This window comes from Mauremys mutica, chromosome 9, assembly GCF_020497125.1.
Source record: "Mauremys mutica isolate MM-2020 ecotype Southern chromosome 9, ASM2049712v1, whole genome shotgun sequence".
Classification (NCBI taxonomy): Eukaryota; Metazoa; Chordata; order Testudines; family Geoemydidae; genus Mauremys; species Mauremys mutica.
Window position 1 is genome coordinate 23,747,665 of NC_059080.1, and position 287,529 is coordinate 24,035,193.

At 48.1% G+C, this 287,529-nt stretch overlaps 2 protein-coding genes, 1 long non-coding RNA gene and 1 pseudogene across 9 annotated transcripts; 3 read left to right on the forward strand and 1 right to left on the reverse strand.

The window, feature by feature from the left end:
* Positions 1-965: 965 nt before the first annotated feature.
* Positions 966-1,097, forward strand: LOC123378115 (annotated as a pseudogene).
* Positions 1,098-19,501: 18,404 nt separating this feature from the next.
* Positions 19,502-142,401, forward strand: STARD8 (StAR related lipid transfer domain containing 8). Of its 6 annotated transcripts, XM_045029706.1 has the most exons (15): positions 19,502-19,544; positions 28,565-28,598; positions 109,915-109,986; positions 115,190-115,271; positions 121,947-122,010; positions 126,001-127,370; positions 129,962-130,135; positions 130,893-131,052; positions 132,055-132,253; positions 133,139-133,349; positions 134,122-134,236; positions 136,379-136,603; positions 137,152-137,369; positions 138,453-138,629; positions 140,173-142,401. In XM_045029706.1, exons 5-15 carry the CDS (start codon positions 121,954-121,956, stop codon positions 140,288-140,290), a joined length of 3,024 nt encoding a protein of 1,007 aa, XP_044885641.1. In that variant the 5' UTR covers positions 19,502-19,544; positions 28,565-28,598; positions 109,915-109,986; positions 115,190-115,271; positions 121,947-121,953; the 3' UTR covers positions 140,291-142,401. The 6 variants fall into 6 exon arrangements, with proteins under 6 accessions (XP_044885641.1, XP_044885639.1, XP_044885643.1 ...); XM_045029704.1 differs by lacking the exons at positions 19,502-19,544; positions 28,565-28,598 and adding an exon at positions 38,991-39,110; XM_045029708.1 differs by lacking the exons at positions 19,502-19,544; positions 28,565-28,598 and adding an exon at positions 55,289-55,458.
* A 107-nt stretch (positions 142,402-142,508) lies between these two features.
* Positions 142,509-179,458, reverse strand: LOC123377528 (relaxin receptor 1-like). Its single transcript, XM_045030564.1, has 19 exons — positions 179,436-179,458; positions 178,749-178,885; positions 173,540-173,686; positions 172,691-172,780; positions 171,855-171,960; positions 170,724-170,795; positions 169,436-169,507; positions 168,943-169,014; positions 167,531-167,602; positions 165,343-165,417; positions 164,604-164,675; positions 158,371-158,442; positions 156,255-156,326; positions 153,469-153,540; positions 153,271-153,342; positions 149,263-149,492; positions 148,648-149,058; positions 146,707-146,922; positions 142,509-145,236 (listed from the first exon to the last, which is right to left on the reverse strand). Exons 1-19 carry the CDS (start codon positions 179,456-179,458, stop codon positions 145,037-145,039), a joined length of 2,283 nt encoding a protein of 760 aa, XP_044886499.1. The 3' UTR covers positions 142,509-145,036.
* Positions 179,459-206,688: 27,230 nt separating this feature from the next.
* LOC123377821 lies at positions 206,689-238,656 on the forward strand. Of its 2 annotated transcripts, none has more exons than XR_006582345.1 (4): positions 206,689-206,752; positions 209,963-210,015; positions 210,352-210,443; positions 238,512-238,656. It is a non-coding gene; the product is annotated as an uncharacterized LOC123377821 (long non-coding RNA). The 2 variants fall into 2 exon arrangements; XR_006582344.1 differs by lacking the exon at positions 238,512-238,656 and adding an exon at positions 210,734-211,077 and having other exon boundaries at positions 210,352-210,424.
* The last annotated feature ends 48,873 nt before the right edge of the window (positions 238,657-287,529 follow it).

Sequence of the window (287,529 nt, forward strand, 5' to 3'; positions counted from 1 at the left end):
GGTGTTTGGGACGGTCATTCTAGAGGTGCAGATTGCAGGACAGAGTTAAGCTGTGCCCTAGGATTGGGTCTGTCATTGGGCTGTAAATAGCGCAGGACTTTCTCTATATGTTTGCCATGTGAGACATGCGGCTATTGCTAATAATAAAAGATTCTAATAATTCTTTGCCCTTCTATGGCGCTGCTCTGCTAAGGATTTCCTAGCACCTGATAAACATTAACTAAGCCTCTCAACACACTCCTGTGCAAGTTGTATTATCCCTGTTTTTAAGGCAAGCAGGTGAAAAAAAATTACCTGTCTATGCCCTATTGTCCTGTTTTGCTGCTTTCTGCTGCATAAACTGTGTGTTTTATATTTGTTTTTCAATTTTTTTTTAAGTGCTGGCTTATTAATTTTTAGCATGTTCAGTTTTGTCTTCCTGATTTTGCTGAAGGTCTCGTTTGGATGCGGACAGGGAGTTGCCACAGGTCTCTACTGATAGGTGTGGGCATTGAATCTTTAACAAAGAGAGCTTTTCTTCCAACTGTTTGTCAGGTGTTCCAGTTAAAGAGGTTTCAAGAAAACAAACTCACACCAAAGTGTGTTAAGCAGTCTCAACAGAAGTAAAATCCACCTGCCTTCTCTATCCATTAGGATTCATATCCTTGTTATCTGGCATTACAAACCTACCTAGTTTTCCAGTCATCCATAGAGTCCTTCAGAAAAAGACTGGTCAACAAAAACTGAATTTTATAACGCTTAAAAAACACAACAGTCTAAACCAAAACCCAAGCTACTTTGAGATCTGTCATCCGTCATGAAAGAGTGTAAATGTCAAGTCACTTTCAAGTGTGGACAAACAGGCACATGCAGCGGTCAAGTGGCTTGATCAAGGTCACATAGTGAATCAGTGGTAGAGCTGAGAGTAGAACTCAAGAGTCCTGAAATCAGGTGTCCTCCTTTAATTACTTGGTAATGCTGCCTGCCTATTACCTGGCAGGGGAAATACCATGATCACGAAGGTGGTTTTCCCAGGGTCAGGCTCATCCATTGTAGTGTGGGTTTGCTGATCCCTGTGATTTCCCCAAATGCATGAAACTCGACAAGTGGAATTGGACTGAGAAGAAGGAGGTACAGTTGCCCAGCATAAACTCTTTTATGATTGTTTCAGTTTGGTTTTTTGGTCACTGCCTGGCCTGTCTTTCTGTCCAGACTTGAGTCTTCAACAAGTCATTTGGAGAAGACTAAAAGAGCTGTGAGAGGCACATAAGAAGCTGTAACTCAATTGAGCTGAGAATACAAAGTTGCTCTGACATGAAAAGAAACCAGGACAGATTGCTGAGTTAACAGTTATTAAGCACCCACAAAAGCCTTTATGTATTTATTTTTAGTTAGAAACTTTAAAGAAATGAAATTCTCTTCTGTCCCATAGGAAAGCCTGTTATCACAAGGTGTGTGACTGTCAGGGTTATGGAATGAGCTGATTGGATTCTGAACATTCTTATGGGCTATAAATACCAAAAAAGCATTCATTTTCAGCAGGGCATTGCCCAGGTATTAGAGATGGGGCTGGGAGTCAGGAGACCTCCACTCGAGTCTCAACTCTGCCATTGACTTAGTATTAAATTACCATATTTCCAAGATCAAAAGCGGGGAAATTCTTGTGGCAAAAATTTTTGGGGTCAGAAAATAGTAATTCAAAATACAAAGTACACTTTTTTCTATAACGTGTGTGGGTGTCATTGCTGCCAGCTTCTGGCTCGACAGTGACACATGCATATTTCTCAGAGTGGAGGATTTTTTCCCTAGTAACTTAGTATTTTCAGTGAGCTTATCATAAAATGCTGAACAAGTTGGCATTAACATTCATGCTGAGCAAAAGAACAGCTGTGGGAGTGTCGTTGCTCACTTGACACTGTCCATCACCCTTCATGCTTATTTCACTAGACTGTTTGTCCTTGCTAAACGCAGAGCTAATTCTACATGATATAGCAATGTGTCTGGAACAAGCATTTGGTACATCTCTCCCCCGATATAACGCCGTCCTCGGGAGCCAAAAAATCTTACTGCGTTATAGGTGAAACCGCGTTATATTGAACTTGCTTTGATCTGCTGGAGTGCGCAGCCCCGCCCCCCTCAGAGCACTGTTTTACAGCGTTATATCCGAATTCGTGTTATATCAGGTCGCGTTATATCAGGGTAGAGGTGTAGTTACTTTAAACAAAAAGTTTTGATTGATGAAATGAAAATCTGTGACTTTCAGCTATCCTGAAAGACATTCCTGGGTCACCAGGACATCATTTGAAAATCCAGGCTTCTCCTAGAAGTGGGACATATGATCACTTTACTTATGTGCAATTTTGGCCACCGCTAAACCTTCAAAATTTCTCTTGATTTTTGTATCTCTCTGTAAATCAGGCCTTGGATGTCTTAAATTGGACACTCAAAAATAGGGCATTGTAATTAGTGGATGTTTGTGAAGACTGATATTTTTTATTTCCCTTCCTCAGTTTCCCCATCTTTAAACTGAATAAAACATTCCCCTGCCACGTAGGGGTGAGGACTGTGAAGCTTCAGTTCACTGATGTTTGCAGAGCACTATGAGATCCTAGCTGAAAGGGGCACGTTGCAATAGAAAAACAAGTTGTTAATACTGGTGGCTATTTTGTATGGATCCTTTGGTATGTATGGCATGTACTGTTGGGGTTGTTTAAGCCATGTGAGCTAGGGACTTACCAAAATAAAGGAAGAATAAATAGAGACCTGTAAAAAAGATATGGTTCTTGCCCCTCTGTCAGAGAGCAATATGCCACTGAATACACACTGATGTGCCCACCCCTGCTCGCTGACGGTATCTTGTCTTCCATCTCCATCCCTTTCTCCTGCCTTGCAGCCCTGTGCTGATCTGGTTGAAAGCAGAGATTGCGTGCAAGCGAGAGTGATCCCTGAGCCCCTGCTACACCTGCTGCAGTCTTGTAAGAACTGAGTCACTGTAACTTAAAGGCGGCTTGTGTAAAGGTTAGCGCAGGAAGGTTTGGGGACATTGTCTCCATGCTGGGGGAGGCTGGGGTCTGATTACCCATACATTAGATGAATATTTTTGCTGCCGTGCTCCACTGATAGGGAGCTGCATTTGTGGCATGATGGGCAAGCGAAAGGTCTATCCGAGGTTCTCGTTGGCTCAGATGCCATTCTTGTGGGTTGTCTGCTGGTTGGACGTGCACCAAGTGCTGGCTGGACATGCTGTGTTGGACAAAGTATTAATTAAAATAAAAAAGTAATCGCCCCTCCTCCCCGCCCTGTGTGTATAAAGTAATTATTGCAGTCAGTTGAAATATTGGGGTTATTTGGGGGGAGGGGGAAGTCTGGGGCATCAGCAAATGAGATTCTGGGGGTGGTGACTGTATGGGGGGTTGGAGGGGGGACAAAGCAATTGTTCTGTGCCTGATGCTAGCTCAGACGCTGAGAGGAGGTTGCAAAAGTTACTGCTGACTCTTCCAGTAAGTGCCCTCAGATCTACAGCTTCCCTAATGACTGTCCAGATCACTGGTCAGCCGGGAGCTTAGTTTAATTTCTCACCTGGCCAGAGCTGTTACACTTTCCACCCCTTCATATGACTGTCTTGTGGCTGCATGGAAGATGTTAGCATATATGATATAAATAAAGACTGGACCTTCCTTTGACCATTGGGGGTGGCTGCTGGCCCAAAGCCAGGCCATTGATGTGTAATGTATTCAGTCTGTTTTCTACAGCTCCCGGGTGGTTCAGTGAAGCTATTTTCACCCCTCACATCACTCTCCCTGTATGTTGTCCAGTGGAAGCAGAAATTGGTGAGCCACTTCTCTGCAGAAGGCCTGCAGTGAGAGCCATGTGGCGTCTATGCCACCCCTCAGAAAATCCAGGACAGTGGAATTAATACAGCACAATACATATGAAAATCGTGACCTTAGCGGAAGTGTTCTGTATTTACTTGCCTTGTTTTTTTCTGCAAGGGTTGGGGAAGAAAAGATGTTTCAAACTAAGGGGACTGTATTTTCAGAATCAAAAATCTGGATTTTTTTTGGTTACTTTGTTTTTTTTAGAATTGCAAAATACTCCTAAAAAGAGAGCAAAATAAACTTTTAATTGCTGGACATGTTGATTACTCATTTAAATGCATAACAACTCTATTGATACCACGTTGTCTTTCTACATGCCGCACAGTGAAAACTGTGGTCATTTAAGCCTGAATCTGTAGTCCTTACTGATGTAAAACTCCTGTTGTTGAACTCTGTGGGTTTCCTGACTATTGGCTACGGGATTGTGTCTTACAGAACTCAGTGAAATAGAGCAAGAATGAACCTATATAGTTGCATGAGTATTATTTATTTCATAGCCTCAAAAATAGTGTCTTTACTCTAAACTTGACAGATTTCTTTATAACTCCAATAGTCAGTTTCTTGATGGGTTTTAGCCAGCTGACCAGCACCCCAGACCTCAATGAGGGCTAGTCACTTGGCAAGTTTTGGCTTGAGAAAGTTCAGGCTTTTTTTTCCTTTTAGTTATTTGTGCTAATTAAAGAAAATCTGTGTTTTTCATGAGAAAAGACTCTTATTTTTTTCTGTTTAAAAAAGTTTGTTTTGGGGTTGGGTATTTTTTTTTCACAGCTTTGAATGCTTCAGACAGGGGGAATAGACTTTGCTCAACCTTTCCAAACGAGTTCTCTTTTTGGTTGAGCTCTAGAGTGGAAAATTTCAGTGTAAAGGGAGAATGTTTTCAGCATTTGAAACTGGAGATATCATGGGAATTGCCAATGCTATAAACAAATAGTGAGTGAGAGCATAGTGCTGTGCTCTTCATTTAGTTCCATCTGTGTGAGCCTTTAAAAAATGGGGTTACTTGGTTGTAATTGCGGGCAAAGTCCCCTGGACTTTTCCTATTCAGCTCTTCTGATTGTGAAGGATTCTCAATATTAAATCCTCTGTCCCAGAGGCTAGCATCTAAAGTGAACTAGCCTGAGACAGAAAAGTAATTCTCTTTACCACAGGAGCTGACATGTGGAGGTTAAGTAATTGTCCATATATTTGTAACTTTCCCAGCAAGAGATGCTTTTCTTTGTAGAATTTGGTTTCCACTTGCAGAAATAGTGGTGCCCTGAGGCACACACGTGTCTCCAACAACCCCCTTGTGCCGAACAGCACATGAGAAAGTGTGCTGCAGAGAGCCGCCTGGCTTCGTAAACAGCACCTGACTCAAGCAAGTCAGAATCTGTATGGGAGAAACAGAAAGTTTTGGGTTATTGACAGCAATTACATAATGCTCTTGGCTCCTGATGCTGCAGAGCAACCTGATGGCAGTGATACTTTGTTTTCTTATTTGAAATATAAAACAAACCCTGGCTGACCAGTGCTCAGGAGGGATTGGATTTAGTACCAAATGTGTGGAGAGGCGATGCTGGGGAGCTGTTCTAATGCATGCTAATCTCTCTGCTATTCCAGAGCGCCTCTGCTAGTGCACCTCAGTCTGATCTTCAGCACCCACTGCTCTTCCAGTCATGGGCTCTGCCCCCTTAGCCTGCAAGCACACCTTGCGGCTTGCCTTAGTCCTGACATCCAGCACCCTCTGCTCTTCCAGAACGTCAGCTTACATGGTGGTAGTTATTGAAACAAGTCCCTTTTTGAACATTGTATTTCTTTTCACCCTGCTGCCATTTCCAGCAGTCCAGCACAAAGGGCTGTTTTGTAGAACAGTGGCAGAATAAAGAACTGGATTATTTGCTGGATGAATTAAATTTGACCTATTGTCAGAGCCAGAGTATTTTCCCTTGTTTTGGTCATAATACGAGTTCATTTGGCATGTTAATAGACTGCCCATCATCCTTCAAAGCAGGAATGGAAACTACCCTATTGGAAATAACTCCCTTTGTCACTTAATAGCCTTTCTCATTGTCCTCCTGTGTCAAATTCAGCTGTTTTGGCTTAGGCCCTCGTATAAGCAATTGTTGTTGTATTGAGCATGCCAGGCTTTTTCTTTATCGATTATCATCGTATGGTGTCTGTTTCAGTGTCTCCTCTTTTTCTCAAGGAATTACCTGGTAGTGATGACCTAGTGTAGCCAGTCACTTCCTGAGGTATGGGCTACCAACCCTCCTGAAAGGAAAGTACTAGAAGTGTCATTTAGGCTGAGGGACAAATGGTGGTGATAACAGCTCCTGCTAGCTCTGCAGCAGAAGCCTAGAGCCCCTTTCTAGAGTATGAGGTACAAATCCCAAGAAATTACATGTTTATTAGCGAGAAGTTGTTGTTATAAGCGAAAGCTGCCAGTTAAGCTCAGTAGCCATTTGTAAAGTATTGGTGTCAATGGTTTACTTGCATTGCTGTAATGCAGTGGTTTTCAACCCTTTTTCATTTGCGGGCCCCTAGGACATTTTGAATGGAGGCATGGACCCCTTTGTAAATTCAACTTGTGGTCTGCGGACCCCTTCCATAGATGTCTAAGGCTGAAAACTGACCGAACAGAGTTCAGCTATAAATGTGGCAGGTGCTTGGCACATTATTTGATGCAGTGTGAGAAAAGGTGCTACACTGTGGGCTTCTGTGGTAACGACAACACTTCTGGTTTTGACCTGTAGGTGGGGATATTCACATAGTTTTGATTGATCAGAAAACCGGAATGCCCTTTCTGGGGTCTGAAACTTAATTTTTGTAGTCACCTTTTGCAGACCCATAGACAGACATAGTCTGCGGCTCCCCAGGGATTTGCAGACCCCAGGCTGAAAACCACTGCTGCAATGCAATACTGGAGGCTGCCAGGAAATGGTGGTAGTGTGTCTGTGAGGTTTATGTTAAGGAAGGACTCTATAGGAGAGAAGCTTTTAAAAGCAAAGTGGAAGAACCTGGGAACTATAAAGCATGTTGGATACAGGTTTGGTAAACATTGCATCTCCTTGTGAAATCTAAAATTCACCTTCTTAAACCTCTATGTTGTATGAAAATAGCCTGATACAAAGCTAGGGCATGACGGGACTTTCCAAAGCGAGAGGGGTTTGTGCTGATTTACTGATGAAAAGGAAAATGGAAGGAGGAGTTGGGTGAAAGTCAGCCATGGAGTGTGTGGGGGGGGGGGTCTGCTCTTTCTGTGTTCCTGTGGTGAGAAGAAACCTCACCTCTCTGGCTGTTTGACCCCTCACCCTTAGAAGATGGCTAGGCATCTCCTCCAAAGGTCTGAACAAGCAAAGCTGGGCTGGGAGGAAACCTGGCATGTTTTGACTCCATCCTGTCGGCAGTTTCACACATCTCTGCCAGGAACAATTGGGTGTGTTAGACTCACTGGCTAAATCTGCTTGGCATTGAAAAAAAAATGGGGAAAATGAGAATAAAAAGTAACCAGAGTGACCATGATACCAGGAGAAAATTGGGGGGAGATTGAAAAATTCTGTGCCCAAATTCAAGACAATTTTCTCCACTGTTTCTTTCCTTCAGCAAGGCAGGAAAGACCTGAGTGGATCTGGCTTGAGTGAGTGCTTAATGGAGACACCACACTGAGTTGTGACCCCTTGAAGGCACAGCGCACCCAGTTGTGTTCCTGCTGGAGGGCTTGTTAGTATGCAGTGCGGCTCCGCACTTCTCACTGAGGCGCTAATGATGCGTGGGTATGAAACCTCACCCATGTTGTGGATCTGCAGGGGAGGGAGGAATTCAGATAAATGCTTAAAGATGCCAAGGATGCGTTCTGTGGTTCAGTTCCTCTCTCGCACTGGCTCTCAAAGGAGCTGAGGTTTCTATGTTGCTGTACTTAACTCTTTGGCCAGCCACCATCCTTTCTGCAGAAATGCTCCCAAATTATATTGCACCCCACAGAATGCCCTGGCTATCCAAGCCTATGGGAATGGAGAATATACTTTGTTCCACTCTCCATCCAAGGCTCTTGGACGATCTGCTACTGGGTGAGGGAAGTTGATTCTGAGACGCCAATTAGAAAATCTTTTGTTGGTGGCTGTGACTCGGTGCTCTGAATGGCGCAGCACAGCACATGCGCCCATCATGCTCCTGTGTAGGCAGTGGCAGTGAGGAAGTAGGCTGTTGGCTGGCTCATCAGATTGTGGTGGACCAGATGATCCAAGAACATTTGTGGCAAGCAAAGTCTGAGCATGCTGAGTCACCCGTAATCCACCGTGGGGGGTGGTTGTGCCCAAGATGGCTGGAAGCAGATGCTGAAACAGGAAGAATTTAAGTTTTGTCATGTCCCAGTGGGTTTTACATGGATCATCCACCCCCACGCCGCTTGTTCCCGTCAAGGAGGAAAGGAGCCTACATAGGTTTGGACAGCACTGTGGATCTCCAGTCCGGAAGGTCATGGAAACTGACAACCCCTGATCTGCTCATTATTCTGTGACTTGCTATTGCTGAGAGCAGCATTTCTGGGATGTTGAAATCCCTCCTGGAGATGCTAGTTTCAGGGAATGCCATTCACGCTGTCACCTCATGCCCCTGACTCGCTGGTAGATCCTGGGGGGCATGGATAGGGCGGCAGGGAGAGAAGGTGGAAACTCCGAGTTGGCAGGGACTCTGGCTCTCTTTGCTATTCAGCCCCCTCAGCTCTGCAGGGCCGCCCAGAGGATTCAGGGAGTCTGGGGTCTTCGGCGGAGGGGGGCCCCCGCTTCGGCGGTAATTCGGAGGCGGGGGGTCCTTCCACTCCGGGACCCGCCGCCGAAGTGCCCTGAAGACCCGCGGCGGGAGCCCCCCACCGCTGAATTACCACCGAAGACCCGGCACTTCGGCGGCGGATCCCGCTTCAGCGGTAATTCGGCGGCGGCGGGGGGGTCCTTCCGCCCAGGGCCGGTGCAACCATTTAGGCGACCTAGGCGTCGCCTAGGGCACTGGGATTTGGGGGGCGCCATTTTCTTCAGCAGCGACTGCGGCGGCCGGATCTTTGGCCACCCTGGTCGCTGCCAGCACTTAGGCAGAGGGAGCTGGGGCAGAGGAGCACGGGGAGGGCCACCTGCAGCAAGTAAGGTGGGGGGAGCGGCACACAGGGGAACTCCCCGCCCCAGCTCACCCCTGCCACGCCTCCTCCTCGAGCACGCTGTGGCAGCTTCACTTCTCCCGCCTCCCAGGCTTGCGGTGCCTAAGCTGATTGGCGCTGCAAGCCTGGGAGGCAGGAGAAGTGAAGCAGCCACGGCGTGCTCAGAGAGGAGGTGGGGCAGGGGTGAGCTGCTTCACTTTTCCCACCTCCCAGGCTTGCGGCGCCAATTGGCTTAGGCGCCGCAAGTCTGGGAGGTGGGAGAAGTGAAGCAGCCACGGTGTGCTCGGGGTGCTTGTGCTCGTGCGCGGAGCAGGGGTGAGTTGGGGCGGGGGGAGGTGCCTCAGGGCGGAGAGCTGCCGCAAGGGGGGTGCCTCAGGGCAGAGGGGGGGAGCTGCCGCAGAGCGGGGGGGCGCAAGGTGGAAGTTTCGCCTAGGGCGCAAAACATCCTTGCACCAGCCCTGCTTCCACCCCGGGGCGGAAGGACACCCCCCCCCGCTGCCGCCGCCGAAGACCTGGAGCGGAAGAAGTTCCGGGGGCCCGGGCCCTGCGAGAGTATTCCGGGGCCCCTGGAGCGAGTGAAGGACCCCACTCCAGGGGCCCCGAAAAACTCTCATGGGGGCTCCTGCAGGGCCTGAGGCCTGGGGCAAATTGCCCCACTTGCCCCCGCCCCCCCCGGGTGGCCCTGCAGCTCTGAGAGGCTTTTTGTCGTCATACAGCTGACCTTGTGCAAAATTAGTTTGGTGGCTCAGTCTCCGTCCCAGTGCACAGGTGCCCCCTTGGGGAGGGGAAGAGGGAGTAGACCATCGAAGCTGAACTGCCCTTTTGCCCCAAAGTTGTTTCCTACAGGGCAAGGGTGTAGGGGAAACTGGCATTGTTGCTGCCTATGCCAGACCTGATTAAACAGAGGTCATTGGCCTTCAGGGCTGGCAATCCAGCACCTTCCAGTCCACACTTAAATACACACTGAGATTGTCAACCACAGCTAAAAACCAACCGCACCCCATTTCATTTGCTGCTGCCTGTCCTAGCAGCACGTGTTAAGGTCATCTCTTTGACCCACTCTTTCCAGTTTATCAGGCATGTTCAAAGAACACCTCCTGCTGTTTCCCAGAGAGGATCTGGCACAGAGGGAAGACACAGCGATCCAGTGCAGAAGGAGTTAAATGCTGTCACTGAAGAGGCATTTTCTCTAGAAACGGGCGGCATTTCTTGTGGGCAGCAGGTTTCATGCTCTTTCTTTCCCCCCACTGCCTTGTGCCCTCTGTTGCTCTGCTTCCAGTGCTGCAGCACCAGCGTATCAATTCAGCCCTATTAAAATAAAAGGGTTACTGTTCCCTCTATGCTAATGGGCTGAGTGCCTGCTCCACAAGTAGCCACTCTCTGCCTGACCTCTGGGAAATGTCTGTGTGCAGCAGAAAGTGGAAAATCACTGCATGTTAATCACTTGCTGGAGCTGCTACGGAGGAACACTGAGCCCAATGTTCACACTCCTTCAGCCTCTCCATGTTCACCAACAGCACTGGGGCCGGTCCTCAGGAGAAGCCTCAGCAGTAGCAGCTGTCAGCCTTGACAGCCATGGACTGCGGCTGGAAGGCTTCCAGCCTGCGATTTGTTATTAATACCCTGCCTGAACACTATGGAGCAATGGCAGTGATAATAATAGCCCATCAATAGGACAGGAATAGCTCACTGGCGGCAGGCCTGCTTGGAGGCTACATCAGATCTTACGGCTGGTGAGCAGTTGCAAGAATATGCTGTACCTGTCAACAAAAAATAGTACTCAACAGCCTGAGCAGGGCAGAAAGGGATGATATGTTTACTTGCAGTATATGATACAGCCACTAGGTGTCTCTTTGTGCTGCATAGAGTTCTAGACAGGGTGCGGTCCCTGGTAAATGTGGGGACAATGCTGGAAGTAGAGCTGTGTGGGAACATGTGATTTTGAGTCCACAGTTTGTAGTTTTCTTTAAGGCTTCCCATGTAAGATGGACTCTGATTCCATCTGAGCCTTAAGGTGCTACTGGAATACAAATAATAGTATTCTTCACCACCTCCAGTAGATACCATGGTAACAGGGAGTGCAATAGAAATACCATTGATAGTTAGATGGGTGAGGTAAGGAGGTTTTCATGTGCTGGCATCATTTATTGGGAAGTACCCACCAGTGGAGGTGGTACTTACAGACTTCAGCCAATCATCTGCTTTTGTTGCCATGCTTTCGACAGACCTAGCGTTTGGGCCCCACAGTATCTGAGCGTGTCATTATCATTTGCTGAGAATCCCCCAATTTGAAAGATTGGGGGATTCCCCCAACTGGACAGGATTTGACTGTCTCAAATTCAGCCTGGGACTTGCAGGGGTCTCCTGCTGTCTGAATGCTTTGGGGGCGATGTAAGTTTTCCAGATACAAAGTTGCCTCGATATACAAGTGGATAATTGCCTCTGACTTCTGTCTTCCTGCTGCTGTGCACTGAGAATGAGAGGGCTTTGGGATGGGAGCAGGAAAATGACTTAAACCCATCTATGAAACTAACTAAAAGGTTGGATCTCGCCTCTTCTTTTGAAGTGTATTCTGGGGGAGGGACCTGTACCCTTCCTCTTAAAGCTCCCCCTTCCATGAAGGAGTGTTTTGCCCTCCATGGGCAGAGAGGCAGTGTCACTTGATCACTGTTAATTTGCATCTGCAGTTTTGCTTTCCAGCTGACATTTCACATATGTTAACTAGAAAGCCACCATTAATAAACATCTTAGTGGCACTTTGTCATCCAAGTGTAGTGCAGCCATTACCTCCAATTAAAAGAGGGACAAGGCCAAGAGAGAAACAGGGTAGGAGCCAGCACAGAATTGTCCCTGCTCTCAGGGAAGTGTTGTCCCCATGGAAAGCTACTCAGCCCTGGCAATCTGAGGGAAAAAAAACGATGGTGAATATGCTGCTTGTGGCAGCGACCATACTGCAGAGTGTGTGTTCCGCAAGCGCACGTGTGCACACTCCTTTGCCCATCTCTCCCCCAGCTCTTCTAATGCACCTGACCTGCAGCAGACCCTGCTAGTCCAGCCCTGGGCTCCCCACCCCGCTCTGCCCATGAACTTCTCTGCTGCTCTAGAACAGTGCTCTGCGGTGAATGGGTGACTAGGAGCAATTTTGAGGGGTTAGTCTGACAACAAAGCAGTCTGGCTAGAATAATGATGATTGTTCAAATGAGCCGGGACCGGCAAGAGATTCACCTGTGAATTTTAAAAGCCTCATGCCAGGGCCCTGAACGGGCTGAGAGTGATTTGGAAATAGGCAGGCTTCCTGCCCCCTCCCCCACCAAAGAAAAATACTTGAGAGTCCCAGTATAAAAACTCCAGCCCTTGAGGCAGAGCTAGATGGATCATGAAGGCCTAGAACTTTTCAGGGTATGTCTGCACAGTCTGTGGCAATGAGCCCCCAAGCCTGGTTGTGGCTTGGGCTCTGACCCTAGGTGGGGGAGTGGGCTTCAGAGCCTGAGCGGCAAATTAAAAGTACTGTCTCCGCAGCTATTTTTAGTGTGGAGTGCCAGCCCCAGTCTGTCAACCTGGCGGGAAGCCTTGCTGCCCTGGGATGCTGCTGGCTCTGTAGACGTACCCAGAGATTCCCACTGTTGGCCTGTGAACTTAGCTCCCATTAGTGACCCGTGCAGGTGCATGGTGCCTGTGCAGAATAGCCTGGGGCTGCTGTGTTGGGCAAAGAGAAAACAAAGCATCTTCTCATCTGTGGAGATGTGGAATAAAAGAAAGGGACAGAATGTGCCAGGCTAGCACTTAGGGTTTATCATCATCACTCCTAGTCCTGGCTGGACGGGGAACACTGAGCCATGGAGCAAACAGTGGAGATGGAGCCAATACCAAGGCCGGGCCCAGTTCCAGAACGTGAGCTGATTTGCCCTAGGAATAGCAAAGGGGAGATGGTGGGGAGAAGTGGCACTGACGTGCTCTGCGTGTTTGCTACGGGAGGAACATTTAGTGCTGCTGGCCTGCAGGCCAGAATCAGCTGTCTTTCCAGATGAGACCCTCTCCCACTGTGATCCTGATCCTACGACTCTTCCCACAGCTGTGCAGCTAGCCCTGGTAAGGATGGCCCACTGGGGTGCAGCCTAGGATCCTGGGAAGGGCATGGGAAATGGGCCATTGTACTCTGGCAGGGAGCTCCCTCTGTCCAACTGGCACTGGGCTACCCCAGCTCCACATCTGGCCCAGCTCTCATGAAGGGTCCTGTTCTGGGTCATGTTCCATCACTTCTTCCCTGCCCCGGCCTCTTGGATTGTTTTGCTCAGTACTTGTAAAAACGAGAGCGTGTTGGCAGGGCCTGGACCCTATCTGAGTGCACGCAGGGCTATGCAAGCTTCTGGGTGGGAGGGAGATGGCCTGAAATGCTATCTTACTTCACAGGCTGTGGTTTTAAGGGCATATGTCTGATCCTCCCTCTCTTTTATCTTTCTCATCTCCCCCTTCTCAGTTGCGGGGGTGGCCTCTCACTGCTCAGCAGTTGTAGGTATCACCTGGGCGGGGCGCTACTCCCGTTCAAAGATCATCGGGGACGTAGCCACAGGTGCTCATGGCAATGGGATTCAGGCCTTGGAAATGGATTTGCCCAGCAGTCTAGTCCACCACAGTGCCTTGTCCTACAAAGGATCTGAGTTCCCCTTCTGGGGTTGGTGCCAGCTCCTCTCCCCTCCAGGTTGATGGCGATGGGAGAGTAGTGGGGGCAGCATGCTGAGACACTGATGGACTGGGACCTCACATTGCATTTGAGCGACCATGTGACTGATACTCAGGGACTGCCGGGCTCCAGGTCCCCTCAGCTGATTGACACCATGTGGAGCCATTGAGGGGCTGTAATAAGAGGTCTTGGAAGAGTCTCCCCTCTCCACCCCCAATAAAAAATAAACGCAAATGCCTACTTTATTCATAAGAGTAAGGGATGAGGAAGCCTGGAAAATAGACTGCAGGGAGCAAGATGGTGCTACACTCCCCCTACTCCTGTGGGACTTAACAGGGCTTTTCCGCCTCTCACATGTGGTGTTGTGACTGGTGCGCAGATGCAGAGATGAGCTCCCATGCACCTCAGCGTGTCCCTGTGTTTCAGTCTCTGTGGCCCAGTCAGACTGTGGTCTCTGCCGCTTCTGCCGACAAGGGCCAATTAGTGCAGAGCGGGAGGGTGGGTTTTGTTAGTTTCTTTGCTACTTTTCTTGGCGCTGCTCTCGTTCTTGTTCCCCAGCATGAGCGATGATTTCAGGGTTGTCATGGTGCCCAGGGCAGCAGCAGTCTCAGTGCCACTCACCCAGACAAAGCGAAGGGAGTCAGCGAGGAGAAAGCAGCTGGCTGAAGCGCTTTACAGCCAATTTCCCATCAAATCCCTATCAGCTCCAGAGCTAGGACAGGGGTAGTCATCTGAATTGCGTAAGTAATATAAGGTAGTGTCCACCCCTTTGCTATCTGGTCCCCTAGTGATCAACAGCACTCTTGGGCATTTGGCAGGGGTTTCAGATGCTGCATGCAGCTTCCACTGGGGTTTTGAAATGTAGAAGGAATCTTGTTCACACAGAGAGCTGGGTAAACTGCTTCCAGCAAACAGCCTGGGTCCCGATCCCACTGTGAGTTCCATGTGGGCACAGGGGTCTGTGCATGTGGTGCTCATTGCGGAACTGGGGCCTCTGTTGGCAAATTCGTCCCCATTTCTGCTTGGGAATCATATGTCAATAAACTTTTTATTTTTTAACGATTGGTCTGTTGTTTGTTGAAATATGTCTCGGCCAATGGGTGGCTCCCAACCTATTCACCAAAACCATTGCTTCACGGGTTTGCTGTTGAGAGTTTCTGCTGAGATTGGGCATGTACGTCACAAGATGGTGTTTCTTCTCCCATGTTCATAAGAAGGCTTGTAGTGCAAATGCCTATTTGCACAGTTAGGTGAAAGCCGTCTAGAGTTTTCATTGGAATCCAGCCTCGCTGCTTGTAGTGAGGGCCAGGACCTGGTCGCAGCAACTTCTGAGCAGTCAAAACCTAGTTTGCTCCTTAGGTAGGCTGGAGTCCACAGTGGGACTGATTTGGTTCGGAATCATGTGCTCCATCACCTTGTAAGTGGTGCTCAAGAGGGATATTGGCCTATAACTAGAAGGGTGCTCTGCAGGTTTTCCAGGCTTTAGGAGTGCAATGACCTTGGCCTTTCTCCACACATGGGGGATTTCACCAGTCTCCAGAATGTTGGTGAAAAGCTGCATCATCCATTTCCATGCCTGTGGACCCAGGTTATATGGGAATTCAGGACAGATACCATCTTTTCCCACTGCTTTTCCCAGTTCTGCCTCAACCCCCTTATTTGTGAATGGTGCAGACCATTGCGATACTGGAGCGCATGGCACTGGTACTGCTTTTATTGATTTGGCAGCAGCATATGACACAGTCTGGAAGGACAGTCTGCTACTGAAACTGGCTAAAGTGATCCCCTGTGTGCGGCTTCTCAGGCTGCTGAACACCATTGTTAGTGGCCGAAGGATGCGTGTATATCTCAGCAAGCCATGCACTTTGAATAATGGGCTACTACCAAAGGCTCTGTATTTGCTCCAACACCCTCCAATGTATACACGAGAGATATGCCTGAAATGATAGTGCAGAAGTTTGCATATGCTGATGAGTTGGCACTTGCAACTCAGGCCTCTATAGCTTTAAAAAACTTGCAATAACCCTTACATCTGACCTGAAGATCCTAGAGAGGTACTTTCAAAAGTGGCAGCTGAGAGTCCAAATCCAAGCAAATTTGTAGTCTGTACTTCTCACCTTGACAACAGAATCACACAAAACACTTTAACTGTCCAAGTTTTGTGGTGGAAGCCAAGTTTTGTTGGCGTTATGACCCAAAGCCAACATATCTCAGTGTTATTCTTGAGCGCACACAGACCTTTCGTGACCACCTTAAGAAAGTAGCCTCTAAAGCGAAGACTTGCATCGACATTATTCAAAAGTTAGCAGGAAGAAGCTGGGGGTCAACTGGCCTGGTGCTATGACCCTGGTTCACTCAGCTGCAGAGTACTGTGGACAAGAAGCTGTGGCTAGGCAGCTGAATCAGATTGTGCGAATCATCGCAGGAACTTTAAAATAAACACCTCTGCTGTGGCTTTCTATGTTCTCAAACACCGAACCTCCACCTGAGATATAGCCACAGCATGAGAACCTAAAGGTGCTGAAAGCTGCCCAGACCTTTCCATCTGTCAGGTTATGGATGACAAACCTCAACAGTGCTTGAAATCGCAAAAACCACTATGGACCACACGAGACCACTTCATGTCTCTGGATCTGATAAAGGAAGTGCAAAGCATCTGGGCCTCATCTACCATTCCAAACAATCGTATTATCGCTGACCCAACAAGCTACCCCTCCCAGTTTTGACCTGCCATGCAGACTTTGGACCACACTGAACTGCATCTGAACAACCCGTGGAAGATGTGGCTACTTGATGCACATGGAGAAAGTCAAAGACTCCCCTTTGTGTGACTGTGGTGAGCAGGGCCGGCTCTAGGTTTTTTGCCGCCCCAAGCAAAAATTTTTTTGGCTTCCCGCCCCCAGACATGAGCCCCCCCCGCCCACCAGTACCCCCCACTCACACCCCCTGTTGCCCCAGCACTGGCCTCCTCCCCAAATGTGGGATCCGCTACCAGCACACTGCAGCCGAGCCCTGGCCCAGCTGCGACTCTGTCCCCATGCGGGTGGAGCTGCTGGGCAGCACGGAGCGGGAGTACTTCCAGGTGGCGGCACGGCTACGGGGTGGCGCAAAGAACACGGCCCCCTCCCTGGGCTTCGCAGCACTGCTGGTGGCCAAGGTGGATCAGTTCGTGCTCACCGCCCTCACCCTCGACATGCTGGCGGCCAAAGACCTGGAGAGCCCCCTGGACCTGCTGCTCTTCAGCCTCACGGTGCCCTGGCCCAGCCCTGGCAGGAGGGAAGGCGAGGATCTCTGGCTGTGGGGCTACCTGCTCAGCACCGACGAACCCAGTCGGCCGCTCACCTCCTCACACACTCCAGGAGCCCCTCGCCGCCATCGCAGCCCGGGCTCGGCTCCAGGGGACCCCGTTTCCCTCCCTCCCCGGCTCCTCACACACACTGGGGTAGGGCCGCCCAGAGGATTCAGGGCAAAGCAATTTTGGGAGCCCCTTCCATAAAAAAAAGTTGCAATACTATAGTAACATGTATTTGGAAATGTAAAAAATAACTAGTGAAAATTAATTTGTAATAATTTGAAAATACACCAAATACATTATTTAAAAACATTAAATGCTTTACTGGTCTGTATACATTTGCAATTACAAAATGGGCTGTTGCTGGGTGATGGTGATGGTTGGTGCCAATGGGCTGTCACTGCCTGGAGGTGGTGCTGCTGTTGCCCAGGGCTGGGTGGGGAGCTGGGCTCTGGGGGGTGCCCGGCTCACTGGGGCTGGGCTCAGGACTGTGAGGAGATGGGGTCGGAGGTTGTCTGGCTCAGAGGGGCTCGCCTCAGAGCTGGGGGTCTGGGGTGGGGGGATGGGGTCGGAGGGTGCCCACCTCAGAGCAGCTGGGCTCAGAGCTGGGGGTCAGGGCAGTGGGGGATGGGGTCGGGGGTGTCCGGATGAGAGGGGCTGGGCTCAGAGCTAGGGGTCAGGGCTGTGGGGGGAATGGGGTCAGGGAGGTTTCCGGATCAGAAGGGCTGGGCTCGGAGCTGGGGGTCAGGGCTTTGGGGGGAATGGGGTCAGGGAGGTTTCCGGATCAGAAGGGCTGGGCTCGGAGCTGGGGGTCAGGGCTGTGGGGGGAATGGGGTGAGGGGGGTGTCCGGATCAGAGGGGCTGGGCTTGGAGCTGGGGGTCAAGGCTGGGCCTGGGGGGTAATGGGGTCGGGGGGTGCCTGACAAACACCTCCCTGAGACCCCCCCCAATCCAACCCCCCTTCCCTGGCCCCTGACCGCCCCCCCCCCACAGAACCTGTGCCGCCTCCCTGCCCCCGGGACTCCCTGCCCCTTAGCCACCCCCCCCCCCGCCCCGGCTGCTTACTCCCGGCTCACTGCGCGGCAGCCGCAAGGCTCCGGACGGGGCTGAGCTCTTCCCCGCTCAGAGCCGTGTGGGGAGGGGGCGGGGCCGCAAGCTCCAGGCTAAGCTCAGCTGCCTCCGCTCGGCCCGGAGCTTGTAGCCCCGCCCCATGACCACGCAGCTCTGAGCCGGGCTGTTTAGGACCCGGGGAACAAGCGGAGGAGGAGCGGCCCGTCTTCTGCAGCCAGGCGGGGCCGCGCTACCGGTAAGGGGCCATCCCTCTCCCCCAAGCGGAGCCGGTAGCGCGGCCCCGCCTGGCTGCAGGGGACGGGCCGCTCCTCGGCTCGCAGCGGCAGGATGAGCCTTTTGCCGCCCCCTATATTTTGCCGCCCCAGGCAGCAGCTTGTTTTGCTGGTGCCTAGAGCCGCCCCTGGTGGTGAGAACATCCATGCCATCAAACACGTCATAACGCGCTGCCCCACATATGGATTCAAAGGTGAATTGGACGATATCCACAGTGTCACAGGTGAGGCCTTGAAATGGCTTATGGACCTAAAACTGCGTCTATTGACTGTTTCTCTGCAATTGCCATACATGTGAGAGAGACAAATACGTGCAAGAGTGTTTATGGCAGTCTTTCAGTGAACTTCCTTGTGAACAAATGGCTGCTCACACAAACATCTGCAGAAAGTGAATAAGGAGCTGTGAATACTGTCCAAGCAAGTTCTTGGATTGCATTTGTTTTTTCCTACAATATTCACCCAGCTCTGGTAACAATCACAAGCTTGCTTTGCTGCTGCCAAATGTACTGCTGAGCAACTGAATTCCTCCTTGTGCTATGGAGCCTTCACTGCAATTGGCAACCCTGAGTTTAGAGACGGTGTGGGGTGATGGTAAAGGAGATCAATGATGAAAAGGTTAACCTAGGGTGCTGTTTACCCCTTTCTGGGGGAAATATTGAAAGCCTGTGTGGGGGGCTGATGAGCTAAGAAAGGAGGGTGGGGGTTGGATTGAAAATCTAAAGCTTGTGGGGTTTGGATTTCCAATGCCCCGTGTGTGTCTTTGACACCGAAGGTCTCATTTCTTATGCTTTGTAGTTCCTTCTTTCTCTGCCCTTGCTCTCTCTGGCTGCCTGGGGACGGGAATGTGGAATGCTGAATGGTGCATTAAAGAGACAGGAAGGAAAGCCCATGTCTTTTTAAAACTCATAATGTCCAGGGAATTTCAATCGGCATCCAAGCCTATTTCTAGCCAACAGAATAACGGTGCAGGGTTTGAATCTTCCGGCCCGCCTCCCTGGGCACTGCTTCCTCCTTCTGTCCCTCCCTCTCTCCCTGTACAGCAGCTTCTCTCCTGGCTGAATCTCTCTGCCCAGCAGCTCTGTGCTGCGAGGAGCCACTTATGGATCTGACGGGAAGGGTTCTCCCCAGGGCTGGGGGCACTCCATGTTATAGCTGAGTGTGCAAGGGGGCTGGCCCACAGACTTCCCCTGCCCTGCCCATCATGCCATTATTGGATTTTTTCTGGGCTTGCTTCAAAAAAGCAAAGGTAAGAAACTGTCCATTTAAATCTTGTCCAGGCTTTCAGACTCCCTGTCAGCTGCCAGGAAACAGCTCTGAAGGGATGGTTGGGGGGGTGTCTTGCAATGCCCGAGTTTGGGTATTGGTGTGCTCCAGGGCATCTGTACGCATGTGTCCACACATACATTATATGATTAAATGCAGATACAGTACACACAGATTCATATGTGTGTGTTGTAGGGAGAGACATGCACAATAGCCAAATTTTCAAAAGTTCTTAGCACTCAACAGCTTCCACAGAGAAGAATGAGAGGTGCTGGGTGCTGACTGTGTGTGGATAGATGCAGATATTCTACACACAGCCATATGCACTTTATGGATTGCATGCATGTGTGGGTACTCTATGCAGGCATGCACACACTGAATGGATAGATCCAGGTATTCAGGCATTTGTACAGACACACTCACATTCAGTAATTGATTTGCATGACAAGTCATATATAGAGATCTCTGTCATAGACAGGTCCGATCTGCCTACGACTTGGCTTTATCCCCCCATGTCCGTTCCTGATTTGGTATCAGATGCTCTGAAGCGTGATCCCATTTCTGCGGTCTTCTTTCTCCCCGGATTAGGCAAACTTTTCCCTCCGTTTTCTTTAATGGAAAAACCTTGGCTAATTTCTGATAGTTGGAGGAGATCTCTTCCTTGCCCATCCTCTGATTTTGGATATTACTATAGAAAATTATTCAGTCTCTCTCTCTCTCCTGTGTCACATTGGTTGCAGTCACTCACATTCCCTCTACCCCCCGGGAGATCCCAGACAAACACACTCTTTATGGGTAGAGTCAGAGCCACACGTGTACACTCTAACGGTGCAAACATCTGTGAATCATTTATGGATGCAAACCCTAAGTTGCCCCCTTGGAACAGGTGAAGACACACTAAATGTTTGTGCGCTCAGCTCCCTCTTCAGAGAACCTGTGACTCTGAATTCCCCTATGTCTTGTTTATACTGTGCAATATTCTGTAGTTTCATTTTCTTCCTCTAAGTCCTGTCTGAGCAGCACCTCAAGTTTTCAGTGAACAGCTGGGTGGATGGCACAGAAGGAAGTTTAGGGGCATGGCCCCATACCATGTGTGCCACAACAGTTAGGGACAGAATCTCATTTGCAACACAAAGGTATAAATCTGGTATTACTCAGTGACTACATTTAGAATTACGCTGGAGTAGCTGATGCCACAATCTGGCCCTTAATTTTTAATTTCCTGTGGCAACATTTCTTATGGTGGGTGGCAGTTTTGGTTTGGGTTTAGCTCTTCATCTGTCTCTTTAGCCCAGCTTTGTCTCTCCAAAGGTGGCCGTTGTGGTGTTAGATACGCTGTGTTGCTGCAATAGGATGACAGGTCTGTGTGAGAGGTGATGGGGATACTGTTAGTGCAGGTTACAGAGGTTTCCAATTGCTTGTGGGATACACTAAAATTCTTTCCAGCCAGTACCTTTATAGCAGCTAGTGCTTATGTCAAGATAAAATGCACACACTACACATACTATCTCCGAGGTAGTTAGCAGAGTTGAAGGTAACAATGATCTTTGTAGAATTTATTAATGATACTTTACAATTTCTTAGTCCTCTAAAGGGCTCTACAGACACACATTAATCCTGTAGAGCTTGGTAGTTGTATCCCATTTTACAGATGGAGAAACTGAGACTCACTGAAGCAAAGTGATTTATCCTATGACCACACAGTGGGCTTGTGCCAGAGCTGGTTGTTCTTGGGCTCTTGGCTTGCACTCAGTGCAATAGAAACATGTTTCTCCTAGATGTCAAACCAGAAATAATATAAACAGCCTTACTGGAAGTCTTCCCATGCCAGCAACCTATGGGAATGTTCTGCTGTCTTCCTTGGAGGAATAAGATGCCATATCACTTCATCCTTTTATTGCAGAGTTCAGCTGCAATAGCACATCAAAGGCCCAATCCTGTACAATGTTGACTACTTGTACTGTTTGGTCACCAGAGTCCCAGGTATTGTTTTTGCTTTGATTGGAGGAATCCTGACCTCACATCACACTTTCATGGTGGCTGAACCCTTCTGGTGTGCTTGTTTGTGCAAATATTCACACAAGTATTTGCATCACGGACTCTTTCTGCAGACATTTGTGCAAACCACACTTCACTTGCCTGAGTGTTAGCAGCAGTCAAGTTAGAGGGGCCATGATTACCATCAAGTGAATTCGCTTTATCTGAAGAGTGTTCTCAGAGTCTCTCTTTCTGCCTTCTCACAGCTCTAGGGAGTGGTTGATATTTTAAATATAAACCAACCCAAGCTCTTGGGGACCACCCGATGTGGTCTAACCACTAATTTATATGGGTCTGTTTCATTACTGTGGTGATCTCTTGCTGGCCTCGGAAACTTCATTACCTGTCAGGAACCTGAGTGTAGGCACATGGCCTGGCTTCACGGGAGGCAGAGCAGGACTCTGGGGAACTTGTGACCTAGGAATTTCTTTAGATAAAACCATTAGGTCAGAGGTGGCTAACCTGAGCCTGAGAAGGAGACAGAATTTACCAATGTACATTGCCAAAGAGCCACACTAATACGTCAGCAACCCCCCTTCAGCGCCTCCCCACCTCCACTCCCAGCGCCTCCCACCCACCAGCAGCCCTGCTGATCAGTGCCTTCTCCTCCCTCCCTGCACCTTCCAATCAGCTGTTTCGTGGCATGCAGGAGGCTCTGGGGGGGAGGGGGAGGACCGAGGGCACAGCAGGCTCAGGGGAGGGGGCAGAAGGGGTGGAGTGGAGGCAGGGTCTGTGGCAGGGCCAGGGTTTGAGCAGTGAGCATCCCCCGGCACATCGGAGAGTTGGCACCGGTAGCTCCAACCCCGGAGTCGGTGCCTACATAAGAAGCTGCATATTAACTTCTGAAGAGCCACATGTGGCTCCGGAGCCACAGGTTGCCCACCCCTGCCCTAATAGGTGTAAGTAGAACCCCTTCCACGGCCTCTGCAGGGTGTATATTGGGAGGTGGAACAGAATTTCCCAATTAGGGAATTTGTCCAGGACCCTGGGGCCAACACACCACTTCTGAGCTCCGGCCTTCAGTTTGTTGTCATGATGATAAATGAGCTCCTCTGACTGAGGGTGATGCTTTTGGATGCTTCCTTGCTAGTTCAGCCCTTGAGGTTTGCTTTGAACCTGGAGTGGCACAAAGCCTGTCAACAAAGAGGCTAAGATTTGTGAAGGGATCACTGTTAGACAGTGCAAGTGCCTACTCCCAAGCTCAGGGCCTGTACATCCCCTTTGGACATGTTTTTCTGTCCTCGGGTGCGATCTAAACTTCCTTTCACCCCTTGCAGGGGATGATCTGGGAAGGGGGGGGCAGTTTTTCTCTTTTCTTTCCCCCACCTCCATCTTTGCCCTTCTTGGGTTCACAGCCGCCCAAACCCTCTTCTCTCCCCTGCCCCCATCCCACAACAATAAGTCGGACTTGATTTGCTACAAGTTTCAATCTAAAAATACTGAGCAACCTCCTTAAAATTTAGTAGCCTGGCGGTTCTCAGGAGATGGTAGCAGGGTAAGTGCTGCTCCTGGGCTGTGCCATTGCTGCGGGCTCCTTACAGGGCAGGAGAAGGGGAGGCCAGTTCTGGGAACAGCTGTGCTTTCAGAAAGCAGAAGGGACAGAGGACACCACCTCTTTCTCAATATTTCCAACGAGAAACGCTGAGGGTCTGGAACAGGCAGTAGGGCTAAGGCTCTCTTGGTTTCATCTCGTTCTCCCTGGTCCCAGGAGTCATTTATGCTGTATTTTTCCTAACAAGTAACCAAGCAACAGAAGAATCCCTAGAAATTCACTAACATGGAAAAAATGCACTGGGTTCCAAGGATAGAATTGTAACCCCTTTGTGTTGAGAGATGGAGCAGGAGCTGGTTGGAAGATTGCGGGAGAAAGGGGCAGAAGAAGCCAGGGAACATTTGGAAGAGGGATCCTCCCAAGGTTGGAATAGCTTCATGCTTATTAGATCCTAAGGGACTGCTCTTCCCTTTTCATTGCTGTACACTGTTCAGCCAACTACCATGCCATGCCCAGAGCTGGCTGCATTTCAATGAGGGGCTAAGTGATTAGTGTGTGTGTGTTTGGCTGGCTGAAGCTTGTAAAGCTTGTGGGATCCTTTGAGATGAAAGAAGCTGCAGATGCCCTGGTGTTTAACTAACCATCCAAACCTTTTCAGCTTTGACTATCATTAATTCCTCTGGACTGCTACAGCAATGGTGCTGCTTCCGCGTGGGCTTTCCCTGGCTGCGCAGGATAGGACAGAGGTAAACAGGCTAGTGACAGCAAATCTTGTCCAATTTCTCACCAGGGAGGGAAAGATTCAGAAATCCCCAATAAATCCAAGGACCCCTGTAACCCAGCTGTGCATGCCCACGCACACACGGGCACAGCCCTTTTCTGGAAACCCAGCGATAACCCCACACTCACGGCCTCCACGTCACCGTGCTCCTTGAATTTGCTGAGCCCAGCTCTTGCTGCGAGCAGCACAGCAGAAGCGAAGGGGTTAAGCACCTCTTCCTGTGTGCTATCCCCAAGCCCCAGTGCCCCAGACAGGAAGAAGGGTCCCTGCTGGTTTGTGGGAAAGTCAGACTCACCAGAATGTAACATTCCTAACATTATCCCCAAGGCCCTGCAAGCACATCTGGTGTGATTTGGCCTGGGCCTCCTACTGTGATGAACTGTGTGTGTGTTTGGGGGGTGGGGGGGGCACCTTGTGAGAATATGTGGGGATCCTAAAGGGACTGGGCATGGGTGGGCTTTGGTGCCTCCTGGCTCAAGCCTTCCAACCCAGTGGAAGGAATGGTCATTGGGATTTCTCTCTCTCATACCTAGGGCAGTGTCATGGGTTCCCCCACCCCCTATGTGCAGTACCATGGGCAGTGCCAGGGGTTCCCCTCCCATCCCTCTGTATCTGCAGCACCCCCCATTGGTTCCCTCCCACACACCTTGCTCTGTGCCTGGGCTATCTCAGGCAGAGCCATGCCATTTTGGGTCATCTCTTTTGTTCTGATGAGATTTAGTTACATTTATTTATGCCTGCAGAAAGCCTCCAGCAATGAAAGGGAAGCACTTCCTGGGCTCTTTGTGCCAGTGCCAGGGGCATCCGCCCAGCAGCTCTGGGGGATGTGAGAAAGCAGCATGCTGCACTCACTTCACTGCAGGCCCCTTCATCATCAAAGAGGCTGCTGCATTTCTAACAAAGCTGAGAGAACGGAATGCAGGCAAAGCCTCTCCAAGAACTGAGCCCAGCAAAGGAGCCTGGGCTGTGTTTTCCTTTCTTTTCTATTATTTTTTTTATCCCTGGCTTTTTGTGCTTGGAGACTCCATTCTGCCCGCCACTTCCAGAGCCTGCTAATGCGATTACAATGTGGACATCCCCTGCCCACCAACTGCTGCTTGCACAGTTGCCTGGGCATCACGAGACATGCCCTGTGAGAGGCCTAACTTTTCCTCTGTGGCTGTAGGGGCCAGTCTACACTGGGGACATTTTATAACCACTGTGAAAGCCAGTTGGAGCCCTAGTGTAGACTTGGTTGAAGGTGGCCTGACCATTTTTTACTGAAATGGTTTCAAAACCACCTACAAGATCTGGTGAAAGTCAGGTGTGTGTATGCCAGGAGATGTGGGGGGAAGAGACCCAGAATCCCCAGGGGAGATGTTGTACACTGTGCTAAGTGCACCACAGACACTCATGAAGACAAGGCCCCTTCCCCAAAGAGCTGGCATCCCAAATAAATCAGAACATGGGAAGAGAGTGGTATGCTAAGGACTTTCTCCCCCTCCCGGCTCGTCTTCCCCATCCACTGGCCTCTGCAGCAAATCCTCATCCTGTGCTGGTGCCCTTGGCCTGGAAACAATCAGGACATCAGCTTCAGCTTTGGTTTTGGAGTGTGTGTGAACTTTTGAAGTGCTCGTAAAAGCTGCCAAGTGAGGGTCTCGGAGGCTGATGTTCTGTGTACAGCCCAGGACAGGAAGAGTATGAGCAGTGGCTGGGCAAGCACCTCTAGCCATGACGACACTCAGCCCGACTCTGAGGGCTGGAAGTGTCCACAATGATCTGGGCTGAGGCCCAACAAACTCTTTTCAGTCAGTCCCTCAAACCGCCATCAGATAGCAATAAATATTACAACATTTAGTTCTTCACTGTGGGATTCATGGGCTGGCGGAGAGTGAGAGTGGGGACTTGGTTAGTTCTGTTTGAGGGCCCCAGGTTTGACTCCAGTGGAGTTGGTTCAGAGGTGAGTGTTTGGAGTCAGGGAATAATTGAGTCCCAAGGCTCTAGCTGTGTTGAAATTTCCTTATGATGAAAACTGGAAGGGAAAAGGGCTCCTTAAATAGTTCAGTCCAAGCGTGCAAGGCTTGGTGGCTCAGTAGCCAAATATCCAGGATGGTTCTTCATTCCATTCCAGGTGTTTCTTACTCATTTAGCACAGAGGGGTTTGGCATGGACATTGCACCCTTTCCCCATGTGGGGTGACCCTGGTTCTGCTCCCAGGGAAGAGATGTAATGCAGTGGCTCCCAGGCACTGCTTTCCGTCCAGCACTAGTATTTCAGGCTTTGGGACTGCTACTCTAGCAGGCTAGCATTCTTTTCGAGTTTGTCTCATGGGACTAACTGGTGCATCATGCAGTGTGGTGACATTCTGACCCAAAGCCAGGATGGTGTATTTTAACAGGACATGATTTTTCATGGGCTGTAAAAGTTGCCTAGGGATTCCTGAATGTCCTGCAAGTCCTGCTCTGTGGGACACAGGATCTCCTGAGAAATGTTGTGGCGTGTGGCATCTTATACTCTTGGCTTCCACTTTCCATATCTGCATCACCACTGCTTGCCTTCTACCCATCTATGTGCTCTTGCCTACAGTGCAGCATGAGCTTCTTGCAAGAGAGAGCTGGGATTTGGAGCAGCCCAACTTCTGTTGTGGGTTAGAGCAGGTACAATTGAGTGGGATGCGATGGGCACTGACTGGAGTAGCTGAGGTCTTAGTGTGGTAAACTGAGAGCTTTGAGCAGAAAGTTTAGTAACCACTAGGGTGATGCACTCTGGAGCGGGTGGGTGGGACTGTGTGGGCATGTGTTTCCTATGGCCCTTTAGTGGCTGGGCTAAGCCAGGTTCTTATAAGTTTATGATGCTCTTACCCTTCACTGGTGGGAAGCCAGAAGAGAGTGTAGGAGCTACTCCAGCTGCCATGTGGCTGCTACCTGGGAAAGACTGGAGGCCTGTGTTGACAGAGGGGAGAGATATGTATTGTATTCGAAGTGCTGCGTCCATGTGGTTCAGCTGGTGACTGGTATCTCAGCCTGTGGCCATGGTGTGTGTCTCTTTACTAACAGATCCCTGCCTATCAGCACATCACAGAGCCAATCTGCGAGCGTGCCCAGGAGGTGACTAAAATGCTGTGGAATGAGGGACCAGGGTGGGGGAGTCACCTGAGGATCCGGCTCTGGGTTTGGAGTACAGAGAATGGGCTTTTCGACACAGCCTGTGTGCGTGCAATGTCCACTTGGGTCTGGGGCACCAAAAGCCCTGGCAGGAGGAGCCAGGCAGTGTCTCTGGTTGAATAGTCATATTTTCAGGGAGCAGGTGGTGGTTGCAAAGGCAGCATGCAGGAGAGAAGCTGGCTGCAGCAGCTCTGGGGAGGATGGGAGATTTGCAGAACCCTGCAAGCTGCAGCAAGAGCACAGCTGCGTACAGTATGGCTCACAAGCGGCACCCAGAGGCCAGAGAGACTCAGAGCAGATGGGGCTTGTGTCTTAGTTCAGAGCAATATACCACATCCTTCCTCTCTTTTTTCACTCCCTGGCTCCAAATCTAATGGTCTCTGTTTGCGTTTCCATCTTAGGGCTAGCCTATGTCAGAAAGGCTTTGCCAGTAGCTGTAGCCCCCTAGTGGAGACTCTGCTTGTACTGGCCAAAGGAGTTCTTTTGCTGGTACAGTTAAGCTGGCATAGCTATGTCAGGGGGTTGCCTGACACTTCGAACTGGCACAGCCATGCTGGAAAAACTTGGTAGCATACGCCTGGCCGTAGAATCGTGGTGGGGTTGGAAAGAACCTCTAATGCAAGGGTCCACTTCCCAAATCGTCTCCCCCCTGCTGCTCCCCTCTGTTTTGCAAGTCTTTTCACTTGCTTTCTCTGTGTGGCTCATTCATCTCTAAGTCCAGCTCCAGGCCCTCTGCTGCTGCTTTTCCACAGGAGGGGATTACTGGGGAGGGGGATCCCATGAGGTGATGGAAACGCTCTTGGTGGAAGTTTTGCAGGCAAATCTCATCGTAATTTTCAGACCTGAAATTGAACGTAAGGTTCTAAAGTCCCAAATCAGGTGTGTTCCATTCTCTATAGTTCTCCCAATGTATCGTGCCCTGTTTATTTTTGACTAATGCACTAGAATCAGTGGAATTACCCATCATTGTGAAATATCTGTCCTGTCCCTCATATTGTTCTCATTGGCTTGAGAAGGAAAATGATGCTTCCATCCCCAGTGTTTCCCCCTTTAAATGGTGAATGTGTTGAGCATCTCCCGTGCGCTTGACTCCACCACGCCTGGAGGGGAGGTAGTCATTGGCCCTGGGGCCCCATATCTCCTCCTGCCCTTCTGAAATTCAATTCCTTTTCTGTTTGCCTGCTGAAATGATTCTGCTCTATATGAAATGTTGCCTTCTGTTGTTTTCCTTCATGTGCTGGCATCTTCTGTCTGCGTTCAGATCTTGTGGGCGTTTGTTACCCGCTGTAGCAAAAGCCAGTTAATGAAACCTTGCTTCTATTACAGCACCTCCTTGGGGATCCTTTCCTTAGCTTACTTCCCCCCAACACCACTTCATTCCATCATGTAGCCTCAGTTGATAATCTGATCCAGGATCCAAGCTGCCATTGTCTGGGAGAGCTTTAGTTGGGTTTGCATGATGAAGACACAGAAATTTTAGGCGTCATGACCAGGAATATAAGAGATTGTAAAATGATTTATTTTCTTTTTGTTTTGTTTTGTTTTTACAGTGTTTCACATTACTGGAGGATAAAAGGGACACAGGTAAGTGGAGATGGCATGTTCTGTTTTTATCAGCAAGAATATATTCATTGTTGCCTCTAGATCTGTGTTTTGGTGATGGGGCTACCAAGATATACGCAGAGGCGTATAATCATGGGTGTCCTTCCCTTTCCAATGCAGTGACTTGTGGTATTAGGCTAGTGTTATTGCTGGGTTTTTAGTCTCCCTGCAAGTCTCTGGTTTCCCTTTCAAGCTCTTTCCTCCGCTCCCTTGGTCTGTTTCTCCATTCACCTCTGTGCCTTAGGATAGTGGACCAGATTTGAAGGTTTTGTTATAAAGGTGACGGACATCTCAAGCACAAAGCACTATGCAGGTGCTAGAGAACCTGTGTGCATCAGCATCCCTTCTTGTTATCCCAAACTGTGCCCGTCCCCTCCCACCCGCCTAGGCCCTGCACCCCATGCCCTCCCTAAGATAAAAGATTGGTTTGCCTATAAATTTGCTTTAATTGTCAGCAAAATGGGTGTAATCCCTTCCATTTCGTGCAAGGGGAAATCCTGATTTTAGAAGCAAGAATGGAGAAGTGGCCCCTCTCTTATTTGTAGTGCTGTATCTGCAGAAACACACAGAACTATTTTAAAGTGTTAACTCTGCCTTGGTCAGCAAATGTGTGCTCCTCTTTCTTTCCCTTCTCCCTGTTCTACTCTGGTTCTGTTTTTATTGGAGATATGCTGGGTGAACATACTCCCTCAGCTTACAGTGTGCAGCATCAGTGACAACTTCCTCACTTTGGCACTGGAGTGAGTGCGTTTGGCAAACTGTGTGGGGTGGTGACCAGGGGTCAGGAGCTGCGAACCTGAAGCCAGGACCCCTAAATTCTGTTTGTGGCTCTGCCACTGACTCACTGTGTGACCTAGGACAAGTCACTTTGCTTTGAGCTTAAACTTCCCCATCTGAATAATAGGTTTGGCAAGGATGGACTTGCTATGATGTGTTTTGAGGCCCTTGGATGGACGGCACTAGAGAAGGGCCAAATATTCAGTGTTAGTGTATTGTATTGTCATTCACGGGTCCTGATGTGAGAGAGATACTGACAGACCAGAGGGTATTCTGAAATGGGTAACAAGTGATGATTAAGGACTTGGAGTTAGCAACCTACTGTATAAGGGAAGTTTAAAAGGACAAAGGGCGTGTTCATTTGGGGATTTTCCTGTTTGGGCTGGGTGAAGCGGGGGTGATTGAAGCAGTGTCACTGGGAACCTTTGGAGTGACCAGTTTAAAACCTTGGCTTAGTGGAACCCGGAGTTCTCATAATGAGGCCTAGATTGGGCTATCCGAGAGGAAGCGGGCGAGTCACAGATCCTAGGCTGTCTCTGCTTTGGGGGACTTAGAAAGGCATCTTAAAAGGCATCAGCTCCTCACTGCTGCTCCTGGTGCCTTTGCCGAAGCAGTGGCCAGGAAGCAGCTGTTCGCGGTCTGAGTTTACAATCAGTGTTTGCTTCCATTTGCACCAGTGGGCATCATGGCTATCTCTGGTACGAATAATGCATTGTTTCCCAGGTAATGGGAGACGCGTGCCTCTCTCATAGTTAGGGCTTTAAATGACATTGAGTTTGTTTACAGGAGCACTGCCTTGCCCAAGTGCTGCGCAGATACTAGTGAATGTTTGTTCAGTGACTGATAGACTAGGCTTAGTGAGGGGCCCCAGTGCATTGCCACTGTCCACCCCCCATTCTGCTGTCTGCACCTTAACCCGCCATGGGGCTTGGACTGTGCATGAGCAGAAGCAGCCTGCAGAGCTGCAAGGCGGCTAGAGCATGCCAGCCGAGACCCTTGAGGAGTTATGGCTTGATCCTGCCAGATACTGAGCACCCTCACCTCCTTTGACTTAAATGGGAGTTGGTAATGCCCAGCACCTCGTGGGAAGTCCTCAGCACCTTAAAGGCTGAGGGCCTCACCTTGGTAAACTAATACTGCTGCCCAAAAATATTGAGAGCCATCATTCATGGCCCAATTCTGCGTTCCTTGCACACCCAAAATTCCTTCTGGAGTCACTGGGCTCTTTGAGTGTGCCAGGAGTTAGCCACTCAGGCTAAAGGTATGTAACACTCTGTGCTGATGGATAGCAGGTGCGAGGAAATGCACTGTGATCACACGCTGCACTGATTTTAAAGTCCACTGATGCCGAGGAACAGCCCAGCTGTCAGTAGCTCTGTGGCTGAGATGTACATTGATTTATTTTGTTATCATACCTGCTTCTTTTACCTTGCCCGGTTTGTGATTTAAAAAAATCTCTCTTTTGTGACATGAGGCTGTTTGGCTGCATTTGCCCTGGGGATAGTTGGACCTGTAATTCTCCACTGGTGCAGCTGGGAGCAAGGTTGAGTGCAGACAAAGCGTGGGAGTTTTACCATCAAGTTCTCCAAACCGGCTAGGGTGAAAACACCTGCCCCTTACCTGCAGCTTCCACCTTTGCTCCCACCTATGGAACTGTGCTGAGGGAAAATGACAGTTCAGGGATTTTTCTGGGAATAGATGTAGCTGTTGGCTCTGGCTGCACGGTGTGTTGTAAGCCCCCCTGCCGCATGGGAATTCCGAGAACAAGGCTGGCACACGCCCCCGCCTTGCCTTGTGGTTTCCTCAGACAAGGTCAGTTTTAGCAGCCTGGAAATAGTTACAGGGGCCCTGAAGCATCCTGAAGCCACATTCTCTCCTCTTTTCTTGACACCGAAAAGGTCAAGAGAAATCCCTTTAAATAATTATCCCTGGGCAGCAACAGAAAAGGGGAGGCGGAGGAAGGACTGGAGTCTGTTCCAGAGTGAAACAGGAAACACATTACTGTTGCTAGCTCATGGCATGTGTGTGGGGATCTCCAAGGTAGTTTTCATAACTGGAGGGCAATGACCTTGCTCGTTTTTCAGCCACTAAAAGATTAGATTTAGCTCTGAGCCCTAACCGGTGGAAAGCTTCTGGTAACAAGGGGTGCTTTGTGAATGGGACTGGAGCGTAATCCTGGGTGGTCTCTCTTCACCCTTTCACTGGAGAGATTAACAACATGAATCTTGAGAGCTTGTTAACGAAGGTTAAAGAGCCATGTGTGCAAGTGAAAGGGCCAGCGAGATATTTTGCCCCAGCAAACAAATCACATCCACAATTAAGACTTTTGGGGGAGGGGAAGGATGATACTGGTATTTCTCGGTTAAAGACGTCTATAGAATTAGGGCTTCCTGGCAAATATGTAGTTAAACTAGAAAAGCACTATCTTTAATTTCACAGTCCTCCAGCTCTGCAGCTTTCCTGCCATCTCTATGTGTGCCAGGCCTGGTCAGTTCCAGGCTGCAGCCTGGAACTGGCCACTAGAGGGACACTAATGAGGAGCTGCGCAAAGTCTTTGGATCAGAACACAGGATTAATAAAATCTCTTTCTTAGCTAAGCGGCTCTTTATTTTTGTATTAGAGAATTTGCATGTGTGGTGTTTGCAATTATATGGACTGATCAAAGACATGGTTGGCTATTTCTGTGTCATTCACTCCACATTTTGTCTGCAGACTGGTATCAGATACCAAGGGGCAAGGTTAATGAAAGAAACCTTGAAATCTGGCCTGTTAAAATGTAGGCTTGTGGCTTTATGCCCTATATATTTACCAGAACGATACAGGTACCACCGCTGATATTTCCAGGGAGAAGAGTCGGAGTGGAGAAGCCCAGGCCTGAACCCCATGGGTTTAAGACGACCCTGTCAATAGTAGTTCAGTCAATGTGGCAGCCACAGTTACAAGAGAAGTTCCCTCCTCTGAAGAGTTTATAATCTAATTAGAGATCCTGCCTGAACATTGGGAGAGATGGGATCTATATCCAAACTTTGCAGCTCAGGCCCATCTGTAAATCTTAGTAGGCGCTTATGGTAGGTAGGGCAGCAGTTCAGAGCAAGAGGTTATGAAGGCTTTGTGGGTGAGCACAGTGTCAGAGACCTCATGAAAGAAGTAGGATTTCAAGAGGTGAGAGGCTGTTTGCTGGAGGGGGGAGGTTGTTCCGTGTTTTATGCCTTGTAGCAGAGTAGGAAAGTGCCTGTCCTAGTCCTTCCATCCTCTGCAAAGCATGGTCACAATACACTCTTCTCCATAATCCTGTCCATTGTCCCCTGGGAAACTACCTGGATTGACTTTCTGGGCCATTTCCTGTTCCACAACAAAAACAGTCCTCAAATTCCTTTTAAAATCCTACCTATTAGCGTGCAGGATCTGAGATCAGCTGGTCATGCTGCAGCGACCCCTCTAACTGACCTCCTGTTCTGTGGAATTCCCATTGTTGTTGTTTCACAGAATAGCTGGATATGACGTGAATAAAGCCCTCTGTCAGTAATGAAAATCTGTATTTTTTCTCATCTCTTTGAGGAGGGGAGGGGTTCAAGTGTCTGTGGCTCATTCAATCTGGGCCACTCTGCTAAAACTGTCCCTGCCCCTGATGGCAATCAATGCTTATTGTGATGGTGGTTTTTGTCCATTCAGAACTGGACTGAAATGTCCACTAAATTTCACATAGGCCACCTAACAGCCGTTGCTACTAACCTGCCTGTATAGGATCCAGAAAGATGAAACATTCCCGATATCAGTGCTAATCCCCTGAGCTCCCCCTCCCCCAGACAACTGGCATAATTTTATCCTGAGACCGAAATAGCTAGAACCATTCACTAAATTCCAGGATATTAGCTAAACAGAGGGGAAACCTTAGTTGTTCTGCTATGGACCCTCCCATCCCCAGACGCTATTAAATAAGCCTTTGCCCCATCCCATCGGCTCCCGACTTTCCCAGTGGAGAGTTCTCCTTCTCTCCCTTCCCTTTTGCTGTGTTCCCATCTTACACAGCAGCTTTGCCCTGTTTCTTGCACACAAAACATGAGTACTCCCTGGCACCAAGCCTATCCTTCAGGCAGATTCTGTTTGAGGACTGAGGCTTCATTTTCATAGGTCTTCTACCCCTTCACTTCCTTAATGACATTAACCAAACTTTCCATCTATTGTTCGGGGCAAAACAAGAAGGAAAGAACTACACACAGCCCACACTCTAAATACAAATACATCTATATAATGTTTGTCCAAGAAACGAGGCTTGAGAGCATTCACTACAGGGCGGGTAATTCCTACCTGCCCTCTGCAAATAGCAATAAATAGCAGCCCCAATGTAGCTTGCTGAGCGGCTGATGACAAGGTGAGGTCTAACAATCATGTCTTTTAAACAAAAAAAAGATACCAAGCAACAGTGATTCTCCAAAGTGGGCTATCTCAGCAGAGCTCTCTGAGATAACACACCTGGGGAATAGATCAGTATGCAATGTTTGGAGTTCCAAAATAACCAAATGAAAATGTTAGCTATCTATCATCACAGCTGGGTTACGCTCACTTTATATTTATACACGAGCTTTCTGGAGTCTTCGTCTGTAAGTTCTAGCCTTCTGGCTCAGGTATATGGACCTTCTATTTTTGTCCCTGACCAAGTCTGCGTTCACTCCCCAGGCTGTGGCATTGTGCATTTGTTTAATTGTGTTACTGGGTTGAGTTGTCTGAAGAGAATGGTTGGGATTTGGTCTGAGTCACTGGTTGAACAGGAAGCTCCGAATAGATTGTGATTGGGCACTGCTTTCAAGTAACTGGGAAAAGAGAGCAGTTTCTCTCTCTCTCTCTCTCTCCACATTTGTATTTTTAGTGCTCCACTGCTATTGATCTACACACAGACTGGATGCAACTGGGTGATGGTTGAAGTGGGCCATCATAGGTTGTGATTGGGTATTAGTCTAGCTGGTGAAAAGAATGGAATTTGTGTATCGAGACATGCTGAAAGGGCCACAGTAAAAGATCATGCTGGCAGCAAGGTTTGCATGTGGCTGTAATGGGATGTTAAGCGATTCCACACAAAAAAGGGTTAAATCTCATTCTGGCTTTCTGAGTGCCTTTGACCACAAAGCCAAGGCAACAACTGATCGGAAAGGTTGCAAAAGGCGAAGTCAACTGGAAAGAGCCAACAAACTCATTACACATGGAGATGGGAAACATTTGAAATGATGACCAGTTTCCATTTGGACTTTTGAACAATTTTTTTTTAAAAAGGTGCTTGTTACATAGTGGAAAATACAGTCATCAGTCCGGGTTCCAATTGCAGAGGTAGGAAAAAATGAGCTGAATGTGATTATTAGTGGTTTTGACGCTGCTGTTTGACTTGACATGTGATGAACGGGAATCTCAATTCTCCTTCCTCTTCTCTCTCTCTCTCTCTGTGTGGTCAGCCTTGTGCTCAGCTGATGAGTCATTCTGAAGCTCTGGTACCTTTTGTTAAAAAAGAAACTCCCAGACCCCTCTGTTGTGTCTCAGGCAGATTTGAAACAAGACCCTCCTGGTAAGACTGTTTGCTCCGTCAGTGTCTTGGGCACTGTCTAGCTGAAGATCTTTGAGTCTTTTTGGCTGTGTGACTAGGGGGGAAGGCACTGCTTTTTAAGTGGCCCCTTTCCCGTCCCACTACAATGCCTTGCATGGAACTCCATCAGCGGAGGCTGTGATCAAACAGCTGGAAACGGGAGTGATTAGTTCAAATGCCTTAAGGAGGTAAATCCTGACTTTCTAAATAAGAATATATGCATTAAAAATTGCCGTGCCAAGGTAGGGTGACCAGATGTTCTGTGTTTATAGGGACAGTCCTGATATTCGGGGCTTTGTCTTATATAAGCTCCTATTACTTCCCCCTCCCCCCATCCCGATTTTTCACACTTGCTATCTGGTCACCCTATGCCAAGGCAATCTGAGAGCAAACAGGTGGCCTTTGCTCTCTTTCCTTAGATTCATTCTGGATCTTGAGACAGTCACCCCTCAATGTTAGGATCTTTGGAAATCCCTCTTTCTGCCCCAAAAGAAGCCTCTGCAATTGTTTCTGAACTTCTAAGCACTTTCTGTTTGGTTCAGTTTATCCATGACCATTTAATTCCCCCCTCACATCCCCCCTTCGTGCATGGTGGTTTGGTGCTGGAGACTGTGCAGTTGAGCCATTCGGTCCAGTTCATGATTTATAAACTCTGATTGTTTATGCCTTTCTTCCAGGGATGTTTTTATCCATGCGGGCTTTATGTGTTGCTCAACTAAAATACAATTTCAAAGCTGTTCCTGGAAACACGCATTTCCACGCTGCAGTTTCCATAACTCTGAATGGTCACCCAGAGGCAGATATCATTGTACTGCCACTTCTCAGCAGGAGCTGCCACCTCCTGGTCATGAGTGGGACTCAGGGAACGTAGCTCCCATATAAAGTCATGGGGCATGGGGGATTTTCCAAGGCAGTTATAAGGGAGGGGTTAAAGAAAAACATCTCCTGTTTGTCCCCGGCACCTTTTAGGCCCTTAGGAGAAAGCCACAGCACCTGCAAACATCTCTGAATAAAACAATCCTCATATCCATCCACCCTTTCCAGACTAGTCCAAAGGGCAGCTTTCTGCATTCACATGGCCCTGATGCCACAGTGACTAACTCCCATGAAACAAACCAAAACTAAATCATAAAAAATGTTTCTTAAAGCAATTTGGCCACAAACTGCAACTTTCCCCATAGATGGTCACTTGAAAACTAACTCTCAGAAGCAAGAAGCATTTCTAGCTTGTTATGAAATGCCAAACTGTTTCTTGTGCAGTCTTTTCTTTCCTATTCTCTTCCTACCATAAACCTTCTCTGCAGTAGAGTTACTGGATTGTGGAGCTGAACTGCAGTTCCAATTCCCTGATTTGGTTCCCATGTCCTTCTGGGGTTTTAACTTCAGACTTGGAAGTTCTTCTGTCTCCTGCAGCTGACAATGTGCTGATCCCACTTTCAACACCTGATCCTATCAAACACCCTGGGATATTCTTTGAGGGACAGAATTGGAAGAATCCTCACCAGGGAATAGGATTATTCCTTGCATTGACCAGAATGCAAATTGTTTACAAGAAGTGAGTGTGGGGAATAATTAGCAGCAACAAGGTCCCAATTGTCTGATACCAAAGGAATTGCTTCTTTATGTTCAACACATGGGGGAAAATTTTTTCCAAGGCAGCAAGGGAGTCATTCAAAGAAGCAGAAAAGAAATTGCAGGCTAGAAAGTACACTAGTATGTACATCCTCTGGACAGCTTGTGGGAGACCAAAAGGACCATAAGGCAAAAGTGAGTGCATTTCTTTACTTGCATGAAATGAGAAGTAAAGGAATCCACTGAAAGGCAAAGAAATTGAGCTGTGCCTATGTTTTTCTATGGTAAGAGCCTCTGCAAATAATCTGCATAAAAATGCAAAAGAAATATAATGCCTCCTCTTCGGACACTGTTACTGGATCCATTCCTACTTTTGCCTGGGGAGACCTCTACTATATTCGCCTGCAGGTATGCAAGAGGCCGGTGGGTGCTTTGTAATACTGTAGCGCATGTGTCTAGAGCAGTGCTTTTCAACCTGTGATCTGCAGACCCCTGGGGGTCCACAGACTGTCAAAGATTTCTAAAGGGGTGCACACCTCCATTTGACATTTTTTAGGGATCCACAAATGAAAAAAGGTTGAAAACCACTGATCTAGAGTTATTCAGAACATTCCAATAAGATGAAAGAAAAGCAGACATTGTTAAAGTCTGGTCCAACCAGGTCTACTCCACCTGCTTGTCCTCAAAGGTATTCTTCAGTCCAGTCTTAAATGTCCTAAGTGCTGGGGCTCCCACTCCTTCCATTGGGAGATTGTTCAGTGGCCTAAGAGGGCTAAGAGTTTCCTGATCTTCAGAGTGATATATTAGTGTATGTCTTCACTGGAAAAATAGGTGGGAATTTAATTTGGGTTAGCTAACTCAGATTAAAATAGCAGTGAAAATACATCAACTCGTCTTTTAATTTGGTTTAGCAGCTCGAGTTCAAACTGATAGTGGAGACAGGTTGAGCTTAAGTTGCTAACCTGAGTTAAAAGCCAAGTTGCTGTGTCTTAATGGTTGTATTAATCTGTTACCTAACTGAGGCAAGGTAACCCAAGTTTAAAACACACTTTTTTCCCTTTCAGTGGAGATGTACGACCCAGAGAAGCTAAGATGCTGTTGAATACACTTTGAGATAGATGGGATAATAAGCAAAATAACGTGTTACGTCACACAGTTCTGGTGGCCCCATGATGTCTGCTCTAGGCTGTTGTTTGGGAAATTTGTATTTGACTCCTGATCTTGCTTAGCACACTGACCTGGCAGGAGCTGAGATGATGCAGAAGCAGTGTACTTGCCCATGGGCTCTGACCCCATTTCATTGTTCCGTGAGCCCCTCACCCATGTAAGTACCTATGTTGAAAGGATGTGAAAGTTTTTCTTGGCTGCAGCAGGCACATGACTGCAATGTGGGAGCATGAGGCATTGGGGAAGCACAGCAGAGAACAATGAGGGCTGTGACTAGGCAGTGGAAGGCTCCTCCCTGTCATTGGTAAGATCCTGTAATGAAGAAGCAGCACCATCAACAATGAGCCTAGCCTACAGGAAAAAAGCAACTGGTTGCCTCATAGAAGCGATGAAGGAGTTGGAGAGGGACCAAGTGATGGGAAGGAAAATTAAAAGGACATGGGCCTTGGAGTGCAGCTGTGTGTGTGTGTGTGATAGAGGCTGGGCAGAATTTTTTTTATAATTTTGACTCATAACATCAGCATTTGTAAGCATTTTTTTTCCAATTTAAAGGTTCTCCAGTGTGGGAAATGATGGGAGGCCAAGACCGTAATTATTTAATGACAGTCCAGGTTGAGATTCCAAAAGTGAAAGTTTTAGAACTGTTAAAACACCAGTTGTTGACATCACATGTCAAAATCTGCAAAGTGCCCTTGAAATCCCACTCGAATAAGTTTTCAAGCAGCCTGTTTCTTTTGAGTGTGATTGATGGAAATACGTTTGCGTGGCTGTGGCTGGTGCAATGACATTTACCCCTATTTACTGATAAAATGTACGGTCGAGGGGCGGGCTGGGAGCCCGGGCTCAGTCCCCAGACCCCTGGGCGCTGCGGCGCCCGGTGGGTACCGGCTGTTGCTCCCCAGCGCGATGCCCTGGGCTTGGTTTCCGTGGAGCCGGCACAGCCACGTGAGCCCCCGCCCGGCCCAGCGGGGCGCTGGGGGCAGTGCAGGGGCTGGAGGAGACACCCCCCCCCCAAGGGGCTGTTGCTTAGAGCCGGGGGATGCTGGAGCCCCTGGGCTGCGGGAAGGGCGAGGCGCCGCGAGGATGGGCTGGGGCTGGGGGGGATCCTGCACCCGGCCGTGCCCAGGCGCCGGGCGGGTCCTGGGGGTGAGACCCGGCCGCGGGGCGGGCGCTGGAGGCGGCGGAGCCGGGGCAGAGCGTGGGCAGGAGCAGGAGCAGGGGACGGGCCGGCTCGCCCTGCCCGCGCCGCACTCGGCCCGCGGCGCCGATGGCGAGTCCGAGCCGGCGGCGGGCTGAGCCCTGGAGCAAACGGTCCTTCAAGCTCCGCTTCCAGAGAGCCGCGGCCGCGGCGCCCTGCACGTGGAGGCGCTGGGGCCGGAAAGGGGGAGGCCGAGAGCCGGGGCCAGGTGAGCAGAGGCTCTGCCTTCCCCTGTCTGTCTGTCTGTCTGTCCTTCCCCGTACCCCAGGATCTGCCTTCCCTGAGCTGTCTGTCTGTCTGTCCTCCCCTCTGCTCTGCCCCAGGATCTGCCTTCCCCGGGCTGTCTGTCTGTTCTCCCCCCTTCCCCTGGCTCTGCCTTCCCCTGTCTGTCTGTCCTCCCCCTGCCCCAGGATCTGCCTTCCCCGCGCTGTCTGTCTGTCCGTCCTCCCCCTGCCCCAGGATCTGTCTTCCCCTGTCTGTCTGTCTGTCCGTCCGTCCTCCCCCTGCCCCAGGATCTGTCTTCCCCTGTCTGTCTGTCTGTCCTCCCCCTGCCCCAGGATCTGCCTTCCCTGGACTGTCTGTCTGTCTGTCCTCCCCCTGCCCCAGGATCTGCCTTCCCTGGACTGTCTGTCTGTCTGTCCTCCCCCTGCCCCAGGATCTGCCTTCCCTGGACTGTCTGTCTGTCTGTCCTCCCCCTGCCCCAGGATCTGCCTTCCCTGGACTGTCTGTCTGTCTGTCCTCCCCCTGCCCCAGGATCTGCCTTCCCCTGTCTGTCTGTCTGTCCGTCCTCCCCCTGCCCCAGGATCTGTCTTCCACTGTCTGTCTGTCTGTCCTCCCCCTGCCCCAGGATCTGCCTTCCCTGGACTGTCTGTCTGTCCTCCCCCTGCCCCAGGATCTGCCTTCCCTGGACTGTCTGTCTGTCTGTCCTCCCCCCTTCCCCAGGATCTGCCTTCCCCTGTCTCTCTGTCCTTTCCCCTGCCCTAGGATCTGCCCTCACTGCCTTCCCATGTCTGTCTGTCTGTCCTTCTCCTTGCCCCAGGATCTGTCTTCCCCAGTCTGTTTGTCCTTCCTCCACCCCAGGATCTGCTTGACCCTCCGTCACTGCCTTCCCCTGTCTGTCTGTCCTTCCCCCTGCCCCCGTGCCTGTCCCTATATGTCTCAATCAATATCTGTCCTTCCTTCTGTCCTAAGAGGATCTTTGTCTGTCGCTTTCCCTGTATCTGTCTGCCCTTTCAGCGTCTGTTCATCCCTCTGTCTCTCCCTCAGCATCTGCCCTTCCTTCGTCTGTCCCAGGATCTCCGTCTGTCCCCCTTTCTCTCTTTCTGCCTTATCCGTGTCTGCCCTTTTCTCTGTCCCTGGGTTATTTGAGCTGTTCCCTTCTCTCAGTGCCACGTGTCTGATCTGGGCACTCTGCACAGTTCCATATGTTTTAGATTCTGAAGAGAGTGAGAGGCAGCAGGGGGAGGAAAATCAAAAGAAAAGTCCCAGACTTTCCAGGGATTGTGGGGTGGGGGGCTGCATGTGGACACTGACCTGTGGTTTGGTTTTAAATCCCTCTTGGGGGCTGATGTTGCTAAAGCAATCCCTGTCCTACAAACAGCCTGTGACCTGGGAGCTGTTCTATGTTGGGAAGTGACAGATTTTACCTTGTGCTGGGGTGGAGGGATTTCAAACCACTGTTCATTTTTAAATACATTTAGATCCATTAGGAGCCTCCAGCAACTAACCGTCAGGCTGACAAATCCATTGCAATGTAGTATGAGTCTAAGCTATAAAGTATCATGGAGTGATGGCAGCTGCTCCGGAATGAAGGCTGAATGGTGTGTTTATAATAAGTTGGGCTTCTGGCACCCTGGGCCGCCATTCTAAAATCCCCTCCTTCCCCCTGCAAAAGAAATCATACGACATTCATATGTTACATCTGGGCTGAATGTAGGGGCTTTCTCGCAAACCTGAAGTGACTCAGGTGAATGGTTTCTGAATTATGGCTCCATAAAAATCAAGGTGTCGGTTCTAAAGTCTTCTGACATCTCTGTTACTACTGTGTATCAAAACAGAGGAAAAAAGAGAGACAGACTTCAGCAGAAATCACAAGTCCAGGACCAACATTTAATTGATTAATGGCAAATTATCAAACTTACTAACATTCCCGTTAGGCATGTCGCTAGGGAACTTTGGCTCCAGTGGGCTCACAAATGGGTGGTTGGAATCAGCACTCGTTAGAATAGCCTGGATATTGTGGGCAAATTTAGGGGTGGAGTTAGAGTGGGAGGCATTGTGCATATGTTACACAGCATCCTCCCAATGGGGACCTGATGATCTGGGGAGAAGGCTTGGGGGCGACTCAGATGTGCAGGTCACTGGAGGGTGGTATATGGGGGAAGAGGGCATGCAAACATGGCAGGTGGATGTGTAGCTCAGAGGAGGCTCAGAGGTCTAGGGCTTAGGAGCCGTTTTAATGGCGCTGGGTTGAAAAAACAGGCTGATGTATAAAAGAGAGAGGGCAGCTTATGGCAGGGTGTCTCTTGAGACTTTGGTCTGAAAGAGCTCAAATTTGGTGACTTTCTGGGCACACTGCAAAAGACAGGGTCTCTGGGGAAGGCTGAGGTGGTGTTTCCAGGATGGTAAAGGGGGTGGGTGGTTGGCAGTCTGAGTTCCTGTGGAAATGATTTTAATACTGCTGAGGTTTAATTTAATTGTATTTATTATGTGATTAATTATATCAGGGCACCTGGGTGTCTTTATTATTTGAAACCCAAATAAAATAAAAATACTAGCCCTGCTTAGCTTGTTAGGTTTTTGGGGCGGGGCCAGAGTTTTTGTTATGTGTTATCCTCCCCTCTCTACACAACATAACACACATGGATCATCAGGGGGAAATTCCTGCAAAACAGTTTGATTTTGTGAAATCAGTGTTTTCTAACAGAAAACTGTTCAGCTGGAAAATTTTTGACCTGCTCTAGTTATAACTATGCACTGGACCCCTACCAAGTTTACTGTCTTGGTACCCTTCATATAAGCAGCGTACTTCGGGTCTAGCTTTTCACCCAGTGAAAAACGTTCTTGTAGAATACTTGATTCCTGTCCCACCACCGTATATCCTGTTAGTGTATTTGTAGTTGACTACGTCTCCCCTTAGTCTCTCTTGTCTAGACTGGATGCATTGTGAGATGCATCATTTAGCTACCGGGATTTTCACTTCTGACAGGGAGTATAATCCATGAATTTAGTTCACAAATTTTTACATGTAAATTTTTTTTAATCTTAAAAAAATATTTTTTTTAAAGCAAAACTTTTCACGAACAATTGTCACCATTATCAATATTTTCAGTATTTTGTGAAATGTTCTTTGACTTCTTTTATCTAGCTTTTGTCAACCTTTTAAAATAATTTTTAACTTTGTGTTAGAACCCCATTTTTTAGTCAAACCAACCAACCCACAGTTTAGGAAAACAAATTTTGATAATGATTTTGAAAATTATTTGAATAAAAGTGTTGATAAAAATATATAGATGAAAAACATAAGGGAAATTTTTGCAAAAACCAGACAGGAATATTGATCCATATTGACTCCTGTGCAATGGGAAAACTTTGAATTTTTTCTCAACATCATTTTTTCCCTGTTTCTCAACCACTCTAGTGCTTAGTGAAGAGTCTGTCTAGAACCTGCCCCACTGCCCTGAGGGAGAGTGAGTGACTTGTGCTGCTATCAAATGATCCCTCAGGAATAGCATAGACATGTTCTGGAGGAGATTGGCTACAACTCTCCTTACCTGGAAGGAAATGTTAGGTTGCCGGGGGAAAGGAGAAACAAAGGAAGGACAAGAGGATCCTAAAGAAACTGGCCATTGAAATAACCAACTCTGTAAACCCTGTGTGTATGATGTTCCTGGACCCTGAAAGGATGTTTCCATTAATCCCTTGTGTGTCACTGTCCTAACCCTCCCCTTGTCTAGGCCCAGAGGTGTGTCAAACACCCAGAATGAAGGACACAGCTATGGTCAGCAGAGGATTCAGCATGACATGTTGTGGGCTAGGTTTCTTTAACAGGCCTTGAAGTTTCCTGCAACTCTCAGACTTGGCATTTCGGATCTCAATCATTTTTTAGTGCTAAGCCTTCATCTCAATATCTCAATGTGCTGGATGATGACACACTGGAGCTAGGGCCAGCCTTGCTGGTGAAGAGAGAGAGCTCAGAGGGGCAGGAGTGTACTCTGGACTGACCTGGCACTGGTACTGCAGGGCTCAGTATGTCCATCTTATTGAGGATATGGTATTCAGAAGCCATCGCTGCTCCCAAGCCAGACAGACCCCGTTCAAGGATTTTTGTGGGATTAGCCAACATCTTGTTTGCTTTGTGGCTGGGCCTTTTCATTTATCTTGGTAAACATGGACTCTGCTTCCTGACCATAGCCCAGGTTTGAAAAGCACTGCCTTAGACTTGCAAACCACCCCTCACTATCTTGGGAACAATACACCAGTCTCCGCTTCCCTTCCTCCCAACGTTCCCCCTTTTTACCATGCCCCAGGTGGGCTTCTTTTGTGGTCACCTGATTGCAAAGCACAATAACCACTTCCCACACCAGGCTATTTTGACTGGTCAGCTGCAGTCCGGTTGATACTGCAGGGCCCAGAGAGGTCCGAGATGCTTGCTGCTTCATCATCCCCTTGCCTCTGGTGGTCCCTTTGGGCTACTATTGGCGTGAAATTTCAGGGCCAGCTCACACTGAATTCAGCAGCAACCTCCTTCCCCCTTGATTTGAACGGGAGCGGGATCAAGCACTCAGACTTTTGAAGCAGATGAGTTTGGGTGACTGAGCTGGTTGCTTCCTCTCTCTTTGCTCAGTAACTTGTCCCCCTTGCAGTGGCTGGAGATGTTTTACTCTGGTTTTGCAGTGGCTGCATAATCCAGATTCCTTGGCTGAATTCCTGCTGTTTCGCTGAGATCTGTGGCCGATGTTTCAATCACCCTGTGCACTGGGAAAGACACAGGACCCTTGTTACATGAAATCAAATCCTATGAATGTTGCTGTTATATGTCTGTCTCTCCCCCCCACTCCTTTGGAAACTGAGGAATTTATTCTTGACTAATTCTTGATAGAAGCAAATGGATGGGATTAAGATGCAAGTGCTGGGATTTCCAACATATTAAGACATGGCAGTGAGAATCATGAAATGAAATACCCATCACCTGATGCCATCAAAATACCCTTGGCTTGGTAAGAGGGTAACCAAGGCCTCCCTGGTGTATTTCTGCAGTTGTCAATACTGCTGAAGAATGAAACTGGTGCCTATTGAATTGAGGTAGAATGGACCAAATTGATGCCTGGCCCCTGGAATCTACTGGGATAGATTTGGCCCAACACTTTTGAAGAAACAGCAGTAAATATTCCTTTCTTCTCCTGTTATTTGCTTTAGGGTCTGTGTTTGTGGCTTTGCTGTCTGGACAGCTTGTGAGGATCCTAGTAGCAATAAATCCATGCCCAGCATGTGAGAGCCTTGCGGTCACAAAGTCTAATTCTTGCCCTTCTTTCCTTTACTTTTCGGGGAAGGAAATGTTGCATCATTATTCTACAAAGCCAATGTGTATTGCAAAACGAAATCACTCTTGTGTGCTCTGAAAGCCACCTGTATCTGAAGGGTGTAAACCTCAAGGAGAAAGAACAATCATAAGGGGTGCCCAAGGGGTATGGTTACATTAGAAATGCTACAGCTGCAACTGCGCTACTGTAGCTCTGTAGTGTAGACACATACGACAGCAGTGGAAGGGGTTCTTCCATTGTTGTAATAAATCCACCCCTCCAAGAGGCAGTATCTAGGGGTGTCTACACTGGTGCTTAGGTTGGCTTCATTACCTCGCACAGGGTATAAAAGTTTTCACTGCCCTGAGCAATGGAGTTAAGCTGCCCTAACTTTGTAGTGTAGGAGAAGGAAATGTAGGCCTTTCCTAACATTGAGATTTCTTAGGCCTGGTCTGTGCTACAGAGATACGTCGACCTAACTGTAAGCGTCTACGCTAAAACATAGCTTCCACCCATGTAACTCGCCCACTAAACCAACCTAATACCTCCATCTCCACAAGAGGCGTAGGGTTTAAGTCACTGAAGTTAGGGCGACGTGTGTTAGTGTAGACAGTGCGTTGCTTATGTTGACTGTTGCTGCTTTTCAGAAACCGTCCCACAATGCCCCACACTGGCAGTTAAATCGGTGCAAGCGCTCCTGATGAGGACACGCACCGCTGACACAGGAAGTGTAGTGTGGATATGTAAAAGCGGTTCAATTACTGTGATGGCTGTAGGTTTACATAACTTAGGTTGGCTTAATTTTGAAGTGTAGACTTGCCCTAAATTGTGGAGTGGTTTCTCAAGGGAAACAAGGAAGCTCCAACATGTGAGCCATATAAAAGCTAGAGAGGAAGCATGGTCTGGTGTAATAGGGCAAGTTTCTCAACCTGTGGGTCACAACCAAAACTGGGTAGCTAGAATGTGTCAAAGTATCATGTGGGAGGCCTGGCAGGAGAGGCTGGGAAGGAGGTCAGGTCCTGCCCCCAGAGTGTGCGAGAACTTGGGGGGTGGGTTCAGAGCCTGCCCTGGACTCTGCTCACAGCAGTGGCTTCTGTGACTCCGGTCCCACAGGGCTGGTTGGGCTTAGCATCCTGCACCAGGTATTGGGACCAGGTGCATGGGGTCACATCACCACTCAGGTTTTCCCAGCTGCCCCTTTGTCATGATGCTGTGGGCTGGCCGGGCCAAATTTGAGTCAGTGGCGTGGAGTGGGGACAGGAGCTGCCATTATGATACATACAGTGTAACCGCCCCCCCACACACACATTGTCTACCAGTACAGACCTGAGAGTCTGATGAGAGAGAGGAGCAGGGGGCTTACTTACGTAGGGGAAGAACTTCCATGTGTATTCATGTGCCTGCTAGATAGGGACAAGATTAGGACTGTGGCCAGCAGTTCATTTCACATTAAAAGATAAGGCTCCCATTACCAAGCCCCTTGATCCAAATATCCCCTCTGTAGTGGACTGTACTTTTATGAGCCCCAGTAACTTTGTGTATGATACCAAACCAGGCTCATTACACTCTTCGCTTATGAACAGTACCCCCGTTACCTGACTGTCTGGCTGCTTACATTTATCTGTGTGTCCCTTGCAATGCAGACATCCCTCTTGCTGTAACAAATTTCCCAGCCGTACTGCCATTGGCAGGTGCGGAGTGACGCATGTACAGAATGGTCACCTATATTCCAGGTCCAGGGGTACTTGCAGCTGTGTTTGGGTGTCTTTGGCTTTATTGGAGACATGCAAAAGTCCAAAGAATCACCACAATACAAATTGACGTAGGGGATTTTTGTAAATAAAAGCCAGCTTCAGAAACGCTTATGACTGGGACCATGGTCTGCAGTGGGGAGGGAGAAGGGTGAGATGTATGTTTGTGGCTAAAAATTAAGCAAGTTCCTAACAACTGCTCAGCAGTCAGATGCCTGAGGGGAAGGAAACAAATAGGGCACTTATTTGGGGGGTGAGGCGGGGGTGCAGCCTTAACAAGCATTTGAGCCTAGATGCAGCTGTGCTTCCCTACTGCTTGTGTTGACAACAGGGATTGTCTCAAAAATCTCTTTGTTGTGTGCTGGTAGCAAAAAGTGAATGATAAACAATAACAGTTGCATTACTTACCTAGTAAGCTAAGGCCAAACATACATAGGTACATGGAGCAGCTTAGCCCAGAACACCCACTTCTGGTTTTCTCACCCCCCCTGGCCAAGTTGTATATATACACCTGACCGAACATTTTGTAGCGTGTTTTGGTTTTGTCCCCATAATTGCAGGAGGAAACGAGCCAGATAATGACAGTCCCGGGACTGGTGGGTGGTTTGTTTGTCACAGAACACATTGGTTTTGGTTTTGTTTATAGAGGTGGGTGGCCAGATGGAGTGAAGATCTGTTTCCCAGGAATCTTCTGTTGTTTGTTTTTGTTGATTTGTTTGTTTTGACTTTTGTGTTTGGCAACTGTTTTATTTAGTGTGGACTAATGTGTGCCTTGGCCAGAAGAGGGCACCTTTTCGTGATCCGCTTCTAAGTGTGTTGTCAACTGGAAGGGAGACTGCACAGTGAGGTTAAAGGTGTAGGAGATTACAAGCTTGAATACAGCTTGTCCTTAATTATATGGAAGCTGAAGGCCAATCATCAGTAGAAACTGTACGGAAACCCAGCAGCAGACTTTCTGCAATGTTCAGATGATTTTGACCATGGTTAGAACACAGCAGTAGGAGTCAGAACACCCTAGTTCTACTCCTGTCTCTGCTGCTACTGACTTACTGTGTGGCTTTGGGTAAATCACTTGCCCCCTCTCTGTCCCTCAGTTTCCCCATCTGTAAAGTGGAGATAACAATACTGATCTACCTCCCAGAGAAGCTGGGGGCCTCAAGTAATAATGTTTGTAAAGTGCTGTGAGATCCTTAGTTGGAAAGCATTTGTTTCTAAAACGTTTTCTTTATTTCTCCAGGCATCTGATTCTCTCCCTATTCCTGCATGTAAGAGTTCTAAACACCTAGCCAGGACCGAGGACATACCCTGCTAATGTTAATCATCCAGGATCGTGACTTGCACATAAGAGAGATCACCCCACACTGCAAGAGGGATCAGGAGGATGGGGCCTTCCTGCTCATTATACTTTACGTAGCTGACAGGCTGCTGCTGAGTGGTCGTGTAAATGCCTTTGGCCTCCCTCAGTGGAATAGCTCTTTGGCAGTGGCTGCAGATCCATTTCTGACCTGAGCAGGCTATTGTTGCACAATGATAAGGTCCCTGGGGGGATCTTGGCTTTCCTATGAGAACATCAGCTGTTCTATAACCTTTCATTAGGAATCTGGAGATTTCTCAGAGCCTAGTGCCCGCCCCCACCTGACCATCCCATTTTATTAGTAACAGAGACGGGCTCAAGCCACAGGATTAATTCCTAGATTCAGATTTGGAAGCCCCCCTCTCACCTCAGGGCTCAGGGGTGTTTGAGTCTGGGGCTTTAGTCTGGCCAGCTGTATAATTCCGATCCCGATCTGGGTTTGGATTGTGAGCCAGCCCAAAGTTTAGGGGTGCTTGGACCCAGGGTTCTGATCCAAGCCTGCCTTTAATAATTACTGGTGCTTTGCATTTCACTAGTGCCAGGCTCCAAAGGATCTCAAAATGCTTTTAAAATATTACCTAAGGCTCCCAGCCCCCTGGGAAATAGGTCAATGTGTCTGTTCCCATTTTACAGATGGGAAGCTGAGGCACAGAAATCTGAGGTGACTTACCCAAGGCCACACAAATAGTCAGTGGCAGATTTGGGGATCGATCATTAGTGTCTGATTCCCAGCCCCCTGCTCTTACCACTACATCAGAACTATGACAGTTGAGGGGAAGGCAACCCTCTTTAAACCCCACCATCCTCCCAGATGGACCGGGTGCAGGGTATTGGAGGTTAGCTGCTGTTGGTTGGTGATGAGGCAGAAGGCAAAATAGAATCCAGCCTGCTGTGCTGCAGTATGGACAGCAGGAGCTAATTCCCCTAAAACGATTTTACCCTCAGGCCTTTGCCATGCGGTGTGCTGTGTACACACTGATCTTTGTGAATGGACTGTCTGGCTGTACCTGTACAGCTGCCTGCATTCAGTCTGTGGTGTGTCTCTCAGCCCCACAAGCCTTTAGGAGAATCAGAGACTTCAGTGACTGGCAGGCTCTGTTAGATCCCATCTAGTCCATCTTCTCTGAGGCCGGAGCAGGATTACTCCTTAGACCTTGTCTAAACGACAGGTGACTTTGGTATAACTTGCATCGCTCGGGGGTGTGAGTAATCCTCTCCCCTGAGTGACGGAGGTTAAACCGACCTATGTGCTGGTGTGGACAGTGCCATGTTGGCGGGAGAGCTTCTCCTGCTAACATAGCTACCGCCTCTTGCGGAGGCAGGAGTTATTCAGCCGATAGGAGAGTTCTCTCCCGTCGGCTTAGCGCCTCTCCACCGCAAGAGCTGCAGCGGTGCGGCTGCGCCACTGTGGGTGCTGTAGTGGAGATGTAGCCTTAGAGTCCATTTGCTAGAGCTTTGTCCTGTCTAGCTTTGACTATCCCAAGCAATGAGGTTCCCACCCCTCCCCCCGGGAGACGATTCCACAGTCTTATGGTCCCTCCGCGACATTTTGCCTGGTATTCAGCCTGAAATGTGCTTTGTTCAGTGTCACCTATTGCTTCTAGTGAGGGCCCGTGGGCCACAATTGCTCTCCCTCCTTGCTACTTACACCCTTCAAATTCACATCGATCTTTATTGCACTGAGCCCCACCCCTTTGCTGCCGCTGACCCAAGTCTGCTCTTTCTTTTCTTTTTCTCTCGTCCCTACCACTCCCCTGCTTCTCTTCCTCCCTGCCAGTCTGTCCACCATGTCTGTGCCCAGCACAGCACTTCTCTCTTCTGGGGGGCTGAAGGAATTCCAGCCATGTGTATTGTTGAGCCCCCGTATGTGCACATGCACACTGGCCTCCTTGTCTGAGCAGCAGTGCTGGCCAAGGCAGGGCCCTGGGGCTTGCCGCCACTCCTCAGTAATGTGTTATGAACTATTAATATCTCCCTATGCGTGAGGCTTCTCAATGCTGCCCATTCATCAGCCAGGCTGGGGGGAGAGTGTGGCGCACGCTTTTCCCCCCCTCTTTCCCCTCCCAGCATCTTGCCTCAGTAGCATCCCGGAGGCCGGCCTTTCAGTGCAAACAGGAGTGGGTGTGTGTTGAACTGCCTGGTTTGGCGCCTCCTTCCTTACTTCCTTTTTATAGTTCGGTGTCTCAGAGATATTTCCTGCCCCTTTGGTCCCTTTTTGATTGAGAACATGAGTGGAAAATGTTTGAAATCCTCCTCCGTGCTGAGCATTTTTCCATTGGCGTCAGGAGCCGTTGGGCTCCTTGTGCTATTTGGATAGGAGAGTCCCAGCTTCCCCCGCTGTCCCAGAGGGAGGGGTGTGTGATGGTTGTTTCCAGAGCAACGTTTGTTGGGCAGCTAAAGTCACTTGGCCTTTGGGGTTGGCAGGCCCCGGAGCTGATGGGAGCAGGTGCCCATTTCAGCACTCTTGTAGCTGGAGCTCATCAGGGCTTGGTAAACGAACTCAAAAGGGCAGCCTGTCATGGGGGATGGTGTGTGTAAACTCTGCCCCCCGGTGAGTGTTGTTCTCTATCTGGGGAGACACACATGGGGCACAAGAGGAGGGAATTGGGGGTCTCCTGGCAGGAATACAGTCTGGGAGCCCAGTGGATGAATCCTAACGATATGCCGAGAGGACAGAAAGCACAGGGAGCTCATCTAGGCAACTGTCCTTCATTTGAGAGGGTGAGGTTGTAACTCTCCTTGCTTGCCCTCACTGAGGGCTTGTCTGCATTGGCACTTTACAGCACTGCAACTTTCTCGCTCAGGGGTGTGAAGCCCCCCCACTGGGAGCCACGTTCCCAACCCTGGTAACCATTCCCCTCGTGGAGGTTGGTTTTTATAGCGCCGAGAGAGCTCTGTCCCAGCACTGTGCCGAGACTACACAGCCACGTTAAAGCGCTGTCGCGGCAGCGTTTTAACGTTGCTAGCGAAGACATGCTCGAGTCCACCTATGCTAGGAGTAAGTGCTACATGTTCCTGTCTTCACCACCTTCCCAATGGGGCTTGCTCCTGCTTGCCTGGACCCCTGAAACAAGGGTTTCTGTCCCTATTGTGACAACCCAGCCAGACTTGGAGCAGATCTTCCCTCTCCTTCATCTCGCCTATGGAGCCCACTTACCCATCGCTGAGCGTGAGTAGCCTTTCCAGGGCACTCCTACTCCTTGCAGGCTATAGTACAGGGAGACTAAGGGCTTGGCTACACTTACAAATTTGCAGCGCTGCAGCAGGGTGTGAAAACACACCCTCTCCAGCGCTGCAAATTGCGGTGCTGCAAAGCGCCAGTGTAGTCAAAGCCCCAGCGCTGGGAGCGACTTCGTCGGATGTATTCACCCACGAAAGCTCATGCTCCAATACGCTTGTTAGTCTATAAGGTGCCACAGGACTCTTTGCCACTTTTACAGATCCAGACTAACACGGCTACCCCAATGATGTTTTCACCTAGTCATCTGAGCTGGGAGATGGATTCCCTGTGGTTTTGCCACTGTCCAGGCACCTGTTTCTGCAGCATGTCACTGTGTGGAATTGCTGTGGCTGTCAGCGACTCTAGAAATGTAACAGCTGGTCTCAGCTATTTGTGCAGGCTCTGCTCACAAACCTTGCACCAACTTGCTGTGCTGAGCTGGGTGGCTGGGCATCTTGTTAAGGCCTCTTGGAGATTTGTTAGCAGGAGCGTGCTGTAGAGTTTGGGTAAATAAGAATCTTGTTTTCTGAGCAGGAAAAGGCCTTTGTGGAAGAACTTTATAAAGGGCTCACTGCTGACCTTGGATATGGGGACAGAGCCAGTGCCCTGTATTGCCTGCTGACATGTCTGATTAGCTCAGGTTTTTAGTGATGACCACACGGAAGGCATTGTAAGCACTGGGTGTGTCACTTTAGTCCTCCAGATAAAGGGACATGTCAGCAAGGCCTGAGATGAGTTGAATGGCTGTAACAGGGTGTGGCCCTCAGTGGGATTGCCACCCTGTAATTCAGTGCCTTGTATTCATTCAGTCTTTCTGTTTTCAGTTCAGAGGCAGATTTGTTGACACCTGGCTAGCTAGGGGGCTCACAAAATGGAGGACCAGGGAGCCCTTTGCAGATGTGTATTATTGTCACTCCCAGGCCACTCTGCTTGAGGGAATAGTAACTCCAGTAATGCATAGCATGTTTGAGTCTTCACATGTTCTGCACATGCTATCAGCTCTTAGGGCCATGCCTGTTGTTGTGTTGTTCTTAGGGCTTACAGAACATAGAGCTGACGCTCTATGAAAGGCTTGGAGCATTCACATGTATGGAGGAGCAGGTAGGTGTGGTGGGGGTACCTCATGGTGTTTAGTTGTAATGGGTCCTGCTGCTGGCTCAGGTGCCGGCACCAGGAGGCTTTCTTGAAGAAGCACATATTGAGGAGGGATTTGAACAGAGGCAGGCTCGTGCCCATCATCCTGAGCTGTGGAACAGTGCAGATCTTTGCAGGCCTGTCCCTGCTCAGTGGCACCCTGAAGAGGGGTGGGGCAGCCGCACTTTAGAGATGGAGAAAATGAGGCAGAGTGAGAACCATCGCCACGAGAGCCAATGTCAGACCGGGATCAGAACTCTGGGGTTCTTGTATTCAGGCCACATCTCCTTCTGCTGATCCCCCTGCAGGATGCTTTTGTGCTGAGTCTCCTTCAGATAACCCTTATTTTCTTTATATTGCAATAATTTCCTCCCACCCCCACAGATAAATACCCCCTTCCCTACAGAGACAGCCCCTTTGTGCTGAGAGGATGCAGCAGTGACTGATTATCCTCCAGGAGTCCACAGTGTCCACCAACAGGAACCACCAGTTCCTCCTTCCCACCTCCATACCCATGGTCTGTGGCCAGTAAGGGGATTCATTGCCCAAAACTATAAAAACACTTTAGTGTCAACAACAGCTGCATGTAGGGGACTTGTTGCTCAGCAAGCCTCCTTACCACTGTGAGACAAGATCTGCATGAATACAGGCTTCCCCTGGACTGGGTGGGTGAGGTGAGGCAGGTTATGAAAGCGGTTTTAGAGAGCGTGGGGACTTTCCACTTCCTCCAACCTGGAAAGGTGCAGAGCAGGCTGGGGTCTCGGGAAGAGGCTGGGGTGGTTGACGGGAAGCTCGGGGTTGGGAACGAGGCTGTGCTTGTGGGAGGCTGGCGAGTTTAGCAAAGCCAGCTGAAACTGGGCGCTTTGGGACACTTAGGTAACCCTCAGTGTTCCTGTCAATAATTCCAGGGGAGGAGGTGGTTTGTGGTTTCTTGACCTGCTGTCCTGGACCTTTCCTTGTTCTGACCAGGGTGCTCCTCTCTGCAGAATCCCTTCACTGTCTGTCTGTCTCTCCCTGCTTTGAGTCTGTGCTCCTCATCTTCACCATCAAGGCTCGTCGTAATGCTGCCCCTATTCCATTTCTGCTGTCATCTCTCCCCCTCACACTCTACACTCCTGCACCTTCTACCATCCTGCCCCTGGCATCTGGCACAACTTCCCATTCGCCATGGGACAAGTCCCCTCCCCCCCCTCCCCACATCCCTCCTTAAATGCCATTTCTTCTTCAGAGTCTCCCGCATGGCTCCCCAGCACCAACTGCTCACACTTCACATTTTGCATTGTATTTGTATTGGAGTTGGGAGCCTCCCTTCTTGCAAGACCCCGGCCGGGATTTAGGGAGACCTTGTGCTCCTACACTTGGCTGCACAGGCTGTACAGCTAGTCTGGAATCTAGAGAGCCAGAGAGAATCAGGGTCTGTCTGTGTCCAGCAGCTTAGTTAGAGTTCCCAGCACAGGGTAACCCCAGGTTTCTTTGTGCCCTGGGAGGTGTGAGGGCTCCTCTGCATTGCGGTCAAGCCTCTCCTCATGGAGGGCACACAGCACAAGAACAAATACCAAGCCAAGGCTGTTCATCTGTGACCAGAGTGTTGCAGAGAATAAAAAAACCCACACAATGCGAGTGCAGCTTCCTTGGCTCTGTCTTGCCTCTCTGGAATCCCTTTTCAGGGCACCTGTTAGGGTTGGTGGGAAGCGGGAGTTAGGGACCAGTCTGTCTTCAGTCCAAGGAATATCCAGGGGCTCAGCTTTGGGAGGGAAAAGGGAGTGAGCCACATTTATGTATCCATCAGGCAGGAGCCATTGGGAGGTTTCAGCTGTCCCGTTCCTGCTGCTAATTTTCCTAAAGCTATGGAGTTCTCCTAGCCTCTCTCATGTTTCCGAGTGTCCATTTCCACCAAGCAGGGCAGGGATCCAGAAGCAAACCTTGGCACAGGGCAGGAGGGGGTCTACAGTTGTTGCTGCCATTTTTCAGATGGATAGGGGGAAGGAGGGTCATTGAATGAGCACTTGTTTGAGAATACAAAGCCAGAACCTGCACAGTGTTAAGTAGCAGTGTGAGAAGCTGACAGTCTCTCTGTGATATAATAATGACACAAATCGGTGGTTTCACACCTGCCTTGGGTGGCTCCCATTCTACATTACACAGCTGCTTGTGGCCTTGCTGGCTAAAGGGATTAAGACCTTGTCAGGATGCTTGGTGTTGCTTGTTGGCATATCAGATACCCAGAACTCACGATTACAGCAGCACTAGGATCTGGTTTCTGGGGCACACCGGACAGTTTGGGGAGCTGCTTGTGCATTTGTACTGAGCTTGTTTTACTCGTGCTTGGTGAGAGAGATTGGAGGCTCTCCCCTCTTTGAACCTCTTCCCACTCCATGTGACTAATTAAAACTTAGGGTTAGAGACGGGTCAAGCTGCAAAGTTGGGGGTTGGATTGGAACTGTTCCAAGTTTTGGATCCGGTACATTGGTTTGGCCCATTTGTAATGACATCTAGGTACCTCATTGAGCTCATGCTCTTGCTTTCTACCTCTGGAGACCTACATTTGTATCTGTCTTAGACCTCAGGTGTGAAAAGACTGACAGTCTCACTGCTCCTAATGGATGTGTTCACGTGACAGCCCTGTCATGGAGTCTGGTAGTGTTCGAGACCATTAGCAGCCTCTGCTGGGGACAAAGCCTTGGACTTGACTACCTGGGTGTGCAGCTGCTCACGACTGAGGTGCATCCGCAGAGTTTCAGCCTATTGTGTGAGCCTCATTGCTAGAATAATTGAGGAGGGGGGTGTGGGGTAGAAGTGAGGGGCATTGTCAGAGCTGTGTGAAGTGCTTGAATAATAGGGGGTTCTTTAGGCCATAAGTGAGAGGCATTGGCAGAGCTGTGGGAGGGAAGCTTCTGCAGTACATGCCTTCATTGTGCCTGCTGACAGCCAGTGCCTGCATTCTGTGTGTGAGCTATTTGGATGATCTGTTTTACCACCAATGGAGTGTGAATATCTGGCAGTACGTTTCCTTCCTCATCTGCTGTAATTAATCTTTAGTTTAGAGTAAACAGATATTCTGGGCACTCCTCTGGTGCTAGAAGTACTTGGGAGATGACTTTTTGAAGTTCATTCTCTCGTCTGTGCCTGTGGGATCATCTGAAAGCAAATGCTGTGAAAGAAAGGGGCTGCTTTATGATTGGCTTAATGGGAGGAAAAAAAGCCTCTTGAAAAAAACTTTCCAGAGGGCCCAGCTGGTTTTACTTTTCAGTGATTGGCCAAGGCTGTGGAGGGCGGACACAGCTGCTGCTCAAGGACCTACTGTCTGGCCACCTGAGCGTGAAACTTATTTACATTGACAATAGCTAAGGCGCAACAGCGCCTTAAGCTAGCAAAAACCCCTTGTGTGTGTTTAAATCTGTAACTTATTCAAACTTCATTTTGTCATCTTCCTGCTGCAATAAAGAAAGTGATTGAACAGTTAAAGGATTCTCACCATCTGGCTGCTTGCTTGTCAGTTTTTCTGTTAGCTGATATTAGGCAGCTGTTCCCCACCGAGTGTTGTTGCGCTGAAGGAGACACGACACAACCTCAAGGTAAATCAAATACATGGATTTCAGCAATTGCTTGATGCACTGTCTTGGTGCTGCTCTCTCTCTGCCTCTATGTGTGTGTGAGATGTGGATTATTTTGTAAGGCAGCATGTGTCAGTCATCTGTTACATGTAATAGAGGATAATGCTCTTTACAGAATTTGCCTCCAGGAATAGCGAGGGGCTGTCAGGTTGAGTATTTGTTGTTCCATCACTGATATTTAGGGGACATTCACGTCCAAATAACTTGACTGACTGTGTTCATATTAGGCTGTTGTTGCACAGGGGAAGGAAAGAGAATCTCTGAGCTGCTGCAGCGGTTTCCTGCCATACTCAACCGGTTACTGAATTTTGGATTTCCCAGGCTGAGTCCTGGCAAGGTGCATTGGGCTAGAGTGCACATTTTCATTCTCGCCGCTCCAGCGTGTGTTTAACTTGGCGTTTGCAGGTTCTGTGTGTGAGAGGCTTTTTGACTTGTTATGCGATTGACCTTTTCAGTCACAGCAAACCAATCCCTAAAATAAGAAATCCCAGTGTGAAGTGGATGTACTGGTTGCCTGTTTGGGGCTACATGGCTTTTTCTTTGGATAGTGCCTCACTCCTCCTTTGACTGGGACCGGCACAGCTGTTTTGGTTGGGGTTTGATTGGTGACTGAAAACGCACAGATTTAGGCTCTGATCAAAAGTCCAGTAAAGTTAATGGAAAGATTCTGTTGCCTTCTTTCCCTGGCTTTGGATCAGGCCCTTAGACTGAAGTGAAGGAGAAAAAAGCTAAGCTCCGCATCCTGACTTCCAAACCGACATACTTTTAAATCCGTCACCCTGTGTTGGAGACCACTGTGTGCTGGGTAGAGGCTGATCTCTGTGTCACCACTCTGTTATAGTCTATAACATAATGATGATAAACATCGTTCTCAAAGCACTTTACAAAGGAGATTTCTGTGGTGGGGTTTCCGGGGCTGGTTAATGCATATGCTTCTTGGAATGTCCCCATTCCATCCCATGCTAATTTCCTCAGCGTGTTTGGTTTTGTAATTTATTTTTCTGTGGTGGCTTTTAAAATAGCTTACAAGCTACTCCTATACCCGGGTGTAAATTGTTACATTTTAATTCAAGTATGATTAATTTATATTGAAATATTGCTGAAAAACACAGAAAATGTCTTTATTCCTCTGTGCCCACATATCTCAGCAGTGACTGCCCTGGTTTAAGGTGGGGTGTACAAAGAATATGGGCCCAATTGAATTCTGGTTGAAATCCATGGAAGTCTTTCCACTGACTTCAGCAGAAGTTGGATTAGATAGACCCTCATACCTAAGTGAACTTGTTGTTTGTTTTTTTAATGAGATAGACATCAGAGACAAATACAAAGCAGATACAAAACCCAGATAAAATACATATATATTTAATGTGCCTTCACTTCCTTGAATAAACTCTTTCAGTATAAATTTTAAAATGTTTACTTCATATGATTTTATTAACTATTCTCCCTCCACTTTGTCCTGAATAACCAAACCTGAGCACATAGGTAGGGCAGAACCGGTATGTCTTTTTTAGTTTTATGAATGAACAAAAGTGACTGTGGTTAAATGAAAATGGTGCTGAGAACCTTTCAATGTTTCCCTTTGATTGTTGCACCATTTAAAGACAACACTGAGATTCTGAAAATGGATTTTAAGAAGAGACAATGCTGAAGGAAGGGTGAAGCCAGGGTGCCTTTTGCCTGAGAGGAGACTGCTGTGTGGCCTACTGGTGAAAGGACAGGGCTAAGAGGCTAACCTGGACTGAGCTACTGCCTGGAGATATTAGGGGGCAGGTCACTTGACCTCTTTGTGCCTAAGGCTATATCTATAGGTCGACTTATAGCCACCGCATTAATTACTGCGGTGGCTGATGTCCACACCAGCCTCCTTCTGTCAGTGGTGCGCATCCTCACCAGGAGCGCTTCCACCAACTGAAGAGGGGCAGTGTGGGAAACTGAGAGCCAGGGCTCTCAGCTTCATGCAGCTCCCCACTGGCAGCCCAGCTGCCCCTTTGGGCTTCTTGCCTCTGTGCTCTCAGTCAGGAGCGGGAGGGGGAGCCTGGAGCTTCCTGCCTCTGGTGGGGAGATCCACATTGGGGGTTCAGTTGGTTGCCATGCTCCTGGCGAGGAGCAGGGAGCTGGGACCCCGGGGGGCAGCAGGGCTCCCAGTGCAGAGCCATGTAGCCAAGGTGGCAGCCCAAGCCAGGAGCCTGGGTGGCAGCCTGGCTCGGAGCGGAGAACAGGCAGCAGCCAGGGAGCTGGCTTTCTTGTTAATATCATGGCTCCAGCAGAGCCTTGAAATTGACAAGTATGACAGCTAACGATGTAAGGAACGCAGTGTCTACACAGACACTGTGTCACCCTAACTGCACAGACATAAGCTCTGTGCCTCTCGTTGAGGTTGTTTTATTATGTCGGCACAGCATGTTAATTACATCAGCAGGAAGAGCATTTCGGTGTGTACACCTCCACTGTTTTGTCAACAAAACTGTGTAGCGTAGACAAGGCCTAGTGAATCCAGATGGGAAAGTAGGTAAAAAGGAGAAACTTTGCTGAAAGCCATTTGTTATCTATCCTGTGGGGAGCAATAAACTACCCCTTGCCCAGACAGGGAGGAGACTGTTCCTCTCTCTACATAAACCATTTATTTCCACAAGAGCCTGGCGGAGCTCGCTAGTAGACAGAGAGAGGAATAATTGCACGTGCAGTTTGTATGGATGTATGTATGTTGGGATAACTTATCCATCTGAAGGTAGGCAGTGGCTGTTGACCATGGCATTGGTAAATGCCATCAATACCAAGTCTGCAGTGTAGTTGTAGCTGTGGTGCTCCCGAGATATTAGACAAGGTGTGTGAGGTAATATCTTTTAATGGACCAGCAAAATATATTACCTCCCCCACTTCATCAACACCGAGGTCAGTTAATGTGGCTGGACGGTGCTCCATTGATGTTACCAGGAGTTTATAGGTGCTTTCTGTGTAGGGGAGTATGTGTGTTTTGCTCCAGGGATTGTATCTCACTGTCTTCATTAATTCATTTGCTAGCAGAGCGGTTCTTTCTTCAGTCCCCCTGAGTTGATAAATAAAGGCCCAGTGGTCTACCTCCCTTGCCTGCAGGATCATGGGTGAAACATGCCACCCTCCAGGTGTGAAAGCAGTGCTCTGATTAGTGCAACACTAAGAACCATGGGACATGCCCTCAGAAGTCTTGGTGTCACACACGAGTGAGCTCAGTGGCAGTGTGGACACAGCCACTTGAGAGTTATTTCATAGTGTGGCTGCACTCGCTTGAGCTTGGCTAACTCGCTAGCACAGGGGTCGGCAACCTTCGGCTCACAGCCCATCAGGGTAATCCGAAGGCAGGCTGTGAGGCATTTTGTTTACATTGACCGTCCGCAGGCACGGCCCCCCTCAGTTCCAAGTGGGCCGGAACGGGAAACCAATTTGGATTTAGTAGTGATGTAAGAGACATGCTCGAGTGTGGAAGGAGCCTTCCCAAAGGTCTAATGGCTGGGGGTTAATGCTAGAGCTGAGAAGGCATTAATTAACCTTTGTGTCCAGCTCCAGCACATTCTCTCGTGACGAATGTTGGCAGCAGAGTGAGGCCACATTCCGATAAAGCCAGGGTCCCCCGACTCAGTTAATGATTGAGTCACAATAACCCTCCTTGTGCTGAGTCTCTCTGAAAGTCACCTCCAGATAATTATATTAACTATTCTAGGCTGCAGGAGCTGGGTGCAGAGATTTAAAGAGACAGGGTCTTTTTCTTTCTATGCACTTTCAAAATGAAACTCTGTCATATGTATGAGGTAGTAAATACAGAGCCAGGGCCTGATTTTTTTCTTAATTTTGTATTCATTTACCACAATTGTGTATGTGGAAATTGGTGGATTGTATTTGCATTTTACAATCTACAACTACCAGACTTGCATGGAAAACTGAGGTTACTGCAGGCGCAAATCAGGCATTTACTTGTGTTTACACTTTTTCATGCACCTTTTTAAAACTTAGGCTTTACCAGGCTAGTTGCCTACTTTCCTGTGCAGGTCTCCATTTCCACAGCTCTGTTGCATCCTGTAAGAGTATCTTGTGGATATTTTAAAGCAGGGATCAGCAACCTTTGGCACGCAGCCCATCAAGGAAATCCGCTGGCGGGCCGGGATGGTATGTTTACCTGCAGCGTCTGCAGGTTCGGCCGATCGCAGCTCCCACTGGCTGCGGTTCACTGTTCCAGGCCAATGGGGGCTGTGGGAAGCGGCGGCGAGCACATCCCTCGGTCCCACGCTGCTTTCCGCAGCCCCCATTGGCCTGGAAGAGCAAACCGTAGCCAATGGGAGTTGCGATCGGCCGAACCTGCAGACGCGGCAGGTAAACAAACCATCCTGGCCCGCCAACGGATTTCCCTGATGGGCCGCGTGCCAAAGGTTGCCAATCCCTGCTTTAAAGTGTCCTGGGTTTCCAACAATACTCTTTAGTGGTGTAGAATCCTTGAGTTGCAATGTCAATGTCATGGCAACACAGGTGCTGCAATGTACTGGTCTGCAGGTAGAAAGCCAGAGCTCTTACTTGGGCTTCCACCCTCCTCCTGTTCATTCTCAGATATTCTCCCTGATTCCTCCGCCCCATTCCTGCTCTGTCTACTCTTGGTTTGTTAGCAAAACGGCAAAGACAGTGACTTCATTGACATACCATTTGGATCCACTCATTTGTTTTTCTTAGGGTGATGATTTTTTCAACCATGGCTGCTCTGATGTAAGCCCACCCAATCCATGCAAGTCAGTGGAGTGCCTCTGATTTTGCACCAGAGTAACCAGACTCTGGCCCAGTACTCATGGGGTTCTAAACATTGTGGTCTTTACTGGTCTCTGCACATATCTCAGGCATGGGTCTCTTCACCTCTGATTCTGCCCCTCTTCCCATTGCAAGGTGAATGCTGCCAAATTGCCAGTTAATAAGTGACATATTACCCTTGCAGCGTGTGCCATGAACATTTATCGGACATACAGCAACGGCGCTGTTTAACTAGCCATTTTAAAGATTCCTTATCAGAAAAGGGTGCTTGCCATCCGGTGCCGGTAACAAGCTGAATAAATGGAGGGAAATATTAACGGACAGATCTGGAAAGGGCCTTGTTGAACAAAACAGTTTGTGTGACCTTTCATAATCTGGCGGATAAGGCTCCAAAGAGCCAGGTGGCTTCACACCACGCCGCTCCTAGGCTTGTTGCCAGTTTAAGGTTCTTACCTCTTAATAAATCACCCATGTTTAGGGACCTCGCTTCCCCTCGGTTGTCTCATGGATCAGAGAACTCTTTGTCTACATCACAAACCCAGCATACGTTTGCTGGTGCCAATTCAAGGGCAGTTCAGGAATGAAAGATCGTGTGGTGCAGGCGCATTGGCTAAGCTGTGTGTAGCATCTGGGAGCTGAACCTCAGGGAATGCTGCAGGTCAGGCAGGAGGTGCGGTGCTAGACCAGTCTGGGGCCGGTGTCTGTAATAGCAGGGCTGAAAGGGATCTTTGGCAGGGCTGTGCAAGACCGTCCGATTCTGGCACTGGGGAACGGTGTAGGGAAGTATTGAAGTGCTCGTGTGTGTGGTGGGAGGTGGAGGTGGAGGTGGGGGTGGGGGGCAGCTGCAGGTCAGGACTGAGATGCATTGGCAGAGTTGCATGGGGAGCTTTGCTCAACCTCTACCCATGCTTTGCTTGGTTTAGAACCAGTGCTAGCTGGTTTCCATGAACTCTGGTAAAACAAATGCCATTTCTCCTAGGATGTTGATCCCCTGTAGAACTGGGGATGACTCTTTGAGAACACACACCTAGGAAGCCAGAAGTGTAAGGTTGCCGTTCCAGTCTTGTTCCTGGAAAATATTGAAAGGAGGGGTGGTTAGCTGGGCATTTCCCACCATTCCTTCCCATTTTGTCGTCTCAGCTTCAAAGTGGGGTGATCTAGTTAAATGGGATGTCCTGAGGCAGTGAATAAAGGGGAAGAAGTCACAAAGGCCAGGCACTCAATTCCTAAACAGTGCACATGAATGTTACATTTCAGTGGGCGCCTGCGGCTGCCGCTGCTAGGGCCGTCTGCAGGATTTTGAACATCTGGACATCTTTTCCAAGGACCCTATACAAGGATGCGGGCCATACAGTGCTTAATTGGGACCAGAAACTCAGCAGCTTCTTCCAGGATGCTGTGCTGATAGATCTGCTGGCGCCCAGCACACTGCCTGAGTGAAGGGTGGGGCTGGAGATTTCCTGCCATTTATCTCAACAAGTGAGAAGCATTTGACTGCAAAATGTGTGCAGGATTAACAAACAGCATTCTCTCTCTGCTTTAGCCATAGTCTTACTGCATCCCTCTGGAGCAGTCACTGATAAATACATTCACGGCTTTCTAGGATGGAAGTTTTAATTAGTGTTTAAAGGAAAATATTCTCTCAATAGTATGTTCAGCCCCCAGTGTCTGTGAATTACTTCCTGATACGGTAATGGGAATAGTGTATGCACATCTGCAGTGTTTGTGTGTGTGTGTGTGTGGGGGGGGAATATTCTACAGATCAATGAAATTGCATATATTTTGCATGCAAATATAGACATTTTTCATATAAAATTCACAAGAATTCATTGATTCTGGTTGAGGGTAAAATAGTCATACTACAGTTTTTGAATGTGTTTATTTTTCTCATGTGCAGTTCAAAGTGGCCAGATTCCCCCCTCACTTCTTCTCAGAACAGCAACGCAGTATTGCTCCCTCCCTCCTTTTCGCTTTGGGGTGAATGTCATTGCTCATTTTTATGGAAAGCAGCACCAACTTCAAAGCAATAGTTTTGCAGAGCTGAAGGGTGATGTCCCAGAGCTGCATGTGTCTGATGCAGCCTGGGGATTGTGAAAGGATGGAGCAGAAGAAGTATAAGTAATTCTCTTTCACCAACAAGAGAGCAGCTTCTCTGTCAGGATCAGGGTCTCGTGTCAGATAATGACAAGACTGTGTCATTAGCACACAGGAAGCATTGAGCTTCGCTGAGGAAGAGACCATTGCAGGAAATAACTCCTGATAACGTCGTCGTCGTGTCTCACCTCGAGAATCATTCCTGAGACACCAGTTTGATCAGGCAGGAGGGACGGAGTGCGTGGGGAGTGCAGAGAGAGAGAATATTGAAGGGAAAAACAATCTGAAGAAAATGAGGCTTTGTCTCAGCGTTTTTGTTTAGAAAGAGTTTTGGGAGCGGGGACTCAGTCAGTCTAGGTGGAGCAAGCAGATAAAATGTTCTCTAGGGCTAACGTGTGGAGGTACTGCCGCCTTTGTGGGCCAGTGCCTCCGTGCTGTGTGGTACCTCTATGTAATGGGACTGCATTTGCTGGGAGGTGGCAGTTCTTGGTTTGTTTGGAAGCCAGGTGTGAAGAAAGCAGCTGGGGTTCGTTCTTTCCCTGTATTGCACCCTCAGTGACTTCAGTGGCGGGGGGTGGTGTGGGGCGGAATGACTCATGTAACCTTCCCTTGGAAGGCAAAACACTGGAGGGGAGTGGGAGGTAGGAGGGTCACAAGGCCAGGCCTAGACACTGATGCATTGTGGTGAGTGGTGACTCAAAGTTCACTTGACCCTCTTGGTGCCTGTCTTACTTCATCTGTGCAGTTGGGTGAAAGCAGAACCTCCTGGGTAACCAGATCCTGCATCTGCGTTTAATTTTCCTAGGTAAATAATAACCCTCCCCTCAAAGCCTGTCTTTGAGAGTCTCCTTAATGTTCCCTTTGTCCCCATATCCTGCTATCAACTCCGTGCTGTTCATCAGGCTACCCTCGCATCTTGGAGCAGCCTCCCTCAGATCTGCCTGTCAGAGCCACTCCCGCATGGCTTTCCAACCCTGAGCATGGTGCCAGTGGTGTCTTTTTTTCTCACATGGACAATTGTCTGTTAGCAACTGGATTGAGACCCACCAGTTCTCGTCTCATAGCACATAGAGCAGACATCATATAAGCGTTATTCCTACTGACCCAAGATGGATGTGAACTCTGTGACCTCGAGATTAAAGGCTCTCTGTAGCCTAATCCCAGCTACGTGTGTGGGTCTGGGGTGCTTCACATGGAACGAAATCCTGAGGTTTTTATTTTACTGCCTCTTTCAACTAGAGGAGAGAGGAGAAGGGGGGAGCTGAAAACAGCCACCTCTGCAAAGTGATATTTAAAACATACAGGAAACCCTGCAAGATGCCTAGTCATGATGTCTAGCAAAACACCACAGAGAGATCCTACAGTGGCTAATGGCTTATCTACACTTCCAGCGCTGCACCGGGGCAGCTGCGTCACTGGGGCACTTGGTGAAGGTGCTACCTGCGCCAGCGGGAGAGCTTCTCCTGTCAGCGTAGGTAATCCACCTCTCCGAGAGGCTGTAGCTATGTCCATTGCAGAAGCCCTCCTATCCACATAGGGGATTCAGCGATGTAGTTATACCAACATAAGTTTGTAGCATAGACCAGGGCTAAGCAAATGCAAGGTCTGTGGCTTTCTGAGCGGGAGCAATGAAAGGGAGGAATTGAATTTTAGCAGCGTCAGGATCTCAGGAATGCTTGGGAATGAGCAGATTTCCCACCCCATTAAAAATATAGGGCTTATAAATAAATGAAAGCCCTGCGTCGGTCCATATGGGAACATGGGCCGATTGTCCTTAACTCTTTGAGTGCTGGAATTCCTTTAATTAACCTGCTCCTCCTCCTGACCTCCCTATCCCAAAAAGCATTCCTCTAGCTGTTTATGGGAATGAACTTTGAATTCAGAGATATGGGCTGCAGTCAGTCCAGTGGGTCCTCTCACAGCACTTTTATTGTGCTCTTCTTTTGTTTCATTCGTCATTGTTGTTTGTGTCCATCTCTTAGAAACTGTGAGCAACAAAATATTGGCTTACAACTTCCTAAGGAAGTGAAGTTTGCTTATAAGTTTGTACATGATTGTGTCTTTAGTCAGTTGCCCTTCTCTGAACTTTCATGGCCAGTTTGGAGCAGACACTGTCTTTGGATAGTTGAACTCAGTTACCAGTTTCTATATATATTGGAGTGGATGCCTGTCTTGTATACAGGTGTCCCATGGTAATGACTGCCGTATCAGTGCCTAGAGCAGGGTAGGCAACCTATAGCATGTGTGCCAAAGGTGGCACGAGAGCTGATTTTCAGTGGCACTCACACTGCCCAGGTCCTCGCCAACGGTCCGGGGGGCTCTGCATTTTAATTTAATTTTAAATGAAGCTTCTTAAACTTTTAAAAACCTTATTTACTTTACATACAACAATAGTTTAATTATATATTATAGACTTATAGAAAGAGACCTTCTAAAAATGTTAAAATGTATTACTGGCACGTGAAACCTTAAATTAGAGTGAATAAATGAAGACTCGGCACACCACTTCTGAAATGTTGCTGGCCCCTGGCCTAGAGAAAGAGAACTGTACATCTGTCATGCTTTCTGTCCCAGAATCTCAGTCCTTTACAAACACTAATGAATTCTGTCACGCCACAGCTGTGAGGTAGCTGATATTATTACACCCAATTTGCAGAAGATTAAATTGAGGCCCAAGTGATTTAAGTAACTTTCCTAAGGTCACATTGAGTCAAGAATAGAACCTACCTTTCCCAGGCCTGAAGAAGAGCTCTGTGTAATCTTGAAAGTTTGTCTTGTTCACGAACAGAAGTTGGTCCAATAAAAGATAGTACCTCACCCACCTTGTCCCTCTAATAACCTGGGACCAAAATGGCTACTGCAAACAACCATGGAAGATATCCCATTTCCCTGACGTTCCCGTGCCCTCCATCACCCTGATGGATAGGATTTTCAGGTATGTCTGAACATGGTCTCTCGGGGACTGTGAGAAGTAAGTATTTATCAGATTGCTGTGTTCTGTGTATGCAGAAGTTCTGAGGGCTGAGTTGGGGATTATGAGAATTTGGAGAATTTTGGTCTGTGGTTTCTTACCCAACTAAAGCAGCCTTGGATCTCCGGGGTTTTCTCTCCCTTGAGATGTTAACTGAGGCATTTCTACAAGCCCTTGGTCAGATTTAAATGCAATTATATGTTAAGAGATCTTACTTGTCAGAATCGATTGTTGTGGACTGCAAACACCTTGCTACTCTTCTCTTTTAGAGACTTTTCTTGCAATTCAGTTGGTGAATAATTATTTCCAGCTGACCAGGCCTTTGTTGTGGTGTTTGCACAGCTACATTGCAAACACAGTGAACTCCAGCTCCAGTGAGTCCTGACAATCTAATGCTGCTGTCATCAGGCAGTAACTTTACTGGAGAATGTGTTTGCATCGTTTTGTTTTCTCTTCCACCACAGAATTGTCATCATTAGTGTCCCAACTCAGGGATCTCAACTGCCAGGGAAGCCCAGCTATTAAACTGTGCAAGTTTAGCTAGAAAAAAGATATCCACTGAATTCCTGGATCTGCTGGTAATTACAGCACATTGCTCTTCTCTAACACCTTCCACTGGAATACATCAACGTGGTTGAGAAGTATTAATTAATGGGTTAAATTCATAACACCTTTGTGAGGTAGAGAAGTAATATTGCTATTTTATAGATGGGGGAACTGAGCACACAACTTGTGTAATGTGCTGTGGGTCTCACTGTTTGTGGCAAAGCCAGGAATAGAATCCAGGTCTTCTGAGTCCCAGGTGAATGCTTGAATTACCAGACCATCCTGTTCCTGCGATATTCTCCAAGACATTTGCTGCTGTTATCCAAAATAATATGCAGCTACTATGCAGCCTCTCGTACTACAGTGTTGAGGGCCATATAACCTAAGTACCTGTACAGAAAATGTGAGTGGTGTATAATGGAACAGAAGATTTGTCCTTTCTTGTTTGGAGAAGGGGATTATCTCTCTCTAAGCCTCTACATCCTCCTCCTGGCTCAGAAAGGCCAGATACTGTTTCTTTTGGAGCCCATCCGATTGCTCTAAGATCAGATGGTGAGGCAATACAATTCTTCCCCCTGCTCCCCCGCCTCTCCCTTGTGGCTCTGTGCACTTCTGCTGTGCAACCTTCCCAGTCCCTGCTGGTCATCGAAACAAAAAACGTACCGGGCACTTCGCAGCACAAGCTGAATCGTACGGGGCCGCCTTGTGCATCTGAAATGTAACCAGAGACGCCAGTGTACATTTTAATGGGGCACGTTTAGGGAGGCAGTGCAGTTCAGTGATCAGAACTGTAGATTTGGGAGTACAGAGACCCTGGCTCTGCCACGGGCCTGCTCGGTGGCCTTGGGCAAGTCTTTGACTTAGTTTCCCCATCTGTAAAATGGAGATAACTAATATTTCCCACCTTTGTAAAGCACTTGGACATCCGTGAATGGAAAGCGCTATGGAAGTGCTAAGTATTGTTACTCAGTAACTATTACATTACCTGCCTTTTTGTGCCTCGTAACTTATTGCTGTTGCTTCGGGCGTGGGAGTGCACAATAGCCATAGTTCTAGCCAAACCACTGATATTAGTGAGCTGGCATCAGAGTGAACTTGCCTCTTTTCTACGTGTCCCCGAGGGTTAAAAGCTGACATTCAAAAGGCTTCATGTAGGGGCCTCCTGGCTTAGAGAGGGTTACTTCCCCTTCCCCTCAGTGGGTGGGAGCCAGGAAGGGGAGTTGACCTTTCCTCATGCTGAGCTTTCTTTAGAACCTCCTGCAAAACCTTGGATGAGCGCTATTTAGAGACAGTTTCCTCTCTGTAGCCTGGATTTCCGGGATTTCTTTTACCTTTTCTTTCTTCTTTCATTTTTTTAAAGTAAGGACATTGGCGTGAAAAGAGGATGTACGTTTCCAAGGACTCCATCTGCTGCTTATTCCCCAACCCAGCTGGAGTAAATGAAGCAGCTTGGAGCAAACAGGTGCTGGGAGCTGCTGAGTTCTGATCCTGGCGTTACTACCAATTTGCTGTGAGGCTTGGCCAAGTCGCTTCACCTCTCTGGTCCTCTGTTTCTATCTTTTTTTATGTTTTATGCTGCAGCCCATCACCTTAGTAGCCGAATATATCTGAAATAACATGGGGATGGAACTGATTCAGCTCACAAGGGGGTCTTGGTCTGTAAGGATTAGTTACGGTTCATAAAGCACTTTGGAAATGGAAAGTTCGTGTTAGGTGCCAAATATCAAGTCTGAATTCTCTGGGACATCACAGTGGTTTGCTGTGGACTGCCACTCATAGGAAAGTTCTCTCTTCAGCAGGGGAATGGGCAGCAGCAGCTGGACCGAGATTCTGTTTTCATGCAGCTGTCTCTGCAAACGGGAACAGTCCCTGAATGGGGGAGGTATGTGTTTCAGGGCAGGCCATTTAAACACAAATGCTCCCGGGGAGGAAAAAGGAAAACACAGATGCAACCCCGGGTTCCCATCTGTGCCCTCTGGAGATGTTCTGTCCAAGGGCTGTTTGTGTCTGTGTGTGGTCGGACAGTGCCCAGGTGCTCTGGCGCTGGAGGCCAGATACATCTAAAATTAGAGCTGGACCTGGACTGCGATACTGGCATGAGGATCCGAGTGTTCCTGACAGTCAGGAGGGTTCGGATCGGGGATTTTGGTTTGGGATGGTCTCCCTTCCCCTCACAACCTGCCTCTAGTAGAGATCATCCGGAATTTTACCTTGAGCTGTTGGGGGCGGGAGCGGGGGTCACCTTGGATTTCTCTCCCTCACTTAACTGGGATGTTTTTAGGCCCCCCTGGGTGCGGGAGCACTGAGTGCTCGCAGCTAGGACAGAAGGGGTTAAGTTCATTTTGCAGTGTGATTGAAAAAAGCCGTTTCCTTCATGTCCTGAGACAGTTTATTTTTTGGGCATTCTTCAGGATCCAGGGAGGTGCCGCTTTCTTTAAAGGCATTTCCTGAAAGCGAGTTTATATTTGGATTGGTGAGGAGGGGGGTCAAGAGACAGGAGTGGAAGAATCTAATCTTTGGCCCCTTTTCCTAAATTGTTAAAATCAGTGGCAGCAGCAAGAGTAATTTGGAAACTAGCTCCCTTGTCTGAGCGGGACCCCTTGGAAGGGAGGCAGCCGGGTGCAGAATCACCTAGTCCTTTATTCCAGCCATTCTGAAGTCTGTTGTGGATTTGCATGGATCACGCCGGAATGTTGCAGATCCAAAATACACATTTGCACAGATGGATCAGACCAAACACACAGTGAAAGAGACTGTGAAAATGCCTACAACACTGATTACATGTAAACCCTCGGTGTTTAAAAATAGGAACAAAAATCCATCAGCAATTTATGACATCTTAATGTTTTTCTTTTTGTCTCCTTTGACGTTTTAAACGGAATGTATCTTCTCTGTTGTGCACGCACACACTTTTCTTATATGCTATTGCTGTTATTGTCTGGCACATGGATTTGTTATTGTAGAGTTGCTCATGAGTTCTGTGCTGTGTGCACTGGTTTGTTGTAGGGTCACTAGTTCCATGCACTCATGGATTTCTTGTAGATTGCTCACAAGCAGCTGGTGGTGCACACTTGTTTATTGTTGGAGTGCTAGAGAACTACAGACAAGTAGATAGTATTGATTACTGCTCCTCTTCCCAGTAAAAGAGTACAGGTGCATTTTATTTTTTGTAAAAAAACAAGTAATTAATCTATCTTAAAAAGCAAAGTACATCTTAGGTTAGGCTAGATGATCACTATGGTCCCTTCTGTTTTTTTTTTTGTTTTTTTTTAAATAATCCTGTCAAGGTAGGGAGGTGGGGGTGTCACACACACACACAGACTCAAAAACGCGCACACACACACTCTCTCTCTCAAGGTCACAGTTTGATCAATACCATTTGATTTGGTATAATATAAGGTTAAAATAAACTCTTTTTACTTCATGCTGATGCAGTGATGGGAGTTCATGTCATGCTTCCACTAGGCCTGAGATGATAGAAAGCAGCTGTCTCTGTAGCTTGGTTGTGCACTGTGCAAGCAGTTGTCAAATAATCTCTCTTGCTCTCTCTTCCCCCTCCCCTCATTAGCATCTATCTATCAAGTAACCTACTTAGGTTTTACTACAGGTTTTCCTTAGTATCTATAAGGGCTTTTAGGTGAGGATCATCTCATTTTATGTATACAGTTGAACCCTGTTATGTCGCCGGCCTAGGGGTTTGCCAAAAATAGTCCAGATAACCGATGATCGAGATAAACCCCTATCCACCCCCCTACCCCTGAACTCCCCTGCACTCTCTCCAACACCCCCTCCCTGCCCCCTTACCGCGGTGCCTGCACGTGGCTGGATCCGGCGAAGCGGGACGGGGAAGCGGGGCCGGGCGGCCGTGGACGGGGACCCAGAGCCGGGCAGCCAAAGAAGCGGGACCCAGTAAGCGGGCCGGGCGGCAGGCGAAGCGGGACCGGGTAAGCGGGGCCGGGCGGCAGGCGAAGCGGGGACCGGGTAAGCGGGGCCGGGCGGCAGGCGAAGCGGGGACCGGGTAAGCGGGGCGGGCGGGCGGGCGGCAGGCGAAGCGGGGACCGGCGAAGCGGGGCCGGGCGGACGGGCGGGCGGCGAAGCGGGGACCGGGTATGCGGGGGCGGGCGGGCGGGAACCAGGTATGCGGGCGGCGCCGCGGGGACCGGCGAAGTCGGGCCGGTCGGACGGGCGGGCGGCGACGCGGGGACCGGCGAAGCGGGGCCGGACGGACGGGCGGGCGGCGAAACGGGGACCGGGTATGCGGGGCCGAGCGGGCGGGCGGGGACCGGGTATGCGGGGCCGAGCGGGTGGGCGGCGAAGCGGGGACCGGGTATGCGGGGCCGGGCGGGCGGGCGGCGAAGCGGGGACCGGCGAAGCGGGGCCAGGCGGACGGGCGGGCGGCGAAGCGGGGACCGGGGAAGCGGGGCCGGGCGGGCGGGTACGCGGGGAACCGCGGGGCTGGGGAGCCGGGGCTAGGGCAGGAGTCGCGTGGCCGGGGAGGGATGCGGCAGGAGCCGGGCAGGGCCGCCGCCGGAGTTACAGTCGAACCCATTTATCTCGACCTCGGTTAGTGGCAAAAGCTCTTCTGTGCTCCAGATATTAGGGTTCGGCGAGATTAAAGAATCGACATAACCGATGAGAAACCGGTAAGACAAAGAGGGAGTTTGGCGGTTCCACTACTAAAACGTCGACTTAATAGGGTTGGCAAGTTAACCGAGGTCGAGATAAATGGGTTCGACTGTAAATACAGAGAACAGAAGGACCAAGGACTCCAGAAATAGCAAAGAGTAGCTGTGTAAGCTTCCTTCACCCTAACAGGTGATCCATGCCGGCAGAAGCTGACCTGCCCTCCTTTCCCCCAAAGCTCCTACCCAGCACATCTGAGGCAATGAAGGTAAAGGGCATTCTGGCCTGAAACGAGAGAGGCAGTTCCATCCTGTATGTCTGAGCAATAATCATCCTTACTGAGCTCCACTTTGATCCCAAGTCAATACTTGTTTCTGCGAAACTGCCCATTTTTAAAGGGCCACATACGATGAATGAGCGAGGCCACAGAGAGACCAACAAATTTGCTTCGCAGGTGTGGTGGAGACATAACTAATTCCCCCTTGATGCTCAACGAGGCCCTTATTCTTACACAGCCCCACTGAAGTCCCTGGGTGACTGTGAGAGTAGCTCGTGTGGGTCAACAGGGAAGGGCAGTCTCTGAGTCTTTCACTCTCTCAGGTGCTTCTCCCGCTGTCCCACATGCTAGTGCTGTTCTCCCTATGTTGTTTTCATTGTATTACTGTGATTTCCTAACCTCGGAAGAGGCGAGTTATGAAACTGGAGTTATCCAAACACGTCTTGTCTGAAGATAGCGTTTCATCCAGCAGATGCTGTTTCCTGCCCTGTCAATGGCTTTCATTGTTTTGTTTTGGCTCCCAGCCCTGTGTCTTGTATGGCTGATGGTAGCACAGCTGAACTCTGGGGTCCAGCACCATGAAAATACCACCAGGGATGAGTGGTGAAATGGGAACATGTGATATTTTCTAGGTGTCTTTTGAAAACATTTTTGAGGCTCAGTGGAGATGCTCCCATTGTGTGGATTTAAAAGGCCGGTGTGATTTATTGTGGGCCACTAACTACTGTTTGACTATTTCTTAGATTAGCGGCTGTCAACCTTTTCCAGTGTTTCTACCGGTTCATCAGATAAGACATTGTCTGTAGTAGCTGGTGTCAGCTGCCTCCCCTCAAATTGTATCAGAGGGGTAGCCGTGTTAGTCTGGTTCTGTAGAAGCAGCAAAGAATCCTGTGGCACCTTATAGACTAACAGACGTTTTGCAGCATGAGCTTTCGTGGGTGAATACCCACTTCTTCGGATGCAAGAAATGGTGTCCACCCTAACCCACACTGCTCCAAATCCTAGTCTCGCACATACTACATTGCAATTGAGACCACATGCATTTGAATGGAAGGCAGACACTAGGGCCCAGCACAGAGACTTGCTATTAAGGGAAGTATATCATAGGTACAGGGGGAACATGGATACCAGTCACAGAAGCCTGTATTGTTTGTATTATGATAGCACCTTGGAGCGTCATTCATAGACCAGCACCCCATCGTGCTAGGTGATGAACAAACACAAAGTAAAAATGTCAGCTGGATACTGACAGATGGAGGACTATAAGGAAACAGTGAGACAATATTGGTCAGCATCATAGGCAGTGGTCTCAGCACATCATGGGAAAGGAGAGTTTTAAGGAGAGTTTTGAAGGTATCAGGCCTGCATAGTGTCTGGGAACCACTTTCCTAGATTCTGTCACTGTGCAATTGTTTTGTTGTTAGACTGTGAGCAGGGGAATTCCAGTTAGTTGCAACCACAGAAGTGCTTCTTAATGGGTTGGGATACTTCTGCAAACTATTCAAAATGACATTCAAAACTTCAGAATGTCATTTGGTGGGATTTTGCAGTTTTTTCCCATCTCAATTTTGTGTCAAAGTTAGGGCCATTTTCCCTCAGAAATGCTCCTCTTTTTGAGCAAAGATCTTTAAATGTGGAATTTCATTACATTAAAAATTTGTTTGCATTGATATCTTGTAGTTTGACCCATTACTATGTGAAAACTGCCATTTCATAAAAGTTTAAAAGAAAGCACATTTTGGGGCCCATCAAGTGGCCTGAAATAAATTAGAGAGACAAGATCGGTGAGGTAATGTCTTTTATTGGACAACTTCTGTTGGTGAGAGAGACAAGTTTTCGAGCTACACAGAACTCTTCTTCAGGCCAACACAGCTACAGCAACACCGCATACGTGAAATAAACTAATCTTTTACTGAAAGTTCACAAATTAAAATGGGGAGTTTTGCACATCCCTAGTTCTGCACCCTTCTCCATGTCAAACACACATGCACACCTCTTGCTCATCATAGCCACTTCTCACTGTGCTTCAGAGGAGGTGTTAGAACAATGTCCATTTCTTCATGCTGTACAGGGAGAAGACTGGTCCAATGTGGAACTTCTAGAAAAAAGGAGAGGATATCCAATATATATATGTGTGTATGTGAGAGAGAAAGCTATTGCTCATCAAAGGGTGGTTGTTCCTAGACGAGAGCTCACTCCAACTCGAGGGACTTTTCCTGAATTTTCCTGGAGAAGTCCTGCTTGGGGATTAGTATTTTTCTTGACACTCAGTGGAAGGCCTTCTTGGTTCAGATGGAATAGAAGCTTCTCCTGCATATGGAAAACCTGCATGGGGAAGTGAGTATCCAAGTAGCTGTACATCCTTCTGTGTCCTTAAACAGGGAGCAGTTATCTCTGATAGTTTATAGTTTTATCACACTTTCCCAGGGCTGGAGACCGGAGGCCAGATTGACTGGAAGGGTGTGGAGCCAGGGAATGAAATTACTTATCGTAAAAATGGAGAGGAAGGAGAAACGAGTTGGCAGGTGCATTGTTGCACAATGCTCATTAGATGCATATTACTCATCAAACAGATTTCTTTTAGAGCACGGCAAATAATGAAACAATAAACTTTCCATGTTTCAATTTCAAAGTGACTTTGCATTGGCCAGGTTCGTGTCCCTCCTTTCTCCCTTCGCTTTCTACATCAATCAGGTTTTTCTGGCCGAAATGTTTGTGGAACTTGTGCTATTGTGCTTGCACACCAAATTTTAAGTTTGCATACACAGGGATTTACAGCAAAAGTATTGTGCACTCATCCAGTCAGGAAACAGGAAAATACCATGTGACTTAATCTGAGCAGTCACAGCTAAGTAGCACAGTTCAAGTTTGGAATATTTGCAAGCAATCTGTACAGCAAAAAAATATGAAAAGATTTTCCTGCAATACATTTGAATAAAGAATATATTTGAGAAAACTGTGATCTGCTCCTAGCATAGCTGCTAGCCAAAGGAGAGGCTGAATTCAGTCGTCAGGTTAATGCATTGTGAATTATTATTTGCTCATCTATAGTTCTTTTTCTGTGCAGATGACCTCCCAGTGGATTTCTCAGGTGCAAATGCTTTTATTTAAAAGACCATTTGCTTACTTGTTAATAAAGCTATTGTGATTAAGACCATGCCACTTCATATTCTATCATATTAAGGCATTCTTTCCAGAAACATCAAAGCACAGTCCCATTTTTAAATGCGACCTGCAGCTGCTAACTACAAAATCCTAGTAATGTTACGAGGATATGGTGGAGGCTCCAAAACATTGGCCTGAGCCCCTCACGTTATTCCCTAATAAGAAATGAGGCAAGTAAAGTCATTGTCTGGCTAGTAAGAAGCTGAAAGTTCTGCTTAGTTTGGCTGTTGGAGGCAATCTGCACATATTGGTAAAGCTGCAGGAATTTGGTACTTAACCTTTGAAGGTCACCTCTAAAGTAATGACTTTGAGCCCAGGCTCATGGAAAAAAAGAAAAAAGGGATTAAAAACTTTCTCTAAAGCCAACTGCTGGCCTGCATGTCACTAAAGTCAAGACAGTAAAGGTGCAAACGTAAAGGGTGGTGGTCTGGCTTATATCATCTACAAATGCTATTACCTTCTACCAAAGGGGTTGCTGGATGTCTGCTGCCTTCTCTGCGCAGGGCTTGCTCTGTGGGCTTTGGGCTTTATAAAGAATCAAATAAAGCCGACGAGTGCTTGCTTTGCTATTGATTGGGAATGTCCAGTTCTTGGAGTAGAAATGAGCTGGTATGCTAATGGAGATGTGAATTTGCTAGGGCAGAAATACCCACAGCCAGCAAAGGGCTGACAAGGGTCTTGTAAAACAAACAAAACACAAAGAGGGGAAGTTACTATTGTACATGCAATGTTGCCAGCGCTCCTGATTTTAGCGTGAGTTTCATGATGTTTGGTGTTCTTCGGATAGCCCCAGTGTCTGGAGATGTGGATAAATGAGAATCTCCACTTTTATTTTAAAAAAGAGGTTTTGGGGGACCTCAGGGTTGCAGAGAAAAGCTGGGAAATTCTAAAGGCCAAAATATTAGAAGGGAAATAAAAAGCACCCAAACAAAATGCATCTCTTTGGCTTCGGAATCACGTCTCATGATTTTTGAGAGTTTTTTGGGGTGGGCTATGTTGCCATGGTTCTTCACTCGGAGAACTTCATCTTGTCCTGGACGTGTCCCCTCCACAAGTATGGTGAGATTCTGGGCCTGAGAGTAACACCAGGAGTGATACTGCATGGAGACAGTAAGCTGACGCTTAGGCTGTTACCATTTGGATGGCTGCTGGGGGGATCTTACTGCAAACACAAGGGAATCGTAGTGGAAGAGAGTTTATCTAAACATGGTCTAAAGAACAAGCCTGCTGGCCAGCAGCTGTCTGATTAGGTGAATTTCAGCAGGTTGCGTTTCTCTTTCGTTAAGCTTGTGGTAGCTGTGTTTAAAAGTAACTGGGCGTGGCTTCGGAGGTTTCTTGACATGATGAACAGCTCTGTGCTGGAAGAGCTGATAGGTGATGGTGCTGGACCCTGTGATCTGGGTGCATCTTCTGCCTCCTTCCAGCTGCGGCCAGTGGCAGTGAAGCTGCACACTTCGCTTTTTTCATTGTCTCCAACTTTTTCTTCGGGTTTAAATGACAGAATAATGCTTGTGTTAATGATACTCCCACTCTGCTGGGGGACTCCAAGATTTTCACAACCAACTAATTAAACCCCACAAAAGTCCTGATGAATACTGCAGGCAGCCGCACCAAGAGTGTGGCTGAGTGCTGTGGTTCGGTGATTTTCCTTCCTGGCCCCCTCTTGTGCAATACAGACCATTAACTTGTGCTCTGGCACTATCAGCTTTCCTGACTGCTAGGGTCTGGGCCACTCAGCTCGAGATGGAATACTGCATCTTGGGACTTGTAGTTTCCATGGGCATCACCTGCTTACTAAAAATGAAGGCAGCAATGCAGAACTCTTTAGGGCTGCACTTTGGCTACCCCTGTGCCTTTGCTTACACACCCAACCAGTTCATTCAGTGAAAGCACCGTACTTGCTAATCTTCTTATCTGTCACTTCTTGAACAGAGGCCGTATTTGTAAATGGCTCTTGGCAGTGTGGCATACATAGATAAGCAGCTAGATCTAAGGGGATGTTGTGTAATTATATGTTCTGAAGAATATTGAAGAACTTTTGTTTCTTTGCCAGGCTCTTAAGCTGATTGGGACTCTGAATGTTACAATAGCGGCTTTGTCACTTTTTTTTGTTTTGTTTTCTAATATAAGTCGTTCCAGTTTGTCTGTTCTGCATTTTGCTCCGGAGATGGGTAGTTATGAAATACATGGTCAGCTGAAGCAGCAGGTAACCGCACGGAATTTTTTGAGAGTCCAGATATAACTGTTCTGAAGCTCCCTTCCACTAGCCGGATGAAAAGCATTTAGAGAGGTTGAATCCTGCCTTGAGGGTTGGGCAAGAGCAACTAGGATGTGGTAGGGAGGTCCTGCCCACTCAGCTGTGTGTGACAAGCCTCCTTTTACACTGGGAGAGTAACTCTGGAAGGCTGCCACTGAAGTTTAGATTGGTTCGGTAACTTGGAGGGTCTTTTCGGTGTGTTGCTGGGGAGCAGAGAGGCAAATGTCTCTGGTAATGCTTGGTCTCCATTTTTTTATCTGTCTGACTCACCAGTTGGCATTTGTTTGAATATACTGAATGTCTTGCCATAATGCAGTAAATTCTTCCCATCCATAAGGGGGGAAGATTAACATTAGAAACAGCTTCAAATGTCTGTCTGTCTGTCTGTTTGATACAGCAAATAAGATATACACAGGTAAGGCAAGCACAGGTAAGTTTCCGTTAGGTCTGCCTAAGGAGTAAATAAACCGGGGGCGGGGGGGTTAGTTTATTGGCAATAAAAGACAATGCTACTTCTGTCTTGCTGGTCTTGTAATGGTGCTCTGACTAGATGTGGACACAGGGCTATGTAGGGACCTGAAGCAGTTACGGGTTCATTATTCTGGAATGTTTGGATGAACACTTTACATCTGCATGCAATGCACCTTAGCACTTCCTGTGCTAAAGTAGAGCAAAACAACGTCCGTGCAAAGAAAAGCAATAACGAGTCTGGAGGAAAAGGCAGAATCAGTGGCACATTCCCTCCTGATCCCCCAAATAGCCTTCAGTTACTCCCCAGGCACAAACCTGACTGAGTTTAATAAGTTACTTGTTAAATTCCAGTTTATTCCAAGTTTTGCGTAGAAATACTAATTCTGCTCAACTCCACCAGCTTGGCTGAAAGTAGGACTGGGACAGAAGTCAGTGATTTTTGAATACTTAAAAATGGAATGGTTTTTCATTGTGTGTCGACTTCATTGAATATCTGTGAAATTTCACAAATATTCCTCCACAACAGCCCCTCATTTTGAATGGAAATGGACCCTTATCACTCCCAACTAAGCAGCCTCTTTGTTTCAATTTCAAAATTCAGAATTCACGCTCTGCAATTTAAGCTGGATAAAGATCAGTGTGTGTGATGAAATTTGGGTGTTGCTTATTTCAATTTTTGTTGATAAGTTTGCAGAAAGTGATATTTCTAGGAAATGGCTGGGAATGAAATTGCAAATATTTTTTCTGCAAATTCCATGCAGATTTTTCCTTCCTTTTCTCCCGTCTCCAGATGAAAGGTCGTCTCACTTCGTCATTACCCTCTGCATATTACCTCCACAAATTCTTCATGCATGTCTCACTCCTTAAATTCAACTATGGAGATCCATGAGGGACCTGGCTTTAAGTCCTGTTCACTATTATCTCCATAAATTATCATCTCTTCAGATACTCTGTGTATGTGCGTGGGTGGGTGTGGCTAAACCTACTGTAAATCTCCTAGTTCTGGTCTCTCCACTAGCCTCAAACAGAGCTACACATTTACTTTTATAATAATTATTTAGATTAAATATTTCAGCCAGGTGCCTCGTAATCATCTTCTCTTGAATTTAAATAATCCCAGTTCCCTCAAGGTCCAGAGGTATTGCCCTAATTTGTTATGGAAGCTGGCTAGCGGACAGCACCCGTCCCTTCCCCCTAGTGACACTGACCATTTTTCACTGCTGCCAGAGAGTGCAGAGTGATGCAAAAGAGACCAAATGTGATGGGCTTACTCAATCTGCCTCCCAGACACAGCCCTCTGGATTCACCGGGGAAAACAAAATTACTTGGCTCTTTCATTTCAACGTTAATGAGTTAGAGAGTATCTCGTGAGACTGATGTTCAGTTTTACAAGAGTTTTACAAGATGCAAACAGCATCAAAACGTCCAGCAGGTGTCTAGCAGGAACGACAGAGCCCTTCAGGCTGCGTCTCCGCTGACCTGTGCTGGGAGGCTCACTGCAACGGGCAAGGGATGGGCTAATGGGGTTCATGCTAGCACTGTAAAAAGAGCTGTGCCAACAGCACTTTGAAGCTGCAGCTCAGGCTGGACCTCAGGTTCTGAAGCCCACCCCTCTTCCTAGGCTTCAGAGCCCACACCTGAGCCACACTATAGTGTGAACAGCACTAGCATGAGCGCCGCTATCCCAAGCCTCTCAACCTGGGCTGGGAGGCTTGCTGCGGCAGGCTGTCCACAGGCAATGTAGACGTACCTTCAGTGTTCCCTGATGCGTGCAGCTGCTAGTGGCTTATTTGCTTAACTCGCATCTTTCAGGCTGCAGGGAGATGCAAACTCTGCTGAGCTGCGTTAGAGAGCAGGCAGCTGTGCCATCTTCATGCAGACATGTTCATTAATAACATACATAGCCGAGTGTTTGAGGGGTCAGCACTTCTGACCCTAGCAAGACTCAAAGGCAGGGGGATTTTGTGAGACAGTGGGGCCAGATTTTCACAAATGCGCAGCATCTCGCAGCTTCCACGTTGACACTTTTATGGCCAGATTTTTAAAAATTGCTCCGCAGTCAGTATTCCGAGCACTTATATGACAACCTAGCTCCCATTGTGGGTGCTCAGCTCTTTCTGAAAATTCCAGCCAGTGACTCAAAATTAGTGACCTATAAAAGTAAACACAGAGGTCATTTAAAGTGAAGCAGGGCTGACTTCTTGAGCACAAATTACATTTTGAGTCAGCATTCAATTCCACATTCCTGAGATGAAGAGTTCCTTACAGTAATGTCAGAGAGCAAACCCATTAGCACTGACTGCTCTGAAAAATAAACCTTGCCATAGAAGAGAAGGTGCCTTGAAAATACTGTCCTAACAAGTGTAAAAATGGCCATGGTGTAAGATCAGATATGATTATGTGAGGTGCTTCAGTGCAAACTCTTTAAAAGCAAGGAGGAAGCAGCACTGTTAGGCTCCAAACTGGGAGTGCTGCTCTCTGCAATGTTGCAAGACACGCTGGGTAGTTATCATACAGCACAAAGCACAATATATACAGGATATGATCCCTGTTTCCAGGAGTTACAATGTAAATGCTTTTTCCAGTCCTCCTTGAAGTCAGTTGGAACTAGATTAGACCCAAAATTACCATCTCTTCCTCTGGTTTCCTCCTCTTCAAGTAATGTGCTGCTGCTCCTGCCAGCGCTCCAGCAGGTAGGAACTCAAAACCACATACAGTGCTGGGTACCAACTGTCCTGATCTGCAAGTACTGCCAAGTTGCAGTATGGAAGAGATCAGCTCTCTAATCATCACAGCCTCTTTGGCAGCCCCATTTGGCTAGAAAGGCTAGACTTGTATACCAAGCGCTCTTGATGCAGTGGTATTTATTGGGCTCTGTGCCTCATTGTTACCTCTGAGCAGGGGGGGCTAGAGGTGTTGATGAATTATACAAGGGACTGCATAAAAGGTTTCGCCCTGGAAATAAAAGGGAGCAGCTGTTCAGATGAATCCTTTTCTGTCCTGCTTTCATGTGCCGTTCTCATGGAGAGCATTTTCATGGAGAGCTGCCATTCTGATACAGGGCAGACAGAACCCGTCACTTACAAAAATGCTACTAAAAGTCCAGTGGATGGGTCAGAGGGAGGCTTGGTGTCCTCACAAGCAGTCTTCTAGCTCTAGCAGGGCTTACAACGAGCCACGGCAAAACTCAGTTTGTCTAACTGTGGGTCTAATCAGCCTTGTCAGTGTCTCTCTTTACAATGAGATGGCCCAGACCTCCTGTAACATGTGGGATTTTGCTTCTGTGTTCTTGGTTTATGGCCATTGCCTAAAGATGTTTTGTAGATTCAGAGATTCCAAGGCAGGAAGGGATCATTGTGATCATCTAATCTGACCTCCTGTATAGCACAGACCAGAGAACTTCCCCCACATAATTCCCAGATTAGATCTTTTAGAAAAACATGCACTCCTGATTTTAAAATTGCCAGTGATACATGATCTGCCAGTTAATTATCCTCATTGTTTAAAAATGTACGCCTTATTTCCAGTCTGAATTTGTCTATTTTCAACTTCCAGCCATTGGATCATGTTATACCTTCCTCTGCTAGATTAGAGAGCCCGTTATTAACTATTTGTTCCCATGTAGGTACTTACAGATTGTAATCAAGTCATTCCTTAACCTTCTCTTTGTTAAGATAAATAGATTGAGTTCCTTGAGTCTATAACATGGTTTCTTATCCTTTAACCATTCTCATGGCTCTTCTTTGAACACTCTCCAGTTTGTCAATATCCTTCTTGAAGCGTGGACTCCAGAACTGGACACAGTAGTCGAACAGTGGTTGCACCAATGCCGAATATAGAGGTAAAATAACCTTTCTACACCTACTTCAGATTCCCATTTATGCATCCCAGGATCGCATTAGTCCTCTTGGCCACAGCATTGCACTGGAAGCTCATGTTCAGCTGTGACCCCCAAATCTTTTTCAGAGTCACTGCTTCTCAGGGTAGAGTCCCCCATCCTGTACGTATGGCCTACATTCTATGCTTCGAGATGTGTACACTTACATTTAGAGGCATTAAAACACACATTGTTTGCTTGGGCCCAGGTTACCAGGCAATCCAGATAGCTCTGAATCAGGGACCTGTCCTCTTCATTATTTAGAATCATAGCGTTTAAGGCCAGAAGGGACCATCAGATCATGCAGTCTGATCTCCTGTGTTTCACAGGCCACCAGCACCCTGCACCCACACACTAATCCCAACAATTTCCCCCAATGGTTGAGTCATCTGAAAACTTGATCGGTGATGTTTGTTTTCTTCTAGGTCATTAATAACAATATTATATAGTGAAGATACCAAAAAAAGGAATTCTCAGTGATTGTAATAATTGGTGTGGTATCACACTTTTATCTGTGCCAAGCAAAGTATTGTGTAAGATCATAGTCCAACATATATCGGAGGCAGTTGATAGCGTTCTCAGAAAAGAGCAAGCTGGTTTTCGGAAAGGACGTAGATGCACAGACCAGATCTTCATTCTACGAAACATAATAGAACAGCGCTTAGAATGGCAATGGCAACTCTACATAAATTTCATAGACTTTGAGAAGGCTTTTGATAGCATCCACAGGACCAGCCTATGGCGCATTTTGCGGGCATATGGAATTCCTTTACATATAATCATCCTCATCAAAAGCTTCTATTTCAACTTTTCATGCAGTGTTGATCACAGTGAGCTCAGTTTTGAAGTCAAAACAGAAGTATGTCAGGGGTGTGTCATGTCTGCAATCCTCTTCAGCATTGCCATCGACTGAGTAATGTGGCGTACGACAGAAGACATGCCAAGAGGCATTAAATGGACACTCTTTTTATCCCTTGAAGACCTGAACTTCGCAGATGATGTCACTCTCCTATCACATACCCAACCCCATATACAAGAAAAAAACAACTCGACTCAACGCATTCAGCCAGAAAATTGGACTGAAAATCAACCGCAATAAAACAGATATCATGACCTTTAATATTGTCTCACCATCACCAGTACGGATAGAGGATTATGTTTTCACCAATGTAGAAACATTCAGATACTTGGGCAGCAGCATCAGCCAGGATGGTGGAACAAGCCAGGACATCTGGAACAAAATCAGTAAAGCCAGGAACACCTTCAGGAGCTTAAATACAGTCTGGAAATCATCAAAACCAACCCAACACCAAAACCAAACTCAAGATTCATCAGAGCTGCGTACTTTCAACACTACAGAATGCTGGGGAATGAGAAAGTATGACATGTCCATACAACCTGCCTCAGAAAAATCCTCCATATCTTTTGGCCCAGAACAATCTCAAGCCAAGATCTATTTACCCAGTGCAGCCAAGAGGATCTGAGCACCATCATTGCCAGGAGGGGTTGGAGATGGATCAATCATGTGCTTCAGATGGAAATCGATTCCATCACCAGAGTAACAATAAGATGGACACCTGAAGGCAAGCAAAAATGAGGCTGCCCAAAAACAATATGGTGAAGAGCTGTGGAAGCCGAGCTGAAAAACCTGGGACACAGCTGGGGAACCATTGAAAGACTTGCCAGAAACAGACAGGATGTGGAGGAGCTTCGTCACTGCCCTAAACACCAGAGGTGTAATAGGAACATGATGATGATGATAGTGTTAGGGCCAAGAACCGCTCCCTGCAGAACACTACTAGAAACACACCTACTTAATGATTCCTTGTTTACAGTTCCATTTTGAGATTTATTAGTTAGCCAGCTTTTAATCCATTTTATGTGGGTCATGCTAATTTTGTATCTTTCTAGGTTTTTTTCATCAAAATATTATGCAGTACCAAGTCAAATGGCTTATGGACGTCTGTGTATTACATCAATACTATTACCTTTATCAACGACACTTGAAATCTCATCAAAAGAAGATATGATATTAGTTTGACAGGCTCTATTTTCCATAAACCCATGTTGTATGGCATTGATTGTATTACCCTCTTTTAATTCTTTGAGTCCTATATCAGCCACTCCATTATCTTACCTGGGACTCAATGTCAGACTGACAGGCCTGTAATTACCCCAGTCGTAGGAGGTAGGTGCCTTTTGTATCACTGAGTAAAAATTCCCTCATGATTTTTAAGCCCAAGGCCTTACAAAGGTAACCCCTGATAAACTGTGAATGTGGTTAGGAATCCATATTGCCCTTGGTTTTGTGCAGAGCCCTTTAGTCACCAGAGATGCCCCACCACAAAGTACCCACCTTATTTTCATGTGCAGGCTGCCTCCCTTCATGCTGTGTGACTAGGCAGATCTGTTGTGTTCTTTCATGTCGATGCTTAGCTGGGCAAAAAGCCCCCAAATAAGTCCAAATATGACAAATCTGGTCTTGGAAAAGGAGCTTCCTTTACTTAAAGAGGGACTTTCACACGGACGCAAAGTTGGAAAAAAATGCTCATTTCTGCCAAAAGGCACTTACTGCACTAGTAATTGCTGTCAGTTGCCTGAGCTGCTCTTGAGGATGTTGGCGTGTTGAATAAGAACTTCCTGCCCCTTCCTAACCCAGTTTCTCCTTGGGTCTGACCCTGCTGGTTCGTCACCTTCCTGAACTTCTGGCCTTACTGTCTGCAGGCATGGGAGGGATTGTAATGCCACAGGTTCAGTGTCGGGATGTCCCTGCAGGTCTGAGCAGGTGGCGCGGGGGGGGGGGGAATGTAAAAGCCATAGAAGGCACAAATATATTTGGTAAATTAGCAAAAGTGTCAAAGGAAGCTGTCTAAAGAGCTGAGAAGTATTGGCTAACGGTTAGCGCAGGGAAACTGGGATCAGCACTCCTGGGGTCTTTGCCTGACTCTGCCACTGACTTGCTGTGTGACCACAGGCAAGTCTTAGCCCCGCCCAGTGCCTCAGTTTACTTATCTGTGAAATGGGGCTAGGAACACTGACCTGCCTCCCAAGAGGTTAATTTCATTTTAGCTCCTTAAATGGAAGGCACTATAGACATAAAGAATGTTATGTGTTGTATGTTAAGGCTATGATAGTGGATAGGCAGATGGGCAGAGCTTCATCCCTCCACAGACTGACCACAGCAGAGGCTGCTCTGCTGACTTCTCTGGTATCAGAAGAAAAGTCAGAATCAACCCAGCTAAGCTCAGTCCTTGGTTCCAAGGCAGATTCAGTGATAGGTTTCCGTCCGGATTCAGCATCTGATAGTCAGGCCAACATATGAGATTGTGATAGAGCTTGAGGCCAGCTTCTCTTTGCATCCTGTTTTGTAATATTCCCTGACATTCTCCACATTCCTGGCAAGGAGGCTTCTGTGTGTGTTTTTTTGTTTTGTTTTGTTTTGTTTTGTTTTAAAGTTGCTCTTTTGTCTGTCTGAAATCCTGTGATGTCCTTTAAAACCAGTTCTCAAAAGCCATTTGGCTTGGTCTCTCCCGTGGCTGCTGTTTGCTCTATAATGGAAAGGAAGCATTGGTCTTTGATTCCTTCCAGCGAACCATCTTCAAACGGAACAAAGAGACAAAGGGTTGTAGTCTCAAAGTTGGTTCTAGTCACCTGTATAAAATTCAGGTCCATATTCTCTGGGTTTCAACCGCATTCCAAGGTTTTACTCCTGCCTCCACATTTCCACAAGGGTTACCTGCTTGATCCCCAGCAGATTCTTAGCTCCATGTTTGCTTTTGCTACAGCATTATGTCTCCATGAGTTTGTTTTTTGGGTGGTAATATTTTTGGAAGAGGATTTTGTCTCGCTTATGGTGATGGTTAAGTATGCAGAATTGTCACAATGGTCCAGGTGGCCTGGTATCATATCTCTAAGAAAGCAAACCCAGTACATCTGGCCATTTGTGTGATAGCTGATGACCTGTGGGAAACAGAAAGGGATTCCCCCATCCCCAGAAGATACACTAACACCCCAAAAGCAAGGAGGTTATTTGGCCTCCTTCGCTGCGTTAGTGTCACCGCTACAGTCTAGGGGAATGGAGACCTGCTGGAGAATTGTAGTTGGGTATAATTGCCAGTAGGTAGATGACAGTAATGTTTGTGGGGGATTATTATCTCTTGGATCAGAACATGAATACTGTCTGCCAGAGAGGCCCTGTATCTCTAGGGAGTGAGGGGGCTGATGCAGTTGGTGGAGACATGGAGTTAAAATCTGTGGGAAAGTTCTTGGCCAGCAGTACGAAATGCCTAAGTCTTATTCCCCTTTGAGGATCTGGCATCGTTTCATGTACAACAGGCAGCAGTGGGTGCTTCTCACCAGCATATCCAGCAGTTCCAGGTTCCACGATGATAGTGGCAGCAGATGATGGTCTTTGGAGGAGACTGGTCTAGTGGCCAAAAGTCAGGAGGCGCGAGTGAGGAGTCACTGTGTGACTTTGGGCACAAATAGGACCACTTTGTGACTCCTCCAGGCAACCCAGATTTGACTTTGAAAGTAAGATGAGAAGAGCTCCTTGAGAATGGCTGGCTGCCAGCTGCAAAGGCCAGCCTCAGATCCTGTAAGATTTGTTTCTGCCTTCTTCCTTCTCCCCACATTAATGAATGTTGGGGGGCCCCTGACTTTTGGTAGGGTTCCTCTGAGACTGCCGCCCCCCAGGACACTCAGGGGGCCTTGGGTCTCCTAGCTCTTCTTTCCTCTGTCCCTTTGCTCTCCCTTCCCTGTGCCCAAGCCAGCCTGCTCCTCTGTTGCTCCTCTCTGGCCCTGCAGAAGAGCAGCAGCACCTGGGCTCCTCTGTACCCTTCCTCTCTTCAGAGAAGGAGCTGTTGGCTTCCTGGACCTTCTCAGCCCTCTCCTCTGGGCAACATTTCAGCTCACTCCAGGCAATTGGACAAACTGTCTCTTCCATCTTCTTTGGAGCCAGGAAAGATCCTCCCTTTTCCCCCACCCAGAAATATTGGCTGACTCCATGCCCGTGAGGCAGCTGATCGTCATTTGTTGCTGTAGGAAATTTATGGTCTGGTTTCCTTCTGTGGCGCCACTGGAGCACTAACAACAGGAAGATCCGGCCCGGGATAATAGTGGAAGAGGCTTTTCCTGAGAAGAATTTTGTGCTGAGATCCTTTTGAGTGGGGTAAAGGATCACAAATATCCTGGACACACACCTCTTCCCCCACCTCCCCACCAGTCCCCCCCCACACACACACACTTCTCTGTGCATGCTGAAGGAGATTAATCTTGCACACTGGTGTGGATGCTCTTAGTTCGAGTGTCCTGGTCAAATTCCAGTTTGATTAATGTCATTCTACCTAGTCAAATCATCCTGTGGTGTTGGCCAGATCTGGGATTCTTTTTCACATCCTGCCCTAAACTGTTGTGCAGCAGTGCTGTGCGCTGTTTAACAGACTTCACATTCCACTCCAGAGGTGGCTGCATGTCAGTGGTGGGGAAATGTTTTCCTTGGCCCTATAAAATCTAAATATAATTATTATTTTTATTGGTGGCATATCTGTCTTTGATCCTGGCTCATCTTCAAGTGGGACAGTAGAAATACTTGAGCTTCTGTCCCTGCTAGACTGACTGACTACTAGCAGACTTAAAAGGATCAATGGCACTTAGTTCAGAGATTCAGCCTGCCTGTTACAGTGTTCAGAGATTGTCTACATTTGAAAGTTAATTAGGATTAAAGTAGGCTGTGGATTTAAAGCACAGTAGCTATTCCTGACCAACTCCATGTGTGGACAATCTTATTCCAGAATAACTGTGCGCACACTTAGGCTATGTCTACCCTGGCAATTGAATGACAAAACTTTTGTCTTTCAGAGGTGTTTAATAGAACCAAAACCCTGAAAGACAAAAGTTTTTCTGTGACAAGCGCCAGTGTGAGCAGCACGTTGTCGGCAGGAGCTCGCTCCTGCCGATAACGCAAATGCTGCTTGTTGAGGGTGAACGTTTTTTGTTGGCAGGAGAGCCAATGAACAGTGGCTACACAGCACAACTTTTAGTGGCACTGCTGTAGCGACAGAGCCATGTCGCTAAAAGCTGTGTCATGTAGACACAGCCATAGAGTGGAGCAGGAATAGCTATTCTGAAATAGCTCCATGCAGTGATGAGCTGCCAAATTTTTAACAACGGGTTCCCGCGAACCCGTGCGAACCCGCTGCAGCTCACCCCTGGCTCCATGTGTAGACAAGCCATGAAGTAGCTTTACCGATGCTTTAAACAACTCTAACAAAGTATCTGACTAAAGTTGAGGTTCAATAAGAGACAGAGGGATCATCCCTGTAAAAATACTAACGTTGCTTTCTCTAAGGCCATGTCTACACTGCCACTTACGTCAGCAAAACTCATGTTGCTCAGCGGTGTGAAAAAACACCATCCTGAGCAACATACATTTTCCTGGCATAAGCACTCATGTGCACAGTGCTATATCGGCGGAATAGATTCTCCCACCAACATAGCTACTGCTGCTTGTTTAGGTGGTTTTACTCCCGTTGGCATAGAGTGGCTACACAAGTGATCTTACAGAAGTGCCGCTGCATTGCTGTAACTTCGCTAGTGTAGACCTGGCCTGAAGCCCTGCACTTTCTTTACATTGCAAGCAAATGAGATCTCATTTGGAAGTGACCTTTGACTCCTCCTGTGTTGGTGGGAATTTTAAACATAGTGCCTGGTAATGTGGATTGCCGCTCAGCTGCCTTTGCATCTGCCTTCGTCGTTGTCACCTGGATGTACTCTGCTGTCACGTGTACTGGATGGGTTCATTCTAGTCCCTTTGAAGATGCAGTTACCATTGCACCTTTCCCCAATCTGTCCGCTTCTTCATTTCAGCCCCAAATCCTCCCCTGCGGTGCCTCTCACAAACTGGTTGATCTCTCACCTCATACTGTACGTTATATATGCCACAAACGCTGACTCAGGAATCGCAGAGAATGTGCTTTTTGCTACACAGACGAATCCCATCTCTGTTGAAGGTTCCCATTTCCCACGTCTCGTGCTTTAGTCTTTGTAACACGCTTATCTGGCCCGCGTCCCCATACGATCGGAGTACCTCACCATCTTTAATGTATTAATCCTCACAGCACCCCTGTGAGGCAGGGAGGTGCTATCATTCCCATTTTACAGGTGCGGAACTGAGGAGCACAGAGGCTAAGTGACTTGCCCAAGGTCACACCTGCATTCTGCAGTGGAGCAGGGAATTGAACCTGGGTCTCCTGAATGCCAAGTGCTAGTGCCCGAACTGCTGGACCATTCTTCCTCCATAGCCTGTGGCCCTCTCTGGATTCTTGAGGGATTGACCAGCGTTTACCACTGTTCTGACATGCATACTCAGGCTTGTCTACGCTCTTGTTTAAGTCGACATAAGTTACATCGCTCAGGGGTGCGAGCGACGTAACATACATCGACTTAACGAAGTGTCTACACCACGCTATGTCAGCGGAAGACACTCTCCCGTCGACTTATCATGTCTTCACCAGACCTGCTAAGTTGATGCTGCTGCATCGATCACAGCGGCGCCGATTTAGCGCAGTAGTGAAGACAAACCCTCAGAGAGCCAGATTCAGACCTAAGTGGGTACGGCCCAAGTCTCGAGGTCTGAACCTGCCTTATACTGCCCCCCTTTTTAAAGCGCATCTTTTACTAATAAAAACCACCCAGCTGAAAGTGGAAGTGAGAGACTTGACTGATCAGTCTCTGGCTGAATAGGACATATTTATGTGCTTCCACTCAATTTTCCTACGCCTGGTTATGGCATCGTGTAATGTTGCACATTCCCTGTCCAGTTCCGCTTTAGGAAGTTGCGTGATGGTGACAGTGAGGATTGGGGTGCGGAAGAGGGGAGGTATGTCTGAAAAATAAGAGCCCGGCATGCTCAGCACTTCTGGAAACTTTCATTTTGGTGTCTGATATGGATATAGGCACCATGGTTAAGCATCCAGGTTTGAAATTTTGGCCATAGAGGTTGGAGGTCTCATCTAGTCTAGTGCACACCCCATGTGCCAATGGAGGAGAGCCCCTATAATATATCTCCTAGGCACCTTATTTATTTGCTGTACTTCACAATCACTTTCTACTGCAGTGACTCTCTTACGCCAGGAGGACGTGTGTTCTTTTAAGTGAGTTGCTCCAGGAGAGAACGCTTCCTCTGTCCAGAGGCAGAGTTTAAGAGCTTGAAATGGTTAAGCTGCATGCACGTAATACGTTATTGCTCTCACTTTCTCCCTTACTCCCACCCCTGCTATTTAAACGGTTCAGCCCCTTGACTGCACAAGCTGTAGATATCCCATTCGTTCCTAGGAACGAACTAGGTGGCTCTCAGTGCAAATGAGGTCAGCAAGGGCAGATTTTATTAGTGGAGTACCGTAGGCCTGGGTGGAAGGGAACACAGATCTCCAGCTTACTGCCTGCAGGAAGGAATTTGGGTTGGGAATCCTCCCATCTCCGGAGTGCATGGTGCTCAGGCTGGCTGCAGGAGCGGATGAAGGGGGATGGTGGTCATTCTTTTTTTTATTTTCTTCATTTAATCTGCAATTTCCAATGAACAAAACCCGGATTAACAATTTCAGCCATGGTGAGTCTGTTTATGTCTGAGCTTTGCATTTCCACCGCTGTAAAAGATTTCCATGTGCAAGTCGGCTTTACGGGGGAAGGTGGAAGTAGTTTGTAAAATGAACCTTTTTGCTGCAAAAGGGATTTTAGAAAACAGTATTTCCTCGTGCAGCTTGTTAGTTTGTTGGGGGGGGGGGGAGTGTTATGTTGTGGCGTAGGGGAAGGATTTGGAGATTTAATTCCTTTTTATGTTGAGATTTTCCATTTAAAAAAAAAACAATTTTACTTTTCTTGAAACAAGTTGCAGCTGCTGCCTTGAAAGGTGATTTCCTCCACCTCATGTTCTGTTTTGAGAGAGGGACTGCAGTCAGTCCGTTTGCTGCTGTACCAGATGTGAGTCCTGAAAAGCATTGATAAGCTGAGGCACTAAAATTCAGGGTGTGGGTTTGGGAGCAACAGAACATAGTCCAACGACAGTTACATTGTGTGTAGTTTTCATCTGCACTCCAGGCGCAGTAAGCCTCTCTAGCTCTTTTAATATTTGGGCTTATTTCTCACCCAGTCAACCCAACCGATAAAAGTTCTCTTGACTCCTTCGCATGCCAGCTCTACTAAACTTTTATTGCTTCCTGTGCGCATGCCAATATGCCTTTCTGTGCTTTCCAACCCTCCACCTTCCCTCCTGCAGAGGGAGCGGGTAGGGACAGGAGCTGGGGTTGGCAGGAAGCCTTAGAAATAGCTGACGTGCCAACCATGCCATCGATGAATTCTGTAGCCTGGGAAGATTTATTTTTTAAAAACTTCTCTTTTGGAGGGAGCAAGAGATGGAGTTATGGGGGTGGGATGCTAGGAGGGAAAAGGATTGATTTGTACTCTGTGCAAATGAGAATTGCTGTGCCAGTGAGAATTATGCAGCTGTATTAATGACAAATGCAGTAATAATGCTGATGGTATTCGAACGAAGTGGGTGCGTTGAGAGGATTGCAAGAGAAGACAGATGATTATTTATTAATTCCATAGTGCTGCAGGTAGACAATGGCCTTTCAGATTGAAGGAAGCCCAGGTCCCTGGCACAGGGAGTGTACAATCCTTTCACGGGAGCTTTTCCTACAAACGCTTATACTGTACACACGAGTAACTTTACTCATTTGCGTAGTGCCATTGAGTACATTTGGCTTCTTATATGAGCAAAGTTACTTTCATGTGTAAGTGTTTTCAGGGTCACGTCCTGATTTATACACAAAACACGACGAGTGAAAACAACACATCAAAAGGGGCAGAGTATAATGAGGTGCCTAGGGTGACCAGATGTCCCAATTTTATAGGGACAGTCCTGATTTTTGGGTCTTTTTCCTATATAGGCTCCTATTACCCCCCACTTCCTGGCCTCATTTTTCATATTTGCTGTCTGGTTACCCTAGAGGTGCCAAAATAAAAAGGGAGATGAAATCTCTTTTGTGGGTCTCCCTCCATCCATGTATTAGGGTTTTAATCATCTCAATTGTCCCATTATCTGAATTGTCCTGTTACAACTAGGCCTCAAACTGGCTTAGGCCTGGTCTACACTTAAAATTTAGGTCAGCATAGCTAAAGCGCTCAGGGGTATATACCGACCCAACCGCTGGGGTAGACATAGCTAGGTCAATGGAAGAATACATCTGTCATCCTAGCTGCCATTGCTCAGGGAGGTGGAGTATCTACAGCAACAGCAAAAACCCCACCATAACTGTCATCTGTGTCTTCACTACAGGTTATTGCCAGCATAGCTACGATTCTGCTATGCTGCTAGTCTCCATTGTGTAGACATGGTCTCTGTTGCTCATTGCGTAATTTAGCTTTTACTCATTTTTGACACTTTGCTTTCTAGCCCTCTCCCAATCATCCATGGAAGGGTAGTGGGGATCCCACGAGCTGAGACTAGCAATGGGATGCTAACAGAAATAACTGATCGAAAGAGTGACAGAGTGTTTGCTGTACATAAAAACATAAGAACGGCCATACTGGGTCAGACCAATGGTCCATCTAGCCCAATATCCTGTCTACCGACAGTGGCCAAAGCCAGGTGCCCCAGAGGGAGTGAACTTAACAGGTAATGATCAAGTGATCTCTCTCCTTCCATCCATCCCCACCCTCTGACAAACAGAGTCTAGGGACACCATTCCTTACCCATCCTGGCTAATAGCCATTAATGGACTTAACTTCCATGAATTTATCCAGTTCTCGTTTAAACACTGTTATAGTCTTAGCATTCACAACCTCCTCAGGCAAGGAGTTCCACAGGTTGACTGTGCGCTGTGTGAAGAAGAGCTCCCTTTTATTTGTTTTAACCCTGCTGCCCATTAATTTCATTTGGTGGCCCCTAGTTCTTGTATTATGGGAATAAGTAAATAACTTTTCCTTATCTACTTTCTCCACATCATTCATGATTTTATACACCTCTATCATATCCCCCTTAGTATCCTCTTTTCCAAGCTGAAAAATCCTAGCCTCTTTAATCTCTCCTCATATGGGACCCGTTCTAAACCCCTAATCATTTTAGTTGCCCTTCTCTGAACCTTTTCTAGTGCCAGCATATCTGTTTTGAGATGAGGAGACCACATCTGTACCCAGTATTCAAGATGTGGGCGTACCATTGATTTATATAAGTGTAATAATATATTCTCTGTCTTATTCTCTATCCCCTATTTAATGATTCCTAATATCCTGTTTGCTTTTTTGACCGTCTCTGCACACTGTGTGGACGTCTCCAGAGAACTATCCACGATGACTCCAAGATCTTTTTCCTGATTTGTTGTAGCTAAATTAGTCCCTATCATATTGTATGTATAGTTGGGGTTGTTTTTTCCAATGTGCATTACTTTACATTTATCCACATTAAATTTCATTTGCCATTTTGTTGCCCAATTACTTCGTTTTGTGAGATCTTTTTGAAGTTCTTCACAGTCTGCTTTGGTCCTAACTATCTTGAGCAGTTTAGTATCATCTGCAAACTTTTTACCCCTTTCTCCAGATCATTTATGAATAAGTTGTATAGGTTTGGTCCTAGGACAGACCCTGGGGGAACACCACTAATTACCCCTTTCCATTCTGAGAATTTACCATTTATTCCTACCCTCTGTTCCCTGTCTTTTAACCAGTTCTCAATCCATGAAAGGACGTTTCCTTTTATCCCATGACAACTTAATTTACGTAAGAGCCTTTGGTGAGGGACCTTGTCAAAGGCTTTCTGGAAATCTAAGTACACTATGTCCACTGGATCCCCCTTGTCCAAATGTTTGTTGACCCCGTCAAAGAACTCTAATAGATTAGTAAGACACAATTTCCCTTTACAGAAACCATATTGACTTTTGCCCAACAATTTATGTTCTTCTAGGTGTCTGACAATTTTTTATTCTTTACTATTGTTTCAACTAATTTGCCCGGTACGGACGTTAGACTTACCGGTCTGTAATTGCCGGTATCACCTCCAGAGCCCTTTTTAAATATCGTCATTACATTAGCTATCTTCCAGTCATTGGGTACAGAAGCCGATTTAAAGGACAGGTTACAAACCCTAGTTAATAGTTCCGCAACTTCACATTTGAGTTTTTTCAGAACTCTTGGGTGAATGCCATCTGGTCCCGGTGACTTGTTAATGTTAAGTTTATCAATGAACCCTTGGTTTGCTGCAGTGAAGGCAGTAATGTGCAACATTAGAGCTAAGAATCTGTTCTGGAGCAACTTTAAAATATCAACCACAAATGCTGTGGAATTGGCTGATTTCCCAGACAATACAACACAACCTTCCATCAGGCCAAAGCCTCCTAGAGCTCTTTATATTAGAGTGGATACAAAATTAAGACTCACTGCTAGTTAAAGGCACAGTCTACTGTGTTGCTCCCCTCTGGGGAATAAAATCACTTCTACTCTCAAAATTTTCAGCTGGCAGACTCAGACAGACACACACACGTCCCGCAAAGAGCTAACTTGATCTTGATGGGATTACTCACATGTTTAAAGCTTAAACATGTGTCCTAGAACTTGTCTACATGTACAGTGATGCAGCTATGCTGCTGTCGCACTTTAGTGGAGACGCTACTATGCCAATGGGAGAGCTTCTGCTGTTGGTGTTAATCCAGCTCCAGGAGAGGTGATAGCTATGTTGACAGGAGAAGCTCTCCCACTGACATAGCGCTGTCTGCACCAAGAGTTAGGTCGGTATAACTACGTTGCTCATGGGCGATGTTGTCAACCAATGTACATTTGTAGTGTAGACCTGGCCTAAATCTCTGTGGAATTGGAGCCTAAATTTGTTCATACACCTAGCTTCCACTGTACCAGATGTGATAGTCAGATGGGGCTAATGGATGAGGCAAGGTTTGGGCAAAGTAAGTGCCTGTCTGGGCTAATGGCTGACAGCTCACTGAAAGTAGTGGAGGTGGATTTGGAATTACATTTTAGGGCTTGTCTATGTGAATAATTAACTCACAGCAATCTCAAGTGTGATTCTACCTTGCGCTAGCTTGCAGCAAACTAACTGTCTATGTGGACCCCGCTGATGCTCATTAACAGTTAAGTAATGTGCAGTGTTCTAGTCCTCTTTGAAACAGGACTACATTAGAACCCCAGAACTAGGAACGAAGGCTCTTTGTAACTCTGAAATGTTCCTAACTCTGAACATTATGGTTCTTTCAAAAGTTTACAACTGAACATTGACTTAATACAGCTTTGACACTTTACTATGCAGAAAATGCTGCTTCTTTTAACCATCTTAATTTAAATGAAACAAGCACAGAAACAGTTTCCGTACCTTGTCAAATCTTTTAAAAAAAACTTTGGGTTTTTTTAGTAGCTTGCTTAACCGGTACTGTACTGTATTTGCTTTTTTTAGTTTTGTCTCTGCTGCTGCCTGATTGTGTATTTCCAGTTCCAAATGAGGTGTGTGGTTGACGGGTCAATTTGTAACTCTGGTGTTTGTAAATCTGAGGTTCTGCTGTAGATCAAAGTGCATTAACAGTGTCATCAGGGTTCACACAGACAGCTAGTCTGCAGCAGGCTAGTGCAAGGTAGATTCCCACTTCTGCTTGCTGTGAATTTAGGATTGCCAATTTTCTACCCGCACAAAACCCAACACCCTTGCCCCGCCCCTTTTCCGAGGACACGCCCCTGCTCACTCCATCCCCCGCTCCCTCTGTCACTCTTTCTCCCCACCCTCACTTACTTGCTCATTTTCACCAGACTGGCTAAGGGGGTTGGGGTGCGGGAGGGGGTGAGGGCTCCGGCTGGGGGTGCAGACTCTGGGGTGGGACCAGAAATGAGGAATTCAGGGTGCAGGAGGGGGCTCTGGGTTGGGATTGAGTGGTTCGGAGGGTGGGAGGGAGATCAGGGCTGGGGCAGAGGGTTTGGGCGTGGGGAGGCGGTCACGGGTGCAGGCTTGGGGCGGTGCTTATTTCAAGCATCTCTGGAAGCAGTGGCATGTCCCCCCTCTGGCTCCTATGCAGTGGCGCGGCCAGGCGGCTCCATATGCTGCCCCATCTGCAGGCACCGCCCATGCAGCTCCCATTGGTCGCGATTCCCGGCCAATGGGAGCTGCAGAGCTGGCGCTTGGGATGGAGCAGCGTCCGTAGCCCCCTGGCTGCCCCTATGCATAGGAGCTGGAGGTGGAACATGCTGCTGCTTCCGGGAACCGCACGGAGCCACGTCAGGCAGGGAGCCTTCCTTAGCTCCGTTGCACTGCCGACTGGACTTTTAACGGCCCAGTCAGCAGTGCTGACCGGAGCTGCCAGGGTCCCTTTTCCACCAGGCATTCCAGTCGAAAACCAGGCACCTGGCAACCCTGTGTGAGCTAAATGTTCATAGAAACAAACCCTCAGTGTCTGAAGTGCAGGGATTGGTGAGGTGGAGAGGAGGCAGATTGTTCCAGAGAGCTGGAGAACTATTTGGAATTGTCATTCTTTAGTGGCAGCACATTTTTTTTTAAAAAAGGCGGGGAAATCTGCTCTTCAGGTCTGAAGCCTAAAGTAACACCTTGTGCCTCTGCTGGGAAATCACCTTTCACTGCTCCTGGATAGTGTGTCTGGGCAGCAGTTTTCATATATGGGACGTCAGCTTGTGCTGGCAATACTGTAGAAAGCATATTGACTAGATGGAATCCGGTTAACCATGCTGGCATTTAAGGCGTTTTAAGTTAGCAGCTGGTTATGGCAAATAGTGATCTAGGTTTTCAGCTCTTCTGAACCAAGGTCCAACTCCCATTGAAGTTAGTTGGAGTCTTTACATTGCTTGCCTAGAAAATGGATTGTTTTACAGTTCTGCAAAAAAGGTTGCAATGCATTCTCTCCTAGTAACAAACACTGACCTTTCTAAATAATTAACAAATACTTAAAAATTGAGGGAAATAGCAAGTAGTTATTTTTTAATGTCTGGATTTAAGAATTTTTTAGAATGTGCCTGATTTTCAGTGGCATTGAGAAAAGCCAATAGGTTTTTAGTACAGCAAGGAAACTTCAAACAGTATGTAGGGTTGGTAAGAAGTTCTGGCTCTGCTGGTGCCAGAGCGGCCAAAAATACCACATTACAGAGAGGAAAGCAGTTCTGTGCAATGACTAATGGCCAAAACTAGAGCTGCCACCCATTTGGACTTTTTAGCAAAATAATTTTCCTGGATCTGGCTGGCTTTGTATGATGATCACTGTCCTGACTTCACATAGGGTGCAGTAATACTCTCTGGCAAAAATGGCACGCACAATTCACCACTGGTGCAGCCCCACTGGTTGTAGCCATGTTGGGAGCATTAGTGTGAACAAGACTCAGGTGGGATCAGGTGTTGTTTCCACTGTGTGGTCCATTAGTTCTCTGAGCATTAAAATTTCCTGCCCCTTGTCTACACTATGGCTTCCACTGTTGCTAGAAGTGGTGGTGAGTTTTAGGTCCCATTTTTTGGCCAACATAAAGAAGGTGATTGCGTGGTGATGCTGTGTTGAACTACAGTGGCCATGATGCAATGCTGCATCCTCTCACCATCAAAGTGCCTACAGTGCAAGCATCTCAGCATTGAGATAAGCAGACTGGCCCATGGCTGATTTGAGTTCAGATTACGGTGGGTTCCCTTAGTCCAAACAAAGTGTTTTTGTCATCAGTAGGACAATTAACAGGAAAGTGATGGAGCAATCCCAGAGGGGGTGGGATATATACATTTGTTTTGTGTAGCATCTGAGTAGCTGATTTTGTTTTGTTCTTTTGTGCCTTTATTCTCTGTAATTAAAGCACCCACCTTCCACTGTATTAAGAGCTATAGAAATTACTTAAATATATCAATACATTAATGGCTGGGTGGTCACCTAGGAGCATTGAGTAGGGAGAGATACACATCTGCTCACTCCTTGTATAGTATAGTAGCTGCTGCAATCAAAGGTGTGTGTTCATGCCTTCCTTTGTGTGTGATCTTTAAGGGAGGCCCACTGACAGAGGTACTGCTATTCCTTAAACATTGAGAAGAAGGTACCCCGAGTTACCCAGCATCACTTCCACTTTGAAAGAATCTGCTCTTTGGGTCAGCTCTGTAAACATTGCCTATAATTTTGCACCTGCAGTAACATGTCCACCATTGGGTTGTAGCTTCAAATGCCGGAACATAGATATCTAACTACCTAACAGTGGCTCCAGATTGAGTGCTAAGAAGTCAAAATGCTGCCATTTGTGCCTGTGATTGACTATGCTGACACTGATTATTGGTGCAACATAATGTGGGGGTAGCGGTGGGGAAGGATAGAAATTAGAGGCCATTTTGCAAAGCAATTGTCCTTTAACAAAACTTCTGCCACACAGTTGGCTAGACATAAAGTTCCTGTTTCTGTAGATTGCACTGGACTGTCTTGGTGTTTTGGCTTGTTACGGGTTTGTGACTGGAAATAGTAACTTCCCATCACATTTGAAGGTTGTTTTTTATCCTTATTTTCCCAACACTTACCCCATAGCCCCCTCACAAATTAGCTTCCAGCATTTCTACCAAACCATGTTTCAGTGTGCAGCGGAGTGAGGGGAACGGTCCTGGGGATTCTTGGAATCCGTGTGGTTACCACTCAGAGCAGAACTTGAACTGTTTGTGCACATCTGTGTCCATTTCCCTCTGGTTGGTTTGTGTGTCTGTGCTTCATTTCACTTTGCGAGCCTGCAGACTGGAGGGGGTCAGGGTAGGCGGGCTACTCTTCTCTTCTGAGACACAAATGCAGCAAGTTGGGAGAGTTCTAGATTAGTCCCAGCTGGATGTTTTGTCTGGCCAGACACATTTTGAAACTCATTTTATTTTTATTGAAAGATTCAATACAACTTCTTTAAAAAGAGCCTGGCTGACTATGTGGAGCAAAGGTAGCAATAGGATAAGAGTCAGGAAGAGAATAGCTTAAAGTGTGTAGAAGAAAAACAGGTTTCAGTGGTAGCCGTGTTAGTCTGTATCAGCAAAAACAGCGAGGAGTCCTTGTGGCACCTTAGAGACTAACACATTTATTTGGGCACAAGCTTTCGTGGGCTAGAACCCACTTCATCAGATGCATGGATGGAAAATACAGGTATTTTCCTGTATTTTATAATACCTGTATTTTCCACTTATGCATCTGATGAAGTGGGTTCTAGCTCACGAAAGCTTATGCTCAAATAAATGTGTTAGTCTCTAAGGTGCCACAAGGACTCCTTGTTTTTTTTAGAAGAAAAACAGTAACTTGGCAGCCCAAGATCTAGATCCAGGCAAATGAAACCATCCTATGATGCAGGAGGTGGATGATCCTGCCAAACCAAAGCTCAGAGGGCCTCCAATACTATTCGTTTGCCTTGCCTGCTCCTTGTCCCAAGCACCACAGTGGGCACGTTGCCCTAGTCCTTTGGGCCTCCCGTCCTCAAAAAGGAGCTGAGGTTTGAGTTGACTGTGGCATCCTTGGGTCAAGGGGAGAGGTATCCGTGTTGTCTCCCTGGCACGGCCCTTCATATATCTCGATAAGAAAAGCTGGTGAAATGCAGGTGGGGAAGGAGGAAAGAAAGGTTGCTTGGCGTTGTGCCTGCTGTATGCCCTGTCTTATTTTTTCCCATTAGCACCCTTCACACTCCCTTGTTTCTGCCAGACATGTGTTATGCAGCTGCAAAGTTTAAATATGTCACATTTAACCCCCGAGCGACCACCTCGCTCCTGCTGTCAGGTGCAAGCTGAGGGGCATGAGAGGAAGCATCCTGCTGTGGCCAAGGAGGAATAAAAGCTAAAGTGCAGAGAAGGGCAGAAATGTGTGTGTGGGACATGTGTATATAATTACCTGTGATGGAGGGACCGCATCGAATTTCATCCTACGCACAAACACATGTGACCTACCCCCTGCTAAATGCATGTCTGGCTAGGTCTGTCCTTGTCCACTATATATTCCCGATTGTAAAGCCAAAGCACAGAGAGAAGCAGACACAACCCCCCTGCTGCTGTAAACTCCATTGGCCTGACTGGCCACTTCCTCCTTCATTTAGCTAGTAAACAAGAAGGCTGAAGATAACTGCAGTTACCGGAAAGCCTAGTGGAAGGCAGCCCACAGCTGTCCGTCTGTCTTTCCCCTCAAAGCAGCCCTTCTGCAGCCCCTCTAATCTGAGCCTGCAGAGCTGCCATATACTCAAAGCTGCAACAGTTTGGTTGATTGAAGTAATCCCATGATCTTCAGTGCAGCATAAAGTGAGCAGTGGCTTCTCTCAGGGTGAATATCAAGATCTATTGGCCCAGTGAGGCGAATGTTGAATGAGGAGGAGCTGGCCATCCATTTCCCCCTCTGTGAAATGGGAAGAATAGCATGTATCCACCTCTCAAAGGTCTAGAGTGTGACCTAATTTATTTGGGGGACAGTTCTGCCCTTGGCAAAAGATACTTGCAATTCCCATTGAAGTCAATGGGAGCTGCACACATGAATGTAAATCTGGCCCTTACGTTTTAAAAGGTTGTTGAGACCCGTCAGTGTCAGACATTCCTGATGTTCAAAGGACTATATTTAAAGTCTAATGCATCATGAGGGTTGAGATTTTAAACACAAGGTGGGAAATCTTAAGTTATGGCAGTGGGGCTGCACACAACAGGGCAGAATTTGGCCTTTCAGCCCATAGTTATATATTTCTGCATATCACAGAGTCCTCACTCCTATACCTTTCTATAGCAGCACTGTGACATCAGTGCTTGTAACTTCATAGTAACTTTGAATTTCCCTTGCTTTTAAAAGAGGAAGAAAGAGAAGAGCGACTGACAGCAGCTCACTGAATAGCCCAGTGTTGAAATAAAAGCTTTAGTGAATGGAGCTGCAGATGCATGCCTGGGCGTGTGGCTGTGCATAGGCAGAATGGCATTTCCAAACCAAATTACTTCAGACCGTAGCACTGAGCACTCTCCAGCCTCAGAGCCTGTTAGGTACATTACTGAATCTTCACAACCCTGCTGGGAAGTAGGGGGATGTTGTTATCCCCATTTTACAGATGAGGCGACTAATGCAGAGAGGGTGCAGTGAGATTTTTTACTTCTAATGTCAGTGCTTATGAGAATGAACAGGGCAAGGAACCTACAAAGGCTTGCGTGGGACAGAGGTAACTAAGGGAGATGCCCTTGGAACTGAGAGGGACAAAAGAAGAAAATGGCAGGCGCCTACACATAGTCATTCAACAGACACTTCAAGGAAAGAAATGAGCGCCTGCAAAGTCCAGGGGGCACTTGTGGATGGCAGGGGGCTGGGAGTAAGCAAACACCTTGTCCTGTCTGGAAAGTTTGTTTTGATAATAGAACAGCAGCTTGTTACTTGTACTGAGGAGAGCTTGCTAACTATATGGGAGTCCTGCAAGGTCTCTGAGCCTATACTTGCCAGAGCCCAGGAACAGGGCACCATTTGATTTGGGGGTGGGGTATCTTAGACCTCTGCTCTTCTTGTCCCGGCCAGGGCCACCCAGAGGATTCAGGGGGCCTGGGGCAAAGCAATTTCAGGGACCCCTTCCATAAAAAAAAGTTGCAATGCTATAGAATACTATATTCTCGTGGGGCCCGAGGCAAATTGCCCCACTTGCTTCCCCCCCCCCCCCCCGGCAGCCCTGGGAAAAATAAACATTTAAAACCCTTTCGCATCTTGGCACAAACCCAATTTTGAGAACTTCTTTTCAAGTCACCTTTACAAAGTATCACTGGTTCTCAGCATCAGCTAGTTCTAAAAGGCACTAAAGCTCATTAAAAGCCTTGGACAAATATTTTCCGTCAAAACTTTTTTTGGATCGAAAACTAGGGGTCTTTAAAAAGCAGAAAAAAATCATGGACAATGTCTGCTTTCCTTCAAAATGTGTTGTGTTTTTTTTAATTGAAAAGCTGAAATTAGTCTGCCAAAACCTGAACATGGTTTGGGGTTTCAGAAGTGTGTGGCCAAATATTTGCTGCTTGCTGTGTTTGAATGTTTAAAGAAACAATACAAAAATTCTGCTTAAAAAAAAATCCAAAACTTTTGAACCACCTTAGTTTGTGACCAAACGCCTGAGCCCATCCAGTCAGAGATTTTTCCAGGTTTCTGATACTCTGCTGGCTTCCTTGATTCATATCTGTCTCCATAACTTTGGGTTCATTTAGGTTAGAACATAAGAACAGCCATACTGGGTCAGACCAAAGGTCCATCCAGCCCAGTATCCTGTCTACCGACAGTGGCCAATGCCAGGTGCCCCAGAGGGAGTGAACCTAACAGGTAATGATCAAGTGATCTCTCTCCTGCCATCCATCTCCATCTTCTGACAAACAGAGAGTAGGGACACCATTCCTTACCCATCCTGGCTTAACCTCCATGAATTTATCTGTTTCCTAGAGACTGGATCCACGGGGTCCCTCACAAACTGGAGACAGTTACTGTGGGTTTGTCTTTAGTATAACTTATGTACATACTCCACAAACTGAGCATTTGAGCTTGTTCCAGAATCTGGGATGAGCCTCTGTTGTGAAAACTGAAATGCTCAAAATAGCACATGCATGTGAATGAACACAGGGTGCTAAAATTAAATTAACCCAGGGGGTCTCAAACTGGGGGCCGGGACCCCTCAGGGGGTCATGAGGTTATTACTGGGGGTCGCGAGCTGTCAGCCTCCACCTCAAACCCTGCTTTGCCTCCAGCATTTATAATAGTGTTAAATATATAAAAAAGTGTTTTTAATTTATAAGGGTGGGGTCACACTCAGAGGTTTGCTATGTGAAAGGGGTCACCAATACAAAAGTTTGAGAACCACTGAAATAACCCATCTGGAGCTTTGGGGAATGTAGGGGAGGAAGGGTCTCCCTTGGTAGGGTTGGGAAGGAGGTAGGTGGTGTAGGATATTGCTCTTCTCATGTGATCCCTCCCCCATGGCTGTCTTGGCTCTATCACTGTTCATCTAAAGTGGCTAATTTTATTGACGCTACCCTCCCTGACATGTATCTCCCTATGGCACTGAAATTAAATGTAGACTATAATTTGGCATTTGAGACGTGAAAGGGATGGTAGCCTTAAGGGAAAAGATAACAGCTTGGCTCTTTGTGTTAAATAGCTGTCTGCAAGCCTCAAACTGCTGAATGAGCTTTAGGGTAGGGAAGGCTGTGCCTGGCCCTGCCCCCTATCCGACCCCCACCAACTTCCTGCCCCCTGACTGCCCCCCTCAGAATCCCTGACCCATCCTGCTCCTTGTCCCCTGAGTGCCCCTTATCCAATGGCCCCAGCCCCTTTACCATGCCGCTTACCCCCGCCTCCCCCCCCTTCCAGAGCCACAGCGCTGCAGCAGCCTGGCTCCAACGGGACCTGAACTCGCAGCCCCACCCCCTTACCACACGGCTTTGAGCAGGAGAGCTCAGGCCCCACCCGAGCCAGGCCGCTTTAGCTCTGTCCAGGGCCGCTCCTGGATGTGGTGCGCTGGGACACCAGGGGATGGGGGAAGGCGGAGGCGGAGCCAGGGGGAGCCTCCAACATTCTCGTGGGGGCCCCTGCGGGGCCCAGGGCCTGGGGCAAATTGCCCCACTTGCGCCCCCCCCCTCAGGTGGCCCTGGTCCCTACACATTCATTTGGTGCTTGTCTTCTGTAACTGGTGAGTCTCTGGCTTACTGAAAAACAAAGAGCTGGTGATCAAACAACCCCTCCTTATTCCCCCAATGGATTTGCAGAGGAGAAAGAGACTAGTGCCTTGACCGGGTTTGCAAGTCAGAGGGAGTGGACTGGACTGGACCATTAGTCTGGTCTGACTGCACTTCAGAGAGAGCAGTATCCATCCCTCCACAGCTGGAACAAGCATAGATGCAATCTGGGACCTTATTGAAAGATGTTGGGGAAGAAATAAGGGTCTCCTAGAGGGAGGGACCTCCCTCACCTTCCCAAAAGATGACTGTGCCTATCAAATGTACACACACATGCACAACCAGGCACATGTACACACAACACACTCGCCTGTATTTAAGTAGCTCTTGTCCTCAGCTGACTCAGAGCATTCCTTCCTCCAGATCACTCTTGTTTATCCTGCACAGTACAGTAAATGTCTGGGATGTAAACAAGAAAGTGATCCATTCCTTAAGCTGTGCAACTGTCTAAATTGGTTCTGTCATTGACTCGTGAACTCTCCTCTGCTGCAGCTCCAGTTCCCAGCCAGGCCCCAAACCGTGGCTGCTCTCTGTTGACTTTCTGCCTGCCAGTGTTTTAGATTCCCAAGGGTTCCTCAGTTGTGACAGAATCAGTGCTGTTAAAATTAGACAGACTATTTCAGGGTTTGAATGTGATGGAGGCATTTGAACAATCCCTTGTTGGCAGTGCAGCAGGGTGCAGTTTCCAAAGCTTACAAGCCCTTGTAACTGTGTGAAGGTTAATTATGGAAACCCACCGCATCTGGGACAGTGTCCAGTGGAGTTTCTTACGCTTGTCTCCATACTCTATCTGTGCTTGTGGCTGTTAAAGTTTAGGAGGTTGGCTGATTGTACTGGGAATCATGTGAATAGACAAAATCAATTACTATGTATCAGTGACGTGTGCCAAACCGTGGAGGCTCAGATTCAGGTGTGGCTGGTCAATGCTACTGGGATACAGGATGTAAAAACTTGGCACACCTCTCCCATTCTAAAAAACTGCTCCTCACACCACATGTTTGTATGAGAAATGGATCCAGAGCAAAACTCAGAGCTGGGTTTCCCAACCCTAGGGTGGCTAGGGGTGAGAGCCTAGGGCGGGAGCTGTTTAGAGCATGGCTGGAAGCCTCTAGTGTTGGAATATCGCTATTCACTTGCTTAATGTTACGTGTCTTTGAGGGTCAGGGATGGAATAATTCCATTTACTTTGCTTCCTCTGCAAATCTTGATGTGAGCAGGAGCCGTAGGAGCTGATTCCCCTCTCCCTTACACAGGTGTAAATCAAGAGTAACTCCATAGACCTCAGTAGAGTAACACTGGTGTGAGAGAGAGGAGAATCAGGCCTGCAGAATAGTATCACAGAATTATAGAAAATGAAACTGGAAAACACGGGGATGTTGTAAAAAAAAAAAGAAGTGGGCTGGTTAACTAACCTAAGCTAAGCTCCACATTCCACCGATGAGAAGTGGGTGAACTCAGCTTACCCAAGTTTTACCCACGACGGCACTACTGCTGAAAAACACCTATTTAAACAGTATGTACTCCATACCCAACGGCCAGCATGGGATTCTTCCTAATGGTGTGTCCTGCACTGCCTTTCTCCAGCTTAGTTTTATAGATATATATTTATCGTCAATACCAAGGAGAGAGATGAGTACATTCTACACTTAACAGGCCATATTCTGCTCTTCCTTACACCTGTGCAATCTGATTCTAGTGTCAAATTCAATGAGGTTGTAGCAGTATCAGTGAGAGCAGAACTAGGCATCACCGGCAAGATTCATCCCTGCTGTAACTCCAGTACAGTTACAATAGGGATGGATCTGGCCCAATATGTTTAGCATAAGTAGGGATCCGAGTCCTAAGTGTAAAATTGCTATTTCAGAGCCCAGTCCTCTTAAGAAACAGATGTGTTCTCCATGGCCCAGTGAACATACCAGACTTTTCTGTCGGTTCCATGATAAATAGGAAGGTGTTTACATTTACAGACTAGGGAGAGAAGTTAAGTTCCACTTCTGCATATTTAACTTATTACGCAATAGTTTATTTTAAACCAGGATGGAAACAAAACCCACACCAAAGTGCTACACATGCTAACGCCAGAGCTGAGCTGGAGTCTAATAGAAAGAGCCTGCATTCCCCCTAGCATCTGCCCAGCATCTTATTTCATAGCTTTCCATGATGGGCATCTTTGTGATGTGGTTTGTTTTTCACACACTAATTGCCTGTGTGAGACATTTTTTTATGGGGAATTTGGAAACTTGCTCTGAAATTCTGGAACCCTGGTTGTATTGTTTTGGTTTGGTTTTGAAGGGGAGGTGCGGAGTTGGAGCTCTGGGAAATGGTTTTCTAGCTGTAATTAAAATCTGCCTCCACTGTTTGTGCCTTGCTGGTTTTAGACCTGTCACGTTTTGTTGTACCCCACTGGGTTTTCTAGCTCTCTCTCTGTTACAAGGCTTAACTGAGCAGTCAGTGGCTTGGGGTTTTCCACGGTCCCTTAAAACACCGAGGGAGAGATTCTGCCCCCTGCTCTGGCCCCTATTTGCCACTTTAGCTGGTGTTTAGGGGCCCTAATGGTGCCCGAAGTAACTAGAGAAGAATTGCCTCCGTCCAAGCACAGCTTAGGCAAGGCCTGCATAATTAGTCCTGCACTTCTTTTCCTGTAAGGGCCAACGTAAAGTGCATGCTTGGGGAGGGGCGGGGGGGCGTGTTTTTATCACCCCGGCACTACAGAGTTACAGCCGAGAGACTGCCCTGGTAGGCTGCTATAATTTTGAGCAACCTCTGTGGCTGTTCTAATTTCTGTGTGGGACACGTCGGCCTACAGCTGCCCAGAATCCAGAGGGGGCAAAGATGTTTAAAGCCATCTTTGCCCCATTCTCCCCTTGGGTTTGCACCTTATGTGCTGCAGCTCCAAAAGGCGTAGAACTGGACCTTACATTTCACATTGCCTCTCCAAGAGAAGGCTGAAGGGCGAGGGGTGATCAGATTGCTCTGCACACTCAATATATTTTCTCTTTTGCAATTCAAGTGCATGTGTTAGGATGATATCTGCAGTCATGGCCAACCCGCCAAGGATTGAACTGAGAACCTCCAGAGCTAAAGGGGTGAGCTACTACAGCTCAAGCTAAATATCGAAGTTCTGTGGCTGCGGATGCAACAGACTCGTATTCTCTACGGATCAGGCTCAGAGACCTATCACACAGATTCGTCAGTGGGTTACATCAACATAAATAAAAAAAACCAAGCAGTCTGCATTACTGATAACCACAGTGATTATGATGGGGTTTCTAAGGTCATTTATGTTGCATTTGAGTAATTTCTGCACTTTCAGTACTAAAGTAAATTTCATGTTGTTTCTAATCAGTTTCCCTTTACGAATCTCATTCAGTAGCTTGGTGCTGTTGTGTTGGGGTTCCCAACATGGCAGCGGGGAAAATTAAAAATAAAACTTCTATTTTAATTGAAATGAAAAAGGTACCAAGAAAACACAAACGGGGCTAAATCCTGGCATCTTCTTACACCATCTTAACATGTTATTTGTTGTTTGTTGTTCATGTTGGATTCTCAGGAAAGCAGGGGGTGTCGGGGGAATGCTTTTATTTGACAATTCCATCAAGACCCGACCCAGTGTCTGACTCAAAGAACTCTGGTCTCCATGTGTCTCTCTAGCCTGCTTCCTGTTGGGAACCACTAGAAGGCACTGTGCCAGAGTTCAGCCCGAACAGTATGCAAAATAAAGAGAGATCCTGCATCGAGAAGTCTGGGATATGGACTCATAGAAAATGGGGCACATTGGGAATCATAGAAATGGGGTACTTTGCATGACCTTTTCTCTTTTAAATCATAATCTCATTTCTTCTGGGCCTTGTGGAAGAAGTGGATATTTTAGAGAGACTGGAAGAGGGGGTGTTGGGCTGGTGAGCTGGGAGGGGAAGGGTATTTACTCAGGCAGTAATGGCTTTCTTGAAGTCCAGTGGGAGTATTCTGGTTTTACACTGGTATAATGTAGAGAAGAATTTGCCCCGTTTTGGACCTCCACTGGTGACAATGGGCTGCTCAGCTGATCATAATTTCAAGGCCCTTGCGGAGCTTGTGATGTGTGGGTGAGAGAGAAATCTGGCTGGAAATCTCACAGGCAGTCTCACAATCTTTGTTGATGCTGCAGCATGCACATCTCTTTGGGTGCTGCTGTGATGTTGTTTTCCTTTGGTCTGGAGTTTGGAATCCAGTTGGGTTATTGTCATAACTATTGTTCTACCCAGTCTTCTTGCGGCTCGGAAAGATCCTTTTCAGGATTTCCGTGGGAAAGTACTTTTCATGGAAAGGGTGGGAGAGAAAGAGGAAATCAACCTTGGTCTCTTGGCCTGAACAGAAACACTTTGAAACCTTTTTGGTGCTGGGGCTGGTGGTGGCGGTGAGCTTACCATGGGTGGTTAGACTGTGATCCCCGTGTTCCCAGTGCAGTGGATCTTGGGAACCCATTTTTAGAGGAACTGTTTGGAGGAAAACAAAGGTGTCACCATTGCAGGGTGAACCGTTTAAAAGGCAGAGAGCTCCATTCCGACAAGCAAGAGAAAAGGCAGATTTTCCCCCTCCTCCATCCAGTGCCATTTGGACTGACTCCAGTACAAGGGAAGGAAATGTCGCTCTCTGACTTCATGTTTCCACTGACGATGTGAAGTACAGTTCATTTGGATCCCAGATCTGCCAAGTGAACACATGTCATTCTCTGCCTTTCTGGAGGGGCAGGTGGGAGCCCTCCTCTGTCTGCCGAGAATCCTTTGATTCCACATCCTTTCCCTCTCCCGCCATCTGCCTCTGTTTGCAGCTTGAATAATCTTTGAAGGAAACACCATAGTGTGGTTGTTTTTGCTCCTGCGAGTCCCAGAGGTTGCATGGATGGTTGATCAGACCTGCTCGCCGTCAGTTCTGCAATGCTGTTTTATCAGTTCAATCTGTCTACTGTAAGGGGTAAGCTCAGCACAGAAGTGTGTGCTAAAAAGGGATCACAACACTCCCTTTGTGGCTCCTATTTGTTTCTTGGCTTTTCTCTTTGGAAGTATTCTCAGCCCGGTCAGTTCTGTTTAAAAAAAAAAAATAAAGATCCAGGGTCTTGTTTGGTGACCAGCATGGACTTTGGAGGGTCTCAGTCTAATTTTTGGTAGATAGGTATTACCATCACAAAAATTGCCACTTTTATTGGCCTCCTTAATGGGCCGCAGAGACTAGACTAAACTCCCCTTTCATTTCTAGTAGGGGTCCCTTCCAGGTCAGAGTAAGGCATGTTGGGTGAGGAGGTGTGTGTGAGGTTCTGCGGATAGAAGAGAGATTCATTCTCCAGGGCTGACAACCTGTTGACTTTGATTTGACAGAAGATAATGGAGCATGGGTATTTTCCTGCATCCGAGTTACAACATTCACATTTTAAAAAAGCATTCCCCCTGCAATGGAAGGAGGTGAAATGGCTTTTATTTTGCAATTCTGGATGGGATGTGCAGTCGGGCAGGCGAGGGTTCATGTTGGTAGGATCTTTGGAGCATGATCTGTGTTTAACTGGGAATGACCTGATGGCTTTCCTCCCAATGCTTGTGCTCAGCTAAGCACGGTGCCCTTAGGTTGCCAGTAAATGTTTTCTCCTTTTTGAACAGGACATGAAATACTGATTTACTCTCCTCCCTAAGATCTGGAAATACCTCCAATGCAAGAAGGGGGAGCAGAAGTCACACCGCATGGTCCTTATGAGTGATCAGAAAACAGTGATCCCTTCTATCAGGCTTCTCTGAGCTCTTTATAGTTTGCATACGGTGCACTTTGCTCTGTGCTGCCGTTCCAAGCCTCCTGTGTTATACAGTTTATGACTGCGTGGTGTGGGTTGGAGGAGACAAACACACACATATGTGCACATTTTCCAAAGTAACTTTCCCTGAATTTAAATGACAGCTACTTTCCAAAGTAACTTAACTTTAATTCAAATGACAGCTGGACCTGAGTGCCAAAATTTAGATCTGGATTTACAATTTTGGATTATGACTCTTTCAGAATTCAGGTGGATTCAGATCCAGGGTTTTGGTTCGGCCCAATGTAGAGTTAAGGGCAGCTGCAAAATTTGGATCCAGATCTAGAATGATATTCCAAACCTTCTTTCCCAAAGCCCTGAGGCATTTGGTCCCAGGTTTTAGCTCAGTCCTATCTCTAAGTGAAGTATTTATTTTGTGCTTTTTTTCCATTGCTCTGTAGTAAATGTATTGAGTGCTCCTGACGGGGGCTGTTGATGTCACTGGGGGTGCTTCCTTCCAAGATGCTCTTGCTTGAACCGGCCATAGGTCCATCTATAGGACAGCAGAGCTGCTGTTAAGGGGAAAGTGGGCAAGGAAGAATCTGTGTAAATTTACAGTAGGATTTTCTCTCTTGTAAAATACGTTGGTCATGATCATAAACTTTAATCTTGCCCAGCAGTCTGATGACTGCTGAGATCAGACAACAACTTCCCTCAGCTGCATGGGATTGTGGCTGACAACCTCAGGTTCTGCAAGTTCTAGAAACTTCCTAGAAAACAAAGCATCGGCTGTTATATTGGCTCCCCCAGGGGATTTTCAAGCCACGTATAAGCAAATACCCGTAGCACTGTCAGTAATTCAGAGCTGGGCCCCTTACTAAGTTTTGCAAGAACCTCATTGCTGTCCTGATTTCTGTTTCACAAACGCTCTGGCTGGTTGCGGACAGTCCTCTGAGGTATTGCCCTGTGGCCTAATTTTCGTGTTTGCTGAGTGTTCCGAATTCCCATGAAAGTCAATGGGGGCTGTGAAAATCAGACCACAGGGCAATAGCCTAGAGCAGGGGTCTGGAGGTCAGAGTTCGTACCCCTCATACGTCATAAAAGAGAGAGCCTGATTCTGTGCCCCTTGCTCATATTAAGTAGCACTTAATTTCATGACTAGTCCCATTGATTCCAGTGGGGGTGCTAACTTAATATGGTCTTAGACTTTCGTGGTGGAAGCCTGCAGGGGGCCTGTCAAGTGATTAGCCCCCAAACTTTTATGAACCCTAACTTACTTTTTAAAGATTCTTACTTTCTCTTGGCAAAGTGTCACTCAGATCAGTGAGTTTAGAAATGAAATATTTCAGTAGGAGATTAAAAGCATTGCTTGTGGTCAAATCCATATGTTGCAACTCCACAGTCTGTTCCATACCCTCTCTGTGCTGATGCTAAGGGAGAATGAGTCCTGTTATAGGGTGGGAGAAGGAGACTGCATTTCTGCAGCACAGAAATGGGAACAAAGGGTGAGAGGGGCCAATGCCCCTCTCATCAAGTGCATTACTCTAATGCTAAAGGAGAGTAGATCCTAGAATGGAATCCATGACAGCTCCATTTGGGTTGTGTTGTCAGGGGTCCTGATGCGGTCTCCTCCTAACCACTCCTATCCCATGCATAGGTGCTAGCCCATGCTTGTTGAATGAATGCTGCCAAGGGGAGATTTGTAGGTTTTACACATCCCATTTCATGTAAATATATTTACTTTGGCTGGAGTGCATTTAAAAATGGGTTCAGGCCACGAAGGTTGGATCCAGATGTGGTTCTGAAGTTCAGAAGCTCAGGAGTGTTTGGACTGGCCCAGACCCTAGTACACGTACATACTTTGGAGATAATGAAGTTGAGATCCTCAAACTAGTTCATTTGCTTTTGTTTCAGAAGTCGAGGCCAAGAAAGCTTGTGACTGGCTGCGTGCAGCAGGATTTCCTCAGTATGCACAACTTTATGAAGGTAAGTTTCCCCTTTCCTGCTTTCTCTGGGTTGGGGAAGCACTGGGGGGAGAGGGTAGTACTCTCATTTCTCTAAGAGCAGGCCTTTGAAAACAGCACTGCACCATGTGTAGAAAGGATGCCAGTCCCACCACCCACCAGCTTGGGGTTCTAGTCCTGAGCTCCCTTAGCCAGGAGAAGCTGAGAGAACCTGTGAGACAGCACTTAACTCCCGGGAGGAGAGACGACCCCCAGCACTCTCGGGCCAGTGCTCGAAGCAGTGTTGTTGAACTCCAGGTATCATCAGCCTTGGATGCATGGAAAGAGAGGGAAAATGAGAGAAAAGCCAGAGGATCGTCCTGTTCCTCATCAGGATGGGTTCTGCAGAGTGAGACTGAGTGTAGTTGGTTGCTCAAGTCTGAAGACGTGTCTGAACAGCAGCCTTCTTCCTATGTGATCAGGGATGGCTGCTACCCGAGCAGTGGCTGCTGTACTTTTATTGTCACTGTGGTAGTGAGTGTCTGATTTTGTGCTCTGATCAATGACAACAGTGTCCCTGGCAACTGCTTAAGGTCTTGGCTAGCTGGAGCCTGGGATGGGGAGTAGACCGGATGGTATGGTATGCTCAGACCATGGGGCTATTCATTCCAGGCCTCCCCTATTCTTTCCAGTTTGGAAGACCCAGAAATACCTGACGTGTGTGTGTCTTAACTAGCTGCAGATGGCGACTACAGGGGAAGTTCTCAGAGCACAGGAGCCAGCTTGAAATACTGGGGAAGAGGAAGAGATGGAGGGGGCAGTTTGCTAATTGTCTGATTATATGTTACAACTTTAAGCCTTCCAACTTGATAGAGGCCTGGAGAACTAGTCTTGTTATCAGTCTTTCTGCATTCCTAAACCTCTGCCCTTCAGGCAGCGCCACTAGAAAGTTCCCAGGATGCCTGACCAGGCCAGGAGGGAGACAGGTTTGCATAGATGACAGTGCCGGTAGGTATTTTAATAAGCTCTTGCTGGAGGTGGTGATGCATGTACTGCTGAACTGGCCATGGCACAGGAGTGGGAATGAACATTTCTTTCTCACTCTGCTTAACTGTCTTTGCTGGCAAATGCCTTTCCCCCACTCAGTATGCAGGAGCCAGGTTTGTGCGCTCCCTGAGTATAGCACCTCCGTGCTGGGAGCTGCATTTCTCTCTTGCGAGGTCCCAGAAGGAAGGATGTTTTAGGAGAGGCAGCTGGATGAATCCCACTGACTTTCTCATGCATTGTGTGTTTCTCAGGGCTTGTCTTCACGTACATTGTGGCAGTGATGCAGCTCCACTGGTGCAGCTGTGCCGCTGTAGCGCTTAGGGAAGACACTACCTGTGCCAAAGGGAGAGCTGCTCCCGTCGGCGTAGCTAATCCACCTCCCTGGGAGGCAGTAGCTACGTGGATGGGAGAAACTATCCTGTCGACAAAGCACTGTCTACACCCAGGAGTTCAGTCGGTAGAACTACGTCGCTCCGGGGTGAGGGTTTTACACATCCCCGGTAGCTATACTGACATACATTTGTAGTGTAGACCAGGGCTCGCAAACCCCCTCTGCAAATTAACCCTTGCAGAGTGTGTTTCTGGACCCAGCTTTGTTTACTTCAAACACATGGTGAAGGCCAGTAGTTCCCATGGAAGTTGGAAAATCACAGCTTTGGCTCAGCTTAGCCGGAGGAAGGAGGAGGCTAGAACAATAGCTGGAAGCCTGGCCTCCAGGCAATATGCAAAGCCAGCTATTGTTCAGCTGGGACACTTCCACTTGCCCCCTCCCAGCAACATAAGCACACAAAGCAAGATATCCCCTCCTTGCTGATAGCTTTACAGGCTGCCTCTTTGTTTCTAGTTTCTATTTTAGGGGTGACCTCTCTGTGCGTCCAAGTGTAAAGACTGACCAGATTTCTGGAGTCTAGGCCCAGATCTGATTGCCTGGGGGTTGATTACAGCTCATGCTCAGGGAGACAGGAATTGGGTTCTAGACACTGGAGTCTGTCAAGAAACAGTCCAAACTCAGTGCTGGTCTAACAAAGCCTTCTACATCCTTCTGCAGCTTCTCTCTGCTTTCGTCTCTCTCAACTTCTTCCTGTTCCCTGTAGACTCAGCATTCCCTTCATCCCTCTGTTGCATCCTGCAATGGACAGCTTCAGTTACAACTAGGCTTCTGCCCTCGCTAATAGAGTAACAAGTACATATGTATGTCCCCAGCAGAGCTCCCTAGCCGAGGGGAAGAAGCAGAAAATGCCATGTGGTTTGCTAAGGACCTTGCTATGCAGATCTAATCTACCTGGAAGGCTTGTAGATACTACAGTGATGATAAAAGCAGCAAAGAATCCTGTGGCACCTTATAGACTAACAGACGTTTTGCAGCATGAGCTTTCGTGGGTGAATACCCACTTCGTCGGATTCACCCACGAAAGCTCATGCTGCAAAACGTCTGTTAGTCTATAAGGTGCCACTGGATTCTTTGCTGCTTTTACAGATCCAGACTAACACGGCTACCCCTCTGATACAGTGATGATGTGCATTATGGAAGACCCTATGATAGATGGATGCTAGTGATAGCTGTGTTTAAAGACATGACTATTCTAAGCATGTGCTAGCTTCACTCCTTCCCCCAGCCCCTGCCCGGATGCCAGCCAACGTCTCTGTCCTCCAAGACTTGACTCATGACTTTTGAGTCAGGTCTGGGGGAGGCTGAGTGAGGTCCCGGAACAGCCGTGCTGCTGTGCACATTCCAGACCGCTTGCTTGACACAGGCCTGGTGAGTTAGCAGAGGGAGAGTGTCTGCCTGAGAGAGTTTGCAGCACCGCTAATGAAGTCTCTCTACCCTGGCCCTTGTCACTGCTCTCCTCTTTTCCTTCCTGTGGGTGCAGATGTGAATTTTTCTTTTGAGCCAAAGCTTTGGGCGCTTTGAATGCCGATGAAAGAGATTCAAAGCAGCCACTCTCAGCTGGCTGCAGAGGAAGCCCTGATATGTCACATCACTGCCATGGCCACTGGATGTAAAACAACTGGCTTTTCTCCAGAAAACAGGGGACTTATTGTTTGGGTTGGGCCTAGATTTGGAGCATTGGAAACATTGTGAGCAGTGGATTTTCAGAGAGTGCAACTCTGCCGTCTGATCCGCTCATGCTTGGCTCCAAAAGTGGGTTGTTTGGTAGTGGGCTGAAAGGCTTAACAGATGATTTTTGGGATGCTGCCACACTCCAAAAAACGGCATGAGTCCAGATCCACTCCTGACACTGGTGCTCCAGAGGCAGGTGCCTTTAGTAAGATCGGTCTTATTCTGCATACTCGAGAGAGTGTGTGATCTAACAGTTAGAGGGAGTCAGGTGTTCGAACTTCTGTCCCCAGCTCTGCCACAGATATGCTGTGGGACCCTGGGCAAGTCATTTAGCAGGGATCATCATACCCCCACTAGTCAAGCAGTGAGAGATCCTCGCATGGAAGAGGAGAGAGACGCACATAGTGTTGTGGTTATTACCACTGTCTGAAACTAGTTCAGGAACATCAATGATTCCTGCCCTGAGGTGGAATAACTCGCTGTCTTGCAGCTTCTTCCCTTGGGAAGCCACTGGGGAGGAGGTTAGTTACCTGTGCTCTTACACAGACTATGTACCTGCTAATTTAAAGCTCCCAATGAAAACCTTCGCATTCAGGGACATGTGGGCCGAACAAATTAAGCACGAAGTGGCTGTTTGAAGAGGGAAATAATAGAGTGAGTAACCCATTTCCTGGTGACTTCTTCTCCCCTCTGCTTTCCTCCTTCAGGTACTTTCAGAAAGCTGGCCAAGTGCCAAAGGGGACGTTGGCCCTTGTGCAGGGAGAGGTTTACCCTCTGCAGTGCTAGCACTCTCCACTCCCGTGGGTGTGACTGCAGCCTGCGGTCCGGATGTGGCAAGGTGTGGGAGAGAGGTGCTTACCCCTGTGGGCTGTGCGGGGCACCGAGTGCAGGCTGGGTGTGTGTTTGTGAATAGGCTGATCTGTCAATACAATCGGATGGGACAGTTTAAAAAAATGGAAAATGTTTCCCCAGGAGGCGCCCTCGGCTCCAAGCAGCATATGCCAGGGTCATTTAACCATGGGGTATTTACCCTGCAGGGAGGAAACTGTCTGTCTGAGAACAAGCAGGTGAGATAGGCAGCTGCTGAGTAATAGGGTTTACAATTCTTAGTGCACTTTGGTTTATATCCCTGGAGCTGCCCTCCCATTTTCTGGGGGCTTTGTTTCTCCCTCTGCGCCCATCTCCACTAACACAGTGGTCCCCAACCTTCTTCATCTGGTGGGCGCCAAACGACGAGCCACGGAGGACCGTGGCAGCGGACGAGCATCCACCGAAATGCCATCGACAAGCGGCGTCACCCAGAGATGCCGCCGCCGAATTTTGGTGGCATTTCGGCAGCGATGCCTCTGGATGACGCTGTTTGTCGGGGGCAAGCAGCGTCATCCAGAGGCGTTGCTGCCACATTTCGGTGGCATTACGGCGGATGCTCGTCCACCGGCCAGTACGCGGGCACACTTAGATGCCCCAGCGGGCACCATGGCACCTGCGGACACTGCGTTGGGGACCCCTGGTCTAACACATCCTTTTCATCTCTGCATTTCTCTGGTGCCCATCACCATGGCAGCTAGGCACCTCTGAGTCTCCCCTATTCCACCTCTGGGTCTCTTTCCCTTTTTTCCTTCTCTGGCTGCCTACAGGAGCTGCCAAATGTGAAGCCGCAAGTTGTCTCTTCAGTGGGGAATGTCTGACCAGCCTCCTTCCTGCGCTGTTGGAGTGGGACCCTTGAGCCTTGCCCCTCGGGAGCTTCCCCTTGACAGTTCGGAGCTGTTCATAGAGCAGTGATATAGTGCTCACTACCTTCTGGGAAGGATGATGTTGCTTCTCCCTCCTGCTCTACCATCCCAGGAAGTGTCCAGAGGTTGTCCCATGGCCAAGCTGCTCCACGTGGCATGCAGAGGCACTGCCCGAGCGTTAATCGTATCTTTCACCTGTTGCTTACAGTCTTCATGGCTGGGGTTCAGAAGCCTCCCACCCTCCTTCCTTCTGTGACTCTCCCATTTTCCTCCCTGCTCCTCCCTTCTCCAGGTCACAGCACACCTCCTCTCCCTCCCTTCCCCCATATGCCTACTTTGTCTCCTGGTAGAGCTGCTGACTCAACTTGTGACTGTAATTCTCCTCTTCCTCTTCTCCTCCTCAGACTCGCTGTTCCCTATTGACATCGTGTCCGTGAAGAAAGACCACAGCTTTCTGGACCAGGATTCCCTCAAATCCCTTTGCAGGTAAAGTTTCCCATAAACCAAACTAACCTCTGCAAAGAATGGAGGGACTGTGGGACCCTCTCTCTCTGCTGCCCTGTGCTGTGTTGTGCCAGCCCCAGTGCTAATCCTCTGAGAGCCTTCTGAGATCCCCCGGGAAAGTAACATAGATTGGAGACAGCATAGGCTAGTGGGGCTCAGGAGACCTAGGTTCTAATCCTGTCTCCGACACTGACTTGCTGTAGTCACTCAGTCTCTTTCAGCCCCATTTTCTCCATTTGTACAACAGGGTGTTGGGATGCTTTGCTCATTCAGACGTAACACGCTTTGAGCTCCTTGGATGGAAGGTGCTAGAGCCAAGTATTGTATTATTTACACACACCCCGAGCTCTTGAACACTAGACACATCTTCCAAAAAATCCCCTTTCTAGATGTATCTTGTGTGTTTGTCTGTGTTTTAACTTTTTGCCTGTGCAATCCCAGTCCCTTGTGGCTGTGTTTCCAAGTGAAGCAGGTGCTACATACAGAAAGTCTGGCCATCGACTATCCATCCCAAAAGGATGTGATTGGGGTGAGCATTTCCGAGTCGGGCCATGTCTCTCAGTGTTAGCTGGACTTTATGGGACTTGGGAATTGGCACAAGTATTGGTACAAGAATTGTTACAAGGAGCACTCACTCATAGGAACTTGTAGTCCCCTCCCTTTCCCATCCTGCCCAGATCTGCAGAGAGGAGCAGAAATTACACCAAGTCTGTTGAGGTGAAAGATAAGGGTGGGCACAGAAGTTAACCAAAGATCTCAGACTTTTCTAGAAGATTCCACTTGGGTTGGGATGTAAAAATGGGCAAAGGTTCTAGGAGGGACTTGTTCTATATCTGAACCATCTGCCCATTCTCTACTCTTTTACCATTAGCGTCTACATAGTTCTCCCTGTGCATATGGGAGCCAGAAAGAAGTGAAGCACTTTCCCATTGTTCCGATCTAGGTTATACTGATGGCGCTTTGTCACTTCTCTAACGACTGAAGAGTATTTGAAAATCCTCTCTCCAGGCTTCAGAGTGGGGATTTTGTTTCTTGTTGTTCTGCTTAGGCTGGATTAACGACGGGGCTGCTTATGCCGGAATCACCATCTGTGAGCAGAATTTCACTTGGGTGACTTGGGCCTGTCACATGTGAATAAAAGAAAACGCTCAAAGGGTGATTTACTGAGCTTTTGAAAAATAAAAGATGCTACGTGAATATTAGACAGTCAGCTCCCTTACAGCGGTTTATGAGGAATTGGATACTCGGCAGTGGATCCTGGAGTGGTGTGTTTGTTCTGTGGTAGTGGATTCTCTGCAGTTGTAATCTGCTCCACCTTGCATTTTACTGTGGGCTCTGAATTCCTTTCCCAGACCTGAAGAGGAGCTCTGTGTGGCTTGAAGCTTGTCTCTCTCACCAACAGAAATTGGTCCAATATGTCTCTCTTGGGTTCTATACTTGTAGATTAATTTTCTTTCGTGGAATAAACAGTTGTCTGGTTGCTCTGAGTAAGGATTTCCTTTTGAAGAAGTGATTGTCTGGAAGTGTCAGTACAGTTTACATGATTAACATAGTCATCCCAAATGCATGGGAGGAGAAATTATAGAGTCCTTTGCACCAAAACACATTCTCTCTTTATACCAGCAGGGTTGAAAAGAGCACCACTAGATTCTGTACATAGATTTTTGGGGAGAGGAGGTGGCCTGGTCCCTAGGGTGGACACTGTTAATACCACAGTCATGACCAAGGGGGGATACTTAATAGAGAGGAGCTGTCAGATCCCCTGTGGTTTGTGACAATAAATGCCTAGTCCAGTCTGAGACTCTGGATGATCCAGGATTTTTAGCTCCCATGTTTTGAGTTCCTATACTCCTCTCCATAGCTAAGTCCCTGCAGTGACCCTATAGCTGAGAGGTTGGGTGGATATTTACTATGATAAGTGCCCTTCTTGCTCACAGGAGCAATGGAAACATCTCTGCTAGGCTTTTACCATAATGAGTCTGTTGTAATGTTGTGATTCCTGTGGGTGGATCAGAGCTGCTTCTCCTAGCCGGGGCAGTGGAGGTTGTATGAAGGTTTTGAAGTTCCTGGGTGATAGTCCATCCCTGTCAGAGCATTTATGTTTCTTTGTTTCCATTTGTGTCTTAGCATTCAGGTAGCTCGAGGAGTTTCTGGTGTTGTTTCGCTCTGGTAACCTGGAACAGGTCATTTCTGCCTGCTCAGGTGATCGCTTTACATAGTGGAGCCTGCATCATTGCCAACCCCTTTGGGAAGAGAGCGTGTGGTGGGTGGTATGAGTAGAGCCATGGCTTTTGGACAGGCATGCCTGGAGCCAGCTTTCCAAAGCCATCCAGTAATCTCTGGGGTACACAAGGTGGCCACATGCAGCATGTAGCTGATTAGAAGGACAGAAAAGGAAATTAAATGGCTCTTCCAAGAAAATGAAATCCCATACACACGTGTTCTCCCCTCCTGCTCTCCCTCTCTTTCATCTTCCTTCTGCCAAAAGTTCATGAATTTAATCCCTTTGCTTCTGAACTTTCTTCTCCAGCCAGCAAGGGACAAAGTGAAAGGCTGTTTGACTTATTTCCAGATGGGTGGCAGGCCAGCTGCGCGTCTGGCATTGCAGCTGCCTGTACTGGATCAAACCACTTCTTGTGCTTCCAAGTGCCCACTCGATCCCTTTGCCCCTGCTCCGGAAGGGCAGTTGTAGAAAATCTTCCTCTTCACCCCTGGAATCATTATGTTCTTATGAACACAGGCTCTTTCTCAGGCCCTCAGCATTCTGCATCTCAGATTTTCTGCCCAGTTTATGAAAACCTCTGCGAATGTTCACTCGTCTTAACCAGCTCTTGGAACTGTCAGCTGAATATGAGTTTGAGCCCTAGGGGAAACCACAAACTTTTGACTGGCTTTATCTTCCCGGCAGAAATGGTGGGTTTTTTTACAGCAGGGTAACTAATGACTGTTCACTATCCCCCTGTCAAATCTTAGTTGAGACAAGGCTCTGTAGTTTTTACCACGAGATAGCTAGGCGAGATCAGCGCTATAGCACCCACCCGTGATTGACTTCTCCGAGCTATCTGGTGGTAAAAACAACAGAGCCTTGTTTCCACCAGGATTTTACAGTGAGATTGCTAATAGCTGATGTGGGTGAGTTACCTTGCTGTAAAAACATACCTTTCTTGGCCCTAAAGACATAGCCCTTGTGTCCTGGAACCTTTGTGTAGTGTGTATATTAGCATTGAGAAAGGTGCTAATTAACTCATGTTAATTGGCAATCTATTAACTCGAGTTAAAGCAGGACCACAAGCTCTAGTCCAGACACCCCTGGAGGTGCAATGTACAGTGGTCTCAGCTCAGCAATGGGAGCCAGGGACTCCTGTGTTCTAATCCCAGCTCTGATTCCCTCTGAATCTGGCAGAGTCACTTCATGTTTCTTCGCTGAATAGCCTCCATTTCTTTCAGTGTCAGATGTTTGAAGGTGCCCTTCCATTGTGCCTGCAGAACTTGCATGTGTAACCCCCTTCAAATCCCTTTGATTATGTTACATATGTCCCCCCATTTCCATGTGCAAACCTGCACTCATGCGTGTAAATTGGCTAGTTCATAACTTTTGTGGGACCAGTTCAGGAAGCCCCTTTGAAACTATAGCCCTTTAATGCCCGTTAGTACTGGGTGGCTAACCACCTCCCCCAGGGAACTCTGGGAATCTCCCCTGCATTGTGCTTTATAGACACCTGCCTTCTTCTAGGGGTGCTTGAAAATGCAGAGGGAATGGGTGTTCTCAATAGAGGCCGGCAGAGATTTAATTAAATTAAGGCCGAGGATTTGCCATCCCACCTGGTGGCTTTTCTCTCTACCTCCCTGCTTGTACATTGCCCATTATATTATTAGCTTCCTTGGGGAAACTGTTATTAAATTGCCCAGAATCTAAACAATGGGAAAAGGGAGTGAGGCTTAATCCGCTGTCAGCTAAGTGTCAAAGCAGTTTAGTCGACTGCTCTGAACAAGTTAATAACAGGCAAGCAGGTCATGTGTCCCATGCTCAGAGCAGAGACTGAGCCCAAACCAGCCAGCTTCTTCCCTCCCCCTCCTCCGAGCATTTCATTAAACGCTCTGTGAGGGGACGCAGTTCAGTCCTGTTTCCTTTCACCTCCTGCTGCCACTTCCTTCCCCTTGCTTTTCAAAACAAAGATTATTTTTCTGAGAATCCTTTGCTGGTGAAAGGCGTTGGGTTTGCAGTCCTGGAGGCTGGAGTCCTCTGTTTATCATCTGAGCAGGTACAGGCCAGCCAGTGACCAGCCAGCTCCCCCCACTGCTGTGAAGGGACGAGCTCCAGCAAAGAGACCCAGCCTTCATGGCCTCATTGCTAAGGCACCTACAAGAGGCCAGCCGTGATGGGCTCTTCTCCTTACTCTCTCCTTCTCGTTCACACTAGCAGCTTGTTTCCGTGCCTGGAGAGAGGCTGTCTGGATTTCTGTATCGCTTTTCAATGACCTGCCCTTTGTTGTATTTGAGTCTGTTTCCTGCAGTCATATAGCGTGAGCTGACAAACCACAGTGTATACTCCAGTCTCTCACTACGATTAGCTCCCACGCTCACAGACGCAGACGTAAGTCACTTCTGGACCTGGAGACTAGCAGTTCTTGCAGACCAACCGCCAAGTTTAGCCTTTCCATTCCAGTGTGAGCAGATAGGCTCCCCGCCATTAAATGATGCTGGCAGATTTGTAGCTCTTCTAAAGTTTATAGGAATGTGCCCACCAACCTTGGAAATACTGGAAACTACCTGGATGCCCTCGAGGGAATCCCATCATGAGGTCCCCACGGGGGCGGAGCAAACAGATTGAGAGTAACTGGAATGAATCATGCTGTACCCACTCAGAATGCAGTGCTGAAGGGATGGTGAAGTCACATTGCTGGACAGAGCCCAATGCGATGTGGCCAAGAGCAGTTCAGCTTCTGCTGTGCAATTCTGCCAAAACACCACCGTGCTGACATTCTCCAGGCTCTCCTTCGTAGTCCAAGGCTGGAGCCAATTCACTTGAGTCCTGGCCTGCGGCATCACGCATATTATTTAGTCTTATGTTCTGAAGCCCTCTCAATTCATCTCATTCCTGACCTGTAGCTTCCAAGCTGGGCCCTGCCCACCTCTGCTGATGCACCTTCATCCTAATCTGTAGCATCTGCCACTGTTCCAGTTATTCCCTTGCATTTCAATTCCAACCTGCAGCATCCCCTGCTGTCCTAGTCCTTCACTTCTGCACAGCTATGCCAAGGCACTTCCCTGTTAGTCTGCAGCATTCTGTACCGTACCCAACCCACTCCCAAAAGCACAACCAGTGCAGCCTAATCCTGCTTGACAGTACCCCCTGTTACTCCCATCCTGGATTCCTCTGGCGCAGAAGAGAAAAGATTGCCTGCCAGCTAAACATATGTTCAAGTGTGGACTGAAGATTTGAGGCCTCTGGAGATGGAAATGGCCTGGGCACTAAACCCAGTGAGCCACTGACTCAGCCACCCCCCGCCCCCCGGCGCAATTACCTAGAGGTATTTATAGGGTTCCTATTCCTAAATTCTCTCCTTTGTCATCTGAAAATCAGTGTGATGTCAGGGCATGGTGGCGCTGTTGAAGAGGGGCTCGTCTGACTGTTACAGGATGGATTTGTTTTCTCTTATGGGGAAAGGGCTGGTTTTGTATTTAAGATGCGTAACCCCTTCAGTGCCACAGTGAAGTATTGGGTATTTCCATTAAATGCATTTCTCTCCCCCACCCCCTAGCATGACTGGAGGTGCCTGGACCAGCCTGACATTCTGTGGAGGCCCAGTCACATTGCAGCACCAGTGAGTGGGGTTAACTTGTAGCCATGGGAAGGGTAAGAAACAAACTTCAAAAAGGGTAGGAAGTGGCTTCTGGTACCAAGTCAAATATGGGACGTAAAAAGCAATCAGAATCCATGCGAGAGTCAGTCACAGGAAGGGGTGCAATGTACAGTGGGTGGCGGTGGTGGATGTGTGCAGCTGTGGGTGCTGAATCTGATGCCGGCCACAGGGCTAGTGAGCTGAAGTGTAACCAGAGGAGCTGCAGGTACTTGCAATTTGGCCAGAGTATCCAGGGACTTGTATTGAAAGGTAGTGGGGCATCTCTCTGACTTGAATACTTGTGAAATGGTTCTGGCACGAGCCATTGAAGCACTCAGGCCACGGGCATGTTGGAGCGGTCTGAACTCTTCGGGGGAGATGCCGAGGCACCCGGGGTTCTGCTTTCACTCTTGGGAAAAGGGAAACACAAGGAGTCCAGAGAATCTTCTTCTCATTCAGCAGGATCCTTCTTCCTGCACCAGCTGGGCAGTGCTTGATTTGTCATGAAAGAGATGCCGGGGCTCAAGCAATTTTTTTACATTCATAACTGATGCAGCAAGGCCAGAGGGGCCGGGGCTGTGAACTGCCGAGCCTGGAGGTGCCGGGGCTAAGCCCTGGCACAAATTAAGCACTGCAGCCGGGGAATGTGCACTCAGCTGGAAATGATCTTGGGCCTGTCCCAGGCTCCACGCACACACTTGCTCCCCAGCTGTTTGGTGACAGGTGACAATGCCGCAACACGGGCCCTTGAGAAAAAAACAAAGTGCAGCAGCGAAAGCCAAACCAGACAAAAGCGTCTCTTGTTTGTTTGCAGGAGGCTGATGACACTGAACGCATGTGCCTCTATGAAGCTGGAAGTCCACTTTCAGCGTAAACAGGTAAGTGGTGAGGTTTCAAGGGTATAAACAAGGCCACAGTGCATTGTGGGGAAAACACATGTGCACGGATGGGTCAATGAGCCTGTGTTGAAAAACGAATAATTCCAACACTGCTCATTCATGTAGAAAATTATCGTTCCTGGATCAGATGCCTTCTCCTGCTCTGTCCTGGGTCATGGGACTTTCTGCTTAGCTCTGAATAAAGAAGGAGCACAGCTATCTAGAATCCCTGCTTGCATGCTGCAGGGTTGAGGTGGAAGGCTTGTGTCAGTGTGTGCTCCGGGGTTTGTCATACTGTGCTGAGCCTCCTCATTTCAGCTAGAATCATAGAATCATAGAATTCAAGATCAGAAGGGACCATTATGATCATCTAGTCTGACCTCCTGCAAGATGCAGGCCACATAAGCCGATCCACCAACTCCTGAACTAATTCTCTCCCTTGACTCTGCTGTTGAATGCTCCAAATCATGATTTAAAGACTTCAAGTAGCAGATAATTCACCAGCAAGCGACCCCTGCCTCATGCTTCGGAGGAAGACGAAAAACCTCCAGGGCCACTAAATTCAGCTGCTAAATTACACTGAAAAAATCTGTTACAGATTCTTTCCGAATGATATGTTTCTACATAAGCAATCGCTGTAGTTTCCATGAGGATGTTCTGTGATTGTGAAGGGGGGGGGGGGGAGTGGAGTCCAGGGAATGCAGAGGGGGTGTCGACAAGACAGTCTCTCCAGTAAGTTCAGGTGCACTCTTGACGGTGTTTGAGAACCCCGCTCTAGCAGATCTCCAGGGACATGTGGCTCGGGCTGGCTTTTTAAACTGTGCTATCTGGGGTCCTGCCAGCATTGGTTTTGCTTCTCATATATTAATATCTATTTTTGTCATCTCGCTCCTGATATCAGATGGAGGATTTCACAGGGGAAGAACCCTGATTTTTTTCTTTTCCCTCCCCCCTCCTTTGTTTGTTGGTTTGTTCTGCTAAATGCTTGTACTTGTCCATGGCCCATTTGTCATGTTTCAGTGTAACCATTATGAGATCCATATTGTAACCATTCAGACCATTGGAGAAGCTGCTTCAGCAAGCCCGTTGCACAAGCTCATCCAGATTCGAACTTAGGCCCCTGATCTGAGGTGAGCTCCCATCACCAGGAAACTTACTGCAGATATCTCATATGGTAACCAATAGTAGGGTCTGCTTGCAGCTGCTTCCAGGCCAGCCATAATGCAGTGCCATGCAGTTAAGCATGAACTAGAAGGGGATTTCCTTGAGCAAATGTCTGGCAGAATGGATCAGTGAGGAAACATAACCCCAGAGGGGAGTTTTCCCTCGGGGGGGGGGTGTGTGTGATAAAACTTACCCATGTGTCTCAGACAATAAAATGCTTCTCTTAAAATGTTGTTTACTGTGGTTTCATATTTTCCATTCCCACCTGCACTCTGTGGCAGCTGCAGGCTCCGCACCTTAGTGCCAAAGGTCCTCACCTGTCCTGCAGAATTGCAGGAAGGGTCGTGGTTTTGGAGCATTGTTCCAGTGTCCGGATCTCTGGTTGTGCAGAACACAAATGAGAGAAAATGAAGGTGGAAAGGGGGCCAGGGCCGAGTGGATAGCTTCAGGCTGTTTGCGCTAGCTTCACTGAGTGCAGAAGCAGTGAGGTAGCTGCATTAAAAATAGAAATGCCATAGATAGAGGGAAATTGTCACTAGGACAATGGAGTTTGGGGATAAATCTAGTGGGAATTAGTAAAAATGTTGCGCGACTGACCAAATCAAGAAATCAGTATGTGGGCTGGGAGAAATGTCACAGCTGTCTCCAAAACTCTAATCCCAGTACAGGTTTTGGTAGCTAATTGCCCTTGCATTCCCTCTTCAGAAGGCATTGCTACTGTTAACTCCAAACATACCCCACCTCACCACTAAAGCATCGTGGTTGCTGGGGAGCTGTTGTTACCACTCAACTAGAACTGTTCACAGTTTTGGTAAATATTTTTGTAAATCTTGACTTTTGATAGGAAACAGTTAAAATATTTTGTCCCATTTTCCTCCTATTTTTTGGACTAGGTCTTACAATAAATTGCTTTAATTTTCCTGCCGTAGCGTACGTTATGTACTTGGCCACTACAGCGTGGGGATACATGCACATGACGTTTTGAGTGCTTTCTGGTGGTGGTGCTAATGATAGTGCTCTGTACTACAGGAAATACTTCTTGGACCAGTGGATCTCAAACTTATTTGATCATGCCTCCCTTCTTTGTGTCTGTGGTAGTTTGTGACCCCTCTCCCCGCTGCTCCTGCCACACAAGTACATATATGGCTGCCCAGCTCTGAAGGCAGAGCCGACAGCAGCGGCTGCTGGCCCGATGCCCAGCTCTGAAGGCAGTGCCGCTGACAATAGCAGCGCAGAAGTAAGGGTGGCATGGGATTGCCATCGTTACTTCTCCACTGCTGCTGGCGGCGGCACTGTCTTCAGAACTGCTGCCCAGTCCGTAGCCACCGCTCTCCAGCTGCCCAGCTCTGAAGGCAGAGTGGCTTCTCATGCCCCTCCTCCCCCCAGTACATTCTGCCTCCTCCAGGGGGTGTGCCACCCCAGTTTGAGAACCTCTGTATTGGACAACACTACCTAGAATCCTTAACAGGAAGCTGAATATCCTGGTTTTAGCTAGGGAACAATAAAGTCATCTGGTCCTGTTAGCAGGAAACTTCGTGGCCTCTGAATTTCCCACAATAAATGATAAATAATGGCTCTCGTGTGTGTGATGTACTACAGTGGGTATTAAAGGAATGGGAGCTGCTATTTATGTGCACAGCTTGCTCCAAATTCCCCTTTGTTTGTGTTTAGGGAGGTGCTGCTGTATTGAAAACCAGCCCTCCATCCCGATCGCTACCTTTAGCCCCATAGTAGTGGGATGTTTCCGATAAAAGGATCAACAGTGAAATAGTTGACAATGATTAATATTTAAGCTGTCATCGTTGGGTCTCAGAGTTAACACCCTATTTAGATGAGTGTGGGGAAGTTCACAATTTTGCTGTTGTTCCCCCCCCCCCCCCCCCGACTCGGTCTATAGCAAAGGGCCCTTTAATTCAGCTACAGTAAGTCAGCCCAGTTGCATCCATTCACATCAGGATTTTTTTTTTTTTAATAACTTGCAGGTCTAACAGAGGTTTCAGTGTTTGAAGTGAAAGCTTAGATTCTGTAACAACTCCTGGGGACACCAAAAGACAAGCTTCACCTGATCTCTGATTCATATGTTGGCTCGGCAAGGCCATGAGCCATTCTGTCCCAGCACCTGACCTGTGACCCCAGAAACCCTTTTCATGCCAGCAAGTGTATCTAGAAAGCAATAGCTTCTGTCTGTCCCCTCCCGCTTTGGTTCAGTTACAGTGGAGCAGTCTGTTCTTTGTAGGACTCATTCCATTGTGTGGCAAGGAACCCTGTGTTCTAAGTCTAAAGGCTCTGGGATTGGCTGCGTGGCAGTGACAGTGATTTCTAATGGACAACAGTACGGTGTGCTTCTGCTGAGCCACTTCTCCAGTGTGCCACCTGTCCTGGCAGGAGAAAGACAGGCAGAGCATCAGGACACTATTACAAATTCTGGAGTCTGTTTGCATGGGATGGTGTTTTCCCCCTGCTTCGTAACCCTGTGAACTGGTTGGATCCACCATATGAAACATTTAGAACTAGCATGGACAGAGCCCTCAGGAACATACTGTGAGAACAACCCTGTGCTAGCTTCCAGAGAATGGACAGAATGAGACTTAATGGATCTTTTATCTCTCTCCTATGCAATTGCTTTTCATAAAAGGTGGAGTGTGCTTGTTGAGTCTCTTAAAGTGTATTGTCATCAAGAGAAGATGTGGTTATGCAACGGTAAATTCTCCTACCCTAGCTGTGGTTGGTGGGTGTGAGTAGCCATGCAAAACTCAGGGAGAGGGTGGTCAGACTGGATGATCCAGCTGATTGTGTCTTACTCTGTGATCCTTATTCTTGGTTTAGAATGAAGACTCAGAGGAAGAAGATCTTTGTGCCATCAGCGACCGATGGGCCTTCCAGAGGGACAGCAAAAGGTGGTCCAGAATTGGCTCTGTTGACTTTCTCTCCCACAGTCCAGAGGTGCTGAACTCCACCATGCGGCAGACATCCAGCCGTGAGAGCATCCTTACGGACTCCAGTGCCAATCTGGAAGTCACTTCGCTCCACAGCAATACTGGCACAGGTAGCACTGGCGGCACAGTTGGCATTGTGGCCACCCTGCCTGATGTGTCACCCAGCCAGGACTCTCCAAACATCACCAAATCCAACGAGAGCTTGAGTGACCACTCCGTGACAAACCAATCCCCAAATCAGAGTGGGAGTTCTAAGGACAAGTCCAAGAAGCGGCGGTCCCGCAGCTTCCTAAAAAGGATAGAGTCTTTCCGAAGGAAGGACAAAGAGAAATCTGACTCCAAAGTGAAGGATGCCACTAGTGGCGGGACAGTGACCAAACCAGGATGGGACTCTGCGAAGAGCAATGGGGATCTTACTGCTGCCACGACCATCTCCCCCAAAAGAGGAATGTCCTCCTCTTTCCATGGCAACAAACACTTTCTCTCGGTGGGATATAGGACTAATCGCATGTCAAACTTGGGTGAGAGGAAGCCGGGCTCTGAACTGAGACGCGGTGCAGTCTATCTGGAGGACTATGAAACAGCCCTGAAAAATAGCACCAGCTGGGCTGCTGGAGAACAGCACCAGCGGCACGTGTACAAGGGCGACTGCCTGATCCACCTCCCTGGGGACCACAAGCCGGGGACTTTCCCCAAATCTCTCTCCATCGAAAGCTTGTGTCCTCTCGATGGCAGCCCTTTGGCCCACTGGAAACCTGGGAACAAAGCGGTGGGACTTTCAGGGTGTGGAGTGGGTGGCAGCAGCAGCAGCATGGACGACTCCTCGCCGCGGGGCTTTGCATGCCGGCAGAGGCGGGGCTCGTGCAGCTCCGTGGGCAGCCGGGCGAGCGTGTACGACAACGTGCCCGAGTTTGGCAGCAGCGAAGATTTCTTCAGCATGGATGGGGAGGTGAGCTACAAAAACCTGGATGACATCTTGCAGGACGTCTGGGGGCTGCAGCGGAAGGTGGAGCTCTGGTCTAAGGCGCTCAGCCCCGACCTGGGTGAGGGGGCAGAGGGGGAAGGAGAGGAGGAGACGGACTCAGGAGAGGAGCCCACCTTCCCCTCCAACCTGAACTTTGAAGAGCAGTCCATGTCCGACGTGGGCACCTCTGCCAGCGACTTCGACAGCACGGGCAACTCCTTGAATGAGGCGGAGGAGATTGAGATGAGAGAGCGCAGGGATTCAGGTGTGGGAGCGTCCCTCACCAGACCTTGCAGGTAAGTGGGCTGGACGTGTCGCTGAGCTAAGGTCTTGGCACGACTCCCCTCAGACACCCCTGTCCCTGGCAGCTCAGCGTCCCATAAACAGCAGGTGCGTGGCAGGTGGAGAGCTTAGTCTTGGGGCTGACTTTCCACAGGTGCAACCAGCTGGCCCCTAGTGCGCCACCAGGCTTTTTCTTTGGGAGGGTGCTCGCAGGCCTCTGCTGGCGGTTTGCCTTCCAGTCTCCCCCCGTCCGAAGCCTCAGTGTGTTGCTCATATGTAGCTCAATCATGAGAGGCCACTAGAGAACAGTGTGAGGGGCTCTACTTCTTCTGGGACAACCTTTGGCCCTAGATCTAACATCATCTCCTGGCATTTGCTTACTGCACAGCTCCGCTGGGCAGGGCCATCCCTACCCATACGCAAACTAAACAGCTGCATAGGGCACCAGGAAATTTGGGGCATCAAATTGCCCCAAATTTCCTGGTGCCCTATGCAGCTGCATGCTGCATCCAGCTCCAGCGGCCAGCCCGATCCCCCAGACGGCTGAGCCGGCCCCTCTTGGGCTGCGCACAGTAGGGCCCAGGAAAGCTGCCTTTTCCCCTTCCCTGCTCCTTCCTCTCAGCTTCTGCCCCAGCCCTGATCCCACTCCACCCCTTCCCCCACAAAACCCTGTCCCCTGAGCTATGCGTCCTGGGGGACTGCAGCAGGGGTCGGACCTGCCCTGCACTCACCGGGCGACAGGAAGTGGAGCAACCCGACCCCAGCCAGCTGCACTCCGCCAGCTCATAGCTGTGCTGCCTGTGAGTGCTGGGGGGCGGTTCCCCCTCTCCCCCCAAGCCTGGAAGCCGGGGGAGCAGAGTGAAACAGGCTGGGGTCGGGGGGTTGGGCCCAACCCCTGCTGCCTTCCCGCACTGGCTGCTCCTGCCTCCCGAAGGCCTGGGAAGCGCACCCCCCCCCCCTTGGAGGCCTGGGGCCAGGCTTCCTGTCCCCCCCACTGGGGGGCTGCATAGGGCACCACAGTCTCTGGGGATGGCCCTGCCGCTGGGCCACTAGCACTCAGGAGAGGAGGGAATGTCACTGTGATATTGGTCCCCGAGGCAGGCAGGCTGGCGTTGGTGTAGGTGACAGACACGGTGACTGTGCCATCTGCGTATGCTATTGTTCTCGCTGGGACTGAGCCAGCCTGGAACAAATGAAGACCCCGTTCAGAATCAGTTGCTCCAGGAGCCGCTGCAGTGAAAGATTTAGTTTGGGTGCGTAAGGGCAGCCGGTGAACACAGCTTGAGTCTCTGGTGCCCTCCAGTGGCCTGAAGCAAGCACCAAGAGCATTCAGAAGGACCAGGATGGTCATCTACCCTTCGCTACTGCCTGTTTGAAGGGAACCTTAATATGGGCATATTTCAGTTGTCACACAGACCCAGTTCCACACCCCCCGGGCGTGCTTTGCCACTTTGACTTAAAATTATTAGTTACGAAACCAGGACGTTTTGGGATTTGCTGTTAAACATGCTCGAGTGTATGAAGATCCCTCTGAAAAGCTCTGGCATCTGCTCAGCTTCCCGGTTGTCCTAAGTTAACTGCCGCCTGCATGTTTAGATAGTGGCGGGTAACTCCTCTGCTGGTAGGTGGTTGATGTGTGGGGATTTAGATCCATTCAAGTCAGCAGGGAAAGTCACACCTCCTCCGCTTGGAGATTTACCCCAGTGCATTGGTGGATGTCCAGGGGCCTTTCAGAACACCATGGACTTGGGAAAGGTCAGCAGGGTCAGAGCGCACCATCAAGCTCCCTACAGCGAGTGAGTCAGGGGGTTCGATTGCCTTCGTTCTGCCGAAAGAAAGCATTGGCTCGGGGTGTTTGTGTCACTCTGATTTCACAGTGCTCTGGGATGACACAGGGTCAAATTGTGATGTTGCTTCCCACTGTCACAACACAGCATCCCACCCAAAGCACATGTGAGGTTCTGTGAAAGACCTGCAGGCTTGCGTCTTTCTCCCAGACACTGATACCCTGGGACCGGCTGTGATGTAAATACGTGGCAGGATGGTGAGATAGGAGTCTAGGCCCTTCCACGAGGCCCAGTACAGACTTATGGAAATCAGGATCCCTTGTGACTGATGAGCTGTGGTGGCCCTAGAGCATGGTGATTTTGCTGAGGTAGGTTGGGTAGATAGCGGGGTTCTTCTTTACTGCCAGTGTTGTGTACTTCACCGGGAGGAAGGTGTAGCTCTGGGAAGCAAAAGAAAATGCCACTGCCCTCCACCCAGTGCCCCCGTTGCTCCCCAGGACAGCAGGTCTGTAAATCCCCAGGCTCAACAGACCAATAACCACAGCACTGGGGTTCTCAATGGAAATGCCCCTGCTGTGTTTGAATTGCACGGAAGGGCTGCTTTGAACACTGTAATGGGCCCATCCCTCCCACGCCTGAGGTAGGTCATATTCTAGTCCCTGCTGGAGGAGGTGGCAGGAGGGTGCTACTCCTGCTGGCTCAGTGCCTCTGCTGGACCCCTGCTCAGCTCCCAGGAGCACTGGGCGTCCTCCTCCCCTGGGGAAGTGACATGGCTGCCAGTGTGACCTTTTGCTCCCTCGCCCTGCTCTCCTCTGCAGGAAGCTACGCTGGCACAGTTTCCAGAACTCCCATCGTCCCAGCTTGAACTCTGCCTCCTTGGAGATCAACCGCCAGTCCTCCGCTCAGCTCAACCTGCTGCAGAAGTGCTCGCTGCTTCGCCTCACCGCCATCATGGAGAAGTACTCTGTGCCGCACAAGCAGGCCTGGGCGTGGTGAGTGTGGGGAAAATGGGGGAGGGGAAGGGAAGCTGCAGGGCATGATTGAGTAGGGCCAAGCATGAGCTTCCTGAAACCAGAGCTTCAGATCCCAGCAGGGTTGACTCAACGTTTCATCCTCCTGTGGCAGATAGTGAGGGACAGGTGTGTGTGTGTGTGTGTGTGTGTGTGTGTCGGGGGATGGAGGGGGAAGTCCTCTTTGCTCTGCATGCACATGAAACATTGCCTTGGGAGTTTGCTGTAGGTAGTTCCCCTGGCTGCTGCCCTCCACCCCAGAAGTGACTGCATTTCAGTGGTGCTGCATGGATTGTTTGTGAAGCACCTTGGGATGGAAGGTGCTGTAGAAACACAAGAGACTATTGGGGAGGGGGTACTTTTGTACCCAAGAGTATCAATACAAGGTAGAGTTCGTATGTGAGCACGTGGGTGTGCATGCATGCATATGGGTGTGGGTGTGTGCACACCATGTGTACATGTATGCATATATTGCATGTGTGCATCCATGCATATGGTATGTAAGCATGTGAGCACATGCACATGGGGGTGGTAGGTGTGCACATGCATGTGTGTGTGTGCATATGGCATGTGTGCAGGTGGGCGTGCATGCATGCATGCATATGAGGTGTACGTGCATGCATTTGTGTGTGCGCATGTGTGTCCCCGCCTCACCTCCTGCTTGCTGCTGTGAGCTTCTGCCCAGGGCAAATGGTAGCTGTTCTGACAGGCCTGTCTGCCCCCTGTCCCCATCTCACAGGACTGTCCCCAAGTTCATGAAGAGGAGCAAAGCCCCCGACTACAGGGACAAAATGGTCTTTGGGGTCCCGCCAATCATTAATGTGCAGAGGACAGGGCAGCCTCTGCCGCAGAGCATCCAGCAGGCCATGCGCCACATCCGCAGCCAGTGCCTGGACCAGGTGAGGACCAGCCCTCTGCAGTACAACCCTGAACTCCCATTCACTTGCCCACAGCTCAACCGCCTCTCATTTAACCTTGTGTTAGCTGGAGCCCTGCAGTAGATGAAGCCATGGTGATCAGAGTGCTCACTCTCCAGGGATCTCTGTCTCTCTGTCAGGGTGCATGAGCGATGGAGGCAACCCCTCGCTTTGGCCCCACTGGCTTAACTCCATAGGGTGCTGTTCCTTAACCCCAATGCATTCAGATTGCCTTGAGGGAGAGATACAGAGTTGCTTGCCATAGGAGCGTACTGCACCGATAGGATTGTGTACAGCTTCATTGCCTTTGCCCACAGCCCCTGCCCTGGGCTCCAGTGTAGCTCCCTGGCCCTGCAGCCCTCTCAGTGGGGCAGGAAGATGGCCCTTTATTTAAGGAGCCACTGTCAGCCCCTGCTGGTACCCCAGCCCCATCTACCAGCACAGCCTACCAGGGGTATGGACCTGTCACTGAGGGGAAGTTTGAAGGTGGGTGGGCTGGTTGGAAAGCCAGCAAGGTGGCGATGAGCTTTGGGGCACTGCAGTAAACTGGGGCTTGTTCCCGTCTTCACCCCAGTCTCTGCCTGCCAAACCAGGCGCCTCACCTGGGTGCCCTGGCCCAGCCCACACACAGCAGCGAGCATCTCAGGAAGGGCAACAATGTTCTTGCTGTCGTGTGGGGCGCGGAGCCCACAACCTTTCACCTAGTCAGTGACTTGAGACCCTTCCTCTCAGGCATTGTTGCCTCCTCAACCTTCCCTTGCCCAGGGCCCCCTTCCCGGGCGGGGGAACCCAGATGTGTTGGGAAGGTGTTTCCTGATGGGCACCACAGAGACTCCCTGGCCGCTGGTTGTCCTGGCTTCTCACTGGGTAGCAGAGGCTGAGCTGAGGGCTGTCAGCACCTGCCTGAGACAGAGCTGGTTACTCTGCCTGGAGCTCAGGGCTGCCTTGGCCGACTGTGCTGGACTCTGCGCTTCTCCTGGACAGATTGGCATTTTCCGGAAGTCGGGGGTGAAGTCTCGGATCCAGGTGCTGAGACACATGAACGAAGCCTCCCCCGACAACGTGAACTATGAAGGGCAGTCGGCCTACGATGTGGCCGACCTGCTGAAGCAGTATTTCCGCGACCTGCCAGAGCCCATCTTTACCAGCAAGCTCACCGACACCTTCCTGCAGATCTATCAATGTAAGTGCAACCAGCAGGCTCTCTGGGAGAGCCCCCGCTTCGGGGCAGAGCTAGGCAGGCCCTCAGGGCTGGGAGTGGGTCCAGGCTCAGTAGGGAGTTGGGTCAAAGCAGCAGGAGGTGGTGCAGTGGCCGCTGGGCTGGGCTGCCTGGCTTGGGAGGAAAACCAAGGACTTAGGAGCCCACCCATGGGAGTTGGGAAGAGGAGTCTGCCGGAGAGATGGGGAAACGGAGAGGAGAGAGGCTGTGTATGAGGTGGGGAGGGGGCTGATTTGTTGGATCCGGGCTCTATTTAGCCTTATTCCACCTCTGCTTCCTGAGGGGACTTCCCACTGCTATAGCCTGACCCCATTGCAAACGTTCTGCCAGCAGTGGTGGAATAAAACTGACTGGTCCAGCATAGGCTTCTAACCAGAGAGCAGAGCCGGAGCAGTGAGCGGTGCTTCAGAGCATGGGGCCTAGATGAGGGGATTGGCTGGGCCCTTTCCTCAGTCCCCACTACTTGGCACCATTGAGGTGGTTGTTGGCATGCAGTTGCACAGCTCTTAGTTGTGACCTGGGGGAATACGTGGGCTGTGGAATTAGAAACTCCGTTCCAGGCCCTGTGAACATGCTGCTAGGGGAGAAATGTCACCAGGGGAGATTTTTGCTGGGAAATGGCCTATGAACAAATATTGCTGTGACCAGCTCCACACAATGAGAGGCTGGCAGTAGGGTGGCGTGGGGCCCTTTGACTGGACAGCAGCTTCAGTATGAGGCGAGCAAGTACCCCTTTTCTGGGGCCCCACCTAGCTGCCCCTTGGTCCAATCAGCCCAAGTCTCGAGGAGCCCCTAAGGTGTAGGGTCCCAGAGCCTGGCTGACCACAGGCTCCTTCACTTTGCCTTCAGTTGTCCCAAAAGAGCAGAGGCTGCAAGCTGTCCAGGCAGCCATCATCCTGATGCCAGATGAGAACCGGGAAGTGCTGCAGACATTGTTGTACTTCCTGAGTGACATTGCCTCAGCTGAGGAGAACCAGATGACATCTGGGAACCTGGCGGTGTGTCTGGCCCCATCCATTTTCCACCTCAACGTGTCCAAGAAGGAGAGCACCTCACCCAGGTAATGCACAGCCAATTCAGGCTTTCAGAGTCCCAGCACTCCCCTCCATGATCCCTCTGTCTGTCTTCCTTACTGGAGACACGGCCTGGTGGTACCCTGGCTGGCCTGCACTCGCTGTGCCACCTACACCGAGGCTGGGTCAGACGAAGGGAGAAAAGGGCTTCCATTCCCAACGGGTTCCCTCTGCCCGTGCTCTCCATCAGGGGCTGTGAGGGACTCCTAGAGGGCATGTTAGGGGAAGGAGCTTCCAGCTAAGGTCCTAACCCTCAGCCCAGTGCTGCAGGAGTCTCTCTGAGAGCCATGGCACAGGGGCTGCTGCAGTGTCAGGGACCCCTCCATGGGCACAGCGGACGAGTGGCATAAGGCCTGGGCTACGAGGAACTTACAGCCTAATCTTCCTCCTGGGCTGAGCACTGCAGTGACAGAGTAATCGCCATGGTGACAGTACAGCCGCATGCAGTCCTCAGTGAGGGACATAGTGAGGTTCCCAAGGGGAGGGCAGGTGGGGATGGAGTCTACACCCAGCCCAGCTCTGCTGAAAACTGATAGGATCAGGAAGCTGCAGTACTGCTGTTTCACCACAGGGTGTCAGCAGGACTCTCCTTAGGGCTCTATCTTTTAAATTACTACAATACAGTGATTCCTTCCCTGCCAGTATTCCTCCCTGTTGCAAGAATGCATGGGGTGTCTCTGGCTGAGCCCTTACTCTCCGCTCTTTCGCGGCCCGTCACTCCCTCTGCTGGGTCTCACTAGTCAGCGTTCTCTTGGGCAGGATGATTCAGAAGAGAGGCACCATGGGAAAGCCTGACCAGAAGGACCTGAATGAAAACATGGCTGCCACCCAGGGGCTCTCCCATATGATCACAGACTGTAAGAAGCTGTTCCAGGTAGGTAGCTGCAGCTCCGGGTGAGCAATGCTGCTTTGTCTAGGTACTTACCTGGCCCCTCCTCACTGTTCAATCTGAGCACCCCTAGATTTTGTTCTCACAGTGCCCCTGGTCAATAGGGCAATGCTGCCTTCCCCCTAGTGCAGGTGAGATGCACGGTAAATGATGTGCCCAAGTCACATGGCAGGTCCATGGCTGGGTTGGTAAGTGAGCTCAGTTTTTCTAAATCCTGGGCATTAGACCATCCTTCTGCCATTGCCATACAGAAGCTAGCCAGCAGCAGGCCTTGTCTCACCTGTGATCGTGTAACAGTGAAACCCTTCTTCTCTCGGCAAGTCAAATGACTGTGGAAAGGCTCTGGGAGGAGATGTGTAGAAGTAGCAGGTGCCCGTGCACTTTCCCTGTGTGCTTTGGGGACTGGCTTCCAGCAGGAGAGCAATCTGACAGAAACGGTGCCAGTCTGTGTAGAATGCTGCTCTGAGGGGATTCAACTCTCACAGCGGAGTCTGCCTTCATCCCAATGTACTCCTCCCCGACACCCATCGGCGCCTTGTCATGGTACCTGGGAAAGGCCAAGTTTCTCCTTCGTTACTCATTGACTGCCCTAGTGAAGTGCCATAAAATCAGAGAAGTGTAGGACTGGAAGAGACCTCAGTAGGTCATCTAGTCCAGTCCCCTGCACTCATGGCAGGACTAAGTATAACTAGACCATTCCTGACATGGGATTCTCTAATCTGTTCTTAAAAACCTCCAATGACGGAGATTCCACAACCTCCCAAGGCAATTTATCCAGTGCTTAACCACCCTGACAGTTAGGAAGTTTTTCCTAATGTCCAACCTAAACCGCCCTTGCTGCAATTTAAGCCCATTGCTTCTTGTCCTGTCCTCAGAGTTTAACAAGAACAATATTTCACCCTCTTCCTTATAACTACCTGTTACGTACTTGAAAAGTGTTATCATGTCCTCTCAGTCTTGTCTTCTCCAGACTAAACATCCCGTTTTTTTTCAATCTTCCCTCAGGGGTCATGTTTTTCTAGACCTTTTGTCATTTTTGTTGCTCTCCTCTGGACTTTCTCCAATTTGTCCACATCCTTCCTGAAATGTGGCGCCCAGAACTGTACACAATACTCCAGCTGAGCCCTTATCAGCACGGAGTAGAGCAGAAGAATTACTTTTCATGTCTCGCTTACAACACTTGTGCTAATATATCCCAGAATGATGTTTGCTTTTTTTGCAAGTATTACGCTGTTGACTCATATTTAGCTTGTGATCCACTATGACCCCTAGATCCCTTTCCGCTGTACTCCTTCCTAGACAGTCATTTCCCATTTAATATGTGCAACTGATTATTCCTTCCTAAGTGGAGTACTTTACATTTGTCCTTATTGAATTTCATCCTATTTACTTCAGGCCCTTTGTCCAGTGGGGCTCCCCTTCCCCACATGCTCCCAAGCACGCACTGTACTGCTATGCAGCACTCCCAGCTTGGGGAGCAATAGGCCAGCCCTGCTAACCAATCCCAGGTGTGTCTCAAGTGGCAGTGCAGAGCACTTACCACAGGGCACAGACCCAGACAGGATGGCTGCACTGTATTATCCTCATTTACCCCCTGGCCAGGTGGGATTTTTCAGTGTTCCAGGGACCTAGTAATTGCACTGGATTGGCCCAAGAATCCATCTGGTCCAGTTTCCTTTCGCCAACAGTGCCTAGTACCAGATGCTCCAGAGAAACGTGCAAGAAGCCCCCAGGGGGCAGTTATGGAATAACCTGCCCATAGGGGATGTTTCTGTCTAACTCCCAAAGTTAGTGGCTTGTGTCCCTGAAGCAGAGAGGCTTATGTCCCTTGTAGAAATACTTTTTTACCTTCCTTAATGTGACTGCTCCCATCTAACATTTGGACATCAGCTGGGGGAGGCGTGAAGGCACCCAAGGAGCCCCAGCGTTACTGGACCCAATCTGTCCTGCTGGTTGGTGTGCAGCATTGTTTGAGCTATTGGTATTGGCATCCCAGAGTCCGTCTGGGTCAGAGAGGTGAGCTCAGGGTTCACTGCACAGTGATTTCAGGAGACAGAGTAGGCGAGCAATTCCTAGTGACCACTCTTGGGTTTTTAAACTCCTAAGTCCCACATGTTTGGTTTCTAGATACCCCACGACATGATGCTTCAGCTGGGCAACTCCTACATGGCAGCAGACACCCACCCGCTCTCGCTGGCTGAGCTAATGAGCCACAGCTTGCAAGGGGAGGGCAAGGAGTTCCAAGCTTACTTGGAAGATAACGTGCAGAACCTGCTCAAAGAGTCCTCAGAGAAGTTCAAAGGGTGGCTCAGCACCGCAGGGCCCCAGAACACAGAGCTCTCTTGCAAAAAGGTAACGTCCACCCTGGGAAGAGTTTGCACATGCCAGTGTATTTGGAGTATACGGAGATATTCAGTATCAGACTAATCAGTGGCCTGCATCCTGGTAGATTTCTTCATGCGTCACAGATACACCCAGCATGGCTGCCAGCTAAACTGCTTCGTCAACTAGACCTCATACCCTTTGGCTAGGTAGTGTATTCAGCAGTCCCATTCTAGACCACGAGGGTGATGATACTAACTAGGAGAAGCTGGGAGCTGGATAACCAGAAACCAGCATGGGGTACTCTGCCAGCAGGCCCAATGTATTCGGTGCAGATGAGCTGGTTCATACCTAGGGGCCCCTCACCCTTGAGCCAATAGAGTAAGCCCAGTGAGCTGCTAACACCTGAGCAGGTCTCCCCTGTTCTATCCAGTAGGGGGCAGGCTGCACATGCTCACCAGCTCATGTAAGGCAGTTCCCCTGCCCCCATGGCTGGGAGGCCTCAAGGGGCCACTTGTTGCCCTTAGGTTTCTTGGCTTGAAAGCCTGACTGACTTCCTCTGCTCCGGGCTTCCACAGGTTGGTGACGGACATCCGCTGCGCTTGTGGAAGGTCTGCACAGAGATGGAGGCCTCTCCCTACACGGTGCTGCAGAGGGTACTCCGGGAGCGTCACCTCTGGGATGAGGACCTGCTGCAAGGCGAAGTGATACAGGCCCTGGACGAGAGCATGGAGGTTTATCACTACGTCACGGACAGCATGGCGCCCCATCCCCGCAGGGACTTCATCGTTCTCAGGTGAGGTGGGAGGAAGAAGCACTTGCGGGTGAGGGAATCTGGACCAGCATGGAGGCAAGGTGCAATCTCTCCAACTCCCCTATCTATGCAGGGAGCTATTGGTCCTGGTGTGGACTGTCCCGTGCCTTTATATCAGAGGGTGGTCAACGTGCCCATCCCCAATTTACCCAAGCAGACTACAGCCCAAAGGAGGTCCCCGAAGGTCTGAGATGTGGCTGCCCTGAGGCGTGTGGAGATTCCAGGTCCCGTCTGGGAATGGTCCCTCTCCATTAGAGACAACATACTGCACTTGGGGGTTGGGCAGCCTGAAAATGCCATAGACAGACACAGATCAAGGAGGCACGTTTCCTTCTGGGAAGCGTATTCTCTGTGGGCTGTCTCTCTGTGTTAAAGGTGAGGGTAGCTGCAGCATCCTGCTCTGTTTTCTCTCAGGTGCAGCCTTTCTGTTGTCAGCAGAGTGCTGTGGGCAAAGCTTAGACACTCCTGGCCTGTAGCAAACTCAGGCCTCAGTGACTAGAATGGGGTTGGTTCAGCCAAGCTTTCCAGTGTGGCTGTACAACCTCCTGCTCTCAGCTCTGCTGGGTTCCCATGGCGCTGCCCATTAGACGGGGACAGGTGAAACCCAGAGGGTTGTCCAGAGCTTGTTGCTGTGTGTTTGACTGGACGCTGCTTCCTTGCTGGGCCTGGTGCGGAGGTTCCGACAATGGGCTTTGCTTGGAGTGGCCTTACGTCCCATTTTGGCTGGGACAGTCCCTTTCTTAAGCCCTGTCCCGGCCATCCTGACTTTTTTGGCAAAAGTGGGCATTTGTCCTGTTTGCTACAAACACTCACTTTTGTCAAAAAAGCGGGTGACGCCAGCCCCCTGCAGGGGGGGAAGTAGGGCTGGGGAGGGGGACGGGCAGGGCTCGAGCGAGCAGTGACACCAGCCTTGTGTGGGGAAGCAGGCAAGGCTTGTGTGAGCAGTGACGTCAGCCCTGCTTGGGGAGGGGGGCTTGGGCGAGTGGCTTGGGCCTGCCTCGCACGGTGTCCTGTTTTCCCTTTGGGAAGTATGGTCACCCTCGCTTTGCTTGTTCCCTCCTACAGGAAGTGGCGCATGGACCTACCACGAGGGGCTTGCCTGCTGGTCTCCATGTCACTGGAACACGAAAAGCTGCAGGTGGAAGGAGGGGTCAGGGCCGTGGTGTTAACATCTCAGTATCTGATTGAACCGTGCGGGATGGGTCGGTCCAAAGTGACCCATGTCTGCAGAGCTGATCTCCGGTAAAGGCCTGTTAATCTGTTTCTCGCCAAATGCTGGCCCAGTGTGAGGTGTGATCTGAGCACAGAGTGGGAGGGAGGAAGCTGTGGGTACCAGTGCTGGCTCCAACAGTGACTCACTGTGACCTCTCTATTCTGCGCAACGGGAAGCATACTCACTTACTTGCCGGGGGGCTGGGAGGTGTAATTAGTTTCTTCACGGTACTGTATACATACAATCATTGCTAGCACTCCCTACCCCTCCATCAATTATCGTTTATTATTTAACGCGTCCCCCCCCCCCACAAGCATGCTAGATGGCTCACATGTAGATAAATTATTACTTGCGCTGGGGTAACACCGAGGAATCATGGGCCAGGACCCATTGTGTTAGGCACTATACAAACACAGAACACAAAGATGATCCCCGCACCAAGGAGCTTACGATCTAATTTCCACATGGTGCAGCAACACACAAGGGTGGGAGTGGTGGAGGCTGGAAAAGGGTCACAGCCTAGGGTAAGAAGGATGGTCTGTGGATAGGGACTAGGACCCAGGAGATCTACATCCATTCCCAGTTCAGACACAGCCTTCATGTGTGACCTTAATCACCCTGTGCCTCATCTGTAAATTGGGGCTGGTGCTTCCCTAGCTCACATGGATAAAACTGTAGTCTATGTAGAAAATAGACAGGAAGATTGTGTGGCTTCTCAGCCTCTTCTAGAGGAATGTGACTGGTGAGAGAGAGGCCTTGTGACCCAGCTCAGAACGGGGAGGCACAGAGATGGTGGTGGGAGAAATGGGGCCTTGAGGCCACGCCTGCACTGCCAAAGTGATAAGAAGGATGGAAAGTAGGAGGGGTCAGAGTTATGTAGGACCTCAGAGGTTACAGGGGTATCCTCTAGCAATTTGGCTTACCCCAGCAGGTCCTCAGGGAGCTGGCCAGACAAGTTACTGCTGGGTCACAGCTTCCAGTCTGTCCAAGATCATTACTGACCCACAGTCATTCCTGTCAAATAGCTGTCCTGATGCCTGTGCGTAACTCGCTGGTGATCCAAGTCCAACTCCTTGGGGGCTGCTGTTTACACACAGAAAAGCCACCAGCTCCTCTGGCATCCTATAGCATCACTGCTGGGGGTCCCTCCAGGTCGGGATGAGACACACTGGCAGGCTGCAGTGCTAGGAGCTCATGTGTCTCTGTTGGGAGTGCTAATTGTACCATGTATCTGGGAAAAACAAGGCCCTGCCTAGGTCATAAGAGCTGCATTATCCCTTCATTTTCTGCAGCAAACTAGACTAGGGTGTAGCAGCCTTAGCTAGGAAAGGGAGCCAATGCAATGTTCAGTCTTGTTTTATAATCATGCCCATGCCTTGCATGACATATGCAGTGTGGGAGAATGGGGGAGGGAATATTCCCGATTATGCCAGCTGGTGCTTGCTCACACTGCCCCAGAGCAGGTATGTTGATAGTCCCTTTTAGCCTGAAATGGGCCCCGCTCTACATGAAAAACCATGTTCTTCTCCAGCATTTGACAATGACTTCCTCTCTGTGCTGTTGTTTCTCCAGGGGCCGGTCTCCCGAGTGGTACAGCAAGGTCTTTGGACAACTTTGTGCTATGGAGCTGGCAAGGATACGAGATTCTTTTCCAGTGCTTAACCCAGGTGGCCCTGAGACAAAGATTTGAGGAGATTGGAAGATGCTCGCTCCTGTTTGATCATGAACCTCCCAGACAACGTGGGGTGGAGCATGGAGAGGGAATCTGGCCATCAGCAGGCTGTTGGCATCTGGTTGGGCAGGGGCAGTGCCTTTCCAGGCACATGAGCATGAGCCTTCCTTTGAACCAACCACCAACCCTGAAGGAGCCAGTAGTTTTTTCCATCTCTGTGTGATCCCTTTCCTCTTACACACCAGGGACCTTCAGAGCTGTGCCCAGTGGCATGCCCTTGTGGGCACCAGGGGCCAAATGGAAGCCATCATGTCCTGCTTCCAGAATGCTGGTTGAAAGGCAGCGAGAATCTCCTCCCTAAAGCTCTGAAGAGCAGCTTTGCAGAAACGAACCAGTGTGCTGCTTGTGGGACGGCTCTCTCCAGCAATCGTCCGCCCACCCGCCCACCATGGGGAGAGTGGGGCTGGGAGTCCATACAGCAGGCTGAGCCGTGAAGCAGCTGGACCAGAGTCAGACTCATTAATCCCCTTTGCCAGGCTGACCATGGGCTCACCCTTTCAGCCCAGGGACTGGACTCAGCGACAAGAGCGATGGTGCTTGAAGTGACCAAGTATGATGCTGATGTGTAGGAGAAGTGAGAGAGGGCGGAGCTGGTGCAGCGTCTGTATGATGGTGTGTGGTGTCAGGAGGAGCGTCTGCTGGGGGTGTTACAGTGTGTGTGAGCTGTACCTAGCGGCACGGCACACACACAATAATAGTTTGAGGAGCTGGTTAATGTCAGATGGATGCTGCTGTTACTTTGGTTTATAGTTAATGACCGCCATGTGTTGAATGGCAAAAAGGAAGCTATTTTACTCTGGTGCTGAATTTCACTGGAGAAGGAACTCCAGGTCAGTGCTTTCTACTTGATCAGTCACAGGGAGCTTTAGCACCCCTGTTTTGAGCACAGGGCCATGTGGTCCGATGAATGAGGGTGCAAATGCTTTGCCAACCCGGGGCCCGGTCCTAATCCCCATCGAATCCAGTGGGAGCCTAGCCATTCATTTTCATGAATTGGATCAGATCCAAGTTTGATGAGTCCAAATTCCAAAGCATTCACCCTTGTCCTTGTATCTGTGTGTCAGCTGTACATGGGGAGTTGCCATTACAAGGCTGGGGGTGAGACCAAAATTGCACAGTGCATCTCCCTGATCCTGCTTTGTCTGGATTTAGTAATCAAGGTACTACCAGGGTCAGAGTTCCATTTGCCTTCGGGGACAGTGGGGAGGGGAGGTGAAGAACACCACCTCCATTACATGAAGACACCCTAAAAAGGTATCATCCTGCTGGCAAACTAGTCTGGATGCAGGGGAAGTTTAATAGTATTGGCCAATGAGGTATGGTCACAGGGGGTGCGGGGGGACTGGTCTCATAATCTGGTTCCACTAAGAGAGTAATGTGAGTTGCCCCAAACTGTGCTATATTAGTGCCATTTTAGTCAGCCAGATGGGCAGGGATTGGGTTAGTACAGTCTAGTTTGATCACATTGTTATGGGCACTTGATCTCCCCTTAATTCCTTCCCCCAAAGAAGCAGTGCTCACTGCACTGCAGATAGCAACATGAGTTGCCTTTCGCTCCTACAATGCCATCACTCTTGATCCAAGGATCCCACTGCTGTGATTGTCACTCCCCCACTTTCTCTCCAAGCTCGCAAACAGTCTGACCAGGATGTGCACTTAACGGGGTTTCTTTTTTAACCAGGGACCCAAATGACTGGACATTGTTCCAACTGGAAGGCAACAAAACCCACTGGCAGTAGAAATTGTCAGTTTCACCAGTAACAAACTTTCCCTCTCTCTAATGCACACCAGCTATATTCTGTTTGTGTTTGGTTTTGTATAACTAACGTTTGGGACTGATTCTTGCCTCTTTTTTTTTGTTTCTTTTTCTATCTATAAATACTGTACAGTTGGAATATTAATATATAACTCAGGCGGTAAGAGCTTGGTGCTGGGCGATGAACACCAGAGCGACGTGTGTTTTTGTATTTAAGGGACTTCTTTTTTGTATCAGATGCAGCCGCTGCAGATTGTCTGACTCCGAAGGGGCTGCGGTTCCCCCTCTGTGTAATAATAAAGTACTAATGGCATCTGCTGGCTGATGATGAAACCTTGATGTACCCTGACTGCTGAGGTCTGTGCTTCCTTCTCACTCAGCACTGGTCTGACATAGGTTCCAGGGTAGTAGAGCTGGGGTGCGAAGCCTCCTGACCAAAACCCCATGTCATGACGGAATGAGGCTGAGTGCGTAATTCATTAGTGTTTTGTAAAGCATGTGGAAGGCAAAAAGAAATGGGTAAAGGCTATTCTTATTCCTGCAATTGCAGGGCAGTTGCATGGGTCTCACACAAGTTAGCTTCACACCCATTACAGGACCCTTCCCATTGCTCCCAAACAATCTGATTTCCCCCACTGACTTTCCCTCTGGCCCCCGAGTATAAATGGCAGGGCCTCCTTTCTATTCCTCTGAGCTGCTGGCAGGGGCTGGGCTGTCCTTCCTCCGGAGTCCCTGCCTGGCTCAGCATCAGGCTCTGACCAGCACCAATTGAGATAGGGTGGGCAGTGTGTTTGCTAAGCAATGGACATTCCTTCTGTGCCCAGGCTGCCAGTACGCTGGAGGCTGGTGTTGTCTGAAGTGCTGGCCTCACAGAGGGGCTGAAAGGAGTTGGGGGAGAGTGGCAAGCAGTGCATTAAATGGTCATATCCATGCCTCAAGGGGTGGGTCTGCCGGTCAATTTAAGGCCTCCACGTGTTACTCTCACTCTCTCAAAGCCCCACTGTTCTTGGCAGCTAATGCAGCATCTCGTCAAGCTCACAGAGTGGTACCATCTGGGTTTTTAGCCTACCTGGAGCCCTGCAGTGTTACCAGCTGACCCCATTGCTTAGCACAAGATGTGTACGAACACAGCCCTCCAGAATAATCCCAGTGTCATTAAACAGCGTGTCTGATGCACTCTCCCCGACCCCCTTTTCTTTCCTCCTCCCTGCTACAGACACTTGGTATCTACCTGGTCACCTACCCAAGGCTCCTACCCTGCAGCTGCGAGTGCCTTGGCTACAACTGATGCTAGCCCCTCCTAAACAAGCTGTGGCATCCAACAGGCATAATTAGGGCAGGTGTTGTCTGGGTTCCCTGAGAGTAGAGGCACAGCCTGTCTCCTGCTCACCGACCCCAAAACATGGGGGTGGCTCCCTTGGGACTCCAGGCACTAGTCCCAATGTGCAGCATGCTGTGGTCCAGTGGGCTGAGAGCTGGTACTTTCAATCCCTTGCTCTGTTCCCTCTCTCCACCCCACCGCAGAGTGAGAAGTGCCCCCGGGCCAAGAGCCTGCCGCTCCAGCGCTGGGATCGTTCCAGAACCAAACAGGGAACGTCAGTAGCTCCAGCCCTGGGTGGAGCTGAAACAAACTCCTCTGGCTCCCGGCCACCACCGGGGCTCGGGGTGGTATGCGCTGCCAGGTTACTCTCACCTGGGATTGGGGTGGGGCTAGCCAGCCCACGCAGCGTATGGCAGGGAGACAGAACTGCTATTGCCAAGGCAGAGCCCAGCCACCCCCTGGAGAAGGGCAATTCAGGAGTAAATGAGAGAGGAGCAGAGGCTAGGGAAGGCACACCAACCATTACCAACTCCTACCCCGGTGTTGCTATTTTACTGCTGCAGCAGTCTCCTAGGAATGGGTTTGGGCACAGGCTGCATTAGCCCAGGGGAATTGGTGCCTCAGTTGCGAGGATTCATTTTCTAAAGGCGTGAGCTCAGATATGGCTGGAGAACAGGGCACGGCTATGAGTCCTTGCTGAAGATGGTGGCTGGGGGAGCAGGCCCTGAATGGGGACACCTACCCTGAACACGGCCCTAACGGTCAAGGTGGTGTAGGAAGTGTCAGGGGACAGCACCGCCTCCCTTTCCTTCTGCAGCATTTCACTCACAATAGCAGCTGCTGCCTGGGTCCCACAGCCAAGGCTTCCCCAAGGGCTGAGGGCGGCCTGAATACTTCATCACTCCACATGGCAGAACCAGCTGCCCACAAGCTGAGGTGGCCTACAATTCTCGCCAGGATTGCGCTGGCGTCTGTGTTAGCTGCCTCTGGCCCCTAAATCAAAGCACTGAAGGCTTCTCCTCCCACCTTCCTTCCCCTGGACCCAGACTTGCTTCCGGCACTGCAGAAAACACCTCTCTGTTCCAAAGACTGCTGCAGCAGCTGCCCCTGCAGCTTGTCTCCAGGGCGAAGAGGCAGGGAGCTACAGGGACCATGCAACAGAGACGGGGTTAGGATGAAATACAACATCCATTCCACAGTAGCTGGTTAATCCTTGTGCTGAACCAGCATCAGCTAAACCCACAGCCCCAAAGCGCTGACACACAGCAATGAGAATGCATGGGGCAGGCAGCGTTCCAGTGCTTTCAACCGTGGGGCAGAGTTCAGGCCCCAGCGACTATCTGTGACCATTTCTTCTGTAGCCTCACATACACCACCAGGCACTGTTGCTGCAGCGGGGAGGGGTACTCCCTCCATGGCCAAGAGCTGGCTGAGATAATGACTAGCACTTGGAAAGAGGTGGCAGCTCCCCTTTGGCATCGTCAGCCATTTTGGGGGCAATCATGGGGGTGGACAGTGAACCAGGCAGGGGAGGCACCTGGGGAGGACAGAGACATGGTCCTTCATAGCTGCATGCAAGAAGCAGTGAGGCCTTTCACCGCTCCCCAGGCTAAACTGCTGGGGACTGTCAGGTGCTGCTGGTGCGTGTGGATAGCAGGCAAAAGCTCTTTCTGGACTCTTCTGGGTCCTGAAGTGACGACTGCTGCAGCTGCTTCTTCTGCAAGCACAGCTTCTCCTGGAAGGGGGTGGTGGTGATGGTGTACAGGATGGGGTTCAAGGCACTATTGATGGGCAGGATGAAAATGACCACCCATGATGTCACGGTGCCTGTTCCAACAAGGAGAGTATGTTAGTAACCATGGGGGGTTGGTTGCCCACTTCCTAAGAAATAATTCAGCCAGAGGCTTTTAGCCTGGAGACTCGGGGCCACATTCTGCTCTCCGACACACAGGCGTAAAGCCAGAAGAACCCCAATTAAGTCAGAGCTACTCCGGATCTCACACCTACATGAGTGCAGAAGCTGGCTCTTCACGGGCCTGAGCGGTAGCTGACAATGCACAGCCTCTCTAGCCAGACTACAGGCTGTGATTGGTTTTGTTATGTGAGCGAATGGACCAGAATGAGAGAGGCACCAAATGCATTACCACCCGTGAGCTGAGCTGGGGTTCAAACCCAGGGCTCCAAAGCTCAAAGAAAAATGCATTAACCTGCCAGGACACCTCTAGCGCTGAACACATCACACACTGAGGAGGATAATTTATAGACACATCACCCCATTGTGCAATAAGAGTCTCAGCTAAAGGACATTTACAGCCAAGAGCTGAATTAACCCAGGCATAATGGGGAAGAGCTAAGGACCTAGGGCCTGCCTGGAGCAGGGAGTGTAACTCCCATCTCTGGGCCGAATTCAGTGGTGACACATGGCAGAGAAAGTAACACTTGGGGGGTACTTTGCTCACAAAGCAAGTGCTGATGTAACTTCCACCTATTTGGTTTTCAGCAGGGGTGCAAACCAGGTGAGCCTTGCACACTGAGGTGGGCGAAAGGGAGTGTGCATGGCAGGAAAAGCCACTAAAGAGGAGGGCAGTGAGATAAAACACACACACGCACCCTCTTCCTTTACCTAGCTTGCGCCATCCCCAACATAGCTGCAATCAAATTCAGCCATGAGAACACAGCCACAACTCCCCCCATCTCAGGAGGCTGCCCCTTCCCACACAGACCTGGGCCTAGAGACTGATCCTCTGCCTCCTTCCCCAGGCCCCAGCCTGCTCTGAGCTGCAGACTAGGAGCCAGCTCCAATGAGGTGGCCGGCCAGAACTGGAGAGGAACCTGCCTAGACTCCAGGGCATCGCTGTATGGAAGGATGAGGCTGGTGGCAAGAGGCTGTCACCCAACAGGAGATGGAAGGTGCTGCCTGGGCTCAGCAGCGGGGCCAAGGGACAGAAGTGACCTGAGTGTGTCTGGCTTTTACCCCTCAGGGATGGAGCATTTGGAGCATGGGTGCCAGGGGCTGCAGGCCAGCTCTGCACCGATTTCGGGCCTAACGAGGTGCCCCCTGCTGCAAGCAGGAGGGAGTGCATTCGCGAGGTGGGGTAGTATGAAGCTGGCAAGAGGCCGGGATTGGCATGCCATTTGTTGTACAGCTTCATTATAATGCAGGTGCTCTGGGGCACCGACTCAGCACATGAGGGACACATGCAGGAAGCCACCGCATGGCAGTGCTCTGCATATCAAGGCCTCTCTGTACAGAAAGGCTGATGCTGGTGTGGGTCCCAGCTTAGCAAGGTCAGTCACCTGGTATTTCCACCTGCAGCAAGGAGAGAAGCTTCAGGAGGAAGATGGGGATCCAGCAGAGGGCGTCAGTGAAGACGATGAAGAAGAATCTCTTGGCGATGGCCACTTCCCTGGAGAAGACGCTGCGCTCGGCCGTCTTGGTGGCCGTGGTGTGGATGGAGTAGAACATGCTGGTGTAGGCGAACACGATGGTGACAAAGGCAATGAGGTTCAGACCTGCGGGGACAACAACCAGCCATGAGTGTGTCAGAGAACCAGCCCAGGTGTGCCTGGGCCACACACGGTGGGTGAAACATCAGCTAGCAGATGCCTTCCAATAAAGCAGCCTCTTAGGGCCAATGACCCCTTTCTTCCCCAAGGGAGCAACGAGAGCCATGTGGACACAGCCACCCTGCGCCATAAGGTGATTAAACAGGAAGCTTCTGCCTCACTAACATAACAGGAGAGTGTTTGTGAAGTACTTGAGGGCAGCAGCACTGTGGGTGTCCTGCTACCTGGCTAGGACTCTCACTGCCCCACCTGCTCCTCAGATGTGTCTGCACCCTGCTAATCTTCTAGTCCCTGCATGCCTGAGGCTCATCGATGGTCTCCCAGTGTCTGGCCCTGCTCTCCCAGGGGTGCTTTGGCTGGAGGTGGCCTCAGGCCGATGGAGTGGCAGGGGGTTTGTTAAGCCACTTTCCCTCTACTATGGTAACAAGCACAGCCGGCTCCAGGCACCAGCGACGGAAGCAGGTGCCTGGGGCGGCCAATGGAAAGGGGTGACAGTGCATCTGTTTTCGGGGCGGCACATCCAGATTGTTGGCGGCAGCACTTCCGTGGCAGTTCAGTCGGCCCGCTCTGGACTGGCAGCAATTCGGCGGCGGGTCCTTCACTCGCTGTCTTGCTCCCCAGCGGCACTTCGGCTGCAGATCTGTTGGGTTCTTTTTTTTTTTTTGCTGCTTGGGATGGCAAAAAATCTGGAGCCGGCACTGGTAACAAGCTGGTGAGCAGTGATTTATAACAGCAGCCTGGGTCTGCATTAAAGCTCCTGGATCTACACACCGATACTCAGCGTATCCCTGACGCTGGCACTGCGTGGCTGCACATCCTCAGCTCTGCTGCCACAGGCATGGATGGGAACTGCACCCTTCCGTATGCCCCCCCTCCCACGGAGAGCAGGGGTGCACCTCAGCCCTCTGGGAAATGCTGGAAAGGCTTGGGGGCTTTGTGGGACCATGAAGGAGTCAAGAGGGCAGGCCAAAAAAACCTCCAAAGTTTTGCAAAATGTTTCTCATCAGCCCTTGGGTGTGTACCAGGGGTCAACATGCTACCCTGGTCCCCTGGCAGCAATGTTCCTTAAGGGGCTAGTTTGCTCTCTCCCACTCTCCCTTCATCTCTAGCAACAGTAACAGCATCCTATCTGCCCTCCTTCCCCCCCAACACCAAGGCTGCTGCTTCCCTTACCTGTGTGGGATCAACCCTATTTCACCCCCTGGCAGCCTGGTTGCAGATTGAACTGAGCCAGATGATAACAACAAGCAGCAGCCTCTTGATGGACTCATGTGACCAATCACTGTCAGCTGTCCTGATGCGGCCCCTATCCCTGCAGGGTCTGAGCACCTCCTGCTGAAATGCATTTATCCTCACAGCAGCCCTGTGCGGCAAGGTGTCCCCATTGGAGATGGGGAACGGAGGCACAGAGAGACTAAGCAATTTGTCCAAGGTCACACAGGCAGCCTGTGCTGCAGCAAGAAATTGACCTTGTGTCCCCCAAGCTAGCACCCTGCCCACTGGACCCTCCTGCCTCTCACTGCTCCTTTCCATGATGCTGACTTTCCTGTTTGACTCTGGGGCAGAGCACACATCAGGGAAAGCAAGTTCCAGTCCCCGTCTACCCTTCCCAAGGCTTGGTGGTGCTGTTGTAGCTCAGCAGTCATGCCCCGTGTCCTGGTGATTCCTTACCCAGAAATATCCCGGTGGAGTAGCCCCTGGCTCCTGGTCGCTCGGTCTCGTCGGACTGGAGTGGGAAACACACCCCGTTCCTCCCATAGTAGTCCCCAAAGGACTCCTTGCACCAGAAGGGGACGAGGGTGAGAGAAAAGCCCAACAGCCAGATGATGACCAGCATGGAGAGGGTCCGCTTCTTGCCCGCCCCATAATGGCTGAATGGGAAGACGATGCAGAGGTACTTCTCCAGGGTCATGTACGTCAGCAGCAAGACGGACACCTCCGAGGACAGCATGGCCAGGCTGCCCACCAGCTGGCACTGGATGCTCGCCATCCACACCTGGGCGTGCTTGTTGTACTCGCCGGAGAACTTGAGATCAAAGGCTCCAATGAAGAAGAGATAGATTCCCATCAGACCGTCTGCACCTGGGACAGAGACAAGAGTGGCACATCAATTCACGAGTGTAACCCGTGGCAACAGTCCCATGGGCTCAGTAAGCCTCATAGAGCTGCTGTTAACAGAAGGCCAAATTTTGCCCTTGGACGGATGGACGGACACACACACACACACACACACACTCTTGCCTGACATCGTCCTAGCCAGCCCCTCCAGCCCCACCCGCGACTCACAGCAGAGCGATTTGATGGCCATGGTGTGCTGGCTGTTCTCTGTGATGATGAAGGACCTCATGCAGATGACAAAGAGGTTCCCAAAGCAGGTGACGCATGCGATGACCCAGACAAAGACCCTGAGGATGATGTTGGCCAGGAGGTTCTCGAAGGAGGAGATGCCGTCGGTGTTGGGCTTGCAGCTGCGCACGTGCGGAGAGTAGCTGCAATACTGGAACTTCTTAAAGTAGCTGCCAGACAAAGGGATATCGCCTGCGTTAGATCCATGCCCAGGACATAGAGGTTTTTAAGGTCAGGCTTGACAAAGCCCTGGCTGGGATGATTTAGTTGGGTTTGGTCCTGCTTTGAGCAGGGGGTTGGACTAGATGACCTCCTGAGGTCCCTTCCAACCCTGAGATTCTATGATTCTATGACAGGGGCTCCAGCCCTAGAGGCTAACTTGGGAAGAGGCTTTCCCTCCTGGCACAGAGCCTCATGCACCTCCCCCCCCTCATCCCCTTTTGCTCCTCCTTCCTCTCCCCACCTCACCTGCCCCAAACATTCCCCAGGCCCGTCTCCTTCCATTTCCTGAGCCATTCTTTTCATCTCCTTGGAGCAGATTCAATCTAAACGGATCATAAATGTCTAAACACCGAGTGAGATGTGGCAGCATGGGCGAGGAGCGCAGGGCAGGAGCTGGGAACGTGAGCTAGCAATGAGGCAGTCTACAGAGCACCAAGGACGTTGCAAGCCTCCAGCCAGCATATACAGCCCTTTAGGCTCACGAGCACTGAATCCCGCTCAGGATCAAGGATGGGGTTGAAAATCGCAGGCCATCCCTTAAGGGGGAGTGATGGCGCTGCACCACCCAGGGGCCAATTTCCTTGTTTGGGATGCCCACATTCGTACGAGATCACAGCTGCTTTTCATCCCAAAATGCAAGGCCAACGTGTAAGCAGTCGCCCTCGCTGTGCATCCTGACCCTAGTTCAGCAAAGCATCTTAGGCATCTGCAGAACTTTAAGCATGTGCCTAAGTACTTTGTTGAATCACGTACTATGTAACGATGCATTTTAATCAATAGCTATTCAGTACTTTAAACGAATGTGTACAGAGTTTCCTTCCAACTCAGGACCGCTATCAACATATAACATTTCAAAATCAATCCATCATTAAAACCTTTAAAATTCCATTAACAGGGATTCACATTTTATCCAAGGGTTATTTCATATAAATCCTGTCTTTTAAAACCTCATAAAAGTAATCCTATATCAGCTTAGCAAAACTCTGCATTTTAAAAGGACGTCAAACTTCAAAGCAAGGCTCATTTCTGTTCTAATTACACATAAAAGGTGGGGGGGGAAACAATGTCCCTTCCTATTGCTCATTAACATTACTGGTGCAAAACGTACTCAGGTTTTTAATCGAAAGAGAGCAATGACAGAAAGCGAAATGTACAGTTATCTTGTACCGTGTACGCTTAAACATTTATAATTGGAGAAAACTAACTGCTTTGTTCTCTGCAAGAAAAGACAAAGCCGCTCACAGCTGGCTGGTTAGTGAAATTTCCCCCATTTTCCAAGATGCCCGTCCAGTTTGTGTATCCAGTGCTGGGTTTACAATGGTGGAGCCAGGCCCAGGTTAAGAAGGGGCCTCAGCTTGCTCCGCTTGCACTGCATCCTGAGACCCCGCTGACTCCCTTTGCCCACCAGTCGCTTCTCTCAGCCTGCCCGCCAGCTGGCCAAGGGTTCCTCTCCATCCCCATCCCCACCCCCTGCTTCTCTCTGCCCCCTGGCTGGACCCCAGTGCACCTCCGGCTCTGGGCAGTCTCTGCTTCCCACCTGTGGAGCCCCGCCTGTCTCCCCGGAGCTGAGCCGCCTGGGACTGGTGCAGAAGCCTGGCCAGACTTAGGTCTCAGACAGTGGTGGGGAGGGAGGTGCTTGGCTGGGCCTCTCCAGGCAAGTGGGTCCGCAGAGAGCCGCCTGACTGATCGCACCGCTCCCAAGGAGCCGGAGCGATTCCTCACCCCAGGCCCAGCCCTGGCTGCACTGCCAGCTCAGCCTGGCAGACAGTCGCCTCCCAGCAGGGCCAATGAGTGCGGCCAGGAGGCAGGCCATGGGGGAGTGGGTCTCTTAGGAGTCTGGAGGGGGGTGCTGGGCTGTGAGGGGGCAGGGAAGATGTGTGTGTTGGGGCACTAGGGTGTGGGGGTTCTGTGCGGGGTGCTGGGCAGTTGTGGTAAGGTTGTGGGCAGGGGGGCACTGGGCAAGGGTCGTGTTGTGCAGGGCACTGTGTATTTGTGGAGGGGTCTGGGGTGGGTGCTGGGCATAGTGGGTCCGGGGGGCTCTGGCCACAGGGCCGGCTCTAGGTTTTTTGCTGCCCTAAGCAAAAAAATCTTTGACTGCCCCTGACCCCAGCCCTGGGCTCTCACCCCCCACCCACCAGTAGCCTCCCCCACCCGCACCCCCTGGCTCCCCAGCCCTGGGCTCTCTCTCTCCCCCCCACCCCTTGCTGCCCCAGCCCTGGGCTCCTCCCACCAGTGCTGACTCCGCCCGGTCCCCCCTTGCCTCCAGCCGTCCGGCGCTGGCAGGGTCGGGGTAAGCAGCGGGGCTCCCGGGCTGCGCCTCAGCCCAGGGTCCCTCCAGCCAGGGCTCCCGCCTCCAGGACTGGCCGGGACGCGGGAGGGCAGAGCTGGGGGACTGCCCTGGCAGGGGGCTGAGGAGCCGGGGCAGGGTAGCCCCAGAGGAGCGGAGCCCCGGAGAGTGGGACGCAGGCCCTGCCCGGCAGCGCCCCACCCTCTATGGCCCCGCTGCTGCTGTGCTTCTGGCCGCCCTGCCACAGCCCCTGGGCGGCTCAGGCCGCTTCGCTCAGCCCCGGCTGCGGCGCTGGGGGGCGGCTGCCCTGCGGCACCTGCAGGCGGCTCCGTGTGCCCCGCAGGGCGCCCCCAGCCCGAGTGTCCCCCGCTCGGAGCCTGCCCGGCCCAGCCACAAGGTGCGGGCGCTGCTCCCTCGCAGCGCGAACCGCAGCGGCCCCAGGGCGCGATGCACTGTTGCTGCCAGGGCCGGCTCTAGGTTTTTTCCGCCCGAAGAAAAAAAAAAAAAAAGATGTCCGGAATGCTGCCCCTGGAAATGTGCCGCCCCAAGCACGTGCTTGGTTTGCTGGTGCCTAGAGCTGGCCCTGTCTGGCCATAGGGAGCCGGGGGGTGTTGGCGGGGGGGCTGTGTGGTGTGGCATGGGCCCGACCCCAAGGGGAATGGGCATGCTGGCAGCACAGGGCTGGGTGGGCCACTGGGTGTCTGGCAACTGCCGGTTAGTAAATAGTGCCCTTGCACTGGGCTGGGCGGAGTGGGGCCACCCCTGCCATGCCAGGCCCCATTGCCCCTGGCTGGCCCCTTGCTCTGGGGACTGACCTCCCCGCACCATGCTCCATTGCCTCCATGGGAGCCCACAAATATGTTTGGCACCGGGCCCACAAAAGGTTAAAACGGCCCTGTGTGTATCAATACATCAGTATTGTTCTTAACTCATTATGCTCAAGCAGTGTGCCAAAAGGACCACTCATTGGGTTAGTTAGCAGTTGTTTTCAGAGAACTAAACAACAGCTTTATACTATCTGGCCTGAAAATGTACCTTTTTCAGTTTCACTATCAACTATAATCTAACACTATAACCTTCACACACACATTAATGCTTATGGGTAAAACACCTTTAAATATTGTGGCATTTGTGTGTCCCAGACCTGGAACTTGTTCCCCCATCTCTCTTGGCACAGTTTAGACTGTGGCTGCTCTAAACTAAGCCTTGTTGGCTATGACCCTGAAGAGGCCTTTTTGCCTAGAAAACAGTGTCTTGATCCTGGCACACCCTCTGTGCAGGGTGGCATAGGAATATCTATCTGGGGAGATCCAGCTGTTTTCTGGGCATGACAGAAGGACATATCGACTGAGGTTTGTTTAATTTTTCCTGGCACTAACTTCTACCATAGCAACAGAAGCTCCCACTCCCAATCCTTTTCCCCACTCCCAAGTACTCACATGTGAGACAGTTTGGTGAGTTTCTGGAACATGCGAGTCTGGATGTTGGGGATCTCCAGACCTTCAATACTCCTGTAAAAATCAATGCAGCAGAAGACATGAGCTAGCTTGGCTCTCCACCTGGCCTGAGGTGACAGACTCAAGGGGCTTTAGGGGGAGGCAGGGCTATTCAGTGCCTGTGCTGCTGTTCACACTTACAGAGAGCGCAGGTGGGGCAGGCTGTCAAATTGGTCGGCAAAGATCTGCTTCAGGGGGTTGTAGGAAATATTCCTGCAAATAGAAACAGCAGAGTCTTTCTTTCCAGAAACTCCCCACAAAACCTGAAAGCCAAAATCTCCCCAGGGCCACCCGTAGAGATGATGCTTACTTATGTTAACTAAAAATATGCTGAAATGTGAGTAGAGAGCAATTTGTAGGCCTAAATTTGGGCTTGATAATAATAAGGAAAGTAATAGATGAGTGAAGTGAGACAATTCAGAGGCAAGTTAGAGCTAAGCTAGGACATAACCCCAGGTCATGTTGTAAACATATTTTGGTTTTAACAAGTGGTTTAGACAAAATGTGAATGTGTTGGCAGCATGTTACCTGTATTGATACTTATTGGAGTGGTATTTACACAGATGTTAATTAAGATGATGTTTAGCGTTAAACAGCCAATAAGAAAGTAAAAATATTTAATTATGGGAGCAGAAATATAGATACGGTAAAAGGGAGGCTTAATGCTAATTTTATGGGGTGTTTGTATAATTGATTATAAAAGGGCAGGGCGCTGCTTTTAGGTTAGCATGCTCACCCACCATCAAGGTACTGTTGGAGAAAGGATTATACACCCCTTCTTCTCGTGCAGGGAGTGAGCACCCCCCGATACACCAGGTCACCTTGGACTGCAGGCACCACTGCAGCATGAGGTGATACTGTAATGGCTGTTGGTTTGAACTGATAATTTTATTTTCATTCTGTCCCCCATCGGGTCAGTCACAGTTCTCCACTAAATCTGTAACTGCCCTGGAGGCTCAACCCCGAACGTGTTCAGTCTGGTTCTATTCCTTAGCTGCAAACTGTTAACTGGGAACACACAAACCAAGGCCACACCAGGAGCAAACCCATGGCAGACTGTCCCCTGGCCTCAGACTCCCCTGCCTCCCTTGAAACAGTAACACACCCGCTGTTACGTACTGGCTGCGACTGGCACGGTCAACCTAGGGAGACCACCTGCAAGTCTGAGGGACTGCACTGTGCCTGGGAAGCCAGACAGTCTAGTGGACTGATGAACAGCACTAGATAAGAGCTGGGTACTATTATTATTGTTCCTCTGCTGAAGCTGCCAGAACAGGGCCAAGCACTGCTGTGGGCCGAGACCACTGTTTCCTTTCAATTAGGCCAACAAACAACTGGCAGCTATTGCGGGTGCTACGTATCTGGATTGGATTTGAGCCGATGACTAAGAAGCAAAAGGTTGGTTAGCCCATGTGACGCATGGCCAGAAAGGGTTAAACATCTTGCAAAATAAATAACCCTCAAAAGACATGTGGGGAGGTAATGTTTGTGTTTTTGTGTATTTACATATGTATGAGTAGGGTCCACAATGTAATCAACAGGCCCTGTCTATGCTGTATTCTGATAGCCCGGAGATCAAAAGAACATCCTAGCATTTAAATGAATTGTAAACATGGGGAAATCTTGGTATTCATCTCTCTTTGAAATGTACTGTGAATAGTGGAGGAACAAGCAAATTGCACTATGTTAATTCTATAGCTAAGTACCAGCTATGAACCTCCTTCAAAGTCATCCTAATTACCTTTTGTTCCCGGAGGAACTCCCAACTTGTCAAAGAGGACATGAAATTCAGGGGCGGCTCCATGCACCAGCGCAGCAAGCGCGTGCCTGCAGCGGCAAATAGCACGGGGAGGCCTGCCAGTCGCTGGGAGGGCACCAGTCAGACAGTGTTCCGTGGCACGCCTGCAGGAGGTCCGCCGGTCTCGCGGCTTCGGCGGCAATTTGGCGACGGGTACACCGAAGGTGCAGGACCGGCAGATCACCCGCAGAAATGCCGCTGAATCCACGTGACCAGTCGACTGCCCGCAGGCGCGCCGCTGAAGGCTGCCTGACTGCTGTGCTTGGGGTGGCAAAAAACATAGAGCCGTCCCTGATGAAATTATATAAAAGATCCTTGGGTCCTGGTTCTGTCATCTCAGATCTGCTTGAGGCTTCATACAGGGGAGCTTAGGCAAAAGGACTGAGATCCCAGTCCTAAGCTGGAACATCCTGCAATGACTTTGGACTATAACCTATGAACTGTTTCTGAAAGAACTCTTTGCAACTACAAAGCTCACCATCTCTGCTATGAATCTGAATCTCAATGAATTGAACTCATGTCTATGTATATTGATCTTTTAACCATTCTCTCTCTCTCTCTCTCTCTCTCTCTCTTGTTTTTTTAATAAATTTTAGCTTAGTTAATAAGAATTGGCTGTAGCGTGTATTTGGATAAGATTTGGAATATTCAATAATCTGGGAAGTAATGTGTCCGATCTTTTGGGATTGGTAGATGAAATAAGATTTACAGAAATTTTCTTCATATTTGACGTGGGTACCTGAGTGGAGGCCTGAGGCTGGATCACTTTAAAGGAACTGTGTTGTTTGGACTCCTGAGTAACCAGTCAGGTAATAAAGAAGCTGTTTTAGGCTGGCTTGGTAAATCTAAGTATTGGAATGTCCACCAGCTTTATGGGGATTGTCTGCCCCATGCTTTGTAGTTCACCCTAATTGAGTGACCACAGCTGGCCCCCACTGGGCCCCTGGTCACAGCCCATTAACAATTCCCTGAGCCAGGTGGCCTCCCTAGAGCTGCACTCTGTGCACCCCTCATGGACAGCTGCCTGCCTATGCTGCTTTCTGTGGTACCCCTTGAAGATCCTTTATAGTAACAAATGCCAGAGGGTCGGCTCAGATTAAGGCTTGGGGAGCTCCAGTACAGTACTCACAGCTGCTGGAGGTCATGCAGGTTACTGAATAAAGATGGTGGAAGTTCCTCCAGTCTATTGTTCGACAGGTCACTGTGCAAACAGAAGCAAGATTTCAGACAGCTGGTTGTTGGGGTTCAGCGGGGGGGAGGGGGGAAACGCTATGTGCACACATCATAAAACTGTTACAATTGGGTAGCAGATGGTAGCCCCTAGAATGGCTCAGAGCTGGAGTAACTGAACGTTGCAGGTCTGTCCATGTTCAGGTACTCGCAGAGCTCTGTGTAAATGGGTGAGATTGAGGGCAGGCGAAGCATAGCAGAAATCATGCAGATTAGGGCAGAGGTGCTTGGCAGAGCTAAGCAGGGAGCCCAGGACTGGAATAGCAGGCAGTGCTGCTGGTTAGGCTTGTGGTGCATTAGAACATAACATAAGAACGGCCATTCTGGGTCAGACCAATGGTCCATCTAGCCCAGTATCCTGTCTTCCAACAGGAACCAGTGCCAGATTCTTCAGAGGGAATGAACAGAACAGGGAAATTAGCAAGTGATCCACTCTTTCTCATACAGTCCCCTCTTTTGGCAAAGACTTAATGACACCCAGAGCATGGGGTTCCATCACTGGTAATTTTAGCTAACAGCCATTGATGGATCTATTCTCCATGAACTTATCTAATTCTTTTTTTCCACCCAGTTATACTTTGTGCCTTCACAACATTCCCTGGCAACAAGTTCCACAGGCTGACTGTGTGTTGTGTGAAGAAATACTTCCTTATGTTTGTTATAAACCTGCTGCCTATTAATTTAATTGGGTGACCCTGGTGCTTGTGTTCTGTGAAGGGATAAATAACACTCCTTAGTCACTTTCTCTACACCATTCATGGTTTTATAGGACTCCATCATATCCCCCGCCCCTTAGTTGTCTCTTTTCTAAATTGAACAATTCCAGTCTTTGTAATCTCTCTTCATACGGAAGCTGTTCCATATCCCTAATAATTTTTGTTGCCCTTCACTGTATTTTTTCCAAAGTCTTTCCAATATATTTTTTGAGATGGGGTGACCCGAACTGCACACAGTATTCTAAGGGCTAGTCTACACTTACCGTCCGGGTCGACGCGGTGAGTTCGACTTCTCAGAGTTCGAACTATCGCGTCTGATCTAGACGCGATAGTTTGAACTCCGGAAGCGCTGCGGTCGACTCCGGTACTCCACCACTGCAAAAGGCGGTGGCGGAGTCGACCTTGGAGCCGCGGACTTCGATCCCGCGGCGTCTGGACGGGTAAGTAGTTCGAACTAGGGTACTTCGAGTTCAGCTCCGCTATTCACGTAGCTGAACTTGCGTACCCTACTTCGACCCCCGCCCTTAGTGTAGACCTGCCCTAAGAGTGGGCGTACAATGGATTTATATAAAGGCATTATGATATTTTCCGTCTTACCTATCCCTTTCCTAATGGGTCCTAACATTTTGTTTGCTTTTTTGACTGCTGCTGCACATTGAGCAGATGTTTTCAGATAACTATCCACTATGACTCCAAGATCTCTTTCTTGAGTGGTAACAGCTAATTTATACCCCATGATTTTGTATGTACAGTTGGGATTATGCTTCCCAATTCACATTACTTTGCACTTATCAACACTGAATTTCATCAGCCAGTCACCCAGTTTTCTGAGATCCCTTTGGAATTCTTCATAGACTTAACCATCTTGAGTAATTTTGTATCATCTGCAAACTTTGCACCTCATTTATGAATATGCTGATATTGCCCAGCCTGTGTGGGGGTGCAGGACAGGAACAGAAAAGGGTGCTGCTGATCAGGAGTGAAGAGCATTAGCAGAGCTGGGAGAAGGGGAAGCTTGGACCCACCTACCAGCACTATATCCAGCAACATCAGCGTTCCACTTTCATAAGCATCAAACAGATGCAGAGGTTATTAAAAGCTACCTGTAGGTGGAGCAGCCAAGCACCCAAGTGTCAGGAAACTATTCACCAAGGGAGGATGAATAGATCCTCCCACAGGATCATGAGCGAATGATCACAATCAAGACAGTGACACAATCACAACCACCACTGACACGCTGTTGACCACTAGGGGTGGAGGAGGGGCACTGCATCTGGGCAAATCAACAGCAATACTTACAGCTCCACCAATCTGTTCAGTTTGGAAAACGCCCCTTCCTGGATCCATTTGATCTTGTTTCTGCGCAGAATCCTGGAGGAGGAGAGAGAAGCTCTGGTGAAAAGCAGCCCTTCATTTCCCAGTTACTTCCGGGGACTCTGATGACCTTAGAACTGAGCATGGCATGAAGGCAATCTCAACACTGGAATTCTGAGAGGCTTGTTTGAGGCCAGGCACCCAGGCCTGCTCTGTTCCTTACATAGCACATGTTTACTGCTAAACTTGTGCCAGTCCCACTGATACACTCACATGGACCCAAACTCCACATCCAAACACTTATATTTGGGGAAGAGCAGCTCCAGGGTCGAACTGTGGGGTTCAGGGACAGCTCACAACTAAACACAGAATCTGATGAGTCCGTAAGAATCTGTCGGAGTGTGAACCAAACAGAGCTGACAGTGCAACCCAACACTACACAAAGCTCCAAGCCAAATTCAGAACTCAGGACGGTCCACGGTCTGCGATTTGGGCACCTTTGGTATGAACATCCGTATCCAGTATTGAATGAATCATGGTTTTCCAGTGCAGCCACACGAGCCACAGGTTGTGTCACTTACGGAGGTGGCAGTTTGGAGGGAGTTTCAGTGCCATCTCTGGATTTGACCCCCCCAGGCCCTCGGTGAAAAATTGAGAGGGATAAAACTGAACAACATGCTCAGACAACTTCCTGAAGCCCTGAACATTTGTCTATGGCTCTGGCAAGGAACTGGAACTGCTGCTGCCCTTGCCACATGGAGGATATTTCCAGACCTATATATCAGCTACTCCTTCTACTAGCTGAACTATGGAGCTCAGCTCCCCAGGCTGGGAGCTGTGGTACAGGAGGTCCTGCCCTGGATGTGTGTGTGCCTTTATTGTCTATGGAAGGTATTCTTCAGCCCAGGCTGCGGCTGCCATAATTGAATACCCACCCATGGGGAGTGGATGGGAATGCTGCATTGGGAGAGGCTCACGTCCTTGCCAAACATTTAGTCTAGGAATACCCACCCCCGCTGCTTAGTTATCAGATCCTCACTATCACCAGACCTCAGCTAGGCTGGGATAGTTGCAGAGAGAAGACGGAGTGAGGGAAGGAGGGCTGGGGAAGTTCTTCCTGCTGTCCCACACCACCCCGCCTATTAGCCTCTTCTTGTCTGTTTCATCTCCTCGTAAAGCTGTCACTTGTGCTGGTGTCATTGGCAGGGCGTGTTTATGCCTCCTGTCTTGCCCTGGCTTATGTTTCCATGACGCTGACACAACTCTTCTTAGAAACACATTCCTGATCAAAGCCAAAAGTGCTTGGTTGCTTGGCTTGAAGGAAGCATTGCATTGTGGGGAGGAAGCCACTCACTCTCCTCTCCTCTTTGGCAGCATGGGGCCGGGAGAGTTCTTGCTAAGGGAACACAGGGTTCAGCCTCTTGAGATAAAATGTCTAGCGGCCTCCTCTGTGAGCCGTACAGGCCGGGTCACCTTTCTGTGGCTGAAAATAGGTCCTTCCAAAGCATTCGTTCCTTTGAGAAGGTACCAAGCGGGGGAGCTGAGGGTGGCTCATTGACAACGTCCCCTGGAAATCACTGCAAAATACAAACGAGTCTTCGGTCTGCAGTCCAGCCCCTGTGCGACACACGCATGAGTCTCCACCTCAGTCCATTTGTTAATGGCTGCTCACTTCTTACTTGCCCACAGATGCCCTGGGAGTAGTAAGAGTTGGCAGTGCCCACAAACGGGTTAGAGAGGGCAGGGAAATACGAAGCGCCATGCTCCGAAGCTGCATGCCAAAGACGGGCCGGGGCCCAGCAAGGCAAGTGAAGTGCTGGAAGGCTGCTACTTCAGTGGAGACTGTACTGCTCCCTGCTTTGGGGTTCCCACACTGCACACACGCTACAAAGCCATCAGCCTCACTTAGGGTATGTCTAGATTGCAAGCAGACACCCCCGGCTGGCCTGTTTCAGGGGCTGACAAGGCCGGGCTAAGGGGCTGTTTAATTGCAGTGTAGATGTTCAGGCTCTTCTTGGACGCTCCCACTTCACAGGGTCCTAGAGACCATGCACTAACTGAATGGCTACACTGAAATGGCTACACTTAGCCCGAGCCATGTGAGCCCGAGCCATGTGAGCCCAAGTCAGCTGGCGTGGGCCAGCCACGGGTGTCTAGTTGCAGTGTAGACAGTCCCTCAGTGCCAGGGTGCAGCTCCAGAGGGGGCAGGAGCATATAGGGGCAGAGTCTGGGCTCCATACACAGACAGAGCAGGAACTCTTGGGGGTTGGACTAGATGACCTCCTGAGGTCCCTTCCAACCCTGAGATTCTATGAACTCCAATGAGGCAGAAGTCCCGGGTACTGAATGTGCCACCAATGCTCCATCAGCTGCAGGGTTGTTCCCAGAGGGTCCGGGAAAGCTCAGAATTACAAGGTTTCGTAGAATCATAGCAATGTACAGCTGGCGGGACCGTGAGAGCTCTTCTACTCCAGTCCCCTGTGCGGAGGCATTTGGAAACACCTGGGATCACTCAGAAAACGAGGATGAAATGCATCAATTGGAATGTTTTCTTGCCTATGAAAATGCCTTTGGAAATTAGCTCTTTGACAACTCAGGCTGCAACAGAGCCCAAGTGTTTCAGGTGAGAACAGGCATAATAATAATAGCGCCAGTTAGAACAGTATTTTGCACACTGCAGTTCTTGATTACTGCTCAGGCGTGCTTAACTTGTGTCCCGCGTGCAGACCGAGACGGTCCCTGGTTTGTTTGTACCATCACAATAGCAGCTCACACACACACTGGCTGTGTTACTACAGGCCTAACAACTTCTAAAACTCAGGGCCAACATTTTTCCCATGCGGGTGCCTAAAGTTAATTAAAATTAACTAATTAAAAATGGGCTGATTTTCAGAGCACCAGCAGCTCTCAGTGACTGTAGAGGACAATCAGCACTTCTGAAATGCTGCCTTAGGCCCACACTGCTCCTTTATCTGAGGCGCTCAAAGTGTTTCACAAACCTTCATGAGCGAAGAGCGAACAGCCCTCTGCTCATTAGCCCAGGTGACCTAATGGGCCTTTGCCATCTCCAATATCCAGGGCTCTATGATTAATTATTTAAGCCTCCCAAATCCCTTGCCAGGTGAATGAGTAACTGGGCGCATCAAACTAAAACAGGGGTCTCAAACATGCGGCCCGCGGAGCTCTTCCCTGCGGCCCGCGGAGCTCCCCAGGGCCTCCCGAGTCAATATTTCATGTGCGCATGCGCTGCCACTCCGAGGGCGGGGGGAGCGCGGCCCCTCCGGCTAATAGCGTCCCTGTCACCCAGGAGATCTGGGGGGCGGGGGCCAAGGGAAGAGCCTCTGGCGCCACGACCAATCATAGCGAGAAGGCGGGGCTCAGCCCGAATCCGATCTGAGCGCGGCAGCCGCCAGCGGCTTCCGAGCCCGCCAAGTGAGCGAGCCGCTGGGGGCGGGGGGAGGTGGAAAGCCGAGGGAACAGCAGGACTCAGGATGGAGCCGGACGCCGGCGCCCGTCACGCTAGCAGGGGGAATGCAGCCGGGCCCAGCGGCAGGGGGACTGTGCTGCGCTGCTGGAGCCTGGCTTGTCAGCGGCCGCTTTCCGGGAGTGTCTCCCTGGCTGTTGGGGGCAGCGGCCGAGTCGGGCTTGTGGGCCCCACCGACCTTGGTGTGGGGCCTGGGAGCTGATCCCCGCCTCAGTCACGCGTTCCTGGAGCCGCAGGGGCAGCCGCGCTTCTCTAGGGTAATGGGGCCACCCCGCAAGCCAGTGGCCTCAGTCTGCGTGAGACGGGGGGGGGCAGGCTCGTGGGGCGGATGCTCTGCCCTGCTGGCTCCCCACCCTCGGCCTCCGCCGCCGCTATTCCCCCAGCGTTTGTTCCTGCAGGCCCGGTGTGCGTGTCACGTTACAAATGCCGTTGGCAAGCCACAGCCCGGAGGCGCTTACAGTGTACACCAGACAGATCGCAGCAGGGGTGGCAGAGGGTTACAGCTGCAACAAGAGTTGCAGACAGTACAAGATCTAGGGCTGCTGCTCTTGCTGTCTACTGCCTCTGAACGTGACTGCGCTTGCCTTAAAGCACTGTTGCCAACTTTCAGTGGTAAATAAGCACCCCGATGTTCACAATAAACCAAAAATCAAGCTAATCCCATTTCAAAACGAGGCTAAAACAAGCCAATCTTTAAGAACCCAACACCCTATGTGACTAGATCCCCTTGGCGTGCAGCCCGGTCTTCGGCGGTGGGGGGCCCCTTCTGTTCCGGGACCCGCCGCCTAAGTGCCCCGCCGCCAAGCCACCAAACAGCTGTTGGTGGCGCTTAGCACTTTCCAGGAGGGAGGGGGGAGGAGCGGGGAGCCGCGCGCTTAGGGGAGGAGGTGGAGAAGAGACAGGGCAGGGGCGGGGCCTCATGGAAGGGGTGGATTGGGGGTGGGGCCAGGGGCAGCAAGGGGGCGTGTCAGTGATGCGGCCCTCGGGCCAATGCACTAGTCCTCATGCGGCCCTCGGGGTCATTTGAGTTTGAGACCCCTGAACTAAAAGTAATGGGACTTACTTGGGGATTATACCATTGTTAACACAGCCTGGGGAACGAGGAAATCTTCCTAAGGATACAGGAGGTGATCTTGCCAAAGCCACTATGAGCTACTGTTCAGATAAGCCTGGGATTTACTCACCTACTCCAATCCGACAGCTTTGGGAAAGGATCCAGTGATGCAGTCCCAGTGCCCTGGATAATAATCACCCCCTCACTTTGGGAAAACAGGCTTGACTGCACACTTCATTTCTTCCTTTCATGCCACTGTCCCATGGACAATTTGTAGCTTGTGTATACGAATAACATATACAGGCCATGCAAGTTTATTAGCCTTATCTCGCAGGGCTCCGGAGGCTGAGCCTTCTGGGAAATATATCAACATCATGTTTAGGAAAACTAGACTCTAGGACAGGGCTGCATCTTCTCTGGGAGAATTCCTTGGCTTTGTGAGCTCCTGGAAAGCACCAGTGCTATAGCTTGACACTGTAAACGAACACTGCAGGCCCAATATGAAATTGACCAAAAATAGGCTTTAGGGACGAGGAGCCAAAAAAGAACTGGCAGGTGTTTAACAGGCTGAGAACCTACTAGGCAGGCTTTATATTTTTCTTCTTTAAAAGCCAAATGTAAAAGGGATGTTTGTGCTAGTGAAAGGTTCTGGGTGGAGAGCGAATTGCTTTGCCCACACAGCAGCTACAGCGTGGGCAGCAGAAAGGTGAGTACTCTCCACATGCCATCCTCTGCCTTAGTCTTTGCTCCAAGGGTATTAGCTCACTCTCCATGGTTTGTGATGTGCAGCGGCGGCGGCTCCAGGCACCAGCGCTCCAGGCGCGTGCCTGGGGCGACAAGCCACGGGGGGGGCTCCCTGCCAGTCCCTGCGAGGGCGGCAGTCAGGCAGCCTGCGGCAGCTTGCCTGCAGGAGATCCGCAGATTCGGCGGCAATTTGGCAGCGAGTACACCAAAGCCATGGGACCGGCGGACCTCCCGCAGGCAAGCCGCCGAAGCCGCGGGACCGGGACCTCCCGCAGGCAAGCCGCCGAAGCCGTGGGACCGGGACCTCCCGCAGGCAAGCCGCCGAAGCCGTGGGACTGGGGACCTCCCGCAGGCAAGCCGCTGAAGCCGTGGGACTGGGGACCTCCCGCAGGCAAGCCGCCGAAGGCAGCCTGCCTGCTGTGCTTGGGGCGGCAAAAAAGCTAGAGCCGCCCCTGGTGATGTGGACAGGTGTTAGCCTCACCAGCTCATGTCTCATTGGTCACCAAATGTCCATCAATGGCTTTTGCTCATTACTAACCTGAGCAGATGTCAAAGCAGTGAACTAGAGGTGAAATCTCTGGACCCCATTACCAAGTATAAATGCAGATGTACAACCGATATTTAAAATACCACGAAATTGTCTCTCTTGTTGCTGTTTATAAACATAGGTTGTGTGCCACAAAATGGATTCAAGATGCCAGATCTGCAGCAGCGACAAAGCGGCCTAGCTCTGTTGAAGTCATTGGAACTGCACTGATTTATACTAGCTGAGAACCTGGCCCAAGATCGCTGGTGTTACACCCAATTCACAGCATGACCCAGCTGATAGATTCCCCCCCTGCAGGTAAGGGTTGAAGGTGTGACTCCATAGCCACGCCAGATCCCACTCTCCCCCCACCCGCCTTAGTGTACGGCCAGAGGAGGGTTGGTACTCACAGCACAGTGAAGGTGCTGCATTCCTGGAACACTGAGCTCCTCAGAGCATGGATCTGGTTTCCTTCCAGCTCCCTAGAGAAAGAGCAGTAGCTGGGTTTCCGTGGATAGCAATTCTTCTCCTTATTCATCCCCCTCCAACCTAGATGTCCTCGGCCAGACAAATTGTTGCTTCTCCCTGGACAGAAGGGAGTCTGTCCCGATGCCACCCGTGAGAGCAGAGCTCCTGACCCCAGCTGCCTGGCAGCGGTGTGAGGACTGACCCCAAAGATCCTGGTCCTGCTTTCTGTATCACTGTCAAAAACTCCACTATCCCCTCATCTCCCAGGCTCACGACCTCCCTATCCTCTTTTGTTTCCTTTCTCTGACACATGCTCTCACTATGGCCTTTCATTGCTTCCTCTCTAATATCCACCCTGTCCCCTCGCTCCCCTCTGTTAAAACCCCTTTGCTTGTCTCTCACCTGCTGCAGCCTTCTCCTCTCTGCCCTTCCAGTCCAGCCAAATCACCTCAAGCTAACCCCTGCTCTGATCGCATCTACCCCTCTGCCCTGCAGAATACCAGGAGACACAGCTGCTTCTCCTCGCCCCTAGCCTGCACTGGGAATACCCCCACTCAACCCGCTCACAAGAATGCCACTGGCGGGGGTGGGCTGAGGTGCCTGTGCTTTACTCTGGCTAACCCAATGCCACAGCCTCTGCCAATTCAGACACCAGATCTCCACACCAGGGCAGGTACTCACAGCCAGCTGAGCTTCGGCATCTCTGCACATACGGAAGTGTTGGGCATGCTACTCAGGGAGTTGTTCAGCATGTACCTGGTTGGGAAGCAATAAGAAAACCTTTATTAATGCCTAGTACATGTGCCCAGTACACAGGTGGGATTGGCACTGCATTCTTGGCACAGTCACTAATGCCTCTGAGCCTGAAATGCAGTTACCCATCTATGCTGAATACAGTACGGGCAACATGTCACTAGGCCTGTCCTCACAGTCTGTCTGTCATAGACAGCTCTCCAATGGCTCCCACGGTAGTAGGCAATCACACCCCCTGTGTCCAGAGATCACAGGTCATTGAGCCAATCCATTGCACAGATATTAGTGGTTGCTGTTAGTTTCACTCATTTCCTTTAGAGTACTGACACAGATAACCACGGTTATAGATAAGATTATCTTCAGCAGGGTTCCTGTGGAAATAATGGCATATGCTCATGTAATGACAGACCATATCCTAATGCATGCATACAAGAGGGCCAAAATTAGGTTGTACAGGCAACTCATAGCAATTGCAGGGAAAGGCCAGCTCAGTCTGGCTGGAGCATGCTTGCTGCAGACAGCAGCTTCAGAGAATGTAGCTCCTCAACTCTAGCAAGGCTCTACCAAGCAGGTGGGAACTTTGATTTTTCAAAGGTTTATAACTTGGCCGAATTGGGTAGTTTTTCCCAAGAACAACAAAAGACACATCCCTGCCAAATGTCAAGTCCCTGCTTCAGAGCATGGAGGTGCTAGAGCTTCTCAACAAAATGGTTGTAGGAATATTTTTTACCATGGGCAAAACAAAGCATTTTCCCCTAATCTTGTTTTGGTTAATGGCTGAACCATTTTTGCTGAAACATTCAGCCTGAGGTACATGTCTGGCATGGAAAATTTTAGACAAACAATTAAAGTTTGGCAAAGTTGTAAGAAAAGGAAAACAGGGTCATACACTGTGAAGTATTGGGTGGCACCAGCAGCTCTGCCTATAATTAAGTGCCAGACACTTGAGATCTTTATTCAGGCAAAACTCCCAGTGGAGATTTGCCTGCATTAGGACAGAATGATAGTGGTAAGATTTGGCCTAAAATACAGTGCAGCAAGAGAAAGGAATGGTATAGCTCAGTGCTTCTCAACCGGTGGGGTCACAAACATTGTGGGGAGGGAGTGGGCAACTATCTGGGGAGGAGGGGAAGTGCAAAACATTGAAACTTTTAGTACTATCTAAAGCAGAGGTGGGCAAACTATGGCCTGCGGGCCACATCTGGCCCACAGGACCATCCTGCCTGGCCCTTGAGCTCCCGGCCAGGGAGGTTAGCCCCCGGCCCCTCCCCTGCTGTCCTCCTCCCTCAGGCGGCGGAGCGGCGCGCTCCTGCAGAGCAGAGTGGTCATGTGTCTAGCTTCAGCCGGGCAGCACGGCTGCCAGACATGCTGCTCTGAGTGGCATGGTAAGGGGGCCGGGGGGTTGGCTAAGGGGTTGGAGGTCCTGGGGGGCAGTCAGGGGACAGGGAACAGGGGGGGTTGGATAGGTGTACAGGCCCCGGGGGGCCTTTCAGGGGGCAGAGGTGTGGATAGGGGTTGGGACAGTCAGGGGACAGGGAGGAAGGGGGGGGTTAGATAGGGGGTGGAGTCCCAGGGGGTGGTTAGGGGTGGGGAGGTCCCGGGAGGGGGTGGACAGGGGACAAGGAGCAGAGGGGTTGGATGGGTCGGGGATTTTGAGGGGGGCAGTCAGGAGGTGGGAAGTGGGAGGGGGCAGATAGGGGGTGGGGGCCAGGCTGTTTGGGGAGGCACAGCCTTCCCTACCCGGCCCTGCATACAGTTTTGCAACACTAATATGGCCCTTGGGTCAAAAAAGTTTGCCCATCCCGATCTAAAGCAAAGAAAATCCTGCTTTCCCGATCCCCACACTCCCTTTTCCTTCAAGGTAACATATTCTGTCAACCTCTTGAAACATACACATAAATTATATAGCCTGAGCATTATCGCTGATACATTTTTTCACTCTTATTTTTATAGTAAATGTAATGAGGTCATGAAAAATGTTCACTTTAAGTAAGGGCTCACCAGCCTGAAATGGTTGAGAAACACTGGCCTAGGGGATGGGAATGAAAGATGCCGCATCAAGGACATTATGGAAGTGGGACCCCCAGAGAGCCCAGAGGACTGGCTCCAGACTTACAGAAAGTACAGAGATTTCAACCCCACAAAAGTCGCTGGGAGGATCTTGGCAATTCTGTTGTTATCCAGCATTCTGGAATGAGAAGAGGGAAAGGTCGTGACCCAGAAGAATAGACTTTAGACACAGAGGCAACTCCACAGGAACAAAGTTGGGGCTCTACTAGTTTAGGAAGGAGAGACTGTCTCACAGGCTTACATTTAACTCTAAATTGTCCCTGTGGGAGGTAGTTTCTTCCCTTTCTCCCTGACAGCAGAAATTCAAGTAACATCAGCTTTCTCCTCTCCTTCACTGCCTGGTCCCTCCCGCATCCATCTTTGTCCCCCACGCCCAAGCCAGAGGAGATGAGTACATAGACCACCCCTTTGAATTTCCACCCAGAGCATTCCGGCTAATGTGCTTGCTGGCTTCTTTCACAAGCAGGGGGCTGCTGGATTTTTTTTCTTTTGCTACAAGAATAAATGCTAAATTAAAAGTCCACTTGGGGAATTTGAGATTTAAGGGCACATCCAGCTCCCCTGAAGATTTTGTGGCTGATTGAGTGAGCTGCTCCTCAGGTTTTTTCTAGGCTATTTAAGGGAGAGGTTGGTTGATCATGTGGCAAATGAGGAGGACAGGATTCTGAAGGGCTGGGAGCCTGGGAAGTTCTCTCTCCAGGCTGAGCTAAGCTCAGTAAGGCAGCCATCTTGCAGAGCAGACATTATTGTTCCACTTCGCGAGTGATCCCTGTATGGGCTCCATATGCAGCATCACAGACCCGACGAAGAACTGCCTGGGTGATAGGAGATAGAACTTCCCAGCACTTCAGAGTCCCATCCTCATAATTTGCCACATGATCAACCAACCTCTCCCTTAAATTGCCTAGGAAAAAACCTGAGGAGCAGCTCACTCAGGGTGGTCCAGAGTGCCAATCCACCACAAAATCTTTGTGAGGAGCCAGACGTGCATATGCACATACCCTGCCATGCCTGATCAGACCAGTATTTGGTCCACCTAGGCCAGTATCCTGTCTCCAGTAGCAGCCAGCAATGGATGCTTCAGAATGTGCAAGAAATCCCATGTGGGCAATTATGGAGTAACCTGCCCAGAGAGAATGTTTCTTCCTAACTCCACAAGTTACCGGTTGTTTTATGCCCTGTTGCAGGAGGGTTTATATCTCTGATATGCTTAATCCTGTCTAATATCACTGTGATGTTCTCCTTATCCATATAGAGGTCTAATCCACATAGGAATCTTGCTAAGTTCTTGGCCTCAACGACATCGTGTGGTGTGGGCAGAGACAACTGCCCAGCCTAATGAATCCCACTGTTCGAGGATTATCCCTGATATTCAGGCAAACCTGGCCTTAAACTCAATTCCATCCCCTTACTCCTCATTGGACCCCTGGGGGCCACCCAATGGAAAGAGGCACTTACAGCCATTCAAGATTATGCAGATCCTGGAAGACTCTTGGCTTCAGCTCAGTGATGTTATTGTGACTCAGGAACCTGGAATTGTTAAAGAGAAGAGAAGAAAAGTGACCGTGAGTTGATGCTGTTGGTTAAACTGGTTTTTATTTATCATCCATTCCCCCCCCAGCAGCTCCCCTCAGCCTTATTTTAGGGGTGCGAATGGGGATATCCTCAAGTCATCTGCATTTTGCAGGGGCAAGCCTGATTTGGAATGAATGATGTGGGGAGGGGAACATGAGAAAGAAACATTGATAAGAGCCAGAAGTCCTCCCTCCCCCAGAACATGGTGCTCTAATTTCAAACATCGTTCTTGCTGGGGATGGTGGGTTCAGCCATGTGTGCTGCTAGCCCACGTGTGTCCAGACTGCATTCATTCTGTGCTAAGGGGGCTGAAACACGGAGACTGTCAATAGCCCCCTCTCCCCCGCGACCCACAACACGAAAACCTTTTACTCACAGCATTTTAAGCTTGAAAAGTCCAGCAAAAGCATGGGGCATTATTGACTGGATTTCGTTGTACTGTAAGAGGCTGTTTACAAACAGAACAGAAATATCTCAGGGTTAATAGGGTTTCCACAGTGCTCCCAGCCCCTCCTGGTCCCCAGGAATGAAAAAAACCTGTGTCACTTCTGCACAGAAGTACAGAGCGCTAGGAGCCCAGCCCACTGCTCAGAGAGATCAGGACTAAGAAATGAAACAGTCTCTTGCACAGCAATGTACCCCACTCCCATCCCCAGGAGCCCAGGGAGTGAGAGACCAGCACTGGGAATGGACCACAGTGAAGGGGAAGATGTTTTTATGAATAAAAAATACAGGACTGGCAGTCAGGAGTTGGGGGCTTGAGTCCTGGCCCTGCTAACAGACTTTCTGTGCAACTTTGGGAAAATCACTTCCGTGTTCTCTGCCTCAGTTTTCCCATCTGAGGGGAGTGAAGATGAAAGAACAAATAAATGCTTGGAAACCATTAATGGCAGCTCTGAGATCCTGGTGCACTAGAGACAAGCATGGCACTACTATTATTATTACAAGCAAGGACGCTAGGCTGGGATCCAACCTGACAGAACAAAATCTGTTCTGAGTGATCTCAGATCATAAACCCACCAACATGTTAGGCTGGAAATATCTTGTTTACCCAAGTGAAATGACTTGTAGAAATGTCTTCCAGGACAGAGAGCTATTTGTTGTTCTCCCCTCTGTCATTTAACAGCCATGCTGGACTCTGAACCTCCCAGACCCCATGTTAGGTGAGCAAAAAGGTCACTTTGATTCCTCACCCCCCACGTAGCACATTATAATGGAAGCAGTGCAGGGAGGGCCCATGATATCTATGACAGATACCCACTGACTTCAGTGGGCACTGGCTCAGACCACATACGAAGCACTGACAGAGCCAGCTAACCATGGCTCAGTGATAACTAACTAAGGAACAATTGTAAACAAGGGCTTACCCAACCCTCCCGTTTTCTCTGCTCCTCTGACTCTGAAGCCGAACGCTCAAGAGGTGTGATGGTGGATTATTAAAATGAGAAAAGCCGCAGCCTCTGAGGTCACTGGGCCCTGCCAGGCTGAAGAAGTCAAGGTCATCATCTCTCGCCTAGCCAAACTGGCCCTGCATAATAGGGGCTTATTCTTTTAAATGTGGTGCTGCTGACTCAGCAAATGTGCTACTCTTCCTTCCTCCCTCCCCCTCCCCCACCCCCGCGCCCTTGTCGATGATCCAGCCGCTCTGAGGGGGTGATACTTACAGCTTCTCCAGACTTCTGTACATGATAAACTGGTTGTCCCACAGTGAGTGGATTTTATTAGTCTTCAGATCCCTAGGGAGGGGTGGAAAGAAAAATCAGGGACCATGGATCAGGAAGTACGTCATGAACAATTAAGAAATGCAGGTCTCTTTACTCCCACTAGCCTCCCTCCAGTTAAAGTCCCCTCTTCCTATCTTATCTGAGTAACGTGTGTGAGACCTGCGGCCTCTTTGCTATCCGTTACTGATCGCATTTGCCAACAGCACTTCTTGAATTGCCGGCATCATTTTTAACATCTGAGGGTTTTGAGTGCTGCAACCCTCTCCTGTGTGCCCCCTCCCCCCCCATTCCAGTAGGCAAATGGCGTTTGCATGCTCAGACTGAGTAGCCAGGCTCGTTCTGCCATCTGTGCATGCCGCTCAGATGCCAAAATGCTGCATGGCCCCAAATATCGGACATGCCAATTTTTTAGGCAAGGTTTACAGCCCCTGGTAGAGCTGTGTAATACCTGCAGCGCATTCATCCTTGGAAGAAAGGGGCTAGAGAAATGCAAAGGGTCTATTATTTAATGCCAGGGAAAGACAACAACTCAGTACAAAGAAACGGATGGGAAATTCATTCAGTTTGATGTCAAAATCTTCTTCTTGCCTTCACAGCAAGCACTTTGCAGTTAGGCTAATCTGCGGAGTAAAGCCTGGGGCTCTGGCCCAAAGGGTCACAGTTTACCAGCATCTCTCCAGCTATTAGTGGCTTAGACCTCTCTAGCCTGATTGGCACAGAGCACCTGGCAGCAGCATCTCCAGCATTAGAATGCAGCCTCCTGGGTTTAATCATAGAGGATTAGGGAAAAACTGAGATTTGAGCATCTGGGGCATCCTTAATCTAAGAGATAAAGGTCTCCTTGTGATAATCCCAGACTCAGTTTGCTAGATAACACAAATTTCTCCGCATTATCACCCTTGGAACTAGCTTCCTCTGCAGCCTTACCACTAGGTGGCACTACCCCCTTGATGATTGATGCTATGCAGCACAGTCAGGTTAAAAATGGGAATCACCAGGGCGAATTTCCCACTGGCTCCAATTTTGCAAAGAAAGGGACACATTTACCCCATGGTGGCCCCTGTTACTCACAGCTTCGTCACGTTGGAGGAGACCCAGGGGACGGTGTGCAAGTTCTGGCTGGTGCAGTCTATCGCCCTTCCCGAGCACTGGCATTCCTTTGGGAACTGGTCGAGCACTGGGGACACACACAAGGGAAACAGTGAGACTGAAGACCGACAGGATCTCAGTGTGTGGCTGGGCAGGTGAGCAGATAAAAGGACACACTGGTGCACAGAGAGGGGTCAGGGCTGGCTGGATATGTCGGGGTCAAAGCGGCAGGGGACGGCAGACACACTCCTAAAGAGCAATGCGGGGGCAGTGGAAGAATGGAAGAGGTGATGAGAGGAGAGGCAGGGTGTGTGAAGGGAGAGGAGACAGAAGGGGAGAGATGCTTTCTTGAACTTCTCAGGTCTGGGCTGGGAATCTGGCAGGGCCTGCCTTGGTTGGGGTATTTCAGCACATCCAGGCCTGGACAGAACCAGGAAGACCAAAAAAGCAGATTCACCCTGGTGGGAGTGAGGGAGGGTGAGTTGAACTCCCCCAAACCTGAGCAATTTTGGGTGGGGCTCCAGGGTGAGATTTTACCAACTTCCCAGGATCCCACCTTTAGGGCTGGTTCAAACCTCACAGGGTCACGAGGTAGCACCTTTGCCATGCAGGGGCGACCCTATCCCACTCCAGAGGGAGGGGCGTGAGAGAGGGGAGTGAAAGAGAGGGATGATGAGAGGGGAAAGGGGGCAGAGAGAGCACAAAAGGGGAGGAAGGGGGGGAGACAGGAGGGCTTGAGCAGTAGCATGGGGAGGCTGGGGAAGACACAGTAGAAGAGGAGGGAATACAACGCCAGCCCCAGGAATGGAAGTACTCACCACAGACTGGGGTCTCCTCTTCCTCAGTGGCTCTGCTGCCCTTGGTCTGCTGCATGTCATCCAAGATCTGCAGCCACCCGCTATTATCCACTAGAAAAGAGAAGGCAGAAGTCATGCGGGTTTGTCCGCCCCCGCAGACTCACTCACTGCTCCTCCCCATGCCCAGCCTCCCCCAGGCTCGCCCACCCCCACTCTGATTCCTGATCTTAGCACTGGGAACCACGCGCCGCTTGCTCAAGAGACATTTACCTCAGTGCTGGGCCTGAACCAAACGCCTAGATCAGAAGACCCCTGAACTGGGAGGGAGGGAATTCAGAATCTGAACTGAAGCTGCTTCTTGCCGTTGGAGCCCAGTTTTATAAGCCTTAGATCCGACTCCCCTGAAACATGGGGTGTTCAAAACCTGGATCCAGGCCCATGTTTGGTGACTTCGGTCCATCTCTAGTTTACGTTAGCTCCTGCCCACTGCCTCTTTGACTCTCTACTGTGTTCTGACAGGATATTCCTCTTCTGCTGGGTCTTACATTCCTACATTTAAGGCTGGGGTGATCTCCGTCTGACAACCCCTTACCTAGACATCTCTGTCATTATTAGAAAGGCAGAGGAAATTGTACTCTCCCAGTAAGAGGTTTATACCTTCAGTGTTAGCTGCAAGGCAGACAGGTAACCATAAGTGACCCTTAAAGTCCGCCCCTGTGTTCATGTTCCCAGAATCCCCCTGAATATATTGGTGGTTCTGGATCAGGGATTTCCAGGTCCACCTGGTTTATTAACTACAGGGCATCTGCCTTTGGTCTGGCGGCCAGGAGAAATGGAAAGAGGGGGCAGGCTGTGAGGGTAGCTGATTACCGCAGTTCTCTTCGTCGGCTCCGTTGTCGCAGTCCTTCTCTCCGTTGCAGTGCAGGAGCTGGGGTAAACAGACAGACAGGTTGCCACAGGGGAACTGTCCCAAAGGGCAGGAATAGCTGTCCAGCCTGGAATGAACCAGAAGAGACTCTGCCAAAGGAAAGCAAGACACAGTCAAAAAGCATCCGTGAACAGGCCAGTCCCCTGTCCCTGCCTGCGGCTGGTTTAAGACCCACCTCTCACCCTTGGCTTACTCGTGCTGACCTTGCCAGGACATGGTAACCTATCACTGTCTGGTACCCTGTTACTGCACCTTAGCCCAGTCCCATCTGGCATGACTTATCAGTGAGATTCTATCAACACCAGTCCATCTGGACCATGCTCCTTGATTGTTCAGATGTCTCCCAGTGCTCTGGCAGGGTCTGAGACCTGCAAAGAAGAGACATGCCCTGACACTGTAAGAGCATGAAGAGATGTCTCACCACAGCCAAGAGACATTTCCCCTCCTCCCTCTCAAATGAGAGAACAGGAAACAGAAGCAGTAGTAAATTCTGCACCTCCATCCGACGATTCCATCTGGGACAGTGGAGGCATCTCAGAAAACGCTTGCAGAAAAATCATCATTATAAAAAGAATCCAGCACCACAGGTCAGCAGTGACGGCAAGATGTGCCCATCAAATGGCTGTTTTGTGGCCGATGTAAAAGACATGCCACAAAATCACCAGGACAGTTAATGCTAATAGGTGCTGCTATTAAACCGGATTATTGCTATTTACTGAGGACCATACAGCTTGCTGCTGTACATTATGTAAGGGGAGAGCTGGTTCTTGTAGTACAAAGCTCACAGTGGCACTATGTTCGATACAGACACAGACACATGGTCTCCTCTTGTAACTTGGTTAATTTCATTTTTAAATCCTCATTATCTGCTGAGTGAATGACCCTTGAAATGCCTGACAGAAGAGGGGTGAGGTCCAGGAGGGATTTGGTTGGTCATTGAGGCTGAAGTCCCCTAGGCACATTGAGGGGGATGAGGAAGGGGAGCCATGCTGTGCCTGCTCTGAGGAGAAATCGAGGCCATTGGTCTCCAGGACTGTCAATCCAGCATCTTTCCCCACCACAAGAAAACTACAAAGGAGGACACGAAACGCAACACTGACTTCTCGCCTGCATGTCCCAGCTGGTCCAAAGTGTCCTCCCTCTGGGCTTCGGGTGTCAGGACTGCTCCACAGGACGTGGGCCATGCTCAGTGGGGTATGTGTGAGGTGACGGGGGCCAGCGACAATCAAGAGAAGGCCCTTCAGGCAGAAGGTCACTATCAGTCCTACTCTGTTTGGAGCTGAAACCCACTTATGTTCCAAGGGGGAGTAAAATAACTCCTGCTGGGTTAGACATCAGATCTCCAGGGCTGGCCAGGTTACTTTCAGCCGACACTGGGTCACTCCCCAGTGAGACACAAAGGAGTTGAAGATCTATTAGACTGTGAAATGGTGGCTGCTGTACACCCTTTAGGTCACTGAAAATCAGACTGGAGAATAGACTGTTGGGGCCAAACCTGCACTGGCCCGGGGGCTGGACTAGATGGGACCTCAGCAGAGGAGCAGGAGGTGGCTTGACTCACACTGGCTGCTCCTCTAAGATGGCAGCAACCTCAGGAAAAGGTGTAGAGGGACCCTCTGGTGTGGGGAGTTACAGCCTCTTCTCTGGAGTGGTTCAAGGTGGCACGGCAGAGAGGCAGCTTGGTGTACAGGCAGAACTGGGAACAGGAGGTCTTTCCATGGAGTTACGTACGCCAAGGAAAGCAGAAGAGACTCAGACACATTATTAACTACAGTATAACAAACCAGCTCCATAGCCCTCTGGAAAAGCCACCCTCCCCTGAGGTGCAGTTCACTCCCTGTGATAATTAGCCCCACTAACTTAAACCTCTACTTTGCTGAGCCGTTTCCGTCAGGCAGGCTCTGAAATGTCAATCAGAGCTTCAAAGCACCCCAGCCACTCAGCTCTGTTCATTAATATCCTACAATTATGTGTGTCAAAAGCATTCTCCAGATCAAGCAAAATGTTTCCATGCACTCGCCTTTGATCAGGGCCCGAGGAAGCTGTCGCAGTCTATGGCTGTGACAGAACAGTGTGAACAGCCCGGGCTTGTCATTCAAGGTTTTCTGCTGCTGCTAACATTCCCACGGATAGCGGCTGACGATCTGTGTTTAACATTGAAGTCGCATCTATTAGCTGATTTCATAATGTGGGGCAGTGAGTGTCATTTCTACCACTCACCATTTCACCTGGCAATGGATGTGCTTTGGGTGGTTGGGTCATTTCTCCTCTCCCCTCCCCCGTCCCCGAGTCCCACGGATTCAACTGGTACATTTTACTGAGACGATTATGACCCCAGAGGCAAGCTGTAATAGAAAGAAGAGGAACGTGGATACAGGACTGGCAGCAGGTTCAGGGGTAAGTGATGACACATGGTATAAGTCGGTGTCGAAGCCGGCACTGAGTCCCTGCCCCAAGCAGCTTGCAGTTTAGCTTAGACAGTGACAGTCCAAACAGTCAGAGGTGGGAGAGAGGCATCAGTCACAGTCGACGTTGGCCCGTGGGGGAAGGCAAGGGGAAGGAATTTTAAAGGGAGATCTGTGAGTCTCAAAGAGGAGCTGCAGGAGAAGACTGTTCCAAGTGTAGGGGCACGTGGGCGGTCTCTATACGGGGGACAGGATGCAATAGAAGCACAGACAGCCTGCTATGTGCTTGGAAAGCTGCCACAGCGGCAGGATAGCAGAGAGGGGGGTGACCCTTTCCTCCCTTCCAAGTGACCCTCTGAACATGGCTTTATTCTGGGTCAGTCACAGGGTTATCAGATTCCTAGGGGCTAACAGAATTTCTCCTATTGGTGGTGAGGGGAGTTGGGTTTTTCAGCAGGAGTCACTGATTGAACTCTTAGGCAGCAAAGATCCCAGTTTCTTGCCATGCCACTGACCTCAGTGACCAGGGAAAAGCATAGCGTGCGCTAGAGCCACAGAATTGATTCTAACCAGAACGGTCCTTCCGTGAAGCACAGACATCTCTTAGGGTTTGGCCCATTTCTAGAGAGGTGCTCCAGAGGACAAGGAAAAGGAGCGGCTGGAACTCAAAGCAGTTTGCAGACAGGCTATACCCTAGAAGCTTCCTCTGATTTACTACGCCCGTGGCTAACTACAGCAGGGAGCACACAATATGCACAGTGACGTTATTTATAGTGCAAAATAGCACCCAAAAGCTGCTACACCCTGGACAGACGCAGTCCCTAGCCTGAACAGTTTACAGTCTCATGGTTTGTCTTACCCAAAGGCTCAGCTGCATGAATGCCCTGTCTTTTCACAGGCTGATGCTGCCTGGATCGGAAGTATTTTTCCACATTAACCTAGCATTTCAGCAGCCTCTCCATAACAACTAGTTGGAGCAGCAAATCAGCAAACCCTGGCCGGGTCCCCAGCCGTATATCGTCCACATGGGCCCTGGGGACCCGTTAACCTTTTATCAGATTTATTGATGCATCTGGGACATTTGTTCTGAGGGAAACATGGGCCCAAAATGCCTGCAACACCCGCTGGAGCTAATCAACATGATTAAAAGTGTTTAATATTTGGAGCAGCAATAGATTTTGAATCCATGAATCTTTCCCTAAAAACTGGAGCTTTCCCAAAAGCCGCTGGAGAGAGCTACATCCATCCTAGGCCATAAAACTGATCCGAACAACATTTCTAACAGCAACAACCCGTGCTTGTCCTCCTTGCTGCATCTTAAGTTACAACACAGAACCATTTGTGGGCAAAGTTGCAAATTCTAAGAACTGTTCTAGGTAGAGCATGGGCACTTCAGGCATGTTCCAGAACCTGAGAATTCATCCACCAGTTGGGATCAAACAGAACGCCCCCACACCGCCGCCCCAAGCTCTTTCTTTCCCATTTTGAAGGCAGCATCTGACGTTAGCTGGGGAGTATTCAGTATCACACGTCAATGTCTGGGCATCTCCAACAGCTGGGTCTGCTCTCCTTCCATCAGAGCTGGAGGCACCTCAGGATTCCATTACAGGCTCTGCCTGGGGTCAGTGTCTCCATTGCAGAGCTCTGAATATGTAGTTCTCTTATTTAAAGTGAATGTATTTATCTAGGCTCATATCAGACATCAAGATGCATCTGTCCTGAGCTCCAGACACCACCTCTGCCCCAAAAGCCTGGGGAGACAGATGGGTCTTGTATCCTGCCCTGAAAATCAGCAGGATCAAGCCATTTCAGCCAAAGCAAGGAGTCCGTTCCAAAGTGGAGGGCTCCTCACAGAGAACACTCTGCCATCAATTAGCCTCCTCTCTCCTATACCAAGGGGGTTCAAGTTTGAGCACCCCCAATGCCACAGAAGGAGAGAGCTGCCTCTGCAGCATACAAGTCTCAAGCTATTCAGGGGGCTTTGGAGGTAAACACAGACTGCACCTGGAAGCCAGCAGGCAGCAGCCAATGCTGACTCTGGAGCCCTTGTGCCATGTACTTCCAACGAAACAGACCACCGTCGCAGTCTGACGAAGTTCCCTATGTAGGCCACGTTGCAGCAGCGTAACATGGAGGAGACAAAGACATGGCTTTCGGTAGCAAAGTCCATGTCAATAGCATACTCCAGGCCAAACAAGGATGAAAAAAGCTATTTTGGTCACTGCAGCTCCACCAGCCTCTACTAGCAACGCTGGACCAACGATCACCCTAGACGGCAAACTCTGACCACACCTGGCAGACACACCTGGCAAAAGAAGGACTTCCCCTGCCAACCAACTCCACCACAGTTTTACCTGCATTGACTTCAGACATGTAGCTCTCATCCATGCCCTGGTCTCAGACACTGGGCAAGGCTTTCAATAGCACTGATTGGGTCAGATGAGCTGGAAATATAGCTGGGTGTCATCACATTTCCTCATCAGCCCTCCCAACAGCCCCATAAACTCATTGAACAGGAAGGGAGGCAAGGTGGAACCCAGTCCCCTTAGGGATGCTGAGCAATTGCTCATCACCAGCCATTGGGAACTTTCAGTAAGGAACGAACAGAGCCCCAAGATCATCCTTGTCCACTCCTGCTACTTTCTGCAGGAGTCTATAGCCTCCCTCAATGAACAGTATCAGAGGTAGAGCTAACAGTGACAGTATAGACATCTGCTTTTCCTACAACATGATGGTGAAAATCTACCAGACTGATAGCCCTGGAGACTGATGGTCCACAAAAGAAGTACAGCCCAGGTAGCAGCAGGGTAAGTGTCCCTCAACAGTGTGACCAGCAGGGTGAGAGGAGAGTTCAATCTCCATGGTTCAGTCAGTCCATAACTTCTGTACTAAACATGTCTACAAGGGAATCGAGAGATGTTATTTGTATTTTCAGTGACACAGATGCCTGCCCACTGGGAGATGGGCCGAGACTCACCGTTTATTTCATGGAGGGGATGGTCTAGCTGTCCAAGCACAGAACTGGGTGCCAGAATTCCTGAGTCCTAGGCTTGCCTCTGACTTAGGGGAAATCATTTCTCTCCAGAAAAGGGGTAATAATATTTCCCTCCCCCATAGGCAGACTGTGAAGGTTAATTCGCTAATGTTTAGAAAGGGCTTTGAGGTGAAAGGCTCCATGACTTACTGACAATCCTCAAACCTTCTCTGGTTCCTGATCCCGGAAATGAATGTGACGTGCTCTCCCAGCACGTTCTAATAGATCTTGAATTTCACATCCACAGAAATCCACTGGAGGCACCTTGATCAACCCCAGCTTTCCGGATCCCTTTCAGTCCCTGCTAATGACACCTCTGTACTAATCATTGGCTGTGACCGGCTGGGAGGCGAGTGTCAATCTGGGTAGAAGGGAACAAACTTATTTGGGGTCCCTCACTTAAGAGCCTGAGATACACTCATGGCTAGAACATCCAGAGTAGTTCCCACAGATTGAATCCAAGCTTAATGCACCGCCAAGTTTCCTTCAAATACAATGGAGGGTATTGGTTGCAAAAAATACTATTAAAGAGCAACAGGAAAAAACTGCAGTGGCCGATTACAGCCTTGTCCTCCTGGGGTTAAAACACTGCAATCACTGTGCAGAAGAAGCTTGAAAACATACAGATCGATACCTCATGAAACAGCATGACTGTGCCTCAGCTCTCTCTCACTATGAATGAAGCAAAGGTGTGTGTCACCTCTAGTTCAACGAGTTGGACAAAGAATATCTTTTCTCTTCTTACAATACAGCAGATGTAGAACAAACAGATGGTGCAAGAGTCGATGGATGAGTGGGGCAAGCATACTGTGTTGTGCTAAAGGTCTTCTTTTTCTTTTCATGGCACTAGAAGAACATCAGAGATTCCTAAAGATGCAAAGTTTCAAGATATCATCTCACCTTCTCTCTTGTTCTATAAAACACACTGATATCATCTAGAAAACCTTCCATCTCTCTCTCAAGTCAGTGCCCTCCTGTATCAAAGAATGGCTAGCAGTAAAGGTTCAATTTTCTAAGGATGTTCCCTACCCTTAAATGCAGAGGGGAACAATACTAGGGTTTGATTGCTAGCATAGGGCCCAATGCTAGAACTCTTACTAATGCATGTAGGCCCAGGGATTTAAATTCTTATGTGGTGCTTACATACCAAGGTGTTAGTCACCCTGGGAATACCATAGCTAGATTATAGACACAGACTTCCTGTGTGCGCTTGGGTAAGTCACTTAACCTTTCTGTGCTGCAGTTCTCCAGCTGTAAAAATGGAGATAATAGCACTTCCCTACCACACAGGGACATCGTGAGGATAAATACATTAAAGACGGTGAGGCACTCTGATAATGGGGGCCATATAAGTACCTCAGAGAGTCAGGATGTGTAATATCATGAATCACCAGGTGGACTACTGATTAAGGGCAATCTTACAAACTCTGTTGCACTCACTGTACAGGTAGTTAGATCTTGGAGAAATGTACAGTTTTAGCTGTGGAGAAGTTCTTTCTATATGCTGAACAGACCACCTGTAAATTTTAATTCTTGCCTGAATCTCTCTGATTTGAATAGTTTCTAGGTAAGCAGCTTCTGCCTTCAGGGAAACAAACACAAATATTGCATTTTGAGTTAAATTATTTGTGGGGAACACTCAAATTGTCTGGAACACTAGCTTACTCAGGGACACATCTTTGTCAGTGACAATCTGCTTCACGTACTTCAGATGATGCTTGCATGAACAGGCCAGATTCAACAGACTTCGCACTGTTGCTGGGCTGGGCAGCTGGCCACAATTTTGGGGGGGGGGGGGGGAATAAATGCAATCCATCATTGCTTCTGAAGCTAAAAGTTTGAAGTGAGCTGGAAAGGAAGCTTGAGCAGAGAGGTATGAGGACTCTGGAATATAGTCACAGAAATGGTTTTATATTGTAAAATGAGGAAACTCCCCCCAAAAGTCAAAACTGTTAATCACAGTTTTTCTTCTTCAAGAAACGACAGCCTCACCATTGAAGGTGCAACATGGGGTCTGGATCAACAGTCTTGGAAAGTTAGTAACAATCAGTAACAAAAAGCTTTGCTAAATGTATGTCTCAAATGGGGAATACTGCAAGAAGCTATTGCAAGATGCAAAACGTCACGTGTTAAAGCATTGGCTAAGGCAGACCCAAGTTCGGACAGCTCCCTTAATTTTCTGCAGCACCTGCCCACTTGTAGGGTTGGAGCCTGGAATAAAATTAAATGTAAGTCAGGTGGAAATGTAAGGGTCTCTTTCTAGTGGCTCTGGTGTGCTAATGTTTTTCATTAAAAGAGTTTTATTTTTACAATATAATTCATTCTACTTTCACAGACACAACGTCTCATTTTTATTTAATTTTGCACTGATGTTTATTACTGCCTAAGATCTGCCAACATCAAATATTTTAATAAATAAGACTGGATTAAAGAAATGCTGTGTGTACCTTTAAGCAAAAGAGCTGAATTGCTGCAATCCAGGTGTCAGGAAAGCAGACATTAAGGTAAAACAATTGCTCCACTTAAGGGCGATTGGTGAAGTATTAGCCTTAGATCAATAAGAGTTAGTAAGGAAGGAGGATATGCATGCTGTGCCCCAGGTAAATTTTACAGTTTTGCTCTCTTTGTCCCTTTGTTTAGTTCCCACCCTTTTATCTGTATAAATAAGATAGTTTGTGTCTTGCATGGTGCTCACATTATCTGGGTGTTATTAGCAGAGCGCTGTGCTAATAAAACAGAGTGGTCTGACAAACTGTGAGTCCTGAGTCTAACTTTGACAATTTGGAGGTTCCACCAAGATGGCAACCGTCTTCACTGGGGCTGTGTGATTCCTGACCGTTTTTGTAGGACGACCGTGACAGCCGGCACCTGGGCATTTGGCCCAAGCGGTCGTCCACCAGAACGGAAAGGCACACGACCACAGTGAAGTCTACGCCATCGAACCTGTTGGTTCCCACTCTGTTCTGGTAGGGATCCCGGGATCTGACATCAGGAATCTGGTCAGGTAATTATTTCTGTGTTTTGTCCGGACTGAGAACTGTCCTGTCTCTGTGTCTATCCGTTCTCCTGTGGAGTGTTTGAGTCTGGGTGCCGTCTCCGTCTGGGGATCGGCCGACTAAGGGGTTCCTGTCCCCGCGGTCTGAGTGAGTGGAATCTGCACAATCGCAGCCACACCGCACTTTGGGTAAAACCCTGGGTGTGAAAGCAAGGGCAATTGAGGCAGCAGCCTGTGGGCTCCTTTTGTGTGTTGCACCGGGCATCGCTCTGACGAACCTGAATTTCCGTCTTGTGTGATTGGTGTGTGAAGTCCTCCTTTATGGGTAACCAGACGTCTAAGTCGGGGCAGTTCCCTAAACGAATGCCGGCTCATTTTATGTATTTTAGGATGGGTCCAGACTCCTGTAAAAAGGGTCCAGACTCCTGTAAATTTCTGGAAAAATGGTCTAGGCTAACTCAGAGGGATCCCAAAACTCAGTGGCCACTGTTAAAATCTTGGAACAAAGACCGAGTGGACGTCTTAAAGGACAAACTTGGCCAACCTAAAACTAAATTGGCTAAAGGAGAGGTTAATTGTTTCATGCAGTGGTGGGAAGAGGCAAATCGTAGGTGGACAAAATCAAAACTCGCCTCTCTCAAATATTCAAATAATAAGTTAAAAGCTTTATTAAAAGCCTCCTCTCTCCCCCCACCAGACCGAGCGCTCCCCTTTACCCCGTTCTCAAAAAAACCAAAAACACCCCGGATCGATCCAACCCCTTTCATACTCCCATCTCATTGTAAAAAGGACAAAAAGCCCCTTGTTCTTCTCCCCTTTGTTGTCTGCCTCAGAAACTGATTCTTTAGTATTCCACTACCAATTCAGCAAGGAGGCTGGGCTCCTCAACAAGCCCCCACCCTTCCTGGTCCCTTTCCTTGAACATTTCTTTCAAATGTTCACTCACAAACGGTTCATTGAAAAAAGCAGGATCGGGCCCAGACAAGCAGGCAAGCAACAGATAAAAAAACAGGAGTACTTGTGGCACCTTAAAGACTAACAAATTTATTGTAGCATGAGCTTTCGTGAGCTCATCTGAATGAATGATGAATGAATGATGCATCTGAAGAAGTGAGCTTTAGCTCACGAAAGCTCATGCTACAATAAATTTGTTAGTCTTTAAGGTGCCACAAGTACTCCTGTTTTTTTTGCGGATACAGACTAACACGGCTGCTACTCTGCAACAGATAAAGAAACTGAAAAACAGGTTGGAAGCCCTGAGGGCATAGTGTTGGGAGTAAGAAAGCAGTAAGTGCAGGCATGAACCCCTGGAACAATACTCAAAATGGTGAAATCTGAGGTGATAAAGGTGTCATTTTGGGAGATAAACAAGTGATTTAAGGAAAGAGAGTGAAAAGTTAACTCTACAGAGGCTGGAGAGAATTAAGCAGTTAAATTTTGTGAAAATGTTAAAAAGGACCATGTTTAGAGAGAGAGAATTCTTGGTTTCTTTGCAGCCATTCTGAAGGGAAAATGGGCCCTTTTCCAAAAGAGTGCCTGTAAATAATCCAAATATATATACAGCTATGTAAAAACAAAGCAGTGTAAAGGAATGTCAAGGAAAAGAAAATGTGTATGTATCTATTTGTCTGTGAAAATATGTAAAGTTCTAAGAATCTAAACCAGCACATCTGGTTTGTAAAACTCCTGTTTTGTAAGTGTAAGATAAATTGGTTTTGTTTTTGTTTTTAATGCCACTAAAAATTCATCTGACTCTGTAATTCAGACTTGCAAAACTGACAGACCTTTTTGCAAGACACAGGTAATTAGTGTTGTTTGGCTTTGGGATTTAGCATTTAACCTTTAAGGGGTAAACTTGATTCTTTACAAAATTTAAAATATTTTTAAATAAAGACCAAGTCATGGCTGCAATAGGGCAGTCAAAATCAGGAGAATAGGGAGAGATTCTGGAGTCTTTTGGTTTGGTTGGTTGGTTTTTTTGTAACAACAGCAGATAAGAGCTGTAGTGAAAGAATAAGAAATTAACAGTGACCCTCTGAAGCAACAACAGAGGTGAGGTGCACAAAACAAAAAGAAGCAATGTTAAAAACACTGAGCCTTAAAATGGCTCTGTGTAAGTAGACTGTCACTTTGATAAGGGTACATGAAAACTCTGTAAGAACAAAAGAAACCGTTACACCTTATGTAAAAATCGATATGGCTAATGTTTTAAAAGTTATAGTATAGAAGGAATGTGCATTTTCCCTAGGACATGTGCAGTGTATATTGTAGAAAGGGGTAAAAGAAATACAAATGAAACATGCTACTGAATTAAAATCCTATTAGGGCTCCAAAAAGAGCCTCAATAGGCTGTGTTTTCTTTTTCAGATCCCTGTGTGTTAAGACAGAGTCTCTGAGCTCTGCTGATGGCTTTGAATCCAAAAGCCAAGCCTGTGTTGATGCAAATTACCTAACGGATAAAGAAAGGTGAGAACTGCCAGCACAGAAAAAAAAAAAAGCTGCAAATAAAGAACATATCTGGTCAGCAAACAAATTGCCTAAATAACAGGCATGGTATAACAAGATTCCTTTAATAGATTTGACGCTAATGTTATTGTTAATATTAAACATTGAAATAAATGTAATGTTAGTAAGTACCCCTGTAACAACGTATATCGTGTGTATGATTTTTGGAACAATCCTTTACGGTAATATGGTAATGATGCTTCTCAGCTATTACCTGTAACTAAACTTAAAGCTTAACACAGCAGGAAAAACATTACAAACTTGGTCTGCTATATAAGAGGAAAAGCTAAGGTACACCACCTCATGGATTTAATGACTAAACAGTGGGATAATTTCCCCATAACCCTTAAAAAGTAGAAGCTATTAAAACCTGGCCTGCCTATAGAACAAAAAAACACTGGAAAATATGGGGGTAATTCCTCTGTTTTGCCTGCAATCAGCAAGGGTATTTGTAAAAGAAAGGAATCTTTTAAGCAATAATCAATGCCACCCCGAAAGGGGTAGAAAAATGTTATTTTTGTCTTTCAGAAAATCAGAAAAAGCTAATACCAGCTACAGAATAACCTATTACAAAAACAAATGAAAGTAAAAAAAAAACATATTGCAATAGCTATGGAATGTACTGAAATGCAGATATTTAGAACATAAGATGTTTTGGGTAATATCAGAAAACATTAAGGTTTTGATGCATCTGTTAAAGCAAAGGAAAAGATCATTGTTTAATACCTATCAGTATAAATGGATGCAGTATGTCTACAGTATGGTGAGACCAAATTTGTTAAGTGAAGAAATTATTGTTAAAATCGCACACCAACAGGCTCTGGAAGCAAAGATATGGAAAGTTAGCCCACTCCCTAGATTGCACCTGGGATCTTTCTGGCTGCCCTGGATCTCAAGCCAGTGGGCTGGGGAGGAAGGGAAACTATTGGACACCAGAGGTTGTACCAAGTGGACTCCTCAAAAGTGGGTATGCTTATCCATGCCTGTTGCTCCAAAGCCCTGTAGTAAAGACATCTCACTAGGATCCTGTATGTGAGATAAAATGCATAACGAGACCAAAGTACTGTATAATGGACTCTTTGTATGTATTAATTCTTGGGGGAAAGTGTTTTAAAAGGATAAAAGTGTTAGCAACCCACCAGTAGACAAATGTAAATGTAATGTAAGTACTGTGTTTACCAATAATCACATTTACTATTTGACACAACCAAAAGAAAAAAAAAGTCTCAGCTTACTGTATGCACTGATTTAGTTGAGTTCTCTATCAATCTTGGCATTGAATGGCAAAAAAGTTACCAATCATCTGTTAAAAGGTAAAAAGGTAACATAGTTCCTAGAAAAAAACAATGTGGGAAATGGAACCATTCATATTATACATGCAAATGGGGACATGTTAAGAATTGCCACTGCAGAAAAACATAACAGCTTATCATTGGTATAACATATTTTCTGGATGGTCTCCCACAACTACTGGCATACTAATGATACTACCCCTAATTGTTTTTGGTTTTAAATTGTATGTGTTTAATTGAAATGTTTAAAATGTGCTGGTGGATAAAACAAATGTATGCAAAGCTAAAGCCACAGGCCCAAATCACCTCCCAGTATTTTCTATTATGTGGACTAAATAAGAAGTGACACTGGCGATTAATAATCTTAGTGCCAAAAGGGGGATATGTAGGAGCAGGATTTTATAATGTCCCATGAGAATTAATGTATAATTTGATTTCATCCTGCTAGCCAACCTTTTTGAATAGCAGAAAGAAATGACCCTCTGGGACTATGAGATTCCGTTTTCCCATATGCATTACAAATTGGGCCCTCTCTAACTCTTTGTTTTAAGATTTAATTAGTAAGAGACAGGATTCTCTATTGTGTCTATGTTAAGTAAATTAGAGAAACATTGAAGGCCTGGGTCTCAATGTAAATTGTCTTGGTTATTGATTGTAAAACTTAGCAAAGTTTAATTTACAATGACATTTTGCTTGATATAAAATACTGTTGTTTGTATTCTCAATCTGTTTGTGTGAATGAGGAATGTATGCATCAGGAAAAGATAAGGTGTGAAGGCCAATGTTATAACCAGAGTCAAGGAAAGAAGCAAAGAGACTTAAAGAACATCAAAGAATCATCAGGTACTGCTTACTACCCAGACGGCTGTTAAACTGTCTGGCATCGCAGAGTGGATACATGCTTCGCAGTGTAAGAATGCACCACCCCCAGCGAACCAATCATCACCTCAGGACCATGCAGAGTCAATTTTGACTCCAGAAGGAGACGTAGAGGAACCGCCTGCAATACCTTACAATCTACACTCTCGTAAAGGTTGCCAAGTATCAGAGGGGTAGCCGTGTTAGTCTGGTTCTGTAGAAGCAGCAAAGAATCCTGTGGCACCTTATAGACTAACAGACGTTTTGCAGCATGAGCTTTCGTGGGTGAATACCCACTTCTTCGGATGCAAGCAGTGGAGAAGCATCCGAAGGTTGCCAGAAGCAGACGACGACCTAAAGCAAGGCCAAAGAAGAAGCAGTAGCGAGCCTAGCACCTGCTGCCTGGTGGACGTAAAACCGTGACTGTGGTTTCCTCAGTTGAGGTTGTCAGAACCAGAAGGGTCCTGCCTCCAACATGCACCTCTGGTGGCACCTGTTTCTCGGCTGCTGGTGTCTTAAGGTCTGGGGAGTCCACAATGACAATTCTTTTATCCAGCAGCAAGTGTGGATAGCCCAGACCCTTAATATTTCTAAATGCTGGGTCTGCAGCCACATCCCAGCCCACTCTCAAACTGGTGTTCCTGTCCTGGCTATCCCACTCAATTCCCCAGACCTCACTGGAGGACCTTGTCCGTTTAACACAATATGGAACAGTAATAACACCTGGAAAGAGGCTATTGGCAGTTCCTTTATCCCACTTGGGGGAGTAATACACCATGCAAAAAGGCTCCTGAAGTTACAAGCAGTAGTTAAAATAATGGCAAATAAAACTGGAGAAAGTTTAAGAGCCCTGGCCAAAGAAACAGGGGCGAGCCGACAGATGACCCTCCAAAACCATCAGGTATCGGACATAGTGCTGGCGGCCAAAGGAGGGACCAGTGCTCTCACTGGAAAACAATGTTGTGTGTTTATACCTGACGATACCAATGAGGAAATAGATCGCGCTAGCCACTTAGAACAAATCGCATATCTTCCCCATGAAGAGACGAGTTCTTTATGGAAGTGGCTAAGTAACCTGTTCAATTTCTCTGGCATAGGAAACTGGTTGTTTCAGGGAGCCCTGACTATCCTGTTTGGAATCCTAATAATTTTATAGTGTCCTGTTGTATCCAAAATTGTGTAAGGCATGCCACCCAGGTGACTGCCCCTAAACAGAGTGCTAATATGATGATTTTGAATATTGCTGATGAACAAAGAGATAAAGAACGGTTAATATGTGGAACCCAGTAAAATGTTGGTCATGGCGTAGCTTGACCAAAAGGAGGGACTGTGAAAGTAGAATGAATTATATTGTAAAAATAAGACTGGATTAAAGAAATGCTGTGTGTACCTTTAAGCAAAAGAGCTGAATTGCTGCAATCCAGGTGTCAGGAAAGCAGACATTAAGGTAAAACAATTGCTCCACTTAAGGGCGATTGGTGAAGTATTAGCCTTAGATCGATAAGGGTTAGTAAGGAAGTAGGATATGCATGCTGTGCCCCAGGTAAATTTTACAGTTTTGCTCTCTTTGTCCCTTTGTTTAGTTCCCACCCTTTTATCTGTATAAATAAGATAGTTTGTGTCTTGCATGGTGCTCACATTATCTGGGTGTTATTAGCAGAGCGCTGTGCTAATAAAACAGAGTGGTCTGACAAACTGTGAGTCCTGAGTCTAACTTTGACATGTCAAAACAATAAGGTTTGGGCCATATTTTGCTGTAAAGCTTCTCAGGGCAGCTGGAAGTTGTGCCTTGAAATGAGTCCCCAGCCAAGCCCTGCTTTTGTTACTTAAGCCAATCAACCCCTTCACTTACATGGGACCATTCTTACGAGCGAGACAAGTGGGATTTGGCCTTGTATATAGGATGACGTTTGTGTGTGGCCCCTCCAGGAGGCACAGAACACACAAGCTCTGCCCCAGGGCCCCATCAATGCTCTCTTGGAATTCTGGGCTGGTAGGGGGCAAAATCAGCTCCCAACGTAACTCAAGCAGCGAGGGACCTGCTCTAAGTTCCAGCAGCCCTACAGACATGAATGGATCTGCCCTAGGCGGTGCCTGTACCAGAGTCATTCTTTCCTGACTTCCTTCCAGCCCCAGCCCTGAGTTGGCTGGCACAGGCCAGTCGCAGGTGTCTAGTTGCTGTGTAGACATAGGGACTTTTACAAGCCCTATCTGTTGCTGCAGAGGTGCTGGAAACTAATGACCCGTGTGCACCTCTTCTAATCTGTCCTGGGAACTCAGCTGGTCCCTCCACAGCATCACTCACATGAAGAGGTGCTGGCAATGGTTCCAGGGGGTCTGACAGCAGCGTCTGCAATGTCCTGACCAGTACTAGGAGATCCCCAAACCCTTTCAGAGACAGGGCCTTCAGGCTGCACGGAATGTGGACAAGTTGGGGGTTCATGGACCTGCCTGCTAGATTCGATGCTCCCTGGTCTATTTAAGGAGGCTTTTAAAACGCAGTCACGATGGGTTTGTTACTACCTCTGTCACATCATGGGTTAACACAAGTTGTTACCATTTTTCTCCCCTAATGCTGATTGCACACACTGCACTTTGACACTATCAGGCACGGCTATACAGGTGCCCTGCAAGACAAACAATTCAGGCGTGAATTAAAACACCAACAAAGATAAAGTGCAGATAAAGGATTTAAAATAGAAATCAGGCTGCCAGGATCTGCTGAATGGAAACCCTTTTAAATGCGCCGGCGCAGCGGCCCTGAGATCTGGGGCAGAGGGCATTTCACTGACCCATGGCCAGAGAGGCCGCATGGAACCAGTGGGAGGAGAAAGAGAGACTTTCCCTTGCTCAAAAATCGGCTCCTTAGGTCTAAACTGCAGGAACTTCCCAGTCAGGTGACAGATTCCCGTCTTCTCCTCCTCTGAGGCTTGTGCTATTATTTGCATTTGCTTTCATGAGACATTCATATTGCCCTTGGTTCCCAGCTGTAGAGGCATCTGGCGCCTGCCCTTCGCAGCCAATGAATGTCACAAATGTACCACTGAATGGAACTGTTGCTGGCGTTGGGATGCTAGGGCCAAATTCTGAGCTCCTTGTTCAGTTGTTACCCATAACGCCTGCCATAGTCCATGGGAGGTTTGGCCCAGTGAAGACTTACGGGTCTGAGCCATGATGATGCTGCCAGGCAGCACTCTGTACTCCATGTGCATTCATTCTGAGCGAGAGCCAGAGCGCTAAGACAGCCTTAGGCCATCATTCCCATGAAAAGCCCTTTCCCCCTCTGTTAAAGGAAGGGTTTGCTGCATCCTAGGTGGTGCCTGGAGCCACAGCACAAATGAGCCCCTCTGGAGCCAATACCACTTTCTCAACACGTGGGTTCTTTATGCTGAGCTCCGGATTTCAGAGCAACTGCAAATGAAACCTAATGAAACAAGCGCAGAAAAAGGACAAGTGGGTAATTAAAGGGAGGAGGCGAGCGGGCCCCAGGGAGTGATGGAGAAACGATAACATTTAACTCAGCCCTTAATACGGCGAACGTGTTCACGTTTACATTGCTGGCATAAGGCTAGATTTGGAGGAGAGTGTGTCTGGAGAGGAAAGGGTAATAATGGAGAGAAACAGTGCTTAACCCTTTATTCTCCTCCTCTCGCCCCTCTTCTATGAAGCCTTGCAGCTAGAAGCCCACATATCATCCGCTCTCTGCCCTGGGTTTAAAGATGGGTCCAATTCCAAATATGAATCTCGGATCCACTCCACCCCTGGACTTTGCGTCTAAGGCCCATCTCGACGTACACAGCGAGGTGTTATTTTATTGCACTCACACATCATGTGGCGGGGGGGGGGGTCCCTGCTACTTCTTTGTTTCAGTTCATCTAGGGCTCAGTGCAGTCAATGGGAATCTTTCCACTGACTTCACTGGGTGTTGGATCAGGCCCCAGTGGCACAGCTCCTGTCCCTATATGGAGCTGTGTAAATAACAACAAAGAGTTTATTCACCTAGGTTTCCCCAAGAGCTGGTATCAAGTTACAAATTCACAGCCAAACCCAAGCTTCTGAGCTGTCCCTTGTGGAGCTGGGTTTGGATTATGAACAGCACAAAGTTTGGGATTTCCCTATGCAGAGACCAAAAACATGATGATTATGCAGTATACGAAAATCTGATGGTGGTAAAAGAACCAGAGAAATGCAGGAAAAACAGGAAAGAACTAATGGAGAGAAGGAAGGGGAAAGAGATGGTAAAGAACTAATACAAGGAGGCAGATACATTCTGTGTTTCAGAGGAAAGCAAAACACCCATAATACATGCGACCAGTTGTGCAGTGCTGTGTATTAGACAGTTCCTTCCTGGCCTCTCTACTGATCTGCTTGCACTCTGAAGCTGTAATTCTATTGTCTGGATTGTTATACCAACCTACAGAGCTAGCAATATTTTTGAGGTCATGTCCTGATTTTTGCCTTGGTGGCAAGCTCACTAGCACTGCATGACACCCCATAGTCTCAGGCTGCAGGCAATGTCAGTTCTGGTTCATGCGGGGCTTGTACCCTGAGGGCTCAGCTTTGGGTCTGGAGTTTGAGCAATCCAAACATTCAAAGTGACGCTCAGGTGAAGTTACCAATCTTTGCCCGGTTTCAAATCTGAAACTGCTGCATTCCATGTGTTGTCCACCCAAAACCATAAACTAACCCCAGTCAGCCCAAAACTCAGCATTAGAGGCTCGCATTCCTTTCCTGATTGCCAGAGCCAGGATCAAAGGGAGTGGTTAGCAACAAACTCAGCCAGGAGCAGTTGTTAAACAGAAGTATGGTCTAATGGACTAAGCCCTGGTCTGGGAGCCACACACACCTGAATTACTGTTCTGGCCCTGCCTTCCCCTTATGGGGTGCTCTCGGGCAAATCATTTGACTTCTCTGCACTTCAGTCATTCCATTTGTAGAATGGCAATGCTACTGACCTAGTTCACAGGAAGTTGTGATGATTAAGTTACTGTTTCTCTCCAACAGTAGAACGCACTATATATAATCATCTCAGTGTACAGTTCCCTAGCACAGTTTTCCATCTCCTGGGCCTTTAGCCAGATTTTCCTGGACTTAAAACAAACACTAGAACGCTACATTGCAAAGGCAGATATGTGACATGAGGGACCTGTTTCTTTCCCATCAGAAAAGCTTTCCCCTCAGATCAGAACCCTGAGCTGGTTTTGAGTTATATTAAGCTTATTGTACACTTAGTTCAATAAATCAATTCCCCAACAGAATCCTCTCACTTGGTGAAATGGTCTCTTAATCCCCACATCCCCCCCCAAATAAAAGAGATAATGCAACAAGTAAATACAGATACAGGACCAGAACATGCAGCCCCTTTGGGCCCCTTGGCATGTATCCCTGCCCTTGAGGTCTGGGTATCCCCTTTTGGTGCAGGTACCTGCCTGGCACACACACGCTCAGACTCATATACAACATGCACATATAATACACACACTCCTCCCCCTATTAACAGCACGTTACTCACTGTTAAGATGTGATGAGCTGCTCCAAAACCAAATCTTTTTAAGGGAGATGCTAATAAAAGTTATTTGATTTGAGGGGATGGGGGGTAAAGCCACCCTGGCCTTCTCGCTGGGTTCAGTATCTTTCTGCTCTCCACACCACAGGTGGCGACTGGGAAAAGTTTGCATTGTCATTGGCAAACAGCAAAACAACAAATCAGAGTAAAACTGGCACACGGAAGAACTTGCCACCTTCTCCTTTCCTAAAACCCAGCTTTAAGGGTCCCTTTATCATCCTCTCTTTGTCCACTCTGGCCACAAAACTTATACCTGTGTCTGTCAGCTCACCTTAAGAAAATGAAATGGCTTTTCGAGCTGCTCTCATTCCAATCTAACATCTCGCTTCCTTTTGGACAAGCAACAGAATTGTAACTTGCCATTGTTTCTCCTTCCCTCTCAGACTCCAGGTAACATGGAAGCCCAGAACAGATGACAGAACAGACAGAGACACAAAGACATTCAGACATACAGACACAAAGACATTCTGCTTCAACTAAAGTACTGCTGCAGCCAGGAAATAAGGAGACACAAATAGTGGTGCAGATTTTGACAGAAATTAGCCTTCCACTCTCCATGCAATCCATCCATCCATCCCAGTTAACACGTGTGAGATCTACCCCCAGACCCCTTATTCACAAAACCCCCAATCAAACATTTGGATTTTCTCCCCACTTCGAATAAAGTGAAGTGCAAACGCGGCCACTTACTTGTAACAGCTTGGAAAAGCGAAGGCAGAATAATCAGGAAAAGCTTCATGCCGGCAGCTCTTGCGACTATAATCCCAGGCTAGAAAAGATTGAGAAGTCTTCTGGGTTACTGTAAAGCAAGAAGAGGAAGGGGAGAAGGGAAGGGAATTCTGGAGTTGATGTGGCTCTTCTTTTGCTAACATGTACACATGTGCTCTGTTCTCCCAGAAATGCACACACCAGCCCAGGAGATGCTGCAGGCTTCTCTCTGCAAGGTGCTGTTGGCCTCCGTCAAGCCAAGTTTCTTCCTGCACCCCAAACTAGTGAAAGTGGCACGCAGCCCCAGGACCAGAAGATATTTGCAGTTCCTCTCACCCTCACATTTAAGTCTCCTGGGGGTGGGGAATCTTCCTTCACCATCGGAGTTAGGTGGTCGACTTCCCCCCCCACCCCCCGCTTGCACCTTGCTCACCTACCTCTAGGGAAATGGCACATGAACCTGAAAGGATCTGGTTTAAAATGCAGAAGGCTCAATTGCTTTGTTTCACTTGTCTCTGCTGAGGAGGATTCCAAAGGCAAACAACCCTTTAGTCCTTGCTGTGTATCTGCTGATTCAGAGGATTGTGCAGTTGACGGGAGCTGAATCTCTGAGTGGCTTCCCTGCAGGATGCCCAGGTCCTGACTAGGCGATGAGAGGAGGGGGTGATTTTTTTTCAATGGCACAACGAGGACCTGGCAAGAGGGCCCTCTGCTGGACATGACTTCTAATGAACACTGCTTCAGATCAGCAATCTCTCTCTTCCTTCCGGTTGGTCTACACACACGGTTGTACCGCTTTACCTATAACAGATGAGTGAAGTGGTACAACCACCCTAGCATGGACTCAATTATATCCATATAAAAGTGCTTATACCAGAATGGCTATTCCCATAGTGGAGGAGGAATAGACCCCTTCATACTGATATCTCTGTGTCCACACTAGCAGACATACTAGGATAACTAACTGTAAAATTTCACACCCTCCCCGCCCCAACCGAAATAGTTACACTGCTACAAAACTCGTGTGTAAACCAGGCCTTAGAGATGGATGCCAGCTAGTGCTGGGGAAAATAGCAGCAGTGCATGGTTTGCTCAAAGAAAGATGCCTGGTTTTGAATTCATGAAACTTTTGAGCAGCTGTAGCATTTCCTGCAAACTGCTTAGCATTTGTGAAGAGGTGTCTCGTGATCTGAGCGCAGCACTGGGAGCCAGCGTGGGCTGAGTTCTATTCCTGCCTTTGTCACTAGCTTCAATAATAAGGTTCACGTATACAGCAATTTATATACATTGCTTATTTATGGCTCATAAGACCCCCATGGACTGGTAGTGACAGCTGACTTCTGCGACATGTGTGCCTGGGGATCTGCAAGGTGATTGCTGGGAGGAGAAGGAGGTGAAGGGGATGATGAAGCAGAAAAATTGCAGTACTATATAGGAGCTGGAGTAGAGATGTAACCAGAAATCAGGCCTCTCTCCATAGCCACTGCTTATCTTCCTGCCTGCTGTAACAGCCTCCCAGTGGGACAGGTTTCTCAATGGGCACAGGACCACACTGGGGACAGTGTGGAGTTGCACCATCCTTGGGGAGCTCTGGGATGGATTAGTCTCCTCCACACACCATGTTGCATCACACTCCATTTTCCATGAGTGCACTTTGTCTCTTCCCCTCATTCCTTCCTTTGGGGCCTGCTAGTTCCCCCAGGGGCCCTGAGAGACAGCTGTCTCTCTGCACACAGAAGCCACAGTTGTGAATGGTCTTTGCAGGAGGAGGAAGTGGGGAGAGGCTGACAAGGTTCTTTGCATGCACCTTCCTCCATGCACCAACTAAAGGGCCAGGCACTCACTTCCTCAGTGAAAGGAATAGGGTAGCAATCTAGACCCTGGACAGGTGACTCCAGCAGAACTGCAGACAAGACTGATTAGGTTCCTGACACTCCCATTGCTGTAACTGTCCCCATTCCGTAGCTGTAGGGTGTGCCGCTCCTGTGTGGCCCACCCTGATCAATGTCTCTTCCATCATTCACCCAAAGCAAAACTCTGTACCAAGGTGACCTTAAGATGGCAAAGAAATCAGCCAGCCATCACCCAGGTACTCGTATCTGGAAGGACAGTGCTTGACAGTGGAATTGATACACGATGTACAATATCTTGTTACCAACTGCCTTCCATCCTTCCTGGACATAGACCCATCCGCAGCAAAATATGCAGGAAGAAAACCTCTCTTCAGCCTGCTTGTGCATCTGTTTCAGTCACTGGGGGCAGGAGCAGGCCCCTGGTCTTTTACTGATCTATCAGCAGCCAAGGTACAGGCTTAGTTTATAATTTAGCCATGTTACTTTGTCCATCTCTAGCACCTTCCAGTCTATGGTCCCAATACACTTTACAAACCTTAACGACTGAGCCTCACAACAACCCCGAGCAGGCAAGCTGAGTTTTCCAAAGCGGCTCGCTGAGGCAAAGGGAGGCGAAGAAACTTGCTCAAGATGAGACAGCAAATTCCTGCTAGGGTTGGGATTAGAACCCAGCAGTCCAATCCGCACAAGTTGCTGCTCTAACTCCCTAGGTGACACATTTCTAACAAATGTCCGCTTCCTTGGCCTTTCCCCTTTTTGGCGGGAAATTCACAAGGGCTGATATCTTCCAAATGCCACCCATTTAAGGCATGGCCCACAGTAAATTGTGCAGATCTTTGTGACACCCCCACCGCCTTCTCACACAACCAGTGAAATAGCTACAATTTTGGCACTGAAATCATGCTCACTGTGCGTCTGAGTTAACCCCTCCCTGAAATGAATGGGCAGATGCCTCTCTGCATGAGTTACACTCGGTTCATGTCTTTCAGGGGTTTCTCTACAATCATAACGCCTAGAGACTTGCTTTCTATTTGACATGACAGCTGAGATTCTGGAGAACAGGAGGCAACTGCTTCAGAGAGGTGCCAGTATGGTATATACAGGCATGTACCTGCTGTTTCCAAGCCCTGGGACGTCTCCTGTTTGAAATCAGGGTAAACCGTATCAGCACAAATCCTGTTGCACTAGTGTGAATCGTGTCTGTATTACGGATTTGCACTGGAGCTAGGGTGACCAGACAGCAAGTGTGAAAAATCGGGACAGCGGGTGCGGGGTAATAGGCACCTATATAAGGCGTCAATGTGACCGCTCTGGACAGCACTTTGAACTCGGATGCACTAGCCAAATATCGGGACTGTCCCTATAAAATTGGAACATCCAGTCACCCTAACTGGAGCAGCTATTCCAGTGGCTAACAATCTAATGTAGATAAGTCCACCATGTAGGCTGGTGCCATTAGAAATTGGGCAAACAAAATTGGCATGTGAAGATGGGATCAAAAAGCAGTTTGCAGCTGGTTGAACAGTGACATTTATTCACAGATCTATTAGACTGAAGGGCAAAATTCATGAAATACACTTTTCTCCAAATGTTATTCAGCTCTCTGTAGAACCAGCTGACTAAAGACCAAAATTAGCCAGGAATGTTTTATACACACAAAAACATGGCAGATAAATGATTTGCAAAAGAGTAATCAAAACAGCTAAAGGAGAGGGAAGGCAATGCTGATGCTTCTTGTCCTGAGGAGCCTCCTCCACTGGGGTCATTCAGGTTTCTGTCTACCTAATCTAATCCAATCTAATCTAATCTATGGGTTTTATACTGCTGCCCCTCACCTAGTATCTGACCACGTGACACATAAAATCAATAGCAAAAGCAAAGCCTCGAGCGGACTGTGGAGTCTCTGGATCACCTCCTTTTTTAGGGCAAAGCTGCAAAAACTCTGGTTGGGGTATTGTGGGGTTTGTTGCATTGTGTGAGGGTTTTCTGAGGGGTGCAATACACTTGCAATCATTCTGAGTCCTGGCAATATTAGCTCATAAAGAAAAACAACCTTCAAGCGACATTGCTTTGACTCTGCTGTTCCAAAAGTGCAGCATGGTCAAAGCTGTGTGTGAAACTTCCCTGATTTACAGATCACTATTTACATGGAATAATACTCACCTCCCCGCTCATGAGACCCCAGCCAATGGGTTTCTGCTGCATGCATAGAAGTCCAATGAATTGCTAACTGCAATTTGCATCGCAACACATTTCCTCCAATTTTAAAGGAATGAGATCCCTGGAAGAAGACTTCCCCCCACACTTCCCCTCTGGTATTGACTAGCTCAATCATTCCTATGTCAATATCATAAGGAAGCAGAGAGGAACGTTCAAAGGTCCTGGTATAAAATGTGTATGGCTCTATATCAAATTTATTTAAAATCTAAGGTACTTTGAAGCTAAAAACTGACCAGGGGTGAGAATGCAGCAGGGGGGAAAAAACACAGAGAATCAAAATGTTTCTTTTTCAAACAGAAAATAAAGTAGTTGGGAAAACAATTGTGTTTCCCCGAGATGGGGAACTTTTAAGGGTTTAAAAATGGTTTACCCTGGTGACAATTCTTTAGAGAAGGGGAGTGTAAATTTCATTCTCTTTGTGGAGGTCTCAGATTTGCACAATCAAAGCTAAAAGCTTGGCTTGCAGTCCTAGAAGCTGGACTGGGGCTTGATATCACAGGACAAGCTGGCTTTTCATCACTACAAAATCAAGTTCAAACCTTGGGACACTGGGGACACTGCACTAGGATCGCAAAGTGACAGATATTACCAGCTGCTTAAACTTCAAAACCACAGCTACTTATTTAAAAGACAAATCAAAGATCCAAAATGAAAATCCATGTTGAGGGTTCACAAAACATGATGATGCTTCAACCCTGTAATTCCTGGGGACTCAGCAGTATGACTTGCTATTAGGCCGTGGGGAAAACTGTCCTGGCTTCACATGGGAAGGTAAAATAAGAGGATCTTGTGAAAATTCTCAGTGTCTGGCTGAAATGAAATCCCATGGGTGTGCAGCCTGCTGCAAAAATAATACAGAGGCCTGTGCTGCAAAAATAACACAACAATGGCAGAATTAGTACAGAATGAATGTTATGCAAACACTTCAGCGTCTGGTATGTCAGGCATCTGCACGGCGTTACACATATGCAGCATCGCATACAACATCAAAGAAGAATCAATCACTCAAAGTTACACCGCCACAATATTCCAAGTTGGGGCTGAGCTGCAGAAATTGGATCCAGACTTTTAACTCTCCTAAAGTTCAGGGGTGTTTGGAATTGTGGTTTTGGTTCAAGAACAGACAAAACTGGAGTGGGATCAAGTTTTGGCTTGTGAAATTCCAAAGATTTGAGGGTTCCTAGTCAGGATTTTGATTTGGACCCTCTCCTCTCCAGGGAGCTACGGAATCAGAAATAAGAGAGCGACTCAGCTCCAATTAGGTCTGATCTATAGAGAACTGGGAAACTTCAGGTTCATTTTTATTAAAGAATTTGTGACTCAGTTTCCTTTCTCACCTTGTATTGTCACCCGAAGGACGAAGGAGTTAATTTCTTTCTCTTCTGATGCGGGAGATGTGATAGATGAGACCTAGAAAGCATGGAAATGTCAAAGACTGTGCCAGATGCTATGGCTACGGGGGCTATTCACAGACTTCGGTATTGATAAGTATGTGTTCCTGGCTTGCTGGGTGGGTTGCCTGTGGAATCTGGAACCACTGGGGAGAGATTAAGGCCGACTCCCAATGCCAGTTAATCAGATACCCAGCCCTTGCAAGTGTTGATTTCTGGGGAAAGTGACAATGTTACCAGTTTCAGGAGGCCTGGGGAACAAAGCCTGTGAATTGGATGACATATCAGCCTGAGACGACTCAAGGTTGACTCTCACTGGATGTAAGAGCTGACATGAGACTTTAACCAAGAGGGCAGAGCCCTGCTGGAAGGCTTTGAAGCAGCGTTCGCGTCATGCTGGAACACTCCAGAACACCATTCCAGCACTTTTCTGGGGAGCTGGAGTGGTCTCTTGTGGTGTTTCCGGCACTGCTGGTACTTTTTCGTTCTGATACTTGGAGTGCTGCGCTCACCCACAGGTTTGAAGGATTTCGAAATCTACCAGGGTCTCCATGTAGAAGATGAATAATGGCTGGTAAACTTAGCATGTGTGTAGATTGTTTATTGTTTTATGATGTTTTTCTCTGTTTGATGATGTTTTCTCTGTACTGTTTTTGTCCCAGATTTGTGGTTTGTGAAGGCTGGCTGCTTGCCCATAAGCATGTCCTAGCCCCTGCTGAACTCAGCTGTCCTAGGGCAATCACAGTAAAGGGAAGGAGGGACTGCAGCCTAAATCCTTGGTCTGGAGGGAGAGACATGCAGGTTCCTGCCCTGAGAAAGGAGATGGCTGGAGACCTGCTTGCAGTGCCCTCAAGGAGGCCACGAAGGACTCAGAGGTGCAGTGTGTCCTAATTCTACATTTTCAAATACTTTCTTCAATGTAGTTTTAAATATCCCTGTGACGCTGGCACATCAGTTGCCAGCTCAAGCCGAGCTCCCCATATCTCAAACGAACTCTCACACACACACAGCTGGAATCAGTCTGGCTCACCTATGTGTTAGTATTGGTAAAATAGGTATTAGAATGATGAGAATGTGTTTAGTGTTTAGGCTATAATGATTGTAGCCACTCACAAGCATTCAATAATCTCACTTACAACATCTGTATTCCACAGTGTAAAGTAATATTTGAGCAGCTGTATCTGGAACCTCTGTGACTGTGTAAATCAGGAGACAGGAAAGAGACATTAATTAGGGTGAAAGGCTGATCTTCAACGGGAGGTGTTATATCCTTCCCAAAAGCATCAACATGAGGACAAAAGACTTTTGTTGTTATTCTGCCTCCTGCCCATGAAGATGAATCGTGAAAAGTACTTCTCCCATCAGCTGAATGTTGTAGCCAAAAGCATGCGAGAAGAAAGGACTAAACCCCTAATAAAAAGGAACGGATTACCTCTATGCTGCTTGGACTTTGAGGGGCAAGGTGTTTCTAGGCATAAGCAAGAGATCCCCAGCTGCTTAGCCTGGGTTAGCCCTAATGGACATATAGAGCTTGCTTATTATACAAGCTTCTATTATCTCTTGAAACTTAAGACTGTAACTCATTTGTCTATCAGTGGTTGCCTGCTTTAGCCTTGTAAATAACTCTGTTTCCTTTTCCTATTTAATAACTCTTTATAAAGTTTATTATAGGATTGTCTACAAGCGTTGTCTTTGGGTGAGATCTAATGTGCAACTGACCAGGGGTACGTGATTGGTCCTTTGGGACTGGGAGTAACCTGAATATTGCTGTGATACTTGGTGTAAGGGACCAGCTATCACAAAGGTACACTCACCTGGGTGGCGAGATAAATCAGAGACCCAAGAGGACTGTCTGTGACTCCATGCTTGGGCTATTATAATACCCGAGAAGTTGACACTTGATAATTGATTGGTGAAATCTGAGTACAGCACTTACAACAAATGTGGGGTTTGTGCCATCGTTCATAACAGTCTGCCCTGAGGTTTGTACCAACACACTCAAGTCACTGCAGGCAGCATTACTAAGCAGCAGGGCTTTATTTCTTAAAATTCAGAATGATAACACCCAAGAACCCCTGAACAGAGAGACAAAGCAAGCCGCTACCTAAAGCTGAGACACAACTCACCCCACCTTCTAGGCTGGCTCTGGACAGGAGGACTCCTCTTGCACACTTCACTACAAACAACCTGCCCCCCCACAGTCTGCAAGCAGGACCTGGAAACCCCTTACAAACTAAAGTGATAGCTTGTAATTTTATCACAGTTTTCAATACCCCACAGTAATCTTTTCTCATAAGTTGCTCCCTCCAATCACGATCATTCGTGTTGCTTTTCTTTAAAGTTTCTTCAATTTGTCGACATCTTTTGAAGTGATACATAAAGGCTGCATTTGTTAGACGTGGGCTTTGCATGATGCTACTGTTTACTCCAGTAACTAAAACGTTAATGATCTCTGAGTCTATCGCACTTGGGTTAACAAAAACATGGGGTGTCTCTTGAGGTCCTATTGGCTGGAATTGTGAGCACGTGTGGGAGGGAAAGATGCTTCATTGCAGCTAATGCTCTACCCTGCACCTGTGTCTGTCTACAGAAGAGCTCTGATGAGAGCTGCTCCGAAGGCATTTAAGCTGATAAAATGCTGTTATTTCTATTATGCCATGGAAATCTTTGCATTATTTAATAAGTCAAGCATTTTGTTGGAAATCCAGCTGGGTGCTTTGTGATTCTTTAATGCACAACGGGATTTGCATTAAACTCTTCTCTGCCTCTTATTGATTCTCCCCCTGCAGTAGCTCCAAAATCCATTCTCTTTCTCCTCCAGCCCTATGCCAATAACCATCATCTCTCACACTGACTACTGCAACCTCATGAAATTATTCCTCAACGCTGGACATTTTGCACACATACACTAAACACTTTGTACATACCTAACTTTGACAGCCTGGCTCAGTGTGTCTAATGTATTGCTTGGCTTTACAGAATGGATGCAGAGACTTATGTCTTCCTATTTGTTCTGTACAGAGCTGAACACATATAATTACTAAAGTCACAATGCAGTAAAGAAGCAAAGAACTTCCCTGTGGGCTTTGGAAAAGGAATGGAGCAGGTTTGCCACCGTGAGAGAATCATTGTGACTTTCACTTCGGATCAAACGCGCACACAGCATCATGGGCCAGTTTCTCCCATAATCTCAGTGACTCAGCGAAGTTGCACAGCTGCAACAGGGAAGAGAATTTGATCCTGCCATAGGAACATCATCCCAGTAGGTGAGGACTCTCTGGGAGCACTTCAGGAAGAGCTCATGGACAAGGGCAAAGGGAGAGCGTAGCTTACATAGAAAACTCACTCAGAGTGTGCCTTGGGACTTTGACAGGGAGACGACAGAGAGCAGGGAAATCAGGAACTGAGGCACTGAAGGCTAGGGGATTACAGGGCACGCTGAGAAGGATCCCATGAAAAGGTGAGATCATCTGTGAGCAGCCCAACATGACCGATAAGGCATTTTAGATTATTTCAAGATGACAGAGTCAGCCCCTTTGCTCCGGGTGCAACTGCCGCTCTGGAGACTTAGAGGCCTTGACAGGCATTGCACCTCGTGCTCTGAGCAGACGTGTCCTTGCATCACTTGTCGGCGTGCCACCGAATGGAGGAGGAAGAGCCTTGGGTCTGGGATCCCCATTCAGCTGTGCTTACCGACGCTAATTCATACAAAGTCTAGCCTGATTATTAGCTGCACGAGAAGCCGCGTGTTACTCCAGAACTGCTTCTCAGGGGGACAGGCCGGGAAGCTGCTAGGATCTTTGGTGCTATAGAGTCCTGGCTATTGCCCAGGTAAGGTTAGACTCCTCTGAGGTGGCAATGATTGTGATGTCAGACACATAAGGACTATGGTTTCAGGTTGTGGCATAATGATAAATTAATTAATTACTACTGCTGCTGTCCTGCTGTCTAGTGCCTTATGTCTGAGGAGCTCATTGGCCTTTACAGACATTAATATTGTAAGTCTCCCCTGAACCTATTATTATCTGCACTGAACAGACGAGGAAACTGAAGCACAAAGGGATTAAGTGACTTGGCCAAAGCTGCATAGGAAGTCAGTGGCAGAGATGGAAACAAAACCCAGATTCCCAATCCTGGTCCTATAGCCCCAAGACCAACCTTCCCCACACCATGTCCTGCTGGATGCTGGGGGACAGGTCCCCATTCTAATCTCATCACCAAGTCCTCAGTGCCTTTCAAAGTTAGCCACAGGGTGACACTGGCACTCTTACTCTGGAGTAAACTTGAAATCAGATCTTAAAATCAAAAGTGCATGTGAACTCCTGGCTGAGTGCCATAACTGGTGACATGCATGTCCCGTGGGGGTCTTAAACTAAGCGCAGTCACACACAATCACTCCAAGGGGATAATTTTTTAGCAAGAGTTTTCTTTATTCTCTCCCTGTTTTATTATTGAAGCGATTTCTACTTAGATCTACCTCGCTCTTCGATAGACCAAGCCAGTTTTCCCTCTTTTTTTTTTGTCTAGCGTTCAAGTGTTTTTTTTAGCTCTCAGCAGCACTATCCTCATATACAGAGCTGGGTACCCACTACCCCAGCCCATTGTCATGTGTGGTTAAAATAGCAGGTTTCTTTCACTTTTCATTATATTGCTATCGCTCACCATCAGCATCCTGCTTGTCCAGCACTGCTGCCAATCACAATGAATTTGCCCAGAAAGACCAGAGAAGAGATGAAATATTCAATTGCTGGCTAGTTCTAGTTATGATCATCTTCCTCCGTGCTGTTTGTCTCTGTTTGCGGCTCAGTATTTTCACCTCATTGTTTATTATGGTTCAGGCTCACAGAAGAGAATTTGTTTTCTCCAGTGCCATTTCATTACTGCAGCAATCCCAAAGCACTTTACGCAGCAGGGAGCTAGATAGCTGTGTGCCATGTTGGTTACTGCATCACTGAGGATCTTGGCTGGGAAAACGAAATGTAGAGAATGCAACAGTTTCTTTGGTGTGCCAGGACAGACCGTTGGAAATAGACTGGAGGGAGCTTGCTTAAATGTCTACGCTGAAGGAATTATTTTCCCCACGTTGGTCACTAGCTTGCTACAGGAATTCCAAACCTCTTGAGAATATGGCTTCACAGTCCCGTTTCATATACAGCAGGTGGTGAGATATGTAGCTGGTACTGCAAACCCTGCTGGGCTCTTCCAGCATTTCCTGTTTCTGTGAGGGGTCTCAGCAAACGGGCTCAATCAATGTTCCCTCAGACTTCCTATTAAGAAGAGAGTTCGGGGACCTTTTGGAAGGTTGCTGTGAGAAACACACAGGTACTATCTGGCCATGAGGCAAGTGGGAGGATCAGTGAATCTTTCATGAGCTGCTGCTGGTTAGAGTTCCTGGAGCCTTGGGAGGATGTAGGCTCCCAAGAGAATTCACAATCAGTTGGGCATTCTTGATTGTTCATGTTTAATTTGTCATCTTAACACTGGCATATCGATTTATACTTGTACCTCTGCATGTTTAGAAGGTACTGAGCAGCAGTGAATTCAGGTAAGGATGGAGGATCTTTCACAAGTTTCAAAAATTCAGTAGGAATTTTGCCCGAGTAAGGACATGGTAAAACCTGAAGGGCTTTGGGATCTGTACTAATTGCAGTAACAATATTTAGGATTTATAGTGCACGGTATAATTGTGTGTACAAATATTAACTAACCTTCATGCCCCGTAGCCATGTTTGGAAGATGACTTCAGTGCAAAGTTAAAGAACTGCTTTATTTAAAACATCTGCCAGCATTTGCAGCAGTGGATTTTCATGCAGTCTTTTTGTGTATGTTTATCCAGGGCTTCCAGTGTCTGGTTATGTGTTTTCTGTACTAGCTGAAATGCCAATCAGGGACACAACAATTAAAAGCCGCTAAGTGCTGTGATGGGAAATCGTTGTTTAAAAAGTCCCACACAGGGAGCTGCAGGACACAGACTTTTTCTGCTCTGTGGATGAACCAGAGTGTCGTTAATTATTCTTCTCTGAGGCAGATGTTTACATGTTTGAAATTACTGGGTTAGTCAGTCACCACCTGATTCACTGCCAAGGTCTGGAACATGGCAGTTGTAACAAGGGGCATCATCTTTAAGAGAGTATTACAGCTTAATTTACAATTCATCAGATGGGCCAATGAGCATCTTCTATTGACTTTGGTGGAAGTTATAACCTTTAGGACCTGATCTTATGTTCTGAAAGGGCACACTCAAGTGTTCTGTTTCCAGAATTTGACTGCTCTTAACATTGTTTTGAGCTCATGGAAAATGACATCCGCAGGCCAAACAGATATATTTTTAAAGCTAACACTGCATCACCAAGCAATTAATAGGGACCTCTTCCCCACAGCCACTCCGTATACAGCCTTTTAATAAGTTTGACACATTCCCAGCAGCTGGAGCAGAAGTTAATCAACATTATCCCCAGCACTGGGATGATGATACTGATGCTAGATGAGGAGGTTAAACAATGGCAGAGCATATAATAATCAGTGTGGTCGATAAGAAACGGGAGGGGAGGAGGAATGTTTGCTAAATAAGGCAAAGGAAGAAATCTGGGACAGAGATGTTATTCTTGTGCTTTTATGAGGAAAATCAAAGCTGTGGGGGAGGGGCAGGGCAACTACAAGTGCAAATATTTCCGTGCACAGGATGCGGATGCCTGGATTGTCAGATTTAGCAACTTTTTGGACTATAAGTGGATTAAGGATAATGAAACCAGTCCTGCCTCAGTGTGTGGTGAACGGCCTAGAAGGGCTTAGGTTACCACAGCTTATGGCATTATGACTGGTACACCGCGTCCAGTTTGGGTGTCCACAGATTGTCCATGATGTTCACAGATCGAAAAGGGTTCAGAAAAGAACTACAGGAATGATTTGAAGTCTGGAAAACTTGCCTTACAGTGAAAGACTTCAGAGGTCCTCTTTGATAGGCTAAACTGGTGGAAGTTAAGATATGAGCTGAATATGGTGTAGAAGAACCTACATGGGGAGAAGATTTCTGATAGTTGAGTGCTCGTTAATCTACCAAGCAAAGGCAGCAAGATCCAATTGCTGGAAGCTGAAGTTAGATGAATTCAGGCTACAATTAAGGCACAAATTTCTTAACAGTGAGGGTAATTACTCATTGTAACAATTTACCAAGGAACGTGGTGCATTTTCCATCACCTGAAGTCTTCAAATCAAGATTGAATGTCTTTCTAAAAGATACACATTAGCTCAGCCTCAAGTTATGGGCTTAATCCAGGAGTCACTTGATTAAATTCTGCAGCTTGATTTATGCAGGTCAGACTAGCTGATCACAATGGTCCCTTCTGGCCTTATGGGCTACAAATCTCTGACACTGAGGAGCCTCTCCCTGTGTACTAGTGCTGAGAGTACAGCTCGAGGTGTCTTCATTTCAGGAAAGCGTCCTTGTTTCTGGAAAGGAACTTTAAACGCCTTGCATGGCAGAGGATTTCAGCCAGCTGGCATGGCTGCCTGAATCTTAAACATGCACTTGCTTTTTACTGGGTTTAAATGTAAATTGAATCAGCTGAATTTCACCTGCCATGAATTCTATTATCGACATGCTCCCCCACAGTGAAGGGCCATTGAGCAGTAATTGGATTTTCTGTCGCCATGCTAGGCACCAGCAGCAGCAATCATCTTCCTGTGGGGGGGGGGGGGGGAGGAGAGGGTGGTCTTATTATAAGATTGTTTCTTTAGTGAACCCATGATAAACTAATTAGTGGCATAAATTAAACTAGCCTACAAAGGCAATGAAATAGCAAGTAGTTATACACACGCACACACACACACAGAGTATTTGTAGATTGAGTGAAATCTTATTTGAGTTTTGGAATAAAGTTGCTAAACGCAGCATTTAAAAATGCACGATGAAGCTTATGCTTTTGATTGCCCCCTCTTGTGGGCTTTTTGAATGCATCTTGTTATTAAACCACCTATGTGTATTTGAAGGAGAAGTAGTGGTATTTAGGGTGTAGAATTGAGGTATAACGAAGGATTAATGGAACAAAATGAAGAAAGGTAAAAACTTAGACAGGAGAAACTTCCTGACCATGTGATGTATTGGGCTGAGGACAGTCTCCCAGGAGTATGAATGGAAGGTTCGACTCTTGGGAGTTCTCAAAGAAGACTGGGCAAAGTATTAGAAAACAAAGGTACCTATCCTGCAATCACCCCGGAGACAGAGACTGGAAGATTCTGTTTACTTATGTAAATTCTTATGCCCCCCATCATGGTAGTATCTGAGCCTTCCAGCAGTACACCCAGCAACGTGACCAAGATCTGTCATGGGTGGGTTCATTCTCTGGCATCCTCATGCTCTAATAAGTCTTCAGTCTCTAAACTCTGTCATTTATGAAGAGGGCAGCATCAGGTCTCAAACAGCAGATTGAAGGTGTCCCCTTACAAGCCTATAGATTGCCATTTGTTGACTTGATATGTTAGTCAGATACGTCTGCTCTAGTCTACAGGATGGCAGAGTTTCACTTGGGCTCAACTTCAGCCTTCCTTTGGCTGGCTGGCAGGCTAACACCAGCATGCTAAAGAGTTAACTTCTCTGCTGACTGTGGATGACTTTTTAAAGTGTGAGAGATGTCTGATCATAGTCTGCTGTGAAACAAAGAAGATGCCACAACCCATAGGTGTGCTGCGGGGGAGGGGGAAGTTCCCTGTGAAGGGGGAAAAGGAGAGGGGAAGTACTGAGACTGACTGGTGGGAGCTGATTCCAGGCTGGGAAGAGGGATCCTGGGGGTTCCTCTCTGCTCCCAGGCCCATTCCAGCCCCTCTTGGTCCCACTCCCTGGCCTGATCCTACGGTGGCCACTGCAGCCTTTCTGGGTCTCGCTCTTCCCTCGGCTCCCTGTCTCTCCCCGGGGCATGAACGAGTTTTCATGGGAGTGGATCTTCCGCAATATTTCCATTGCGAGGGTGCTACCCCTGCCAGCCCCCTTGGTTCTGCCACCCCTGGCACACACAGGCATGCCATGGTATGCACACTTGTGTGCACTCTTTCAGAGTGTGCGTGCATGCATGTATAGTGCTATACGGGTCACAGCAAAAAGAGGCATGTATGTTGCAGTATGTACTGTATGTGTGTAACCAAAAGAAATTATGAAATTGGCTAGATACAAAGCAGATCAGGAGTAGCTCTTTAGTTAGAGAAGAGTCCAGAAACCCCCTGGCCATTTTCTCTTTCCTGGACCTATCTCCCAGTGCCGAGCTCAGGCTCCATTTGGGTCTGCTGTGTCCCAGCAGAAGCAGCGAGCAGACCTACCTCTGCTGCATCCTGTGATCTCGTCTGAAAGGGCTCCCCCATCTTCCAGGGGGAGCAGAGGGCTGGCAGCAAGAACTCAAGGGTCTGATTTCCTGCCCGCTTTTATCCAGATATAGACCCTGCTGCTAAATGAGGGGAAAATACACTAAGTGCAGTCTTTGTTCAACTGGATGGATCACAAACCACCTAATAACGGTCACAGCAGGTCCAGCCACTGGAAAATATTTACACTCCTAGATCGAGTGGGGAACAATTGTCTGAGGTCCCCCGGCCCGAAGTGCAGCTAGCTCAGGTAGGGAACTCTGTCCTTGTCAGCCAGTGCCTAGTCTGTTCTCACACAGCCCTATCTCTGGGAAAAGAGACTAATGGTTTCTATTGCTCAGGGGAATAGATCGCTTACAAGTAATCATTGTTAATCTGTGTAATTTCTGGGCATCTTCATCTCCCTAGCAACAGTAACATACATGGCTGCCTCGCTCTGAAGTGAAATGCTGCTTCTCAATAAGGCTTCTCTGCTGCAAAATATTCCACTAAGAGAATGTGTTCATCAGCCATTACACAGGGGAAACAGATCCGTTTAACTAAGTTAAACGGGGGTGTGGCTAGCGCAGGGCAGGGGAGCAGCCGCTGAACTGATCTATCTTTTTATAGACAATTGGCAGCCCCTTGTTCACACCCTGCTGTGGTTTTCATACTCCCACCACAATGTTTCAGAAGGCAGGTGTCCCATCTAGTTCAAACCTCAGTGCAGTGATGCCAGAGCTTCCGGATCCATTATGTCCCTAGGTGACGGGCAGGTGTCAGGAGCAGAAGCAATGCTACTAGCGAAGGGTGAACCTCAGAAGGTTCAGAGATAAACTTGGGTGAGTGTTGGCAGGGCCGGCTCCAGGCACCAGCTAAGGAACCCGGTGCTTGGGGCGGCCAATACAAAGGGGCAGCACCCCGTCCGCAACTGGGGCGGCCCGTCCAGGTCTTCGGCAGGAATTCAGTGGTGAGTCCCTCAGTCCCTCTCTTCCTCTTTGAGCGGCCGCCGAAGTGCCACTGAAGAGGAAAAGGGGAGTGAAGGACCCACCGCCGAACTGCTGCCAAAGAATGGAGAGGGGCAATTGAGCTGCCGCCGAAGTGCTGCCGATTATTTTTTTTTGCCACTTGGGGCAGCAGAAAACCTGGAGCCAGCCCTGAGTGTTGGGAGCGTTCAGCCACCTCCACCTTCAGAGCTCTCCTCTGTGGAGGGCCACCCAGCTCAGCCCCGCTCCCCTATTACATTCACCCTCACAAAGCTCTAGCTGGTACAAAACACGTCTATTCAGTGTCATAGATTGCTGTGAGCTCATCACCCCAGTGCTCTGCTGTTTGCACTGAATCCCCATTGACTACAGAATCCAGTTCAAGATCTCTGCCCTCATATTCCAAGCCCTCTGTGGGACTGAGCCTAGCCATCCAAGAGATCATCCTTCCCTCCGCAGCTGTGACATCCCACATCACAGGACTCCCTATCCCAAGGGGCTCCCATTGGTCCCCTTGATAGTCTCAGCTTTGGGCCTAGGAAAGAATGGGACCCTGAACTCCCCTTTCACCACTAGAGGTGGGCCCACCAGGGCAGGGCATGCATACACATTGGTGCTGCACCGTGGGAGAAGCTGGCAGTGCCTGTTCTGTAGCTAAGCAGAGGCTGTCATTCCAGCACCTTTCAACCAGCACCAGATTCACTTTCAGAAAGCTGACTACTGAACCCACTTATCTTACGAGTTTGCTTCACATTCATGGCTTGCCTAACTCCAGTGCTGTCAAATGAGTTAAGCCAGTGACAAATTTGGTCCAGCATATCCAGTGCATAGTGTCTCCCTTCTTCCCTCACCTATAATACGTGCTGGCTCTCAATGATTGCCCAGAGATGAGATCAAAGAACAGGTCATTGTAACGGGTACTTAAACTGCTATTACCTTTCTTTGTACTTGACTTCAAACTGATCATGAAAATATATTTACAGAGGGACGCAGTCGCGAGATATGAAATAGATAAAGCAGAGCAGGGTGGTTGTTTTCTGCTGGGAGAGGTGTTCAAAGTATCCAGTTAGGTTTGTTTGAATTACCCCACTGTAAACCTTGAGTAAAACCCCCAGAGCTCATATACAGTCACCTGCAGTGATCAGATCAAAACATGATTTGAGTTTGTAAGTTGCCAAGCATACGGGTGGTGTGTTATACTAAATTATACTGCTGCATTTAGGGCATTTTTGTGATGTGTATTCTAATCACGTCAAGGACATCTACAGCACAGGGGTAAGTGCTTTTATTTTGGTTTGCTTTTACCATTTCCATAAAAATAAGTAAAGTCATGGGTCAGTGTTTGAAAGGATACCAGTAACATAGGTGCTGGACCCAGGGGTGCTGCTGCACCCCTGGGCTTGAAGTGCTTTCCATTATATAAAGGGTTTACAGTTTGGTTCAATGGCTCTCAGCACTCCCTCTATACAAATTGTTCCAGCACCTGAGCAGTAATGGGGAAATTCCCCAGGTGCTTTAGACCTGGAGTCCCAGTGTAATTTAGGAGGAAATTCTACTTTTTTGGTGGGGAAAAGAATCTGCAAACTAGTAATAGGTTTATTTTTTTTAAAGGCAGCAGTTTGACGTGACACAGGTGTTCAGAAGGTCAGAATAACTTCCAGGGAGATGGCTTGCTGGACAGAGGGTAGGTGATATGATCAAAGGTGAGGCATTGATCTCATGCCAGTGCAATTTACCATTTTTATCTCCAATGTATGACTTCGATATCACCTCCACAAACCCAGCATAGATATATAATATTTGTGTGATGCATAAGTAGGTGGCATTATTTGTATTGTGGTCATACCTAGGAGCCTCAGTCATGGACCAGGGCCCTGTTGTGTTAGGTGAAGTACAAACGTAGAACGAAAAAGATGGTCTCTGCCCAGAACAGCTTACCCTGTGTGCATGCATATATCTGGACGATGGCAAGTAATACTGTTTTGTATCTCAGCAGCAAACTTGTTCCACAGAAGATGAACTACGCTGTAACTGACTGGCAGTGAAATGGTGAAACAACACTTCCCCCCTCACCCGTCCACCCACAAACAAACAGTTTTTATGAAGTGGATGGGGTTTTCCTGATCATTATGTTTAGCTTTTGTTTATTTTTATGCAAGATTGCAGCATTTGGAATACTAAGCGAAGAAAGATGGGCACGTAGAATTAATACATAAGGTTCTGCAAACACTTACACTATGTGCTTAACTTTACAAAACCGATGCAGCCTCAGCTCACAGATACATACTGTCCAATGATGTGTGCATGTATTGTATAACAACATTTATTCGCTAAAGAAATCCCTCCTGGACTGATTCATCATTCTATTAAGAGGACCTTGTGCAAGAAGGATTCTGTTTAGCTTACAAAGGTTCTGACCAGAAGAATTCAGCCGGGATTCATTAGACAATTTCTATGCAAGCGTAAAATTCCCAATTTTAATTAAAGGAATAATACAAGCTAGCAGTGTTATCCTCAAGGGTGGAGGTATCTATCTGGTATAAGTTTACACCTGGTGTGATTGCCCCTAGGTAGGAGTATATTTGGTCCATCCATGAATCCAAACATAAATTATGCAAGAATCCGATATAACCATGCACCTTGCTATGTGTTAATCTTGATTTATAATCTAGTCTGGGTTCCCCTATGTCCATTAGGCCCAGGGATGCTACCAGTCAGCTATACAAACTCCCTTAGTTTCATTCGACAACCCTGCAACTCAGTGTCTGAGCTGTTCCTCAAGCATCACCCTCCTGTTCCAAGTGAGGCACTAAGAAGCAGTTTATAGGCTGATCAAGAAGAATCCATACACCTTCACTGCCTGACCTTGGCAAGTTAACCTGCTCTGATTTGAGCCTGACAGCTTGTTACATGGCTTCAAAGCACATTTACTTGACACTGGGTTAGGAGAAGCGCTGCAATATTTATAAGCTTGCTAAGTTATCCTGAGAGGCCCAAAGGGGAGGAACTGTCCTCTTGCCAATGAGGCCAATGTGAGAAAATACCCAGCATCCTAAGCCTCTGTTTCAAGGCTATCCAGGATGCAAGACGTGGGAGATAACCCTGGGGCCTATATGGACGGGGTGGACGTTGCATGACGCGGTAAACACTTAGGGTGGATGCAGATCAAGTGTGACATGCCAGGAGAAATAAACTTTGGTGGTTTAAATAGAAATGGAAGGCAGACAACCTGCTTCTCCATCAGCAGATACTACTGAGTACTGAAGGGGCCAGGAAGTATGAAATGGAATTGGGCTGTGGTGTTTATTTGCCGACATGGGAAAGCATATTCACTTGTGGTAACTATAAAATGGTAGCTAAATGTTTCAGAACATCTGTAGCATTTTAGGTTTTCAGAGTACACTATGATATTAACTGATTCATCATCAGGGTGTCCCTCCCAGGTTAACATTATTGTAGACATGTTTTACAGAGCAGAGGAGGAAGGACTTTGCCAAGCTGTTACAGTGAATCTGTGGCAGAGCCAGCACTAGACGTCAGGGGTTCCTGTCCCCCAGTCCTGTGATCAGCCCAGTAACTGTTCCTGTCTGCTGATGTCCAGTGTAGAGGCAGTTGTGGAGATGACAGGGCATTTTGGTCACTAGATTTTCTCATGCAGCTCATCCCTGGAGAGCGCTGATTGGGTTTGTCAAATGCAGAACTCAAGATTATATATGCACAAGTAATTTACTGCCAGGTATCATGTACTGCCTGGTACCTGTAAGCCTCTGTTTCCACTGGTGCCCTTTTCTAGTATCGGTGGAGCTCATTTTCAGTCTCTTGTGGGGAACGGGAGGGGACCCCCGTTTTGATGTTCACAGGAAGGCCCCAGCTGACCTTGGCCCAGTATTTCCTACCAATACCACTCCCCAGCCAGCCTGCAAGCTACATTTGCTCAGGCTACTGATTTCACAGTGCTAATGCGTTCATCTCTCACAGTGTCCACCTGGGCCCAGCAAAACCCCCGAGTTCATTTGATTATGCTGCCAGCATAGGTAAGGTTGCGTCCTCTATTCCTAGCCCTGAGGACTTGGGAAAGAATAAAGCAGAGGACAAGGTTCCAGGGGATGCACCCCTACTTTGAACATATGAGGTAAAGATGAACAAAAGGCCTGAGGTCATAGGCAAGTTCAATCCAGCTATCAGCTCTGTTACTGATGAAGAGGAGGCTGAAGCAATAAACTTTGGGAGCACCTTCCCTGAGGAGAATTCAATGACTGGCATGAGAGGAAGGGGAGAAGCTGATCACAGCAACATCAATCTACTGCTCAATGAGTGAGTGTGCGAGAGTGCCTGCTCTCTGCTGAACTCTATAATGAAAGAATAGTAACAATTAATAAAGCTCTCATTCACGCCGGAGAATCCCCTAAATACACATTATTTCATGTGGCACGCTAACGCTGTCATCTCTGGTGCTGAAGGGGGGAACTGATTAACAATGCCTAGCCACACAAGTTACATAAGTGACAAGTCACGAATTCAGCTGGAACTGCCGGGGGAAGTGAGGCAGAATGTGAATACCCAAAGTGGAATATGTCCAGAACGCCAGGGTGAAAGCCCCCGCTGTCTTGGGATATTTAATGAACACATGTAGAAGTGGAGTTTTACATCTCATCCCCAGGACACTGTGGTGGGATGTTGATTCATTACGACCTCAGTGGGAAGACCCCCTGTGAGAATTGACAACTCCAGTCCCATTGCAGTTGGGCTCTGTTGCTTCATTCTGAGATAGTTATGCATAAACATTGCAATCTGGAGGTCGTCTGTTTCACCTGTAATTAAAGAAAGTAACAATTGAACCTTCCTCTGTCCCTTCCCCTTCAGCAAAGGAGCTTGGATTTACTTATCTCCCTTGGCCACCTGCAGTACATTCCTCACCACAATATTAAAATGCTGTTGGTATCTTCGTTCCCTAAGCTCTGATTCTGCTCCTCATTCAAAAATGTAATTAACTAAAACCTAGAGGGGCAGGGAGCATATTGTAGTGCTAAACCAGATTTTTTATTCTTATCAAGTAGGTAAGAAGGGGGAAGAAAGAAACAAAGAATTTGTTTCTACGATTCTCTTCATTGCCAGTGCTGTCCTGAGCAAACAGGGCACTCGATCAGCTAGTCAGAGCAATGTCTTACAGCCAGCCCAGTCCTACCTTTGCAGAGACCTCTTCAGCGGGAGCAGCAACTGTTTACATTCAATGCTGCTTCATCAGGCAACGGAAAGCTCACTGCAGTTCCTCATCTGTTCCCTGCTTTGGCAAAGTCCCTCGGGATCCTCTGCTAAAGGTAACTGACTATCCTGAAGACCCTCACACGAGGAACTGAAGGTGACCCAAGCTGAAAAACTGTCTGGGATCCAACCACCTGAAAAGCTCCAAGGACCAAGGATTCACATCTGGGGTTTTTCTTCAGGACAACCTCTAACAGCAAGACTCCCCCGCCCCCGATCTCTAGCATCATCTGCTTGAGGATCTCAGAGTATTTACAAATATTAATAATTAAAGCTCATTGCTCAGACCAGAAGTATAATAATTTTATAGATGGAGAAACTGTGGCACAAAGAGGTGAAGTGATTTGTCCAAGGACAGACACTGAATTGGTGGCAGAACCAGGAACAAAACCCAAGATTCCTGACTCCCAGTTCTAAGCATCACACTAAGTATCATATTTGCAGCAACACTGTGTCCAGCTGAAGATGGAACACGACTACCTTCAGGAAGTGCTCAACCCTCTTCCAGCGAATGTAGCCCACCCAGACCAGCAAACCACCTCTCTTCTCCCACCTCCCGTGACTAGAACAGTAAGCAACCGCTCATCTTGGGAAAGGAGATTTCACGATGAGCATTCAGACTCTGCCTCCCTTGGTTTATACTCTTTTAAAAAGTGTTTACACAATGCAGATGACAATTCTGGATAAGCAATAGGATGTGGTCCTCCAGCTCTCATCCAAGTGTTTTCAGATTCAACCCTTGCAACAACCACGACTGGAATCCAGGAAAGGATTGTGACTATCGTAAATCTAAAGGGCGCTGAGATCCCAAAACCTGCTGCATGCAGCTGGGAAGACTAGGAGTTTAAAGAAGCCAGGGGCCAGACAGAGGAGAACATACTACTAAACTTAAGGACAGGCCAATACATTATTTAGTTGACCTAAAGGAATCAGTGGAATGCAGTGTGATTTCAAGAGAGGTCACTGCCAAGAATGATGGCTCTGAACCTTCTCGTACCAGTGAGACCAACTGTACGGGAAGACTTTGGCAAACCAGTAAAGTGCCTGAAACCACTATGGCTTATTGTTAAAGACAGACTAGTCAACAAGCTGTAAATTGGCCACTCAGCAGTCTCAGCTTGACCAAGGCAGGTGGGGGGAGTTTTTGGAGTGCCACAGAGAGGGCAGCTTGACCTCACGTCCTTCCTGATAAGAATTGTGTTGAAGTTGCTGACACATGCCTTTTAAAAGAGCAGGATGTGCCTCAGAAATGTCTATTGGGGTCTCAAGGCTGTAAACTCTGGAAAAACCCACACCTGGTTAATCAATAATCAGAAGGAGCCTCTTGCTTGCCCATTGGAACTGCTTGCTTAACAAGTTTTCTTTAAGGGACATGTCATTCTATTACTAATGTATAAATAAGGGGAAAAAGCTTGAGATAGTTGGATTCGTCTGGGGACTTTTTTGGACTCTCCCTCTGGATCCATCTTGCGGTCTCCACTGGCAGACGGAAGATTTGGCCACCGGAAGCCTGCCGCTGTTTCACTCGAGAGCCACACTCAGCTTTGGTAATTATCAAGGGTTGGGGGTGTTTTACTAACCTGTTGCAGACGTGTGTAAGTGCTTGAGACTAGTAAAGTTTAGCTTTAAGTGAAAGCACTCGTGTGTTGTCCTGTTTGTGCCAGCCATCTATCGGTCGGACGGCCATGTCTCCCCTGATTTATTTCCTGACACCACCTCGCACAGAGTAAAAGTTACCAAGAGCTTTGGGTTGAAAGAACCCCGGGTAACACTTCCTCCTCCTGCTCCTCACGCAGCATTTTTTCCACGCCTGTGTTTTCTCCAGCATCAGGGCTCTGCTTACCTGTTCCTGCTCCTTATGCACCAGTATCTGCAGGGCTCAGCCCACAGGATTGGCCAGGCTCTCCCTGTTGGGATGGATGTAGCACAGAATTAAACTCTGCCCAGGCGCTGCTCACATTTTCCTTTTGTGCATGTTAGTTTCTCAGTGACGGCAGGGTGGCTGTTTGGCATGGGGAAGGGATCTGTCTCCTTAGCAGTACCCCTTTAATACCTTGGCATGGCCCCACACTGTTTCAGGGGACAAGAATGGATGGAAACGCATCACTAGTAAATGCTGTGCAAAGACATTCTTGCTACTAGCAAAGAAGCAACATTTCCGTGAAAATCAGTCTGCCCTGAGCCACATCAGCAGGCAAACCCCACTCTTTTGCTAGTTGCTTTCTGCTGACCTTCTCCTTGGGCTGCAGTTGATCCTATCTCTCTAGCAGTGTTGGGAATGCAGCAGGAACAACTAGAAGCAGATGTAGTCTGTGTGTGAATTCCTGAGCTGTACTATTTATGGGTTGTGACTCTCTACCATCCTGGAGAGGAGGATTGGGGAAACTAGCCATGGGTGGGGAGCTCTTCCAGACCCGAAAGCCAAGTAGAGTCAAGCTGGGCCCAATTTGGATGGGAAAACCCAGGGGGCATCAGGAACTGGAAGAAGTGCCAGTGATTCAAGGGGGAGGGGCTGAGCTATGGTGCTATGGCACTGCACTGGTGGAGGTGCCATCTTTAGAATGAGATGTAGACCCAATGTCCTGCTCAGTTGTGAGCATTAACAAACTCGGGTAGGGCTGTAAGCCCTGTTGTCTGCTTATGTTCTGTTAAATACGGCAAATGCTAAGAGATTGCAGCCCTGTGATCAAAACCAATATGCTTCTTCCATGTTTTTCTTGTTTTAATAAGAGCGGACACCCTACCTCTGCACGGCAGCATCTGCTGTGTGCGTCATTCAAGCCTGGGAAAGCAAAACCTCTATAGAGAATTCCCAAGCCTCATTCCCAGCAGCTGCACTGGCACTAATTAGGAGCCAGCCAAACTTCACTGGGATTCATTTGTGAGTTGTAGCAGCATCTCATTACACACTCATGAAGTGTGCTGGGGAAGTGGGAGGATGGGTGCCTGTGAAGGCATGGAACAGTTTAACATATGAAAACAGAGAGCAAAATAGCCTAGGATTAGTGAGGGCAAAACCCTGACAGGGCCACACAGCAGGGAGTTGAAATGTTCCACTCACACCTACCTTTAGAAACAGAGTTTCACTGTTTGCCCAAGGAACAAGAAGGGGCTTGTGTGATATGGTTCCTCCAACTTGGCCTCAAAAGCCAACTTGGGGCACTGAACCACGTCAGGGGTTTGTTTTATTAGACTACAGCTGGGCAAAAACATGTAGAACATTTTCTTCATTTATGTATTCAGATTATTTAATGAATTTGCTCTGGGCCCATTCACACCCCTTCTGTCTATTCAGGACAGAGAAACAGCCAAAGTTGCTCGTGCACAAGCCTGTATATTCCTGGGGAGAAGAATACTGAGGCTGCACGGCTCTTTAATCTAGCAGAGATAGGCATAAAATCCAGTGGCTGAGAATTGTAGCTAGAAAAATTCAGACTGGAAATAAGGTGCAAGTATGTGACAGTGAGATAATGAACTACTGGAAAAGCTTACCAAGCAGTGTGGGGTAGTCTCCATCACTTGAATTGGATGTCTGTCTAAAACATACACTCTGTTATTGCCCACCAGAAACTTGGGTTTGAGGCAGGAATTACTGGGCGAAATTCTAGGGCCTATGTCTTATACAAGAGGTCAGACTAGATCAGGGTTTGGCAACCTTTCAGAAGTGGTGTGCCGAGTCTTCATTTATTCACTCTGATTTAAGGTTTCGCGTGCCAGTAATACATTTTAACGTTTATAGAAGGTGTCTTTCTATAAGTCTATAATATATAACTAAACTATTGTTGTATGTAAAGTAAATAAGGTTTTTAAAATGTTTAAGAAGCTTCATTTAAAATTAAATTAAAATGCAGAGCCCGCCGGACCGGTGGCCAGGACCTCGGCAGTGTGAGTGCCACTGAAAATCAGCTTGTGTGCCGCCTTCGGCACGCGTGCCATAGGTTGCCTACCTCTGGACTAGATGATCACAATACTCCTTTCTGGCATTAAAATTGATGCACAATCCACTCCCCTTTCACCATTCAGCTGAATTCTGCACCCAGGTCTCAGGATCTTCTCCATGACTGGTCACCTGTACGCTTTGCATCACTCCTTTGCATTCCCTCCATCCACTGTAACGGCTAAAGGGCATGTTTCTGTCACAAGTGTATTAAATGGTGGGGATGGGTCTGTATATGCCAGATTACATGGGACAATCATTGTTTAAAAAGAACAAATAGTCATGTCCTCAGTCATTGGGTAAATATACTAAGATTCAGCAGAACTAGCAGACAAAGGAAGGCAAAACTGAGGTGATGTTGAAAAGAAGCAGGAAGTGCTCCACAGGCCTTGCCCTCTCTAGATCAACCTCCACTGGTAAAGTCACCTGCCTAGTCCACAGCCTTGGGGTCCATTTGGATTCCTCAGTAGGTGTTAAAAAAAAAGTCACCCACATACCATCTTTTATTGACCAAAAGATTGTGCCCCTCCTATTAGACTCAGACCTGGCCACAATGATCCACACATTCATTACCTTCAGGCTTGATTATTGCAAATTATGTCAAAGAATGAAACCACACGCAGTAAAGAAAACCCCTCCCCAGTGGATGTAGGACATAGCAGCCCACCTGCTAAACACATAAGTCACCAGATCACTCTGAATAGGCCCCACCCCCAATGAATGCAGAACCCAAATCAAGGTCTTTGTCCTGAAATATAAAGTCTTCCATGGGATTGGGCCTAGCAACCTTGGAGGCTGCCTCACGCTCTGCAAATATGAACTCCCATGAAAGCTACTATGAAAACTCCCATGACAGTATGTTGCACCTGAACAATCAACTCACAGGATGAGGCTGGTGAGTATGGGAGACAGAAAGGTTGTAGAAGATGGATTCCCAGAAAAGATAAGAATGACCAGGGGCCTCATCGCCTTTGGAACTGAATGTGAAGCCCATCTCTTTCCAAGTCAGCTTTCTTACAATATGTTCTTTGTGCAGAACAGGAACACCGCACCCTTTCTCCCCAAAGAGATTTCTGCTAACTATTCCATTTTTTACTGCTAAGGGTGAAGAAAGAAAGGAGAGGTTGATTTTCACTTCTGTATTAACACCGAGGAAGTGCTCAGCTAACAGGTGGGTGGGAGGAAGGAATGAGATAGAGTGGATAGATATGTAGATGGACAGACTGGCCTAACCAGCCTTTCATGGTTTGAAAAAACAGCCCAAGGTGCTATGGCAGCAGGCAGAAAAGTAATACAATTTGAAGAGAAAAGAACTAGCCCATTGATTTAATTTTTTAGGCTCTGCCAGGGAAACAGAAAGTGCTACACTGTGAACGGACTAGACAGAGATGCGACAGCCTTTGAATGATCCAAGCTGTGCCACAACCTTAGAAGCAGAACCAATTGCTGATGCCACTGAAACCAGACCAGACACATGCTGCAGTTTATGTCACATTCTGCAAATGTAGCTGCTTCTTATTTCTGCAGATCATGCATGTGATGGTTTCTTGGGGTGCCCAAGACTTGTTACCTTCCCCCCGCCACACTTCTAGTGAGAGGAAGACTTGCTAGTGCTTAACTGACTATCAGTTCCCTGATGCCACCAGCCTGTTAGCCACCCAAACAATATCCCCATGGCTCTGCCAGTCCTTACTTTGCCTTGAAGGATAACAATAGGTGCACCCTGATTGCCGAGCCCCCAGAAGGGTTCCCCTGCAGTGTCTAGCCCTTAATCACTGGACACTCAGAGAAATTACCAAAGTTGTCCCCAAAGGAACAGTGCACACATCAGCTTGTTTAGCTCAAGTGAAGATCAGATCCAGTGTCACATAGTAACACTATAGTAGCACTGAGATATATTTATAGTGAAAACAATAAGTTTATTATCAAAGGCTAAGATTTCAGAGATAGTGAATAGACCAGGGATTTAACCTGTTAAAAGTAGTTTTTCTCACCTACAACAATCTCCCAACATCTCCAACCAACATGGCTGAGAGCCCCTTTCATGAATACAGAAAGGGCTGTCCTTTTTGCTTCCTCAGTGAAGATGAAGAGGAGCCTTTTTGCCTTCTCCATATATTCTCCAAAGTCCTTGTTTTGTCCCTAGAGTTCGGATGACCCCCTTGGTTTATGCTATGGTGTGCTGGCTCCAGGTTGCCTTCACAGCCTCATCTCGACATTGTATGCAAACTGGCTTCCATTGTGTTGGCTTACAATGCTTATTTTGCACACGAACCAAGGCAGGGAGGAGACTATCCATCCTGTCTGGTCAAAACCTACTTGTCCATACTGCTTTGATTCAGACTTTAAAACATATTTTCCAGTATATATACACACACACACACACACAACTCCTTAAATACTGTCCATATGTACATCTGTGATGGGGTGACGACTCACCGGCGCGGTGCCTCCTGCTGGTCGTCTCGGGAATTAGCTTTTTCCAGCCTGGAGCGCCCTCTGCAGGCCGGTATCTCACCTGCCGCTGGCCCCCGTGTCCCTCCCAGACCCCGGTGCCCCTCTACTTCAGGGTTCTGCCCCCAGCAGCAACCCACTGTCTCTAGGTCTCCCCTCCCAGGGGAACACCCAACCCTCTATCTATCCTCACCTTGCCTCAGCAGCTACTGCCAGTCATCACCCAGCCCCCGCTCCCTGGGGCGGACAGCAGCCTGTAAACCACTCAGCATCGGCCAGGGGGTTAGGGCCTGCTGCCTCTGCCTATCTCTGGGCTGCCCCTCTGCAGCCCCAGAACCCTTTTGTAGGCCTTTAACTAGGCCTGCAGCCTGGGGTTTTGTTAGGCTGGAGCTCCCCAGCTCCCTCTGCCCTTCCTCCTCCAGGGCTAGAGTGAGACTCCTCCGGGCAGGAGCAGGGTGACGACCCCACTACAACGTCTCACAATGATTATGATCAATGTGACATAAGGTTTTGTTAGATGCCTCACCTGACCCTCTTTGGATAAATACTATGACAGCAGTGTGCTGGGTGTAATGAGTTTGTCAGGTCTGTCAGGAGTTACTGTTACAGAACAGCGAACCCGTTGCCAGTTGACAATGAGTGGTTCTTAGGGTCACAATGCAGAATAAGCCAAGTGAGAGCATTTGGCCTACAGTAGCCGTTGCCTTTTGGCAATCGTGCTGAAGTTGCACGATATGACATGCCTTAAAGCAGCCAAAAGCACGATAAATATGACTTTCGTGCATTGGGTTTTAGGATAAGCACCAAGCCTTGCTGTAATTAAGAGTTTATTTTCTCCACACACTGTATTATCTTTAAGTATCTGCTTAAAAGATGCAGCTTTTTAAAGACGAATGCTTGTTTTCTCCTGGTGACCAAGTTTGCAACAGATTCTGTTTGAATTTCATTTAAGGATTCAAATGTCCAGTTCTGAGGATCTAAAGGAACTTGCTTCCTGAAGGTAACCAAGCACTGAGGAGTTATCAGCCAGTTCAGTGGCTTTTCTGGATGAACTAACCTTCAAATAAACGCTGTAGCATTGCCAGTGGACCAGAGTATGAATTCCAGAGACTGGTCCCCTCCAGTTACTGCTGCCCGGTCTCTCTGATGCGGAAAATCCCTCTTCCTTGCTCTTGGGTAGATTTCTCATTGGGGCCCGGCATGCCTGTTGCTGAGCTCTGGATGGTGATTGTCTTGAAATTTCTGTCTCTGATGCATTCCTGGTCACAGATTCCCTAGAATGGGTTAATCTCTTCTGTCACTCTGGGCAGCCCCTGGGCTCCTGGGATTTGAAGACAGTGGCCACCTAAGCAGAGATCACCAGACTGAAGGTGAATTTGTACAGTGCAGGAGGCCTGCTAGGGGAAGAGAACCATAAAACCAAAGCTGGACAAGACCTATTGAGGGGGGGGGGGGTTTGTTCAGGGTAGACCCCTACTTTGCACTCCAGAGCGCTTTTTGCTCAAGAATGCCTACAGGCAACATAAACACTAATTCACAAAGCTGAACCCTGACCCTGTGCAGTAGGTAAGTACTGTCTTGCCCACTTTACAGATGTGTAAAGGTTAAGTGACTCACTTTGCAAACGTCACTCAGCAAATCATCCATTCAACAAGGGCTGGGAATAGAATCCAGCAGTCTCCTATTCTAGCCACGATAGTGCCCTCCTACAAGAGAATAACTGGGAGTAAGAGAGCTACTGAGCAAACAGAAATATAGGCTGAAGATTCGGGGAAATTTCTTGACTGTGTCCTCAATTAGACTATGGAATAGTTTCCTCAGGAAAGTGGTGAGTCATTTTACACTAGAGCAGAGAGAGCAATGGAGAGTGCTCTGTTGACAGCAATTTTGCAGAGGGATTAGATGAGCTAATAGTTTTCTCCCACTCTCATGTTAGTGTTTCTAGTAAGTCATTTAGTCCATTGCCCTGCTGATGCAGAAAGACAAAGTCCTGCTTATCCTGTAACATCTTCCTACCATGCACAGAGGCGGTAAAGCTGCCCCCAGGTTGATTTACGAGCAGTGTATGTAAGTATGTAACCAATGGCTGTGCCCATTTCTGAGCAGGTTTGACAGGCACGTCAGCTGCAGTGACAGATGCTACTCTGCTATTGCATGTGATTGATTTTTATTGCATCCCATTTTGCTTAAGCCCCTGGTAAGTGGAATCCATTATTTGAACACGAATACCATCATCACCTTACCTCATAAAGGTTATGGGCACTGTCATAAGAACATAAGAACTGCCAGACAACAAGAGACTAATGCTGTCTACTGTGAGTCTGGTCTTTTACATGCAGCAGTGGCAAGCTGGATCCGTCAGAGGAAGGTGTACTCCCTCCACAGTGCCGCTACATGGGTGATACTGCCCCATGGAATCCCAGGATACATATCTAGTTCCAGCAGCTTCTCTGCTGATAGCCCAGGTGATTTTATCCTGACCATCTTTTCATACATGCAGAGCAGTCCAGTCAGATCACCCCATCCTCAGACAACTCCACTTTCCCATTCATGACAGGGTCCAGTTCAAAATTGTCCTCTGTCTTTAAAACCCTTCAAGGATTCTGGCCCACCTCAAACGCCTTCTCTCTCTTCCCTTCCCCCCTGCACCACTTGTCTGGTACAAGCTTTGTCTCTGCCCTCTTGTGTGTCTCCTCTCTTGTTGTTGTCCATTCCCATAGTGCAAGAGGCTTCCCTGCCTGATCTGGGCATCTGGAATAGGTTCCTTGTTTCTTTCTGACCAGCTGTGACTGGAGGACCAGGGAAATTCCATCCCTTCCTCTCCCTTGCCTCTTCCTCTTCCTCTCCACCCTCATTTTATATTTTCTCTTGGTCACATTGGGGACACGGTATGTAGGGATAACGCATTGCAAAATAAAGCAGCGTTGGATTCTGTCCTAGCCAGGTGACTGCCAATGCCTGTTGTGTGTATTTAATCTATACCTACATCTATAAATGCTTGTTTCTCCCCATCTCTCCCCTCCAGGTGGAAATGGACACTGGAATGAAGTATTGCCTTCTATTTCTTTAGCCTTCCCTCCCTTCTCTTTGCCATCATATTCACAGTGACCTCCTGGATGTTCAGCACTCGGTGGCTCATTTTGTATGTCTCCTGGCTCTTCCAGACACGGCTGCTTTCACAGCAACATGCGGCTGTGTGAGAAAAGCTCTTGTTCCTTTGAACAGCTATTAGTGAAGGAAAATCCCTTGGGGTTAAGTGAGAGTCCTCTCAGCCTTCTCCCATTGCCTTTAGCTCCTGGCTTAGGGTAGGGATTATAATAAATCATCGGAAAATACTTTAACAGAATCTCATGAGCTCTGCACAATGCTCTCTGGGCAAAATCAGGGATTGGAAAGGGGATTTTCCTAGCGGAGAGTGAATTGATCTGTTCCAAGTGATGTCTAAAATTGCAGGCTCAAGCAGTAGTGGCTGTTCTGAGCTGGTTTAAACAGGGGCTCAGGCTCTCTTCCCTTGGCTGGCAGGAACTGCATTGAGCTGGTTTCCTCTGGCAGTCATCGCCGTCCTCCGGGCTGAGCTGGTAGGAGTCACGTATCTCTGGCCAAGCTGGTAGGAGCTATATGGAGATAGGCTCTGTTGGGAGTCGCTGCCAGCTGGCTGAGCTGAGAGATGACATGGTGGGAAACCCTTTCAGTGAATACTTGAAAATCTTCATGGAAGGTGAACCTTGAATGCACCCTCATGAGCATTCTCACCATACAGCCACTTCACAGGGTGACGATCATCCTGTCAGGAACAGAAATGTATCATGTGACTTAAGTGTCCCACCTGCACAGCTCAAATGTGTAATTCCAGGTACTTTTATTGGCCATTGTTTACATGTGTATCCATTTCTTATGCTTTTTCTTGCTTTCAAATAAAACGTCAGAAATGTCCTGGGCTCCTGCATCCTGTCTCTTCGCCTGCCACTCGCCCCTTCCCACCGAACCTGCCCGTTTCCTCGCCGTGAAGGGACACTTGTCTATAGACAGTTCTGGCTGTCTGAATAAAATGCCTTTCCTTGGTATAACTGAAAAGGTTGCTCCCTGCACCACAGCTAAGTGTGGTCTCAGGAACGGAAGCGGTCAGCCATTGGGATGGAGCATGTTCTGGTGCCCGCCCAGATCCCTGCAGCAGAGGTTAGAGGGCCAGACAGGAACTGAGCCTTCACCCCTGTGCTTTTCACTGGCTATTTTATAAGTCATCATTCAACACCATTTTTTCTCTGCCAGCAGCAACTGATCAGTTTATATCGACACCCAGAAATCCTAGCTCTAGAGCCCCAAAATTAGGGATTTTCCTTTTAAAAAATGACCTTGGATCCAGATCCAACACCCAATTGTTTTCCCCCGCCCCTTAATTATGAATAATACTTAGCAAGTATCAGTATAGGTAACTTATCAATTCGTAATTACAATTAACAAACACATCACTTGACTCCTAATACTCAGGGAAGTTAGGGCTAGTGTTTTCTTTATCTTAAAGATGGGGTAATAGAAGCACAGAGAGGCAAAATGACTTGCCTATGGCCCACAGGTGAGTTAGTGGCAGAGGCAGACTTGACGTCCCATGTCTATTCTCATCCTTGCTGGCCACACCACCATCCTTAGGTTTATGGCCAACCAAACCCAAACCTCCAGATATGAACAACCCCAAACATTTTTGGAGGGGTTCAAAAGCTTGCACCAGACCCCAAAGTTTGGGCTCTGGTCCCTCTCTCTTTCTGATACACCCTGGTGCCTTGTGCACAATATGAATTGGCATCATCTCCACTTCCCCTGTTCCTTTGTGCCTGCTCAGGCGTTAATGTCAGCCTGTCCCCAGTCACCTGGAACATATTTTCAGTACATTTGTTTCATCGACAGACAACGCACAAGGCAAATATTTGTCTGCTGCTCACATTTCAGGGCAGATTCAAAACACCTGTGTAATTGCCCAGGGATTGGTATCTGCTGAGCAGGCTCATTATCTTCCTGTTACACCACTTCTTAGGGCAATTCAGCACTGATTGGTCTCCTTAGAGTTCCCTTTAAAAATCAGTCTGAAGGAGGATCCCCCCCACCCAGACTCTGAGGGAAATTGTTGTTGATACGGCACAGTTAGTATATATGCTCTGGGGCTTTACGAGAGGTAAATCATGCTAAGCCGAGAACAAAATCCCTACCTCCAAGCTTGCTATTGACTTCGGCATGGCCAGGATTACACTCATGGTTTCTGTGGCTGGAATGCTGCAAGGGATACATAGAGATGGAGAAGTTTCAAGCAGTAACAGGGGAAGGTAGTTTGGTGCAGGTAACAGGTTACCTGAGAGGATGTTCCATGCAGAAGGCATGAAAGAGGCCATAACATGAGGAAAGCGTGAAGGAGACAACGGCCTTGTCTACACTAGGGTTTTAGTTTTCCTCACTGCTGCTTCCACTGGGGTGAAGCTCCATGAGTGTTAGCAATGGTATTGGCTCTAGCATAGGCAAGGGGCTGCCATTTTAACCTCTCTAGGCCTGCACTGAGCCTGAGAAAAGGCGAGTGTAAGGCACAGCCATCGAGAGGGGTCAGGAGAGCACCTTGGATGGAGAAGGGCATGGGATGGACATATGAGAAGACAAAGGGAGAGAGGAGCAGACGGCGACAGAGTTGTGGGAACAAGCCTAAAGAACGGAGTGGCTTGTGTCTAAGCCAACCACCATCACATTCTTCTGGTGCCTCCCTCAGAAGGCTGATTCCTCCTCAGGTGTTGGCAAACTTCACGACAAACCCCACAGGTCAACGCATCTAGGCCCATTCGTACAACACAAAATGAGCTGCCACTGAGACCGAGGGGGGAGAGCTAGCTTCCCTTCGAGATGCAAGCGATTTCAGCACTGCCACAGCCACATGGCTTTGCTGTCGCGTCTGCCGCAGAAGAGCCTGTGTGATTTCCACCCGATCTGCATATTGCATGGAGGTGACATGGGCCTGGAAACGCAAGGCAATGTTTGCTGACAGCTTTGACAGGCTCTTTCCCATGGGCACAGCCTCTATAGCACACAGTGAAAACAAACCATTAAGTCTGGGATCAGCCAGCGACAGAAGAGGTGCCTCTGATACTTCCTTGTTCCCCTCTCAGAGCCCCGCAAACCTCAGAGCAATAGATAGATTGGCAGCTTCGTGACTGGGATGAGTTTGGAGCTAAGAGAAGGAGGGTGAGAAATTCCCTTGGAAAATATATCAGACCCCCTCTCTCTGGCTAAGGCCTTCTGATTAGTGTCTGATAAACTGTCTGAGGCAGCCAGCCTGCATGTAGTGTCATGGCCTTGTCTGGCTGTGCTTCCTGTTCCAGTTGCCAGTACATTCATGACCTGATGGTGGCCTGAGGCCTGAGGAAGGCCTGGTGTTTTCCCACCACAATGCTGGGATGCAATTTCATACATCCTGAAGCTGCATCACAAGGGCCTGAAACAAATATGGAGGCTTAATTGTCCTGCAAGCTCAGTCTACAGCAGGCCAGACAGTGTGTGAAAATCAGGCCAGGCGGTGACCCCAGCTCCTGTCTCTGCCAGCCTTCACTTAGGGCGGGCTGGCTCCAAGGCATCTCTCATAACGGTTTGGTTCAATAGGTCACTTGGAAAAATGGAAACGTAACGCGTCCTCTTCTGTTCACCTCTGTACCCCAAGTTCAGCCAGGCAAGTGTTCCAGCACTGGCGGAACTACAGCTGGGCAACCACTCCTGGAGGGGCCTCCTGAGTGGGTGAGGAGTATTGGAAGGAGAGTCCCAGCTATGGAGCTTGTCCCTCCTTTCCACCTCTCAGCACTGGCCTTGTCATTAATGTAACATCATTCAGAAATATAACCCTTGGCCAGGTCCTCCTGTCCATACACAGGCAAATTCCCCTTTACTCCCCTATCCTTGCAGGAGAAGAACAGGGGAGGAATCACTGAAGTTAAAGGCAGCACATCTCAAGGAGGGTAAAAGGAAACACTATTGTATTTGATTCAGCACATTCATTTACCTACGGAACTCACTGCTTCAGGACATTAGTGTGAGAAACAGCCAGGTCAGAGCCAAATAATAAGATGCTACAATGAATTTCACTTGCGATCATGCTAAAAGATAAAAGACACAGGTGCTTTGGAGCCTCAGGCTTCAAGTCATATGCATCTCACCCACCGGAGTCAAGAAGAAAACTGTTCCCTCTTTGCCTGCCATGGAACTACAAACCTAGGTAAGTCCTGGGGGTTTTACACCATAGATGGGGATAGTCTAACTCACTAGAAGGCCCATCTGGGTCAGGCAGGGAAACAGAATGCCTGGCCAGATGGAACTTTGCTCTGCTTTGGCTTGTCCCTATATACCAGGGCATTAGATTGATCAAACCCACACGAGGAGGAAGAAAGTTTTGGTTAATTGCTTGACTTTGGTTTGTCCCAACTATTTATCAGCTCACAGGGCCTTCTGTGCTCTCTGACTCCATGCTTAATCCAAAGGAGTCTCTCTCTGGGAGATGGGGTGAGTTTCCATGGTGCTAAAGGGCAGACAGTGTTTGTCTTTGGATGCTGGTTCTGTATCTCCACGGCAGCGATAGCTGCTAATGCTCACTTGCCTTCAGTGCCGCAGATGCCTCACTCTTCCTCCTCAATAAATGCAATGGGCCAAAGCCACCCTTGGTGCAAACCCAGTGACTTCAATGGAAAATTTGCCTGAAGAGAGCACATGGGGCTTGGTCCATAATGGCTTTTACATACGACTTTCTATCTTGTACTGATGTGATTAATATCTACTGCTGATGATTGCATCACTGCTTCCTCTGAAGATCCAGAGACCAGGATATAGGGCTCGAAAAGCCACAGATCCAGAGGTGCTAAAACAACTACTCAATTGTTTATGATCCCTTGAACTAGCTCAGTGAAACAGCTCTCTCCCCTTCTAAAAAAGACCATTACTTAGAACAACAGTGTTGGAAGGGACCTCCGGAGGTCATCTAGTCCAACCCCCTACTCAAAGCAGGACCAATCCCCAGACAGATTTTTGTCCCAAATCGCTAAATGGCTCCCTCAAGGATTGAATTTACAATCCTGGGTTTAGCAGGCCAATGCTCAAACCACTGAGCTATCCCCCTCTCCCCCTTGGGAAGGGGATGGAACTGACAAACATCCTCTGCACAAAAGACATTGGTATCCCAGGACAGGAGAGAGAGCGAGAGAGCGGGGCCCTTTGCATGTCAACAGAGCAGTCGGCTGGACTTTGCTGGGCTCTACGTATTGACCAAACTGAGGCTTGTGGTCGGTTGTGTTGAAAGCTGTTGCAAGGCGACACACAATTCTGATGTAACATTTGTTTGGTGTTTGACACAGCCCAAAGGAGAGGGGTTGTTACATCCCTGTGATGATGGAAACTGCCCAATCTCATGATATTTCATATCAAGCATTGCTTCATATATATTGCATAGATGGAAAATAATGTAACAAATCCTGGGTCTTAAAGATTGCCAGTAAGCTACATGACATGGCCACATGGACATTGAAAGTGACAGCAGGAACATTACTCAGATCCTTCTGCTCCAAAAGCCCATGTGCCTACCACATTAGCTAGAGGAGAATCTCCTTGAGTGTCAGCAGTATAGGGCATACGATGCACAGCTGAGCAACTCTGATTCCATTCAATAGAGGGCAGTGGTACATGAGCATTAGCCAGCTTATGGCAGTTCACCATATCAAACACATGGATTGATATCACATCAAATGATTCCATGGAAAGCATTCCTTTCTCATGCTGGTTATTGCTTAGGGTATGACACATGAAGATGGCATTTGTAATTCTGTTGAAAGCAAACATGCCAGCATTAGTGCAGGTGAAACCTGTAGAGCTGACAGCCCTGGAGGCATGGCTCATGGCAGCTTCCCCCAGGCTGCCCTTCCAAAGTTACTTATTCTTGGCATTCTTAGCTTCCCTAGAGAGTCCCAGCAAGACCTCCAGTTGCGATGGTGTTTTTCATGATGTGAACAGTTATCCACTAAGAACTGGGCTGGGACCTAACCACCCTCTTCACACAGGCCCCGAACTGCTATCAGATGCTAACTGCTATTAGTCACTGCTGACCTGGTCTGAAATCAAAGCGGCGACCTAGAAGCAAAAGTGACTCTCTGAGCCAGCCAGTCTCCCATGGCTGTTTTTGAAGAGCTGGTTCAGAAAAGCAACCCACTGGGGTTTCGAGACGAGGAGGCAGAGACATTTACTGATGAAATATCCTTTCAGGCTCAGGATCTCATTAACTCTGGGCCACGCTGGCTTTGTAGCGCACTCAGACACAGTCAGCGACATCAGAAGGCTTAAGAAAAACTCTCAGCAAGAGAGGAGATGAAGGAACCCTTCCCGGAGCAGCAATCCCTCCCTCCCAGGATTAGCATCCAATATTCTGAGGAAACGTAGCAGACACTCAAAGGCAGCGAAGGGGGGAACACGAGGAGGTGGGGCCTTGCCGAAGGAATGGCTGGTTTCAGTTACAGCTCTTTCCTACAACTGGGCTCACTGTCCCTCTGCGGCTCTTCTAACTACCATTGTGGCTCCAGGAGGCTGGGCGAGGTGCCAGAGGTCCTGCAGTGAGATGGGAACGGTGTGGACGTATTCAGGAGAGGTGGGACCATGGACCCTGAAATTTCAGCCGCTTAGCTGGGCACTGTGGACTTTGCTAAGAGCAGGCAAGGATGTTTTTGCCAGAATCTGACTGGAGTAGGACGTGTTGTAGACAATCAGATGGCAGCCTAGAAATATCCAGGGAGGTCTAACTCACTCACATTTACACAGTGACTTGGCTTCCTTGGCTACATACCCTGCAAAGGATTCACCTTGACTACACAGCTGTGGGGCTTGCTGAGCCTCCCTCCCTGGAAAGAGCAGCATTGCTGGTTTCCCTGACAGTTCGTTAAGGGTAACAAAACCATCCTGAAAGCCCCCTGTCTCAGACAGCCAGAGTGGCTCTGACAGCACTGAATGACCAAGAGCCCCATAGGGAGCAGGCAGAGTTCTCTCTTTTCTCCCTATACTATAATGGCCAAAGTTACCTACTTCCTGGGGTTTAGCTATAGTGGATCGCCCAGACACAACCTCCACTCTAGCTGTCTCCCTGTGCTTGGCAGCTCCAACGCTTTCCCTGCAGAAGCTCTGCCACAGACCCTAGTTTTCTTTGCCCCCGAGAGAGGCGTTCATCCCCTTTTACACCCAGGCTGGAGCTAACTGAATCCACCTGCTCATAGGACTTCAGCATTCCACTACCCCTTCCTGCAGGGGTCAGCAGGATGGGCAGGATCTTAGGGTCTGTTACCTGTTCACATCTCCTTCCCAGGATAGCCCATGTGCCTGGGTAGATTTGCATAAGTGATCACCTTCCAGTTTTCAGTGCCAGCAGCGCCATCTAGGGATGAGTGAAAATAGTTATTTCCTTGAAGTGTTTTTTAAAAGAAACTTTATGCTTTGCAGTTATTAGATTATGCAAATGAGGTCATTAGCTTTAATTTCATTCCAATAATTTTGGACAAATGTAATTACCCTCCTTCTCTCCTTGCCCCTCCCCCCCAACCAAATTGAAACAAACAAGCCCCTGGCAGAGTGCTTGAGACAGGAATTGTGTTTTAACCTAATTAAAATCTGATGATAGTCACTGAAATGAGCCTGACTGACATCTGCTTCAGATGGCAAGGACGACACATGGCAGCACTGGTGTGGAACACCCCAAGGGCATTTCACTGGTGCTAATGAGCTGCAATCATTTCTCACTGGGCATCTTCCCGTGAGTTGCCGGCTAATATTGAGCAAGGTGCTTCAGGGGAACACACAGGTCCCAATTAGCTGCAAAAAAAATGTGTGCAGCAGCTTTTGTATTGCTGCCAAGTACAAATGGGCAAGAACTGCAGTGAGGGCCAGAGACTCCCATTGAAGGAGCTGGAGATCATGAGCAAACCTGAGACAAGGGGATGCTTAGAGAGCAGTTCACTGTCTGCTCCACTTGCCTCTGAAGCTGTGTGTGACTTGGGTGCATAGACATTCATGAGAGCACTGAATGCTCTTATTGACTTAAGCCTTGCAATGTCATAGCAAGGGGAGGCATGTACCCTCTTCCTCCACATAGCCCCCACCCCTCAGTCCTGACCTGCAGCACCCCCACTGTTCTGTTTCTGGACTCCACTAATACGCTTTGCCAATGCATCTCCCTGCTGATGTGAAGGAACCTCTGTTATTTCAGGTCAGCCACACACAGCTCTGCCAGTGCACCTTACTTCTGAGCTACAGCCTCACCTGCTATTCCAGTCCTGGGCTCCTCACCCAGCTCTGCTAATGCCCCCCAAGCTTGACCTGCATCACCCCTTGCTACTCAAGCTCTGCCAAAGGTTTGTACGCCTCATGGAGGGAGACATCCAGCAAGTGCAATATTGAGGGCAAAAATCACTGCACTTTTGTGCTCAGCCCCACATTCGAACTCAGGTGTTCAGAGTCATAATGCTTCCGTTATCTGCCCTGGAGAGGCTCAGCCCCACGGATCTCTTAACGCCCACCTGCCCTTGCCTTTGTTAATGGAGAATTAGGGCAGAAGATTCCTGCAGGCTGCTTCTAGTGTCTGTTTGTGAGCCCTGCATGTAGGGCATCTGCCAGTGATGGAAAGCAGGGCCAGAACACTCCCTGCTTCCACTTACTCATCCTGTCAGCTACCTGCTGTTAGCCTCCTCCCTCCCCCTGTGTTGCAGTGCTTTGTGCTCAGACAGGTTCATCATTACAACTGCGAAGGATGAGATGCACTGAAGCCCTTCTGTCCTTGCAGCCTAACTTTAGCCTGAGCTGTACGGAGCGGCAATAGTCTACATACTGAATTTGCCACTGCTCAGGGGTCAGCAAGTCTGATTTCGGGGGCTGCAGCAATACTCCCTCCCAGTTAGAAGGTGCCTATCATGCGGTAGACTCTGATGTCATGCAAAAGTCTAGAATGAAGAGTGTCTTCTTGCTCCGGGCAGGTCCAGCGTCCCATTATTTATATATACACACAGCAGTGCTAGAAGGGGCGTTGTGCTGTACAAATGCCCTGGGCAGCTGTGCTAGGATGTTTTCAGGGGAGTCTCCCCAGAGCCCCGGATGAGGAGTATTTAAGGAGGAGGTATACCTCTGATCCATAGGTTTCTGAATCAGCCTGTCTCTGTATTTGAAGTTCTCTGCTTTGGATCTCTCAGTTAACTGTACACCTGTGCTCACTCTGCTGGGTCTGGTCATGTCACTCCCTGCCCCTCCAGCCACATGTTTCTCTCTCTCCTTCCACATTGTGCTCATCCTTGTGCTCTCCCTCTCCACTCTGATCCTCCCAACCTGGCTGCCTTCTCTTACGCATTGCCTCATCACCCCCTCCAGTCTCTGCATGCTGCCTCTTCAGACTGTGAGCTCACTAGGACGAGGACCCTCCTTTTCTGTGTGATACAAATGCCACCCACATGATCTCACAGTGGAGTCCACGTCCAGGAGGAGATGCCGGCCCTGTGGGGCAGCGCATGGTGTCGTGCTTTATATAGGGTTCTGCAGGAGGCAGGGAGTCTTGGGTCTGGGGGCAGTGCTTTTTGGGAGGGACAGTTCCATCAACATGATGGGTAAAGCTGATTCAGTGTCTGGCGTAGAAAATCTCCATAGTTTGCCTGTCTCCGTGTCTCTCTCTAGCTTACTACCTGTTAGATACCTGCAGGGTCCAGGAGCTGGATTCTGGCCATTTCTTCTCCATCTAGTCTTGCTGGAAAGCACTGTATTTACCCCCTCCTCTATTCAGTGAGACTGGGATAGAACCAACCCCCTGCAGGCCCCACAGTTCATATGCCTGAAAGGATAAAAGCATCTTGCTGGGGGTGAGAGGAGTGCCTGTCTCCAGGACTCTCAGTCAGGCAGTAAATTCACTGCCCCTTTCCACACACACTGTCACCCAACCTGAACCTTGGGGAGGGCACAGCCCACCCGCTCCTGTCAGTTCCCATTCTCCATTCCTCTGAGTTAATAGCGCCCTCAAGTGACCATTTCGCTTTGTACAGCACCTCCAATGGTGCAGAGAACTGTGCTCTTTGAAGAGGAATGAACATGTTGCAGGCATCAGCGAGTGGTGTGCAGTGCTGCCTAGGAGGGTGTCACCTGGGGAGTCTGTCTCACCCTGACCGGCTAGGAAGGATGTAAACAGACATGTGTGCCAGTGGTTTCAGCCAGGCACTCGCAAAGAACTGTGCCTTATACTGCAGGTTCTTGTCCTGGGGCTGGAGCTCCGATCACATGCAGGAGGTGCACTGGCAACAGCTGAACCTGCCTGGCCCAGAGCTTGTGCAGAGATCAGGAAGCTGTGCCCAGCACTACAGAGAAATGATGACTTGCCTCTCCCCATGTGACCCACCTGCCCAGGCGACTGCCTTGTGGCTGTGTCATGTGTGCAAGGGATGTGCTGACTGGGTACCCCAGCTGAGACATTCCTGCCTTCTCACTGGCTTCCCCAGGGCCCCAAAGTGGCTTCCACTCCCTGACTTTGCCATGAGTAGTCTTCTGCAGCTTTCAGGTGTGAAGGGACCATGACGGGCTGCCAAAGGCTCTGTTTACATCCCTGCACAAGCAGTGTTTCTTTTAAGATGCCACATGACCTACAGTGCCACTCCCCACTTCATATATACACTGGGCAATTCATGTCACCCAGACTCAACCACATCCACTGGCTTCCCTATCTGAGGAGGCAGTTCAATATGACCTTCCAACGAATTACTCCAACCACCCTCAAAGACATGTTTCCTCTGCATCGCCTCGCATGATCCGCTGTCCCTTCACACGATCTGGCCATTGCTGGTGTGGGAGCCTTCTCCTCTGCAACTCCCGCTGCCTGGAAAAACTTCTCAGTCATTCTCCGCCTTTCCAAAAGTCTCCACTGAAAATGGTTTCTTTCCATTATCCATTCCACTGAATCTGTCTCTCTCCCCTCTTCCCCAAGCCTCAGCAACTACTGATCTTGTGACTGAGTGTGTTAATTCATTTGGAGAAAATAAGAACCCACCCCAGCTTCCGAACCTCAGCCCCAAATGATCAGAGTCCTGAATCTCTGCAAGTGTGTGTATAGGGGGAAAACCACACCCAAACCCCATTTTCCTTTTTACCCTCTCCCCATCATTTTTGATGTGCCGACATGTTCCTTGAATCCCACCAGAAAAGAGCAGGAAGTCATAGCTCCTCTCTCTGGCGATTGCATTTCTGCAGCACCTGTTTCCACACCAGCTTTCTGTCTCACACAATGAAGGAGCGAGCGAGGCAAAGGAAGGGGCCCTGCTGTAGAAGCAAAGACGTGTGTCATGTCTGTAGGGAGCTCATGGCTGAGCAGTGAAGACGAGGGAATGTAGTGTAATGGAAGCCGTGAGCCAGCACATGGCTCCACCTTTCCTGCTCCTGCTGGTTTGTTCTTGTCATAGAATCAATGAGTTTATTCAATTTCTCACTGCCTTGTATCATTTAAATCAACGCTGTAGCTGCAGTATAAAAAGGGCCTGGTTTTGTATTGCCATAGGACCCGTCCCCGAGAGAAGACAGTCTCATTAATTAAATCCATTTAATCAATCTGGCCTACAAGGGCCTTAGTTATTTATCTCTCGTAGGCGGCACAGCGTAAGCCCGATGATCTGAATGGCAGTAAATAAACATGTAAATGAAGAGCTCAGGTGGGGCAGCCCACTGGGGCCCTGGAGATTTCAGGCCTTGGGTCGGATAGTGCACAATCATATGTTAAACAGAACAAAACCCAATTAGAAATACAGAGGCAATTAGCAACACTGGGTAGGGCAGGAAGAGGGCTGGCCTGAAGGAGCAAGGAAAGACCAGGCACGGAGGAGAGACTTAACAGTGCTCGCATTTATGGGACACATTCGGATTCTCACTTCAGAAGGGTCCCAGAGGGCTGGGTCATGCTAAGATCTTGTCCCCAACATGCCACCAGGCTCAGAGGCAACTTGAGCCTGATTGTGATGACTGCCACTAGCAGGTCTAAACCCTCATTCAAATAGCTGGTGCCCACCTCAACCAGCCCATCAGTCTGGCACTGGACGATCAGCCTAGTTTAAAAGAGTGGAGTCTCTCCCGGGGGGGAGGAGTTTCTAAGGAGCCCTTCCGGGTGATGGGCAGGGGGTGCTGAAGGAGGAGAAAACTGGGCCACAGGAGCCCTGTGGATTCAGCCCTGCTGTCGGAGAATCTCCCCCCACCCCACTTCTGTGTTGGAGAAAAGTCACCCTTTGCTGTCCCTGAGTGCTGTGCTGCTTGTCACTCACACCCACTCCATGTGGTGCTCTGCTCCCCCACTTTTGGTGTGAGTTGAGCCACACAGAGAGGTTGATGAGGCTTCTACAGCCTTTGCTACCGCAGCTGGGGTCTTTAGCTCCGGCAGCAGAGGCTCACGCTTTTAGATCTAGAGGTACTAAATGCAATCTTGGCTCCCAACCACCCATCCAGGCATCTGGCATAACAGTACCCAGGCCAAGTGAGGACCTCACTGGTGTCAATCCCTACCCCAGCTAAATGACATCCCGCTTCTGCATTCCCCACTGCAAGGTGTCTCCTGATTTGGAGGAGAGTTGGCTCTTGCATCTGCCTGCTGGTTCTTCACTACAATGTTCCTCTCCTGCTACCTGAGCAAGGCTCCCACTGCAACTGCAGAATATCTGAGCTGGAGCCAGGCACGGCTGCAAAAAGAGCGCTGCCCTTGGCCTGTCATGTATCCCACTGACCTGTGATGCTGGCCAAGGTCTAGCAGAAAGCTGTGTCATAGCTTGTTTGGTCACTCGAACAGCTGGTCTGTACCGAAGGGGCTGCCAAGCCCCGGGGGCAAGGGGGGCTTTCTGGCAGGAGGGAAAGGGTTAGTGGAAAAGGTTGAGAATTAGCCCTGGAGCCAGCCAGGAGAGTGCTGCACTAATGCTTCCTGGCAGAGTTCACAAACTGTCAGACTGCAGATGTACCCTCTGGATTAGCTGCTCCATCCCTTAAGGCAGAGGGGTGGGGGATAAAAGTGGGCCCTGTCACTCTTTATTTAGGAATTTGGGGGCATAGGTGAGCAGTCAAATCCAGGAATTCATTAGACATGAACCTGGCAGCCTCCTGTGCTTCTTCCTGCTGAGCTTTCTCTGGAGCCGCCCGGCTGCTCTCAGAGAGACTAGCTGAGATGCCGGGGAACAAATGGCTCACCCAGCACTAGGTAAATACCCAGCAGGGGAAGGAACTTTGGGGGTTATCCAGGGTGTGAGGGGAGGCGGCTAGGCAAAATGGGGTGAACCTGAGCATAGGGATATTTAGGCTGAATAGCAGGGCCAGGAGCTCTATTAACTGGGCAAAGCTTAAAGAATCCACTCTAGGAAGTAGTCCTGCCTCCCCCTCTGTTCCCCTGGAAATGGAATAGATGGGATTTAAAATTAGAAAATGAAAAACTCAAAATTTAAGAGTTCTGGATGTCTGTAACCTTGGTTCCTGACCTTGGTGGAGATTTCTGGGGACACTATCAGCCTGGCCTATGATGACAGGGAAGTGGTGTAACGAGAGAGTCTAATGACCTCCTGGCATCTCAGGACAACTTGGACATCACTTTGCTTAGAAACCATTGGTATAAATTACATGGGCTGTAAGCGATGCTGTTTTCTCTTCTTCAGCACTCAGCCAACCCTGGCCATACTACTAAGGGTTGCTACATTGCTGGAGGTGGAGTCTGTCATACACAGGGTAGCTGTAGCAGATGGAGCACTCACTGCCACAGCACCTCCTGCTGGTTGCCTTGGGAATTAGCTCAATTCCAGCCTCTGAGCACCTCCTGCTGGCCAGTGTCTCTCCTGCCTCAGGCCCCCATGTCCCTCCCAGACCCTGGTGCCCCCACACTCTGGGTCTCCCCAACCCTCTACACCCACTTTGCCTCAGTGGCTACTGCCAGTCATCATCTAGCTCCTTTTCTCTGGGACAAACTACCATCTGCAATGCCCACTCATCATTGTCAAGGGGATTGGACCAGCTGTCTCTGCCTATTCCCAGGCTGCACTACTGCAGTACCTTCTTAGGCCCTAACAAGGCCTCAGCCTGAGGAGTTGCCAGGCTGGATCTTCCCACCTCCTATTGCCCTTCTCCAAGACTGCTCTGCTTCAGGTACCCTATACTCCCAGCAGCTAGGTCCTTCCCCCTCCAAGGCTGGAGTAAGACTGACCCAGCTCCTTAGCCCTTATATCAGGGCCAGCTGTGGCCTGATTGGGTGTGGCCACAGCTGTGCCCACTTCCCCAATCAGCCTACCTCTTTTCCCCCAGGAGCACTTAGACCTGACCAGGTTTGCCATGCTACTTTCTGAAACTGTCAGGGACTATCCCCATTGTTCCAGCTTGGTAATTACATTCTGTCTCTTTACATTCCTGCTACAGTTTCAGTTGGACTAAGTTTCCCCTAGCTAACCTGAAGCATCATTTAGCTTTATTGTGTTCTGCTAAACAGCTGCTGCATTCCACCCCAGAGGTGACTGCAATCCAATGGTGTGTGAATGATCCTTTTACATGCTGCTGTAAAACACTGAAACACTTTGGGATGAAATGCATGAGCCAAGGATGAGCTGCTTTCATTATTACTAAAACACAATCTTTGTTTCCTCCAAGTTTATCCGCTTGGCTGCTTCTGCTGCTGAGGAACCTTAAAGTGTCACTGTACTCACATGTTCCTGGTAATATTAATTATAATGGGTGCCTTCCAGAAATTGCAGAGAAAAGGATTTCAACTGAAGGGAGGGAAAACAAAAGCCCAGTATGCTACTTTTCAGCTCATATTGGAGCAATTTGTTCCCTGCTTTTTCTGAGAAATGACACAGGAGGGAACTTGGCAAAGAAATGGACAAAAAGCATTGCATAGATGTATAAAAACTGATGTGGGTTTTAATATTGCTTTAGAGCAGTGTAATTTTAACTTATATGGACCATGCAAGGACTTTTGTATTTGTGATAAATCAAGGTCTATGGGCAAACCGATACATCTCATCTCTTAAATGGTCAGTAGACTGAGTCTGCAGAATGGTAATATTTCATGATACTGAAAAGTTGTATTTTCTTCTTCTAGTTGTTCAACTGTTCACCTGAAAGGAATAAGAATATCTGGATTAATGCCAGTGAATGCCAGAGCATGGGAGGATCTGAGTTCCCAGAAAGCATCTTTGAAGTGAGCGCATTGGTTTGTTATAATTAATAAAGCCCCTTTGCACAAACTGCTCAGCTTTTCATTCATCCTTAATGCTTCTTAACTCTTCTATATTTTAATTTTTAAAAGAAGGAGAAGAAGAAGGCTCAGCACTTTACATCTTTGAAGTAGCACTGGGCAAACCTCCATTGATTAATATTTAATACAGTAGCATGTCCCACTGCTGTTAGAGCAGAGGGGGTTCTGTCATCCCAGCCTTCTGAAAAGCCTCACAGATTTGCCCTCTGTATGTGTGCACACCAGAAATCCACACACTAATCTGCACCATTGCAGGAGTATATATCAGAAAATGCCACCCGTACGCTGGCTTGTCTGGAAGCATGCAGAGAATCTAGTCTGCCTGGCTGCACAAGGAGGATCGGCTCTGCACCAGATGGAGGAGCGTAGCAGGGGGTGGGCAAAGAGAAAGGGGCCTGGTTCATATGCCTATACTCATATGCACATGGGGGCTGATCCAGAGTCAACTGGGAATCTTTCCATTGACATCAGTGGGCTTTAAATAAGGCCCATGCAGCAGTCCTGACCAAGTCATAGCTCTTACTCACAGCCTCCTGTGCAATTTATTCTTACTCAGAAGAAATGCAGAGTGTGTGGGCAAGCTCACATGTGTTGGGGTGGTGTTCAGGTTGAGCCACAATTCAGACAACCTATTAATGTATATATTTATACAATGTATATAAGGCATATACATACATACAATGTACCGTATGTAGATGCCTATTTGGCAGGTGTTATGCCTATGTTTCATGGCATCCAAAATGTGACCCCTAGGACTCACTGATGCAAATAAAAAGGGCTGGCGAAAGAGGACAGGCTGATATTTCATATGATTCCTCCAGCTCATTTATAAAGCATCTAGAAACTTTGACACAATGCAGAACTGCACAGATTCCATTCAGAAAAAAGGGCAATAACCCTGAGTGAATTTAACTGATGGCGAGAAAGCAGGACTTTAATCTCAGCACTGGACAGCAAGATAGAGGAGCATCAGCAGAGAGAAAGGGCAGAATCGCAGTGACAGAAAGTGTCAAGTCATCTGGGGTGGCTGCTGCCACTGTGTAGAGGGCCAGCACAAGGCCTAGGCACAGATAAGCCCCCCATAAGCCCATCTGACCTTCAGGGCATAGTGACTAGGAGGCCGTTTCATGTATCTGGGGTGGGGTGGAAGAGGTCACCAGGTCAGGAATGGGTGAAGGAAGCAAGGAGAAACAGCCAGGAGATGAGCTATGGGTTAAGCACAAGGGGTGGGTAGGAGATTAGAGAAGAGGTGTAGAGAGGGGACGAGCTGTGCAGAGCCTTAAAAATAGAGGCCAGGCCACAAAGTCTGGATCAGGATCAGAGTATTTGGAGCTGGGGATTTGCTTCAAGCCAACCCTGGCCTCTCAGATAGATGTGGAAGGAGAGTGGAGGTAGGTGGGGAGACTGATTAAGTGCAGCAGGAGAAGATGGTGAGCTTGGCAGCTTTGAGTGAGGGTGACTGAAGAGGGGGAGCCGACAGGAGTAAAGATGGGAGTGAACCAAGGCCTGGGCTGAGTTATAGCAGGAAGAATGGGGAGGAGCATTAGGATTAGCTTGTTAAAAATAAACACATGAATAAACAAAGCTCCAGAGACTGGGATTTCTCACGAATCTCCCTCAGACAGGGCCAATTCTTGCCTGGCTCTAATCTCATCCCAGCACCAAGTGACAGCAGGCCCAGTCCATTCAAACTGAGACGGTTCCATCCAGCAGGAGTGGGAGAGCAGAATGAGTCTCTGCCTGGTGGATAGATGTGTTTGAGAAATGAGTAACGACTGGACATTAAAGGTTCCAGCCACACTGATTAATTAGGGTCATTTGATGTGCTATGGCCCCATTCTGCGACATCAGAATCCACTTGTTGAGAAGGCTCCTTGGCTAGAGTTCTTCCTTCCCTTCCTAAGTGCTGCATCTTTCTCTTGATCAGCCTCCAGCCACAGATCATCAGCATCAGACAGTCCCTGATAGCTTGCCTGCCATCCCCCAGTTAAAATCAGAAGGACTTACACCCTCCTCCTGGGAAGGGACCCAGCCATTCCCAGCCTTCTTCACCTGGCTTCTGAGCACAGAGGGCCCTTTGGGGTGCTTCCGGCGAGGTTGCTCTATTGCTCTGGTGTTATAGTCCCCTGCAATTTCTTTCTTTCCTGCTCCAACTCGCCATCCCGGCAGCTGTCCACTGCCACCCCCACCTGTGGACCCCAGATAACCCTCCTCTCTAAGAATCCAATTTTCTCCTCTCTGTTTGCGATGTCCTAGCCAATCTGCTCCTCACCCACGCTGTCTCAGGAAGATCAGCTGTACCCAGTGGTATCCAAAAAGGCCCCGTTCTGCTTTCACTTATACCAGTGTAAATCTGAGAAGCCGCAATGAAGTGAGTGGGCTTACACGAGTGGGAAGCATCAGAGTCCAATCAGGCCCCTTGTGTTAATTTGCTCAGTGAAAAGGTTAAGCTGCCAAATCCCCAGGGTCTTGCCGTTTTTCATATCTAGGCCTGATAATTAATGATTTGTATTCTGGCAATGCCCAGGAACTCCAATCAGGGATTAAGGCCCCACAGTGGTGGCCCCTGTACAGACAAATAGCAGTGAAGACACCCCGTGCCCCGAAGAGCTCAGAACTGACATGATACAAGTGGTGAACAAAGTGGACAAGGGGAGGTGGAAGCTGAATAACAAGAAAGGGTTTGATCCTCCTCTCACTGAAGTCAGTGGCAAACCTCCCATCAATTCCGGGAGTGCAGGATCAGGCCTAAAGAGAAACATGTAGCAGGAAATAAGTCATAGCTCACCACTAGCCTAACCAGTGCAAGAGTCTCCTCTTATACCTCTGTAACTTCACTGATGTCCGTGGAATTATTCCTGATTTACACCTGTGTCAGTGAGAAGAGAATCAGGGCCACCTACCCCTGCTTCCCCCCACTATAGTTCAGACTGGGGATAATGACACTGCTCAACTTGGAAGGTAACTTCACGAGAGGCTTTTAGTAGGATAAACACCCAAAAGTCTATTAGCCTGTTGCTTCTGTTCAGTTGCGCTGGAGATCAGTTCAGATCAGGAGATTCCCAAAGGAGCCAGAAATAACAGTTGGGTCTGCTGCGCTATGATGGGCCAGTTGTACCCCAGGCAAAGCTGTAGCCACTGTATTTGGGCTCTCCTGGCTTGTGCTCTTTGAGGGGTAAAATTGCAAACTAATGTGAAGAAAACAAACAATGTTTTCATGCCTCAGAAAAGGCTCAGCTCCAGGTTTGGGTCACATCTCATGGTTTTCTGAGCAGTTTTTCCCAACCCTAAGTCCCAGACTTTTGGTAATTCACAAAGTCCTAATTGCTTTGGAGTTAACACATGTGGCTGCCAGCTGTGATGCTGATGGTTTGTTAATACTGGACTCATTCCTGTGAAGAAATAGTGCCCTACCTAGAAATTGACAAAGCCTGAATAAAGGGAAAGGAAAGGTGCCCTGCCCTGCCCTGCCCTGCCCTGCCTCTGGTTGAGCCATTGTGTTCCCACCTGCCTGAGCAGCAGCAAATAACAATCCTTTGCAGTTCTACAGTGCCTTTCATCTGAGGATCTCAAAACACAACATACCTCACACAACACACCATAGAGATACCATAGGTAAGGAATACAGACGTGTCACTCCATCCATCAGTGAAATGCAGTCAGTGCTGGATGGAATGCAACAGCTGTTATAACAGTGCATAGCAACATTACATCACACTACCAGAAGAATAGCACGTCCAGACGAATAAAACACAGCCCCTTACTGTGGTGCATTCCAGAAATACCTGAACATAAAACCCGTGCACTTGGAAACGAAAGCATTTGTCCTTTTGCTGTCTTAGCTGTTAGTTGGAGGAGCTTGTGTCCTCTCTAGGGGCTGTGTGTGGGAAGACCGATAGTGATAGTAACTGTAGTCGTCAGTCCCTGGGGATCTTGGGAAGAATCAATGTCTGGCATCTGTTTTAGCTCTGTTGCCTCCTTGAGTGACCACAGTCCCATACGCTGAAAGATGTACGTGTCCTAGAGGAGGTAGATTAGACCTTACCTTATATAAGGAAGTGTGCTTGTCACCCAGTCCTAAATGTCAGCTGATGGTTATGATGATGATCCAATTAATCTTTGCTAACTGCCTTGGACTTGAACATCTTTCCCTCTCTCTTTCAGAGGCTGGAAGCCCAAGCAATTTCAGGAGGGGGAGGCCAATTTTGAAATCTCTTCTAGCAAACTGAGACAGACAGGCCCGTGGGCCGGACGGGAAGAAGTATTCAGTGCAAACACTGCTGCTCTTGCAGTGTCTGCACTGAAATACAGAGCAGTAGGAGTTTCTGCCTGGGAAGCGGAGATTGGAACATTCCTGTTCTGGCATGGAGAAGATCAGCAGGTTGTCTTTGGCAAGGCAATACATTTGCAGTGGACAGTAACTCTCCTAACTGTAAAAAGAACGAGGAGCACCAGTACTCCTTGTTCTTTTTGCTGATACAGACTAACACAGCTACCACTCTGAAACCTGTCTCCTAGTTATATCTGTGTGGAAGGGTTACAAAACTGCCTGATGCTCAGCTCCAGACCAACTTGCTCCTTCAGATGAGTTGGAAGATCATCCCTCTCTGTTGCTTTCATTATGTACAAACCTACGAGGCAAAAAGCTCTCCCCTTGTCTGCTCATGAGGACTGAGGTTTGGTCTGGGTGGGTAATGAATCATTTTGGCTTTGTAGCAATTATCCCATCTCCTGCTTTTGCACTAACCATGTTTGTTGCTTTTGTTGGGATCTTTTGGCTCTCCCCTATTGCTCTGCCTTTCTTAGAGTGGGTGACTGTCTCTAGACCCAGGGTTCCAGAGGCACCTTGCAGGAAAGGTCTAGTTTTATTTAAAATACCACCTTGAATGTATGGAGCAGATGTTTAGCCCAGCGTGGTCCTTTGCACCACTCGAGCAATGCAAAGGAGCTGTAAAACTGCCTTGAACCAGGCAGATGAGTGAGAATTCCCTGGGGGCAATCCTCAGCTGGCCAAAAGGCCTGCTGTTACAGCTCTGTGCCACCCCTCTGGCCCTGGTGTGCTAGGGGCATCAGTGCCGTAACAAGGGAGAGGCGAGTGAGGCACTTGTCTTGGGTGCGCAAAGCAGAGGGGCGCAGCTCTACTACGATCGGTGGTGCTTTGGCAGCAGCTCTACCACTGGCGCTTCTTCGGCGGCAATTCAGTGGCGGGTCCCTGAGTCCCTGCCAGAGGGAAGGACCTGCCGCCGAATTCCCGCCTCCGCTTCATTCATTCTTCGGCGGGGGGTCCTTCTCTCCGAGAGGGACTCAGGGACCCGCCGCTGAAGAATGAATGAAACGGCGGCGGTAATTCGGCGGCAGGTCCTTCCCTCCAACAGGGACTCAGGGACCCGCTGCCGAAGAGCCTGGAGCCAGCCCTTACCTTGGGCGCAAAAATTCCTTGTTACGGCTCTGAGGGGCATTCCTGACACACTGCTGCTCTGCAGCTACCTCTGGTTGGCCAGAGGCTGCTGTATTTACCGCCAAGTCCTGACCAAGGGGCACCAAGCAGTCCCTGGGATATGAAGAGCACAAAGGCAGTGGAGGTGTTGGGTCCTGTGCCGAAAAAGGGGCCTTTTTTCATGAAGCAAATCCAGTCCAATATAACTGAGAAGTGAGGGGCTAGGGCCTGCCCTACAAATGACAGGTCACTTCTCTGGCGTCTCCCTCCATTAGCGAAATACGCTTTTGTGTTTTCTTTTAGGAACCTTTGAATGAATTTCTAGCTGGTTAACAGCACTGCAGCATAAAGCCCTTGGTGCTGAGCCACAGGTACAGTGCCAGCCGACCCCATGTGCCAGCTTGCCCCAGCTGCGGGGGTTATGCTCCCCAGACCATTCAGCCCCCAGCTTCTCTCCTGCATCTTCCCATGAGGGCAACCAATTAACTCTAATTGGGGTAGAGGAAGCGGAGAGGGAAGAGATCTATTGTCATGGTGGGGTTTGAGAGGAGGACTTTGTCACTAGGCAACTGGTATGGATCATCAACCAGTCTCCTATAGGCCACTGAACAGCCAGACTGTGGCAACCAACCTGGGCAGGATTTGAACGTGTGATCTGGAAATGAAAGGCTCCCAAATCCCATGAGCCACCCAGTCCCAAAGCAAGTACCATTCCATGTAAACTTTCATCTCTGCTTAGTGCGCACAGTGGAAATCAAAGCCCTTCCCAAAAGTTTTCTCACCCCTGAAATCACCATGATGGGCCTGAACCTCAAACGACATGACTTAGACCCAGGAGAGACCCAGATGAGAACCATTTCCAGTTACATCAGAAATATCCCATACCCCAAGCAGAGGGCAAAGTGTCCAGCAGCATCTGCATTACAGGAGCGGCTGGATGCGATGCTAAATGGCTGCAAGAGAGGCTAATAGCATTCCCAGGAAGGCGGTGGGTTCAGAGCAATGCGTCACCTTCACAGATTCACAGGTAGATTCTGTTCATGCTAGCGATTTTGCAGACCTTGCTCTGGTGATCTGCAGCTTTGAGCCGTGCTGTTTCTCAGCACCACCCTGCAATGCGCCAGGATTTGCAGGCAATGGAGCCTCTGCGCCCACAACCTGGCCCGCAGCAATTTGGGAGCAATGCTGGCTGCAGTGCAAATGTGTGGAAGGGCTCCCCAGTGTGCTCTTGGGGGCTGTGCGTAACTATGCAGGGTCCTGCTTAGTTTACTTCAGTTGGTGAACCAGAAAGGACACTTAAGAGGCAGAACAACTAGCAAGGAGAGAGACAGACATTCCAAAGGAAACCACTGCTGTGATGAAACTAACTGGGGTCCAGGGCAATAATACATCCTAGATGAGGCTGGGGAAAGTCTTCCAGGAGAGCATGAGACATTTAAAGTGGAGGAGAGGGAAACATACCCTGTTAAGGGGAAAAGCACAATCTAGGTCCTGATTGTACAATCTAGGTCCTGATTCTATGGAAGTTGAGGGTGCTCAGCAATTCTCAGGACCAGGCTACTCAGAGCCTAGGCTCAGATGGAGAAAGGGGAGGAGGTGGTGCTGCTGACCAATTTTCTACTTGTCTGATGGGTTCTGAGCATTTCCGTGAGAGTCTGTGTGGATCCACAGCTGCTCAGAAGTACCTGTGGCTACATGAGATGAGTGCTAGCAGCTCAAGGAGCCCATGGTACTCTGCCAGGAGGACAGTGTAAGATCCAGGCACGGAGATCAGTGCATAGGCAAACGATAGAAAGAAATTTTCATAATTCTTTAACCTTCATTCGCTATATTTGCCAGCTTGGGTGCCTCTTCAAGTGGTCACTTGATGGCCCCAGCAGTCTGATCCCACACTGCTAGGGATACTGGTAGACTGCCACTCATTGCATCTTCATAAGGACCTGACAGCAGGGATGGCTGCCTATTAACAAGGTCAAGGGACAGAAGGAGAATGCAAATGCCAGCAGAGGTCCCATATCTGACCTCGGCCAGTTATGGGTGCCACCAGACATCCCATTCCCAATCCATGGAGGACCTGGTTCAAATCAAGGACGTATAAATCAAGGACATCAGAGGTCAATAAAGCTAGACTGATGTGAAATCAGAGTGAGCTGCAGTCTCCTGTGGCTGGCACTGTCTTCCATTTGCCCCAACCATGGTGTCCTGAGTCTCTATACTCTCTGCACTGGCCATCAGGGCTTCAGCACCTCCAGCTGAAGCTCCAGAAGACGTATTCACACCCGAGCTCACGCCCTTTCCCTTCACAGCAGGGCCAGGCTACTTGGCATCTTGCCTCCTCCTTGTTCGAGGCCTGATAGAAGAGAGCAGGAGTGGTGGGTCACAGTAGAAACCCCTCAAAATAAGCTTGTTTGCACAGCCTCTGACCCCAAGCCATACTCAGAACAAGAGCAAAATCCTTAAAAATGAAGCATTGACAACGGAATGAGCCTTCGGGGCATCAAGAGGGGAAAAGCAATAGGAGAGTGGCCTAAGCAAAGTTCAGATCAGTGGGCTAGCAGGAGGGCTTGTGATTAGAGTGCCATGAGACACTCCAAATGGAAATCCCACCCCCTGGAGTAGAGGACACACCAACTGTCACGCTGCTGGGGATCCCAACGTTCTGGTGCAGGAGGCCTCATTCAGTCATCCAGCTGTAGCTAGATCTTATTGTGCAAGTATTTGTCAAGTGAAATTAATGTAAATCCCAGCAGTAACCTGCAGTGCGTTGCCTGGACTTGGAGCTCTGAATCCCAAATCTCGCAGGAGATGCTGCTGAGGATGCAGGCCATATCCTGCAGCAAATATCCCACAATGAAGATCTCTGGCTGTTCAACCACGTTTCCATGGCAACCCCCCCAGGATGGGAACGGCACTGTGACACCTGAGGTGCTTGCACAACCGCAGGGCCCAGATGCATCAGGATGGCCGTTGTGTTGCACCCTGAAGAGAGTTCTTTGGTTTGCATTTGCTATATTTTTCATGCTGTGAAATGGTTGCTGCTAGGAATGGGGGGTTGAGAGAAGCAGTGACCACAGAAACATGGCATCCCTCAGCCGATAGTGAGGATGTCATGTCCTTAGCTCAGATTACTGGGTGCATATCAGTGAGCTGGAAACAGCTGCTGAGGGCATTAGATGGGCTACATAATGGAGTCAGTTTCCACGGCCCCCTGTATCCGAGTGCTGTGAGCAGGGGAGAATAAGGAGACCTGATCCCAGTTTCCAGCAGTAGATGGCAACAGAGGATCATTTTAGGACGAGCATCAAATCAGGGCCATCCTACTCATTATAAGAGCCTGGCAGCCTAGCGAGTTGAAATGATACGGGCTTTCCTTTGGGGAATTTCTAATTTACAGAAATAAAACACATTTTGCAATTCAGCAGAAGGAGAAGAAAGAAATCTGCAGGCTTTGCCCTGTTTAGTGGGACTATTTCTGAGGATCATCAGAGAACGATGACCTCATTTGTAAAGTGGATTCTGAAACCAAACTGAGTGAGAGAGAAATCAGTGAAAGCCAAACTACTGGGTGGGAATTCAAGGGGAAGACCCAGCACCTGCTCAGCCCAGAGTGGGGGAGGGTCAGGAGAACACTGGGAAGGACACGGTGCAGAAATGTATGTGAGCTTGATTTTAGCCCATGATGGGCCTGAGCTGCAGAGTTCAAATTGGGACTCAAATGCAGCCATGCGCAGATCTGGGTTTTCTATTTGGCTCATTACAGAGGCCGGGGCCAATGGCAAAGGTTGGAGCTAGATCTCAGTCCGGATCCCAGAACATGTGGGTGTTTGGGGCCAACTCTGTTCATGGAGGGGCTTCCCAGGAAAGCTGTAAGCGAGGCCTTGGGCGCCCGTTTGGAGTCCCACCGCAGCCTGGCAGCTGTCAGGAGCATCCTTCTTACAAGTCATTTTGCTTCCACTCATGTTTGCTTTTCAGTATCTCTCCCCACCCCCACCTGCCCATTTGTGGCACCAGAGACATTTGTGTGAAAATAAGATCTTTGTTTATGAAGAGTCACTCTGGTGTCCTATCCCCACCTGCAGTCTGAACTCCCTGTCTGTGACATCGCTATCGGTCACCAAGGCAACTATTATGATGGAATAAACAGAGGGGTATTTTGATGATGCCACCAGAGGAAGAGCAGAATTTCATTTCATGTTTAGTGAGACACAAATTACCATAAGAAACGGCTTCCCCAAGTGCAAACAAGGGGAACCCGGACTCGTTTAGTTGCATACAATCTTTCCGGGCTCAGAGAGCAGACCTTAGCAAATGCTCCCATCCCATTATTTGAGCCAAGCTGTTGGTTTTCCATAGAAATACACGTTTATGTTTAAAAAATGTATGAAAGTGTTTGGAAGGCTCCTTTGGCAGGTGCAGCGCTGAAATAGCTGCAGGCCGGATTAACTTCTCATCTACTTTCCTTTGTTGTTCTAGGGTGGGGAAAGAGCAGCATTTGGAGTGGGAGGTGGTGGTCAATAATATGAAGAGTGGGGCAGTGAAAGGCTGTTCCTTCCGATCAAGACTAGGAAGCATGGTCAGCAGGCATGGCTGACCCTCTCTGGGTAAAGTAAGAACTGACTCACTCCTTTCTTCCAAACTCCAAGCTCCAAGCCTGCAGGAGGTTTGGGAAAGCTCCCATAGCTAACCCTTTCACCCTATTTTTTCCCGTTCTTGCCTGTTTTCATGCAGAATATGCACATCCTGCTGTAAGCCAATCCAGAATAACCAGGGGTAACCTACCTAGAGAGGCTCTTCCTACTTCAGCTCCAATTAACAGCCCCACAAGGAAGGTTGGAAACCTCCCCAGATTCATATGAGATTTCCAGCCTGGCTTGGAAATGTCAGGAGGTACAGAGAAATTCTGTGAACTTCTGGCTTCTATCCAAAAAGCGGATCCATATGAGGCTGGCCTGTCACTAGTAACTGGGGTAGGCAGGGCCGGTGCAAGGATATTTTGCTCCCTAGGCGAAACTTCCAGCTTGCGCCCCTCCCTTCCCACTCCCCCCCTCCCGGAGCATCGCTTATTATAAACTTTAAAAAATGAATACTGCATAATGTGGCATTGTTCATTAGAATTAATACAAGGGGGTCAGAGGAGATGATCGTAACAGTCTCTTCTGGCCCGGGGGAACCTATGAGCAAGGAGGAGGCTGAGGATGCCCCCAGCTCGCAGGGTCTCTAAACGTTCCCAGGCTCTGAGTACTTCGCCCTCCGGTGGGGACTCAGGGCAAGGAGGGCAGAGCCGGGCACTCCCAGGGAGCAGGTGAGGATCTCCCTCGGGATCAGGGCCGGCTCCCCACATTGGCACGGTGCCACCGGGGAGGGGTTGGTGTTTGGAAGCGACACCTGTGCCAGCCCTTTCCCCTCCGTCGCGCTACAGGGTTGTTTCACTTTCCCTTGCTCCAGGAGGCTCCAGGAGGCAGCTGCGCCCAGCCCCAGGCACGGCGTGTTGGAGGGCGAAGCTCACCTGAGCTCAGGACTGCGTCCTGCCTCCCCCAATGGCTCCGTCCCTTGGCCGCGCTGGTCGGCGCTCCCAGCTATCTCCTCCTTGCTCCGCCGCAGGCTCCCACTGACCGTCCTGCGTGGCGCCCCTCATTGCGGGGCAGGTTTGTTATGAAGGCCTCGCTCCCTGCCCTGCTCAGCTGACTCCCATGACGCTGGACACCGCTTTTTGGCACCCCCAAATCTTGGCGCCCTAGGCAGCTGCCTAGTTCGCCTAGTGGTTACACCGGCCCCGGGGGTAGGGGAAAGACAGGCACGTTGGCAGTAGAGGCATCGTTCCAAAGGGGACGACGGACATTGTAACACACAGACAGCACTGCACTTTTGGATTCTTTTCCCTTCCACTGAAGCATCCAATATAGGCCAATGATAGAGTCAAGATACTATCTGTCTGTCCACCTGTCCACGTGTCAATCCATCTGGCTACTTGTAATACGCTTATTACCTATCACTGTGCATCAGGTTGATGTGCCATTGGTCCAGGCTTTTAGGGGGAGCCTATATTTCTGCGAGCTCTCTAAAATGCCCAAGGGATCGAGGCGGGGTACTCCTAATGTTCACAAAGGCTATTTCAATGTCTTAGGCACATCCTGGGAGCCGGAGAGGAGGGGAGGGCATAACTGGGAGCTCCATTAAACTCCAGGCCACCTGACAGGATGCAGGGGAGAAGAGGTGGCCTGGACATAGAAGGGTGTGATCTCTGTGTTCCTTTTCTTAAGGCTCACTCTTTAAGACCTAGAAAAGCTCTGTGCTCAGAGATGGAAGGCTGATTGCCGAGTGCATTGTATGCCATGTTCCCTGAGATGTAACTTTCCTCCCTTAGATTTGCTGTAGGTAGAATCTAAGGTCCCAGGCACTCACGTTAGTTGTTCTCCGAGTGTTTGCACCAGGTGACTGTCTGTCTCAGGAGGTATCTATACAGACAAACATTGCCATGGTTTTGACGTGCCTTACGCAACTACAGAACACATAGGGAGTGGTTGCCTTCTGCAGCTGAGCTTTCTCATCTTTTCCAGTTTGTGAGCAGGTCGAGTTGCCTAAAATTTCACTGCACCCTTCTTGCCCATTTATTCTTGTTCTCCTAAACCCCAGCGGCCATGACAAACATTACAATGGATTCCATGCGCCAGCCCCTTTGTCCTCAGTGTGACACTGACGCTAGGGGAAGGCTTTGGCAGTCGGGCAGATCTTGAAGGTGGTGATGCTTGTGGTCATCCTCAGCTCTTAAGACAGGGAGGGCAGCTCCGGGGCCCAGCTGCTGAAATGATTCTGTCTCCAGCTCTCATCAGCCTTGCCCTATTTATGGCGCCTTTTGGTGAATATTTAATGTTGTTACTAGAAAGTCATTTTCTGGTTTGACCTGAGTGATTCCTTGAAAGCCTAGCTGGAATCCATCCCAGACAGATAGTGTGTGTGTGTGCAAAGGCACAGACAAGCGGCAGGTCTTGGAGTAAAACACTGACTAGCCGGGGGCCCCTGGAGATCCCGGGCATGGGAGCTGAGTCTCTCCAGGGGCTCTCTGCTCAGGGCGTGCATTTAGGGAAAGGCTGGCTTGGTTGTGATGGTTTGGTACAAATTAAAGATATTCTTTGAAATAAGGCATTTTATCAAAAAGTTCTGAAGGTCTTGCTGATCCCTGGGCCGAGTTGCAGGCCAGTGTCTGTGTCACTAAAGGAGCTGGTTCACCCCAGCTGAAGATTAAGCCCTGTGTCCTGGATTCCCCAACCATCACACAGTTATGAAAATGCCTAAACGCAGAACTGACTCAATTCTTGTGTCCCTAAGATATCTCCAGGGCTCCCCACCCCCTTAAGAACCTCCTCAGAACCTTCACACAAAGTGCTTCAACATTTAACTCACAATCCCACCCAATTCTATCCACAGGGTGCCTGTTGCTAGTAGCCGCATGATGTTCTGTGGTGTTCCATCAGCTTCTGTGTGGGGCATCTGGCACAATGGGGAAAATCATGTGTGCACACGTGGATGGGTGCAGGAGGTGTGATCAAAGCTACCCACTCCTGTTGCGATGTGACAACAAATGCAGTGACTTACTCTGGTTCTGTAGAGTGTTAGATACAATTGTATGAATGCAAGAATAAATATTTTAAAGATACATTTTCATGTTTCCAGAAAGTCCTACCTAACTCTATATATACATGTGAATGGTCCCCAAATGGCACCTGCCGTTGTAGTGATATTCTCCAGCAGGAGCTGTGATTTAGGACTCAGGGAATGCAGCTGCCATCTGAAAGTGTGTGAAGCAGAAGATCTGCAAAGTTATGGTAGATTCACAGCTGTACAATTATATTCACTGATTTGAAGGCCAGCAGGGACCCATAGATGATCATCTAGTTTGCCTTCTTGCATAACACAAGCCCAGACAAGATGCACCAAAGGAAGAGCTGGTTCAGCAGCTCGGCTTGCAGTTCCCCTTCGGCCTCTGCGGATACAACTGTTCAGTTACTGCTACCGTAGCCAAGAATTGTTCAACACTGAAAGAACTTCCCTTGTAACACGTTCTGAAGTCTCTTGATGGGAAGTGCAGTCCTATAATGACAGAACAAGGGGCAGCCAATGAAATTGAAAGGCAGCAAATTTAAAATTGATGAAGGAAATACCTTTTTAAACAACATATATTTAACCTCTGGGACTCACTGCCACAAAATATCATGGAGACTAAGAAATTAATAGGATTAGGAAAGGATTGGACATTTATATGGATAATGAGAAGATCCACAGGTGCATTAGATGAAATAATAGTTTTATAAGGAATATAAAGCTCCACACTTCAGGGCATAAACCATCCACTAGATGATGAGGGTTAGGAGGAACATTTCTCTGTAGGCATGTCATTCCATAATTGTCCATTGGGATTTCTTTAACCTTCTTCTGATGTGTCTGGAGTTCACGACTGTTGGAGGTAGGAGACTGGACTCGATGGACACAGGGGTGGCTCTAGGATTTCTGCCGCCCCAAGCAGGGTGGCACGCCACGGGGTGCGCTCTGCCGGTCGCCTGTCCCGCGGCGCTGGTGGACCTCTCGCAGATGTGCCTGCGGAGGGTCCACTGGTCCTGTGGCTCCAGTGGACCTCCCGCAGGCATGACTGCGAATGCTCCACCAGAGCCGCGGGACCAGCGGCCCCTCCACAGGCACGCCTGCGGGAGGTCCACCGGAGCCGCCTGCCGCCCTCCCGCGGGACGCTGCCCCAAGCGCGCGCTTGGTGCGCTGGGGTCTGGAGCCGGCCCTGGATGGACAACAGCTCTGTTCCGGGATGGCAATACTTGCCATATTAAAATATGCCTTGAAAATATGTTGACAACATCTCTCTTTCCTTTTAACTATCTGATGGCAGTTGCCCTTAAGCATATTTTGAATCTTAGGTACCTCTCAGAGCAAGAGACAACAAGAGTCAATAGGCCCATCCCAACAGGTGGGATATTTTTTCTGGAGAGCATTAATTCAGCTAAAACTAAAATACACAATTCCTAGGATGCTTGATAAGGAATTGTCCAACTATTGTTAGTTTCTCAAACAAAAGACTCCCATAATTTACTCATGGATGAGATTTCCATCTCTTTTAGCCTAGCGAATGAGAACTCCTGCCAGATGACAGACAAGAATACCTACCCTTTTTTTCGGGGCAAAGTGTCCTTTTTATCTCCTATATGTTTACTGAGAACCAGAGGAGAGGACAAACAAAATGCAGGTTTTAAACAGTTAGAAATAGCTTGGCTGGTGACCTAAAAATCTGAAAGTTCCAGAAGTCAAACTTCTTGATACAGTGGGAAGCCTATATATATTATCTATATTCACCCCAACTTGGAAACTGTACATTTGTTTGCATTATGAATCCGATATACATTTTTTATGTGAATGATCTGTCTTGTTTCTTTAATGGAATGTCTCATAGCCTATGATAAGCCTTGAAAGACATGACATGAAGAGTATTAGATATAATCAAAGAAGATATGGATCACATCCACTAGATTTAGAGACTGCAAGGGATTGCTTGTTTTCTTTCATTGTTGCACTAGAAAAGCGATGGGAATGGTATAGCACAACAAGGAAAAACGAATGTTGAAAAATATAATCACCTAACCAGATATAACTTGGAAATTAAGGGAAATTGCTTAAAAAGGTGGTTGTTGGGGCTGATAATGAAATACAATCCATAAAATGAATCAAATCCTCTGACTACAAGAAGCATTGAAGATGTTTTTATACACTGTAGCCATCTACTGGATATTGGCGGAAGCAGCAGAGAAACTGAGAAATCTGAAATCTGAGAGCCATTTGGCAAATAGCCAATAGAAAACAGAAGTTGGCCCCTTCCAACAAGCTCTGAAATTAGAGGCTGTCAAACTGAGATAACCATGTGGGACCCTAGAGTTTGTTAAACCCCTGATGACAGCCTCTCCCTTCGTCCAAGGTCAGAGGACTAAGAAGAGTTTTCCAGAACAGTTTTCCTGAACTCCCATAGAATCATAGAAATGTCAGGCTGGAAGGGACCTTGAGAGATCATCTAGTCCAGTCCCCTGCACTGAGGCTGGACCAAGTACACCTCGCCCATCCCTGAGAGGTGTTTGTCTAACTGGTTCTTAAAAGCCTTCAGTGACAGGGATGCCAAACCCTCCCCTTGGAAGTCCAGTCCAGTGCTTAGCTATCCTTACATTTAGAAAGGTTTTCCTATTATCTAACATCTTACAACCCCTAACATATTTGAAGACTGTTATTAGGTCTCCCCTCAGTCTTCTTTTCTCAAGACTAAACATACCCAGGTCTTTTTAACTGTTCCTCATAGTTCCTCTGCCAGCCCCTTAGGCAACATTTTGGAAAATTCCAAAACCCAGTTTCTGCTCTAACTGCAGCAGTTGCCCTGAAGCAGCAGAGAAAAATCAGGATTCCAGACACCACCTTAGAAATCTCCAAAAGATCTAGTTCCCAATGGGGAAGATATAACATTTAAACAAGCTTTCTGCAAAGCTTTGCACCCCAGGCTTATGTCCCAGACGACACCCTGGACCCTGTGAATGTAATTCACTGCAGACACTGGAAAGGTGTGCCTATAGTGCATGGGGGAGTCCACCCCAGAATCCCAAGGCAAAGGGGTCTGTTCTGAAAAACTCTCCTTATGCCCATGGACAAGGGATACCCTTCAGTGCTAAAAGCTGTCAAGCCTATTTTCTCCAGCACAGGAACTTTCCTTCAGAGAGACACTAAGAGGTGAACCAAGCACCTGAAAACCCAGGTGAGGACCAATTACTGGTACTTTTGAAACAATATCTTGTAAACTGTATCTCTAATTTTGACGGCACCCCTGAGGGAGTGACACAGGCAGGCCAGCAGCCCCCTCTGCTCCTGCTCCAGACCCAGGTCAATGACTTGACCAGTGGGAACAGGCTGACTGGCCTCACCTCCATGCTGTGGGAAGACAGAGAAGGAGCTACACCGACAAAGTGTCGCTGGGAAGACTGTTCCAACTGGAAGGAGACATTCGATCACCTGTACCAGTGATCTTGGGGACATTTACAGGCTAAATTGACAGCAGGTTCCTTTTCCATTCAGTCGCTAATGCAGTGAAAATGTACTGAGTGCGGGCCCAAGAAGATATGCATAAGCACTTTCTCCTCCTTGTCCCATTTGCAGGGCTTTTATCCCAGTCTCCAGGCAGGACTCACTCTCCAGAACCCCAAGTCAGCAGCTACTGAGCTGTCCAACCTTCCCCATATTCCCTCTGATCCAAGAGCTGTATGATTTTGAGTGCTGCTCAAATCCTTCCCACAAGGAGCCGCCCCGTTAACTGTGAAGACTGACCACTCCCCTTTTCAGTCTCTCCTACTGGCCAGCACCCACGATGTATCCAGAGCACAGGGATACCTTCCCTGGCTTTACTGTGCAATAGCAGTTTCTATAGTGAGGTCTATTAGGACGTTCCATGCCTTGTGTCATTTACGCTCAGCCGGACAAAGCCCTGGGGAACACACTGTAGGGGACGATACTGCATAGACTGATGGATAAGATAGGACCTTACTGTACAGCGATGGAGCTCTTCAATCTGTAATTGCTGTGATAGCATGGAAAGTGCAGGGTGCTCTCCAGAGTCTGGGGGTCTCTCTACTAGCTACTCAGTGGGCACCCGGGAAAGTTTCCTTTGTGTCCCCTGGGCTGAGAAGGCGCTCACGTTGGCGCAGGGCATTCCAGTGGGTGAGGTCCCCGTCAGTTAAGTGAGTGTTAGGAGTGTCTCTTCACCAGCTCAGCTCCATTCTCATCATCAGGGACGAACACGTGCACCAAAGGCCACCACAATGAAATATATATTTATAACAATCATAATTATTATTCTTTCACCAATTTTCTCTTCTGCGGATGGAGCCTGGCAGAGACTACAGAGCCGAGAGAACTGCTAACGCCGAGAGTAATGGTGCCCCCAGGACGAATAAAAAGCAAATTTCAAACCAGCAGATGCTGCTGAAAGCCCCAATGCAGGAAATATCTGCAGAATGAATTGAGAATTTATGGAGCTTGGTTTGCAGGTTTTATAAGAAAATTTCACAAGCAAAAGAAGGGAAAGGAGATGAGGAGCAGGGTCTGCCATTTGGGGGTGTGGGGAATAGAGGCTTCCATTAGAGGGGGGGAAGAGGAGGATGCATCGGGGTGCATGGTCTCACATTCAAGGGGCATGGGAACTTGAGGCTTTCATAAGGGGTTCTGGGAAGGATGTAGGTACATTTGGGGGAGCAGTGGGGGATAAGGCTGCAGTTAAGCGTGTGGATAGCAGGGGTATTATTAGGGAGACAAGCAGGTTCTACATTATTGAGCATTACCAAAGTGCAGCTGAATTTATTTATTTTAAAATGAACTTGTTTCCACTCTCCTGAGAGGAACGTGTGTGCCTGGATGCAGGGGTGAGAAAGACAGCATGCGTGCATAGGTTGTGCATCTGAGCACACAGGCTGTATGGGAGGGCTTTCAGTAGAAGGGGTGTCTGCAGGCACATTCACCTGTAACTATCTGAGTACGTGTGAGGGCATGCATTTGTGCGGGTGTGTAACTGAATATGCGTGTGCATGTGTACCGTGTGCTCTGTGCAGCTCTGTGTGTGTGTATGTGTGTGTGTGTGTGGTAGAAAGCAGGGGAGGGCCACTCCCAGGCTCGGAGATGCCCACAATACAGGTTGGGCACATTTTTTTCTGTCACCAACAAAACCAGGTCCCTAGATAGTTGGCTGCCCCAGCTGGTGGATGCTTAACAGCCTCCTTCCCTAGATTCAGCAGGCACCAAGCCCTCCTCACATCTGATTTGGGACAAAGTTTGTCTGAACAATGAGTTCTGCCATGCATCTGGACAACATTCCCTAGGTTATTTATTGGTCTGGCATCTGCTCTGATAAGAAACCCAGACAGTTCCATGCACACCAGCTCACTCTAGAGTGGCTGAGTGAGATCTGGCACGTTAGTGAAACCCCTGAAAGAGCCGATGGATTTTGCTGCGCTGGACAGGCTCAGAGCTGTAAGCTATACTCCCCGGAACTGGAGTTTAGGCTCCCACTGGATGGAAAGAGGCAAAGGGGTAAGAATGAAGTGGGGAGAAATTTATTTCAAAAGGACGTAGAAAGGTCTAATGTCATGGAAGCACAGTAAATTTACAAAGCATCCCCAATTAGAACTAATGCAGATCTCTCCCTCCCCCCCACCCCAAACCCTCTAAACACTTCAACAATCCGTGCACTTCTTTTTAGCAGCAGTTTTGGGCACAGCTCAGGAGTCATATCAGTCCACGTGACCCTTTCAGAAGAATACAAGAGGGGACGGTGCCAGTCCCAAAGGGCTTGCAATCGATGCCAGAGGAACGGTGTGGGGGCTGTCACACAGGCATGCTGACATGGGCTGCTGGGGGTTGGGCACATGTCTTGTAGTTCCAGGATATTTTGAGTACAGTAGAACCTCAGAGTTACGAACACCAGAATTAGGAACTGACTAGTCAACCACACATGTCATTTGGACCCAGAAGTACACAATCAGGGAGCAGCAGAGACCAAACAAACCAAAAAAAAAAAAAAAAAAAAAGCAAATACAATGCAGTATTTTACTGTATAAATAAAGGGAAAGCAACATTTTTCTTTTGAATAGTAAAGTTTCAAAGCTGTATTGTCACTCTTTAGTTCTAAACTTTTGAAAGAACAACTGTAACGTTTTGTTCAGAATTATGAACATTTCAGAGTAACTCTGAGTTACAAACACCTCCTGAATGGAGATTGTTCGTAACTCTGAAATGTTCGAACAAAACGTTATGGGTATTCTTTCAAAAGTTTACTTCTTAATAGAGCTTTGACACTGTACTATGCAGAAGGAATAGTACTGCTTTTCCTTTATTTATTTATTTTTTTAGTGGTTTAAGTTTAACACAGTACTGTATTATATTTACTTTTTTTTTTTGTGCTGCATGATTGTGTACTTCTGGTTCTAAATGAGGTTGACCGGTCACTTCGTAACTCTGATGTTCGTAACTCTGAGGTTCTATTGTATGTCATAAAATAATGTTCTAGATTACATAGATTTTTATTGTAGGCAAGAGAGCAGGAGAGGGCAGTTAATGGTGGGAGGCTGGCCAGCAGATGGGATTGTTTAGAAGATGTTAGTGACTCTGAAATGTTGAGGGATATTAGAGAGGCTAATAAAAAACTCAATAATAATAATGGGGGATTTCAACTATCCCCATATTGGCTGGGTACATATCACCTAAATGACTGCTTCTTGGAGCAGCTGGTCCTGGAACCCACAAGAGGACAGGCAATTCTTGATTTTGTCCTAAGTGGAGCACAGGATCAGGTCCAAGAGGTGAATATAGCTGGACCCCAAGTGGTAATAGTGACCATAATATAATTAAATTTAATATCCCTGTGGAAGGGAAATCTCCACAGCGGCCCAACACTGTAGCATTTAATTTCAGAAAGGGGAACTACACAAAAATGAGGAGGTTAGTGAAACAGAAATTAAAAGGTACAGTACCAGAAGTAAAATCACTGCGAGCTGCATGGAAACTTTTTAAAGACACCATAATAGAGGCTAAACTTAAATGTACACCCCAATTTAAAAAACATACACCTCTACCCTGATATAATGCGGTCCTTGGAAGCCAAAAAATCTCACCACCTTATAGGTGAGACCGTGTTATATTGGGTTTGGTCCTTTAAATCACTGCCCAAGCCTGGCTGCCAGAGCCCCAGCGGGGATTTAAAGGGCCCGGTGCTCCAGCTGCTGTGGGGAGCCCTGGTCCCTTTAAATCACCACCGGAGCTCTGGCAGCAGGGCTCGGGTGGGGATTTAAAGGTCCTGGGGCTCCCCGCAGCGGCCAGAGCCCCGGGCCCTTTAAATCACCACTGGAGCTCTGGCAGCGAGGCTCGGGTGGTGATTTAAAAGGCCCGGGGATCCACATGAATTCGGATATAAAGCGGTAAAGCTTTAAAAGGCCCGGGGCTCCCCGCTGCTTTACCGCGTTATAACCGATTTCATGTTATATCGGGTCGCGTTCTATCGGGGTAAAGGTGTAGTAAGAGAACCAAAAAAAGAGCCACCATGGTTAAAGAACAAAGTAAAAGAAACAGTGAGAGGCAAACAGGCATCCTTTAAAAAGTGGAAGATAAATCCTAATGAAGAAAATAGAAAAGAGCATAAACTCTGGCAAACGAAGTGTAAAAATATAATTAGAAAGACCAAAAAAGAATTTGAAGAACAGCTAGCCAAAGACTCCAAAAATAATAGGATTTTTTTTTAAATACATCAGAAGCAGAAAGCCTGCTAAACAACCAGTGGGGTCACTAGACGGTCAAGATGCTAAAGAAGCACTTAAAAATGATAAGGCCATTGCGGAGAAATTAAATGAATTCTTTGCATCGGTCTTCACTGTTGAGGATGTGAGGGAGATTCCCAAACATGAGCCATTCATTTTGGGTGACAGATCTGAGGAACTGTCCCAAACTGAGGTGTCATTAGAGGAGATTTTGGAACAAATTGATAAACTAAACAGTAATAAGTCTCCAGGACCTGATGGTATTAACCCAAGAGTTCTGAAGGAACTCAAATGTGAAATTGCAGAACTACTAACTGTCATCTGTAACCTATCATTTAAATCAGCTTCTGTACCAAATGACTGGAGGATAGCTAATGTGATGCTAATTTTTAAAAAGGGCTCCAGAGGTGACCCTGGCAACTACAGGCCAGTAAGCCTCATTCAGTACCAGCCAAATTGGTTGAAACTATCATAAAGAACAAAATTGTCAGACACATAGATGAACATAATTTGTTGGGAAATAGTCAACATGGTTTTTGTAAAGGGAAATCATGCCTCACCAATCTACTAGAATTTTTTGAGGAAGTCAACAAGCATGTGGACAAAGGAGATCCAGTGGATATAGTGTATTTAGATTTTCAGAAAGCCTTTGACAAGGTCCCTCACCAAAGACTCTTAAGCAAAATAATCAGTCATGGGATAAGAGGGAAGGTTCTTTCATGGCTTGGTAACTGGTTAAAAGATAGGAAACAAAGGGTAGGAATAAATGGACAGTTGTCAGAACGGAGAGAGGTAAATAGTGGTGTCCCTCAGGGATCTGAACTGGGCCCAGTCCTATTTAACACATTCATAAACGATTAGGAAAAAGGGGTAAACAGTGAAGTGGCAAAATTTGCAGATGATATAAAACTACTCAAGATAGTTAAGTCCCAGGCAGACTGCAAAGAGCTACAAAAGGATCTCACAAAACTGGGTGACTGGGCAACAAAATGGCAGATGAAATTCAATGTTGATAAATGCAAAGTAATGCACATTGGAAAACAGAATCCTAACTATACGTATACAATGATGGGGTCTAAGTTAGCTGTTACCACTCAAGAAAGAGATCTTGGAGTCATTGTGGATAGTTCTCTGAAAACATCCACTCAATGTGCAGCAGCAGTCAAAAAAGCGAACAGAATGTTGGGAATCATCAAAAAAGGGATAGACAATAAGACAGAAAATATCATATTGCCTCTATATAAATCCATGGTACGCCCATACTTTGAATACTGCGTGCAGATGTGGTCGCCCCATCTCAAAAAAGATATATTGGAATTGGAAAAGGTTCAGAAAAGCAACAAAAATTATTAGGGGTATAGAACAGCTTCCGTATGAGGAGAGATTAATAAGACTGGGACTTTTCATCTTGGAAAAGAGGCGACTAAAGGGGGAATATGATAGAGGCCTATAAAATCATGAGTGGTATAGAGAAAGTAAATAATGAAGTTATTTACTCCTTCTCATAATACAAGAACAAAGGGCCACCAAATGAAATTAATAGGCAGCAGGTTTAAAACAAACACAAGAAAGTATTTTTTCATGCAACGCACTGTCAACCTCTGGAACTCCTTGCCAGAGGGTGTTGTGAAGGCCAATACTATAGCGGGGTTCAAAAGGGAGCTAGATAGATTCATGGAAGATAGGTCCATCAATGGCTATTAGCCAGGATGGGCAGGAATGGTGTCCCTAGCCTCTGTTTGCCAGAAGCTGGGATTGGGTGACAGGGCATGGATCACTTGATGATAACTTGTCTGTTCATTCCCTCTGGGGCACCTGCCATTGGCCACTGTCAGAGGACAAGATACTGGGCTTGATGGACCTTTGGTCTGACCCAGTATGGCCGTTCTTATGTTCTTAAGAGTTTTGGAGGAGAACTAGGTGGATAAGTGCACTAGATCAGGGAGGCTGTTCCAGCAGTAGGGGGCAGTGTGCTAAAAGGGCTCTGAGGCATGAACGGGGAAAGGACACTAATGCCTTGATGAGGTGAGGGGGTTGTCAGAGCAGTGTGGCATTCAGGATGAGGCGACCTATAGGAGCTGAGATGTAGATGGCGCAGCACTCTCTCATGTGACAACGAGTTCAGCTCCAAAGCCCAGTGGAAAGATGCTCGCTGGCTCCATTGGCCTTTGGGTCAGCGAGCCTATAAAAGAGCTTCTTTTCAACACAGCAAGAAGGTCCCACAGTTGGCGCATAGCTCAGTACTAATGGTCCATGTGGCTCCATAGCTTGTCTCTTCCACCAGCAGAAGCCGGTCCAAAGAGGGTACTTCATCCACCTTGTCGCTCTGAAAAATCTGTTGGCACTTCCCATCGCCGCCTGTCTGCCAGACTTGTCTCAGACTGGTGGAAAGGGCAGGTACATCTTTTGGTGACGGTAGTGTGCTTCCGCCCCAGAAAAGTCCCCAGTGCTAGTGCACATGGCACAGGAGTATGTGCTGATAGCCACTGAAGACTGCGGTGGTATGAAATTGTCAAACAACATTTCAACAGAGCACATGGAGCATCGGTCCATGCTATGGTCTGAGAAACGTACACCGGACATCTTACCTAGCAAAACACTGGCAACTGCAACGCTTGTGAACGCAGGGCAAAGCAAGGGATTCTGGATTCTGAGCATTTGAACAGCTAGTGAATAATGACAATTTAATCAGCTCCTATGGCCCCTCTCCACTGGTTGCAAGTTGGCTCACACCAGCTCTGTTTCTGAATGAAAGAGTTGGCTTTTTCCAGTGTCACCTCAGTGTCTGCCTGCTGTCTGGCACTGCTGTGACATGACCTGGATGCACAAAACACAATTGTAGCATGGACAGGCCCAGAGTCTCAGCCTGAAACTGCACTTGAGCTCTGCTACAGACAGGCATCCTCTTCCTGCACGGGTAGGATTAAGCCACATGCAGCCCCCGGGAGCCATAAAAAATGCTGGGTCTAAAACTGCTCTGTAGGGAGCAGAATGTTTCTGGAATACAAACTGTATGAATGAGGGGTGTTTGCTTTGGGACTGGGGAGAAATATTTAACTGGGAGCCTCCCTCAGAGCATGGGGGACCCAGCTCAGCTCAGATCTGGGTCCCTGTATCTTGTCATGCTTTCATCTGTCACTGAATTCTTGCAGGGTCCGAGAGCCTGCCCAACATTCACATTCATTTCCAACGAAAATAGCTAGGGGGAAACTGTTGGGCCAAACAAACCAAGGAAAACTGTCTACAGTTCTGGAATCAAACCTTAGACCCCCCAGGATGGTGCTCTGTGACCCTTCCTGGGAGTACCCAGGGTTCTGAGGCACCTCATTACCACTTGCCCTCGGCCTGAGGAAGCCTTGTCTGTGCATGCTGGGGGCAGCTCCCCAACTCCACTGCCCATAGGTAACACTAGCACTGCCTTCCAGGCCTCGCAGGTCCAGCTGTTTCTCTACAGAATAGCGAAAGGCACATTCCAACCCACCAACCTGCCAAGCATCCCCAAGCAGTGTCCAGTCCCCAGGCCACTGAGCACTTGCTGCATTCACAGATTCGCTGTTTCCAAAGAAACTACACTCCAGCCTCCCAGTTCCACCTCAGATCACCGCTTTGCTTACCTCACAGCACCTAGATATGTTTATAGTGAAACCAAGTATGTTTATTTAACAAGTACTAGCAAGTAGAAGTATTGGAAACATGTCGTTACATATAATGCAAAACCATAACATGCATTCTAGGGCCCAGACTTACTTAACTTGATACTCTTATGTCTTGCAGAATATTGCTCACCCCAAATCCTTGTAGCATTTAGGGGAAGGACCCTATGAGTTGCCTTGTCCCCCCAGATATACCCGAACAATATTTCATCTTTAGTCATAAACAGGGACACCCCCCGCTGTTTGTTTCAGCCTGTGAGTTTCCTCTCTTGCAGATTTCACAATCTCTTCTTTTGACTGTGGCTCAGTATGCAAATAGGCCTACACTGGGAGGCATGTAATACACAATCACCACACATGACCGGACAGGGAGATAAGTCACCGCCTGGTGCCCTCGATGCCAAGAGCTTAAGAACATCATTTTAGTATAGATACGTAACTCCTTAAATGTTATCTGTACACACATTTCGTGATGATGGTGATGATTAGTGGGCTACTGGCTCTTGGTAGAGTCCTCCCATGCCACCTTTCAGTGAGGTGTTATGCATATATCCAATCCTGGGCATCCTCTTGTACACCCCTTTTTACCACCTCTGCCCTTTGCCAGTTGGCACCAAGAGGTACCTGGGTCACGTGCTCACAGGGTTAGATGTTTAATATCCAAGCGGTTTTGCTAACTTTATGAGCTCTTTTATGGCCAAACATGAAAACTTGCATGTGGCCCCTGGCATCCAGGGGCCTGGTTGCTTCAGTCAAAATGGAGCACTGGATGCTGGGACTTATAGTCTCTGTGGGTGGCTGTGTAATTAAAAAGGAGGGAGGCGGCAGGCTGCATTGAAGAGCTTTGTGGGCTCCACCTTCCTGCCCAAGACATGTCCATACAGACACTCCTGTGCAATTCCAGTTGGAGGTGAGGCGATGATGCTGTTGGTTCCTGCCCCCAAAGCATCTCCGAGCCTTTGACTTCAGAAACTTGTCAGGACACTTCAGCAGCCTCAGAAAGGCTGAGGATTAAAAAGTTTCCCCGGGCTGCAGTGAGGTTAAACATGACACTGAGATGCCCCAGAGGTAAGCTGTCCATCTGTGAATACTCATCTCTCCCCCACTTCCCCGCCGGGAGTTCAGGGAGAAGGGGAAGGCACCAGAATTTGAGAGGTGGGAGACTGTGAAGAACAAGTTATAGGAATTTGCCTCAGAGGAAAGCTACACAGAAGGACCCTCAAAGCTGTGGGGACAGTGAAAGAGCCCGGGACCATGACAGAAGGGAGGAAGGGGCCATTTTTAGAAGGAAAAATGGGATCAGTTTAGTCAACCCCACTATTTATTAGCCTGAAGATGTGAGGAGTTTAGATAATAGCTATTATTCATTTATTTTGTTATTGTGATAGCACCTATAGACCTTAATTGGAGCATCGCCACTGTGCTAAGGCCCTGTACACCCACCCACCTGCCCACCCGTATTGCTTACAGCCTAGGAAGTCTCGCTCTGTCTATTCCCAGGCAGGCTCATATAACTATGCCGGGAACTTTCGCCAGGCAAAGGATGCTGAATAGCTCACAGGCATAGCTGAGCAAAAAAAGTCACTATTTTTCCTCCTCCCTGCCCCCTTGTCTTTTAAAAACAAAATGTGAAATTTGGAAATATTCCAACACACTCTGTCACTGATCAAACCTCAGGGCAAAGCTGGCAGGGAACAGTCAGGAAGAGGCTGTCAAAAGACTGGTAGGAGAGGCACTAATTCAGTCTGCCAAGCTCATCTGGAGCCTCGTCTCGATTTTGAATCTACCCTCTCTAAGCCATTCGTCAGGTTACCCCACACCACTTAGCTGTTCTTTGGCCAACCTATATATACATATATATGTGTGTGTCATTCGTTAGTCTTCCCTAGAGATGGGTCTGAACCAAAACTCCAGATCCAAGCTCCCGGCCCCCCACACTTGGGATATTTGACATCCAGATGCAAGTCCAAATTATGTCTGGTTGAACCCATCCCTTCTCCTTCCTCAAAACTCAGTCTCCTTGGTCCCTTAATCAAATCTATTGCTGCAGCTTTCTGGGAATGAGGTGCCTGGCCTCCGAGGAGGAGTGAGGATCCGCTGATTTGTCGTTTCCTTAAGCAGGCAGCAAAGAGGAGCTGTTTAAAGGCTGACTGGAGAGAGCGCTTTGCTTCTTTAACATTCTGTGTATTCCACCCCTCTCTTATAATAGATAGGCCATGGCCAAAGTTAACATTCCTCTGGCACAGTGCCCTGCCTGAGGAGGGCGGTGGGTCCTTGCATTTAATAACTTATTTATCTTTTCTTATTGCAGGAATGATGACAGTTTTCATTATTAAGCTGCTAGGTAATAGTCTAGCCTTTGGTGGGAGCTGAATCATCATCCAGCTCTTCACTGACAATTTGATTCAATTACCTAAGCCTGGCAGAAGTGTGACGGGGGGAGGAAGAGTGCAGCTCCCGGTCTTCTTGTGACACCGCAACCACAGTGATGGATAGGCTTTCCTTTGTCTGGCAAGAAAGGGCAGGGACAGCCATAGGGGTAGGTAATCTGTGAGAGGCTGCAAAGGAGCAGATGAATGGTGTAAGAGGAGAGATGCGTGTGTGGCCAGGGAAATCAAATGTCTCTATTAATCACCACCGTGCAGATCATTGATCACTGGTATTTCCATACAAGATCATAACTCTCAGGCAAAGACCTTCTTGTGTTTGGAAGGTGGAAGCGCTTCCCCGTGCATTAACTGACTCTCTTCAGGTTGAACAGCCACCCCCACCAAAAAGAGTCTGTACATCCTTTTAAGAGAGTATCCTCCACAATAGGAGGTGGGAGGTGGTTTGGCACGAAGACTGCTGCATGGCCAATGGTTTGTAGCTATCAGGGTTAATGGGGAGGTACCGCCTTTCTCACTTCACCCCAAACTGAAAACCAGCAGAGGTTATAGTGCATCTCTGAAGAGTTATCAATGCAAGGCGAGCACAACTGTGAGGATAGAGAGAGGGATCTGGATTTTTTTCTGCAAATACCCTTTTCTGCAGTCCCATGAGCCTGACCAGCACTTTGAACAACTAACCCTTTATGATAATTTTCTTAGAGCACAATTACCCTGGAAGGCTGTAGAAAAGCTGCAAGAACTATGGGCACATTCTCTCTCTATACTGGTTCCTCCAAACCTTCCTATCTTATTCAGATGTTCTCCCCAAGCACTCAGTGCTGTTCCTGTTGTCACTCCTGACCAGTTCTCAAAGGGCTGAAATGCTAGGAAGGGAACGTGAATCTCTGAAGAGAGCAGATTCGAGAGCCACTGGCTATGAGAGTTTTGCAGGTGATGACAAAGGGGTGTAACTAGGAAGAATGGGAAAGGGAAAGACTATCAGAAAAAAAAATCCCATCAGTGAGATGTACCAGGCTGTGGAATCATTCTTCAAGGGAAATGGTGGGAGCCCATCTTCTGGGACATTTGTAACAAGCCTGGACAATGTACCTGAAAAACTACAGTAGGGTACAATCGTGCATTGGCCCTTGTGAGATGAACTGCATGGTATCTAAGAGGGCTTTTCCTTCTCTAAGTTCTAGGATCCTTTTAATTCTCTGACTCCAGCCTTCTGTTCTATATAGTGCTCTCTTTTCTGCACCAAAGCAGCAGACATGATTCAATGATATTCACAGAGTGTAGCAACATTCAATTAGACGTAAAAGATGCCCAATATAAGCTGAACTTTCTATAGAGTCTAACTTGGTACCATATTAACAAGACAGTCTGACATCACAACACCCAACAGAGAAGTTTCATAGATATTCACATATGGGGCTTTTATTTTTGAAAGCCTGCCCTTTAGTTTTGCAGGCACAACCTAGAACATTTAGATGTCCGTGTTCCTGATGTGCATGCTCCGTCACCTAGTTAGGCACATCTAGTGGCATCAGTTGCACCCACTTGCAAAATGTGGGTGCCAAAAAGGAGGCTCAGGTAAGGCAAGACTGAAAGATCAGCCCCTAATAGCATCAGAGAGAGAGAAGCACTAACTATATCAACAGGTTGAATGGGGAGATATGGACAAAGATTATGTACTGTCACTGTAACTTGCCCGTCTGGACAGAGGTGGGATTGTGTGTAATGAGACCACTGGACTTCGAAGGACATCTCCAACTTGAGATGCCCACCAAACCACCACCACGCACAGGCATTTTGTTCAATTCTCAGGTCAGCCCAACTCCTCTTTCAAATCAGTGTCAGACACTCTACCCTTCATCTCTGCTCCTGCCTCGAGCACAATCTTCCTCAAAAATCAGACAGCTCTTGTCTCGTAGGTGGTTTTCCTTCCCTGCCAGACGCACCCCTTATTAGAATGTAGTTGCCAGAGAAGAAAGGCAACAGAAAAGCAAACCAGTTTCTAATTATGCCTTGTTTGCTTTTATTTAGAGCTAATCCAGACCACACGAAAATTATTTTCCAAATTAAAAAAAAAAAGACGCACAACTTCATTAAAAATATTAAAAAGGAGGAAATAAGCAATGTCTCTTTCCACCTTTCCCTCTCTGATTAAATGCTCTTTGCATTTCAAAACAAACCATTGTTAATTTGGACCAAATGTTACCAGAGTTCTTCTCTCTAGTTAGGATAATTGAGCACGTGGCAGAGCAATGAATTACTCCTTTTTTTTTTTCCCCCTTGCAAAGAGTCCAGATTAATTCTTCCTCTGGGCTGAAGTGGCGACTTAGGGGACACAGAGCCTAGTTTGTGTAGAAACTTGTTATGCAGATCTCTCCTGGGACAGACATCTGTGGCCCAGATACAGAAAACAGGGTGGTATGCTGCTTCTCAGATGCCAGAACAAAGGATTACTGTGACACAGTGCCCAGAGAGAACTCCTGGTGAAGGCAAATTTAAGATTGACAGTATGTATCAATAATTAAAGGGGAAAAATCCTTATAAGAAAGTTTTCAGACCCAGTCCTTTAACTGAGTCCACACATGTGGATTCCTGCACCCACTTGGAGCCGTAGCTGAAATCAGAGCTAGTTGCAGAATTAGGGCCAGAGTAATTTGAAAATTATTAAAAAAAGGCCAGGAAATCCAGAGTTAATTTACAAGAAACCCAGACCTTTGAAAGTATGGAAATTCACAGCTTAAGGTACCCAAACAGCGTGAAATCTGCTCTTGTATACACGTTACTGTGACAGAAAGTACCCGTGTCCACACCCCACACACTATTGTAATAATCTTTGTACAAAGTATGCCTTGTAAGGTATCATTTGAAAACTCATACGTTGCTGGTCAATACTGTCCCGATAAAATATGGATGGCACTTTTGTATGTGAAGTGATAAGATACCACTCTGGGGAGTTATTAACCTATGTTCCAAACTGAGGTTGGAGAACAGGTCTGGCTCAAACAAAGGGATGTGCGCTCTGCTTAATTTGCATTTAAGCAGTAGCAGAGTCATCAAGCAGAAAGGGGAGGTAAAGGCAGCTCAAACAAGTGAGAACAAAGCATCAGGGAACATCTTTCCCTATAGACTTTTTGTCTCCTGGTACCCAGCTGGAAATGTTTTTCAAGAGGAGGACTGAAGCTATAAAAAGGAGAGAGAAACACCCCAAGGCAACCCCCTTCTCTGTCCCTGCCCATCACATTCTCTGCATCTGAAGCAATAGAGGAAGCCTTCATTGTATTCTGGGGGAAGGGACGGCTTGGTCAGTAAGACTGCTGAAAACATATAGTGAGAAACTTTGCTTGCATCTGATACCATTTGCTAAGTTAGGCTCCAGCAGTGTTTGAACTTTATTTCCTTGTAACCATTTCTGACTTTTATGCCTCATTACTTGTACTCACTTAAAAAATCTCTCTCGTAGTTAATAAACTTGTTTTATTGTTTTGTCTAATCTGGTATGTTTAAACTGAAGTGTTTGGGAAACTCCATTTGAGGTGGCAACTTGTATGCATATTGTTCCTATTAAAGAAATAATAGACTCTATAAACTTGTACTGCCTAGGAGAGGGCTGAGCAATACAGGACATAAGAGCTGGTAAGAGCCACGGTGCAGTGGCTGGATGCAGCACACGCAGACGTAGCTGGGAGTGACTTGCATGCTGGAGGCTGTTTGTGAGCAGTCCACGTTGGAGGCTACAGCAGCAGGACATTGTAAAGGGCACCCCCGGTTAGAGGACAGGGGTGACACAGCCCTCCACTAGTCTGGATTGTGCCCTGGTATATCACAACGACCCTTCTTTGGCTGGAGGGTTAAAAATGTGCACCAAAGAACATCAGTTTCATACATACAAGTCTCGAGTACTAAGCATGATGCTTTGCCACCCTTTTCATGCATGCGCTCTGATTTCATGACGGGAACCATGGAGACCAAATAGATGTTTCTAAAGACACCTGGATAACTGGCTGGCACGTGGAATAATGGAGCATAATCCTATGAGGTGATGAGCACATTGCTTGCCCTTAGCACCTTCCAAGACAGTGCATTTAATGAAGAGTGGGGTGTGACTGCCTTCAGGATACTTTGTTTTATCAGGAATGTGCAGAGTATTTATTTCTGTGTACAGTGTGTCACAAAGTTACCAGGCCAACTGCGTCTCTGGCCCCTCCTAGTTTCTCTGAACTACCCCCTCTAGTCTGAGGGTGTCATCTCTCTCTTGGCATAGAATCACCTGATTCTCCCACTTAGAGACTGGGTGATGGGTTGCAGTCCCTTAGGTATCAACCATGACACTTCAGCAGGTTTGGCCTAGGTTCAGACCCTGCAGTTTTCTTCCTTCGTGGGTGGGGTCAGTGGCATCCAGTAACCAAACAGCCTTTGTAGAGCAAAGTGTTTTTTCTCTCTGCTCTCTGTGTTAACCTGTCCCTCTCGACAACTTCTGGCAAGTGCTTCACCTGCACAGGAATCAACGCACTCTTTTATTGTTTGTAGCCCTTGTGCTGATAGATCCCAGCACTGAAAAACAAGGTTTGCAGTTGTCATAACTATAAAGGGAAGGGAACAGCCTTCCTGTGTACAATACTATAAAATCCCTCCTGGCCAGAGACACCAAAATCCTTTGGCCGGTAAAGGGTTAAGAAGCTCAGGTAATCTGGCTGACACCTGCCCCAAAGGACCAATAAGGGGACAAGATACTTTCAAATCTTGGTGGGGGGAAGGCTTTTGTTTGTGTGCTCTTTGTTTTGGGGGTTGTTCGCTCTTGGGACTAAGAGGGAGCAGACATCAATCCAGGCTCTCCAAATCTTTCTGAACCAGTGTCTCATATTTCAAACTTGTAAGTAACAGCCAGGCAAGGCGTGTTAGTTTTATCTTTGTTTTCTCAATATGTAAATGTTCCTTTTTGCTAAGAGGATTTACCTCTGTTTGCTGTAACTTTGAACCTAAGGCTAGAGGGGATTCCTCTGGGCTCTATGAATCTGATTACCCTGTAAAGTTATTTTCCATCCTGATTTTACAGAGATGATTTTTTTACCTTTCTTTCTTTAATTAAAAGCCTCCTTTTTATGAACCTGATTAATTTTTCCTTGTTTTAAGATCCAATGGGATTGGATCTGGACTCACCAGGAATTGGTGGGGGAAAAGAGGGGAGATGGTTAAATTCTCCTTGTGTTAAGATCCAAGGGGTTGGATGGGTGTTCACCAGGAACTTGGTGAAGAAGTCTCTCAAGACTATCCAGGGAAGGGAGTTAGTACTTGGGAGTGCTGGCAGCAAAACCAAATCTAAGCTGGTAATTCAGTTTAGGGGTTCACATGCAGGTCCTCATATCTGTACTCTAAAGTTCAGAGTGAGGAAGGAACCTTGACAGCAGTACATTGGAGTTGAGATATAGGACCATTGAAGCTACAGCAGAGCCATTGAAGCTTTCTAGTATGTACCTAGTTCTTATCTGGCAAGCCATTCTTCTCACAGCCCTCTCATAGGTTAGATCAATGTGGTCACACAGGAAAGACTTATAACCCAAAACAGAAGAGCCGCCCCTCACTGATCTGATCACATACAGCATTCATGCCATCGTTACACATCAACATTCACAGACTGACAATTCCTGCAGTATTCAGAACATTGTTACATTCCATCCCCATTTCTATCACATGATGTATGACCATGAAGATAGCTGGTATTGAGGGCTCCACTCTGTGATTAAGAGATAAAACTACTTGGATGGGGCAGTCAGTTTCTGAAATTTTCCAGCTGTTCGCTAAGAGGACAGAGTTAAACTAGTTTTTTTGTAAGCTGTGCCTGTCATACTTTACAGTCTGCATTTCCTATAAGTTTAACTTTGACTCTGAATTAACTGACTTGCTGAATGGTTTGCTGAGTGCTTGATTCTGTATGATAAATAGAGAAAAACACAGGCCCTGGACAAGGAGTTAACAAGTGATTCTGGACAGACATATAATGCAGCAGTTGATTCAGGGTTGGAAGGTTCAGTCTCAGTGCAGTTCAGGTTATTTTTATGTATACATTTTAAAGGTCACGTCATACATGGATTGTCCTTGAGGGACTTAGAGGAAGAAGATCATTTTAAGGATGTCACCACAATGATGCTAGGCAACCTGAAGAACACAGAGGAATTATCAGACTACAGTCTACCAGAGAACACATGACAGCCGTGAAGGAAGTTTTGAGAAAATCAAGAATGACTTTGGGGAGTCTTGGGAAAGAACTGGAAACAGTAGGGAGGCAAATCTTCTCAGAGATCCTTGTGGTGCCAAGAATCACTGAAAAAACAAATTAATTCCGGAGACCAACATATGGATGTGCCACTGTTGTACAAAGGAGGTTTCATGGAGCATGGGAATGCCTTCTGTGATGAGATAGAACTATCTTCTCCACTCCATTAGATAGGGGTGCCAACCTCCTGGTTTCTAAAGTGGCAGGGCTTCTGAGGCAGTCTTTAAAATAGAGGAAAAAGAAAGGGGAAGAGAGGGAGGGAGTGTGTGTCACTCAAAACAATTTACCAACATACGCAGTGGAAAGAAGATGGAGCTATTCCAAAAAGATGAAGCTCCTTGGGACAGGGACCATCATTTTGGTTTGCGTTTGTGCAGCACCTTGCACAATGGGGTCCTACTCTATGAGAGGGGCTCCTGGGAACTACCACAGGATGATGATAGAGAGGAGGAGGAGGAGGAGGAGAAGACTGGAGCTGAAAAGATACTATCTCAGAAAAGTTCAGTGCTTCTTTCTGTTCCTGAGCCATCCATGGGCAGTTCACAATTGCTAGAATTTATTAATTAATGGAAGGGTGGGTTTTTTTTTGCCAAAAGAGTTTTGGTAAAAAAAATGGCGCTTGTTGTGAATGTTTGATATGTGACAATTTCAAATTGGAGCTGTATGGACTGGGCACATAGGGTCAGCGTGTCTCTATATTTACACCACTCCTCTCACTCTGTTATCTAAACACACGGAAACATGCTGGTTCTGTTCCATGGCTGGATGAATAAGAGTCGGTTCCTGGGGTGACTACATATGAATTTGAAATTTGCTTTTTGTGGACATGCACCAACATTCCTTTAGAATTCACCAGTTTTCATTAACATTCCTCCCAGTAAACTAATTCATTAGAATATTCACAAGAAGTCAATGCAAGCAAAGCAATTTCATTCCTTTACTCTCTCTCCCCAAACCTAATGATTATTTGAGGAAATCTTTGCCCCCAGGATTTGCCAGTGGTGGTCACACTATTGTGAGACCTAAAAATGGGATACCCCAATGGAAATCTAGCCAGGGTCACAATATTGCAAGACCTACAAATGGGACAGCCCTAGGAAAATGGAAACCTGCTTAGATTGTCAGTTCTTTGAGGCAAAGGCCATCTTTTTGCTCTGTGTTTGTCCATCACCTATTACAATAGGGTCATGGTCCATGACTGGGCTCCTAGATGAGAGTGAAACACAAATAGCCCATCCTGAGAATCCTGGCCTGATTGTTAGAGGGGCCCTGTGACAAGTATTAGGGGTGCCAAAGACAACTCTGTCTCTGTAGCATTTCTATCTCTCTCGAGATAAGGGTCTGTGTGTGGAAAATATCTTCGTTACTAGCTTGTCATTCGATCATACTCCTCTGTGGTCTTGATTCTGCCCTCGCCATCTGGAATGAACCCCCTTCCCACATGCCAATCAAAGGGAGCTGTGCTGCACAAGCAGGACTGGACTTTTAGATCATGTAACAGTTGGAAGTGGAGCATGGCAAAAAGCAGACAATTAATTAACAGCAAATGTACAGTTAATGGGGCTTCCCACCCCCACTCCTTCCTAAACAATTTGTCAAAATGATTTCATAGAAATTTAGCTGATGGGGCACTAATTGCAGATGGTCCATCTTGCTCTGGATTTTCTTTCCCTTTCAGAACAGAAAGCGGATATTTCATTCTCAGATTTGGAATTAACTGCACATTTGGGGGACAGAGGTTGGGGGAGGGGAATAAATTACTGCTCTTGCCCCTGCCCAGAAAATAGGACATCCAAGAACTGTAAGTAAAATAACAACAACATACAGAACTGACATAACACAACCCCGTCTATAAATATTCCTTTATTGCCTTTGGGTTCATCTCAATACACAGCAGAAAGCCTTGTTAGGCTAGGTTAGAGACTGTAATAAAGGCAGGCGAGGGAAGCAGGCCAAGTTGACTATTGGGGATGTAATTGCCGCATGTCATGTTGTTACGGAGTATGCTTGAGAAACCCCTGACGTTGCTCTGCTTCCCCGAAAGCTGCAAAATAAGAAAAGGGCTGTTACATTTTTAGTGTTTTTTTTACAATGGCTCTAATATTAAAGGAGGGAAAACAGCTGTTTACAGATTTAAAAGGCATTTTCTTGGTGAGCAGCCTGATTGCTTTCAAAGGTGCAGAGAAATATTAAAAAGCAAACCAGAAGAGAACCTGCTCCAATGGTGGGCCCGGTCCTGAGGTGCTGAGTGCTCCTTGTTTGAAGTTAGCTTCTTGGAGGCCCCGGTTCAGCAGAGTATTTCAGCATGAGCTTAACTTTAAATATGTGGTTAAGTCCCAGTGAAGTCACATGCCTGGGTGCTTTGCCAAATTGGGGCCAGAAGATGCTCAAGTATCTCACAGGATTTGGCCAACTGTTAAATGCTACAGCATGACCTAAACACCTCCCCAGGGCAACGCAGCATCTTTGGAAGCGCTCAGCAAAGTTTATCCCAAATCCCACACTTATGGTGTAACCTTAATACTATGTGTTGGAGGCCACCACGATTAAGTAACCCAGGGCAGTGGCTTTGTCAGCCCATTTCCCATTTGAGCTGAGGTTCATTTTTCATTTACAGGGTCTGGCCTAGCAGACCTAGTGGAGGCAGGCTGCGGGGTGCTGAGAGCTTGCTGAGCCTTGTGGTGTAGACTCTCCTGGAGCGGCCATTAAACAGTGCTAGATCCTGCCTATCAGACACATGATCAGTGCCCCACTTTTTCCTTCATAACTTGGGGAGTCTCCTGACGTTCAAGGCAGTTCATAAAGTTTGGGAGTGTTTAGACACTATTATAATGATAATAAATAACTAGATCAGAATGGGAGGGTCAGGGCCCCATTGTGCTAGGCACTTCATAAAAGAGAGTCCCTGCCTTGAAGAACGTACAGTCTAAGAGGTGGAATGACTTGCTAGGTCATGCAGCGTGTCAGTGGCAGAACTGGGACCAGACCCCCGGTTCCCAATCCAGTGCTCTAGCCACTAGACTCTGCTGCCCCCAACATTTGGTAATTGTTCTAGAAAACACACAATAAATACTGAACAGTCAGAGGTGATAGGCCAGCTTCTCCTAAGCCAGTTGCCAGTCTCTGACAATGGGAACTCTCCAAGCAAATTAGGATGCATGGCAAGAAGAAGCAGAGCCTAGGTCATTGGGTCCAAACCCAGCCTAGGTCACTGATGACCAAAATCTTTACAGGGTGGTGGTTGTTTTGCAGCACTGGGTCTCAGTGCGGCTCCTAGTGGGGACACATGTACTCCACAAAGCCACACCACCTCTACTTCATTGGCTGCCTCAGCAGAGAGGTCAAAGACTGAAGGAACCTGCAGACTGAACTCTCTCTCACCCTTCGTGGTGCTCTCCAGATCAGGATGGAGGCCCCCACATGAGGCAGTGCATGAAGGAAGTTCACCCGACTACCCCTGCCCATGCTGAACGTGTTTTGAGGACTATGTCATTTTCCAGCGCTGTCAATCTAGCACCTGGCACTAAATACACATATCAAAATAAATAGATAGTGTAAACAGTAATAATAAAGGGAAACAGAGATGGGCAAACAGAATCCAGCTGTGAGGGGAGCAAATCCTGGAGCTTCACAACTTTCCCATCCATCCATGAAGCAATTCACTAATTTTATTGAAACCAGATCGTCTGCCTCATCTTGTATGGGTTGCTTCAGCCAATTCGTCACGTCTAGCAGGCCTCCGGGGGCTGGCCCAGCATTGGAAGGGGAGCTGAGAAGATGATGGAAATGATGCAGGCGACTGATTTTCCCAATCAGGGCATTGTCTGTGTTCCCTCTTTATTTTTTTTTATATTGAGTATTTCCACGAATTGAGAAGAGCATCTGAGACTCAGGGTTTGTGGCCCATTGAGCCCTACAAAAGATGCTCCTACATCTTTGCTTCCTATTCTGTTCTCCATACTATTTAAGTCCTTCCATTTCACTTATACCTGTGTCTGATTTGCAAAGATTGAGATCAGAACCATTCATTTTCTGGTTATGCAATATGAGTGTGTGCTCATGCATGGGCATGCGTATTTGCATGGCTGTCTCCTGCAGGATGCAATGTGCATCACGCTCCTAGTATGTATTTGTTTCAATTCCCTAGGCTTAGCTGATGTGAAAGGCCTGTGCTTTATAAAAGTCCTGAATCAGTTCTGACCTGCATGGAGCATGTACAGGCTTAGCAGACAGCTATGGTATCTGTGGGTAGGCGCAGCCAAGAATTGCTAGTAAATCCATGTGAGTGGTGGCAGCTTTCCCGGGAGTTGTCAGGAAGACAGCAATGGCTAGACTTGTTCTGAGACCATGATATTCACTCCCTGGAACCTCCCAGTAGGGACTGGGGAACTGGCCTTAGTGCTGTGAGAACAGGAAGGAAAAAGACGTTGCCTACTTTAAAACAGAACTAGAGAATAGTGTCCTACTGGGAAGGCCATCGGTTTATTAAGTTCTGCCTACAATACATCCTGGTCCTCTCTAGGAAAAAGAGGACCAAGAACTCTGAGTTTCACCTAACTCCACAATGAAAGCTGGTCACAAAATACAAGAAGTGGTTCATAAATATTTTCATGAATCAAAGTGGTGGCATCTAGGCCACTCTCATATTATGCATGAACATTATTATCTGAATTGTGATGGTGCTCAAAAGGCCCAGTCTATATCTGAACCCCACTGTGGGGGGAGGTGTACAAACACATGATGTGATGCCTGTCTCATCGGGCAAAATGCATCGTGCAGTGTAAAATACAGTACAAAGGAAGGGAGGACATGGTCAGGGATAATAAGATCACAAGTTTATCCAGGTTAGTGACACACACAACTTCATGGTTTCAGACCACCTGGATTTAAAAATAAGTAGATAAACAAAACCAGCTGGCACTGATTATAAAAACCTTCAATAGTGTTTCATCAAGGATGGTGAGGTAATGTTCACAAATTGCAACATATTTTAGCACAAACAATTATGCACCTCAGAATTCATACTGGTATGAACCATTTGTGGTTCTCAAGTTTCACTCAGCCAACCAGTAAGCAGAAAAACACCATCATGTGATACAGGCGACCAGTCGTCATATTCCATGAACAAAGGGATCCGTTTACAAAAAACCTGCCCCCTCCCCTTCCACCTATCCACACACTGCCCTTTGCTTGTATAAACTCTCGGGCAAATGAAAACAGATAAATACATTTGCAGATAGTTGGATGATTGCCTGAAGGAGTCACAAACAAAGAAATGGGGCAAGTTCACCCGATAAATGATTGGCAGTGAATGATGCCGCCAGCGCTAACGACCACATCTGGGCACGTCTGTGGAAATGCAGAGCACCCGGGGAAGAGGAGGAGGAACAGGCTTTCTGTCTTTTGTATTTAAAGTTTGCCACCTTCCTTTCCTGACCCATGACTGAGACTGACATGAAAGTAAATAATTTTTTAAAAAGAAAAGCCAAGCACTGATACGTGGCTTTGAGCCCTACGTTCCCTCTCCTGTCTCTGTCCGCAGGATTGTGAGGGCCATGGAGAACAAACACCTTGCATAACTCAACAGCGAGTTTGCTGAGCATCCCGAGAGCGCCACTGCTCGGCTTACATTGGAGTCCCCATCAACGTTCTTCAGCTGGAAGCAGGCACACAGGCCGCTTCCATCTGCCCCTGCCAACACTCACACAGGGCAGGGCAGGTTGTGTAGTGGCCTTTCCTATCCCACTCCTCTGCATTACAACTATACTGTCACTGCTGGTTTCTTCCTGACAGCTCCTTATTGAGCCATGTAGGCTGTGTGCTCCCCCCGCCTATGCTGGAAAGTTCAGCTCAGCCGTTTTGAAACTGCCCTTTAACAAACCAGATAACATTTCACAATTTGTGGAATTTGGCAATTTATTTCAGATTCTTAAAAGCAGCTCAACTAAATGATTAAGCAGAGAAAGCCATGTACCGTGTTTTCTTTCTTCTAGCATGAGCCTCTGAACCCATAGAAGCAGTTCATGGTACTCAGTGGGGGTGCAAACCTTTCCTTCCCAGGACAAAAGTTTACCAGAAATAACTACCCCCCACCCCGATATAACGCCATCCTTGGGAGCCAAAAAATCTTACCGCTTTATAGGTGAAACCGCGTTATATCAAACTTGCTTCGATTCGCTGGAGTGCGCAGCCCTGCCCCCCCGGAGCGCTGCTTTACTGTGTTATATCTGAATTTGTGTTATATCGCATTATATCAGGGTAGAGGTGTAGTAGAATTTCACTCTAGGCAAAACTTTCACTGAAGAGACAATAGCGATCTCAGGAGTGAAACTCAAAGCTATCATATTTCTTTTTAATTCAATTGAAGCAGGGTTTAAAAGTACGCATTGTCAGAATAGAGACTAAGTGGAGGAAAAAAACACCTATTCTAAAAATCGCCTCCCTGCCTGTATTCTAAATTATATCTGCTGACTTTACTGGCTATAAATAGTGATTACTACATTCTCACTCTGTCTGCCTGCAAGCTTCCAAGCAAACTGCAAGCTGGAGAGTGAAAATGAGTCGAAACTGTTATGTGAAACTGACCGGCCTAGATTCACTATACCAACTGAAAGAACAAAAAATATCAACCAGTATACATGGCATAAGTGAGATTAAATTAAAAAACCCCTCACATCATCAAAGTGATTATTAGTTTAATTAAGGAGTTTTTACAATATATATTAGGGCCTATACAAATCTGGTATAAACCCATTGAAGTCAGAGGAGCCAGACCAAGCACAAATGTGACCTGTAATTTATATCTTGATTGCTCCTTTAATTAATGCAATTCATGAGGCCCCATTTGCCATTTTTTCTTGTTTCCTCAGCTCACCATGGGGCTCAAATATATTCACACAGTAGTAGTAGCAGTACTTGCCTCGACCAGCTCTGAAGCTGATCCAAAGTCCCCATGAAACACAGACAGCAGCAGATTTGGATTTGATTGACTTTTAAATTTAAATAAATAGAAGTCTAGCAGGACTGTGGAGAGAGGGCTGCCACCTGCAGGCCTCTGATGTGTGAGGTTCTCTTCTGAAGCCTCTGTTAAACTGAGGATGATCATGAGAGAAAGCCCATAATCAGGGCAACAGCCTCATGAATACTTCATCAGGCCAGCATCCCTCAGAGTGATTCATGCATCACTTACCGAAGAGCCTTGGCTTCTTCTCTGAAACCCTCCAGAGACCATCTAGATTCATGTTCTTGGGCCAGACAGTGGAAGTGAAGTTGAGAAACTTTGACAGTCTTTAGGGGACATGAAAAAGTTGTTTGACAATTCTGTGTGATGCATGAGCTGCTCTGTGTTAGGGTAGAGCCAGGGCAGAGCTGAACAGGCCGTTGCAGATCAGGATTGAGGTGCACTGGCAAAGCTGTGTGGAGGCCCTGGATTAGGATACCAGAGGGGCTTCAGATCAGGATTAAGAGGCATCAGAAGAATGAAGGGATTGGGAAGGAATCCAGGACTCGGATAGACAGTATGCGGTAAGTCTGCATTTATACACACTACTTTTGGGCTACAACCAGTCCTCTTCCTAAACATGGAAATTTACCCAAATAGCAAAAACCAATTAAAAGGAGAACTGTGAGCAGTAGAAGAAAAATCTTCATTAAAGAACACGGGTTCCCTTTGGTGTTTCTGGCCCCAGGGCTTATAATTCCTGCTGCTGTAGGACGGGGAAGATGACAAAGACATATTCACACTGGGTACCCTTAGGGCATGAGGCCTGTAAATTCCACAGCAGTGGAACCGGAGCTGTTCCTCATCTATTGTGCGCGGACAGATGTGCAGAGGACGCTATGACAGAAATACCGAGCTTAATCATCCTGTGTGATTCCTGGAGAAATGCAAAGCATTAGCTTATTAGTGTTGCTAAGAAACAAGAGCTAGCACCCAACTTAGTCAAACAAAACAAGCCTGAGACTGATACTTGAAAAATCAACGGCATCTTCAAATGTTGCTCTTGTTTCTTTGCCCCCTGATTGCATATTGAAAGTGTGCCGTCTCTTTTAGAAAGGTTCCGTGGGCTTGGTGGAGGGTCCATGCCGTTGGAGCCTCTGGGATTGTCACTGACAATTCCACTTGGTGCTCTCAATCACGTCACAGGAAAGCAGCTGTGCAGGCCTGCACAGATTTCACTTGAAAGTCAATCTCCCTTTTGCGAAATGAAGAGATCTTAGTATTCATAGAAAATTGGGATTTGTATATTTATTTATTTGTTCACAGGGAGCACAGATCAAGGGGCGGGATGGCTGTCTGGGTCAGGGTGGAGGGAGAGGGACCCAAACCAGCAGGTCTCTTTACACAAGGCACACAAGTAATCTTGTTTCTATAAAAAGAAATTACACAGCCATATTTGAATAAAGCTCCTGGCAGCAAGATAACAGCTTAATCCTGCCTGCCACTTGCTACACAGCAAAATTTCCAGAACTCTAGGCCTAAACCAGTATGCAACCCATGTTCTGCTACTGCTTTCCCCATCCCTGTTCCCCCAGCTCAGAGAGACCATTGCTTAGATAGCATGGGGATAGGAGCAATACAATGATATGAGACAGACAGAGCCTTTTGACATCAATGGAGTTGTTGTCACTTATGCCAGGAGTTGAGTCTGAACTAGGGTATCCTTATTTTTCTACCTTCCCAAGCTATTTTTAAGATTAAGATCATCATTTTTTCATAAATCCCCACTCAAAGAATCCTGCCAAAAAACCCGTCCTTTTTTAGGAAACAAATGTAAATGAAAATAAATTATGAATAATGAAAACTGCAATGTGTATCTATTTACATTTGCTTTCATCTCTGCACATGTAAATTAGCTTAGACCTTACTCAACCCTCCCTTTATAGGATCACAGATCTCAGAGCTGGAAGAGAACTATCAGACTACTCATGCGACTTCCTGGGGGCCAATACGGGTTTCCTTCTGCCCCCTCCCATCCAAAGGGTTGATGTTGCCAGTTTTTCCCTTTGTTCCTATTCATGTAATCCAACCAGCAAACTCAGGGCAGAGCTTGGCTTCTTATTTTTAGTCCCTTATTAAATGAGGTTCCATGAGAGGACCCAAATACCCCTGTGGTGGACATGCTCATATGTGGACATATTTCTTGAGTTTGGGGGGAATGGGGAAGAGCCATGCTCCCCACACCTCCACAATGTACATTTAGCACATAATTCAACAGCGGCCTCCCCTCTTACTAAGGAACCCCCTCCCCTTTTCTATTTGATGTGATAATATCCTCATCCAGGTTGCTAACTGACTCCTTCAGGCAACGTGCATCACTTCATCTCTCTAGCTCCAGGAATAGCTGTCATCTAAGATGGACTCTACTGGGGGAAACCAGCCATGATGGGAATGCTGTTTGAACAGTCCTGGAGACAGGGTGGTGGGCATAAGCATGAATGGACTGAATAGAATGCAGAGAAGGGCCAATGAGTCATTCATTTCTCCGGAGTTTGTCCCATCTGCCTGCCATACAGTAACATTGGGTTAGCCCTTAGTGACAGAATACCCTTAGGGTCTGCACTGAGCATATTGATCCCACAGAATCCAGGGATCTTAGCCAGAATGCAATGATAGGTCTGTGATTAGAGGGGGCAATGTGGCGTCACCTGGGGCCTGTTCACAATCTACTCATGTTTTCACTGTTTGCCTCAGTCAAGGCTTTATATGAAATCTAGTTGAAACTGATTAGAAATCAAAATGTCTTTGCTGAGTAGAACTGGTCGGGAAACAATTTTCCAGACCTGGGAGAATTTGAGATTTCAACAAAGGTTCCTGTCCCAAATTGGGATGAAAAGTCAAAAGTCGTGAAAGGTTTTGCAAGCCAAAAATAAAAACAAACCCGCCCCAAAATAAAATAAAAATTGGCTTAACGGAACTATTTAGTTTTGATGTAGACTTTTTAGTTGTTTTTATTATAAATTAAATTTCAAACCAAAAAGTCATTTCGAACCAAAAACTGGAACTTTTGTTTTGACGGTGCTGAAACAGGATGTTCTGCAAACTTCGAAACTGTTCTTCAACATTTTTTCAGTATAGGAAATTCAAGGAAACCGACTCTACCCCTCACAAAGTTCTGATTTCAACAAATCAGTGTTTTCTGACCAAAAAAAAGGTTCACTGAAAGATTCCCGACCAGCTCTATTACCAAGTCTGCTCACGACAGCTAGTGTGGCTCAGTGTACTAGTGGTGGGATAGGGAGTTTTTCACATCTAGCTCATCACCGACTTAATGTCAGCCCAGGATAATAGCTCGCCTAATGGCAGTCCTGCTGCTTAGAAGAAATGAATTTGTGGGAGGCAGGGAGGCATCTCCACTCAGTTTCCAGGAAACAGGTGCCCTTATCACACAAACCACCACAACTGGCCTTTTCCTTTTGGTCTCAGCGAGAAGTCCTGGAGCGAATGTGGCACAGAGAATGAGCTCCACTCTACTTCCAGCTTGCAGTTGAAGCACATTGCAGGGAAGTGTGGGGAAAAACAACTTGCCCAGGTCATCCCTGTTCTGTGGTTAGCTACAGGAGTGAAATCCCCAGAGCTCTTCCTTCCCACATCCACTTTGTCCATTTCCAGTAGAGACCTACTGCTGTCTAATGTTACAAAGCATTTTGCACTAGACTCACGATTCTCCTCTGCTGCCTAGGGACAAGCTGCAATGATACACCACTCTGTACGTGTGGTAGAGAGAGAGCAGCTCACCTTTCTGGGGCGAGCATTGCGGCCCTGGGGTGTATCCGGTGACAGTGAGCACAGCCAGTTCGCTGACTTGAATTATTTATTGGCAGTGCTGTGGCTTTTGTTACTGTCAGGACTCTGGGATTCAGTTACTTGACTGGTTTAGAGTGTCCCCCATGTGGGTAGCAGTAATGGAGGACTGTGTGGTGCTTTTCACTGTAACAGACTATTGAACGCTGCTGAGAGTGAGCCTGTTGATAACTGGGCTTCTGGGCAAGTGGGTGAGGGGCCTACTGCTCCTGCCAGCCCAGAGAATGCATGCAGTGGAACTACCAGAAACGAGACAGAAGCCACTGATTTATTTCACAGAGACCATGAAGGGACCTGTTCTAGGGATTAGCCACAAAGGTTTCAGTGTTGATGGGCACGTAAGGTTGCCAACCCTCCAGGATTGCCCCAGAGTCGCCAAGAATTAAAGACTATGTCATGTGATGAAACCTCCGAGAATACATCCAACAAAAATTGGCAACCCTACCTTTAACAGAAGATAGCCATGGCCAAAAGGATCATGGGAGAGAGGCTCTCAAGCTGCTGCTCTGCACGTTACCTAAGAGGAGATGGGTCATCTCTCGATAAATGACTAGTTTAGCAGGTATTTTTTAAGGCCTGCTTACACTTCCAACCCAATGTAACAAATATCAGACAATAACATCTGCTGGCTGTTTGGCGGTTTCTGTGAGATGAGTTGGTGGTCCCAGTCCAGTTCCTAGGGAGTGGATGCCTAAAAGTCATGCTGTTACTTCTGACACTTAACGGAGACTCTCCTCTAGCTTGAATGGGCAATTTTAGATCTGAAATCTCTAGTTCAAGATCCAGCAGGGCTGGATTGTGATGACTATGCCCCCAAAAATCACGCAAAACAGGTGAGGGCCCACCAGAAGTGTCAACCTCCCGGAGACTTCAGTCATGAGCAATTCTCCAACTTCACCTTGCACAGCATTTCAAGAGATCACCTCTCTCGGGCCCATACTTGTGTCTGCCCCCATTACAGCCTGGTTTTTAAACTGGCTGTCAGAGGCTGTGCATCTTCCCTGCTTAGTACCCCACATAAATATTTGACTTTATGCACCAAGTCATATCTCCCTTAAAACAGAGGAGGTCGAAAAAAAGCAGCAACACAAAACAAATCCAAAACTCCCAACCAACCAAATCAATTAACCAGTCAAACTGGTTCCAGAAGCATTTGTTCAAAAGCCATAAGTAATGTACTTCCCTTGACTTTAGCGATCAATGCCGCTTACCCATATGCACTCTAATTAATAAACCTTTGTTCCCTCGGCCCTGATCCATACTGGCTTTTCAGACTCACTCATCCTGTGGTGCAGCCTCATACTGTACATTTCACGTTCCATTCCCCAGCCATCTGGGCCGGAACAACCTGCACATTTTATAGCCCCCTCGCTGAGATCAGAGCGGGGGTTGGTGCAGGGCCACTTTCTGCTTTTCTTTGGAATATGGATCTGGCCCTTCCTGGGCAGGAAGCAGGCAGGAATACTGCAGAGGCAGCGAGTTTGGTCCCTGGAAGCAGAGGCCTCCTGGACAGTTCCAGAGTGAGGGGGAGCACATCATATGACTCTCCAAGGACCCTCTGGCTAAATTCCAAAAAGCACTGCTGATCCCTCACCAAGGGACTTACATCTACTTTTCAGCCATGGGGGGGCGGGGGAAGAGCAGGGGGGCTTTGAATGTGTAGTTCTGGAGTTGTGAGAATAAACACTTTCCATTTATTTCCTGGGAAGTGACTCCTGAACCCGTTCAGTAGCCTCTGGTTGTAGCCCTCTTTCTAGCCGCCGCCTTTGGGATGTTCCCATGGAAACGGATGTCAGCTCTTTGGCCGCTGCATAGGTACAGGCCCGGCAGCAGCAGAGTGAGCCCTGCTATGTCTCTCACCCGTGCACCGGAGGGGGTAGGAGAAGAGAGTTCAGTCTTCACAGCCCATTCAACCCTTGCTGAGACTGACCAATGTTCCAGTTGTGTCATTCGTTTCTGTGACACGGACACAAGGAAACGGGCTGGGAATCCCCAGCTCTCTGCATGACAGGCCACTGAAACGTCAGATATTACTGGGTTTGGCCAATATTGATCTAGGCTGGGTGAGAACCCACTGACTGTCGCTGAACAAACAATGGGAACATGTAGTCCTGGACGTGTTCCCTGAGTTTGACTCATGGCTTGATCCAACCATGTTTGTCCCAGCTTCTGCTGTTTTCCCTACGTGTTTCACGAGACCAGGGTTTGCAGACATGGATATTTGGAGAGGAGTTTTAATTCATGAAAAGATGGTTAGTTGTTTACAAACGGGCATATTCTTATGCAAATGAGTGTTATGCTTGAATGATTGTGTTTGAGAATGAAGTGCTCTTCCAGTTACCCTGCATATACACTCAGTTACAGTGCGGGAAAGGAAAATGCTCTGCACCCTTTTTGCCGCAGAGATTCCAGGTTCTAATGTAGTTTATTTCTTTATAAAGAGCACATGTCATCCAATCAGAGAAAAGAAACTTGTGATGTAGGTGACTAATCAAATTGAACAAATGCTAAAAATCAAATCAAGGCTCACCAGCTGCAAAGCCCATTAGCCAAAGTATTTGCTGAACAGTTCTGAACAAGTAATACATTTGTCAAAATTGTGATAAAGTCATGAACAATTTGCAAACAGAAGAAGGGCCAACCCCAAAGAAGTTGTTCACAGCTTAAAACTGTGACCTAGAGATGAAAAGCTCTTTATCTTTTCCCCAGTCCCTTGAGCAAACCAGGGCCCGTTCCTCGGATCTCTGGACAAAGAATTAAACAGCAGTAGCATGGCCTGAGGACCAAGGGAGATTTATTCCAAGTCAGTTTAATCCCTATTCTGCAATGCTGGGATATTTAACCTTCAGCAGAAGGAATGACCTTTTTCTATTGGATAGTAGATAATAATTAATGTTAGAAAGTCCCAGATTGATCAGACAAATAGAGGGCAATGAGGAGGCAAATTTCCAGATTTATACAGTGTCTTAAACCACTTCCAACACCCTTGGCTGAGTAAGCAGTGTCCAGATAACAGCATTTAACAAGTGCAATTGCAGGTGCTGAATGGACAATTTAAAAGCAAATCACAAAATCCAACAGCAGCTTCCAAATCACTAAATCAAAAGTGTCTGAATGGATTATTGTGCAATGCACTCTTATGTGGCATTTAAAATGCCATCATTTTCCCTCCTCCCTTCCAGCTGCATTAAGTCTTGCCTCCCTCCCCTACTCTTCATAATTACATCTGGGCTGATAACTTGTGTCCTACTTCTTTCTGCGTGGATGAGATAGTATATCTAAAAAAACAGGGTTTACAATGGGGATGACAAGGCCCGAATACCACCAGCAGCACAGCTGGGTGACACTGTCATAATTCATGTGATGGGGATGCATGGTGGCTTGTATAGGTGAGACAAGAGGAGAACCCTGTTTTGTCCACAGCTCTCTCCATTTTCTGTCTCTCTTACTTACCATGTCTCCAGCTGCAGCAGGATAAATTAGTCTTTAGTGTAAATCTGTCTGTAGCGAACAGTCAGTGAGTTTTCCTAAGTGCATTTTTTCGTGTATTTTTAATAAAGGTCACTATGTTTACTGGCAAAGGGAATCAATACTGGTTCATAATTTATGAAGGATCCTACTGGTCTGTAATGACCTGGCGTCTGAGTACATAGCACATGAAAAGTACCTTATACAGCCTCTCTCATTAGTTCAGGGTTTGGGCCTGACTTCAGCCTCCATTCAGGCTGGTCCAAAAGCCCCTTGGTCCCACCCCCATGTAACAGGCACAAGTAAGACAAGGGACATTGTACTTTAGGGGGACGATGTTTAACCTCAGTAATTCAGGCCTGAAACTCCCCCTAACAGGGAGAGAACACATTGCCTAATAACTCCAACAGTGGGACAATGGCAGTTCATGGGCTGACCTCTCCGAGTCTGGCAGTGGTATGTCATTGCCTGAGTCTTTCACGCCCTCTTGGGTAGTAGGACAATATGGAACGGCATGCAATCTCCAGCACCCATCCATCAGCTTGAGCAAAGAGGGAGGGATCTCTGAGCCCGACTTCACCTTCTGGCAGGTGAAATGGACGGGGAAGCACCTCACAGCATCATTTACCTTCCAGGAGCAGAACAAGATGGCAACTTAGCACCCACTTTTAGCCTTTCCCCAGCTGCTTAGGGCCCAATAAAATCATATATGCTAGAAACAAAAGTGACCTACCTGGTCTCATTCAGACCATCTGCCTTGTGCTCTGCAGAATGGCTTCCTAGTGTACATTTTCTGCTGTTTTCATCAAGGTCGATTTAAGTGTCCCAAGTGAGGAAGTTTCCTGCACTTCCCTTGGGAGTCTATCCCGCAGCCCAAGAAATCTCTCCCTATAACTTCATCCCATTCCTCCTATTTACATTGCCATGTACCACAGCAAGCAACCCCTCTCCCTCCTTGCTATTAGCATGTTTCATTTGCAGACCCATTACCTCCTCTCGCCCGACCCCTTACTCGTCGCCTAGCCAAGCTCTGTGGATTCCACTCTTTTACTCTTCCCTCACACCAGTTCCTTCCAGCCTCCTCTGCATTCCTGAGCTGCTTGGAACTCATTTCAGTTTGTTAATATCAGCTAGGTAACATGGAGCCCAGAGAAGAGAGAGAGGGGAGCTGTCACCTCCCTGATGCCTTCCTGCATGCACCCCAGTGTCACATCATCCCATTTTGCAGCATAGCATATTTATTTCAAGCTCAGGTCTGATTTGCTGGCTACTCTCACTTCTAAGCCTCTTACAGCCTTTCTGCTTCACCCTCCCACCCTGGATTGTTTTCTAGACTCAGGGCTCATTTACCTGACACAAACAGGCAATAAGTCTATTCTCACCCTTATACTGAAGCTGATATCTAGCAAATTTCACTCACTTAGACTTTTCCCTCTGCTGGTTTGAGTCTGAAACAGCCTTAGATTTGGAGCCCAGATCTGCTTTGCTATATGTAGTATTAGTGATAGTTTGT

Excerpts from the sequence above, each read along its gene's own strand:
- STARD8 (XM_045029705.1), top strand. The coding sequence starts at position 89,036 with ATGGTGCTCAGGCTGGCTGCAGGAGCGGATGAAGGGGGATGGTGGTCA. Across the intron at positions 89,157-109,914 it reads GATTAACAATTTCAGCCATG|AAGTCGAGGCCAAGAAAGCT; the intron begins GTGAGTCTGTTT and ends CTTTTGTTTCAG. Across the intron at positions 134,237-136,378 it reads ACTGTAAGAAGCTGTTCCAG|ATACCCCACGACATGATGCT; the intron begins GTAGGTAGCTGC and ends TTTGGTTTCTAG.
- LOC123377528 (XM_045030564.1), bottom strand. The coding sequence starts at position 179,458 with ATGAGTGTATCTCAGGCTCTTAA. Across the intron at positions 170,796-171,854 it reads TCCTCCAACGTGACGAAGCT|GGATCTGAAGACTAATAAAA; the intron begins GTGAGTAACAGG and ends ACCCCTCCCTAG. Across the intron at positions 167,603-168,942 it reads CTGCATAATCTTGAATGGCT|AATGCTGGATAACAACAGAA; the intron begins GTAAGTGCCTCT and ends TTCTCATTCCAG.